The 278,705-nt window shown below is 40.5% G+C and overlaps 2 protein-coding genes and 1 pseudogene across 7 annotated transcripts; 2 read left to right on the top strand and 1 right to left on the bottom strand.

Moving 5' to 3' along the window:
* The first annotated feature begins 85,687 nt into the window (after positions 1 to 85,687).
* LOC128059213 (malate dehydrogenase, cytoplasmic-like) lies at positions 85,688 to 88,257 on the top strand (annotated as a pseudogene).
* A 13,841-nt stretch (positions 88,258 to 102,098) lies between these two features.
* On the top strand, positions 102,099 to 241,566 carry WWP1 (WW domain containing E3 ubiquitin protein ligase 1). Of its 6 annotated transcripts, none has more exons than XM_052652074.1 (26): positions 102,099 to 102,222; positions 127,431 to 127,525; positions 143,830 to 143,920; positions 152,890 to 153,028; positions 153,666 to 153,790; positions 175,218 to 175,355; positions 175,446 to 175,512; positions 178,911 to 179,092; positions 189,415 to 189,751; positions 196,414 to 196,509; positions 197,903 to 198,077; positions 199,813 to 199,867; positions 199,952 to 200,036; positions 200,166 to 200,294; positions 206,007 to 206,082; positions 206,190 to 206,261; positions 209,277 to 209,365; positions 211,619 to 211,678; positions 213,935 to 214,094; positions 220,012 to 220,145; positions 220,235 to 220,375; positions 221,091 to 221,211; positions 228,570 to 228,674; positions 231,766 to 231,862; positions 232,292 to 232,364; positions 240,615 to 241,566. In XM_052652074.1, exons 3-26 carry the CDS (start codon positions 143,851 to 143,853, stop codon positions 240,712 to 240,714), a joined length of 2,826 nt encoding a protein of 941 aa, XP_052508034.1. In that variant the 5' UTR covers positions 102,099 to 102,222; positions 127,431 to 127,525; positions 143,830 to 143,850; the 3' UTR covers positions 240,715 to 241,566. The 6 variants fall into 6 exon arrangements, 5 of the variants coding, with proteins under 5 accessions (XP_052508034.1, XP_052508035.1, XP_052508033.1 ...); XM_052652075.1 differs by having other exon boundaries at positions 189,388 to 189,751; positions 232,296 to 232,364; XM_052652073.1 differs by having other exon boundaries at positions 189,388 to 189,751.
* A 4,925-nt stretch (positions 241,567 to 246,491) lies between these two features.
* On the bottom strand, positions 246,492 to 277,445 carry RMDN1 (regulator of microtubule dynamics 1). Its single transcript, XM_052651711.1, has 10 exons — positions 277,299 to 277,445; positions 262,337 to 262,454; positions 261,349 to 261,445; positions 258,461 to 258,620; positions 256,384 to 256,473; positions 253,234 to 253,289; positions 251,714 to 251,801; positions 250,495 to 250,525; positions 247,182 to 247,315; positions 246,492 to 246,616 (listed from the first exon to the last, which is right to left on the bottom strand). The coding sequence occupies exons 1-10, from the start codon at positions 277,425 to 277,427 to the stop codon at positions 246,566 to 246,568; spliced, it is 954 nt and encodes a 317-aa protein (XP_052507671.1). The 5' UTR covers positions 277,428 to 277,445; the 3' UTR covers positions 246,492 to 246,565.
* Positions 277,446 to 278,705: the final 1,260 nt, after the last annotated feature.

Genomic DNA, 278,705 nt, shown 5'->3' with positions numbered 1-278,705 from the left:
GTCTTTCCCATTCTGTTCTTTTCCTCTATTTATTTGCATTGATCGCTGAAGAAGGCTTTCTTATCTCTCCTTGCTATTCTTTGGAATTCTGCATTCAGATGCTTATATCTTTCCTTTTCTCCTTTGTTTTTCACTTCTCTTCTTTTCACAGCTATTTGTAAGGCCTCCCCAGACAGCCATTTTGCTTTTTTGCATTTCTTTTCCATGGGGATGGTCTTGATCCCTGTCTCCTATACAATGTCACGAACCTCATTCCATAGTTCATCAGGCACTCTATCTATCAGATCTAGGCCCTTCAATCTATTTCTCACTTCCACTGTATAATCATAAGGGGTTTGATTTAAGTCATACCTGAATGGTCTAGCGGTTTTCCCTACTTTCTTCAATTTGAGTCTGAATTTGGTAATAAGGAGTTCATGATCTGACCACAGTCAGCTCCTGGTCTTGTTTTTGTTGACTGTATAGAGCTTCTCCATCTTTGGCTGCAAAGAATATAATCAATCTTATTTTGGTGTTGACCATCTGGTGATGTCCATGTGTAGAGTCTTCTCTTGTGTTGTTGGAAGAGGGTGTTTGCTATGACCAGTGCATTTTCTTGGCAAACTCTATTAGTCTTTGCCAACTAAGGTCCATCTAGTCAAGGCTATGATTTTTCCAGTAGTCCTGTATGGATGTGAGAGTTGGACTGTGAAGAAGGCTGAGCGCCGAAGAATTGATGCTTTTCAACTGTGGTGTTGGAAAAGACTCTTGAGAGTCCCTTGGACTGCAAGGAGATCCAACCAGTCCATTCTGAAGGAGATCAGCCCTGGGATTTCTTTGGAAGGAACGATGCTAAAGCTGAAACTCCAGTACTTTGGCCACCTCATGTGAAGAGTTGACTCATTGGAAAAGACTTTGATGCTGGGAGGGATTGGGGGCAGGAGGAGAAGGGGACAACAGAGGATGAGATGGCTGGATGGCATCACTGACTCAATGGACGTGAATCTGAGTGAACTCCGGGAGGCCTGGCGTGCTGTGATTCATGGGGTCGCAAAGAGTTGGACACGACTGAGTGACTGAACTGAACTGAGAGCTCACTTCAGAGAAGGCAACAGCAACCCACTCCAGTACTCTTGCCTGGAAAATCTCATGGACAGAGGCGCCTGGTGGGCTGCAGTCCATGGGGTTGCAAAGAGTCAGACATGACTGAGCGACTTCACTTTCACTTTTCACTTTCATGCATTGGAGAAGGAAATGGCAACCCACTCCAGTGTTCTTGCCTGGAGAATCCCAGGGATGGTGGAGCCTGGTGGGCTGCTGTCTATGGGGTCTCACAGAGTTGGACATGACTGAAGTGACTTAGCAGCAGCAGAGCTCTCTTCAAGAAAATTAGAGATACCAAGGGAACATTTCATGCAAAGATGGGCTCAGTAAAGGATAGAAATTGTATGGACCTAACAGAAACAGAAGATATTAAGAAGAGGTGGCAAGAATATACAGAAGAACTGTACAAAAAAGATCTTTATGACCCAGATAATCATGAAGGCGTGATCACTCCCACTCACCTAGAGCCGGACATCTTGGAATGTGAAGTCAGGTGGGCCTTAGGAAGCATCACTACAAACAAAGCTAGTGGAGGTGATGGAATTCCATTTGATTTATTTCAAATTCTCAAAGATGATGCTATGAAAGTGCTGCACTCAATATGTTAGCAAATTTGGAAAACTCAGCAGTGGTCACAGGACTGGAAAAGGTCAGTTTTCTTTCCAATCCCAAAGAAAGGTAATGCCAAAGAATGCTCAAACTACTGCACAATTGCACTCATCTCACAAGTTAGTTAAGTAATGCTCAAAATTCTTCTAGCCAGGCTTCAGCAATATGTGAACCGTGAACTTCCAGATGTTCAAACTGGATTTAGAAAAGGCAGAGGAACCAGAGATCAAATTGCCAACATCTGCTGGATCATGAGAAAAGTAAGAGAGTTCCAGGAAAACATCTATTTCTGCTTTATTGACTGCGCCAAAGCCTTTGACTGTGTGGATCACAATAAACTGTGGAAAATTCTGAAAGAGATGGGAATACCAGACCACCTGACCTGCCTCTTGAGAAACCTGTATGCAGCAACAGTTAAAACAGACTGGTTCCAAATAGGAAAAGGAGTACGTCAAGGCTATATATTGTCACCCTGCTTATTTAACTTATATGCATGAGAAACGCTGGGCTGGAAGAAGCACAAGCTGGAATCAAGATTGCCAGGAGAAATATCAATCACCTCAGATATGCAGACGACACCACCCTTATGGCAGAAAGTGAAGAGGAACTAAAAAGCCTCTTGATGAACATGAAAGAGGAGAGTGAAAAAGTTGGCTTAAAGCTCAACATTCAGAAAACGAAGATCATGGCATCCGGTCCCATCACTTCATGGCAAATAGATGGGGAAACAGTGGAAACGGTGGCTGAATTTATTTTTCTGGGCTCCAAAATCACTGCTGATGGTGACTGCAGCCATGAAATTAAAAGACGCTTACTCCTTGGAAGGAAAGTTATGACCAACCTAGATAGGATATTAAAAAGCAGAGACATAACCTTGCCAACAAAGGTCAATCTAGTCAAGGCTGTGGTTTTTCCAGTAGTCATGTATGGATGTGAGAGTTGGACTGTGAAGAAGGCTGAGTGCCGAAGAATTGATGCTTTTGAACTGCGGTGTTGGAGAAGACTCTTGAGAATCCCTTGGACTGTAAGGAGATCCAACCAGTCCATCCTAGAGGAAATCAGTCCTGGGTGTTCATTGGAAGGACTGATGTTGAAGCTGAAACTCTAGTACTTTGTCCACCTGATCTGGAGAGCTGACTCATTGGAAAAGACCCTGATACTGGGAAAGATTGAGGGCAGGAGGAGAAGGGGAGGACAGCAGATGAGATGGCTCTATGGCATCACTGACACAATGGACATGGGTTTGGGTGAACTCCGGGAGTTGGTGATGGACAGGGAGGCCTGGCGTGCTGTGGTTCAAGGTGTCACAAAGAGTTGGACACAACTGAGCAACTAAACTGAACTGAACTGAAAATAGTCAAATTCATAAACTCAAAGAGTCGGGTGGTGGTTACCAGGGGCTGAGACCAGGTGGAAATGGGTAATTATTAATCAGAAATCATAAAGTTTCAGCTAAATAATATGAATAAGCTCTAGAGATGTACACTGTTATAACTGTAGTCAACAATAATGCACACTGAAAATTTAAGAGGATAAATCCCACATTATGTTCATATCACAAGAAGATATTTTAAATGAGAGTGAAATGCAATTTAACTAATGGGGAGGAAACGGTAGAAAAGAGCAGACACAGGGGGCAGAATGGGCCAGCATCCTGCCACTCAGTCTCCGCCCCACCTGCTTTCCGGAGGGATAGTGAGTGAACCCGTGTCCTGGATTTCACAGCAGGAAAGCAAGACTAGAAAAAGAAGCATGACCCCCCCCCCCCCACACCCCCACAAAGAACAGTGTGGTAGCTTTGCAGTTGTGTTAACTACACATTTGACTATGCTGAACTACATTTCCCAAATTTCTCAGTTAAAATGAACCATAAGGAAGAATTCTTTCTTTTTTTTTTTTTCTTTCTTTCTAATTTTTGCTTGTTTGTTTCGTTGACTGTGCTGGGTCTTAGTTGCGGCATTTGAACTCTTCAGTGGCGACATGTGGGATCTAATTCCCTGACCAGGGATCAAACTCAGGGGCTCCTGCATTGGGAGTGTGAAGTCTTAGCCACTGGACCACCAAGGAAGTCCCCGTAAGGAATATTCTTGAGTAAGATTTAGAAAACAGAAGTGAAGCAGCAAATCATTTTGATGTTTCACACGGACAAGGAAGCCCTCCTTGACCAAACTAAAACAAGACTCCTTTGAGCCCTCATCCTTTGATTTGCTGAGCAGTTTAGCAAGAATACCCACCCTGCTGCTATCTAATCCAGTTCCTCTTAGTTTTTCTCCATTCAGTGACCACCTCAATCTGCGTTGGCTATAAATCCCCACAAATCTTTGCTGTGTTTGGAGTCGAGTTCAGTTCTAGACTGAAGTGTCTTTCCCCTACTGCAGTAGCTTGAATAAAATCTGCCTTGCCCTTTGTAACCAGCATGCTAAGCAATTTTTCTTTTATAATATACATTGCGTTATAGATGATGGCCCACCCCTTTGCTGTAATTGTTGTATATCTGCTGGCTTATCTCATTAGCATGAGGCGGTAAGTAAACCTGTAGCTCTTCCAGCTTCACCAAAGTCCTCCTTCAGCTGTTTCAACTTCTGGGTCTGGTGCCTACTTTGTTCCACCAGGAAAGGCTTCAGCTTCAGTGAGATACTCACGCTGTCAAGGTGAGTGGTAACAAAACTGAGATTTCAGTTTATCCTCATGAGCTCCAGCTTGTTCTTGTTCTCCTTCCCTTTTACATCCACTATCCCTTCTGGATGAACTTCAACTTCCAGCTGCAGACTTGAGGACTAGAGACATCATAATCAGTCTTACTAGAGACAACATAATCAGCTCCCACAACTAAATAAAGTCAAATCGCTTTAACAAGCAAATCCTCTTCATTTTCAAAGCTAGAAATAGAAGAGATTCAGATACGGATGCAAATAAAGAGCTATAGACGGCCCTATACATAGATGCGGATGTAGACACGATTTCCTAGAGGTTCCATGCTCCAACTGATACAAGGAGAAAAAGGATATGCCATTTCATGTATCCCTTGAGTTCAGTAGTATTCAAGTATGTCAGTCACTCGGTGGCAAAGAATCTGCTTGCCAATGCAGGAGACTCGGGTTCAATCCTTGCATCAAGAAGATCCCCTGGAGAAGGAAATGGCAATCTACTCCAGTATTCTTACCTGGGAAATCTCACGGACAGTGGAGCCTGGTGGGCTGTAGTCCATGGGGTCGCAAGAGAGGCAGACATGACGTAGCAACTAAACAGCAACAAATGTCTGTGACGCTGAAAAATAAGAGTGTAAAACAAGAGACTTGGGCTGGGGTATCAACCCCCATTCCTGGCATTTTCAGGACTATCAGAGATTCTCCAAACACAGCAGAAGCTTCCTTTGAAACAGGATCCCTACTCCATGGTGTGTAGTCTTGAAGATTCTGGGTGGGGCTACTCCATTAAAAGGTGAATCTTCCAGTATTAGGCTCACTGGCACAGCTCCTCTGGTGCCTGAGAATTACCTTCCACACAGCATGTAGGTGAGCCCAGCCACTGGACAAAAACTCTGGAAAGCGAAATGAGAAACGTCCGTGGCCATGCCTTTTCAACATGTGACTCAAGAAACAGCAACGGGAGTTGCAAAAACAGAGAATCAGAGAAGAGGGAGGCAAAGAAGAGACATTCTGAAAGACTAAATTGCATAGTGAGATGCCATCCTGAAAGGTTTACAATGTTTTTCCTATTTATTCTTCTTTTTCTTTAATTGCATTCTAAGATAAGATCTGTCATGACAGATCTAATGGTGTCAGTCTTGCTAAACGTGCATCATTAGCTCAATTGTACAGATATGCAAAAAAGAGGCTCATAGATGGGAAGCTACTGCTGCTGCTAAGTCGCTTCAGTCGTGTCCAATTCTGTGTGACCCCACAGACAGCAGCCCACCAGGCTCCCCCGTCCCTGGGATTCTCCAGGCAAGAACACTGGAGTGGGTTGCCATTTCCTTCTCCGATGCCTGAAAGTGAAAAGTGAAAGTGAAAGTGAAGTCACGTCAACTCTTCAAGATCCCATGGACTGCAGCCCATCAGGCTCCTCCATCCATGGGATTTTCCAGGCAAGAGTACTGGAGTGGGGTGCCATTGCCTTCTCCATGGAGAAGGGAAGGGACTTTTGCAATTCATATGCCTCTGTTTTACTCCAAAATTTATGTTCTTAATACCTAAATTTTATTGTTTGTAGAATTATTTGTAGAAAAAATTTTACGGTTTGTAGAATAAATTCCTGATTTATTAATTTTTAATTAATTTTTATTGAAGTGTAATTGCTTTACAGTGCTGTGTTAGTTTCTGACGTACACAAAAGTGAATCAGTTACACATATATATATGCACACTTGTTCAGAGTTCCTTCCCACTTAGGTCACCACAGATCGCTGAGTAGAATCCCCTGTGCTGCACAGCTTGTTCTCATTAGTGAGCTATCGTAGACATAGGAGTGCATACATGTCAATCCCAATCTCCCAATTCACCCCTCCCCTTCCCCCCTTGGTAACCATAAGTTTGTTCTCTACATCTGTGGCCCTATTTCCACTTTGCAAATAAGTTCATTTGAACCATTTTTCTAGATATCACATATAGATGATCTTATATGACATTTATTTTTCTCTTGCTGACTTACCTCACTCTATATGACAATTTCTAGGTCCATCCACATCTCTGCAGATAGCACTAGATTTTTCCTTTTTATGTATTGGTCAGTTCAGTTGCTCAGTCATGTCCACCTCTTTGCGACCCCATGGACTGCAGCATGCCAGGCTTCCCTGTTTTACCCCTGATTTAAATATAAGTATGCTAGTCAAATTATCAGAATGAAGTCCCCACATGTCTATTCTTCCATAAAAGCAACAAGATACTGAAAAATTTGTCAAAATCAACTTTTTATGTTCCTCAGAATCTAAGTCAACAACCGTCATTTATTTAAGAAACATTTCTGAGCTTTAATTAATGCAGTTGAGTTGGTGGGTTTTAAATTTGGCCTATTCCCATCCTCCTTCCCCTAGCTCCAAGCCAGCCTTGAAAACCAACAGCTCTGAAATCTTGCAGCAGTAAAAGTAAGCAGTGTTGCAGCCATTGAAAAGTGGTGAGCTAGGAGCTCCTCAAAGAGCACCATTTCGAGAGCCTTCTCCTCATTGGACCTATCTCTTGGCTCCTTGAAAATACTCCATATGCAGGTCTTGAAAAAATCCCTGTCAGCAGGATATCCAACACAAACAATCAACTGGAATTTTGTTTAACACAGCAATAGCCTAAGGCAGCAATACCAGTTTAGGGGGCAAGGTGGACAGGGGAAATCCAAGCCTAAAATGTAAAAGGAAGATCTGGAGGAAGAGACATCCAGAAGGGCCTCTGAAAAGTGCCGATGTATTTATAAATATCTCGAAGGCCACGTGCACATCCAGGACTCTGCAAATGCCCAGAGAAGGCCTGATGGGGCCCCAAGCTCTCACATTTGTTTGACACTGAGGCCCTGTGAAAACTAGAAACGAAGCCTAAGTTAGATTAATAATTTGCCTGAGCATAGAAGGAATGCCTTAACTTACACAGAGCTCCTTAGCAAAGACTGGAAGACTTACTGGCCCCAAGTACTTATGGGAATCTCTGATCAGTCACTCAGTTCAGTTCAGTAGCTCAGTCGTATCTGACTCTTTGCAACCCCATGGACTGCAGCATGCCAGGCCTCCCTGTCCATCACCAGCTCCCAGAGTTTACCCAAATTCATGTCTATTGAGTCAGTGATGCCATCCAACAATCTCATCCTCTGTCGTCCCCTTCTCCTCCTGCCCTCAATCTTTCCCAGCATCAGGGTCTTTCCCAATGACTCAGTTCTTTGCATCAGATGGCCAAAGTAGTGGGGTTTCAGCTTCAACATCAGTCCTTGCTATGAACATCCAGGACTGATCTCCTTTAGGATGGACTCGTTGGATCTCCTTGCAGTCCAAGGGACTCTCAAGAGTCTTATCCAACACCACAGTTCAAAATCATCAATTCTTTGGCACTCAGCTTTCTTTATAGTCCAACTCTCACATCCATACATGATTACTGGAAAAATCATAGCTTTGACTAGATGGACCTTTACTGGCAAAGTAATGTCTCTGCTTTTTAATATGTTGTCTAGGTTGGTCATAACTTTTCTTCCAAGGGGTAAGCGTCTTTTAATTTCATGGCTGCAGTCACCATCTGCAGTGACTTTGGAGCCCCCCAAAATGAAGTCTCTCACTGTTTCCATTGTTTCCCCATCTCTTTCCTATTAAGTGATGGGACTGGATGCCATGATCTTCATTTTTTGAATGTTGAGTTTTAAGCCAACTTTCTCACTCTCCTCTTTCACTTTCATCAAGAGGCTCTTTAGTTCTTCTTCACTTTCTGCCATAAGGCTGGTGTCATCTGCATATCTGAGGTTATTGATATTTCTCCTGGCAATCTTGATTCCAGCCTGTGGTACTTCCAGCCTGGCATTTCCCATGACGTACTCTGCATGTAAGTTAAATAAGCAGGGTGACAATATATAGCCTTGACATGCTCCTTTTCCTATTTAGAACCAGTCTGTTGTTCCATGTCCAGTTCTAACTGTTGTTTCTTAACCTGCATATAGGTTTCTCAAGAGGCAGGTCAGGTGGTCTGGTATTCACATGTCTTTCAGAATTTTCCACAGTTTATTGTGATCCACACAGTCAAAGGCTTTGGCATAGTCCATAAAGCAGAAGTAGATGTTTCTCTGGAACTCCTCTTGCTTTTTCCATGATCCAGCAGATGTTGGCAATTTGGTCTCTGGTTCCTCTGCCTTTTCTAAAACCAGCTTGAACATCTGGAAGTTCACAGTTCACGTGCTGTTGAAGCCTGGCTAGGAGAATTTTGAGCATCACTTTGCCAGCATGTGAGATGAGTCATTAGCTGACTACTAAGCACAACTAGTGAAGAAGTCAGGGGCTGCACACTGGGGATACAAGTTTTTATTTGTTTCTCAGGGCTGCCACAATAAAGTAACAAAACTGAGACATCTTAAAACAACAGAAATGTATTGTCTCATTGTTCTGGAAGCTAGAAGTTCAAAATCAAGATTTCAGCAGGGCCACATAATCTCTGACTGCTCTAGGTGAGAATCCTTCCTGGTCTCATCCAGTTCAGTTCAGTTCAGTCGCTCAGTCATGTCCGACTCTTTGTGACCCCATGAATCGCAGCACGCCAGGCCACCCTGTCCATCACCAACTCCCGGAGTTCACTCAGACTCGTATCCATCGAGTCCGTGATGCCATCCACCCATCTCATCCTCTGTCGTCCCCTTCTCCTCCTGCCCCCCAATCCCTCCCAGCATCAAAGTCTTTTCCAATGAGTCAACTCTTCGCATGAGGTGGCCAAAGTACTGGAGTTTCAGCTTTAGCATCATTCCTTCCAAAGAACACCCAGGGCTGATCTTCAGAATGGACTGGTTGGATCTCCTTGCAGTCCAGGGGTCTCATCCCAGGGCAAGCGATTTCTGCCCATCCATAGCCCTCCCTGCTTTGTAGATGCAAGACATCGGTTCCATGCTCTTTTCTCCCCGTGTCTTCTTTTCCCTCCTTGTCTTTCTTGTCTCTCTTGTCTCTTCATAAGTAACATACATTTTTGTTGAAATTGGACATTTTAGATAAAATAAATGTCACAACTCTGAAAATCAGATCCCTCCTCCCCAAAGTTTGTTGTTATTGTTATTGTTTCTGGGGTGTGGTGTGTGTGTGTGTGTGTGTGTGTGTGTGTGTGTGTGATTGCTTAATCACTTTCCTAGTCTAATTCTAACAAATTCATATTATGGGTTGAATTATATAACTCCAAAAGACATGTTTAAGTCCCAATACCTGGTACCTTAGAATGTGTCAATATTTGGAAATAGAGTCTTTACAGAAGTAATTAATTTAAAATGAAGTCATTATGGTGGGCCCTAATCCAGTATGACTAATGTACTTTCAAACTGATGAAAAACAAATGAGTCCCAAATAGAATAAACTTAAGTAAGTTTATACCCTAGCACACTGTAGTCAGACTTAGAAAGACATAGACAAAGGATTCCTGAAACCATCAAAAGAAAAATACTCATCATCTATATGAAATTCTCAATAAAGTTAACACTAACTTCTCATTAGAAACTATGGAAGCCAGAGGCAGTGGAACAATACAAAGTGTTGGGAATGGGAGGGGAAGACTGTCAATCAATAATTCTACATTCAGGAAAACTATTCCTCAAAATTGTGAGAGAAATCAAGATACTACAAGGCAAACAAATGCTGAGGGAACTCACAGTTACCAGTTCTATGGGAATCTTTCAGTCTAAAATGAAAAGACACTAGGGAGTAAAGGATAAATATACAGATAAATATAAAACACAATATAATACAAGTTTTGTAATTTTTTTCTTCTCCTATCTGATTTATAAGACAACTATATATTGCAATTAATATAAATGTTGTTGATGGTCTTATAATGTTTAAAGGTATAGTTTGTAAAACAATGATATCACATAGGAAAAAGGAAGGAATGGAGCAAAGTTTCTCCAATAGAGCAAAATTTCTATATACTATTGAAATTAAGTTAATATTAGTCTAACTTAGATTGATTTAAGTTAAGGTGAGAGTTATAATCGTCAAGGCAAACACTAAGAAAACAACTTTTTAAAAAGAATAAGCAAAAAAGAGAAATTAAATGGTACACTAGAAACTATTTCACACAAGAGAGGGAAGTCATGGAGGAAGAGATGGATAAAAAAGACAAATACAAAACAAATAGCAAGGTTTCAAACATAACTCCTACCTTAACAGCATTTACAGTAAATGTGAAATTTAAACGCTGTGATGCAAAATGTGGAGACAGGTAGGATGGAATTTTTTAATGATCCAATTAAATACGGTATATAGAGTGTAGTAAAATTCAAAGATGCAAATAAGTTAAAAGATAGAAAAAGATACATAATATAATAGTATCCAAAAAACAGCTGGAGAGGTTACACTAATAAAAGGCAAACTTTTAAGAAAAAATTGCTACTAGACTGGAGAAACATTTTATAATAATAAGAGAATTGAGTTACAAGAACAAATAATTACAAAACAAATTGCAAACAAATAATTACAAAAACCTAACAACTGAGTCCCAAATATATGAAACTAAAATCGAAAAAATTAGAGGTAGGAACAGAAAATTCAATGATAGTTGTTCTTGAGAATTCCCTGGGGGTCCAGTGGTTAGAAATCCTCGCTGTCACTGCGAAGGGTTGAGATTTGATCACTGCTGAGGGAGCTAAGATCCCACAGACTACATCATGTGGCCAAAAAAAAAAAAAAAGAAAGAATTAAAAAAGTAAATAGCTGCTCTCAAAAAATTGGTAGAAAAACTGGAACAAAAATCCACAAGAATATGTATAACTTAAAAAATATCATCAACCCACTTAATCTAACACCCATCATCAGCAATATTCATAAATATTTTCTACCGCAGATGGAACATTTTATAAGATAGATGATGTGTTAAGTAATGATATAAGCATTAATAAATTTAAATGGACTTAAGTCATACAAACGGAGTTAAGTTAGAAATCAAAAACAGAAGGAAGCTACAGCAATCAAGACTGTGTGGTACTGGCAAAAGAAGAGACCGACAGATCAAAGGAACAGAAGTGAGATCCCAGAAATAGACCCAGGCAAATGTAGCCAACTTATCTCTGACAAAGGAGCACAGGAAGTTCAAGGAGAAAGCAGAGTCTTTTCAACACATGGCACTAAAACACTAAACACCGACTGCAAAAGAAGAGAGATAAATCCAGACACAGAGTAGACATTTTTCATAAAAACTGCCTCAAGACAGTCATAAACCTGGATATGAAACACAAAACTACAAAGCTCTTAAGGACAACACAAGGAAAACTCTAGGGGACCTTGGGCTTAGTGATGGCTTCTTAGGCACAACAACAAAAGCACAATTTGTGGGGGAACAAAATGTGATGAATTGGACGTTTCCTAATTTAAAAACTTCAGCTCTGCAAAGACACTGTTAAGACAAGGAAAAGACCAACTGCAGACTGAAAGAAAATATCTGCAAAATATGTATCTGATAAGGTACATGTATCCAAAATATAGAAAGAACTCTTAAAACTTAGCGATAAGAAAGCAAACAACCCAACCAAAAAGTGATCAAAAGAACGGATAAGCTACCTTATTAAATAAGGTATGGCAAATAAGCATATGAAGAGATGCTCCACACTGTATGTCATGAAAGAAAGAAAGTGAAGTCGCTCAGTCATGTTCAACTCTTTGAGACCCCATGGACTGCAGCCCACCAGGCTCCTCTGTCCATGGGATTCTCCAGGCAAGAATACTGGAGTGGGTTGCCATTTCCTTCTCCAGGGGATCTTCTCGACCCAGGGATCGAACCGAGGTCTCCCACACTGCAGGCAGACGCTTTAACCTCTGAGCCACCAGGGAAGTCCTGTATGTCATGAGGGGATTGCAAATTACGGTGAAACTACACACCTTTTAAAATGGCTGAAATCATTGACTATACCAGCACTGACAATACCAAACGTTAGTAAGGATGTGGACAATAAGAACTCTTATTTATTGCTATTGGGAATGCAAAAGTGTTTACAGCAACACTGTAAACAATTTGGCAGTTTCTTACAGCACTGAACATTGGCTTACCATATGATCCAGCAACTGCACTCCATGGTATTTACCCAAATAAGTTGAAATTAATGACGTGCACACAAAGTTCTATTCACAACTTAACCAAAACTTGGAAGCAGCCATGATGTCTTCAAGGGTGAAAGAATAAACATCTGTGGTAATATTAATAGAGTATTATTATGTTGTACACAATGGAATACTACTCAGCAGTTAAAATAAATGATAAAACATGGAGACATCTTAAAAATGTATATTGCGAAGTGAAAGAAACTGATTCAAAGACACTACAGGCTACTTGATTCCAACTGTTGAACATTTAGCTAAGCTACTTCATGGCAGCATTGCATTGACATCCAGTTTGGGGGGCAAGAAACTTGCAGGGGCCTTAAACTGACATCAGCTCCACATGCAAGAACATTGCCCAGATAACACCCTGCAGAGGCACAAGAAAATCTAAGTTCCCAAAATGACTTCCCCCAAAGCCCTTGTGATAAACTCTCACCCCTCCACCCAGGGCCTTCCCCTTGTGTGCTCCTTAGATAAGACAGCTGCGGAGCTTATCAAAGCCCCGTTCCTCTTGGTTTGAACTGACCAATCTAGCTTAGCTGGAAACCCTGAAGCCCTCCACCCATGGACCTTAAAAAAAGCCCATGCCCCACATCCTGTCCCTCTCTCTGCCTACACCCTGCCTTGACCTCCCCATGTGCTCCCCCAGGGTATGCGGTGTACTTCCTCCATGATCTACGGCCAATAAACTTCTCTATTTCAATTCCCTTGTGGCCTCTTGTTGAACCAGGGCTCACCATCTATCATTGCAAGACTCAACAAAAGCTAGTTTAACAAAGGCACAACAGTTGGCATCTGGAAAAGGCAACATTACTGAGACAGTAAAAAGATAAGTGGCTTCCAAGGATCTGGAAGGAGGGAAGGAGGGATGAACAGGTGTTGCAGAGGTTAACTTGGGGGCAGTGACCAATTTGTATGGCACCAGAATGGTGGGTACATTTGTGAAGACTCATAGGATATACAATACAGAGTGAAGCTTAATGTAATTTTGGCTCATCAAGTGTATCTCTAGCACTAGATCCAGCAATTGCTGGATCACGTGGTAAGCCAATTTTTAGTATTTAACATATTTAACAAGATATTGATAATAGGGTAAACTGTATAGGGGTCGAGGAGAATAATGGGAGGAGGGGTAGGTGGGAAGTTTCTGTACTTTCTGCTAAATTTTTCTGTAAACCTAAAACTGCTCTAAAAAAATTAAGTCCATTAATTTTTTTCAAAAGGTACAGCAAGTTTGCTGGATATAATATCGATCTGCAAAAATCAATTGTATTTTGATATATGAGCAAAATTAAGAATAAAATTTCATTCACAATAGCACCAAAATGAATGAAATACTTAAGAGTATATTTAACAAGAAAAGTGCAAAGCATACACTGAAAATCATAAAACTTTGCTGAGGTAAATTTTAAAAAGTGTTAGTCACTCAGCCATGTCCCACTCTGCGACCCCATGGACTGCAGCTTGCCAGGCTCCTCTATCCAAGAGACAAGAATACTGGGGTGGATAGTCATTCCCTTCCCCAGGGGATCTTCCCAACCCAGGAATGGAATCCAGGTCTCCTGCATTGCAGGCAGATTCTTCATTGTTTGAGTTACCAGGGAAGCCCAAGACCTAAATAAATAGGCATTCTGTGATTATGGATTGGAAAACTCAATATTGTTAAGATGACAATTCTCTCCCAAATAGATTCAACACATTCCTATCAAAAAACTTCAGAAACTGACAAATTCTAAAATTTATATGAAAATGTAAAACACCTAACAGCCAAAATAATTTTGAAAAGAACAAAAAAGTTAAAGAACTCTTATTTTCTAATTTCAAAACTAACTGTAGAAGCTAAAACAATCAGACAGTCTGGTAACGGTATGTGTGTGCGTGTGTCAGTCTCTCAGTCATGTCTGACTCTGTGACTCCATGGACTGTGGCCTGCCCGGCTCCTCTGTCCATGGAAATCTCCAGGCAAGAATACCGGAATGGGTTGCCATTCTCTTCTGCAGGGGATCTTCCCAATCTAGTGCTTGAACCAGAGTCTCCTGTGTTGTGGGCAGATTCTTTACCATCTGAACCAATAGAGAAGCATGGTATTGGCATATAGACATGCAAGTATAATTGACCCTTGAACAACACAGATTTGAACTGTGAGGGTCCACACGTAGGCAGATTGTTTTTTTAAAACAGTAAATACTATAATACAGGACTACATGGTCTGCAGTTGGTTGAATCCACAGATGCAATTATGATGAAACCTCAGCTATGGAAGGCAGACTAAATTTATGTGGATTTTCACATGTGAGGAAAACCAGTGCCCCTGATCTCTGAATTGTGTAAGGTCAACTGTACGGAGAGTAATGAAACAGAATTGAGAGCCCAGAAAGAAAGCCTTATATTTCAGTCAGCTGATTTGTTTTACAAAATGCCAAAGCAATTCATCGGGAGGAAAGGGTAATCTGTTCAACAAACGGAACTGGGACTGGATCCATTAGCAAAAAAGATCGATTTTGACCTTCATCTTAGAACATACACAAAATTAACTCAAAATGGATTATATACTTGAATGTAGGAGTTAAAACAATAAAACTTTTAGAAGAATAGGTAAAAGAAAAGCTCCAAGACCTTATGTTAGGGAAAGACCAAAAGAATAATCTATTTTTAAAAAATTGTTAAATTGGATCTCATCAAAATTTAAAACTTTTGGACTTCAAAAGCCACAATTAAGAAAATGAAATGACAAGCAAAAGACAAGAAGCAAACATTTTCAAAACACATGCCCAATAAAGGACTTATGTGAAGAATGCTGACAACTCAATAATAAGATGATCCATCAAAAATGTTTAAACATGTTAACATACATTTCTGAAAGTAAATGCATGAATGGCTGATGTAAAACGTTACACGGAAAGATGCTCGAAAATACCATCCATTGTTGGTGTCGTCCAGTCACTCAGTCTTTGAGACTCCATGGACTGCAGCACTGGAGGCTTCCCTGTCCTTCACCATCTCCTGGAGTTTATTCAAACTCATATCCATTGAATCAGTGGTGCGATCCAACCATCTCATCCTGTCATCCCCTTCTCCATCCACCTTCAATCTTTCCCATCATCAGGGTGTTTTCCAGTGAGTCAACTCTTCGCATCAGATGGCTAAGTATTGGAGCTTCAGCTTCAGCATAAGTCCTTCCAATGAATATTCAGGACTGATTTCCTTTAGGATGGACTGGTTGGATCTCCTTGCAGTCCAAGGGACTCTCAAGAGTCTTCTCCAACACCACAGTTCAACATCGTCCATTAAGGAAATGCAAATTAAAATCACAATGAAATGTCATTTCACACCCATGGGTATGGCTCTAATAAATCAGACCGATATTAACAAGTGGCGGCAAGATGTGGACAAATAAGAACGCTCTGATGTTGCCAGTGATAGTGTAAGGTAGTTCAGGCATTTCGAAAAAGAGAGCTTTCATGTGGAGAAGCCAGAATGCTTCCACATACCGCTTTGTCTCAAGCTCCGAAAGGACAGAAGTTTCTTTGTCTGGTACCCTATCTATGTACCTCTTCACCAGGTTGCTGACTCATATGTAATAAACTGGTCATCTCATAAGTAAATAGATCTTCCTGAGTTCTGCGAGCTGTCTAGCAAATTAACCGAATCCAAAGAGAGGGCTGTGGACATGAATTGGAGCAAACTGCAGGAGATAGTGAAGGACAGGGAAGCCTGGCGTGCTGCTGTTCATGGGGTCACAAAAATTTGGACACAGCTGAGCAACCGAACAAGAAAGGACAGGGTTGTATAAACCTCTTGTTTGCAGCCAGTTAGTCACAAATACAGGTAAAACCTGGGTTTGCAACTGGCATCTGAAATGGAGAGCAGTCTCCTGGGACTGAATCTTTACCTTGAAATTTGATTCTGTCTCCAAGTATGTAGCGTCAGAATTGAGCTGAATCCACAGACACCAGAACTGCATGTGCCAAGTATGGTTCCTCCCTGATTGAAAACTGAGTGTCTCCACACCAACTCTGTGGGAAAGTAGGGATGGTAGTGTGACATACTAGGGGAGCAAGAGACACACACATCCACCAGAGACACCGGTGGAGTGCAGAAGGGGTCTGCGAGCTCCTTTGGGCCCCATTTGTGGCATGAACAGTAACTGGGAAAAAGTGTGTTTCCCCTTTGCGAATGGTCCTGCAACTGGGACAAAGAGAGACACAACCAACAGGTCCTTTGTGGGCCATCCTCAAAACAGAAGGGCTAAAATGGGGTCAGGGACCACCAGTGCTATGAAGCAGAGTAGATACCCAGATAAGGCCACATTCTGTCCAGGTTGCCATTTGAGGAGGCATCATACTTTGCCGTTGCCAAGAGTCTAATAGTATAAATTACATAGAAGGATCCAGTGCAGGACTTAATAAATCAAGACCTGCATGAGGTCAGGCCCCTCCTGCATTACCCACCCACGGTGGCAGTTGCAAAAGCCCCTAAAAAATTAAAAGGGGCTTAAAACTTAAAATGTCAACCCAGGAGAAAGGAAAAGACCGAACAGGGGGCAACACCATGAATGTAATCAAGCTTCAAAACTAAAGGACCGAAAAAAACAGAATTTATTCTTACTTAGACCTGACTAAGTTTTCTGCCTTGGGCAAAATAAGAACTTTGAGGCAAAAATCAAAGTGAATTATACCGAAGAGAAAGGAAACGGCACCAGAAAAGCTTCTAGAACAAGAATGCTACCCTCCACTGAGCTCCCCAGATTTGAACTTCTACAGCAGGCAGCTAGAAGGGCCAACCTGCGGTTGGCATGAGGATGTGCGTGCAGCCCTGGGACCGGCATGGCCTCTGCACATGCCAAGGGCTGCAGCCGCGGCGGGGGTGAGCTGCCATGGTGAGCGCATCAGTGCCTGCAAGGAGGCCTAACGAGGAGGCCTGGGAACTCATTATTTACTTGTTTTAATAATTTACAGACCAGGAACAAAGGTTTACTTCTACAAACAGTGATTTTTCAACTGAGAGAGCTTTCAGCAGTCTTGCCCCTGAACTTTGGATTCTGGTTAAATTACTGTCTGTTCAGATTCTTTTCAGACTCATATGGACAGACAAATCGTGCTTCAATACATTATTTTACCTTTCTTGAATCTGGTAAAAACTGGAAAAAATGTTCTGTTTTGTTTCTCTCGTTTGTATGCTAAGTTGCCCTTCTTGTCTAAGGAGATGGCTTAAGTTTGCTTTCCGTATGTCTTACTCAACATTAGGCTATTTTTAATTTTTATCCTGTTCAGTTTAAAACACTTCAGTTCAGTTCAGTCGCTCAGTCGTGTCCAACTCTTTGCGACCCCATGAATCCCACCATGCCAGGCCTCCCAGTCCATCACCAACTCCCAATGAAGATCTTTTTTGTACAGTTCTTCTGTGTATTCTTGCCACCTCTTCTTAATATCTTGTTTCTGTTAGGTCCCCATACTATTTCTGTCCTTTATCGAGCCCATCTTTGCATGAAATGTTCCCTTGGTATCTCTGATTTTCTTGAAGAGATCTTTAGTCTTTCTCATTCTGTTGTTTTCCTGTATTTCTTTGCATTGATCGCTGAAGAAGGCTTTCTTATCTCTCCTTGCTATTCTTTGGAACTCTGCATTCAGATACTTATATCTTTCCTTTTCTCCTTTGCTTTTTGCCTCTCTTCTTTTCACAGCTATTTGTAAGGCCTCCCCAGACAGCCATTTTGCTTTTTTGCATTTCTTTTCCATGGGGATGGTCTTGATCCCTGTCTCCTGTACAATGTCACAAACCTCAGTCCATAGTTCATCAGGCACTCTATCTATCAGATCTAGGCCCTTAAATCTATGTCTCACTTCCACTGTATAATCATAAGGGATTTGACTTACAACATACCAAATTATATTGTTTAATCCTATCTTAGACACTGACTGAGCTATATTTTGCAAGTTGGTGTAATATTAAAACACGCAGTGTTTTTATACATGTGAGTAGAAAAATATTGGTAAATAATCAAATATGATTATGGATTTGTGATCTCATATTTCAAAATGATCAAAAATCTCCAACTGTGACAAAATGGCATGTACTTCAAACAAGGATTGTATTTTTATAGAAAAAAAATGAGGGGAAATTATTTGAAACTGAAAATCTCAAAAACTTTTCCATTGTTGATTATGTTGTATAACATGTTAACATGCTGGCAAATTCCCCACAAAATGCATAAGGACAAAATGTCTACCACAAAGGTACACAAATACTTAGGAAAATGTCTCTATATACATTTTTTTAGATTTATGTTTACTTGTTTTTGGCTGTGCTGGGTCTTTGTTGCCACACACAGGCATTCTCTAGTTGTGGTGAGCAGGGGCTTCTCTTCATTGCCCAGCACAGTCTTCTCATTGTAGCGGCTTTTCTAGTGGAGCATGGGCTCCAGGTGCCCGGGCTTCAGTAGTGCAGCACATGGGCTCAGTGATTGCCACTCTCCAGCTCTAGAGCACAGGCTCAGCACTTGTAGCATGGGAACTTAGCTGCTCTGTGGCATGTGGGATTTTCTTGGACTGGGGATGGAACCTGTGTCCCCTGCTTTGGCAGGCAGATTCTCAATGAAGGTGAAAGAAGAGAGTGAAAAGGCTGTCTTAAAACTCAACATTCAAAAAACAAAGATCATGGCATCCGGGCCCATCACTTTATGGCAAATAGATAGAGAAACAATGGAAACAGTGACAGACTTTCTTTTCTTGGGCTCCAAAATCACTGCAGATGGTGACTGTAGCCATGCAATTAAAAGACGCTTGCTCCTTGGAAGAAAAGCTATGACAAACCTAGATAGCATATTAAAAAGCAGAGACTTCACTTTGCTGACAAAGGTCTGTATAGTCAAAGCTATGGTTTTTCAAGTAGTCATCTACGATGTGAGTGTTGGACCAGAAAGAAGACTGAGTGCCAAGGAACGGATGCATTCAAACTGTGGTGCTGGAGAAGACTCTTAAGAGTCCCTTGGACTGCAAGGAGGCCAAACCATTCAATCCAAAAGGAAATCAATCCTGAATATTCATTGGAAGAACTGATGTTGAAGCTGAAACTCCAATACTCTGGCCACCTAATGTGAAGAGCCAACTCATTGGAAAAGACCCTGATGTTGCGAAAGATGGAGGGCAGGAGGAGAAGGGGGTGACAGAGGATGAGATGGTTGGATCGCATCACTGATTCATGAGTTTGAGCAAACTCCAGGAGACAGTGAAGGACAGGGACACCTAGCATGATGCAGTCCATGGGGTCACAAAAGGTTGAACACAATTGACAGGACAACAACAACAACAACAAAGACTACTAGGAAAGTTCTGGAAAATGTTTGTATTCTTTATGAGAAATGTAGGAAAGATTTATTTCTTAAGAAGAGAAGGAAGATTAAATAGAGAAGAAACATTGCGAGAGGAAGGAAATAATTGGAAACAAAGAGAGAAAGAAAGAAAGAGAAAGAAGAGAGATCTAATTTATTCTCTGCTATTAATTACATTGTATATTCAAATCTCAGGAGTTCTTCCAAAGTAAAAATGTTTATATTGATTTATGATAATGCTTTGAGAGGAATGGCCAATATATAAAAACCACTGTTTACAAGACAATATAACTTTCTCAGTTCATGTGAGGTGGTACTTACAATTAGACTTATGAAGAGAAAATGATAAATGTAAAGGAGAAATGCCAAAATAGTAAATGCACTTTTTAATTTTGAAATTGGTCTTGAAATCTTTCATTGTATTGAAAAAAAATAGGACAGTGTTCAGTTTGACTTCAATATCGTCATCAGTCCTCTAAGTTTTGGCATGACCATCTTTGGTGTAACCATATTTTACTGTATCAGTTAGGACTGGATGCAAATAAGTTACAGGAAATTGAAGTAGCTTTTAAAAATATAGTCATCTTTTTTACTTGCCTCAGAGGAAGGCTGAGGTAGAAATTGGTCCAGTGACTTACCCCCTAATAGTTACTAGATAGATGGCTGCTAGAACTCAGGCTTAGCACCAGCAACCAAGGCGAGAGGAAGACAAACTCACAATGCTGCCTCACAAGTTTCTTTTACCAGAAAATCAAGAAAATTCAGGGAAATTCTCCAGTTCAAGGGGCAGGAAGAACCGTTGGATCAGCCAACCAACAGTGTCACCAGTAGTTTGCAAAAGCTGTTTTTATTTCTTTGAACGAAGATCCTGATTATAAAATCAAGGTCAAGTGCTCCATAATAAGTTGCAAGGAATTCATTTCAAAAGAGTGGAATATTCTAGGAACTAGGTTAATCTTTAGTTTCCTACTTTGCATTATACCCAAAAATGCCAGTATTAGCCCCATGTTGCATACCTCTTTCTGTGAGAACTCACTTTGCCCCAGCATCTGTGTCTGCCAGGGAAGGCAGCTGGCCCAAAGGCACGCAGCACACACAAGGTTCAGGGGCTTGTGGTGCTCTCTTAAGACCTGATCAGAAAGATGAGCTAGACCAGTATGAATCCTCAGTTAAGAAATGAAAACTGAAAAACAGAGGCGGAAGCAGTGATGGTTGTGAACGTGCAAGTGTTCCATAAGCTTGAAATGGACCCATGGTAAGCTATATTCTGGTACAGGAAAAGTTTCGGCAGCAGAAGTTTATTAAAGTGTATGATGAGTGCCCTGAAAGTGTAGTTTAAAGTTTTTTCCTGCATGATTCAAGAATCAGTCAGTTAAAAAAATCAGCAAGCCTAATGTATACCTACAACTGACGCTTGTTGATATATTGCAGAAACCAACACAACATTCTAAAGCAATTATCCTCTAATTAAAAATAAACAGATTTAAATAAAAAATAAAAGCACCTGAATGTGAAAAAATACAGCAGGCCTAGTGAGTTGCCCACATTAAAAACAGAGTGCACATTTCAAGAAATATCTATTCATTTTATAAATAAGGAAAATAAAATGTTATTTATTCCATTCTCTGAATAAATGTTGACTTATAACCATGAAGCAGAAAAGTAAACAGTGTTACATCTCAACTAACTCACCCAGAAAATTAAACCCAGTTCCTTTTAAACATTTTTTATTTATTTTATTTGTGGTCTGCGCACAGGCTTTCTCTAGCTGCAGAGAGCCGGGCGCTACTGTCTAGCTGCGACGCGCGAGCTTCTCATTGGGCGGTTTCTTGTGGAGCACAGGCTCAAGGGCAGCGGGGCTCCAGTAGCTGTAGCACACGGGCTCAGCTGCCCCATCACATGTGGAATCTTCCCAGATGAGGCAACTGAACTCATGTCTGCTGGATCGGCAGGCAAATTCTCAACCATGGAACCACCAGCAGAGTCCAGCCCTTAGGTGATTAACAACGGTATCAGACATAGCTTCGCGCTGCTTTGGGGGTGTCTCTGGGAGTCAGCACTATTGCTGAAGACAGCAAGACCGAAACCAAGAACTACCAGACTGACGCTTTGACGGCCCCTCACCCAACAAGAAGCAGGCCTGGAACTGTGAACAGAGCTCCCAGGACCTGCACTGCTGTGAGAAGGCAGTGACAGCCAGCGGGAGTGCGCCCGCCCGGCGGGAAGGGCTCCGTGTGTGCGAGCCCTCCTGCCCCACGGCTTGCCTCTCAGCCTGAGACACTGCGTCCTGGGAAGACCCACAGTGGCTCCACCCCCTCCTCTGCCCCCCATCCTTCTCCCAGGGCTGCAAAGGGGCACCTGGGCACATGGTGATCCCACCCCAGGATCCTGAATCGTGCCTTACCTAACAATAAATACTCACTGGAAAACTGGAAGGAGCGTATTAAAAAGTAACATATACACACAGCTACATGTAATATAAATGACAGCGACTTAGTGTATAACACAAAGAATTATACTCAATATTTTGTACTAACCTGTATGGGAAAAATATCCCAGTCACTTTGCTATACACCTAAAACTAACACAATCTTGTACATCAACTATACTTCAATAAAAATAAATTTTTAAAAAACAATATTAAAAGATTATGACCTAGTATTTCACGTGAATATCAGTTCTACCCGATGGCACTTTAGAAGTCTCTTTACAGAAAAGAACGCTGAAATTTTATCTTTTTCTGGACCAAAGCAGCAGATTTTTTAAAAGTATAGAATAATGCCAAAATTCCACTCACTGAGTACTTTAAATGTTTATCTTCTAGGATTTTTTTTTTTAAATTTTCATGTTTCACAATAGTTCCACATGACTACCATCTAGAAAATATCTCAGCATAGCAATCATTTTTCTTATTCCCTGCTAACTTCACATATAGGTGTTAGAACAGTCCTCAAGTGAAAAGTTCATAAAATGGATTTGGAAATGTTGGATGGAACCTATCTTCCAGGTCTAATGAAGTGAGCAAAGCCACCAGACTGTATTAGACAAGTAAATTTTCGATAAGTCAAGTAAAACAAGTTAATCAACACATCAGAGATTCTCCAGTTGTCTATAGAAGGATCCTTGGGTGTCTGTGGCTGTCTTGCTTCTGGTTGAATATGCTGATGAAGTCAGGACGTGGCCACTGAGGCCCATTCCCTGTCTTGGAGGTATCTGATGGAAAGAGTAGTTCCCCTGAACTCAGGGAAACCCAAAGGCCTCACAGGGCTGTGTGTTAGCACCACATTTGAGATTATTTAGATCTCTGTTATTCATATTTGAAAAAGTCGGCATTTTGCTTTTGCTTCTGGTGACAGGCAAAGGCAAAATAGCCTTGTGGCTCAGTGTCTGCAGCCAGGAAAGGTCACACGCACAAACTAGGAAACTATTTTTGATAACTTGGATTTGGAAAGACCAGCCTAGTGCTCTGTGAGCTATTTAAAACCTGCTCTGGATTCTCAGGCAACACCAGATCCTCTGATTACATGTTTACAAGCCAGTCCTTAAAGATTCATAGAGCTCTCCACCCCATAGCCAGGACACCTAAAGTCATTCGCTTCAGAGTGAAATTCTCCAGATACTAGCAGAATAATCTCCATAAACCCCTGTGTATGCAGATGACTGCAATTAGCCCCATTTTAGAAATCAGCCAATAAACTCTTTTTCGTCAGGAAATTCCACAGTAAATTTGGATCTAAATCATACACTTTCCCAACTTAGTTACAGCTCTTAGGATAAACCTGATGTGTTAGAAATAAGGGCTTCCCAGGTGGCTCAGTGGTAAAGAACTCCCCTACCAATGGAGGAGATGCAGGTTCGATCCCTAGGTCAGGAAGTTCCCCTGGAGAAAGAAATGATAGTCCACTCCAGTTTTCTTGCCTGGGAAATCCCATGGACTGAGGAGGCTGTTGAGCTACAGTCCCTGGGATAGCAAAGAGTTGGACTGAACTTAGTGATAACAACAACAAAACCAAAAATAAAGTATTTGGAGTATAAGATACATTCTGATGAGCATGAGAAGACTGATTAAATTATTCACCCCAGAACCAGACTGGCTATGTATGACATTTGGTTGTTAGCTAAGCTTCCTTACCTTAGTTTCCCCATTTTTCAAATGGGGCTGATACTAATAAGCACCCCATAGATTTTCTGTGAGAACAGAATAAGCTTAATATTTGTAAAATGGTGAGAACAACTCCCTGGAACATTGTGAGTATATCAGGAGTATTAGCCAACAGTAGTGCAAAGCAAGAGAGCTTATTCACCATAAAGACTTATTTCTCATCACCAAGCAAGGAGACCCAACCAGTCCATCCTAAAGGAAATCAGTCCTGAATATTCATCAGAAGGACTGATGCTGAAGCTGAAACTCCAGTACTCCACCTGATGAGAAGAACTGACTCATTGGAAAAGACCCTGATGCTGGGAAAGATTGAAGGCAGGAGGAGAAGGGGAGGACAGAGGATGAGATGGTTGGATGGCATCACTAACTCGATGGGCATGAGTTTGAGCAAACTCTGGGAGTTGATGATGGACAGGGAAGCCTGGCGTGCTGCAGTCCATGGGGTCACAAAGAGTCAGACATGACTGAGCAACTGAACTGAACTCATCACCGAAAGTAATGCAGTTTTATCTCTGAACAAAGGAAATCGGCACTGTCTTTCTGTGACACTACTGATCTATTTCTTCTATCTTGCTCTGGGATCAAGAATCCCTACCATTCATGAAACAGTGGGTGTGGAGATTTGAGCAACAAATATTGATTGTGCAAAAGTCTATAAATAACTTATTTCTCTGTAGTTGAAATTAATTTTATTCTCAAATGCTAATTTGTGGTAGAAAATTCATTCAAGGTAAAACTTAGTGATTTTCAGTTTAAAATTTAGCCTCTCAAGACTGTCCCATCTTTCTCGTCACCTTTATGCCCTTTCCCCAGCAGTAAAGTTCCTGCAATGCTGTAAAATCCTGAGAGAGTCATCTTGGGCTTGTGGGAGTGGAAAGGTGTGCTGACCTGTCTCAGGTAAGACTGCACTGAGTGAAGCTTGAGCTACCTGATCTTGGGTATCAGTCTCTGCCTCCACCACTTCTCACATGTGGCCTCAGAGACGTAATCTGGAGTCTGGTTGCCTTGACGTGGGCGGTCCACTCTGCAGACCCTAGTATAGGGTTCTGTCACCCTAGTCCTGGGCTCCCCTCTCAGACCTTAATTCTTAACCAAAAATATTTGTTGGGGGAAAGATCACCTCATGCTCTCGTTGCACAAACCTGCTATACCACTGTTTCTCTGGAAGCTACTTTTCTTTTGGTGCTAGACTGTATTAGTCATCCTTTGCTTCACAAAATATTATCCCAACACTTAGTGGTTTAAAACAAAAAACATATATTATCTCAGTTTCCGTTGATCAGAAATTCAGGAGCAACCTGTGGGTGGTGGGTGGTTGTTACCTGGGGTCTCTCCCGAAGGTGTAGTCAAGATGTTGAAACCAAGCAGGACCCTGTGGGTCTCCCAGGTACAAATCCCTTCTGTTGCCTTCATTTCTTATTTGTAAGAAACAGACTTCAACCTCCTTGGCCTTCCCTGAGTTCCAAAGAGCAGATTCAGTCTTTAATCAGGGATGGGAGGGAATGAACACAGAAATAAGGCGAAGATACAATAGTCCAACCTTGGACATGGAAGCAACCTAAATGTCCATAGACAGATGAATGGATAAAGAAGATGAGATGCGTATATACAGTGGAATACTACTCGGCCAAAAAAAGAATGAGGTGTTATCATTTGAAGCAACATGAATGAACCTAGAGATTATCATACTAAGTGAAGTCAGTCAGAAAGATAAAGATAAATACCATACGATATCACTCATGTGTGAAATTTAAAATGAACCTATCTATGAAACAGAAACAGAATCATGGATGTAGGGTACAGACTGGTGGTTGCCAAGGGGGATGGGGGCAGGAGATGGGTGGAGTGGGAGGTTGGGGTTAAAAGACGTAAGGTTTTATATATAAACTGGATAAACAAGATCCTATTGTATAGCACAGAAAACTATATTCACTATCCTATGATAAACCATAATGGGAAAGAATATTTTAAAAAAGAATATATATGTGTATATAACTGAATCACTCTGTTCACAGTTGAAATTAACACAGCATTGTAAATCAGCTATACCCCAACTAGCCTTGGGTCAGGATCCTGATTCCTCCTCAATGAATTTACGTAACAGTATCTCCTGCAGAAAGAAGGCCCTTACCCAGACAGAGGATGGCAACTTCAGGCTGAGCCCAAGATGCTGGAGTACAGCCCTATCCATCTACCATCAACCAATCAGAAGAAAGTCACATACCCTGAAACTGTCAGTCCAAATTTTGCCTATAAAACCTTTTCCCCCCAAACCATCAGGGCGTTCAGGGGTTTTGAGCAGAGGCCACCTGTTTTCCTTGCTTGGTGCTGCAATAAGCCTTTCCCTGGTCCAGACTCCAGTGTCTCAGTTTATCTGGCCTCACTGTGCATCGGGCACACAAACCTTTGCGTGGTAACAACGTCAGCAGGGCTGCAGTCATTGGAAGGCTCAGCTGGGGCTGGAGGTCTGCTTCCAAAGTCACTCATGTTGCTGTGGGCAGGAGATCCCAGTTCCTCATCATCTGGGGTCTTGGGAGAGATTCTGAAGACACCCCAGGACATAGCAGCTAGCTTTTCCCAGGGCCAATGATTTTAGAAAGAGAACAAAAAAGAAGCCACATTGTCTTTGGTGATCTAGCCTAGCAAATCGCATACCATTCTACTGGGCGCGGTGACACGGCGGAGCAGTTCTACGCAAGAATGCCAACACCAGGAGGAGGAGGTCATGGTAGGCCATCCTGGAGGCCAACTCTACACGCATATTCTGTCAGGTTCCTCTTCTCCCAGAATTCTGCATGAGGTACAAGGCGCCAGTCATTCTTTCTGAGCCCCAAACTCACCAGAGACGGTGCAGGCTCGGGAGTTTACTGTCTGGCTTCTAATTCTCTTCCAACACTTTTTAAGTGTGTGACCTGGGAAATTTACTTAATATTAATATTTCTGCACCCAAGTCCTCGTGTATAAAACGGAGCTAATAATACCACCTACAGTGAGGTGTAGTGCTGTGCGTAGTCTCTCAGTTGTGTCTGACTCTTTGCAAACCTGTGGACTGTGGCCCGCCAGGCTCCTCTGTCCATGGGGATTCTCCAGGCAAAAGTACTGGAAACCACGTCCTCCTCGAGGGGATCTTCCCAACCCAGGGGTCGAACCCAGGTCTCTTGCATTGCAGGCAGATTCTTTATTCTCTGAGACACTAGGGAAGTGAGGTGTAGGGAGAATTATGAAAGATAATCCAGGTCAAGCACTTAGAACACTCTGGCATATTGTTATTGTTCAATAAATATTAATATCATCACTGACATTCATAAAGATTTCATCCAGGGAAGGGGAGAATGGGCAGGCAGGGAATAAAGCTCCACATTGTATCTGAGCTCTCCAACTCTTCTTTCTAAATCCACCCCGTATATCTTTCTCATATCAAGGGTTTATTTTTGGATTTTGAGCTTCCATTTTGGTTCTTGTTTTCTAATTTCCTTACCCTATAACTTAAAACTGCTCTTTTATCTGTATCCCACAGTCTCAGGTTCCATAATGCTGTGGTATACTCTTCAAGCCTACAGCTTTGGTTCTTGTTACTTATCAAGATTTTGAAATTCATAGAGCATTTTTCTCTCCTAAGCACCTGGTCTTGGAAGCTTTGATGCCCTGTTTTAAAAACTCAAAGCCACTAACAAAAACAATAGCAATTGCTCAGCAAAGGCCAGGCCCTAATGGAGATGCTTCATACATTAACTCATTCAATCACTGCAACAACTGCTGAGTGTAGATATTATTGTTACCCCCATTTTACAGATGAAACAGGCACATAGAGGGTTAGTGGGCAAGTCCACAGAAAAGAAATAGCAGAGCTGATCTTTGTCCTTTGAACCAAGGCAACCCCAACCCTGCACACCCCCACTTCCCACGCACCCCGTTCCCCACACTGCAGTCTATGTTCCTGTCCATTGCCTTGCATAACCTTTCAAGAAAGTGCTCTTGCTATTCACTTGTTCTTTTACATTCTCCTCTTCTCGTAGCACTTTATCTCAGCCTCAAGGACACTTCTTTTAGCTTTTTATTTTATATCATTTCAGACTTACAAAAAAGTTACAAAAATAACACAAAGAATTCCTTATAACCATCATCCAAATTCTGCAAATGTTAATATTTTACCATATTTGCTTTACCATTCTCTCTCTCATCTCTCTGTGTGTGGAGATTATGTGTATATAACCATATAAATTTCCTGAGAGTAAGTTGCAGACATAAAACTTCTTCACCCTTAACTATTTCAGGCTTTGTTTACTAAAAACAAAGATAATCTTTTACATAGTTTAGTACAATTATCAACAGCAGGAAATTAACAATGTTAATAATACTAGCTGTGGAATGCTGGTAAATATTTAACAGCAAGCTATCCAGGTTTTAAAAAAAATGATCCTGGTTTGTCTTATTTGCTGCTGCTGCTGCTGCTAAGTCGCTTCAGTCGTGTCCGACTCTGTGCGACCCCATAGATGGCAGCCCACCAGACTCCCCCATCCCTGGGATTCTCCAGGCAAGAACACTGGAGTGGGTTGCCATTTCCTTCTCCAATGCATGAAACTGAAAAGTGAAGTCACTCAGTCATGTCTGACTCCTAGCGACACCATGGAATGCAGCCTACCAGGCTCCTCTGTCCATGGGATTTGCCAGGCAAGAGTACTGGAGTGGGGTGCCATAGCCTTCTCCAGTCTTATCTGTTACTCCCCACCATATAAATACTCTCTGCTGCTGCTGCTAAACTGCTTCAGTTGTGTCTGACTCTGTGCTACCCGATAGACAACAGCCCACCAGGCTCCCCCATCCCTGGGATTCTCCAGGCAAAAACACTGGAGTGGGTTGCCATTTCCTTCTTCAATGCAAGAAAGTGAAAAGTGAAAGTGAAGTCATTCAGTCGTGTCCGACTCTCAGCGACCCCATGGACTACAGCCCACCAGGCTCCTCCATCCATGGGCTTGTCCAGGCAAGAGTACTGGAGTGGGGTGCCATTGCCTTCTCCATAAATACTCTCACTCTGGCTGATTTCAAGCCAACCACCTGATGTCACTAAATCTGGAGTTGACAAGATGTCCCAGTCAGCTCTTGTGGACCAATACAAGGCAACCTCAGCACATCATTGAAAATGGACATTTAGTTACTGCTGCTAAGTCACTTCAGTCGTGTCCGACTCTGTGCAACCCCATAGACGGCAGTCCTCCAGGCTCCCCCGTCCCTGGGATTCTCCAGGCAAGGACACTGGAGTGAGTTGCCATTTCCTGCTCCAATGCAGGAAAGGGAAAAGTGAAAGTGAAGTCGCTTAGTTGTATCCGACTAGTAGCAACCCCATGGACTGCAGCCTACCAGGCTCCTCCGTCCATGGGATTTTCCAGGCAAGAGTACTGGAGTGGGGTGCCATTGCCTTCTCCAATTTAACTGCTAAATAGGTATAAAATGTACAGAGCATTAAAGAAAAAAAATATATATATATTTACAATAATCAAAATATTTTTCTGCTACTTTATTTACTTATGTTCCATTAGTGTCCTCCCCAGGTTCATCTAAGGATAGGTGTCATTAAGTGCCAGGGAGAGAAAATGAGGCTTAACAACTTTATGTAAAAGACTAACATGTCCTACTTATGAAGGGATGTTTCACATGACTTTATTAGTCCATGTGGCTCCCAAAGCAATTAACAGAAACTTGATATCTAGAATTAAAGAGATGATAATCCTGTGCTATGATTATTCTCATTTGTAATTGAAATAGCTGCTAATAATGTGAATTTGAAGCTGTAAGACTGGACCTGCAAAAATGAAAATATCAGCAGCAAACTTTACGTCACAAGAATCAAATTTTGCCGTATAACTATGGTATTTGAGCAGAAAATTGATGCGAATCTTATTTTGAATTGAATATACACACAATAATATTCTCTAAGGCATTTGAGACTTTTTTTGAATACACACAGGAAAAAAAAAAAAAACATAACGATCCCAGTATATCAGTCTCCTCCATCCCCCCCAGGAATAAAACATTAGGAAAAAACTATTGATTGGGCAAATGGCATTACTCTCAACTTCAAATTATTATCAAAGAAAATATTCAGAGAAAAATGAAAAGAGTCTTTTATTTATTTCAATTATTTGCTTTAATTGAGCATAACTTACAAATTCCATAGAGAAAGTACAGGGAAAAAGAATATGAGCAACTCTTTTATTTAATGAAGTGACCATGCAGATCAATTTTAAAGAGATATACATTATGTATTAATATGGCAATGTGAGCCTACAACAGACTAGGTTTGAATTTAGGCACATTTACCTAGAAGTTCACTTTGGAATTAAATGCGTTATAGCATTTCCACTATTTTTGACTGAGCAGACATTTAATTTTTATTTGGAATTCGAAGCATCCTCGCAAAGCTGTTTCTCATAGCTTCCTGCCCAGGCAGCTCTTCGTCAGCTGCATTAGGTGAAGAAGCCTTTGACAGCAACTACAAATCAGTTATCTTCATCAAAATAAAATGAAATACAAAGAATACTAAAAGTAAATAGAACCTATCCCACAGAGAAAATATTATAGGTAGTAACATGGAGATGCGATCATCGGGATCAAAACCAAAATAGATGAACAGTTTAACATGAAAACCCCATAGAGTGGTATCTGCATATTTCTGTAATGATAAAACAGAATCTAGGCTAAGGACCTATGAAGCAAGTTGAGCTGTCTTGGAAGGTGTAAAACAAAACTGAAAGGAAGGAGATGATTTCGGAGGGTGTCGTTGTCAGGATCTTGCTTCGATGGTAGGAGCACGCCTTAGTGATCATACCCCACGAGTGCGTCAGGTTGCAGTCACTTGCTGCCTGGCCAGCATGGGTTTATGGGGATTTTCTTTAGGGCAACACAAGTAAACAAATGCCAAACTAGAAAAAGTTCATGTTATAAATCCACAAAACATCATCCAGCTGTGTTTTGGCCAGAGGGTAGTAGGTTATTCGGTGTGATTTAAGAAGCAGGAGGGAATGGGGGGAGTGAAGTGAAGCAAAAGTCACTCTGTCGTGTCCAACTCTTTGCGACCCTATGGGCTTTACGGTCCATGGAACTCTCCAGGCCAGAATCCTGGAGTGGGTAGCCTTTCCCTCCTCCAGGGGATCTTCCCAACCCAGGGATCAAACCCAGGTCTCCCACATTGCAGGAAGATTCTTTACCAACTGAGCCACAAGGGAAGCCCACAGTTCCCTCAGCCTTTTCTGAGCTTTATCTCTTCCCCTCACCCCAAATACCTCCACTGCTAGGGCTAACATTTCAGCCACTAATCTCAAACCACATAATGAAGGATGCACCTTTTTGCTATTGAGTCATTGTGCATTCAGGATTTTCTCTTAAAAACTAGTGTGAAGGGTAAGCCATTTGCCCAACACCTTTTAGGATAGTCAAACACAGATTAATGGAGAAATAAGAATGTGCAGAAGGTAAGTAACTAGGACACACAGACAAATGTTAGTCAATTCTCCCGCACACCTGAGGCTAACCCTTTGCCACTTTTAAGATGCACATGTATGTCAGGGTATAATTACAATCATAGAAACTCATCTTAATGAGTGTTTACTATGAGCCAGACACTGTGCTCAGTACTTTGTTGTCATTATTTATTCATTTACTTTTTCAATTATTAAGGGTCAAACACTTTTTGATACATGGGTTTTAGTGATAAAAAATCAGATAATATTCCTGTTTTCACAGTGTGTACATATTAGTGATAAACAAAATGTCAATAGGTCAAATGGCTATGTTGAAAAATAAAGCAGGGAAAGATGGTTAGAACTGATGCTTTTGAACTGTGGTGTTGGAGAAGACTCTTGAGAGTCTCTTGGACTGCAAGGAGATCCAACCAGTCCATTCTAAAGGAGATCAGCCCTGAATATTCATTGGAAGGACGATGCTGAAGCTGAAACTCCCAATACATTGGCCACCTGATGCCAAGAGCTGACTCATTAGAAAAGACCCTGATGCTGGGAAAGATTAAAGGTGGGAGGAGAAGGGGGTGAGAGGATGAGACAGTTGGATGGCATCACCAACTCGATGGACTTGAGTTTGTGTAAGCTCTGAGAGTTGGTAGTGGACAGGAAGGCCTGGTGTGCTGCAGTCCATGGGGTTGCAAAGAGCTGGACACGACTGAGTGACTGAACTGAACTAGAACTTCTAAAGAAGGGTAAATCATTGTGTAGTGTCCACGGCCAGCAATAAAAACTTTCCCAGTGCTAGCTGTGGGGTGCCTTGCTCTCTTTGCTTGTCCCTACCATGCTCTACTTACAGTTCTCTATTTTCTGACTCTTCCATTGGGCTGTGAACTGCTTGAAGACAGGAACAGTCATTCATTTTTATATTCAGCCTATCTAGCACAATCCCAAGACCACAGCTAGTGGCCAATAAATACTTTCTGGATAAATAAATTAGCATCTAAGTTAGAATTTAAGAGAAACCTTTTGAAGAAGGTCACTGAAGCAGTCTTCATTCCAGGTATTCCTTTCTGCCTTCCAACATACTCTCAGTGCATGGTCAAGAGCTCAGACAGCAGAATCAGAAATTCTGAGATTAGACCCTCAGCCTCAAACTCATTGGATGTCTGTCTGTGGCTCTTCACCCCGCTGCTCTAGGTCTCAGTTTCTTTACCTGCAAAACATCGACAATAAAGATTTCTCATTTTTTGCTGATATATTATATATATATATATTCTTGGCAAAAAACCTAATTCTTATCATTGCTTCATACATGTTAGCTGTCATTATTATTATAGATTCTTAACACAAGCCTATAATTATATACAGATTACCTCTCATGAACAGAGGAGCCTGACGGGGCTTTAGTCCATGGGGTTGCAAAGAGATGAACATGACCGAGCACACAGCCAACCTATCTTTTCCAGGTTTAAGTCAAGAACTTTTTGACCACGGTGTGCTCATTCAGTAGTGTCTGAATCCAGTGGACCGTAGCCTGCCAGGCTCCTCTGTCCACGGAATATACTTTTTCATAATAAGAATGTTGCTACCTACTCATTCTTCCTATCAAAATCCTCCTTATCTTTCGAGGCCTTGAAGACCAAATAGTTTTTGAAACTCAAACAAAACCAGAAGGTTCCGATGGAAACCGAAAGGTGCCGGATTGACATGTTGGATGAGGAGTTCTCAAAGCTCCATTAAGAAGCTGTCTCTTCTACTTGTCACATGATTAAGAAGAAATGCAGAGTGCGAATTCATAAATGGCTTCCCTGGTGGCTCAGCTGCAAAAAATCTGCCTGCCAGTGTAGGAGACATGGGATTGATCCCTGGGTTGGGAATATCCTCAGGAGGAGGAAATGGCTATCCACTCCAGTATTCTTGCGTGGAAAATCCCATGGACAGAGGAGCCTGGTAGGCTACAGTCCATGGGGTCACAAAAGAGTTGGACATGACTTAGTGATTAAAAAATAGTTCCTGAATGATCCAGTAACGGTTTGTATGCATGACTAGCTACAGAACTGCTCTTCAGAAGCAGAGTTAGGCCCTGGGATACAGAGTGTCCCTGGGTGTATCCACTCTGTACGGTGTTCTAAGGACTTCAGTAGCTCCAGTTTGTCTTTGATGGCACCAACATATTGTCCACTCATAAAATGATAAGACTGATGAAACTGCAGCATGATGAAATTACAATGACATCACATGGTTCAACAATTTAATAGTTTCACTGAGTTCACTTTTTAAAAGCTTATGAATTATTTTTGTTCTCTTTCTAATGCCAGTATACCAAAAGTCACTTAGATTTTCCTCTTAAGAACAGTTTTATCAGATTTACTGTTCATGTCCAATAATGATAGTAATGATGGCTGCTCCTGGACACCCTTACTTCTATACATTGCCCTTCTATACTTTTCTACAAGACCCTTGCCTATAAAGAACCTGAAGCAAAACAAAGCTGCCCTGAAACTGTCTATTCACATTAAGTAATTGAAACAATGGAAACAAAAATGGAAACAAAAACCAATCAAACCAGTCAAAAAACCACCAAACCAAACAGTGAGATAGCTGTCATCTAATATTGTTTTCTTGAAGAATTGATGCTTTTGAACTGTGGTGTTGGAGAAGACTCTTGAGAGTCCCTTCAAGGAGATCCAACCAGTCCATTCTGAAGGAGATCAGCCCTGGGGTTTCTTTGGAAGGAATGATGCTAAAGCTGAAACTCCAGTACTTCGGCCACCTCATGGGAAGAGTTGACTCATTGGAAAAGACTCTGATGCTGGGAGGGATTGGGGGCAGGAGGAGAAGGGGATGACTGAGGATGAGATGGCTGGATGGCATCACTGACTCGATGGACGTGAGTCTGAGTGAACTCTGGGAGGTGGTGATGGACAGGGAGGCCTGAGGTGCTGCAATTCATGGGGTCGCAAAGAGTCAGACACGACTGAGTGACTGAACTGAATATTGTTTTCTTAACAAAAGGAAAAACAAGAGGGAAAAAATCCACAAGATGCTGAAGCAAAATTGGATGATTCATTGTGATAAGCCTCCAACCCTCACCCTGTTCTGAACCACTTCTAATTCACCTTGTTGTTGAAGGAGGGATTCTTCACCCTAAGTAGTTAGATATCTGAACACATGACCCCCAAAACTGGACAGATGAGCACGACAGCAACTTATCAGTCACAGAACTCACACCTTCGGGTCAGAGGACACTGCCCGCAATGCAGGGCCATGCAAGGATGGCACCCCAGAGCAGAGGGAACCAACAGAGACTGTGGGAGCCAGGCTGTGCAGGAATAAGTGGATCACCCCTGGAGGACGTGGTCACTTGTTTGAATAATTTCCAGGCTAGCACAGAGGTAAAATCCAGTAGGTTAAGGACTAAGTACAGCAGGTCCAGCTGTAAGATGTACTAGGCAGGTGAGGAGCCTCTCCTTTAAGGTCGGAGGCATGCGTGGCAAGAGTGGGAGTGGAATGACATCACGGCAGCGCTAGAAATTGAATGTCCTTACCCCTCTCTGCTGCTGCGGCTGCTAAGTCGCTTCAGTCGTGTCCGACTCTGTGTGACCCCACGGACGGCAGCCCACCAGGCTCCCCCGTCCCTGGGATTCTCCAGGCAAGAACACTGGAGTGGGTTGCCATTTCCTTCTCCCATGCATGAAAGTGAAAAGTGAAAGGGAAGTCGCTCAGTCGTGTCCGACTCTTTGCAACCCCATGGACCGCAGCCTACCAGGCTCCTCCACCCATGGGATTTTCCAGGCAAGAGTACTGGAGTGGGTTGCCCTTACCCCTTGGCTTCCCTGGTGGCTCAGAAGTTAAAGCATCTGCCTGCAATGCGGGAGACCTGGGTTCGATTCCTGGGTTGGGAAGTTCCCCTGGAGAAGGAAATGGCAACCTACTCCAGTATTCTTGCCTGGAGAATCCCAAGGACGGAGGAGCCTGGTTGAGCCCCAGTTCATGGGGTCGCAAAGAGTCGGACACGACTGAGTGACTTCACTTCACTTCACTTCACTGTTGAGTAAACAGATTCCTCGGAATTCTAACACTCCGATACTTAGCCTTTAAAATAAAAACTAAGTGAGTCATTTATTTTTGTCATAGGCATAAGTGATGGGAAAAACTGGTTCCGTGGCAGAAACTAGCCTTGAGTTTGATTCACAGTGAGTCACACTGAATTGGAGAGCTTATCTGAGGCTTGATGGTACTTCACTGTTTACAATTATTTTTTGAGCACCAAAGCACGGTGTGAACCTGCAGCAGAAACATTGTTATGTGTTCATTAAATCCTTCTAATGTTTCTGCTGAGCACACATTTTCTCTGCATCTCCAAACTACTTTTCAATGATGTGTGGCCATGAAACTAAGTTTTGGACAATGGAATGAGGACAAAAGCTAAAAATGATACTGTCAGACCCATGTGAGAGTATTTGTTTTCTCTTTCCTTTCCACTGATGACCCTGAGAGGCACATGTTGAAGATGACAACCTCACAAGATGGAGGCTTTTAGCCCCTGAATGACTAGATGACAGTGGTCTTCCCCCACAATATCTCAACTGAACAAAGACTAAAATAAGTGAACTAAAACAAGATTTTATTGTGCTAAATCTCCAAGGTTTGAGAATCACTTGTTACAACAGATAGTTTAACCCTCATAGAAAACCCCTGTACAGAATGTTAAGAAAGCTTCAGATATGAGCGCAAAGCCTAGGTATTGTTACAAATACTAGATATAATTTATTCTGAGTTATCCCTTTCTCCTATGATGGTTTGTGCTATCGAAAACATCTCTAAGCTGTATCACACAAAAGAAAGTCAACTCCTCCAGGCATGGTGTAAAGAAAACCAACAATTAAATATATTAGAACAGAGATAAATTCTGAACTACACTAACCAAGAGTTGGGCAAAAATAAATGAGTAGACAACCTACTATGTTAATGAAAAAGTTTTAAAAAGTTTAAAAAAAGAGATGATAAGAAAAGAACAGAAGGAGAAGAAATGAGAGATTATAAGAATCCAATTGAGGGGCAAAAGAACATCCTTACAGATAAATGAATTTAAAACATAATGGACAGAGATGAAAGTTGAATTATTAAATAGATGAAAAATTTGAGAAAATCACCAGTAAGATCAATCACCAGATAAGAATATGGCAAAGGTGTGCCTATTGAAATGATCAATTTCAGGCGGGAGCACAGATGGCTACAATTCAATAACAGCATCCTGAGACCAAAGAACTAAACAAATGCAAGTACAAAAGCCTCCAAAGAATTACTGCCAACTAACAAGGAGAAGGCAGTGGCGCCCCACTCCAGTGCTCCTGCCTGGAGAATCCCATGGACGGAGGAGCCTGGAGGGTGCAGTCCACGGGGTCGCTGAGGGTCGGACACGACTGAGCGACTTCACTTTCACTTTTCACTTTCCTGCATTGCAGAAGGAAATGGCACCCCACTCCAGTGTTCTTGCCTGGAGAATCTGAGGGACGATGGGCTGCCGTCTATGGAGTCGCACAGAGTCGGACACGACTGAAGCGACGCAGCAGCAGCAACAACCCTCAAATAATGATTCCAGCAGACTGAAGACACATAATCAACACTCATCCAGCCATAACTTGGTAAAATCATGATACTTTAAAAGTAAAGAAAACAAACAGAAGGAAGAAAAAGAGAGGAGGAAGAGAAGGACAGGAAAGGAAAAGTTAGGAAAAGAAGAAATCTTCAGACATCAGGTAGGAAAAAACTGAAAAGGAGAGAGAATTGAGGCACAGCGTGATGCAAAACAAAACATAGTAGAGAGACACATCCAGAAAACTCTAAAAGAGAAAAAAACCCAAGTCATATGGCCCAAAGAAATTATACTCATCCAAGATGTGAGAAAATCAAGCAGACCTTCCAAACTATTTCAAAGAACCTGCAAGGACATAGGACTCATGGGTTCTTATTAAGAGAAAAAAAAAGCAAAGCAAAGCAAAATAAAAACCCCCAAATCCCAAATTATTGAACTCAGAAATGGAAAATACAAGTAAAAGGACTGGGGATAGAATGAAATTCACGTAAATGTGAAATCAGTGCTAAGCTATGGTGTTCAAGAAACAGTGGTATACAGTCGACCCTTGAACAACACAGGTTTGAACTGTGAAGGTCTCAAACTGTGAAGGTCTGCTTAAGTATGGATGTTTCTATCTATCTGTGGATTTTTCCAGTAAATACATACAGCACTACACGACTCACAGGTGGTTGGATCTGCAGATGGAGTGGAAATAAGTAATTTTTAAGTATGACTCCAACTTCTCAGTGCACTTTATTATCTCTTAAGCTCAGATAAATCTTTTAGAACATAATAGCCTATTGAGAGGAATTTTATTCCTCTTAAACATGAGTAAATTTAAATATAATATTTCTCATTTAGAATATGATCTCATTAAAAAATCACTTTCACCAACTTACATACCTATGCTTCCATTTGTGCATATGTATAGAAAAACATCTGGAGTAAAGTTGTTTCTAAATAGGGGACTGGTAATGACTTTTTAACTTCTTTAAAAAACTTTTTTTAGGACTTCCCTGGTGGTCCAGTGGCTAAGACTCCAGGCTCCCAATTCAGGGGCCCCAAGTTCAATCCCTGGTCAGGGAACTAGATCCCACATGCTGCAACTAAGACCTGGTGCAGTCAAATGAAGAAATAAATAAATATTTTTAAAAAAACCTTTTTTTTAAACATTACTTAACTTCTTTATATAGATCTTTTGCTACTAAAATAAAATTAATATTACAAGGGAAGAAGAAAAATTGTTTCTTGCACTGTGGATTGTGTATCTTTAGATGTTACATACTGACTTATATTTACTCTTGCAGTAGCAAAGGATTTTGTATAAACACCGTGCTCCCGACAAAACTAGCTGGTTATAGTCCGTAGATCTTTTGGTTCAGCTCACTACCTAATAGAGCCTGCAGGAGGTTTTTTTTTTTTTGTTTGTTTGTTTGTTTTTTACTGTATTTATCTTTTAAAAATAATTTTAAACATTCTATACTGTAAAAAGTACTACAAACTCTTGGAACATTTCAAACAAAAAATGTATTGTGGACAGCAAATTCTATCATTGACAATCCCCTCTTCCCATTTCCACTGCAACACCTTTTAAAAAAAATTTAACTAAATAGTTGATTTGCACTATTGTGTTAGTTTCAGGTGTACAGCTTCAGATTTTTTTTCCATGATAGGTTACTGCAAGGTATTGCATAATGCTCCCTGTGCCATACAGCAAATCTTTATTGTTTATCTATGTTATACATAGTGCTGTGTATCTTTTAATTCCATACTCTTAATTTATCCCTGCCCTTCCTCTTTCCCCTTTGGGAACCATAAGTTTATTTCCTTAGTTGGTGAGTCTGTTTCTGTTTTGGAAATAAGCTGATTTCTACTGTTTTTTGGACTGCACAGATAAGTGATATCATATAATATTTGTCTTTTTCTGCCTGACTTACTTCACTTAGTAATGTCTAGGTCCATCCATGTTGTTGCAAATGGCAATATTTCACTGATATTTATGGCTGAGTAATATTCCATTGCATGCAGATGTGTATATATGTGTATATATATATATATATATCCACCATGCCTTCTTTATCCACAACTTATTACATCGTTTCAGACATTTTCTAAGCACCTACAAATGTGCACATATGCATAGAAAACATAGATTTAGTCATTATTTTTCACATACATAAGGTGAAACTACAAATATTGTTCACTGCCTTTAAGTCAGTTTCCTGGGAAATAGACTTGAAATGCAGATTTGCATGCAGAAGGTTAACAGGCGAGTGATCTCAGGAATAATCCCTGTGGCGGACTAAAGGAAGTACTGAACTGCTATGCTGAGAGCGCTGGTACCCTGGTTGCTCTCGGCAACCGCAATGATTCTATACAATTCCATCCTAACTTAACCTATCCTACCCCTGCTACCAGAATTTACTTAGGAATTAGATCAATATTCACTTTCTCCAATGGAGTAATATGGGAACAAACAGGTCAGAGTTCAGAACCTGGGACTGGTATCAAAATCCACAAGAATACTGACTTTCGTTTCAATCTTCTGTTTATTTCACAGCTTTGAGTGAGCTTTTCAGTGCTGACCAAGACAAGCACATCGTCCACATATCAGTTATTGCTGCAGTAATGATGCATGACAAACCAAATCAAATTCAATGACTTGTGAAAACAAGCATTTGTTCTTAGGTTTATTACATTTTATAGCACATATTTTAGTTACCATTAAGTTGTGAGCATTGTATCAAGTCATTAAATTTTCTTTTTAAACATGAACTGTAGTCATGTATGGATGTGAGAGTTGGACTAGAAAGAAAGTTGAGTGCTGAAGAATTGATGCTTTAGAACTGTGGTGTTGGAGAAGTCTCTGGAGAGTCCCTTGGACTGCAAGGAGATCCAACCAGTCCATCCTAAAGGAAATCAGTCCTGAATATTCATTGGAAGGACTGACGCTGAAGCTGAAACTCCAATACTTTGGCCACCTCATGCGAAGAACTGACTCATTTGAAAAGACCCTGATGGCTGGGAAAGATTGAAGGCAGGAGGAAAAGGGACGACAGAGGATGAGATGGTTGGATGGCCTCACCGACTCAATGCACATGAGTTTGAGTAAACTCTGGGAGTTGGTGATGGACAGGGAGGCCTGGTATGCTGCAGTCCATGGGGTCGCAGAGAGACGGACAAGACTGAGCAACTGAGCTGAACTGAATTTATTCGATAGTATACATTGCTAGACATCGATGTGCATAAAATTTGGGGCAACTCTGATTTTTTTTTCTGCTCATTTCCTTCTCACTCTGCTCTTTGTTCCAGTCACACTTGCCTTCCAGTTGCTTATCAATATGTCAGACACATTCCTGCCTTAGGGACTTCGTACTGGCTGTTTCCTCGGTATGGAGGAACGTTCTTTTCCCTTACCTTCTTGGAGCTTTTTTAAAAATCCCAGTAACACCTGCTGTGATCACCCTGTTTGAGATTGCAACCCTTTGTCCTTTTCCTTAGCCTCATCTTTTTTTTCAATAATACTTAACATCTAATACCCTATTAACAATACCTTATAATATTCATCATCTAGTTTTAGAAAAGGCAGAGGAACCAGAGATCAAATTGCCAACATCCACTGGATCATGGAAAAAGCAAGAGAGTTCCAGAAAAACATCTATTTCTGCTTTATTGACTATGCCAAAGCCTTTGACTGTGTGGATCACAATAAACTGTGGAAAATTCTGAAAGAGATGGGAATACCAGACCACCTGACCTGCCTCTTGAGAAATTTGTATGCAGGTCAGGAAGCAACAGTTAGAACTGGACATGGAACAACAGACTGGTTCCATATAGGAAAAGGAGTATGTCAAGGCTGTATATTGTCAGCCTGCTGATTTAACTTCTATGCAGAGTACATCATGAGAAACGCTGGACTGGAAGAAACACAAGCTGAAATCAAGACTGCCAGGAGAAATATCAATAATCTCAGATATGCAGATGACACCACCCTTATGGCAGAAAGTGAAGAGGAACTAAAAGGCCTCTTGATGAAAGTGAAAGAGGAGAGTGAAAAAGTTGGCTTAAAGCTCAACATTCAGAAAACGAAGATCATGGCATCCGGTCCCATCACTTCATGGGAAATAGATGGGGAAACAGTGGAAACAGTTTCAGACTTTATTTCTTGGGGCTCCAAAATCACTGCAGATGGTGACTGCAGCCATGAAATTAAAAGATGCTTACTCCTTGGAAGAAAAGTTATGACCAACCTAGATAGCACATTCAAAAGCAGGGCCCTTACTTTGCCAACTAAGGTCCGTCTAGTCAAGGCTATGGTTTTTCCAGTAGTCATGTATGAATGTGAGAGTTGGACTGTGAAGAAGGCTGAGCACCGAAGAATTGATGCTTTTGAACTGTGGTGTTGGAGAAGACTCTTGAGAGTCCCTTGGACTGCAAGGATATCCAATCAATCCATTCTGAAGGAGATCAGCCCTGGGATTTCTTTGGAAGGAATGATGCTAAAGCTGAAGCTCCAGTACTTTGACCACTTCATGCGAAGAGTTGACTCATTGGAAAAGACTCTGATGCTGGGAGGGATTGGGGGCAGGAGGAGAAGGGGACGACCGAGGATGAGATGGCTGGATGGCATCACGGACTCGATGGACGTGAGTCTGAGTGAACTCCGGGAGTTGGTGATGGACAGGGAGGCCTGGCGTGCTGCGATTCATGGGGTCGCAAAGAGTCGGACACGACTGAGCGACTGAACTGAACTGAACTGAATACCTAAATTATTATTTATTTGCTGTATTTACAATCTATAGTCTCTCTCCTTTGCTAAAATGAAGGTCTATGAAAATAAAGATTTTAGTCTAATTTTTTCACTTATAAATCCCCAGTGCCTAGAAAAGTGTCTAGAACTCACTAGATGCTCAGTAAAGATTATTAATCAATAAACCTCTAGAAGTAGAATTAAACTGTATTTCTGAACTTCTAAAAGTTAAATTACACCCAAATTGGCCTAAGAGTAGGCATTTTTAATCAGGTCACATGTTATTCAGTACACTTTATAGTGTGTCCACATTCAAACAAAAATTTTTTAATTTTATTAAAATTATTACCTATTCATAGTACACTTATACTTCTTGAAAGTTAAAAATTGATCATTAATCATACACAAAGCAAATTCTGTTACTAGAAAAACTGATCCCATTTCTGTTTAGTTAGCTTGTCTCTAGTTCAGCTAGATCATTACAATCCAACTTCTTCTCTTGGAATAATTTAAGAACAGAGATAAAACTGAAAACCATTATTAAAGTCTCACATAAGCTTTCTAAACTTCTTAAGCATTCACTAAAGAAGCAATAACCATGTACTCAAAAGGAATTTGCTTTCATTATTTATAGCAGATAAATGAGGTTTAGCATTTTATTTAGGAAATTACTAATTTCCTACTTCTCTAGTCCTTGCTTTTTTCCACATTTCCACACCTTCCTTAGATACATTACTCCTGTTTAATACACATTCTTCCCTTTGAGATTTTTATGGTGCATGTTCTTATTCTTTTCCCATTTTCTGTACTTAACCAAAACTCTAAAATACTGCTGTTCTAATTTTCATTATCTTAAGGGCATATTTTCAAACTGACTTCACAACAAATATCTGTAAGAGTATTAGATATTGTTGGTTTGTTGGCATTTGTTTCTATTAATCTTCAGTATGTACTCTTTCAAGAGAAAATACCCTTTTACACTCATGACCACAATTTTTATTAAAAAAAAAAAAAGTCACAAGGGTTGTTAAAAATATAAAGAAACTGCAACCCTAGTGCATTACTGGTGGGAATGCAAAATGGTGTAGCTACTGTGGAAAATGGTATGGTGAGTCCTCTAAAAATTAAAACTGGAATTCCCTTGTGATCCAGAAATTCCACTGGTGGTTATTACAGTTAAATTAAAAGGATTAAAAACAGACACCCGAGCTAATATCTGTACACCCATGTCAACAGCAGCATAATTCACAATAGCCAAAAGGTGGAATTAATACAGGAGTCCAAAGTAAATGAATAAACAAAATACAGTATACATAAGCAATGAAATATTGTTCAGTCTTAAAAAGGAAGAAAGTTCTGACACATGCTACTACATGGATGAGCCTGAAGACACCATGCTAAGTGAACTAAATCAGCCACAAGAGGACAAATATCATGATTCTGCTCATGCGAGTTACATAGAGTAGTCAAGTTCACAGAGACACAAAGCAGACAGATGATTGCCAGGGTATGCAGTGAGCGTGGGGTGGGAAGTTAATGCAGATGGTTATGGGGCTTCAGCTGGGAAGATAAAGATGTTCAGGAGATGGGTGAGGTGATGATTGCTCAACAGTGTGAATATACACCATGTCACAGAACTGTCCACTTAGAAATGGTTAAAATTATAAGCCTTACGTTATAAAGCTTTGAACATTTTTTAGTGCCCAAGAACAGATAAATTAAACACTCTTCTCAATTAAGAACTGTGAACCTCAAGTTCTTCCAAAGATGTTATAGACGGTAGCCCTGTTCACGGGGTGCTTCAGTACGTGTGTGCTCAGCTACTCAGGCATGTCCGACTCTTTGGGACCCCATGGACCTGCCAGGCTCCTCTGTCCATGGAATTTTCCAGGCTAGGATACTGAAGAGAATTGCCGTTTCTTCCTCGAGGGGCTCTTCCCGACCCAGGGACTGAGTCTGCACCTCCTACCACAGTCACCTAGGAAGACCCCAGATGGCGTTTAGGAAAAGTCTTATGAAAATGGACTACAACAAAGAAACCAGAGACTTTAGTCACATCTTTACTACAGTTTCAGTCACAGTATTTGAAATGCATTCAGTATCATCAAAGCTCATATTTTATTTAAGGAGAAAAGTTTCCCTACATGAAAAAATAGTTTTTGTTGTTTATGATAGATAATTACATATCTATATGTAGCTATAACTGTACAAATTATATAAATACAACTGTCCGCTACATATAGAACCACAATAATTCAGTAGCACTTAAGCACTTGATGAAGATAAGTTCATTTTTCTCTTAGTTATTTACTATCAAAGATAAATAGAGGACTTCTTAGAGTGTCTGAAAATATAAGCAGAGAAGATACCATAGTCAGGAAAGGAACTGCTGTTAACAACATGCTTTAGAATCATCTGTGTTTATTCTATTTCTCTAAATATCAAAGAAAATAAAATAAATAGTGTTCATTAGTTATGATTTCTGAAAAAGATATGCTCTGCAATTCTAAGGAAATAGACACATATGTTCCAGACACCTATCACAGACTTTTCAAGGTGTTGAAAATTTCATGAAATTGAAACCCAGTTTCAAATATTATTACATCCTGTTCTCTCAGTATGGGCCCCGATTTTTGGTTTAAATTATGGTAAATATAGAAATGAGAACAGGAAACTCTGATCTCTCACTAGAATGTGAGCTAGGGCCATTGAAGCTAACTCTCTAAGCCTCAAGTTCCTTAAAACTAAATACATGTGACTGATAATATCCACCTTGCAGTTATAAGAATTAGATATAATGTCCCTGGAAAACAGTAGGAATTTAGTAAATCATTATTAACATAAGTATATTCAATAATAATAGTACAAGAACTTGGTAGCAAGAGGGGCATCTGTTTGGATTATCTGTATCCTCCTGTTAACTTTGTGTAGTACTCACACACAACTAAACTGGTAAGAAGAAATAACTGATGTTAATAAAGGTTAATGAAACACAGTTATCATCTGTTCTTAGGACTCAAACCCAAGGCACAATAGAATAAGTGCTTTTTATAAATTTTAATCCAAACTGCTTTTAAGTTATTTTTGTACAGGAAACTGTATCTAGGCATCCCAGTTCCAGGACCCCACATAGAGGAGACAAGGCCCCTTGGCTGCTGGGGAGAAAGCTGGGACAGATGGAAGATGAGAAGAAGCCTAGACTCCGCTTGTGACGAGTGCATGGGTGCTCACTTGCCTGCAGGCAGGGCAGAGAGAGCTCGCACTATCAGCTGTCCCCTCGCTTTACTCCCCAAGCCAAGCTGCGCAGACATACCAGCTCCACTCAGTCCATGCCATGGCACAGGATATAGGGCAGCCTGGTCCCAGAAAGGGATGTGATATGGTCATACACGGATGACCAACAGGCCAGGGCAGTGACCCGTGGGAGGCAGCAGTGACCTCGGTCAACATCCACAGAGGCAGCACCACAGATGTAGCCCGAACTCTTGGCAGCAGTGCAAAAAGTTCAAGAAAAAACTCCTTGCAACCAAAACCCTGCAACCCCCAATCCCAGCTGAGACACGCCTTGGCCCTGCCCACTCCACACCACAACTTTGCGCTAGATCTGGAACGCCCACAGTAAGGGAAGGGATGTGATTTTCAGTCTGAAACATCCACATCTTGGACCTCTGTGAGTGCAAGAGCCTCCCTTTCCTGTGTACTTCACTCCTTTGGGGAAAACTCTCTAGGTCAGGAAGAAGAAAGGGCAGACACTTAAAAGTGAGCTCAGCCTGCCTGAGCCAATCTTCAGGGCTTCCACTCCAGCAACTGGGGAGCAGACCCCACCCAGGGCAGGGAGACCACAGTGATGGGGCAGGAAGTCCTGGCTCACGCCCTGCACGGGCTCTAGCTCTCCCAACACAAGCCACATACCCAGCCAAGATGACAGCGGCCAGCACGCCTGCAGGAAAGACGGAGCTGGCATCCACACCGGACCCAGCCCTCCCTCCAAAGGCATGAGGCAAAGCAGTCTACCCAGGGAGCTCCACCAGAATAGATAACAGTTTCATCTAAACTCATAGATACAGAGAAAGTGAAGCAAAATGAAAGGCAGAGGAACTACTTCCAACTGAAAGCAAAAGAAAAACCCTGAAAAAATAAATAATGGAACATAACTAGTCTACCAGACACTCACTTCAAAAAGCTGGTAATAAAAATGCTAACTGAATTAAGAAAGAGTATCTGTGTAAATGCACATCGTTTTAATAAGGAACTAGAAACTATAAAGACCACCCAATCAAAAGAGGATAATTCAATTTCTGAGATTAAAAAAAAGCACTTCAGAAGCAATAAAAAACTGAATAAATGACACAGAGAATGCATGTGTAATCTGGAAGGTAGGATAATGGAAATCATCCAATCAGAACAGATAGAAAAACAAATTTAAAAAGTAACATACGAGAACTACAGGATAGTATATTTGTACCAATATACACATAATAGAGGTTCCAGAAGGCAAAGAGACAAAAGGGAATCAACAATGTTTTTGAAGAAATTATGGCTGAAAACTTCCTAAACCTAAAGAAGGAAATAGATATTCAGGTCCTGGAAACACAGAAGGTCCCCAACAAATTAACTCAAGACATATTATAATTAAAGTTGTAAAAGTTAAAAATAGAGAGAGAATTCTAAAGGCAGCAAGAGAAAAACAACGAGTCATATATAAGGGATCCCCCGTAAGGCTATCAGTTGATTTCTCTGCAGAAATTTTGCAGGCCAGAAGGGAGTAGCATTATATAGCCAAAGTCCTAAAGTGAAAAATGTGCAAACTAGGATACTCTACTCAGCAAGTTACTATTTAGAAACAAAGAAGAGGTAAAGAATTTCTCAGACAGGCAAAACCTAAAAGAATTCAGCAATACCAAACCTACCTTAAATGAAATCCTAAAAGGTTTTCTCTAAGAGCAAAAGAAGCAAGAATCTATGGGAAAGGGACAATCTCAAAAGGAAGGGCACGTATACTGTATGGATTGAAGATAACATATATAAGTCAGTATGTAAATTTTTAAAAAACCCAAAATGAACAAGTAACTATACCTACAAAAAAAGGATAAGCATGAGATGTAAAATATGAGATCAAAAACACAAAACGTAGGGAAGGGTGGTAAAAAATGAGCTTTAAGAATACAAACCTAAATGATTACCAGTTTAAATCAAGTCGATATAATTGGGGATCAACATATATGAGTCCCATGGAAATCACAAATCAAAAATGTATAATAGATATACAAAAACCAAAAAGAAAGGAAGTCAAGCCCACTACAAAAAAATCATCAAATCACAATGGGAGAAAATAAAAAAGAAAAATGAACAAAGAAATTAAAAAAAAAGAAAACTGGAAAACAAGGAATAAAAGGGCAAATAAGGACATTGTTTTTTAGTTGCTAAGTCATATCTGACTCTTTTGGAACCCATGTACTGTAGCCTACCAGACTCCTCTGTCCATGGGACTTGCCAGACAAGAATACCGGAGTGGGTTACCATTTCCTTCTCCAGAGGATCTTCCAGACCCAGGGATCGAATCTGTGCCTCCTGCTTGGCAGACAGCTTCTTCACTACTGTGCCATCAGGGAAGCCCATGAGTACATACCTATCAGTAATTACTTTAACAGTCTAACTGCTCTGATCAAAAGACATAGGGTGGATGATTAGATTTAAAAAAAAAGAAAAACAAGAATCTTCAAAATGCTGCCTACAAGATACTCACTTCAGGGTGAAAGACAGACGCAGATTGAAGGTAAGGTGAGGGGATGGGTATTTCACGCAAATGAAAATGACAAGAATGTAGGAAAGCAATATGCATATCAGGCAAAATGCACTTTCAGGCAAAGATCATTTTTTAAAAAAAGAGGGACATTATACAATGATAAAGAAATCACTACAAGGAGAGAATATTACACTCGTTAACATATATGCACCATTCAATACAGGATCACCTAAATACATAAAGCGAATACTAAAGGAGAGGGAGAAATTACAGGAATACAGCAGCTGGAGAAGGAAATGGCAAGCCACTCTGGTACTCTTACCTGGAGAGTGCCAGGGACAGAGGTTACAGTCCATGGGCTCGCCAAGAGTAGACACAACTGAACAACTAACGAAGACAACAACAACAATAATGGTAGGAGAATTTAACACCCTGCTGCCATCAATGGACAGACCCTTCAGGCTGAAAATCACTATGGCAACAGAGGTCCTAGATGACACAATGGAACAGTTGGACTTAATTGATACCTACAGGGCACTGCATCCAAAAAAGAATATACTTTTTTTCAAACGTGCATGGAACACTCTCCAAGGCAGGCCACACAGCACGTCACAAAATAAGCCTCAACAAATTTAAGAGTATAAAAATGATATCAAGCATTTTTACAACCACAAGAGCAGCTACAAAAAAGAAAAATAGGAAAAGAACAAACATGTGGAGACTAAACAACATGCTAACAAAAAACCTAATAGGTCAGTGATAAAAGCAAAGAGGAAATCAGAAACACCTCACGACAAATGAAAATGAAAATACAACTTTCCAAAATCTGCAGCAAAAGTAGTTCAAAAAGTAAAGTGCATAGTAATGCAGGTCTTCCCCAAGAAAACAAGAAATATCTCAAATAAAACACCTAACCTACCCACTGAAAGAATTAGAGAAAGAGCAGACAAAGTCCAAAGTCAGTAGAAGGAAGGAAATAACAAAGATCAGAGAGGAAATAAATAAAACAGAGATTAAAATAATTGAAAAGATCAATGAAACCAAGAGCTAGTTTTTGAAAAGATAAACAAAACTGATAAAACTTTATCCAGGTTTACTATGAAAAAAAAAAAAAGAAAGAGGACTCAAATAAACACAATAAAAAATAAAAGAGGAGAAATAACAACTAACACAACAGAGATACAAAAAAAAATTGTGATACTGTGAACAGTTATACTGCAACAAATTAAACAACTGAGGAAAAACTTTTAAAAATTCTAGAAATTCTAGAAACATACATCCTGATAAAACTGAGTCAAGAAGAAACAGACAATTTGACCAGTCTGAGCATCAGAAGTGAAGTAGATCTGTAATGAAAATATCCCTGCAAACAGAAGTCCAGGACTGGACAGTTTCACTGGGGAATTCTGTCAAACATATAAAGAAGCAGTTATACTTACCCTTCTCAAATTTATTCCAAAAATTGAAGAAGAGATAACACTTCCACATTCATGCTATGAGGCCACTTTACCTTGATACCAACATGAGACAACAGAACTGCAAAAAATGATAGTTACTGGCCAATATCCTTGATGAATATGGACACAAAAATCCCCAAGAAAATATTGACAAACCAAATCCAACAATATATAAAAAGGATGATACACCATAATCAAGTTGGATTCAATCTAGGGTCATAAGAATGATTCAACATATGCGAATCAATCAATATGATACACCATATTAACAAAAGAAAAGACAATCACATGATCATATCAGTAGACATAGAAAAGGCACCTGACAAAATGCAACATCCATCATGATAAAAACTCTCACCAAGTAGGTATGGAGGAAACATATCTCAACACAATAAAATGATGAAAAACCCATAGTCAACATAGAACTCAATGATGAAAAGCTGAAAAGCTTTTCACTGTTGAAAATGCGGAAACAGACAAGGATGCACACTCTTATCACTTCTATTTATCACAGTATTGAAAGTCTTAACCACAGCAATCAGAGAAGAAAAAAAAAAGATTTAATAAAAATAATAAAAATATCCAAAATAGAAAGGGAAGATGTAAAACCGTTATTATGTGCAGATGCCATGATTCTCTACACCAGCGGTACCTAAACTTTTGGAGCCAGCGACTGGCTTTGTGGAAGACAATTTTTCCACAGACTGGGAGGAAATGGTTTGGGGATGATTCAAGTGCTTGACATTTGTTGTGAACTTTATTTCTCTTATTATTATATCAGCTCCACCCCAGATCATCAGGCATTAGATCCTGGAGGTCGAGGAACCCTGTTCTATATAAAGAGCCCTAAATTCTGTACCCCAAAACTATTAGAACTAATAAGTGAATTCAGTGAGTTTGCAGTATACAAGATTAATGTACAGAAATCTGCTGCACTTCTATACATTAATAATTAAATAACAGAGTTTAAAAATTGCATAAAATTAAAAACCTTAGAAATCAACTTAACCAAGAAAGTGAAAGATCTGCACTCTGAAAAATATAAAACACTGATGACAAAATTGAAGATGATTTCAAACAATGAAAACATATCTCATTCTCTTAGATTGAAAAAATTAGCATTATTAAAATGTCCATACCACCCAATGCAATCTACAGATTTAATGAAATCCCTATCAAAACACCCAGGGCTTTTTTCACAGAACTAGAGTAAATAATCCTAAAATTTATATGAAAGCACATAGGACTCCAGATTGCCAAAGAAATCTTGAGAAAAAGGAACAACCTGCCAGTCTTCAGACTATACTACAAAGTCACAGGAATCAAAACAGAATGGTAATGACATAAAAACAGATACATAAATCAATAGAACAGAATAACAAGCCCAGAAATAAGCCCATACACGTACATTCAGTTAATCTACAACACAGGAGGCAAAAATATACCATGAGTAAGGATAGTTTCTTCAATAAGTGGTACTGGGGAAATGTACAGTCACATGCAAAAAGTGAAAATAGGACATTCTCTCAACCATATACCACACACACACACACACACACACAACTCACACACAACTCAGAATGAATTAAAAACTCTCAACCATATACCACACACACACACACACACACACCTCAAAATGAATTAAAAACCTTAATATAAGACATCATAAAGTCATGAAGTTGCTCAGTCGTGTCTGACTCTTTGTGACCCCATGGACTGTATGTAGCCCACCAGGTTCCTCCATCCACGGAATTTTCTAGGCAAGAGTACTGGAGTGGGTTGCCATTTCCTTCTCCAGGGGATCTTCCCAACCCAGGGATTGAACCCAGGTCTCCCGCATTGCAGGCAGAGACTTTACTGTCTGAGCCACCAGGGAATTGCTACAATATAAGACATACTACCACAAAATTCCTAAAAGAGAACATAAGCTAAACATTTCGACATAAATCATAGCATTATTTATGCTATGGATCAGTCCTCTAAGGCAAAAGGAATAAAAGCAAAAATAAATGAATGAGACATAATTAAACATAAGAGCTTTTGCATAGCAAAGAAAATCATCAACAAAATTAAAAGCCAACCTATAGAATAGGAAAAAAATTGCAAATGATGTGTTCGATTCCTGGGTCAGAAGGGATAGGATCCCCACTCCAGTAATTCTTGGGCTTCCCTAGTGGCTCAGCTGGTAAAGAATCTGCCTGCAGTGTGGGAGACCTGGATTTGATCCCTGGGTTGGGAAGATCCCCTGGAGAAGGGAAAGGCTACTCACTCCAATATTCTGGCTTGGAGAATTCCATGGACTGTAGAGTTCATGGGGTCACAAAGAGTTGACATGACTGAGCGACTTTCACTCACAAGAGGCTAATATCTAAAATATACAAACAGCTGATATAACTCAGTATTTTAAAAATCCAATGAGAGTGGGGCAGGGGCCACCACAGTGTTGTGAAGTGATTGTCCTCCACGTAAAATAAATAAATAAACAATTTAAAAATCCAGTGAAAAACTGGGCATAAGATCTAAATAGACATTTTTCCAAAGAAGGCATACGGATAGATAATAGGCACATGAAAAGATGCTCAGCCTCACTAAGCATTAAAGAAATGCAGATCAAAGTCTCAACCAGGTACCACCTCACATCAGACGTCAGAAAGTCTATAAATAACAAATATGAAGTGAATTTGGAGGAAAGGAAACCCCTGAATACTATTGGTGGGAATATAAATTGGTGCAACCATAGAGAAAACAGTACGGAGGTTCAGGAAAAAAAAAATTAGAACTACCGAATTATCCAGCAATTCCATTTCCGGTACATATCTGAAAAAAATGAAAATGCTAATTTGAAAAGACACAAATCCCAATATTCAAACTATTATTTACAATAGTTAAGACACAAGCAAAAGCAGCTCAAGTGCTCAGAAATGGATGACTGGCTTGAGAACATGTAGCGTGTGCAGATAGATAATGGAATATGCGTCATAAAAAAGAATGAAATGCTGTCATTTGCAGCAATATCAGTGGACCTAGAAATCTTATGCTTAGTGAACTAAGTCAGAATATCAAACACTATACAACAGCACTTATATGTGGAATCTAAAATGTAATACAAATGGATGTTTATTCAAGACAAAAACAGACTCACAGAGAAAGCAAACTTGTGGTTACCAGAGGGGAGAGGAGAGTGGGGAGGGACAGATTAGAGGTATGCAAGGTTCATGGACACAAACTACTATAGAGTGGTAGTAGTGTTCAAACAACTACTGTATATAAAGAGGATAAGCAACAAATACTCACTGTAGAGCACACGGAACTATACCCACTATCTTGTAATAAGCTATAATGGAATGCAAGAATCTGCTAAAATACTGAATCACTATGCCGTACACCTGAAACTAACACAATATTTTAAGACAACTCTACTTCCATTATGGAGAAGCAAATGGCAACCCACTCCAACTAATCTTGCCTGGAGAATTCCATGGACAGAGGAGCCTGGCAGGCTACAGTCCATGGGGTCACAAAGAGTCAGGCATGACTGAGTGACTGTCACTCTCTCATACTTCCATTAAAATAATAAGTAAATAAAGTACTTATAGTCTTCCAAAAACATAATGATTTTATTTCCTTTGGATATAAACCCAGAAATGGAACTGCCATGTTACATGGCAGCAATGTTTAAGTTTCTGAGGAACCTCCATAGTGGCTTCACCAAATTACGTTCCCACCACCGAAGTACTAGCTAGGGCTTCCAACACTATGTTAAATAAAAAAGAGAAGAACACGTATCCTTGTCTTGTTCCTGATCTTAGCAGAAAAGTTTTGAGCTCTTCGATGTTTAGCATGAGGTTAGCTGTGAGCTTGTCACACATGGCCTTTAATATGTTTATGTATGTTCTCCTTATGCCCAGTTTTCAAGAGTTTTTATCATGAAAGAATAATAAATCTTGTTAAAAGTTTCTTCTGCCTCTACACCCAGTGTGTTGAAAGTTTTTTATACCTCCATTTCATTCCCTGGGTCTAGAGGTCCCTAGCCAGTCTACCTTTTTCTTTCCACTGTCCAGAGTTTCTTTTTTGCTTTATATATGATGTCCAGGAGTTTTCACTGTATTTACTGGGAAGAATAGGGAGATACACGTCAACTTAACCTTCTCTGGAGCAAAGTCCTCCTGTGCGATAGACTAAATATTAGTTTCTCCCCAAATTCATTAGTTGAGACCTAATCCCCAAAGTGATGGTGTTTGGAAGTAGGGTCTTCAGGAGGTGGTCAGGCCTGGAGGGTGGAGCCCTCGTGAGTGGGACTGGAACCTCTGTGAAAGAGGACCCACAGCAATGTCTCTACCTTCCACCACGTGAGGTCACAGAACAGCAAAAAAATACAGCCATCTGTGAACCAGGAAGTGGGCTCTCACCGGACACAGAAATTACAGGCACCTTGATCTTGAACTTCTCAGCCTCTGGAACTGTGGAAAATAAATTTCTGTTGTTCACAAACCACCTAGTTTGCAATATTTTACTATGGCCAACCCAGACAGAAGAGGCCAAGACTCCTGCTCAGCAGTTTTGTAAATACCGTAACATAGCAAATGGCGACATGCAGATGTTCTCATTCATCAGAGTCTGAAGACTTCTCATACAGTTGATATTGTTGTGAACTGTTATGTTATGAGCTGAATGTGTCCCTCTAAACATTTTTATATTGGAGTCCTAATCCCCAGTACCTTGGTTGGTGGCTCAAAAGGTAAAGAGTCTGCCTGCAATGAAGGAGATCTGGGTTTAATCTTTGAGTTGGGAAGATCCCCTGGAGAAGGGAATGGCAACCCACTCCAGTACTCTTGCCTGGAAAATCCCATGGACGGAGGAGCCTGGTGGGTTACAGTCCATGGGGTTGCAAAGAGTCAGATCCAGCTGAGCTACTAACACTAACCCCCAGCGCCTCAGAATGTGACTCGGAGATAGTGCCTTTAAAGAGGAAACTAAATTGAGGTCTTTGGGGTGGCCCTAACCCAGTACAACTGCAGTCTTTCTAACAACAGGAAATTTGGACACACCACAGGCACAGAAGGAGGATCATGTGAAGACACAGGAGAAGACAGCTGTCTACAAGTCATGGGGAGAGCCTTCAGCGTAAAACAACCGTGCCAACACCTTCAGACTTCTAGCCTCCAGAGTACTGCAAAAATAAACTTCTGCTGTTTAAGCCACCCAGTCTGTGGTACTTTCTTATTGCATCCTTGCCAATTGATTCAGTATCAGAGTATTGAAATTATTTAATTACAGAAAATGTTGTCTACATGATAGAAGTTAGTTATCTTTTCTTTTCTCTTCCTTTTGATTTAGACTAAAAAATCACAATTGTAATAGCCAGCATATGCTCAAAAAAAGAATTTTTTTTCCTCAAGAGAGATATCTGGAGTAAATAGTTAAAAGTTGAAAATCTGGAAAGTCTTCTGCTATTGACTGTTTCATAGCTTCCTGATCAAAGACTCCTAAAATCATGAGAGATATACCTGTCTGGAGCAAAGGCAGATGGTGCCAGAAAAGAAAACAGTCTTGAAACTTGAAGCCACGTATATGTGGAAAATAGCCACATGGAATCATATGATGAATCAAGGAAAAGAGAGACTGAAAGTTAGATGTACGTTCAGAAGAATAAATGAAAGGAAGAAAGACGAGAAGGAAAAAGAGAGACAGGAAAGCCAAAAAGAAAAGGCGCTCGAGAAGGAAGAAAACAGAGGAAAGGAACAGGCTGGAGAGACTGAGAGAGGAAAAGATTGTGAAATCATTTTTTTTTCTTTAGTTAATGTTGCTAATACATGCTGATGGAGCTCTTCCAGAGTGGAAGTGTTCATTTGGCTTGATAACAGTTGTTTTGGAGAAAATGGCTAACGTGCAAAAAAATAATATCACGAGTGTTTATGAAACAACTCCTTTGGTGTGTTCAGTTTTTGCAGTGGTCAGGCAAAGTGATTGGAGAGGCAAGGGAAGTTCTCTAACATGATGACTTTCCCAAAAATGGCAAGGCATAGAAAGCAGAGAGAGGCTTTTCCTCTCAGTAATTGGTTTCAGCAGTATTACACCTTCCAAGCACTTGTCAATACTGTTACCAATGACTGTTTTAATTCTTGTTACCAGCTAGTAATAATTCATGCCCCCATTCTCCAGAGTATTGCCCTCACCCAAGTGATAGCCCCCGTGCCTGGACAGAAACTAATAAAGGAAACCTTAACTATGATACAATGTCTGCTCTAGAGCTCCCCTCAGTTCAGTTCAGTCCAGTCACTCAGTCGTGTCCGACTCTTTGCGACCCCATGAATCACAGCATGCCAGGCCTCCCTGTCCATCACCAACTTCTGGAGTTCACTCAGACTCACGTCCATCGAGTCAGTGTTGCCATCCAGCCATCTCATCCTCGGTCGTCCCCCTTTCCTCCTGCCCTCAATCCCTCCCAGCATCAGAGTCTTTTCCAATAAGCCAACTCTTCGCATGAGGTGGCCAAAGTACTGGAGTTTCAGCTTTAGCATCATTCCTTCCAAAGAAATCCCAGGGCTGATCTCCTTTAGAATGGACTGGTTGGATCTCCTTGCAGTCCAAGGGACTCTCCAGAGTCTTCTCCAACACCACAGTTCAAAAGCATCAATTCTTCAGTGTTCAGCCTTCTTCACAGTCCAACTCTCACATCCATACATGACCACTGGGAAAACCATAGCCTTGACTAGACGGACCTTAGTTGGCAAAGTAATGTCTCTGCTTTTGAATATGCTAGGGGAGAATAAAGCCTGCCTCTAGTTGAGATCACAATTTTGCTTAGCTTTTAATTCCCTGCTGGCTTCCCTGGTGGCTCAGAGGTTAAAGCGTCTGCCTGGGTTTGATCCCTGGGTCGGGAAGATCCCCTGGAGAAGGAAATGGCAACCCACTCCAGTATTCTTGCCTGGAGAATCCCATGGACGGAGGAGCCTGGTGGGTTACAGTCCATGGGGTTGCAAAGAATCGGACACGGACACGACTGAGCGACTTCACTTCACTTCACTTCACTTTAATTACCTGCTGTACCCTGCTTCCTTCCTTCCCCTTTATCTTTAGCTGCTGCTAAGTCGCTTCAATCGTGTCCGACTCTGTGCGACCCCATAGACGGCAGCCCACGAGGCTCCACTGTCCCTCGGATTCTCCAGGCAAGAACACTGGAGTGGGTTGCCATTTCCTTCTCCAGTGCATGAAAGTGAAAAGTGAAAGTGAAGTCACTCAGTCGTTTCCGACTCTTAGCGACCCCATGGACTGCAGCCCACCAGGCTCCTCTGTCCATGGGATTTTCCAGGCAAGAGTACTGGAGTGGGGTGCCATTGCCTTCTCCGTATCTTTAGCATGTTCCTGCAATAAATCCCTTACAATTAAGATCCCCAGTCTCAGGCTCTGTTTATGTTCTAGAATGTGATGTTACAAAGCAGTCTCTAAGGATGAGATTCTTGAGTTGCAACACTTGCCTGGTGAATGGCGATGAGGACCCATCACAGGTAATACGTGCAGCAGTCCCTCTCACTGAATTGCTATAGTTGTGTGATTGTGAAGACTTTCATTTCTGGCAAACTGTAAATATGTGTAAGGGCTTACAAAAGCTGGTGCTAAGGTTGGGGCATGTGAGAAGTATTCGAGAAAGCAGACATAAAGATTGGAATGAAATGCTAAATGTTACTGATTCATGGAAGAGAAAAAAATAAGTCTCAGATTTGTTAACTAACAACTTACAGGAAAATATGATACTCAGAAGGCTTTCTTGACTGCCTTTAAATAGAACCTCATGGTCTTATAGTTGAAACACTGAAGATCAGGTACAGGATTTGATTGTGAAGTGGCAGAACCACAGAGGAAGCTGGATTCTTCTTCTGGCAAATCTCAGATGGCAAAGTCAGTGTTCTGATAGGGAAAGGGGAGAACTGAGATGTGGGATCAGAACTGAGAGAGAGCCTCTGGGGCCCTTCCTGGGACAGCCCCCGCCCTCAAATCCTCTGCTTAAGTCCTCTGTGAAGTCCCTAGATAACAACATCTGATGCATATTTCCTGAGCTGTTTTTATAGATGCTAAAGTCCCCTCTCCCCTCACCAAATGGATGATGTTAACTACATAGTCCCCAGCCTGCTGGAGCCTGATAATGTGAACCCCTGTCACACTGCCCTGTTATATCCCCATCAACCAATCAGATGATCATAGGCCCTGGGACTTCGCCCCCTCCTCACCTGGCCTTTAAAAATGCTTTCCCGAGACCCGGCGAGGAGCTTGGGCTTTTTGAGCACTAGCTGTCCTGGACTCCTTGCTTGCTTCCCTGTAATAATGCTGCACTTTCCCCCACCACGACCAGTGTCAACAGATTGGCTTTACGGCACATGGAGGCGTGTATCCCAGTTTGGTTCAGTAACAGCCTGAGGATCACCAAGTAGAGGAACTTCAGAAGCCCGAATGTCTGCATTCCTCTGAGCCCTCTGGGCTTGCAGAATTGATCAACTTTCTCTTACTGACAGACAGATCCAACCTTCACTTCCCTGCTTGAAGGGTCTGTGGAGACTTCATATGAGGCCAAAGCCTGGCAAGATCACATTGCCTTCCTCAGCATCTGCTTCCATCTGCCTGGCTGTGGACACATGATCAGGGTCAGATCTCTGCACAAGACTGGAGAAGTGCTTGGGCTGCTAAGGGAGGAGAGAGAGTATATGCTAAAGTTGCTATAAGACCTTGCTGATGCATCCCGGCAAGAACCAAGAAAATGAGTGTTGGATCAAGCCAGATGGAATATGAAATTCTAGATGGGTGTTTTTCGTTACAGGAATATCCCTCCATAAGATGTAACATCTTGGTCAAGGCTGTGGGTGAGGGTTCCAATATGTTACTGGGATAGTCCTGGAACTTCAGAAAAAAGAATGGCCCTCATTAAGCAAAGATGTCAGATCCATCATATCAAGTTAGTGTAAGAAGGAGTCAAAGGCTTGGAGAACTGGGTACACAGGAATGGATTCACAGTGTGAGACTGGAAGACCCTCCATGTGACCATGTGCAGAAACTTCTGATCTTAAATTCAGAATTTACCCTCAACTTCCCTTGGATCTACCCGTCCCCCTGCTGGTGGGAGGAAGGTGGCACTGGGAGAAGAGGGATGAGTTACATCCCTTACCTGCGTGAGGAGCAGAGGTCTCATCCCAGCGTCTGCCTCTGGTTCTCAAAGGCCTCCATGGAGGCAGAGCTTCTCTAGCTTAGTCTTTAGGCTTTCAGACTATTGCCTCTACTTTATAGTTAAACACCATTTATCCACAGTTAACTGAAAAAAGCTTTTCAATATTCCTCTGTTTTCTAGCTATCTATGTGAGATCAAATTTTCTTTATGTAATTTAGCTGGACAGTATATTGCATATGACTGCATGCAAAGTAGATAAGAGAATTCATTGATCAAGCCAAACTAAAGGTATTGGCAAAAATATAAATATATATATACAGTTTCTACTATATGTTTAGAAAAACATAACTTCTTTTCATGAGTTTGCTATGTTAACATGTGACAAGTTTATTGTTATTGTTATTTTAAAATAAAGGAATACATGAATGTTTTTAATTGTCTCACTTTTGGCTTATAATACAGTAAACATGTAGCTGCTTTGCAAGTCTGGTATACAAATTAAATGAGATAATGCAAAGACAGTAGAGGCTTCACAGGTGGCGTTAGTGGTAAAGAACCCACCTGCCGATGGAGGAGACACGAGAGACATGGATTTGATCTCTGGGTCTGGACGATCCCCTGGAGGAGGGCATGCCAACCCACTCCAGTATTCTTGCTTGGAGAATCTCATGGACAGAGGAGCCTGGTGAGCTACGGTCCCTAGGGTTGCAAAGAGTTGGACACAACTGAAACAGCATACACATGGACAGTGCATGGTATGTATATATAAGGAAATAATAACAGACTATCTTCATTATTTTGTCCACATAATAAATCCTTTAAGTGCCACTCAAAAATGACAGACAGCATTACTATTTTTACAGAGACTTCCTGGCACATGGTGGGCATTCAAATGGTATCAATGTCTTTTCTCATCCTTTCTAACCTCTCTTTATACAAGGACTATTCATTCATGAACTCCTTATTGCCAAATTCAGACTTAAATTGAAGAAAGTAGGAAAACCACTAGACCATTCAGGTATGACCTAAATCAGATCCCTTATGATTATACAGTTGAAGTGAGAAATAGATTCAAAGGACTAGATCTGATAGACAGAGTGCCTGATGAACTAAGGAATGAGGTTCGTGACATTGTACAGGAGACAGGGATCAAGACCATCCCCATGGAAAAGAAATGCAAAAAAGAAAAATGGCTGTCTGAGGAGGCCTTACAAATAGCTGTGAAAAGAAGAGAAGCAAAAAGCAAAGGAGAAAAGGAAAGACATTCCCATTTGAATGCAGAGTTCCAAAGAATAGCAAGGAGAGATAAGAAAGCCTTCCTCGGTGATCAATGCAAAGAAACAGAGGAAAACAACAGAATGGGAAAGACTAGAGATCTCTTCAAGAAAATTAGAGATATCAAGGGAATATTTCATGCAAAGATAGGCTCAGTAAAGGACAGAAATGGTCTGGACCTAACAGAAGCAGAAGATATTAAGAAGAGGTGGCAAGAATACACAGAAGAACTGTACAAAAAGATCTGTATGACCAAGATAATCACGATGGTGTGATCACTCACATAGAGCCAGACATCCTGGAATGTGGGCCTTAGAAAGCATCACTATGAACAAAGCTAGTGGAGGTGATGGAATTCCAGTTGACCTGTTTCAAATCCTGGAAGATGATGCTGTGAAAGTGTTGCACTCAATACGCCACCAAATTTGGAAAACTCAGCAGTGGCCACAGGACTGGAAAAGGTCAGTTTTCATTCCAATCCCAAAGAAAGGCAATGCCAAAGAATGCTCAAACTTCTGCACAATTGCACTCATCTCTGTTGTTGCTGCTGCTAAGTCACTTCAGTCGTGCCCGACTCTGTGTGACCCCATAGACGGAAGCCCATCAGGCTCTGCCATCCCTTGGATTCTCCACTCATCTCACATGCTAGTAAAGTAATGCTCAAAATTCTCCAAGCCAGGCTTCAAAATACATGAACCATGAACTTCCTGATGTTCAAGCTGGTTTTAGAAAAGGCAGAAGAACCAAAGATCAAATTGCCAACATCTGCTGGATCATGGTAAAAGCAAGAGTGTTCCAGAAAAACATCCATTTCTGCCTATTGACTATGCCAAAGCCTTTGACTGTGTGGATTACAATAAACTGTGGAAAATTCTTCAAGAGATGGGAATACCAGACCACCTGACCTGCCTCTTGAGAAATCTGTATACAGATCAAGAAGCAACTGTTAGAACTGGACATGGAACAACAGACCGGTTTCAAATTGGGAAAGGAGTACATCAAGGCTGTATATTGTCACCCTGCTTATTTAACTTATATGCAGAGTGCATCATGAGAAACGCTGGGCTGGATGAAGCACAAGCTGGAATATCAGGTAGAAATATCAGTACAATCAGATATGCAGATGACACCACCCTTATGGCAGAAAGTGAAGAAGAACTAAAGAGCATCTTGCTGAAAGTGAAAGAGGAGGAGAGTGGAAAAGCTGGCTTAAAACTCAACATTCAAAAAACTAAGATCATGGCATCTGGTCCTATCACTTCATGGCAAATAGATGGGGAAACAATAGAAACAGTGACAGACTTTATTTTCTTGGGCTCCAAAATCACTGCAGATGGTGACTGCAGCCATGAAATTAAAAGACTCCTTGTCTTTTAATTAAAATTAAAAGAAATTTGCTCCTTGTAAGAAAAGCTATGACAAAACCAGACAGCATATGAAAAAGCAGGGACATTACTTTGCTAAGAAAAGCCCACCTCGTCAAGGCTATGGTTTTTCCAGTGGTCATGTATGGATATGAGAGTTGGACTGTGAAGAAAGCTGAGTGCTGAAGAATTGATGCTTCCAAACTGTGGTGTTGGATAAGACTCTTGAGAGTCCCTTGGACTGCAAGGAGAGCCAACAAGTCCATCCTAAAGGAGATCAGTCCTGGGTGTTCATTGGAAGGACTGATGATGAAGCTGAAACTCCAACAGTTTGGCCACCTCATGAGAAGAGCTGACTCATTTGGAAAGATCCTGATGCTGGGAAAGATTGAGGGCAGGAGGAGAAGGGGACAACAGCGGATGAGATGGTTGGATGGCATCACCGACTTGATGGACGTGGGTTTTGGTAAACTCCGGGAGTTGGTGATGGACAGGGAGGCCTGGCATGCTGCAGTCAGTGGGGCTGCCAAGAGTTGGATGTGACTGAGTGACTGAACTGAACTGAGAGTAAGCATGCCAGCTGGCTGCATTGCAGCCTCAACTAAACTGTACATTCTTAAGAAGTAGCCATGTGAATAAAGGCACTTGATTTTCATTTTAACAAAAAAGTTCTTTTTAAGTATAAATTTTGCTCAGTTTTAAAAATATACCTGTTACCATATGCTAGACACTACATATCTAGGAATATGTAGACACATGATCTCATTTCTAAAAAAAGGAAAAGTGCATAGAACTTTCACACTGATGGTTTTACAAGGATGAATCTCTTTTTTTATAAATATAGGAAACATTTATTAAACTCATAGCATGCTAAAACATTACTAAGAAATGATCTACAAATATACAAACGGCTCTCAAGGAAACAGGGAGCCCTGTGTTGTTAATGATTTCTCTTTTTAAAATTTATTTATTTATTTTAATTGGAGGATAATTACAATATTGTGATGGTTTTTGCCATATATCAATATGAATCAGCCATAGGTATATATGTTTCCCCTCCATCATAAGGATGTATCTTTATGTAGAATTTGGAGAATCTGTTTCCAGACACTTCAGAGAAGAAAGTATTCAACAGTAATTTTAAATATTAAATGATTTTTCTTTCAAACTCAATGGAACGAAACTGAAAGCACACTCAAGTTAATTATGATAGAAATTTCTATAGAGAAAGACAGATTTTTAAAACTTATCTGTGAAGGCTTGATCATTGGGATCAAAGCCAAGCAGAATTTAAGGGTTTCTTTGGAATAGAAAAAGAACAGTTGTTTTTTAAAAATTCTTTCTATAAAAATTCAGATTTTTTTTTATGTATCTTCCCATAAAGATATAGGAAACAGTAGATGATTTAATGGGAAAAAATGAGCTAAAATTAAGTTGTTAGCTGAGACTCATTTTCGAAGAGTTGTTTTATTTTTTGAAAGATATTAGTCCAAAAATCAACATTTAAGAAGTAGACTAATAAGCAGCATCCCTCTTTTGGAACAGTGGCTGTAAGGCTAAGCATTCTGCAAAACAGAGTGGAATAAATTGTTTATGAGGGTCCCCGTGGAGCCAGTATAAGTATCAATAGGTTTCATCGGACAGATCTCAAGGCAGAAAAATGTCAATGATAAAAATCACTAGTAATATTTTCAAATCTATTGCCATTCATTGTTGGAAAAGACTGACATCAAAAGATATAATTTCAGGCCTGTGAAGTAGTGGGAATGAAGAGAGAATTTGGAAACTTGGCCAAAATAATTCTCCTTAAAAGTCTGCCAGGAGAAACATAAATCTCTGCTCTTACACTCTACTTGAATTTAGCACTCTGAGAATCCTCCTGCGCTAACCTGTGCATTTTGGAAGAAAGCAAGCAGACAGACACTTCTGACATATAATTTGAGAAGAGCAAGTGCTCTGCTCTAAAGTATCTCCACGGCTAGTGTGAGATGCTGCACCGCATAATTAGACGTGCATTCTTTCTGACTCTTGAAGGGCTTTTGTGTTTGGTTATCTTATGCAATTGAAAAATATTCTTGGGAAGAGTAAATCTATCAATTAACACTTATTAACACTCTAGAGAGAATTAGTTACTAAATAAGGGAGTGAGAGATCCGAAGCAACATGAAAGAAGAAAAGCATGAAGCAGGGTACACCTGAAACAGATTCCAGACACTTCTCAGTTATCCCCAAGGCTTTGTAAATGTATGTGCATAATACCGTTAGTAACAATGCTGCTGCTAAGTCGCTTCAGTCGTGTCCGACTCTGTGCGGCCCCATAGACGGCAGCCCACCAGGCTCTCCCGCCCCTGGGATTCTCCAGGCAAGAACACTGGAGTGGGTTGCCATTTCCTTCTCCAATGCATGAAAGTGAAAAGGGAAAGTGAAGTTGCTCAGTCATGTCCGACTTAGCGACCCCATGGACCACAGCCCACCAGGCTCCTCTGTCCATGGGATTTTCCAGGCAAGAGTACTGCAGTGGGGTGCCATTGCCTTCTCCAGTTAGTGACAATAAATAGTGCTAATTGAATACATTCTATGTAGCAGTGTGCCAGACCCCTCCCATGGATAGCAGATTTGAAATGAACAGTCAAAAAACTCTCAGATGCTCAAATATGGCTTCGTTCCCTTCTCTAGAATTGAATACGAATTAGTACGTAAGTACCCATGTCCACTAATCGAGGAAAAGTATAAATTTGCCTATCAAAGTAATTCAAGACACTTTCGATTTGAAAAGAAGTAAACTCGGAACTTAATCTCAGTGCAAAATTTCAGCCTCTTCCTTGATCTCCTCTTCTCCTTGATAAAGATGGGACATAAAGACGGGCCCAAGCCAATGCCTTCCATGATGCTCAGAGGCCTCCACTGTGAGAAGACAGTTTTTCTAGTCTGGTCTTCAGCCTTTCAGGTTATTGTCTCTATTAGAGATGTTAACTTTCCATTTGGAAATTTAAAGATAAGCAGTTTTACTGACTTTTTAATTCTAGGCTGAAAACTCCAACTCATATTGGCTCTAATGATGAAAGCCCAGGACAAGAAAGTAAACCTCAGGAAATACCAAGAATGAAGAAATTCTCTGTTAATGCTGCACAAGGATGCTTTTATTACACATGCATTATTGTCCTGAAGCTTGTTTGAAGGGTGAGTGAGTGAAAAGTTCAGGATTTTTCTCAGATGCAACCAAGTGCAGAGCCTGACCAGCTGCTCACCCCTATTTACACTGTCATTCAGAGGAACAACAAGACCACCATCCACAAAGAACCCCTCAAATTGTTACAGCATTAACGTCAATGATCTCACAAAGGTCTAGGACCAGAAAATCAAAGAAAGAAGTGGGAAAATATGCTATCATGTGTTACTCTACAGAGAGACTCTAGGGAGAAATACCAATAACCTCAGATATGCAGATGACACCACCCTTATGGCAGAAAGTGAAGAGGAACTAAAAAGCCTCTTGATGAAAGTGAAAGAGGAGAGTGAAAAAGCTGGCTTAAAACTCAACATTCAGAATACTGAGATCATGGCATCTGGTCCCATCACTTCATGGCAAATATATGGGGAAAAAAATGGAAACAATGACAGACTATTTTCTTAGGCTCCAAAATCACTGTGGATGATGACTGAAGCCATGAATTAAAAGACATTTACTCCTTGAAAGAAAAGCTATGACCAAACTAGACAGTGTATTAAAAAGCAGAGACATCACTTTGCTGACAAACATCTGTATAATCAAAGATATAGTTTTTCCAGTGGTCATGTACAGATGTGAGAGTTGAACCATAATGAAGGCTGAGAACCGAATAATTTATGCTTTTCAACTGTGATGTTGGAGAAGACCTTTGAGAGTCCCTTAGACAACAAGGAGGTCAAACCAATCAGTCTTAAGAGAAATCAACCCTGAATATCCACTGGAAGGACTGATCCTGAAACTGAAGCTTCAACACTTTGGCCACCTGATGTGAAGAGCTGACTCACTGGAAAAGACCCTGATGCTGAGAAAGACTGAGGGCAAGAGGAGAAGGGGACGACAGAGGATGAGATGGTTGGATGGCATCACCGACTCAATGGATATGAGTTTGAGCAAACTCCAGGAGATAGTGAAGGATAGGGGAGTGTGGCATGCTGCAGTCCATGGGGTCTCAAAGAGTCAGACACAACTTAGCAACTGAGCAACAAGAAAGGGAGATGCTAAAACATACCTTCCTTTGGAGGCGAGGTGCTCTTCAGGGATTGTATCCACTTGGGGAGACAAATCTCTGCCGCTGCTGCTGCTGCTGCTAAGTCGCTTCAGTTGTGTCCAACTCTGTGTGACCGCATAGACAGCAGCCCACTAGGCTCCTCTGTCCCTGGGATTCTCCAGGCAAGAACACTGGAGTGGGTTGCCATTTCCTTCTCCAATGCATGAAATGTGAAAAGTGAAAGGGAAGTTGCTCAGTTGTGCCCAACTCAGTGACCCCATGGACTGCAGTCTACCAAACTCCTCTGTCCATGGGATTTTCCAGGCAAGAGTACTGGAGTGGGGTGCCATTGCCTTCTCTGGACAAATCTCTAGGTGTCTCCTATTTCCCTGCACTTCTGAGTGGAGCCACGGATGGCCTTTGTTCTGGATGGTGTTTTCAAGAATGTGTGTAGAGCAAACAGCCTTGGAGGATAGTGGTGTCTCCCGTTAGAGAATACAGATTTATTTATTGTCAAAATAAAATCGTGCCTTCCTCCAGAGCAAAAACTGGGGAGGTTTGATTGTAGTGCATTAAAAAAAGATTCCGTTTTCTTAAGCTTGTGGTTTTAAACTTGTGGCATGTGCAGTATCTTCCCCAGGCCACTCCACTTCCCCTGTGACTTTGGGAAAAAGAGGAACCTCATGCTGCTTTTGGTGCTGTGATTGATGCAGTCCTTTATGTCTGATCCGGGTATCCTCTGACAGCAGCCATGAAACTAGGAGACTAACTTGTGGGCTTGCAAGTAGGATAACACCTCAGGCGCTTGACAGCTTCTGAAACCCATAAAATCCTGTTCGTGCCTTAATGTAGCACTTTCGACAGTTGACCCCTGAACAACTTGGGGGATTAATCTGTGCATAACTTGTAGTCAGCCCTGTGTGTCAGCAATTCCCCTGCATCTGTAGATGCAACCAGACATGGCCCTTGCAGTACTGAGATTTACTATCGAAAAGTATCCACACGAGAGTGTGTCTGCACAGTTCAAACCCATGCAGTTCAACTGTATAATGCTGTCCTGTTTTATCCTATTAATGTCTACCATAGGTTATGAACTGTTGGAGAACAGTGAATCAGACAGCTTAGGCTAAGTTGTGCTGTGGTAATGAGCAATCTCAACTATCAGTTTCTTTAAACACTGCTGCTGCTGCTGCTGCTGCTAAGTCACTTCAGTCGTGTCTGACTCTGTGCAACCCCATAGACGGCAGCCCACCAGGCTCCCCCGTCCCTGGGATTCTCCAGGCAAGAACACTGGAGTGGGTTGCCATGTCCTTCTCCAACGCATGAAAGTGAAAGCGAAAGTGAAGTTGTGTCCGGCTCTTAGCAACCCCATGGACCGCAGCCCACCAGGCTCCTCCGTCCATGGGATTCTCCAGGCAAGAGTACTGGAGTGGGGTGCCACTGCCTTCTCCTTTTAAACACTGGAGTACTGATAAACATATAGCAAGTTCTTCAGGAATAAAAGTCTTGATGTGTAGTATTTGCTAATTTTCAGAAAGCAAATTGTCCCACCTTCACCAGTGTTAGGCTACTAATGTGGCATCACCTGATGCGGGTTTGAGAGGAGATGAGCACAGTCATTTCCTACAAGCCAGCTCCAGCACACCACTGCTTTACAACAGCAACAGCTTAATTCTTGCTCATGGTACAAACTCTTTGCAGTTCAGCTTCAACTCTGCCTAAGGCCATCTTTGTTTCAGGATACAGGCTGAAGGACTGCTCTTATCTGGGACAGACCAATTTGTAGCAGGGGAAAAGAGCAACAGTGGAGCCATAGGATGACTCTTGGTGGTTCTGTTCTGAATTGCTGCAAGTCGCTGCTACTCACATTTTCTTAGCTAACGCAGATCACCTGTCAAGGCAGACCTAGTAAAGAGGGGCAGGAAGCATTTTGACATTAATACAGTCTACAGTAAAGTGAATCATGTCTTATTGCTCCTTGAATCCACACCACTCAAGACAATACTTTGCACAAAGTGCTAGGTTACACAAAATTTAGCTAAAGTCTTAATGGTAACCTTAGGACAGGCTAAAATATTTGTCATAAGACCAGCTAATATTGTGATTTGCACTTTGCTTTCTATTTCCCCTGTTGTCTCCCAGAGGTTTATACAGACATCTCTGTGGAATCCCATGTGTTGCTTAGTTAAGACTATTAATGTCTTAGAATTCCAAGCTCAGAAAAATTTATTGAACCCATACTTTGGGTCAGGCATTGTTTTAGAATTTGAATAGATGGCAATATGAAGAAAATAAAGTTCTTGTTCTTATCGAGCTAAAAATCTATCAGAAGACTTTTCATAAACAAACATGCCATTTTGTAACAAGTTCTATGAAGAAAAATAACAACTAATATTTATGAACCCGTTTTTATGAACACTTATGAACCCACAGCAAGAGTACAAAGGGAGGTTTACCTATATGGCCTTTGTCTAAATTAGTAGTTAAATCTTTATTTAGCAAAGAATATGAAGTTGCACAGATTTCATGACTTATGTATACGTTGTGAATTAGATGAAAATAATCTTCCTGCTTGCTTTTATCATTTTAATCACTAAATCTTCATTAAATAAAGAATATGCAATGTGTTTTCATGAATTTTACGTGGGTTGTTCTCGACTCTCATTGTTTCTGGTTTTTAAAAATTTAAGCAGTCTGTTTTTTTAGGAGATTTTTTGCTTCATTTTTATTTTCAGATTTTTTTATTTGGGGGGGATCTTTGTCTTATAATTTCAATCTGCTGTCCTACTTTCAACTTGTCCTCATTCTCAACAATCTAAAGAATAATGTATGTGTATATGTAATGAAATTGTATTCAATGAGCTCATAATTTGAACATGTATTTATCCAAAAATATAATAAAATAAATATAAAGATTAAAATTTTGATTCATGTTTTCAGAAGTGTTCTACTGTTTCTAAAATGCTTAGAGTTATCTATTAAAATTAAGCAGGAAAATTCAATTTGTGACTAAAGAACATAAAAAATTTTAATTATGTAAATAAATCAAACATTTGAATTTCATTTTCAAAATTTTAATTAAATCTTTTTACATTTTTGTCAAAGAAGGAAAGCTATTTTTAATTTTATATTTTGGGCCTGATTGCCTATTAGGCATAAAATGTAAAATGTAAAGAATTGATATTGTTTCATATGTTGTGTTGAGATCTACTTACATACAAATTTAGAAGTAAATATAAATTGTTTAAAAATGTTCCTCAGGGCACACCTGCAATTATTGTTCCTCAGGTCCCAAACAATTTTTCTGAATCAAAACAGAAAAAATACGCAGGGCATACTGGGAAACATTACTTCACTACACAAGAATTTTTGGTATTCATGCTTTCTGAAAGAGTTTGGAAAGTTAATTAGCAGCTGTGGTTGTTTTTTTTTTTTCAAATTTTACTGTAATCATGTACTTTAATATCTACATATCTGCTTAAATTTCTAAAATTTATTTATTTTTTAATTGAAGGATAATTGCTGTACAGAATGTTATTGTTTTCTGTCTTTTTCCCTTAAGTTCTTCCACTCCTTTCTGAAGTGCTCTCATTCCCAGCTGTTGGCAATAGCACCGTCCGCAAATATTCACAGCATTTTGAAGACCAAGGAAAAAGATGTAGAAAGACATTTCCCTGGGGCCTAAACAGTGTTAGTCACAAACGTGTAAGTGTAGAATGGGGCTGTGCCACGCCAGTGCTGCGAAATGTCTCCTGAGTGATGAAGGTTACCTGCATGTCATCTAATACATCTGCTTTGGTGTGTTTTTCTAATATGTGGGCACCTCTAACGCATGTAACCATGTAGTGCCTTGGAGGCAGTCGTAAAGGGTTTAGGTTTTATTTTGGCTATAAAATCTTTGGGGAGTTTTGAGCAAAGAAGTGGCCTGATTTTACATTAATTTAAAAATTATTTTTCTGAATGCAATGTGAAGAATAAATTGTAGGAGATTAAAAATAGAAACAGGGAGACTAGTTTGAAGACTGTTGCAATGGCCAAGTGGAAAATGAGGGTTCAGACAACAGGGATGAATGTAGTCAAGCTGGTCTAATTCTGGCAATATTTTGCAGGCGAAGCCCAAAAGATTTGTTGACTCATACCTCCACACTTCTAAGATTAATTTTCTTCACTTTGAAATGGAGTCTTATTAAAATTGGACTTATATGAAGATTAAATATTATAACCTTATGAAAGTATTCTCATGATGCTTGGTATATAATGAGCATATAATAAATATCAGCCATTAAATTAATTTTAAGGCATTTACCTGATAAACTCACTTTCCCCAAATATCCTCTTCCACACCTCTAAATTTTGCACATTCATATTTCTATAATTGGAAACACATTTGATCCTATTCTGTTCCTGTCCAAATAAAACCTTTTCAGACTCAAAGGAATGAAAATAAAGTACTGAAAACAGCAGAGAATGGAGTTGTGTTGAGGGGACAAGTGAGCTTCTGCTTCACAAGTCAGTGGCACACACTGACCACCTGCTAAATCTGAAACAGACTAGTGAGGACCAGAGTCTAGTTCCCTGGCACTTCATTAATTCTTTTTTTTTTTTAATTTCACCTGTGTGCATGAATAGATCCCTAAAAATAAAAACTAATCTTCTTCTCAAGAAAATAGTAATAATCTTTGCCTAACTTCTCCAGGAACCATTTTACCTCCCTAATGAAAAAATATTTCACACTGAACTGCAGAGACCTTGGGGTCTTTGCAGGGGTTATATGAACAGGGGTTATATATGATATACAACAATACACTGAAAATTAGACCTAGATGGCATTATCATTATATGTTTTACAGTTAGTAAATTAGCTGAGCTGTAAATAATTGTCCACATTGAAATTCTGAATATAGACTTCCAGTATCATAGAGCTAAAGTTGTCTTTTCAAATAGAGGAAGAATTACAAAGCCCATTGAATTTTAAAACTGGTTTCTCAGTTTTAACAGTCCTATCCCCCTCCTCTGTCCATGGAATTCTCCAGGCAAGAATACTGGAGTGAGTTGTCATTCCCTTCTCCAGGGGATCTTCCCAGCCCAGGGATAGAACCCGGGTCTCCTCCATTGCAGGTAGATTCTTTACCATCTGAGCCACCAGGGAAGCCCCCCAAAGTTATCTTTTCAAATAGAGGACAAATTATAAAGCCCATTGAATCCTGAAGTTGGTTTCTCAGTTTTAACAGTGCCATCTTAATTACGCAGCGCAAAGTGGATTGGCAAAGTGAAGACAGTTTCTCAAAGCAGTTAAACCGATGCGATATTCAAAATGGCTGCCGCGATATTCAAAATGGCTGCCGCGATAGTCAGGACTGATTCAGCCAGGGCTGAAGAAGAGGGAACATTAAACTCTGTGAATAACGAAAGCAGCGGGCCCTTTTGGCTAGCAGTTCAATTCAGTTTTGTAAGGAAAAGACAGGAATCAGAAAGGCACTACATTCTCAGGCAGAAACACCAAAAAGAATGACCCATGTTATTGAAGGAATGACTCTATCAGCCCATAAGAGAGACACAACGTTTGCAGAGAAGGGAAAAAAAATACATTTGAAAACAATTACCCAGTGATGTATGCTTTAAACTACTCTTGAATGATAGCAGGAAATTCTCCTCTGATAACAAAAGAATACTGTGCTCCACGTTCCATTGCACTTAGCTGCATTCACTGCCCCTCCCTAAACATATATATTATCTTGGGTCTGACTACATGAAGGCACTATTACAGTTTCATAAATGTTGTTTATTTTTATCTATTTCTTCCATTAAATTGTAAAGCACTTTTTAAAATAAGGATCACTAAGAAAGGTCCTGATAGGGAGGGAGTGGTTCCATTCTGAACAGGCTAAGTTTGGGATGCCCATGAGGGGCAGCCTGTTTTACCAAAGGAATACATATCTGTCAATTAACCCCTAATGAAAATTTTATTACTGGATTTTAAAGCTAATTATGTCATTCTGCAACAGTAAATTTCACTCTAACTTGCTGCTTTCAAAGAAAGAGATCCTGTGTCAAGTCATTGTACAGAGTAGACCTTCGCTTAATGACTCCAAAATTGACTTCTGTGAACAGAATGCTATTTTTACTTGATTATACCCTCTAAAAGAAATATGTATTTCCAGCGGGGCAGTGTTCATGCTGATAAGTGGAGCCCCACCACTTGTCAAGAAATGCTGGGCCAAGTTTGGATTCATTCAAACAGGTTTCTGAGAATGGAAAAGGAAATTGGGAGGCAGGGAAGGCTGACTCAGCGGGAGACTCTTTGTTAAAGCAAACACGTGCTGCACACATACTGAGCCACGTGGCTGCTTTTCAAAAAGCAAAGTACAGGGAGAAATTTCAGCTGTTTCCTGAAAACATGCTCACTTACACTTCCCTGAAAGAGAGATTTTTATTACCTGCGAGAACTGAGGAGCTTGTTTATTGGGAAGAAAGGGACAAAACGGGGAGCTGGGTCGGGGAGCCCTGAAGAGTCATCTCAGAAGCAGGCTGGGCAGGAGAAAACACCCGCGGCTGAGGGCTCCTTCCATGGGAACAAGTGGCTACACAGTCTTCCCACCAGAAGTGCACAGTCACATTTCCTCCTCTTACAAAATCTGCTGCATCAGTTGACAGCAGAATTTGGGTGTGGTTGGGCTGGCATGTCAGTGTCCATGGCTCACACCCACTCAAGTTCTCCAAGTATATTTAAAATGCAGACAGCTTAATCCAGGGCCCTTAGGATCACCAAGACTCAGACTGTTGTCCAGGCCCTTGGCTGTTGACCACATCACCGAGTTCATGGACTTCTGTTTATTTATTCAATAGATATTTACGTAAAACCTACTAACCACTGAGCAGTGTTCAAGGCGCTAAAAAGACAGCAATAGAGGAAAATACAGATTAATATTTCTATTCTAAAGGAATTTACCTTTTACTGGGGGGGGGGGGGGGGGGGGGCGGGAGATAAAAGGTAAGCAAATAAGATTTCCAGATGGTAATAAAGACTACTGCTACTGCTGCTACTGCTAAGTCACTTCAGTCGTGTCCAAGCCTGTGTGATCCCATAGACGGCAGCCCACCTGGCTCCACCGTCCCTGGGATTCTCCAGGCAAGAACACTGGAGTGGGTTGCCATTTCCTTCTCCAATGCATGAAAGTGAAAGTCAAGTCGCTCAGTTGTGTCTGACTCTTAGCGACCCCATGGACTGCAGCCTACCAGGCTCTTCCGTCCATGGGATTTTCCTGACAAGAGTACTGGAGTGGGGTGCCATTGCCTTCTCCGGATAAAGACTAAGAAGAAACTAAACTAGAGAAAGAGTGTGACCTTGACATTCAGTAGAAGGAAATCCTCTCCAAGGTGCTGGGTTGGCACCATTGGGGCATGACCCATCAGAGCCCCTGTGAGGATCACGGACTGTTCAAAATCCACGACTATGCAGAAGACAGCACAGCCATCCTCTTGGACAACGGCTCTGAAGGCTCCTGCCTGGTCCTTACTTTGGCTACAAAAGGCTCTTTATGATCTAGAAGCAGGAATGTTGTCAATACTCTGATATGCTCTGAAATTACGGGCCTCTTTCAGCAACTGCTCTTGACTGAAATACCTGCTCCCTCCAAGCATGCTCTGATTTATGACCTCTTTGATTATTTTTCTTGACTGCCTTAATATCAGTGGTATCAGTTTTCATTTAACTTTGAGCCTTGCCTGTTTTTTCTACCACCTTACCTACACTCTCCTGCTTGCTTTCTGCAAGAAGCAAGCTTGCCAATCCTCTCTAGGGCTTAACTCCAGTTGTGACTTGGATGAAACATGCTTCTGACCTGCCTCGCAATGATGACATCCTGGCAGGAGCTGGTCTTTGCTTTCCCTGGGCCAATGTCAGGACTTCTGCCAACTGGCTTATACTTACAAATGTTCCAGCGATGCCTTTTAAATCTATACTATCTAGAACATTTTTGCCAACTGAGATCAAGATGTTACAATCTGAACACTTGGTACTAAAGGGTCCTGAATGAGGTATCAAATGTCTAAGATTGCTAGTTGGCAGAGGATAACTCTACCCATCAGTACCGAAAATGTCAACTGCTTGTGTATCCCTGGGCACAAGAATTCAAAGTAAGTAACAGGAGAGTTTGACTTTGTAAGCAGTAGCATTTACTGGAACTGTAATATCAAATCTGTGCCAAAATGGCTCCAGAGCAGGACAAAAGGCTCACGTTAAACTGAAGATCCTTAGGAACAGGAACTAAGAGCCGCATGAGAAAGCCCGACTGCCTTAAGGAGAATGAAATGGAGGTAAAGATGGAGAGATGCAGAGAACAGACATGGTGCTGACTGGGAAAAGAAAAGAAGAGAAAGGAGCTTGTCTGAAATTTTTCAGCGTGTATGAGGCATAGTGGTACTACCTGCAGTTGGATTATGGGGACTCTGACATAGTCTTCAGATAAACACCCTACTCAGCTGGCCCATCGGAAAATCTTTCTTAGCTCTTTAGGTGAATGACTTTGCAAGCAGAATCTACAGAGCTATTTTAAGGCACCTCAAACTCTTTAATATAGCAACCTGATCCCCTGTCTAATAAGTCTTATTGCTACCTTCCTTCCTCTACCTGAGGTATACTTCTCAGATTGTTCACATTTTTGGTCCTGATGGGGAGAGTTTTTCTCTGCCAACCAGCAGGCCTAGAGTTTAGATATCTTATTCAGGACCCTTTACCACCAAGTGGTCAAAGTATAGCATCTTAACATCAGACTCTCAGAAAGAGACTCTTATTGGCCCTACTGACCTTTAGGTTGCTTTAATCTGAGCTATCTGTCTAGTCAGCTATGCTAAGCCTTTGGGGTTGAGGACCTGAAGATTCTGTGCTTTAAACATGGGTGTGACCAGGGGGAAGATTTCCTTAGATGGAGGGCTGGGTGAGGGAGGCAATGGTTAGTAGACAGGACCAGCAAAGCTATAAACCCAGTCACCACCCATAACTACCAATGAGGCCACACTTTTTTGGCCAACGCCCATGAAGAATCTGGTGCTTCCAACTTGTATGAATGCTTGAATTTTCCAGTGTTGGTGTAGAATGTAGTACTAAATTTATGCCCTTTCCAAAAGCAAACCAGATTGTAGACATGCTAAAGATAGAGATCTTGTAAATTGTAATCTAATAGAATTTCTCTAGCTAAACAAAAACGTGTGAGGTAATGGTGAATAAGACTGTGAATAAAATATAGTTTAGAAGGAGCTAGAAAATGGAGGCAGGCTTCCTCGCACTTCCATACGCTGTTCGTCTCCCTAGAACACCTTTCCTTCCACCATCTTCTTGGAAAAGTCTTATTCATTCTTCGAGACCTAGACTAACCGTCCCTGCTGGTCATCTTTTTCCTATGTGGTCCACTTTTCTCTTTCAGATCAAAGACAGTCTCTTCTTTGATCAACGCTGCAACATGAACCTGGCTTCATCCTTCATTGCAGCAGTTCTCACACTAACTTCCATGTGCTGCTTTACGACACCGTGTCTGAAATGAGACTTTCAAGTCCCTCCAGGGCTGAAATAGTGTCTTATCTGACTATATTCCTGGCATCTACCTCAGTGTCTGATACAGAGCTGGTGTTCAAGAAACATGACTGAATGAAAGAGAGCAAAAAAAGTATGTTATTCATTTGGCACAAGCGTAGTCTAAGGAACTTCTAGATAACTGAAGTTTATACCTTCAGTAATCAAAACTTTTAAAATGTTGTATGAAGGCAGAAATCTTTAGCAATTGTCTTACCAATTTTTCTGCCTCATTAAAGAGATGAAATTATCATGAATACCCTGTAAGCTATTCAAATTCCTTTTTTTTGAATCTATCATATTTTTCTCTAACATGGTCTCAAGAAAGCTTAGCTCAGGTTCCACATCCTCCAGGAACCCTATCCCATTAGACATCACTAGATCTTATATTCACAGCACCCCATCTGTATACTGCTTACACTCTGTTATAGAAATTGTCTATTCACGTGATTCCACTACATCATATGGTCACTCATGTCCTATGGCTCTGTTAGATAGTGGGCAGCTCTGGACAGGAGACCATATCATTCATCTTTTCATTGCCAGGGCCAACCAGAGCATAATAGGCATAAACAAATGCTGAACTTAAGTGAATAGATGTTATTATTATAAAGATATTATTATGCCCAATTTTTTTCTATTTTAATAATGTTAAATTTTTTATATTGTTTCTTTTTTCTTTCCCAATTATATCATGTGACTTGATCAGATTAACTGTCTCAAGAAAGCTGCCTCTGTCCCTTTTACCAATTCAATGACTTACAAACTTTTTTGATCACATATCTTGATTAGTAGAAAATATTTGAACCCACATCTCTATCAAACAAGGGAGAAAAAATTTGCATATAAATTTATGCAAATTTTAAAATAAATTGCATACATGTATTATAGTACTGAAATGGCAACCCACTCCAGTACTCTTGCCTGGAAAATCCCACGGACTGAGAAGCCTAGTAGGCTACAGTCCATGGGGTCACAAAGAATCGGACACAACTGAGTGACTTCACTTATTATTGTACTGATATTTTATGCATGTACACTCATAACCAGAAGCAGAAAAAAAATAATTGAAAGGAAAGGTTAGATGGCAATGAAACCAATATTTTAAAACCAATGTGGTATTTTATTGTGTTTATTAACAATATAGAGAATTTTGCTGTTAGTGAAATCATCTTTTTCTCAATCTTGGTATAATATTTAGTGATATAATATTTTGATGGTTTGGGTTCTAAGTTCAGTTGAATCAATGCTTAATATTAACAGCTATCACAGACTAAAAAGATACTTCAAAAACATGTTGACACAAATGGATTAAGTATATATCATTATCTTTAGTTTTAAAATATGAAATTCATGTTCATGCCCAGACACCAATTACGCCAAAGTTTTGAAATTCAGATAGGCAATTCAGTTCATTTTGATGTCACCTTGATGTAGGTGGTAATGGTTTAGTTGTTAAGTCACGTCCGACTCTTGCGACCCCATGGACTGTAGCCTGCCAGCCTCCTCTGTTCATGGGGATTCTCTAGGCAAGAATACTGGAGTGGGTTGCCTGTTCCTTCTCCAGGGGATCTTCCCAACCTAGGAATCGAACCCAGGTCTCCTGAATTGCAGGCAGATTCTTTACCAACTGAGCTATGAGGGAAGCCCATAGGTATTAGGTTTTGCTTTTTTTTTTAAAAAGGCTAACCAAAAGGATTCAAATTTTTCATTTAGAAGATGATTCTGTGGGAGAGTCTATTTGTAAAGTTGTAAGTAAGCAATTTTACAGATGGCACGCCTGTATCACTTTCAGGTATAATACAATATATCAATATAAATATTTCCAAACATCTGTTTTCAAATAGTTTCCACAATACAAAGTTTCCCCCAAACTGTTTACTTTCTCATTCACTGTAAAAATGTGCCCTTTATTTTGATGGTATGTAAAGGATAAGTGCACTCTGCAGACAGCCTTTTGTCATCAGTGAAAAGGTCAACACATTTTCAGCACTTATCTTTTTGTAAATGAAACACTTAATTTGTTTTTAAATTCAGCAACTCCTTAAGCACTTTTCAGTGGAATAATCAGTGAACTTCTCTGGCAGCAAATATTAACATTGTTATTCCCTATCTTATTACAAAGTCATATAAATATTTGATGTCATTTTGGAGTTGTGTTCTTGTGAAATTAGAAACATCATTGTTGATGCACTCTTGACTTCAGAGTCACTGATGAAAAACCTAGCTAATCAATGATGCAGTTAAGATCTCATGTATGAAAACGTTCACAATTTTTTAATTCCATCAAAGCAGTATACTTCCCATAAAACAATTTAAAAAAAATCAACAAGGATTCTCTTACTGCTGAGAGTTTATCTTCAATATACTCTTCCTTTAGAGGCACAAAATTATGATCAATCATGAGCTTTCTTTTTGAAATGCAATCTAGCAAGTATATTTTGAGACATGGTAGAAATGCTGATAGACTCACTCAGTTCTAACATTGCCTAAATTCTAATGTTTGTTCTATTATCTGTTTCTCAAAGTCTTTAGAAAACTTTCTGTGTATCTTCTAACACTGCTGACAAAGGACTACATATTAGTTTGTCTTATGTGGAAGGAAAACAGTTTTCCAAGGGGTCTTTTATTAGCAAGGGAACTTTTGAACATTTGTCATTAAGGTCAGTGAAATTTCGTTAAATGCCAAATTGAGTAACTCTTGACTTAGAAAATTTCTGAAAAACTTGTAAAAGATTGTCCTTATTTTTTTAATGCCTTGTTAATCACAAACACATTTCAAGGCACAATACATGCAGATAACGATCTTCATTAACAAGAATACCAAAAAACCACATTTCAAATGGTTTCATCGTAACTTTGACTCCAGGGGGAGGTGGCTTTTTGTTAGATCTGATTAGATCTTGTTTAACAATTTCCAGAAAAATCTTATTGACAAAGAGCAGTGTCACGGCTAAAATTTTCTTTTGTGTCCAATTGTGCTTACATTTTAAATTTTATTTGCTCTCACTCTGTGGACTTTTTTAAGAGACTTGTCCATTTCATGAAAATTTTAGTGAAAACTTAAGGCATCTCCCGTAACTTGCAATGCCTCACAGTGAAGGACTGGAAGGAGCTTCCCTTTGTTCTGGGGGATGTAATTGCCACTTTCATTTCCATGTGATGCCGTGTCAAATACTAATACTATACATCCATGGGCTACCCACTGATAGTCAGTCCATTGTCAATCCTTTTTATTAAATCTTAGTAAGGACTTGTTTCCTTTTTAAAACTATTTCTAAATAAGTAGAAGTTTTAATATTTTCTTCCCAATCTACTGCTATTACTACTGCTGGATCGTCTTGTCGTACTTTGGAGAAACTGTTCTAATGTTTGGTCGAAAGAGGAAATGTGTCAATCCTTTAAGAGATTTCTATCCACTGAAGTCTTGAGACTTGCTTGATCTTCAGCACCAGAACATATCACTTATTGTTTGGTGTTATTTTCACGTTAAGTATATTTGTCTTACTGCCTCAGTTAAATTACAAGCAAATTGAAGGCATGGCGTACTTCTTACTCATCTCTTTTTTTCCCTCACATTACCTAGGACAAAACTTTGTCCAAAAACTATAAAAGGCATATCTTTTCTCATGCTGAATTGTTTGTAATTTCTCATATACTATTGTGTTTTTGTCCTGGATTGCAGTTTCTATAAGAGAACATATTCTGTGGATTCCTCGCATCTGCCACATAACTTACAAGAACTTCTAATAAATATTTGTTGATATAAAACCAGATGACCAAACAGATTTGGGCAGTAACCTCATTTTACACAGAAACAAAGTCAATAGACTATTGAGCAGGGCTCTAACGGAATGCTGAAGAGTACAAACCAACTTTAGATAGTACAAATTACCTGTACCATTTCCATGAAGAGTTCATTCAATTAACAGATGTATTATAACAGAAAAAATATGTACATTTTCCCTCAAAGAGTACATATGCTTTCAAGCAATAGTATTAAAGTAATAATTTAATGATAAAAGACCAATTCTATGAGAAAATATTCCTTTATTCTTTCATTCAGTCAAGTAAGGTTTGCAGTGTGTTTTCCATGTGCTAAATATTAATTATAAATGTAGCATAATAAAACAGAAAGCAGAGGACACAAAGTAAAAACCTGATAAAGTAAATATGTTGTATAATCATCATGCAATAATCCATATTGAATAGAGACTTAAGGAAGCTGTTACACACTCACAGGAAGCTATTCACTTCTGTTTGTAAACTCATTGTGCTTGCAAATTCTCTGTTCAGTGTTGGCCTGTTTACCTCTCTGGACTATATGCTCCACTGGGGCCCAGAGCAGGTCTGAACTAATACTACTCTGCTCCTAGTGTGTATCACAATGCTGGCATAGAATGAAGTATTCAATACGAATATGTTGACTAATAAGGTAAATGGATGTATGGGGTGAAAACAACAGCAAGAGTTGCGTATATTTAAAAATCCAAAAATAGGGATTAGGTTATACACCTTAATACTATACAGTGCTCTATGTATGTAAGTTGCATCTCACAAACTGAAAGGATAAATGTAGAGGGAATGATAAAACTGAAGATTAAGCTGTCTTTATTGAAGATAACTTGAGAAAAATAAATTATTCAAGCAAATAAGTCTTTATGAATAAGTAATTTTAAATTATTTTAAATTTTAAAGATAACTTTCTGTTGTATTTTGGTAGGGGCTGATGCATTTGAGAATTCAGTGATTTGCTCAATATGGAGTTCCATACCAAGGTCACAGGTGCGAAGCCTTGTAACAAGGCCACAGATTCAGGGCCTGCACCAAGGTCGTCTTCAGAACTGAGCCCCATAACAACCATCACCATGAGTCTCCCTGATCTAAACTTGCCAGCTCGCTCACCCCATATGAGGGTGGGTAAAAATACCCACCCTAACTAATCTCCTAATGCTACCCTTCCAGCAGGAATTTTCTTTGTCTTGAGGCTATAAAAGTTGGCTTCTGACCCATGACAAGCATCGCCTCTCCCTGATCTGTCAGGAGGTGTCAGTCCGCTGTGCTCTCCGTGTCCACATTATCTCTGTTCTTTGTTCTTAGCAAATTTACTCCTTCCTGCAATACTCTGTGTCTAGAAGTTCTTTAGCAACCCACGCTCAGTAAAACACTCAACATCTATTGCTGAGTTCATACAAAGAGCCGGACCCTGTGCTGGGTGCTGAGATGCAGGAGAGAATAAGATAAACGTAATCTCTGTCCACATGGCATTTAAAGAAAACCTGAAGGTACTGAAAGGCTCAAAGATAATTTTCCTAACATGTAATAGAAAACAAAAGTCTTATAACTAAGAATAACTGCACAACTGACAACATAAGCAAATAGCTAACAGGTCTTTAATTATACTTTGGCAAGTGTAACTCCTGGTCCCACAAGACGTTCTGTGGCCTCCAGCATAATCCATGCTGTGGCACACTCCAGGTCATACCCTTGTGTGTGCATTTGCGTGCTCAGTCACTTCAGTCGTGGCCGACTCTTTGAGACCCTATGGACCATAGCCCGCCAGGCTCCTGTCCATGGGATTCTCCAGGCAAGAATACTGGAGTGGGTTGCCAGGCCCTCCTCCAGGGGATCTCCTCGACCAAAGGATCTAACCTGCATCTCTTGAGTCTCCTGCACTGGGAGGTGGGTTCTTTACCTCCAGCACTCCCTGGGAAGCCCTCATATGCTTGTATCTTGCTGGAACTCATTTCCACTAAGGCTCATCTTTTACTTGTCTAAATCTACTCACCCTTTATGTTTCTCAACACAGCTCCCCATCCAACATCTGACACCACTTAGATGATCACATGCTGTGTGTGAACGCCCCGTCACTGTGCTGGCCACACTGAAATGGTGATTTACTTCTCTGTGTCTTTTCCAAACTCTGAAGTTCCTCTAGGACAGAGGCTAATTTTCACTAATCCTGCATTCTTTTTTTAAAACAATTTATTTCTACTTTGGGCTGCACTGGGTCTTCATTGCTGCAGAGGCTTTTCTCTAGTTGCAGCGCGTGTGCTTCTCATTGCAGTGGCTCCTCTTATTGCAGAGCAGGGCTCTAGGCTTCAGTAGTTGCAGCCCATGGGCTCAGTAGTTGCGACTCCCGGCACCTAGAGCGCAGGCTCAATAGTTGTGGTGCATGGGCTTAGCGGCTCTGCAGCATGTGGGAGCGCCCTGGACCAGGTATTGAACCCATATCTGCTGCATTGGCAGGCAGATTCCTCACCACTGAGCCACTGAGGAAGCCTTGATTTCGTATCCTACAACAGGCGATCAATAAATGTTTGTTAACTTGGACCGAAACCTCTGCGTTTTCTATTTAGAAACCTACATCTGCCTAATGTAAGAGTGAAGACTTCATGCGACAGCCTGTATTTCCAAATATCTCTAAAGAGCATCTATCAATACAGTCTATGAGATGTCAGGAAAGGTCATAACTAAAGTATTCACAAACTTGGTTACACTCTCTTTTTTCTCATCCGCACCTTAGGTCCATACGAGAATCTGAGCCAGAGAAGGCCATTATGTCCACCATCCTGATCACATAAAGCCCACACCTTCTTAACACTGCAGATACCAAAAGACAGCCTAAGTCAGACAAGCCTAGGGTCTAAAACGCTACTCAAGTGCTAGAGGGAAACACTCTCTGGTACCAGAACTCTTCCTGGGGTAGTAAATGAGCTTTCTCAGAGACAGAAGGGAACAAAGAGAGATATCAACATATGAAAGTATCTACCATCTGTGAATATGATCTCTGATTTGGCACCTCAAATACACAGGAAGTTCCCCTCATTGATTAATTGCTATTCGGGTATCTCTGTGTTATCCATTGCCACGATTGTGCTTCATAATAAACCACCCCAAATTCAGGGCCTTCAAGTAACAAGCATTTATTTTGTTCACTACAAGTTGACGGTTTTGAATGAGTTTAGCTGGGCGGTTCTTCTGATCTCAGGTGGATTTCCCCACAGATAGGGGGCCTGGCTGGTAGCTGGCTGGTCTAGGATGGCCCGAGCTGGGAGGTCTGGACTACCTGGCTCTCTTCCACACGTCGCTCATGTCCTTCCTGCAGACTAGCCTAGGCATGTTTGCAAAGCACAGCCAAGGGGAATGGGGAGCAGGCCCGATCATGCAAGAGGGAAATAAAAGAGCATTTGTGCTTTCCAAGTCTCTGCTTGTATCAGGGAGGCTAACATCCTATTGCCCAAAGCAAGTCACATGCCCAAGTCTAGAGTCAAAGTGGGAGGAAACGTTCAAGTTATAGGACAGACACAATGGACTTATGGAGGCCGTTAGGTGGGGTCATTAACACAACTAATTGATGGACACCTGGATTCCTGAAGCTACTACGTCGCTAAACTTCAAAAACCCATTCAAGAGAAACGGTTGAACATTTCCACATAATGAATTCTGGATACTTCAGAAAGTAGAGTTCTCTAAGAAATATACTGTAGTGTCTAAAAGTTTTGAAGTTTTGTTTGGAATTTGGCACAGTTTCCCAAATCTGCAGATTTTTAAAAAGATATATGTATTCTCTGTCTGAGGTACACTCCTCACATATAAGGGTAAAGAAAGCTATGCAAAAACAGCAATGGTAAACTGAAAGTAATTTTGTCAAATCCAGCAAAGTAAAACTGATAAGTCAGGTAATACAGAGCATCCAACAGAGAAAGAATGTAATAAGAGAAAAAATTTAACTTACAAACTATGCATGTACAAGTATATACATGCATACCCACAAATACATGAAAAGTATAGGCAAATATTTGGGATGCATACTAAAACGAACCACCCAAGAGCAAAACAAACATACAAATCTGGAAAATTGAATCTTGCCATATTTGAAGAAAGTAATTGCATTGGCTGCGTTTTTTTCAGATAGCAAAAAGCCACATGTTGGTAACATCTGTTGATACAAGGGGACATATGCAAAAACAGTCTGTCAATAGTTCCACGGTCAGGTTTTCTGAGAAACTGGAATGGCACTTGGGATACACAGGTGCTCAATGTCTCTGCAACTGCAGTAATGCAACGGGGGTCCTGTTCATCTACGACTGCTCGGGCCCAAGTACCTGTGGCTCTTCACTCCAGCTGTCTTCCACACTCATGGCTAAGCTTATCTTTGCTCCTACAGTGACTGTTTCATTCCTTCTGGAAGCTAGAAACTTTTATTTCACAGCCACTTTCATCTGTTTTTACTGCTACTTCAAGGGCTCTGATTACTGCTTCTTTCTGTGAAGTTTCTTTGTTTCCATGCCATTCTATCATTCACCTCTCTCTCTGTGTGTCTGGTACAATCATCTTCCAGGAGACTGTGGCAAAGCCTTAATCCAGACCATGTCTTAAACTACAGTCTAATTTAAATGTGAATGTCTTTGGGTTAAGAACCTGTTACTGCTCTGCTCAGTTGTTGTCAAGTCTTTGTATTATTGGGCAAAAAAAGAAAAAAAAAGAATCCCCCGGTTGGGGGTAAAAGTATTACAAGCACACTGAGGCATCTCAGAGGGGGGTAGCCTGGTTGTCAAGCTGCTCTTAATTGACAGTTTAATATAAAAGCCACTACAAACAAGAAAAGGCTGATACAAGAATGCAAGGACAATTCACTATGAGAAAACCTATTTATACAATCCCAGTGTGTGTTTTCTCAACTCAGGAGACACTGACAGGCATCTTGCAGTGCATCTCAGTTCTGACATTATCTACCTGGAGATAGATTATCAGATCCCATAGGTTAAGGGCTTGGTCCTTCCAAACTGTCTCACTGACCACTTCAGATGCCAGTCCCAAGTTTAGTTTGTAACCAGCGCTATGGGCTATAGATAGGAAGTTCCCATGACCTCCTTCGTGAGTTTAAGGAATTTGCTAGAGTGGCTCACAGAATTCAGAGGAATGCTTTCTTATTAGATTGCTGGATTGCTATAAAAGGATGTAACTCAGGAACAGTAAGAAAGGATGTGTAGGGCAAGAGTTGGGGCAAAGTGCAGTTTCCATGCTCTCTCCAAGCACGCCACTCTCCCCTCAAGTCATATCATTAACATAACTCAGGAGTAGTAGAAGGGGAGTTCTTATGAATACCAAGGAACTTTTCTTGTCTTGTTACATAGGAAATTCCAAGGGTATTAGGAGCCGTGTGCCAGAAACAACTGAAGACCAAATACATATTTCTTACTACAAATCACAATAAGATAATAATACATCCTATCCATGGGCAAAGGGGAAAAATTGAAAGATATATTGAAAAAAGAGCTGATTCATTTGAAAAGACCCTGATGCTGGGAAGGATTGAAGGCGGGAGGAGAAGGGGACGACAGAGGATGAGATATGGTTGGATGGCATCACTGACTCAATGGACTTGAGTTTGCATAAACTCCAGGAGTTGGTGATGGACAGGGAGGCCTGCCATGCTGCAGTCCATGGAGTTGCAAAGAGTTGGACACGACTGAGCGACTGAACTGAACTGATATTGAAGAAAGCAACTGATATACTCGTATAGAGTTGACATTATTTCACATAGCTTTCTAGTAAGGTTCTTAATCTGATGGGTCTAAATAAAGAAAACTGTAACATTTTGCTGGGGAAACACAGATGTAAACATTCTTTAATGAAAACACAGAAGTGATAGTGAGATTAAAGTGGAGTTACAGGTACCCAGGAAGACCTGAGTGGAGCCGTGGTCCCTGAGTACTGTATATACAGTGGGGCTTAGGATGGAGGAGGAAATGGCAACCCACTCCAGTATCCTTGCCTGGGAAATCCCATAGACAGAGGAGCCTGGTGGGCTACAGTCCACAGGGTCGCAAGAGTTGGGACATGACTGAGCTACTAAACAGTAACAAGGATGGAAGAAGATAATGTAATGAATAGACACATCACTGTGCCCCCTTAAAAAAAAAAAAACTTGTATGAAGAGAGAGTAAAGAGAGAAGGAATCACTGTGCTGGTGGAGAGAGGTGAGACATTCTTGGCTGCATGTTGACCAAAGGTGTTTTGAAAGCAAGGAGTTTCTAAAGACTTTAAGCTGTTGGCACTGCTGCATGCAAATCCCCTCTGTCTCCCTCTAACTGTAAATGAAAAATGTTACACACGAAGAACCACTTTTGTGGGTGAGATTTTTTTTCAAGGGTTGGGATGTTGAGAAGGAATCTGAGAAAAAGAGTCTTGAGATTCATGCCTAGCGTGGGGCAGAGAGGACACCAGCCGTGTGGGATGAGAGATGTGTGAAAGTAAAAGTTAATTTGAAGCTGACTGACACAGCCTGAAGACACCATTGGACACTGTCTCTGGAGAATTCAGAGACGCTGTAGGAGGGAGGGAAGGAAATTGGACTTCTCACAGGATGCTGTCTGAGTCGTTAGAGTTGGTTTTCTCTAAATATCCAAAGGTGAACCAGCCTCAACTGATAACTGAGTTAACTAGCACATGTAGTAATTCAGTTCATGATTTTACAAAAAGAAAAAGTGGCATTATGAATGCATGGGGAAGGATACATATATAAGAGAGAGAAAAAAAGAAGAAGCCACCGATCCACACTGATTCAGCTAGGGAAGGATGGAGTCTTATCTGTGTGCTAAGTCACTTTGGTCGTGTCTGACTCTTTGTGACCCCATAGACTGTAGCCTGCCAGGCCCCTCATCCATGAACTTCTCCAGGCCAGAATGCTGGAGTGGGTTGCCATGCCCTCCTCCAGGGGATCTTCCCAACCCAGGGATCAAACCTGTGGTTCTCAGGTCTTGTGCACTGGCAGGTGGGTTCTTTACCACTGGCACCACCTGGGAAGCCCATCTGAGTTTAACCAGGTATTTGGTCAAGGGCTCATCCATTAAGAATTATACACCTACTCCATGGCGGCTCTGTCTTAGGCATTGGGAATACGGCCATGAACAAAGTGGGCAAAACACCTGCTCTCAAAACTTTCCATCCTGGAGGGTAGAAAGAGACATTTTGAAAGTGAGTGGTAAAGCTCTTGGTGGTTTCGTCGCTAAGTTGTGTCCAACTCTTTGTGACCTCGTGGACTGTAGCCCACCAGGCCCCTCTGTCCATGGGATTCTCCCGGCAAAAATACTGGGGTGGGTTGCCGTTTCCTTCTCCAGTAAAGCTGTTAACAATAGACTATTTTTGGTATACTGAAAACTATACTTTGAAAGTAGGGGGTATGAATGAAGAGAATTTACATGGTGAGCAAAATGACATGGAAAAACTACCTCAAGGTAACAATGGAGATGGGCCTTGAAAATTATAGAGTAATTAATTCACAATTTAAAGCAAGGGTCAGCAAACTCATTCTGTAAAGGGACAGATAATAAATATTTTAAGCTGTCATGCAGGCTATACTGCAACTACTCAGTTCTGCTACTATAGTTCAAAAGAACCCACAGACACTACAAAAATGAGTGTCCTTGGCTCTCCTGGGAATAAAACTTTATTTATAAAACAAATGGCAGACTGCAAGCCATCGTTTACCTTATTCCTCCTCTACAGTCAGGTTGGTTGTACTCAAACTTGGCTTCATCTGTTCCTTCATACATGACCTTGTATAAATTACCCCAATCCTCTAACCTTCATATTTCAAAAGAGGAAAAGAAAATAATGCACCTAAATTGTCATAGTTTCTGGTTTATAATAAACTCTCAAAAGATCTTAGCTGTTATTACTATGTGGCTATTTTTATTGTGATAATAAAATAGCTACTGATAATAAACTCTGTCTTTGATGAGTATGTGTGTGTGCATATGCGTATCTGCATGCTTGTATGTGTGTACATGTATACATGGAAATGTATGCCTGTGTGAGACTGATCTAACATCCACTTTCTAGATTATGAAAAGATTAAAGAGTGTGCAAATGATATTTCACCAAAAGTGAATATATTGGAGTTTTCATGGCAGAGGGGCTTTGAGTACCAAAATCACTTCACCTTTTGAGATCTGGAGGACCAAAAACCACCATAGATAGAGCTTCTGGGGCCCCAGAGCATTATTTCAGACAGAGTAACTCAGGCTTTGGAATCAAGTTGCTGCAAGAGCTGCAGTAGAGGAAAACTCAATGGATACTAAGGTAGCATTAATCCCCAGTTGACACGACAACTTTGTAGAGCAAAGAACTTTGCGAGAAGGAAGCAGCATGAAGGAGGAGACTCAGAACCCAGCACAGGGTCACCATGAGACTGCTGTTGAATACTCAGTGACACATGTATGTGGTGAAACGTTTAAAAACTAGACAAAAATGGATCAGGAGGCTGTAACGTGGATGCTTCTCAAAGCTCACACAGAACTTGGAGATGTTTGAGTTCTGGCCAGCCAGATTCCAGGAGTCATTTGAATATGCAGAGTATAGTCTATTCTAAATCAGTCCACCAAAAAAAAGCTTAAAAGCAAGGCTTAACCCAGAATCTAGTCAAGGCAGGTGTTGCAACTGTCCAGAGAACCCCCAATCCTACCAACAGTGTTTCTAAGGGTTTCTGTCACAAAACTCTTGAAAGCAGAAGGCCCTTGACTACAAATTTTGAAACAAATCTGAGTGCTTATAACTGGAGCAGCTGGTCAAATTGCATAGTCACTTAGAAATGGATTATTGTTAGAAACGGATCTGCCTTTGGTAAAGACCAGCCTATGATTTTTCTGCTGTTGGATATTACTCTCACGATGGGTGTCTTGGATGGTGTCCTAATGGAACTGCAAGACTGTGCCCAACCCTCCTGAAAGAGGTCACTACTACAGATAAAAAAAAAAGAGAGATTGCCTCAAAGACCTGGTCATGGCCATGCTTGTGGGCTCCACATCAGAAAAGGGTGGCATGGGGAGGAAAGATGCGTTCAAAGCAAATAGGAAAACCTTCAAATGCCCGGGTGCAGCCTTGAGAAACATGCCAAGAAGTCAGTTATGGTTCTTGTGGTAGGAAGCCCAGCCAATACCAATGGCCTGATTGCTCCAAGCCCATCCCCAGGGAGAACTTGGATTGCTTGACTCTTTTGGATCTTAACTGAGCTGAAATACTCTGTTAAACTCGGTGTAAAACTTGGTGTGACTTCTTTATTTTTGTGGCTGTGCCATAGGGCATTCGGGATCTTAGTCCTCTAACCAGGGAGCAAACGCATGCCCCCAGCAGTGGAAGTGCCAGGTCCTAACCTCAGACCACCAGGGAAGTCTCCAGTGTGACTAGCAATGGTGTGAAGAACACCATCATCTGGGGAAACCATTCCTCACCTCAGTATCCAGATGTCAATCATGGCAAAGTGAAAGCATACAGAAAGGAAGATGATATTTACGAAGCTCTGAAAGATGACAGCCAGCTCAAGGGAGGATTCCTCAAGGCCGTGCAGCAGCATGGCACTGGGGTTATCAAGGCCTGAAACCTATCCAGTGCAGTGTTGTCTGCAAAACCCATCTGTGACCACTTCAGACACCACTTCAGACACATCCGGTTTGGAACCCCGAAGGAGAATTTGTGTCCTTTACGTGTTATCTCTTAAGGCAACTTTTACAGTATTTTGGGTGATCTGCTCTACTCATTACCTGTTATAATCAAGAACAAGCCCTGCAAGGTGGTTGAAAGTCTCCCTATTAATGATTCCCCAGATGAGAGAAGATGGATCTTACTGCAAGGGAACGGGCAGAAAGAAAAGGAACTGCATTTGCATCGCTTTCCTCTGCACGACTAGATAATGATTTTGATGTCACTAAGTGCCCCAAAGCGGAAGACTCTAAAGGTTGTCTTCGACTCTAGTATCAAATAATGATAAGGCTACCTTAAATTGGGAAAACAAGACATTTTAAAGATAGTGTGTTTCTTGGTATAAATTGGTGACAATTCATCACCATGTTGTTAGTGCTGTATCCTAAATAAAATACGTATTCAAAAAAAGGGAATCTAGTCAATTATTAAGTAACTTAGCTAACAGAGCAAACTTTCACAGTTTAGTGCTCTTTTAAAGAAAAATACAAAAGGAAACAAAACCTAGAACTCAGCAGGCTCACACTTAAAATGCCGAGCATGCAACTAACATTTGCTAGACATGCAGAGAAGTATGAACTTGTTTCTCATACCAGATTTATAATCTGACAATAGAAACAAACTGGGCAGTGATATAAATGATGGCATTAGCAAATAAGAATGATAAAAGAGCTATTTAAACATATTCAAGTATTTACAGGAAAATATGAATATAAAGAAGAGGAAAGAGAAGATTTTTTAAAAAACGCCAAATATAATTTTCTAGGATTGAAAGCTACAGCAACTGAAATAGGAATTTTACTAAATGCTCTTAAAAATATATCAGATACTCTAAATGAAGAAAAAATCAGTGAAATTTGAGCTATATTAAAAAACAATTGAACTATCCAAACTGAAGTGCAGTCAGGGAAAAGAAAAACAAACCTCTAGAAACAAACTGAAACATTAACAATGAAAACAGAGTCTCAGTAGCCTATGGGGGGGAAATTAAGTAGTAATTATTTAAAATAGGTTATTCCCAGGTGGCACTAGTGGTAAAGAACCCACCTACCAATGCAGGAGGCCTAAGAGATGTGGGTTCAGTCCCTGGGTCAGGAAGATCCCCTGGAGAAGGGCATGGCAACCCACTCCAATAGGAGCCTGGTTCCTCCAATTCTGTTTCTCTTTCTCAAGAATGTTTTTGCTATTCAGGGTCTTTTGTGTTTCCATAACGAATTTAAGATTTTTCGCTCTAGTTCTGCAAAAAAATGCCACTGGTAATTTGATAGGGATTGCACTGAATCTGTAGACTGCCTTAGGTAGTAAAGTCACATTGACAATATAGATTCTTCCAATACACAAGCATGGTATATCTATCTTTCCATCTGTTTGTGTCTTCTTCAGTTTATTTCATCAGCATCTTAAGTTTTTGGAGTACAGGTGTTTTGTCTCCTTAGGTAGGTTTATTCCTAAATATTTTATGCTTTTTGATGTGATGGTAAATTGAATTGTTTCTTGAATTTCTCTGTCTGATCTTTTGTTGTTAGTGTATAGAAATGCAACACATTTCTATGCATTAATTTTGTAACTTGCAAATTCATTGATGAGTGTTACCAGATTGACCGATGAGCTCTGGCAGTTTTCTGATAGCATCTTCCAGGTTTTCTATGCATAGTATCATGTCATCCACAAACAGTGACAGTTTAACTTCTTTTCCATATTTGATCCCCTTTACTACTTTTTCTTCTCTATTGCCATAGCTAGGACTTCCAAAACTATGCTGAATAACAGTGGTGAGAGTGGACATCCTTGAAATGAAACTAGATTATTCTTTAACAAAATACATAAAAATAAGCTCGAAATGGATTAAAGGTCTAACTGTGAGACGGAAAACTATAAAACTCCTAAAGGAAAACATGCACAGAACTCTCTGACATAAGTCACAGCAGTACCTTTTTCAGTTCGTCTCCCCAAACAATGGAAATAAAAACAAAAATAAACTAATGGGACCTACTTAAACTCATGCACAGCAAAGGAAACAATAAACAAAATGAAAAGACAACACACAGGCTGGGAGAAAATATTTGCAAATGATGTGACCGACAAGGGATTAGGCGCCAAAATTTACAAATAGCTCATGATGCTTAAAATGGGCAGAAGACCTAAACAGAGATTTCTCCAAAGCAGCTAATAAACACATGAAAAGATGCACAACATCACTCATGATTAAAGAAATGCAAATCAGAACTACAAGGAGGTTATCACCTCACATCAGTCAGAACGGCCATCATCAAAAAATCGACGAACAATAAAGGCTGGAGAGGACATGGAGAAAAGGGAATCCTCTTACACTGTCAGTGGGAATGCAACCTGATACAACCATTATGGAGAACAGTATGGAGATTAAAAATCTAGTAATAAAACTACCATATGACCCAGCAATCCCACTAGTGGGTATGCAGCCCGAGGAAACCAGAGTTGAAACAGACACATGTACCCCAAGGTTCGCTGCAGCACTATTTACAACAGCTAGGACAGGGAAGAAACCCAGATGTCCACTGACAGATGAATGGACAAGGAAGTTGTGGTACATATACACAATGGAATATTGCTCAGCTATAAAAAGCAATGTATTAGAGTCAGTTCTAATGAGGTAGATGAACCTAAAGCCTATTATACAGAGTGAAGTGAGTCAGAAAGAGAAAGACAAATATCATATACGGCTATGTTTTTAAATGGATAACCAACAAGGCCCTACTGTACAGCACATGGAACTCTGCTCAACGCTAAGGGCAAGATTGGAGGGGAGTTTGAAGGAGAATGGATATATGCATACACAAGGCTGAGTCCCCTCATTGTTCACCTGAAACCATCCCAACACTGTTAACGGGCTACACTCCAGCACGAAATAAAAGGTTTAAAAAATATATCAGGAAAAGTAAATTTCAGAACAAATAACACTAACAGATTAAGAGAGAAATGATAATGGTAAAGTATACATAACTATCCTAATATGTAAACACCTAATAAAAGACCCATACAGTACATGAATCCAGAACTCACCGAATGAAAAGGGCATCCATTGAATAGATTTATAGTGATTTCTTTATTCATCTCAATAACTGATAGAACAAAGTAGACAAAACTCAGAAAAACTACAGAAAGTCTGAACAATACTATCATCCACTTGAGTGAGCCATTTATAGAATTATCTTCACTCTCCCCAACAAGAGAACATGCACTCTTCAGGTGCACATGAAATTTTCACCAAGAATGCTGGAAAAGATATATAACAAAAGATATATGGGGAATTCCCAAATATTTGGAAAATGTACAACCTATTGGAGATCCAATCAGTCCATCCTAAAGGAGACCAGTCCTGGGTGGTCACTGGAAGGAGTGATGCTGAGGCTGAAACTCCAATACTTTGGCCATCTCATGCGAAGACTTGACTCATTGGAAAAGACCCTGATGCTGGGAGGGATTGGGGGCAGGAGGAGAAGGGGACGACCGAGGATGAGATGGCTGGATGGCATCACTGACTTGATGGACGTGAGTCTGAGTGAACTCCAGGAGCTGGTGATGGACAGGGAGGCCTGGCGTGCTGCGATTCATGTGGTCACCGAGAGTCGGACACAACTGATCAACTGAATTGAAGTGAACTGAACTGATTTTCTAATAACTGATGGGTCAAAGAAGAGATCACAGGAATATCAGAAAATATTTATAATTAAATGAAAATTAGGATAAAATATATTTAAATTTGGGGGGTATATTGAAATGAGGGCTCAGAAGAAACCTGTGTTCTAAACATTTATTGTAGAAAATAAAAAAGTTCTCAAGTGAATGATGTAAACTTTCACCTTAATGAGCAAGGAAAAGAAGAGAAAATAAGCCCTAAATAATGGAAATATGGCAATGATAAAGGTAAAAGAAATAAAACAAAACAGAAACAAATAAAACAGAAGATGAACAAACAAAATTAATGAAACCAAAGCTGCTTTTTTTGAAGAGCTCAATCAAATGAAATACTTTTAACTAAGCTTACTGAGTGAAAAAACGAGAAAACATAAAATACTAATATTAGGAATAAATGAGACATCAAATACTGAACACATGTTAAAGAATAATAGGGGAATATAATAAATAACTTTAGGCCAATAAATATGACAAGTGAAATGGAAAAAAAATCTTGATGGACACAAATTTCCAAAACTGGCAAAAAAAAAAAGACATAGAAAATTAAATTTTTTATCTACAAACAAACTTAAATTCACAATTTACATTTTCTCCAAAAGGAGACTCTTGTCCTAGACAGCTTCACTGATGTCCTAGATAGGTTAACAGATATCATGTAAATCAATTATACTTCAATAAAAAAAAATAAACTACAGTTTTTTGGAAAACCTTTCAAACATTTAAGAAATAAATAATAAAAATATCACACAACTTCTTCAGAAAATAGATAAGAAGCTACCATGCTCATTTTATTGGGCCAAGCTTACCCTGAAAATAAACAGAAAAAAAGACATTACAGGAAAATTACAGACCAATATTCCCAATGAACTTGGATTCTTCAATATTTTTAAAATTTAGCTAGTAGAATCCAGCAATATATAAAAAGTATAATACACCAAGAACAAGTTTGGTTTACCTCAGGAATGTAAGTTGGTTTAACATTAATCAATTTAATCCATCATCTCAACAATCTAAAAAGAAAAAAGAAAAAGATAAGATCATCTCAATAGAAGCCCCTTGAAAGCAACTGATAAAAGTCAACAATCATTCATGATAAAAACTCTCAGCAAACTAGGAAAGGAAAGAAACTTCCTCAACCTGGCAAAGGACATACACAAAAAATCTAAAGACAATATCATATTTAATAGTAAAACACTGAGTGATTTCCCTAAAATTAGGAACAAAACAAGGATGCTCTTTCTTATTACTTCTGTTTAGCATTGTACTTGGAGAAGGGGATGGCACCCCACTCCAGTACTCTTGCCTGGAAAATCCCATGGACGGAGGAGCCTGGTGGGCTGCAGTCCATGAAGTGGCGAAGAGTAGGACACGACTGAGCAACTTCACTTTCACTTTTCAGTTTCATGCATTGGAGAAGGAAATGGCAGCCCACTCCAGTGTTCTTGCCTGGAGAATCCCAGGGATGGGGGAGCCTGATGGGCTGCCGTCTATGGGGTTGCACAGAGTCGGACACGACTGAAGCGACTTAGCAGCAGCAGCATTGCACTGTGTGTTCTAGCCAGTACAATAAAATGAGAAAAGTAAATAAAAGCATGCAGAATGGAAAGAAAAAAGTAAAACTCTCTTTATTTGCAGATATATGATAGTATACACAAAAACTCCCAAGAAATCCAAAAAACACTACTAGAACTAATAAACTTATTAGCAAGGGTTCAGCATACCAGGCCAATATTAAAACATCAAATTATTTAAATAGACTATCAATGAACCATTAGAAAAGGAAATTAAGAATCCATTTATAATATCATTAAAAGTATAAAATACTTAAGGATCAGAATCTGCTATACCAGTATTATCAAAAATATAAAATATTGCTAAGAGAAATTAGAGAAGATCTAAATAACCTGAGATCTATACTGTATTGATGGATTAAAAGACTAAATACCTTTCTTAAAAGACATTTTTCTTGATTGATTTACATCCAATTTATTTACTGGATGCGCGAATCTTCCTTGCTGCTCGTAGGCTTTCTCCAGTTGCAGCAAGGTGGCCTACTCTTCGGTTCTGGACTGAGGACTTCCCCTTGCGGTAGCTTCTCTTGCTGGCAAGCACAGGCCCCAGAGCACGTGGGCTTTGGGAACTGCTGTGTCGGTAGTTACGACTCGGGGGCTCAAGATCACAGGCTCACTAGTTGTGATATGTGGACTTCGTTGCTCCACAGCATGTGGGACCCTCCCAGACAAGTGATCAAACCCATGTCCCCTGCACTTGCAGGCAGATTCCCATCCACTCAACGACCAGGGATGTCCCCTTGATACTTTTAAGTCTATTCTTAAATTGTCTATTCTTCCTAAATTGATCTATATATTAATGATCCCAAACTCCTAGAGATATTTTTTAAATAAAAATTAAATAGCTAATTTTAAAATTTACATAGAAATGCAAAGAACCTGAGAGAGTCAAAACCATTTTGAAAAGAGTAACAAATTTGGAAAATTTACACTTCCTGGTATTCATACTTTCCAAAATTATTATAGTCAACACAGTGTGATAAAGATAGGCTTACAGTTAAATGGAACGGATTAAAGAGTCTAAAATGATGCTGAGTTTTCCCAAAGTTAAAGGACTGTCTTTTCAGCCAATGGGGTTGAAATAATAGCATATCCATTCAGAAAAAAAATAATATTGATCCTTTCCTTGAGAATACCTTATGCAAAAATTGATTTGAAATATATTACAGTTCCAAATGAAAAGTTAAAACTATAAATTTCAAGAAGAAAACATATAAAAAAATCTTTTCTCTATTGCAGTAGGTAAACTTTATTTTCTCTATAGAAATAGGTAAACTTTTTTAAACATGTCATTCAAAAAGCATGAGTCACAAAACAAAGAGTTAATAAACTGAACTTTAGCAAAATAAAAACTCTGTTCTTCGAAAGACATTATTAAGAAAATGAGGAGCCAGTTTCACTGCTTCTGTGTAAAAAATTTCTCCAAAGATTAGTGACTGAAAACAACAATAAACAATTATCATCTCTTACAGTTTTTGTGCATTAGGAATACGTGAATTTCTTGGCTGTCCAGTTGTGGCTTGGAGTGTCACATGCAGTCATCTGAAGGCAGGACAGAGGCTGGAGCATTTGTTTCTAACGTGCCACATCTGACTGGCAAGTTGCTGCTGGCTGTTTATCAACAGGTCTTAGTTCCTCTCTTCCCAAAGACATTCTTTAGAACAAGCAATCCAAGAAGAAAGGGTAAAAGCGGCAAGTGACTTTCACGACCTGGTACCAGGAGTCATGTACCATTGCTTTCGCAATTCCTCTTGGAAAATCTGACATGGGTCTGCTCTAAAGATGAGGAGACTGTCCAGGAGCATGGGTACCAGGCAGCCAAGATCACCAGGGTCCATCTTGGAGGCCTGCCTACCACAGCAAGCCACAGTCTCACAACACAGGGATCTGACAAAGGACTGGTGTATGGAACATACAGAGAATGGACAAAAACAATTTGAAAAGGACGAAAGACTGTAACATACACTTAACAAAAGGAAATAAACAAATGGGCCATAATCACATGAGAATATACTCAACATCATTGGTTATCAAGTCAAGAAAATCAAAATTAAAACACAGTGGCTTGCTCTTACACATCGTTACAATGGCTAAAATCAGAGAGGAATGGTATTACCAGGTATTGGAAAGGAAACAGAACAGCTGGAGCTGTTTCCATACATTGCTGGTGGGAATGAAAAATGGTACAACCACTTTGGAGAAGAGTTTGGCAATTTCTTATAATTAAATATATACTTACCATGTGACCTAGCAATTCCACTCTTAGGCATTATTTAGCCAGGGAAAATAAAAACCAATGTCATCACAAACACCTTTAACCCAATGTTCATAGAATCTTTAGTCATTATAGCCAAAAATAAAAAGTCAAGAAGCAACAGTTAGAACCAGACATGAAACAACAGATGGGTTCAAAATTGGGAAAGGAGTACAACAAGGCTGTATATTGTCATCCTGCTTATTTAACTTATATGCAGAGTACATCATGTGCAATGCGAGGCTGGATGAACCACAAGCAGGAATCAAGACTGCAGGGAGAAATATCAACAACCTCAGATATGCTGATGATACTATTCTAATGGCAGAAAGTGAAGAGGAACTAAAGAGCCTCTTTGATGAGGGTGAAAGAGGAGAGTGAAAAAGCTGGCTTAAAAAAACTTTGAAAGTTTGAAAAACTTTGAAAAAACTAAGATCATGTCATCTGGTCCCATCACGTTAAGGGGAAAAAGTGGAAGCAGTGACAGATTTTATTTTCTTGGGCTCCAAAATCACTGCAGACAGTGACTGCAGCCATGAAATTAAAAGACGGTTGCTTCTTGGGAGGAAAGCTATGACAAACCTAGACAGCGTATTAAAAAGCAGAGCTATCACTTTGCCAACCAAGGTGCATATATTCAAAGCTAAGGTTTCTTTCAGTAGTCATGTACACGCGTGAGAGTTGGACCATAAAGAATGCTGAGCGCCGAAGAAGTGATGCTTTTGAACTGTGGTGCTGGAGAATACTTCTGAGATTTCCTTGGACTGCAAGGAGATCCAACCAGTCAATCCCAAAAGAAATCAACCCGGAATATTCCTTGGATGAACTGATGCTGAGGCTGAAGCTTCAGTACTTTGGCCACCTGATGTGAAAAGTCGATCTATTGGGAAAGACTCTGATGCTGGGAAAGATCAAAGGCAAAAGGAGAAGGGGGCAGCAGAAGATAACATGGTTGGATGGCATCGCCGACTCAATGGACATGAATTGGAGCAAACAGCGGGAGATAGTAAAGGACAGGGAAGCCTGGTGGACTGCAGTCCATGGGGTCGCAGAGTTGGACACGACTTAGTGACTCAACAACAAAGCCAGAAACTGGAAAAAAATTAAATGTTTACCAATAAGACAAACATAGCGAGGCACTAGGGCCAGTTTCTAAAAGTTTGGCAAATCAAGACAATAGAATAATAGTCAGCAACGAGGAAAGAAGTGACTACTGTTGCACAAAACAGGAACGAACCTTTAAAATATGCTGACCTGAAGAAGTCAGACACAAAAATACACACTGCATGATTCCATTTACACCAAATCCTTGCAAAAGAAAAAAATATTCTCTAGTGACAGAAAGCAGATTGGTGGTTGCCTAGGACCAGGGGTAAAGCAAGGTAAAGCAGTGCTTAGATGAGCAAAGGATGTGAAACAAGTCCATGTAAAAGAGAAAGAATAAGTGAGGGGAAAACGAACAGGCTAGTGGAGGTTTTCTCATCTTAGCATACCGCCATTTGGGATCTGCTCATTTTTTGCTTCTGTGGGGCGTGTGTGTGTGTGTGTGTGTGTGTGTGTGTGTGTGTGTGTTGGCCCACGCACTGAAGGATGTTTAGCATTCTGTGGCCTCTGCCTACAAGATGCCAATGGAAACTGCCCCCAGCTCCCTAGCTGTTATTAATACAGTTAAAAATGGCTCACAACATTTACAAATGTCCCCTGAGATACAAGATGGTCCCCAATTGAGAACCACCAGGTTAGTCGGTTTGTCATATTGCTGTGCAAAAAATTATCCCCCCTAGTTAGTGGCTTAAAACAGTGAACAATTTATTACTTCACAGTGACTGTATGGGTCAGATATTTGAGTTGAGGGTTTCTGGTTAAAGTCTCTAATTTGCATTCAAGATGTCTACACCATCTGATGCCTGACTGGGGCTGGTGGACCCACTTCCATATACAAGAGGGTTCCATATACATGGACACTGGCAGGAGGTCTCACATCCTTGCTGGTTGCTGGCCAGATATTCATTTCCTTGCCACGTGTGCATCTGATAAAGCTATTGATATGTCTTCACAACATGTAAACTGCCTTCCTCAGAGCAAGTGATCTTAGAGAGAGTAGCGAGGAGCCACGACACCTTTTTAAGACCTGCTCTTGGAAAGTACATACTGTCACTTTTATCGTATTGTATCCATTAGAAATGTCACTAAATACAACCCACATTCATTTGAAAGGGACTTAGTCTCTACTTTTTGAAGGCAGGAGTCCTGGATAAATTCATGGGCGTATTTTGAAATCTTCAGAGATGGAGAGAGATTCTTTACCAAAAGAGCTGAGGGAAACTATGAGCTGTTTAGAAAAAGAAAAGGTAGATGACAGTAAATTAAATCTGAAAGGATTGAATTATTTAATGGATAAAACAAAATGATCACGTAGAAAAACTCAAAGGCAGATAAATGACATGATCCTAGGGTGGTAATGGAGTTGTGAAGCAAAAAATAATAGAAGAAAACAAAAATGAGAAAGTAATGATTTTATCTCACATCAATATCTCAGTTCAGTTCAGTTCAAATGCTCAGTCATGTTGGACTTTTTGAGACCCCATTGACTATAGCACATCAGGCCTCCCTATCCATCACCAACTTCAAGAGCTTTCTCAAACTCATGTCTGAGTCGGTGATGCCATCCAACCATCTTATCCTCTGTCATCCCCTTCTCCTCCCACCTTCAATCTTTCCCAGCATCAGGGTCTTTTCAAATAAGTCAGCTCTTTGCATCAGGTGTCCAAAGTATTGGAGTTTCAGTTTCAACATCAGTCCTTCCAATGAACACTCAGGACTGATCTCCTTTAGGATGGACCGGTTGGATCTCCTTGCAGTCCAAAGGACTCTCGAGAATCTTCTCCAACACAACAGCTCAAAAGCATCAATTTTTCAGCTCTCAGCTTTTTTATGGTCCAAATCTCACATCCATACATGACTACTGGGAAAATCAGCTTTGACTAGATGGACCTTTGTCGGCAAAGTAATATCTCTGCTTTTTAATATGCTGTCTAGGTTGGTCATATCTTTTCTTCTAAGGAGCAAACGTCTTTTAATTTCATGGCTGCAGTCACCATCTTCAGTGATATTGGAGAGGGGGCTCCACTGTTTCCATTGTTTCCCCACCTGTTTACCATGAAATTATGGGACCAGATGCCATGATCTTAGTTTTTTGAATGTTGAGTTTTAAGCCAGTATCCACACTATATAAATGTATCTACATTTACATTATCAATATCTACATTATATAAATTGTACATCACATCTACATTATATATTGTAATTGTACATTACAATATCTACATTATATGTACATCAATATCTACATTATATAAATTGATTTTTGTGAATACTCTAGCAAGAAAATGGACAATGGACCAACAGTAAGATCCCATTTTTGCCCTGTGATGAGAACATACCCAAGCCAAGACTTATACCAAGATGACTTTGGCGCAGTGAAGAAGGATAATCACATACTCTCATATGGTGCTGTGGGAAAACTGAGAATGAAAATTAGAATATCAGTAACTTATGACACATAGTTCTAGTTATTTTATTTGTAGCAACTCATTTTCTTTTTACTACAACATCATGTGGTGGTATTAAACCAACTTTCTGGTTGAGGCACAGACTAAAGATTTTGGCCAAACCTCATAGCTCATAGGAGGCAGGAGTGTTGACTTATTCAATTGACAAGATAGGTACAGTGCCTCAGGCTAACCATACTTTCAGAGGGCCATAGGGCTTCCCTCATAGCTCAGGTGGTAAGGAATCTGCCTGCAGTGCAGGAAAATCCCGTTGGATTCCTGGGTGGGGAAAATCCGCTGGAAAAGGGATAGGCTACCCACTCCAGTAATCTTGGGCTTCCCTGGTGGCTCACCTGGTAAAGAATTTGCCTGCAATGTGGGAGACCTGGGTTATCCTTGGGTTGGGAAGATTCCCTGGAGAAGGGAAAGGCCATCCACACTAGTATTTTGGCCTAGGGAACTCCATGGATTTTATAGCTCATGGGGTTGCAAAGAGTCAGACACGACTAAGCAACTTTCACTATAATGTTTTACTGTCTTTTAAAATCAGAAAGAAAAAATGAATGCTTAGGCCGAAGAAATGTTTTAATGTATATTACCAGTATGCTATCTTTGTTTCAATTCAGTTATAAATATAATTTAAAATATTACTTTATGGAGGAAGAGGCCCAAGTAAAAGCACCTAGAATCCATGAAAATTGGAATGAGATGCTGGGTGGCAGAGGTGCGTTTTTGATTCCAGGCAATGTGACACCTACGCTGACATCCTTCCTGAAAGGTAACTTGCCAATATGTTTCAAGAGGGCTAAAATTGTTCACACCTTCAATTATTTTTAAGCATATAAATTATGACAGTAAGTTAGGACATGGGCAGTGATTCGTGAAAAGGTACTTGTAATAGTGTTCATTTGAACACCAAAGAAACATTTAATAACGAAAGGCTGGTCCAATGTCGGCTATCAACTTAGGGGCCTTGGTGAGTACTAGGAACTTCTGAATGGAGCTCAACAGAGGTGAAAACTGAGGACTCTGGAGAGCCCTAAGGAGAGCAAGAAGTGGGAGGAGGCCTCTGTGTTCGGCAGATGGAGCACAGACCTTGGCCAGCAACGTGTGGGTTTATGTCTCAGAGTGCACTTGCCAGCATGTTCCTGAGTTTATTTTTAAAGGAGCTGGACAAGCAAAAAGGTGAGGGAAAGGTCAGAGGAAACAGTACTCTTCAAAGTAGAGATGAGTACAGTCAGAAACTTTGAAGACTTTGTCCTAACAGGAGGGAAAAGCCCATCAGCATGAAAGAAGCCTTGAAGAACCGTGTTAATTTTTGTCTCAAAAGCGCTGATGAGCCAATGAAAGATTTTAAGCGGCGGAGTCATGTGCTCCAAAGTATGTGTTAGAATAATTGTGGATACAGCTTGCATGAGATCCAAGTAGGAAGTCAGAGGGTAGGAACTGATGGAGTGGAGATGAAGACAATGTGCATTTATTTAAAAGATTTTTTGCTGAATCCTACAAATATTCATGAAATGCAATGTTCTTGATACACAATTCTTTCAAAGGCTCAGTTACGATGGAAGAAAACAGAGAACCAGAAAGAAGTTTTAAAGTCAAGGGAAGCTTTCAGACACAAAAGTCTTACCTAATTATCCTGGAGAGTAGTACCAAAAGGGATCATGTTAAAGATATGCGGAGGAGGGCTTCACAGGCGGGAGCATACAGTGGAGAGGTTCACGTGGACGGGAGCAGAGACACCCGGCCTGAGACAGAGGGAAAAGAGTAAGCTTGGGTGTGGAAGTAGGTAATTTATGGAGCTTGGGTGAGGCAACTGGCACAAGTTGTAGAAATCCATGCTGGATGACCTTTATTATCTCTCTGACGTAGAGGATCAGTTCATCTGGGGAGTAACGTGGTCATTACTTTTTTATCTGCAGGGGAGCCTGGGTTCTAAAAGCAAGGCACAGAGCCAAGAGCTCTTCTCCAGACTAGTTGACTCATTAACGAGGACAACAGACCCTTCTTATGGAACTGCTGTTTGGATTAATTGCACATACACAAGCTCTTGTTTAGTATTTATCACTGTACTGTTGTGGGGTTCATTTCAGTTCAGTCGCTCAGTCCTGTCCGAGTCTTTGCGACTCCATGGACTACAGGACGCCAGCCCTCCCTGTCCATCACCAATTTCCAGAGCTTGCTCAAACTCATGTGCATCCAGTGGGTGATGCCATCCAACCATCTCATCCTCTGTTGTCCCCTTCTCCTCCCGGCTTCAATCTTTCCCAACATCAGGGCTTCTTCCAATGAGTCGGTTCTTCTCATCAGGTGGCCAAAGCGTTGGAGCTTGTGGGGTTAGGGGAGCGAATGTTTAGGTTCGTAGCAAAAGTGGACTAGAAGTCTTCTGGTATGACCATGTGCTAAAGGCAATTATTTACTCTTGCAATGGTTCTGGGCCAAACACTCAGCGAGGTCACGGAGTATTAACAGCCTCCTTTTGCGTAAAGCGATCATGGGAAAAACTCCATTGCCGCGTGAGCCTTGCTGGAAGCCCGGCACCCGTTCGGCCGCGAACCACAAAGTCCAGCCCGCAACACCCAGCTCCGGCTTCCAGAAGCCTCTTCTCAAATCTCGGCGGCGGCCCCGCCCCTTGCACAGGCTCAGGCCCCGCCCCCTGCACAGGCTCAGGCCCCGCCCCCTACCTCCCATTGGGTGGCCTTCCCCCTTCCTCGCCCGCCGCGAAGACCCGGAGGGGCGGAGTTCTCTACAGGCGGGCGAGGTGGGGGTGGGGGGGGCGCTCCCTCGCTGCGCATGCTCGCGGGGAGCCGGATTCCGGGTCCGGACTTGAAGCGCGCGGGGCCCGGGCCGGCGCGGGGCGTAGGTGGGCGGGCGCGCGCGCTCGGGGAGCGGCGCCGGCTGCGGGGGCACGCGGCGCGCTCCCGGGCGGGGAGGCGTGGGGCCGGTTGGGGGCGGTGCGAGGCCGGGGCGGGCTGGGGGGAGGGGCGGGTGTCGGCGAGCGCGGCGAGCGGGTTCCTAGTGGCTGCGGGCGGCCTGGGCTGCCGGGGCCGCCGCCTGGGTCGCTGCCGCCGCCGCCGCGCCTGCTGAGAGATGGCGGTCTTGGGCGCCGAAGGCTGAGGGCGCCCGCCTGTGGAGGAGGCGCCGCCGCCGGGGCCGCCGGGAGCCGACGGCTTCGCGCCGGGTGAGGACGCCGCGGCGCGCGGGGGCGCGGGGGCGCGGGCCGGGACCCCCTCAGGCGGCGCCCGGGGCCAGCGCGGCCCGCCCCGGGGCGGGAACCCCCCGAGGGCCGTCGGGGCCCGGCCGCAGCGCGCGGCCGGCTGTGCTCTGAGGTGGGGTCGCGGGTCCGGGCCCGAGCTGACGAGACGGGCGCCCGAGCTTCCGTGACTCGGCAGCCGCGGTCCTCGGGCTTCCTCCGCCCGCTCCCTGCCTTCTCGCCTCCCCTCAGAGCCCTCGTCCGGGGGGCTCGCTGCCCCGGCTTCCACCTCAGTTCCGCCGTCCCGAGACGAGGGTCCCCGCCTCACAACGCCTTTTTTTTTTTCCTGACATGTTATCGCCACCGGTTCTTCCCCGACTCTGCGGCTCCCCCCCGCCCCCGCCTCCCCCGCCAACACAACCCCCACCTCCACCTTTGTGACCTGCTGGGTCCCAGTGACCTTGCAGTTTTTACTCGTCCTTATCTTATTGTGACTCGGACCATTCTCCTTTTCGTCTCTTTAGACATTTAAAAATTTTTTGTCATCTGCCCATTGCTTTTTGCAGCCCTTACACCATCCGTCTTGTGCACAACCAGCCTTTTCTTTGCTCCATAGGTTTCGGAGTTGAGCTTCCTTTCCTTCACCGTGATTCTATGAAACCTTCATCACCAAAGAAGAAAAGTATATGTTACGTTTGCATTTTTGCTCTTCCAGGATAAAAATTTTTTCCAGGGGCTTTCATGTGGCTTTCTTTTCCAGTTTGATTAGTTTTTATCTCTGTGTGTAGCTAGTGTGCAAAAGATGTGAGTTTCTGCATTAAAATGTTACTGGTAATAGTAGTGTAAAGGATACATACAGTCCAAAGTTATCTTCCTTCTCTTTGGATTTTTGTTTTTTGCCTGAAATACCTGGTGTACAGTTGTATGTACATTTCTGCAAGGGTTCATGCTTATGTATAAATCCACTCTACCTGTCTCATTAAGTCTGTATGTATTATGCAAGCAAAATGGACCTTTTAAAGAAGAAGGGCATTCTTTTATTTATGTGACTTGTTTTTAGTCATAAAGTAGATAATTATCTGTGGCTGAATTTATCACTTTTCATAAATAATATTTTTTAAATTGAAAATTTAGAGTTGGGAGCTCTTCAAATTGAGAAGTGTAAAGTATGTGGGAAAACCATTCTTTCTCAGGTAGCTTATTAACATTTTCAAATGGGTCTTCCCTTATAATGCAAAACTATTTATATGACCTACAACATAGGGGCTTTGAAAGGCAGTAGCAAAAGGTTATGTTTTTGGAAGCTAAAATGTTGCCTGTACCGTCTCTGCCTTCAAGAGATAATAATCTGCTTATCCTGTGAAGGCTGAAGTTTCTTCTACTTCCTTACACGATTATTAAGCATCTACAGCATGACTGCAATGTATTTGGGGGAATATAAAGATGAGGGTGTTAACAGTTTCTGCCTTCAAGGACTAGTTAGGCAGGTAGGAAGTTCTGTACACAAATGCCTAATTTGTTTTTTAATACATAGTATTAGAAGAGTCTGAATCATATTGAATTCAGATTCAGAGGGGTTAGAGCTCACATCTTATTTGGCAAGGTAGAGTTAGAGGGGTTATTTCATAGAGCTTCGGGTTTTTTAAATCTTCAGTTTAAAGAATGACTATAGACTTTTGATAGGCTGGGAAAGGTAATCCAGGCAGAGAGAAGGGATTAAGAGAGCTCAGAGTTCATACATTTGGGGAAGAGGCAAGTATGTTTGGATGAAATAAAACTTACCAGTACCAATATAAGGGACCTCCCAAGTGGCACTAGTGGTAAAGAACCCACCTGTCAGTGCAGGAAATAAAAGAGATGTGGGTTCAATCCCTGGGTCAGGAGGATCTCCTGGAGGAGGGCATGGCAACCCACTCCAGTATTCTAGTCTGGAGAATCCCATGGACGCAGGAGCCTTGCGGGCTATAATCCGTAGGGTTGCAGAAAGTCAGACACGACTGAAGCAACTTTAATACACATAGATGGCATAATGGATAGTAAAGCTTCAAGTAAAAAATTTAACCAGCTTATGGGCTGCTTTTAAAGCTGGGCATGTAACCTTGGATTTAGTAGGCAACGGGGTTTTACAGATGATTTTTGAGTTGGGAAGGAAATGATTAAAGCTTTGTTTTCAGAGGATTAATCTGGCAACAGGTTGTGTGAATTGAAGTAGAACTTGGAGGTACAACAGACGTCATTGCTGTGGTCAAAGGTGTCAGGGTCTCAACTCTACTGGCAGTAATAGGGATGGAGGAAGGAAGTAGAATAGACAGAATTTGATAATGAGAGAGAAAAAGAAGAAAATAAAGTAACAGGTTCTGATCCAGGCTGGTTGAGAGAGCAGTGGTACCTTTTGAGCAACATCCACAGAAGCTTTATCTTCAGCCTACTTTACAGTGGTAGTTCTCAGGTAGTTCTCAACCTTTCAGGGATTAGTAACCCTTGCTGAAACTAAAGAAATCTGCTGGCCTGGAAAATTTTCATATGTACCTGTGCTTTGTGGATAATTTTCGAGGAGTCTGGACCACCTAAATCTCTTTCATGGAACCTGTGGGCCCGTGGGCTGGGAGCAGTGCTTAGAGTTACTGGGGACCTTTTAAAGCAATAGACCTTCAGATGTTTCCTATTACCAGTAAGAACCTCTGCTGTGGAGACATAGGCACATCTAGTGACAGTATCTCCTTAGACTTGTGGTTTTTCGCTTACCGAGAATTTTGACTAACTTATTTACTATTCGATTACAGAACCAAGTAATCCAAGAAGTTAAGTGATTTGTCCCAAGTGTTTCAGTTAGCAAATGGGTAAAGTAGAATCAGGAGTTGATGGACTGTGATGGTTTTCTTGTCTGGAAATGTGTACAACCGATTTATTATCAATTGAATGCAATCACTATCTTTAAGTGACCTCACCAATAGGGATCCTGGGAGGTTCCTTCCAGTTCTTAACATTTTGTGATTCTTGGGTTTTAGATTTTTACTGTCTGTACCTTTCCTATTTTCTATGTACAGGGGAGCTAGTGAGACTGATAGGTGAGTTGGGTATATGGAGATCAGATAGGAATACCAAAACAGTCATGCTCTCGTTTATTTCCTTTGTATCTCAGTTTGGGTTGGAGAGGTGGGGCTGGAGGGGAAGTAAGTGGAATAGAAAACTTTTAAGAACTTTTATCTTCTGTATTCAGGTATTCCTACTTGAGAATAGTTTTTCATTCAGGAACATTTTATTAAGTAAAAATTAAAACTTCACAGAATACTGAAGTGCGGAGACCTAGTCAGTGTTTTTTTTTCTTTGGATTAAGTAGCTAACGCTGCCTGTTATGGTTAAAGCGTAATTTGATTAGTAAACGGTTGACTTTTCTGCCTCTATAGGATTGTCTTCCTGGTAGGGAACCAGAGTAAGTTATTACACAGTATAGCTCTGGAAACTGATTCCATAATTGTTAGAAAGGCTGGGATCTTTTTTATTCTTTCTATAAAAATATGATGTAATAATAACAAGCACTATAAACCAATAATTTAGCCTTAGTGGTGGTTATTGAAATAACTAGCTAGTAATCCATGGAGAAGGGCGTGGCAACCCACTCCAGTATTCTTGCCTGGGGAACCCCATGGACAGAGAAGTCTGGCGGGCTACAGTCTGTGGGGTTGCAAGGAGTCGGACACGACTGCGGCGACTTAGCATGCATGCACACACGCAGCTAGTAATACACAGTGGAGGAAGAATGTCTGATAAAAAGCACATACAGAGGTGGTTTTTTTACCCCTTGCTGGTGCTAAGAAGAATACCATATTTTATATATTACAGTCTTTTACACTTTTTCATCATGGGTTATATGTCATCATTTGATTCTCATGACAACTGAGCAGTAGGTGTGTCAGGAATAATTGCCTTTTAGATGAAGACAGTGAAGCTCAAAGAAGTAAAAAAACGTGAAGTTTCCAGGGTATATGGCTAGCAAGCTTGCAAGTGGCTAAAATTAGGACTAGAGCTAAAACCCATCTTTTTGTTCCTGAGTCAGTATTCTTTTCCCGTCAACTATTCATCTGAAATGGAAATTTAACTGAAGATTTTATGTGAGGAGTTTGAATTTACCTGTTTGGAACCTGTGGTAAACTTTTTTACTAAGAAACAACTTTTTTTACTGTGTAGATCTGAGCTTGTCTGTTTCTTCCTTTGTGTTAAAATGGTGCCTTCATTGTAGTTGCTATTGGTACGTAAATTTGAAAATTTTAAGTATTTATCACAAGTAGTTACCCTTCTATCAAGGAAAAAGCAAAAGGTGATTTCTTGTCTGAAAAAGTACATTGGTGAAATGTAGATATTAATTTCCTTTTGAAAATCTGTTGGTTTTAATTCACCTGTTTTTATAAAACTTTTTATAAAAGAAGTTTGTTCTTTTATAAACTTTTTTTAATGAAGCTTTGTCTATGAAGATTTGTATTTTGGGAGCATATAAATCAGGATCTAATTTTCAAAAGTGTGTCATGATACTTCACAGTTTTTGCCAGTATGTAAGAAGTTTTATCATTTAAAAAGTTTACCTTAAAAGCTCTTAGGATACATTTCAAATTCATACGTTTAAATGACTTTTGGGGCGTATATTTTGTAAAGCCATTTGTCAGGTAATTCCTAAGATTTGTTAGGAATTTACTGTCTAGGTCTGACGAACGTAGACAGCATATTAAAAATGAGAGACGTTACAAAGGTCTGTCTAGTCAAGGCTTTGGTTTTTGCAGTAGTTGTGTGGATGTGAGAGTTGAACTATTAAAAAAGCTGAGCACCGAAGAATTGATGGTTTTGAACTGTGGTGTGGGAGAAGACTCTTGAGAGTCCCTTGGACTGCAAGGAGATCCAACCAGTCCATTCTAAAGGAGATCAGTCCTGGGTGTTCATTGGAAGGACTGATGTTGAAGCTGAAACTCCAGTACTTTGGCCACCTGATGCGAAGAGCGGACTCATTTGAAAAGACCCTGATGCTGGGAAAGATTGAGGGCGGGAGGAGAAGGGGACAACAGAGGATGAGATGGTTGGATGGCATCGCTGACTCGATGGACATGGGTTTGGGTAAGCTCTAGGAGTTGGTGATGGACAGGGAGGCCTGACGTGCTGCGGTTCATGGGGTCGCAAAGAGTCGGACACAACCGAGCGACTGAACTGAACTAAGAAAGACCTGCGTCTGCCTTAACTCTCCTAGAGCCTGTCGTTTGCTCACAGCACTCTGCGGTGTCCCCACTGCCTGGCTGGCCGGGGGCTCAGGGCTGGGCGGGCAGGACCGCGAGGATGGCCCTGGAGCCTGCGCTCTGGGTTCAGGGGAGCTGAGGGGAGATCCTGACCGCAGGAAGGGCATGGACTTCGTCTTCTGGGATCGTGTGAATAGTTTGGATTGTGATAATTTACCTGTGTCGTTTTTTCTGGGTTTTAAACAAAAGAGGCAGAGGTTACTTCTTCCTGTGTAACAAACGTGAAACTAAGTGACTAAACAACCAGGTTTTTGGGGGGAGGTTTTTGGGGGTTTTCTTTTTTGTTCTTTGTTTTTGGTTCGCAGGCTCACTCTCCCGGGCTGGACCACTTGAGCAGTTGCACTGGTTTTGCTGGTAGTGGCTTTAATGGCTAGCATTCAATTAGGTGCTGGTCTTCTCTCTCTCTCTCTTCCTCTGTCTCATTTACCACACAGTCTTGTCTCAGGGCTGATTTTCTCCATGTAGCCTTTCCAGGATTGCTGGCCTCACATAGTGGCTAAGGGCTTCCAGGAGTGCAAAAGCAGAAGCCACCAGACCTTCTTAAGGCATAGGCTTGGAACCAGCCTAGTCTTATTTCTGCCACATTATGTTGGTTGAAGCAGGTCACAGGTCCAGCCCAGATTCAAGGGAAAGGGACTAGACAAGTATGTGAATCCCGGGAATCGGGCTTCTGGAAAACTGTTCTGGAGGCTGAGACTTGAGCTGCCTGGTACTTTTAGTTCTTGGAGTCTGGGCCACTCAGATGGAAAGCTGAGTCTCAAGTGCAAATGATAGTGTGTTTGGCTTGTTACACAGATGGGAATAGCCAGTCGTCCTGGGGTAGGAAAGAAGAGAAAGTTTGGGATCTCTGGGGTTTGACCCAGTGTGCCACCATAATGGGCAGGATCGACTGGCTGTACTTCAGGGTAAGAAAGTTCTAGATCCAGAGCTCAGGCCCCTCTGAAGCAGTGATTTACCCAGGTTAACCGTGTACATCAGACAAATCCCAGTCAGCATCCTGTGCATTAAATAGGCAGAGGTCCGTTAGCCCTTGTGATTCGATGCCAGACCAGGGGTAGCAGAGCTCTTGTCCTTGACTAGCCTTGAGCAAACTGGTGCCTCACAAATAGTATTCTGTTTGCAGTGTTGGGGAAAGTTTAGGATAAGCCACCCTTTCTTGGAGAGAGTGTTATAATGGAGAGAATATTCTTTCCTTATAAAGACTGGAATGGAAGTCCTGTCTCCTTAGCAGTATATAAAGAATAGTAAGGCAGTGCTTATCCTTCCCGGGAACAGGTAGATTCATTGATTGCTACCTAGAGTGTTCTCATCTTATCTGTATCTCACTGTCACTGTCTCAGTAGTATCTTTTTTTTTTTTAAAATTCGAGTTATATGCTAAGTAATATTATGGCTAACTATGGAATGAAGAAAATAAATGTATGTATGTTGTTATTATAGCTTCTGCATAGAATAATGAATCAGTATATTTCATTTGAAGAATTTAGGTGTAGATTTAAAGCATTTTTTAATTTTGAGTAGATTTCTGCCTCCTGGTACAAATCTCTCTGCAAATTTCTGAGTATAGTAGGATGTTGGCTCTTGTGGGCACAACTTGGTAATTGAGTGTACGTACTGAGAAACATTATTTATATAAATAGGAGCAGCTAGGGCACAGAGAAAGGTGTAGATCGAATTACCTTAAGGTGTTTCTTTATGGCCCTCCTCCCTGTCCTAAATTACATGAGTGGTTTAAAAATGTGCTAGCATTAACAGAATTGCTGGTGTGATAGCTTTTTATTTAAGGAAAACAAGTTCTTTGATAGCTGTTTAGTATACCTGTAATTAGGACCACACGGGACGGGTAGAAGCAAACTGACTTGCGTCCTGACTTGAAGTCCGATACTCCTGTCGTACCTTAGCTCCAGCTTGCCACGGTGAACCACGCTTTGTGTTTAGTTAGTATGGGGAGGAGAATTAGTCAAATGAGCTTGCTCTGTATAAATTAGGGCATACTTACTTTACCTTAGAAGTAAATAAATTAGATCTTTCTGCTCTTAAAGTCAGTTTAAGAATTAAAGGCATGCATTCTTGCACGTGGTCAGGAGCTGTAGCTTTAGATTCAGGCATACCTGAGCTCTGTCAGTGATGGTTAATAGGAGTGTTACCTCAGTTTCTTCTTCTGTAAAAGGAAAAAAAAATATCTTCTGAGTTTTTGTAAGGATTCATTGAAATGCTATTTATAAAGCAGAAAGAAAATGTGGTCCATTGGACATTAGCAGCCCTTGAACCATTTTTACTGCCCTCAATTCATTATTATTAACAAGTTGAAAACTTTCTGTGAGCCACTCATTTCTCAAGGACAGATGTAGTTTTGTTTGAAATAGGCAGAGCTGCATGTCAAATCTCACCTCTTAGCTTAAAAAATAAGTTGCAGAAAGGTTAAGAGTAAATCTGAGAAAGATACTGACTCAGCATGGCTGCAGTATATCAGCTGGTGATGGTTTGGCTGTACACTCTGGGAACAAGAAACTTCACACCGTCATTGGACGAAATACAGGGTGGGTCATAAGTTGTTGAGGTGCAGTCCCTGTATCATGGTTGTCTGGTATACCAACATATTGGTTAAATGTAGGTTCTGTACTCTTCAACATCTTGTGGTATGGTGCTAGTGGAGCTCAGGAATCTTCATTTTTAGTAAATACCTCAGATAATTTTGTACAAGTTAGTCTGAGAGCTGTTGGTATAAACTGAATGGATAATTTGGGGTTCTGATTTTCTTTGAGACCATTTTTTAACCTATAGGGTTCAATAAATTGTTGTTCAGTTGCTCAGTCATGTCCGACTCTTCACAGCCCCATGGACTGCAGCACACCAGGCTTCCCTGTCCTTCACCATCTCCTGGAGTCTGCCCAAACTCATGTCCACCGAGTCAGTGATGCCTTCCAACCATCTCATCCTCTGTCGTCCCCTTCTCCTCCCGCCTTCAGTCTTTGCCAGCAAATATCGGTCTTTTCCACTGAGTCAGCTCTTTGCATCAGGTGGTCATGGTATTGGAGCTTCATCTTCAGCGTCAGCCCTTCCAGTGAATATTCAGGGTTGATTTCCTTTAGGATTGACTGGTTTGATTTCCTTGCAGTCCAAGGGACCTTCAAGAGTGTTCTCCAGCACCACAGTTTGAAAGCATCAGTTCTTAGGTGCTCAGCCTTTTTTATTGTCCAGCTCTCAGATCTGTACATGACTACTGGAAAAACCATAGCTTTGACTGTACGGACCTTTGTTAGCAAAGTAATGTCTCTGTTTTTTAATATGCTGTTTAGGTTTGTCATAGCTTTTCTTCCAAGGGGCAAACATCTTTTAATCTCATGGTTGCAGTCACTGTCCACGGTGATTTTGGAGCCCAAAAAATACATATGTATAATGTAAATTCAAGGAGAACTTAGCATCTGAACCTTTCAGATAGTTGTCCGGCTTCCCAAGTAGCTCAGTGGGTGAAGAATCCGCCTGCAATGCAGGAGGTGAGGGTTTAATCCCTGGTCTGGAAAGATCCCCTGGAGGAGGAAATGGAAACCCTTGCCAGTATTTTTGCCTGGAAAATCCCATGGAGAGAGGAGCCTGGTGGCTACAGTCTGTAGGGTTGCAGAGAGTCGGACACAACTGAAAGACTGAGAATGAGCAAGAAAATTGTCAAGGACTTGGTCCAAGCAACCTGTAGAAACCTAATAATAATAATTACAGTGAGAAGCAGGCTAAGCCTAATACATAGTAAGTACAGTGAGAAGCAGGCAAAGCCTAATACATAGTAAGTACAGTGAGAAGCAGGCAAGACCTAATACATAGTAAGTACAGTGAGAAGAAGGCAAGACCTAATACCTAGTAAGTACAGTGAGAAGCAGGCAAGAGAAGTAACCCTGAAAAGAGGCACCCATCACAATTCCTTGTTTAAAAAAATTCCCTATATTTCTACAAAATAAGTTTTTATGAATGAAAGTATTTCCTTTTTAAAAAATGCCTTAGCTGAAACAGTTAAGTTAGATACTATGATTATTTGTCCAGTAATCTTAACTGCTTTTCACTTAGTTAAGATAAACTAAGTTACTCAGAAATGGAGATTTTGAATGAAGTGTGTTTAATTTGCAATTTGGTCTTTTGGGTAGAAGGTAGTTTGAAAGGGGGCCGTGATGTGTCTTTTGTAGAGAAAAGCCATTGCCTTGAATAAAGATATTGATTTGAGAAGAAAGTCATGAGAGAAAGTTTAAATTTTAAATTTATCAATCCAAAAGAAAAAAAACAAAGCCTTGAAGCTTCTTTTGTCTGACTTGTGCTTAGAGCAGTGGTCCTGACGACTTGCGTCTGTGTGACTGACCCTCCTCAGTCCTGTGATCCTCTCCCTCCTTGGAACAGCAGGTCTTTACACTGGGGCTGTTCCCGGAAAAACTTAAGCTACGTATCAACCTTATTTTTATCGTCTTAGTACATTTTGTGGTTAAAAAACACGCTAAACCCATGATTCTTTCTAAATTTGAGTGGAAAGGATCAGTTGGCATTTGTTTAAGGAGCCTGTTGTTTTTGTCTGTTTCCACTGACTGACCAGTTCTCTGGGAAGCAAAACGACAATAAACTCATCTCTTTTTGTCCTTTGAGCTGTGAAATGTGTTGATGTTTAGATGTGACTACCCAGAAAGGAAAGTGTACATCATACTCAGGAATTTCAATGTGCTACATTAGAAATTTTTGGTAATTATAATTTGTTTAAAAAACTTTCATTGTGACTTAATTTTCCTGTGAAGTATTAGCTAAACTGTTTAAGAGCTTAGGCCTTCAAGTTAAACACACCTAGACTTGAGTTCTGGCATTTATTTATTGGTTTGGCTTCCCAGATAGCTCAGCTGGTAAAGAGTTGGCCTGCAATGCAGGAGATCCAGATTCAGTACCTGGGTTGGGAGTATCTCCTGGAGAAGGGATAGGCTACCCACTCCAGTATTCTTGCCTGGAAAATCCCCATGGACAGAGGAGCCTGGCGAGCTACATAGTCCGTGGTTGCAGAGAGTCAGTCACGACTGAGACTAAGCACACGGCACAGTGACCTTGGTGAAGATGGCCTTAGATTAAGCCCTGGTTTCAGTGTGTGTGAACTGGGTATTCACATGTAGAATGGTAATAGTAATAATACCTATTCGTAGACTTATTGCATGACTTAAACCTGACACTTAGTACTGAGTAAATATTCACTAGGATGGGTTTATACCTTGTTTTTGGTGTCAAATGTGTTATAGAAATAATTTTCTTTTAAATTTTAGAAATGTGTAATTACTCCATATTCTCTGTTATATAAAACCCCAATAAAGTCTTACGGCAGCACTGTATACTTTCCTTGGCAAATGTTTAGTTATGGATAAATGAGGAGAGTAGATAGTCACATATCTGATCAAATTTTGCTGCCAGATGAGTTCAGGTCAGTTTGGTTTTTGTCACCAAATGAGTTACAAAGTTAAGTTTGTAAGAATGGGGATATCTGCAAGTTCATACTTAGCAGCCTGGTTTAAAATTCCTTGTAAAAAGTAAACTAGCACTGTGTTCTGTTACTGGAGTAGCCGTAAAGCATCTTGAAATCATGTAATCGTAGAGAGTTTAGCGGTACTGTGTACCTCGCAAGTGATTCAGTGTGGTTTTGATCTGATTCTTACTACAGATGTGGGCAGTTTGCTTTGTATCACTTTGCAGCATGGTCATGTGATGGACGTGCTCCTCAGCCTGCTCTCCTCTGTACTGTTGTGGAAGATTGGATATGGCAGAAAAATAATGGAGTTTCTCAGAGTAATTGAGAGTATTACTGGAGTGGTGGTGGTGATGGGAAGATGTTTAGGAAGTTACCAGTTATTAGGCATCTTCTCTATTTCATTTTGGAAACAATTCCAGTTTCTTATAGTTAATGTTAACACTTTTCCCCTTCACAAAAAGCCATCTTCATTTTACAGGTAAGAAAACCAAGCCTCAGAGAGGGTGGTGAATACAACCGAGTAGGAGAATTCAAGTCTGGACTCTGCTGACATTACCCAGCATGCTCTTCTCCCACTAGGAACTGGCTGTTTGGAACTGGAGAGTTAGCAGACCTCCACGGCTGCTTATCTGCTGGGAACTCGGGAGCCTTCATGTATTTAGAGACAGGCAGGCCGTGTTGTGGGGTGAATGTCACTTTGGGTTGTGCTGTCTAGTGACCAGTGCACGGCAGAGGAGTGCTGGCCTCAGCAGCCGGCCTGGGTGTGGCCTTGACATTAGGAACCTTTCTGTATGTCCCTCGGCAGGTCTCTGAATCACCTTTCAGCCTCAGCTTTGGCCCTGATTGGTGCCTCGGTGCTTTTTGCTGCTTCAGAGCAAATACTGTGTATTTGAAAAATACCAAGCCTTTAACATTTTTGAATTTGGAGGAAAGTTTTATAGGCACATATTATTAAAATGCTGCACTTTGAAAGAAATGACAGATTATTGATGGAAATGTTTGTCATTTTGAAATCTGAGATGTTACATGATGTAATTACATGAAATTTGATCTTTGAAGAGTGAGAATGTCATGTTGCCCTGGATGTTTTTTCCTGGAATACATGGAAATAATTTATTAAACACAGTCCCAGCAATCTACCTTCTTCATTGTTAATGTGTTTATGCTTTTTACACATTCCTTGTTTTAAAATACTTTTTGAGCTTTCAGGGAAAGCATTTTTAGTGACCTAGCTTAAAAGCCCCACAAAACCACCCTATTATAAAGTTGCTTAAGTGATAAAATAGTAAAAGAACAGAACATCAGGTTGATATAGCAGACTGTTCATGTTGAGTCTGGGGTTTAGCTCAGCATTTCTTTTTTTACTATCCGTTTTGTAACACAGATGTAGTGAAAGAGCATTGGCTTTGACCCCAGGAGATCTGGGTTCAAAATTCTGACTTTCACCAGTTTTGTAACCCTGTACAATTTACTTAAATTCCTAAAACCTCATTTTCTTTACCTGCTAGAAGAAATAGTAAAGACTGTGAAGGACATTAGAGATAATTTTGGGGTTTTTTTTTTTTTTTTTGGCAACATAACAGATAAATAATAGGAACCTAATAAATGGTCATTGTGTTTCTTACTATTTTTGGAGTCAGAGACCCGACGATTCAGATTGCAGGTTTAAGATCGGCCATGTTTCTGTGTCGTTTCGGTGCCCCGCTCACGTGCTGCCCAGCTGCCAGTCTCGTAGCTAGGCTCTGTCATCTTATTCTTCTGCCTAGGGGGGTATATTTATGAAGCTTTTTTTTTAAAGTATTATCTTAAATTGATTCTATAGGTTTAGAACCCAAGTTTTAAGATGCTGTTATTTGATTTTTCTTTTAATTGACTTTATGCACCACAGGAATGGGAAACCAGCCTTCTACTGATACTCACTAAGGTGTAGGGAAAATGACCAACTGCAAACATTTTTCTGCTTGAAAAGCTTTGGTTAAAAAAAAAAAAAAGCTTTGGTAATTTGCCATTACAAGCATAATATTGTGTAAGAAATTGTGCAAATTAGAAACTATGTCATTTGCATTTTGGTGTTGTTTACCTTTGTTGATGGAAATACATTTTAGTATCAATTCTTTTAAAATGGTAGTAGGAATTATCTCTCTAAATTAAGAATAATTATGAAAAATAATGTTAGTCAATAAGTAAAAATGTTTTCTTTTTTCATTTTTTGTTTTTAGTGTCCTGAAGGAGGGAATGGAGCAGCGAGCTAAGGAAAGATTCTTGTGATAGAAGGAAGACACAATAATAGTGCTGGAGTCCTGTGTTTTTGTTTTTAAGGACTGTAACTGTTGCCTTGAAAATCAAAATAGTTGCTGCTAAATTTGATGAGTATATTTTCTTCCTCATTAATGTTTTCTAGTGGGTAGAGTACAGACATTTTAATATTCTTTCCTTGAAGTGAAGGAAAATTATTAATGTAGTATTTTGGAAAGTTGGTATAAGATACTCGATTATATTTTTAAAAGGTGCGCTTCCCTGGTGGCTCAGAATGTGTAGTATCTACCTGCAATATAGGAGACCCTGGTTCGAACCCTGGTTTGGGAAGATCCCTTGGAGAAAGGAATGGCTACCTACTCCAGTATTCCTGCCTGGAGAATTCCCATGAACATAGGAACCTGGCGGGCTTCAGTCCATGGGGTCACAAAGAGTTGGATGGGACTGAGTGACTGACACTTTCTTTTAGACAGCAACATCACCATCTTGTGGCCTTCTAGAGAATTGTTGCCAAAGGTATACTGTGAAAACTACAAGCATCAATTAAGTCGTTCTCTGATGTTGGCCAAGGACTCAGTCAAATTTGTGTTCAGTACCTCTTACTATATGTAAGTGGGAGATGGGAGTTAGAAAATAAAATGATTTGTACCGCTTTGAAAAAATAATTGATATTGGAGGAAAACAACAGTATAAAAATGGAAACAGTTGCGAGTTGAGTTAATGTAAAGATTGTGGATGATTGCTACTCTGTTTTCATGAAATAGGCAGTGTTTATAGTCAAGCAGTTCTGAGCTAGAGAAATCTCAATGTGTTCTGTCCTCCATTGCTGAATTAATAAGATTACAAGGCCAGAGAAGTTTTGATGCCCTGTCTCATTCAGTCATTTAGTGAGACTTTATCTCGAGCAGTGTTGGCTAAGCTGGTGACTCTTAGGAGTATTTTCTACATGAATTTTTATATGTAAAAAATGAGTGTTTTCTACATGAATTTTTATCCTTTTTTCCTTCATTTTGGAAGTAGTTTTAAAAGGGAAAAAAAAATCAATTTGAGAAGTACTGTACTTCACTTAAGAGAGCACTGAAAAACTAAATAAAGCTATTTGATTTTATGCCTGTAGTTTCCTTAGTTGTTTTTTAAGATTCATTTTGTTGACAGTAAGTATCCAAATATAATTATCTAAATAATATTAAGCACTCCTGTGTGCCAAGCTTTGAGGGAGGCATGGTGAATAGGCCAGGAGTTCTCTGCACTCTTGGAATTTACAGTCTAGAATGAAGTGAGAAAAATAAAGCTATTTTGATTAACACAAAAGTTTGAAATCAAAGATCCTGGGGGAAAATAGCTATAACTTAGGGTAAAGACTAATATTTACCATGTGTCAGGCACTGCAAAGTGCTTTTGGTATTTTTTTCTCAGTGTCACCTGTTTATTTTGGAATTTTGCTTTCGTTTTTGCATATGTATACAAATAAGTTTTTGTGGAAGCTCTGAAATATCTCTGTGGACAGTAGTAGATTGGTACAAAAGTAATTGTGGTTTCAGACCATAAATTTTAAATTGTTTTACTAGGCTTAGACACATCTTTATGAATCAAAATAGGAACCGTTACAATCAACACATTTTTGCCTTTGAGAAGTAAGTTTGTTTATTGCTGTAGCATAAAAATTCATGCTTCAGGATTTAAGAAACTCTTGGAAAGCATTTTCTGCTTCCTGCTGGTTGTGGAAGCGTTTTACCTGCCAAAAGTTGTTGAGATGCTTGAAGAAGTGGTAGGTTGGTTGGTGAGAGGTCAGGTGAATATGACAGATGAGTCAAAACGTCATAGCCCAGTCGTTCAACTTTTGAAGTGTTGGTTGTGCAACCTTCAGTCAGACGTCCTTGTGGAGAGGAATTGGGCCCTTTCTGTTGACCAACGCCGGCTGCAGGCGTTGGAGTTTACAGAGCATCTCATTGATTTGCTGAGCATACTTTTCAGAAGGAATGGTTTCGCCAGAATTCAGAAAGCTGTAGTGGATCAGACCGGCAGCAGACCAGTGACCACTGACCTTTTCTTGGTGCAAGTTTTGCTTTAAGGAGTGCTTTGGAGCTGCTTCTTGGTTTAACTACTGAGCTGGTCATTGCCTGTTGTATAAAATCACTTTTCATTGCATGTCACAATCTGATGGAGAAATGGTTTGTTGTTGTGTAGAATAAGAGATGACACTTCAAAAATGATGATTTCTTTGATTTTCAGTCAGCTCATGAGGCACCCACTTACTGAGCTTTTCACCTTTCCAGTTTGCTTCAAATGTGGAATGACCATAGAATGGTCATTGTTGAGTTCTTTGGCAACTTCTCAGGTAGTTGTAAGAGGATCAACTTTCTTCGATGACTGCTCTCATTTGGTTATTGTCCACTTCCGATGACCAGCCACTATGATCTTCATCTTCAAGGTTCTCATGTCCTTTGGAAGACTTCTTGAACCACCACTGCACTGTGTGTTTGTTAGCAGTTCCTGGGCCAAATGCATTCATGGTGCAAGTTGTCTCTGCTGTTTTCTGACCCATTTTGAACTTGAATAAAAAAAAAATCACTTGAATTTGCTTTTGGTCTAATATCATTTCTGTAGTCTAGATATCAATTAAATGACAGGTAATAGTTATTAGCAAAAAAATCATAAAGTGAGAAATGAGCATTAAAATGATGTATAACATAACCACATTTACTGAAGAATGTAATCCATTATCAAATGACAAAGTTCAACAATGCAAAACCACAATTACTTTTGCACAAACGTAATACGAGTGGTCTGGCTCGTACGGGTTTGCTAGGCTCTTGTAACTTGGTCTTGGCACCTCACCAGCACTTACAGCATTTCATTGGGAAAATCTGTACTGTGTTCTAAGTAGCTGTCTTTTCCCCAGACTTTTAGAGTCTGCTTTATGTATAATTTGGGGATTAGCTTATGACTTCTGAATTCTGAATAGTTAGGGACAGAAAATATTGAGTTTCATGAGCTCTTCTCTTGTTAATATATTTTTGGATATTTGAGTATTTAATAAGTCAAATGAACATTTTGGGTAACAATTATCCTCTACTTTTGTATTGAACATTTTTTTATTGCGACTTTATTGTAGGCTGTGGAGATGCCGTCATGTTGGTAAGGTTGTGCATGGACTTGGTGCTCAGAATTATCCGAGCCAAGATGCGAGGGGCCACAGGTGGTTTATGGTCCCGCCTGTATAGGATTTTAACATTTTAATATAAAAGTGTCAGTTCTATGCTATATAAGTATACTGTTTAACATAGCCACTCTTACCATTTCTACAGGCTAAAGATTTTATTCATTGTGAATCTTCATTTAGCACACGTGTTTTGAGTGTGTAGTAAGGGCTGAACAGTGGGCCAGGGGCTGGAATTATAAAGATGAGAATTAATAAATAAATTTCCAGTGTAGTGGGGGCAGATAAAGAAAAACATGGTTACAGTGCTATGTTTGCTTGAGCTGAATCTTGTGGGATGATTAGAAATTACGTAGATGAGCAGTAGGAATAACGTGTAGGAAGTCACTGGTGCCCAGATGTGTCTGTGAGAAGCACTTAGGGCCTGCTGGCGGAGTCCCCTGGCAATTCTGATGTGCAGCTCAGTTGAGGAAAGCTGGTAGTGGATTAGAAATGTGTCATTAGTGAGCTTTGGATAAAGAGCTTTTCTTTTCTTTTCTTTTTTTTTTTTTTTGGAGAAAACCAGTTATTCTCTAGCTGAATTTTAATGAACAGAGGTGGCAGAGACTGTGTGTATACTTAATGCAGCTGAATAACCACAAATATTATAGTTTGTTAGTAGCTAGAATAGACTTGTTTCTCGTCTAGACCTAAGCTCCAAGCAGTTCTGTCATGGCTTTACTTGTAAGCGTGAACTGTGAAGGTGGATTGGAAGGAAAGGAAATCACCCGGGGATGGGCGCTGCTGCCTGCCTTGAGTCCTTATCTACCACGTCCCTCGTAAAACAGGGATTGTTGTCTGCGTTTGTTGACCGTTGTATTCCCCAGTGCCTGAGTGCCTCCTTCACCGAGGGACTTGGCAGTTAATCCCCTCCTTAACTTTCCAGTTTCGGAGATACCTGCATTTTCACCCATTCTTTTCTCTCTCTAGTTTCAGTTGTAAGGACTGTGTTTCTGTCTCTGTGTTAAATCTCAGCCAGTGCTTCTCAGAGATCTTGCCTTAGCAATCATTGTCTTCTCCGTGACGTCAGCATCTTCCTGCCTGAAAGCACATTCAGGTCTCTTCTGTCTGAATGTACAAAGCTGTGCACCCCTCCCTTTAAGACTGCATCTCTTTTCCTTTATTATCAGGCATCTGAAGAGGTTTCTGGATGTTGATTTGCTTCTGAAGCTTGGCCTCTGGGCCTCCCACTCCATTAAAATTGCCCTTGCTGAGGGCCTGGTGGCATCCCTGTAGTCTAGTAAACTGTTTTCTCTTTTACGGATCTTACTGGAGTACTTGCTGGGCTGAGCCACTCTTTTTCTCCTTCAAATTCTTAAACTTTTGTTTTTTCTCGATTCTGTGCACAGTCCACATCTACTGTTCCGCCTTTCAATATTGCTGTTCCCTAGGTGCTATCTGTACTGCTGATTGTATGCCAGTGGCCTTTCCTGGGTGAAAGACCACCTGTCGCAGCAGGTGGCTTCAGTTGGTTCCTGAGCTCCTGCTTATGGGATGTCATGCAAACATTTACCTCCAGCATCTATTTTCTGAGCTCTGTCTTAATTGGTCAGTAATAATTTTGGGGGGCTTTCGCTCAGTCAGGCTTTAGCCTGGGTTCTGGGAATGAATAAGAGAATTTCTGCCCTTGGAGGTAGATACAAGGTTGGAGATAGAAGTAAGAGGGTAAAATAACTGAACATAAATGAGGATTACTAGGAAAGATAAAATAGGGTGAGGTGGTAGAGTTGAAGGAGTGGGGCTCTTTCTGTGCCTGGGCTAACGAGATTCTTTTTGGATGGGTTATATTTGAGTGGAGACCTGAGGCTGAGAAGGTAGCCGAGGGACTGTCAGATGGAGCAGGGAAAACAAAAGTGCAAAGAGCAGTAGAGAGGTGCGAGTTGCAGGGGCAGCAGGCCACATGGAGCCAGGTTTGAGTTTGGGTTTTTTGGAGTTAGAATGAGAGACCTTTGGAGAGTGAAAGAGCTTTTGCGATGATCCTGCTTTGGAAAGCTCGCTCTGACCCTGGATCGGGGATGGATGTGAGGGCACGCAGGCATATGACGTGAGAGGAGGAGTCGAGAGGCGGGCCGGGAGACCACGTGCTGCAGTCTAGGTGAGAAATCATGAAGCTTGGAGAAGAAGGTGATATTGGAGATGGTGAGAAGTAATCTCTTTTATCCCTGCATCTGATTAGTCCACCAGTTATTACAGATTCTGGACTTACTGTCTCTGCTGCTTCCTCTGTTTTTAGTTCCTTTCCAGCCTAGCCCACTGTCAGGCTCCCCTCGCAACACTGTTAGAGCAGTTCTTCCAGAGTGGGAGACCTTCCCTGATGAAAATGCACTGGTGCTCAGTGGCTTTCTCAGTACTCTTTAGGGGCAGCTGCTTTCTCGCTCCCTTAAGGGCTCATCTCTTGAGACTCACTCTCCACAAACTTTCCTGAGCGGAATCAGTGATGTTTTCACTGTCCATATTGGTGGTCTTCTCTGAGTGTGGAAGGGCTTGAGAGCACTCTTTCCTCTTGTATGGACAGCCTGACGAAGGAGTCCCGCACCGCTCATCTCCGCTGTTGACCATCTCTCAAGCCTTTCCAGGCGCCTCGTCACTGTCGCACAGAATCTGACTTAGATGCCCCCTGCTGCTGCTGATCAGTCATCAAGGCATGTCTGACTCTTTGTGACTGCGTGGACTGTAGCCCACCACGCTCCTCTGTCCGTGGGATTTCCCAGGTGAACATACTGGAGTGGGTTGCCGTTACCTTCTCCAGAGGATCTCCCCAACCCAGGGACGGAACCCACGTCTCCTACGTGGGCAGGCGGATTCTTAACCACTGAGTTGCTGCTCCTGGGGAAGCCTGCCCTTCCTCTGTATTTCTGCTATATTCTCTGCACCGCCCTGTCAGCTTGACGCTGCTCATTGCCTTGTCTGTTTTTACGGCTAAGTTATAAACTCACGGAGGGCAAAGAGCATATCAGAGATGAGTTTTGTATTCCTAGTGTCTAACATACTACCTGAAAACATGCATTAGTAGATTTATGTGCTGAATGACTTAATTCAGAAGTGTTAAAAGTTGCCTACTTTGATTATTGATTTGATTATTGATACCTACTTTGATTATCGGATACCTGCTACCTGCGTTGTTTACTGATCAGCTCTGTTTCGTCCCATGGCAAATTGATTGACTTTTACTGGAAAAGTTAGAGGCCTGAGTCAGGATTTCATTAGGGAGTGCGTGGAGGCCTGGTCCGTGTTTATTGAGTGGATCTCTGTCTGACGGTGCAGAGAGCTGCAGGAGAGAGTGGGTGTGAGGTGGCCGTTTGGTCACGGAAGGAGAGGGAGATGTTTCAGCAGAGGGTGAGGCGGCAGCCAAACTGCACGGGTGCAGAAGTGGGCAGAAGGTGAGAAAGAATGTTGGCTGTTCCTTTAAGAGGTTATTTGATCAAAGCATTTGGTTTTTCTTCTTCTTGTCTTCTTGTTTTTTTAAATAACATAAGCCTCAGGTCAATTTGAGGGCCGAAAAGAAGAGGGTATAAATGGGAGGAGAGAGTATATTTAGGAGGTGAAAGACGTGTAGGTACTCAGTCACTTTGGAAAGGAGGGTAGTCTTCATTTTCAGAGACTCAATACTAGGACAGGGTATTGCATAATATATTCTTATAAGAATCTCCCTCAGAAATTAGTTAAAATATGGTAGATGGAGTGATTGTCTCAGAATGCCAAAGAGTTGAGTTTAAAAGCAACCTCACTCACTGTTCAGAAAAATTTATTGATAGAATTGCAATAAGCAAGATTATATTTTTCTATAAATGCTTTTTCATTGTCTTATATTTAGTGTTTTCCTGTGTTATGTGCTTAATAATTTAGTATTTATATATCACTTTATAATTCACAAAGTGCTGGTATAATAATAGTAATTTCTCCTAAGACATCTGCTGCTGAGAGAGGTTAAGTTACTTGTTGAAGGTTATGTCAGTTTATATATATATTAAGCCTTTGTAAGCCAGACACTTTTCTTAGCCATTTGTCAATATTAACTCAATTAATTCTCTTAATAAATCTATGAGGTAGGTACCATTATTTTATAGATATAAAAACTGAGGCAGTGTAGGGTAAGGGAGCTTGCCAGTAGTGGAACCAGGATTTGAACCTAGACAGTCTGGCTGCAGAATTTACTCGAGATCTCAACTATTGTTATGCTGTTTCTTAGTAAATGTGGGTGCAGAAGTTCAGATTCAGACTTGCCTCTGGTAAGTGATAGTTTCTTATTTTCAATAGTTGTTACTCTCTTCCCCCTACTCCCACCCGCATCAGCCAGACTAAAGGACTTCTATCAGTGAAAGTTTACTTGTTGACAGGATCTGAGTTGGGTTTCTTCTAACTTCTAACGTTACTAGATGTTGAGAGTTTTATATTAAGTTTGCTATAAAATGTAGTTTTGTTTTGTTTTTTACTAACCTCTGACTTGGCATCTGGTCCCATCACTTCATGGGAAATAGATGGGGAAACAGTGGAAACAGTGTCAGACTTTATTTTTGGGGGCTCCAAAATCACTGCAGATGGTGATTGCAGCCATGAAATTAAAAGACGCTTACTCCTTGGAAGGAAAGTTATGGCCAACCTAGATATTAAAAAAGCAGAGATATTACCTTGCCAACAAAGGTCTGTCTAGTCATGGCTATGGTTTTTCCATTGGTCATGTATGGATGTGAGAGTTGGACTGTGAAGAAAGCTGAGTGCCGAAGAATTGATGCTTTTGAACTGTGGTGCTGGAGAAGACTCTTGAGAGTCCCTTGGACTGCAAGGAGATCCAACCAGTCCATTCTAAAGGAGATCAGCCGTGGGTGTTCACTGGAAGGACTGAGGCTGAGGCTGAAACTCCGGTACTTTGGCTACCTCACCAAAGAGCTGACTCATTGGAAAAGACCCTGATGCTGGCAGGGATTGGGGGCAGGAGGAGAAGGGGACAACAGAGGATGAGATGGCTGGATGGCATCACCGACTCGATGCACATAAGTTTGGGTGAACTCCGAGAGTTGATGATGGACACAGGGAGGCCTGGCGTGCTGCGATTCATGGGGTTGCAGAGTCGGACACAACTGAGCAACTGAACTGAACAGAACTGACTCGGGAAAGGGCAGAACTCAGTATTTCTGTCAGCTCCAAATGGAAATATCTTTGATATTTGATCTCTCAACTGGCCTTTACTTTTTGTGTGTTATAGTTACTGCTAGCTTAGCCTCTAGCGTAAAGTAAAAGCATTAGTCGCTCAGTCATGTCTGACTCTTTGCAACCCGGTGGATTGTAGCCCTCCATGGCTCCTCCGTCCATGGGATTCTCCAGGCAAGAATCCTGGAGTGCGTTGCCTTTCTCTTCTCCAGGGCATCTTCCCCACCCCGGGATCAAACCTAAGTCTCCTGCATTGCAGGCACATTCTTTACTTCCTGGTCTGAGCCACCAGGAAGTACAAAGTCTGTTGTTGATTATTAATTGCTTTTTTGGGGAAGGAATTTGCATTCTGTACCGACAGGAAGATCTTGTAAATTTTGCTGACTTGAAGTTTAGTGAGTAAAGTTGTAGGAAATAAAGTAGGAAATAAATTGCAGGGAATTAATGGGCAGTAGGTATAAGGGTGTGTGTCGTGATAATTTGAGGAGGCATAAGGTTAAATTCAGCGAGGCTTTTGACTGTTACAGCAAGGGAAATGCAGTAACAATACAAGTATTTGAAGATTTGAGAAAGAAAAGACATTTTTATTAATTAGGTAACTGGTTGAGTAGGTTGATTACACAGAGTGAATTGAGAGCATGGTGGTCACATAGTGTGAAAATCTGAAACTGGGTGGAGATAAATAATAAGAGTTGGATATTAGTACAGACTTAAGAAATTTGACATTTTGAAGATAAATACATTTTCATCTTTAAAAAAAAAAACACCTCCTGTGTTCTTCCCATAAACTGGCATGTATTGGGCACTAAAATAAACTTTGACGTTTACTGCAAGTACAGAAGGGTGGAAGGCAGATGCGGAAAGGTGGAAGAGAGGAAGTTGTGATTATTAGACCCTATGATGAAATAGGCACTTGCAGATTAAAGACAAAGCACCCAGACTACAGTCGGAGGATAAAAAGTTCTGTGGATGCCGGTCTTCGTTAGTCCACTGTCTGGCAGATACTGCAAGTGCTCTTCCAGGCACCGTAGTTGCACGGGTCAAAAGCGTTACTCCTTCTCACTCAGTGGCACTTGCAGATGATCAGGAGGGTGAAATTCCTGTGCTTTGCTTTTAAAGGATTAATCAGTGAAGTTTATACAGAGAGGTTAGTGTGGACAAGTAAAGTTTTAAGAAATCATCTAGGTTCTATCCCAAATAATTAAAAGTACACATTGAGACCTCAGCACCAAGTTTATTTGAAGGTAGAGGAAAAGGCACAGTGGTTGAGGGCTCCTGGGAAGAAAGCCCTGTAGGAAATAGAGAAAAAATGCGGACACAGACATAGAGAACAGACTTACGACACGGAGGGTGACGGAGGAAGGGGGCGGGGGGATGTATAGAGAGAGTAACAGGGACACACACATTGCCACGTGTAAAATAGATAGCCAGTGGGAATTTGCTCTATGACTCCGGCAGCATGGGGCTCGGTCACATGAGAGCGGTGGGATGGCGAGGGAGGTTCCGCAGGGAGGGGACACACGTGTACGATGTTGATATTTGGCAGAAACCAAGGCTGTAAAGCAATTATCCTTCAATTAAAAATAAGTAAATTTTTAACAATTAAAATTCAACTCAATGAAAAGAGAATAATGTTAATGTTGCAGTGTTAACATTTGAAATGGTTGTACTTAGCCTGTTTCCTTGAGATGGGAATGTGAATGTGTAACTGGTAAGTGCTGTGCAGATGTAGGTAGGGGTGCTCTCGGCCGGCGGGGAGCTGGGGGTCCGGGGGTCCGAGGGGCTCGAGTTCCGTGGACAGGCGCTGAAGAGGCAGTGCAGTGCTGGACGCAGCTCCCGGAGCCCGGCACGGGGTCGCCCCTGCCGTCGGTGAGATGGAAGGGGGCCAGACCCGGGGTTGGCGCAGATGCCGAGGCTGGAGCGAGGGTGGCGACCTCAAGTGCGGAGGAGCCATAGGACTGTGTTCAGGGGCCGCCCGGGAAGGCAGAAGTAGTCTCGGAATCGTAGGAGACCTAGTGGTGACCATTCGGAGAGTGCGATGAAAGGGAACGACTCTGAAGTTGAAAGGCACTGGGTACTGAGAAGGGTTTTCCTCCTTCCTCTCCCTTTCTGCCCACGTGCATTCACCTGGGCTTTGAAACCAAGGCCTGGTGATACGTAGTCCAGATAAAATGGATCTTTCCTTTCTGAATATTTCGGTCCTACAGAAACTGTAAAACCTAACAGAAGTGTGCTTTATTATATCAGGATTCTGCTAGTGAAATATTCTTGAGATACATCTAAAAGCTATCTCTGCAGTTAGAGCATTGCATTGTTTTTTAAGGTTACCCTTTAGGGTCCCCATGTACCCAGGACTGAGACGTGCCCGAGAAGCAGGACTCAGCCTGGATGGTCTGTCTTATCTTTGCCACATTCATGGAGTTTCAAATTGTGTGTTTTAAATTTTAATTCATTGTTAAAATTCATTGAGTTTTAAATTTTAAATTTTATTGCCTAAATGATTTTTTAACCTTTCAAGTTCCACGCCCATTGGACTAACTTTCTTTATCAACTGGTATATACCATCCTGTCTTGTTGCTGGGATGTTACCTGTGTATTATCGTCCTCAAACTAGAGTACCAGTGTGGAAACAGGGACCACTTTTGTGTCTTTGCCATACCCACTTTAATAGACTAGGCAGTCACTAAGTGTATTTATTAATTGATCCAGGCAGATGGATACATGATATTTCTCTGGCTTTTCTAATCCGTAATGCTGTGCATAGTATGCAAAGTGAATCAGATATGTTGGATTTTTTTTTTTTTAATTTTGCTTCTGACTCAAGAATGACGTCTTAAAGTAAGCAGGCAATTAAGATATATTTTCTGAGTGAGGTGTTGATAGGTCTGTAACCTTGGAGGACTGGAAATGTCGTTTATTATCTACATTCAGGACTCTCGCTGTTCTTTGCAGTTGAATAGTAATGAGCTCTTATACAACTCTGATATTTTTAAAGGATTGAACTGCACATAATCAGCTTACATATAATTGGCCATATATGTTATGACCTAAATTAATTTGGACGAGTAACCAGTTCACTCAAAAGTTTGTTAAAACTCAGACTTTGTTTTTTTCTTTTGCCACGACTGGTCACACAGCTGTTTCAGTGGCAGAATTGGAAATGAAATTCAAATAGTCTGACTGCAGAATTGGCCCTTGAAAACTCTACAGCATGTTGTCTTCCACAATTTGTTTCTCTTCTGTTCTCTATCCTGGTTATGGCTCCATTGTCCACCCAGATAGCGAAGTGGGACATTTTAGTTGTGTGAAATCCTCCTTCCTTCTAAGACTCAGCTATCCGTAATCATCTGTCAGAGATCTTACATGTATGCTGAGCTTTCTCCTTCTCATAGCCAGTGCTCTGGTTCAGATAAACTTGTTACTTTAAATCTGGACCCATTTCTACTGAAGTATTCTTCTAAAATGCAGTTCTTGTTATGGAAACCTATCAGTCTTACCTTCAGGATAAGCTTTAAACTTTAAACTACTGTGCTTTGTTTATTTTGGATACCATATGAACTATCCTATAGGGTTCTTTATAGTTTAGATTACTGTTTGCCTGTGGGCCTCCTCCCTTTGCATCAGTCTTATCAACAGTTCTCTGAATGCTCCGTGTTTTCTGTGATTCATTATTGAAGAATTGCGCTCTAACACACGGTTTATTCGAAGGTTTCTTTCTCTATGAACCTCTTCCTGACTGAGTCACCCACTTTCTCTCATGTGCCCCAGATGTAGTGGTTGCTGTTTAGCATCTGTTTTAGTAATTGTCACGCTGAAAGCTGTTTTTCTGTTTATAGGTTGTCTCCTCACTAGACTATGAGCTCCGTGGAAGAAGGAATCGTGTCTTACTCATCTTTATATCTCCATTATCTAGAACAGTTCCTGGTACAAAGTAAGTGATTAACTAAGACTATATTTAGCAGTTAAACTCCAGACCTGTTGAGAGTTAAGTATACCTATGTAGACTGAGAATGCATTGTCATAAAAACTATGGTTGTGGGCTTTTAACACTTCTGAGCCACAGTACCTCCCTACTCACATAATGTCACTGTAATGCTCATATTAAAGAATGTAACTGAAACCATACTCACAGAAAACTAGTTAATCTAATCACACTAGGACCACAGCCTTGCCTAACTTAATGAAACCAAGCCAAGCCCGCAGGGCAACCCAGGATGAGCAGGTCATGGTGGAGAGGTCTGATAGAATGTGGTCCACTGGAGAAGGGAATGGCAAGCCACTTCAGTATTCTTGCCTTGAGAACCCCATGAATAGTATGAAAAGGCAAAATGATAGGATACCAAAAGAGGAACTCCTCAGGTCATTCAGTTCAGTTCAGTTCAGTCACTCAGTCGTGTCTGACTCTTTGCGACCCCATGAATCGCAGCGTGCCAGGCCTCCCTGTCCATCACCATCTCCTGGAGTTCACCCAGACTCATGTCCATCGAGTCTGTGATGTCATCCAGCCATCCCATCCTCGGTCATCCCCTTCGCCTCCTGCCCCCAATCCCTCCCAGGATCAGAGTCTTTTCCAGTGAGTCAACTCTTCGCATGAGGTGGCCAAAGTACTGGAGCTTCGCTTTAGCATCATTCCTTCCAAAGAAATCCCAGGGTTGATCTCCTTCAGAATGGACTGGTTGGATCTCCTTGCAGTCCAAGGGACTCTCAAGAGTCTTCTCCAACACCACAGTTCAAAAGCATCAATTCTTCGGCGCTCAATATGCCACCAAATTTGGAAAACTCAGCAGTGGCCACAGGACTGGAAAAGGTCAGTTTTCATTCCAATTCCAAAGAAAGGCAATGCAAAAGAATGCTCAAACTACCGCACAGTTGCACTCATCTCACATGCTAGTAAAGTAATGCTCAAAATTCTCCAAGCCAGGCTTCAGCAGTACGTGAACCGTGAACTCCCTGATATTCAAGCTGGTTTTAGAAAAGGCAGAGGAACCAGAGATCAAATTGCCAACATCTGCTGGATCATGGAAAAAGCAAGAGAGTTCCAGAAAAACATCTATTTCTGCTTTATTGACTATGCCAAAGCCTTTGACTGTGTGGATCACAATAAACTGTGGAAAATTCTGAAAGAGATGGGAATACCACATCACCTAACCTGCCTCTTAAGAAGTCTGTATGCAGGTCAGGAAGCAACAGTTAGAACTGGACATGGAACAACAGACTGGTTCCAAATAGGAAAAGGAGTACGTCAAGGCTATATATTGTCACCCTGCTTATTTAACTTCTGTGCAGAGTACATCATGAGAAACGCTGGGCTGGAAGAAACACAAGCTGGAATCAAGATTGCCAGGAGAAATATTAATAACCTCAGATATGCAGATGACACCACCCTTATGGCAGAAAGTGAAGAGGAGCTAAAAAGCCTCTTGATGAAAGTGAAAGAGGAGAGCGAAAAAGTTGGCTTAAAGCTCAACATTCAGAAAACGAAGATCATGGCATCCGATCCCATCACTTCATGGCAAATAGATGGGGAAACAGTAGAAACAGTGTCAGACTTTATTTTGGGGGGCTCCAAAATCACTGCAGATTGTGACTGCAGCCATGAAATTCAAAGACGCTTACTCCTTGGAAGAAAAGTGATGACCAACCTAGATAGTATATTCAAAAGCAGAGACGTTACTTTGCCGACTAAGGTCCGTCTAGTCAAGGCTATGGTTTTCCCAGTGGTCATGTATGAATGTGAGAGTTGGACTGTGAAGAAGGCTGAGCGCCGAAGAATTGATGCTTTTGAACTGTGGTGTTGGAGAAGACTTTTGAGAGTCCCTTGGACTGCAAGGAGATCCAACCAGTCCATTCTGAAGGAGATCAGCCCTGGGATTTCTTTGGAAGGAATGATGCTAAAGCTGAAGCTCCAGTATTTGGCCACCTCACAGAAAGAGTTGACTCACTGAAAAAGACTCTGATGCTCGGAGGGATTGAGGGCAGGAGGAGAAGGGGACGACTGAGGATGAGATGGCTGGATGGCATCACTGACTTGATGGACGTGAGTCTGAGTGAACTCCGGGAGCTGGTGATAGACAGGGAGGCCTGGCGTGCTGGTATTCATGGGGCCGCAGAGTTGGACACGACTGAGCAACTGAACTGAAAGAATGTATATAGATACAGAAGCAACCTAAGTGTCCATCAGCAGCTAAGTGGATTAAGACGATATGATGGGTGTGTGTGCGTGTATGTGTACAATGGGGTATACATTTTAAGCGGCCATAAAAAGGAATGAAATTTTGCCATTTGTATCAGCAGATGAACTTGGAGGGTATTATGCTCAGTGAAATAAGTCAGACAAAGACATACTGTATGATATCACTTATATGTGGAATCTAAAAAAACAACCAACTAGTGAATGTAACAGAAAAGAAAGACTCAGAGATACAGAGAATGAATTAGTGGTTACTGGTGTTCAGGGAAGGAGGAGGGGCAATATAAAGATAGGAGATTTAGAGGTATCAACTATTAAGTATAAAATAAGCTACACGGATATATCTGTACACATGGGAATACAGCCACTATTTTAAAATGATTATAAATGGAGCATAATCTTTAAAAATTATGAAACTATACTGTACATCTGTAACTTACATAATATTGCACATCAGCTATACTTCAGTAAAAAATTCATTATCACATTAAAAAATTAGGTATGTAGCAGTACTTTACGTGTATTTTAAGTACGTGCCTGCTAAGTCACTTCAGTCGTGTTTGACGCTTTGCGACCTTATGGACTGTAGCCCGCCAGGCTCCTCTGTCCATGGGCTTCCCCAGCAAGGATACTGGAGGGTTGCCATTCCCTCTTCCAGGGGATCTTCCCGACCCAGGGATCAAAACTTTGTGTCTTAGGTCTCCTGCATTGCCAGGCATTTACCACTAGCACCCCCTGGGAAGCCCTTAAGTGCCATGCAACTTTGTTATTAAATGAAATATGAAAGCTAACTGTTGAAGTAGATGATTTTGTTTGCTGTGTATCTTGCTTGTTAAGGCAAAGTAGTACTATTTTTGAACCATTTTTATCACTTGCAGTTTAAATTTTCAGTTACTGGTGACTAGAGGCATGACTCTAGAGTCCGAGGACTGGTCTGTACAGAACAAAGGGAGGAATAGCTTGGGGGTGGAAATCTGGGTACAGAAAAAGTTTTAAGCAGTTAGCGCGAACAGTCTTTTGCCTAGTTGGCAGTTTCATAGTCTGCACAGCGTTTTAAACTTTACAGTTCTTTTTAAATAACTCTTTCTCAGTCTTTATCCTCAGCAGTGACTTTTTGGTCCAATTCACTAATAAAGTCTCTCAATTTGCTTTTAATCTACCTCCAGATTAATTCATATCTTCACTTATCCTTCGATCCCTCATTTACTGTTCAGGGGAAGAAGTACCTCCTTTTTCTTGGAAGACTAATTACACACCATCTGTGGGAATGCTGTGGCTTTTCCTGGTTTGCCTTATTAGGCTGCAGGCGTACTCCCTACCTCATCTGATGAATTAATGATCGACACTTTTCTATGTCTACTTCCTTCTCATCATGTATTTTTTACACTTTTTATAATTCTATAATTTGAACATGCCAGTTCTGGATTGTGTTAACATATGGAAGTTAATAATAAAAGCAAACCTTTGGGAACCACAGTTAACTCTGCTCAGAACTGGGTCAGTACCAACACAGTTAAAGAGCTGCCTGTGAGTAACTCTGTTACCTACATTCCTGCCCTTCCCCAACCCCTGAAGTAACTGCCATTTTCAATTTTTTTTAAATTATCTTTTTAAAAAAATAGAATTACCACAGATATGTTTATTTTGAATTTAATATTATGTTTAGAGTCTTTTTAAAGCTTGCACAAATGATGTTTTAAGAAAAGTCTAGTTTATAAACAGATCTTTATATTTCAATGAAGATAACCAAGCATCATAAAAGAATGATAGAAAAGGCTCAGTGCACATTCAAATTTAAAACAAGAAAATAGCCATGGAGACTTATTTTTGTATGATGTGGATATTGCTGTACCATATATAAAAGAAAGCTCCTTACTCAGAGTGCAGAAGTGTAGCCAGATGTATCTCCACACAGTGGTTTCTTGAATTTGTGAAGAATGTTTCAGTTAGATTCATAGCGTCCTCCTTGAAGAGTGGTGGCTGTCGTTTGCTTGCCCTTTGCACCTCAGCAGTTCTTCAGTGGGCCTCAGTCAGTTGTTCATACTGATCACATAAGCTTTTGAGACACAGGATCCACAGTGTTCCCATGTTTCTGGATTTTTTTCCGTTGTGTAATTGTAGCATTTTCAGAAGAAATACATAGCAAAAGATGAGGCTGTGGTAACTGCGAAAAGAATTCATTGCTTCTTTGTCATTAAGAATTGGAAGTCTTCCTTGATGCTCAGTGTAGAACATTAAGTCTTGGAGGTGGGACTCAGTGAAATAAAGATGTTACTGCTTTGAACTCCTGTTTGTCTATTTTCATTTACTATTGGGTTTTCTAAGATCCATTCATGTTGTTGCCTACAGCTATAGTTCATTCATTCTCACTACTGTATAACGTTCCATTGTGTATTAGCCTAATTCTTTTAACCATTTTTCTGCCAGTGAACATTTGAGCATATTGGTGATGGCTTTTATTATGAAGAATGCTTAAATTTGGAACAAGTATCAGTGCAAAATTTTTGTAGTGTGTACCTAGAATTGTTCATTCAGTTCAGTTCAGTCACTCAGTCGTATCCAACTCTTTGCGACCCCATGAATCACAGCACGCCAGGCCTCCCTGTCTATCACCATCTCCCGGAGTTCATTCAAACTCAGGTCCATCAAGTCGGTGATGCCATCCAGCCATCTCATCCTCAGTCGTCCCCTCTTCCTCCTGCCCCCAATCCCTCCCAGCATCAGAATCTTTTCCAATGAGTCAACTCTTTCTGTGAGGTGGCCAAAGTACTGGAGTTTCAGCTTTAGCATCATTCCTTCCAAAGAACACCCAGGGCTGATCTCCTTCAGAATGGACTGGTTGGATCTCCTTGCAGTCCAAGGGACTCACAAGAGTCTTCTCCAACACCACAGGTCAAAAGCAAGAATTCTTCTGTGCTCAGCTTTCTTCACAGTCCAACTCTCACATCCATACATGACCACTGGGAAAACCATAGCCTTGACTAGACGGACCTTTGTTGGCAAAGTAATGTCTCGGCTTTTGAATATGCTGTCTAGGTTGGTCATCACTTTTCTTCCAAGGAGTAAGCGTCTTTGAATTTCATGGCTGCAGTCACCATCTGCAGTGATTTTAGAGCCCCCCAAAATAAAGTCTGACACTGTTTCCACTGTTTCCCATCTATTTCCCATGAAGTGATGGGACCAGATGCCATGATCTTCGTTTTCTGAATGTTGAACTTTAAGCCAACTTTCTCGCTCTCCTCTTTGACTTTCATCAAGAGGCTTTTTAGCTCCTCTTCACTTTCTGCCATAAGGGTGGTGTCATCTGCATATCTGAGGTTATTGATATTTCTCCTGGCAATCTTGATTCCAGCTTGTGTTTCTTCCAGCCCAGCGTTTCTCATGATGTACTCTGCACAGAAGTTAAATAAGCAGGGTGACAATATATAGCCTTGACGTACTCCTTTTCCTATTTGGAACCAGTCTGTTGTTCCATGTCTAGTTCTAGTCTTCCTGACCTGCATACAGATTTCTCAAGAGGCAGGTCAGGTGGCCTGGTATTCCCATCTCTCTCAGAATTTTCCACAGTTTATTGTGATCCACACAGTCAAAGGCTTTGGCATAGTCAATAAAGCAGAAATAGATGTTTTTCTGGAACACTCTTGCTTTTTCCATGATCCAGCAGATGTTGGCAATTTGATTTCTCGTTCCTCTGCCTTTTCTAAAACCAGCTTGAACCTCAGGGAGTTCACGGTTCACGTATTGCTGAAGCCTGGCTTGGAGAATTTTGAGCATTACTTTACTAGCATGTGAGATGAGTGCAACTGTGCGGTAGTTTGAGCATTCTTTGGCATTGCCTTTCTTTGGGATTGGAATGAAAACTGACCTTTTCCAGTCCTATGGCCACTGCTGAGTTTTCCACATTTGCTGGCATATTGAGTGCAGCAGTTTCACAGCATCATCTTTCAGGATTTGAAGTAGCTCAACTGGAATTCCATCACCTCCACTAGCTTTGTTTGTAGTGATGCTTTCTAAGGCCCACTTGACTTCACATTCCTGGATGTCTGGCTCTAGATGAGTGATCACACCATCGTGATTATCTTTAAGGACATGCAAATGATCGGCTTTATAAAATAATGCCAAGTTGTTTCCCAACAAGTTTACCAAATTTAATACCTACCAGCAGTTTAAGGTTTGCCAGTTTAAACAACTAGTACCAGTGTGTAAAGAGTCACCACTGCCCCACCTTTTTTTCTTTCCATTATTTAGGTCAAAATTCCTAGTCTTTACCATTCTTGTGAGTTTGAAAATAGCATCTCTTGTGGTCTTAACTAGTATTTCTCTGATGAATAATTGAGATTCTGTATTTCTTAAAAATACATCTTGGCCAGACAAGTTTCCATGTCTATAAAATTTCTATTCAGTTTGTTTTCTTTTCCCCACATTTGCTTACTGGTTTTTTTTTTTTTTTACTTTTTTGTCAAGGTTCTTACATAGTTTAATTACTAACGTTTATTCAGTTTTACATTTTGTAAATATCTCCAAGTTTTTGGCTTGTCTTTTAGCTGTTTGTTTTTAATGATGTTTTATGCTAAATAGAAGTTCTCAGTTTCTACACAGTGAAAATATTCATTCTTTTCTTCTTTGGTTAGTATGCTTTAGAAATCTTTCTTTTTGGGAGGACTCAAAACAATAGTGTAATTTCTTTTGAAACTTTGTCTTTCATATTAATATCACTAGTTTGTCTTCAGTTGCTTTTGTATACAATGTGAGGTAGAAATCCAGTCTAATTCTTCCAATATAGATAATATCTGGACCATTTAATTGTCCCTCCTTTCTCACAGTTCTGCATTGCTACATCTGTTGTATTAGTATGTCCTTAGATATGTAGGTCTTTTGGGAAACTTTATTTTTTACTTTTTATTTTGTGTTGAAGGATACCAAATTAACAATGTTGGGATAGTTTCAGGTGGAGGCAGTGGGACTCAGCCACACATATACATGTATCCATTCTCTTGAGGGCCTCTTTATGTTGTTTCACTTTATTTGTTGTTGTTTTTATTCAGTCGCTAAGTTGTGTCCGACTCTTTGCAACCCCATGGACTGCAGCACACCAAGCTTCCCTGTCTTGCACTAACTCCCGGGGTTTGCTCAAACTCATGTCCGTTGAATTAGTGGTGCTGTCCAACTGTTTTATGCTGTGACACGCACTTCTCCTCTTGCCCTCAATCTTCCTCAGCATCAGAGTCTTTTCCAGTGAGTCAGTTCTTCCTATCAGGTGGGCAAAGTATTGGAGCTTCAGCTTGCATTAGTCCTTCCAGTGAATATACAGGACTGATTTCCTTTAGGATGGACTGGCTTGATCTCCTCACAGTCCAAGGGACTCTCAAGAGCCTTTCCAGCACTAGAGTTCAAAAGCATCAATTCTTTAGCATTCAGCCTTCTTTATGGTCCTACTGTCACATCTGTACATGGTTACTGGAAAAATGATAGCTTTGACCCTGTGGACCTTTGTCAGCAAAGTGATGTCTTTGCTTTTAATATGCTATCTAGGTTTGTCATAGCTTTCCTTTTCTCTAGACAAGAATCTCAGAGTGGGTAGTCATTCCCTTCTCCAGGGGATCTTCTCAACCCAGGGATCCAACCCAGGTCTCCTTCATTGCAAGCGGATTCTTTACTTCCTGAGCCACGAGGGAAGACCCTCCAAGGAGCAAACGTCCTTTAATTTCAAGGCTGCGGTCACCATCAGCAATGATCTGGGAATCCAAGAAAATGAAATTCGTCACTGCTTCCACCTTTTCCCTCTTCTATTTGCCGTGAAGTGATGGGACAGGATGCTATGATCTTAGTTTTTTGAATGTTCAGTTTTAAGTCAGCGTTTTCACTCTCCTCTTTCACTTTCATCAAGGGGCCTTTAGTTCCTCTTCACTTTCTGCTGTTAGAGTGGTATCATCTTCGTATCTGAGGTTGTTGATATTTCTGTCAGCAATCCTGATTCCAGTTTGCGCTTCATCCAGCCCAGCATTTCACATGATGTCCTCTGCATAGAAGTTAAATAAGCAGAGTGACAGTATATAGCCTTGACGTACCCCTTTCCCAATTTTGAACCAATCAGTTGTTCCATGTAAGGTTCTAAATGTTGCTTCCTGACCTGCATACAGGTTTCTCAGGAGACAGGTAGGATGGTCTAGTATTCCCATCTCTTGAAGAACTTTTCACAGTTTGTTGTGATTCATATAGTCAGTGAAACAGAAATAATATTTTTTGGAATTCCCTTGCTTTCTCTATTATCCTACAAATTTTGTTTATTTGATCTCTGGTTCCTCTGCCCTTTCTAAACCCAACTTGTACTTCTGGAGTTCTCAGTTCACATATTACTGAAGCCTAGTTTGAAGGATTTTGAGCGTAACCTTACTAGCATGTGGAAAGAGTGCAGTTGTATAGTTTGAACATTCTTTAGCATTGCCCCTCTTTGCAATTGGAATGAAACTGACCTTTTCCAGTCCTGTGGCTACTGCTGAGTTTTCCAAATTTGCTGGCATATTGAGTGCAGCAGTTTCACAGTATATTTTTTCAGGATTTGAAATAGCTCAGCTGGAATTCCATCACCTCCACTAGCTTTGTTCATAGTGATGCTCCCTAAGGCCCACTTGACTTCGCACTTCAGGATGCTGGCTCTCGGTGAGTGACAACACCATCATGGCTATTCAGGACATTATGATCTTTTTTGTATAATTTTTGTGTGTGCTCTTGCTGCCTCTTCTTAATCTCTTGGTTTTATTAGGTCCTTACCGTGTCTTTTATTGAACCCATCTTTGCATGAAATGTTCCCTTGATATCGCCAATTTTCTTGAAGAGATGTCTAGACTTTCCCATTCTATTGTTTTCCTCTACTTCTTTGCATTGTTCATTGAAGAAGGTCTTATCTTCCCTTGTTATTCTCTGAAACTTTGCATTCAGTTGGGTATATCTTTGCGTTTCTCCTTTGCTTTTCACTTTTCTTTTCTCAGCTATTTGTAAAGCCTCTTCAGACAACCCCTTTCCTTCTTGGATTTCTTTTTCTTTGGGATGGTTGTGGTCACTGCCTCCTGTGCAGTGTCACAAACCTCCATCCATAGTTCTTCAGGCACTCTGGCTACCTGATCTAATCCCTTGAATCTAGTCATCACCTCTACTGTATACTCATAAAGGATTTTATTTAGGGCATACCTGAATGGCCCTAGTGGCTTTCCCTACTTTCTTCAATTTAAGTCTGAATTTTGTAATAAGGAATTCATGATCTGAGCCACTGTTAGCCCAGGTTTTGTTTTTGCTGACTGTATAAAATTTTTCCATCTTCAGCTGCAAAGTAGAAGATCAGGCTGATTTCAGTGTTGACCATTTGGTGGTGTCCATGTGTAGAGTTGTCTTTTGTGTTGTTGAAAGAGGGTGTTGGCTACGACCAGTGTGTTCTGTTGGCAAAACTCTAAACTTGCCCATTACTCGAGTTATCTCTTGACATCCCACTTTTGCATTCCAATCCCCTATGGTGAAAAGGACATCTTTTTTGGTGTTAGTTCTAGAAGGTCTTGTAGGTCTTCATAGAGCCGGTCAACTTCAGCTTCTTGGGCATTAGAGGTTGGGGCAGAGACTTGGATGGCTGTGATGGTGAATGGTTTGCCCCCTGCTCTTCCCCTGTAGCACATTGGACACCTTCCACCGTGTTGGGCTCATCTTCCACTTGTCACATCTTTATGCCTTTTCATAGTGTTCATGCGTTCCCGTGGCAGGAATGCTGGAGTGGGTTGCCGTTCCCTCCTCCGGTGGCCCTCGTTTTGTCAGAAATCTCCATTATGACCCGTCCGTCTCGAGTGGCCCCGCACTGTGTGGTTCATAGCTTCATTGAATCACACAAGCTCTTTTACCACAGCCAGGCTGCGATCCATGAGGGCGCCACTGTATTCACCCTTCACCAAGTCTTGCCAGACATTTATTTGTTTTAGTATTTTCTAAGAACTGTGACTTTGTTGATATTCTCTGTTACTTTTTTTTTACTTCATTAGTTTCTGCTTTTTTATTACCTTTTGCTTTCTTAGGGTTTACTGATTACTGTCTTTCTAATTTAACAGATTGTCCTGTTAACTCATTTACTTTCAGCCTTTCTTCTTTTCCTAGGACAAGTCATTAAGGCTATAGATTTGCCTCAAACTGTAACATTTACTGTATTCCAAAAATGTTTGTAGCTCAGTTACATTCATTTTTAAGTGTTTTTTTGGAAGCCTGATATGCTGCAGTCCATGGGGTCATAAAGAGTCAGACACTACTTTGCAGCTAAACAACAAACATTGTTATTTTTTGAAATTGTATTTAGTTATTTATGTTTGGTTGAGCTGGGTCTTCATTGCTACTCGAGAGCTTTGTCTAGTTGCAGTGAGCAGAGGTTTTGCTCTTGTTGAGATGTGGGTGCTTCTCACTGCGCTGGCTTCACTTGTTACAGAGCATGTGCCCTGAGGCAGGAGGCTTCAGTACTTCTGGCTCCAGGTTTCTACAGCGCAGGCTCAGAACTTGTGCCCTGTGGGCTCAGTTGCTCCTGGCGTGTGGAGTCTTTCCAGACTGGGGACCTCACCTGTGTCCTCTGCATTGGCAGGTGGACTCACAACCATTCTTCCCGGGGAGTCCAGTTTTTAGTATTTTTCGAAAAATTTCCATTACCGTTTCTGACGACTCATGCAATATTTAGAAGTGTTATTATTTTATATTTGTATTTTAAAAATTAATCTTTCATTATTGATTTTTAACTTAACTGCATTTTTATCAGCACCCAGGAAGAAAATCATACGTATTCTTTGAAATTTAATGACAGTTACCTCCCAACGTACGTATTGTTTTTCTATATGTTCCATGTATCCTTGAGAAGAATGTTTGTTTTCTAACACTTAGGTTCTGTTCATTAAATTCTTATTCATCGTTTTGTTTTTAGGTGTTTTTTGATTCACTTGGTCTATAGAAAATCAGTGTGTGTTGGAATCACCCAAATCAGTGGTCAGTTTCTTCCTGTAGTTCTACAGTCTTTAAAGGCTTTTCTCCTGGGAGATTGTGAATTTTTTTTTTTTTTTTTTGCCTGGTCTGGATGGAGATTTGATTTGCTTAGAAATGTTTCAGGCTAGAGAGAAGCTAGGAGAAAGCACAGGGTGTAGAATTCTCTTTTTAATTTTCACTGTCAACTGGGAGAGCAGTGTACTCACGGTACTGAACTTAGAAGCTGCGTTCTTCAGGTTCCTTTGGGTTCTCAGATGCAGGTTAGCGCTCTTGATCCTTTTTGTTCTGTCTCCTCTCGGACTTCTTCCATTCGTCCTTATTACTTCATCTCTTGGTTCATGCTGGTGCTCCCACTTTCGACCTTTTGGGGTGCTCACCACATCTGCCCTATTTTCATCTTTCCACGTTGATCCTTGCTGAGATGGTTGAACTGGAGTGGCATCTCCCCATCACTTGTAGGGGACTGCTGCTCTGTGTTTGAACTGAGATCAACAGAGGATTAGCACTTCACTTCACCTAAGCATTCTCTCGATGGAGGGGCCAGCATTTCCTCTGGTAGCTCATCAGGTCTGAGAGGCTTAGAAGTCGGAGAGTGACAGTCTTTTGCTTTTACTGAGTATTTCATCTTTTTTCCAGAGAGGTCTCACTCTCTCCTTCACACACCCTGATCTGACTTCTGGTGGATGCAGCAAGGTCCCAGTCCAAGGTGACTTACTTCCTGTTCGCAACCATCACTGTTCTTGAAATTATTTACTTTGCCAGTTTTGGTGTCCCTTCGAGGCTGTCACTCTAGTTGGAGATCAAACCAGTCCATCCTAAAGAAAATCAGTCCTGAGTGTTCACTGGAAGGACTGATGCTGAAGCTAAAGCTCCAGTACGTTAGCCACCTGATGCCAAGAGCTGACTCATTGGAAAAGACCCTGATGCTGGGAAAGATCGAGGGCAGGAGGAGAAGGGGACGACAGAGAATGAGATGGTTGGATGGCATCACCGACTTGATGGACATGAGTTTGTGTAAGCTCCGGGAGAGGGTGAAGGACAGAGAAGCCTGGCGTGCTGCAGTCCATGGGGTCACAGAGAGTTGAACACGACTGAGCGACTGGACAGCAAGCTGATGCTGCCCTTTCTCCCATTCCTTCTGTAGCTGTTCTTCTCCTCGTTCTCTCACAGCTGGGGCATCAGGCTGAGCTTTGCTGCCTCAGAGATAGAAGCTGCCTGAAGGCTAGATAAGGAGGTACCAGCAGAGGAGACATCTTCGTTAGGAGTACCCTGAGGCTTTAAATGCAGTTTGGGTCTCTGGAAGGGTCCTCTGTCGTCATACCTATAATATCTTGAGAGCAGTTGTCTTTGGTGCTCTGCGACTGAACATCCTATCTATAGAGCTTCACAGTCATTGTCCCTCTAGTACCCGCTGCAGCTTGCCTTTTTCCACTGTTTATCCTGAAGTCGTGGCCTCTGTTACAGCCTCTACTGCCTTAGTCATGACGGCAGTCGTGGCCTCCATAGCAATCATGATGTTTCCCTTCAAATCTCTCTTCACCTCTTCTAGGTGAATAGGCGAATTCAGGCGGTCTGTGCAGGACAGCTTCTCTGGTCCGTATCTGTTTTGTGAAAATTGTGATTTCTTTTCAGTGAAAAGAACCACCATCCTTGTCCCTGTCCTGTCCTTGATTAGCAGGGCTCCCTGGAATTCTGCTGTCTAGAGATTCTTTACTGAGGCTCTAGGCTGAACAGCAACTCCAGGTTCTCAAACTGAGCATAATGAAAACCTTTCCACCTCCCTGCATTACTGGGTTCTCACGGTAAATGCTCGGTGCTGATAACTCTCTAAAGAACTCCTGAATGGAGACTTCTGCTTCTTACAAGTTGGGCTCCCTAGAAAGACAGTGTAGGGTGGCAGATGGGGAAGTGGCCCTGTTCCCAGCAGCCTGTGGAGCAGTGGGCAGGATGGAAGTCAGTCTCAGGTGCTGTGACGTGCTATCATCGTAACTATGTCAAATGGTTGAAACAGCCTCAGTCGTCTGTTTCGGGGTCATAGATGGTGCTTCTACCATGCTATACCATTCCTCAACCCAGAAGTCTGTCAGGGACTTGCCATTCTTTTTGGCTGAGATCACTTTGTTGGGCTGGGAGAAGGAACCAAAGCTAGGCTTTTTTTTTTTTTTAAAGCATGCAAATTTGGAGTTCTCTGTCTGCTTGCTTAGATTGACTCTTGTATCATTTTCTTTGTTTTCCCTGATAACGCTCTTTTTCTGCTATTATGACTAAGCCCAGCTTTCCTTTTGTTCGTATTTACGTCCTTTTCCATAGTTTTGCTTCCATGCTTGTCAGCATCTTTATTTTGTAGGCGTCTCTCATCTTACTCTTGTATTTGCTGTTACTGTGATTATTTCTATATTTGCACTGTCTTACTTTATGCTTTCTGATAATGCTGGTTGTTTATGCTTTTTTTTTTTTCCTTTCCTTTTCTAGCCGTTTTTTTGGGAATTGAATTTTTTTTTAAATTGTATTCTCTTCTACTCTACTGGTTTGGAAATTACACTCCTTATTTCTGTTCTTCTTTGGTTACCCTTGAAATCCTGCTGGGAATGCTATGTAGTCCAAAGTTAAGCCAGAGCACAGGCCCTCTGCCGGACAATGCAGAGAGTTGACCTCGTCAGCCCCTGTCTTCTTGCTCCCTGCCCAGCCGCTCCACTTGGTGTCTCTGTCCTTGGTTCTGTATTTTAATGGTTTATTCTGGTTTTATTTACATACCATAATAAGATGTCACTGTTGTTATTTTATTGGCAGTGTTTATCTAGATTTACTTGTATGCTGACCAGTTTCTTTACTCATCTTTCCCTTCCTGCATCTCAGAGCATCCTCCTGTGTAATTTTATTCTGTTTTGGAAACGAGTCTTTCAGATTTTGTCGAAGTAAAGGCCTGCTGTTGGTAAACTCTGGCACAGACTTGATACCTTCTGTGTTCCAAAGAGAGTTTTGGTGCTTGAATCCATTTTCTCAGTTTCCGCAGATAGACGCTTGCTCCGCCTTCTGTGTTTCTGTCGCTGCTTGCTGAGAATCCTGCTGTCACCTGACTCTGTTCTGAGTGTCGTCACTCTTCTCTCTGGCTGCTTTTAGCTTGCCCTGTGTTTTGGTGCTGTGCAGCATGACTGCTGTGTGTCCCTGGGTGTCCAAACGTGAATGTCTTCATGCCCTGTGTTTCGGTGCTATGCAGCGCGACTGCTGTGTGTCCCTGTGTGTTCAAATGTGAGTGTCTTCATGTTTACCCCAACTATTTCATGCAGTGTTTCTTAGAATTGTGAACAAGTGTATTTCACGGTTCTAGAAAACTAAGTCATTTTCTCTGCTAGTACGATCTCCTCTTTCTTCACTTTCTGAGATTATGAGTAGAAATGTATGTCAGGTCACATTTTATCTTTTCATGTCTTTTAGTTTCTATTTGATTTTTCAAGCTATTTATCTCAGCATTACTTCTAAATGAATTTTTAAAGTTTATATTCAAGTTTGGTGATTTTCTCAAGTGCTATCTAATCTGAATAAACTATAGGCTCTAATTAATAATAATATATTGATATGGGACAAATATAGCATCCTAATATAAGAAATCAATAGTAGATGACACTGGGTATAGGATATATGAGAATGCTATTTTCTTTACGACTTTTCTGTAAATCTGAAACTATTCTAAAATGAAGAGTTTAAGCAAATTCGAAATGGTTCTTTTTCAGATATGCAGTGCCATTTTCATGGTCTCTTTGCTTGACCAACATGCCTTTTAGTGCTAAAACTAACTTTTAAAAATTTATGTTTAATAATTTTTATTATTTTTTATGTTTGGTCAGTTCAGTTCAGTCACTCAGTCATGTCCAACTCTTTGTGACCCCATGAATTGCAGCACGCCAGGCCTCCCTGTCCATCACCAACTCCCAGAGTTCACTCAGATTCATGCCCATAGAGTCTGTGATGCCATCCAGCCATCTCATCCTCGGTCATCCCCTTCTCCTCCTGCCCCCAATCTCTCCCAGCATCAGAGTCTTTTCCAATGAGTCAACTCTTGGCATGAAGTGGCCAAAGTACTGGAGTTTCAGCTTTAGCATCATTCCTTCCAAAGAAATCCCAGGGCTGATCTCCTTCAGAATGGACTGATTGGATCTCGTTGCAGTCCAAGGGACTCTCAAGAGTCTTCTCCAACACCACACTTGAAAAGCATCAATTCTTCGGCGCTCAGCCTTCTTCACAGTCCAACTCTCACATCCATACATGACCACAGGAAAAACCATAGCCTTGACTAGATGGACCTTAGTCAGCAAAGTAATGTCTCTGCTTTTGAATATACTATCTAGGTTGGTCATCACTTTTCTTCCAAGGAGTAAGCGTCTTTGAATTTCATGGCTGCAGTCACCATCTGCAGTGATTTTAGAGCCCCCCAAAATAAAGTCTGACACTGTTTCCACTGTTTCCCCATCTATTTCCCATGAAGTGATGGGACTGGATGCCATGATCTTCGTTTTCTGAATGTTGAGCTTTAAGCCAACTTTTTCACTCTCCTCTTTCACTTTCATCAAGAGGCTTTTTAGTTCCTCTTCACTTTCTGCCATAAGGGTGGTGTCATCTGCATATCTGAGGTTATTGATATTTCTCCCAGCAATCTTGATTCCAGCTTGTGTTTCTTCCAGTCCAGTGTTTCTCATGATGTACTTTGCATATAAGTTAAATTATGCTTAATAATCATAATAATAAAGTCCATGAGGGTAGGAAACATATTTATATTACTTTTTCAATCTTGCCCTTAATGTTCATCTTTATCTTAGTAGGTTAAAGGTGACTAGAAGTTTAGCCTTAAAATAGTTGCCATTCAGGTTAAAGCTGAAGTAGCTCAGCTTTGTGTTTTATTTAAAAAGTAAAAATAGGGTGGGGCAGTGAAATAGAACTTGAAAAAATTATCTATAAAAAGAAACATGCAAGATTTACTGGGGACAAGGTGTTAATTGTATTGAAAATTATAATCTCTAGTCTAATATATGAATAAATTAACTTTTTTGTAGATTTAAGCTGAATTTTGGGACATGGCCACTGCTTCGCCAAGGTCTGATACTAGTAATAACCACAGTGGAAGGTTGCAGTTACAGGTAACTGGTAAGTTGTTTTCACAGTAATTTAAACTAATAGTTCTCTGATGAAACTTTCTTTTTAATACCTAATATAGCAGACTTATTTCATAAGTATCTTTTCTTTTAGATTTATGCCATGGTGTATTTGTTGCAATAGGCCTCAAAGATAGAAACTGTAAAAATATTTATTCCGTGAGTATTTACTGAACCTGTACTGGATGCAGAGGAGCTCTATTCTTTTTGGTGGTGGAAGAATTTGGGTATTAGAATAAGCCCCATTGAAATGAACTGGTGTTTAAAAGATTATTAGAATGGAGAAAGATGCTAAAAGCCCTTTTCCATGCGTTTAAGCCATTCATTCAATCATGGGCAAATAGTTGTTAAGTGGAATTCCATATATGAAAACACAAGACCCTAGTACTCCAGGGACTTACTGTAAAATGTCAAGCAGGTTTGTTTTGCATGGACAGTTACCATGCAAAGTGACTGTTAACTGGATGCAGTGAGAACTTAAAGGAAAGTGTCACAGTTCTGCTTGGAACTGGAGATGGCCTGTAGGTCTGTGAAAGCAGGGTAAGAGAAGGATTCACAGAGGGTAACACTTCAACTCTTGTAGGAAGGATTAGAGTTCACTGGAGATTGGCAGCCAAAAGTATGGGAGAGAGAAGGAACAGCATATTTAAAAGCATGGAAGAGCCTTGGTTCAGATCATTTATTCTAGCTAACTGGAGTAATGATTCAAAGAATAGTCCTTAAGCCAGAAATTTTACTTGTATAAATTTATCTTTCAGGTATTTATATTATTCATATATGCATATAAATAATGTCCACATATGATGTATGTAGATAGTTTATATATAAATATCTGCAAGATAAATTAGTAGGAGTAACAGAAAAATAATCTTTAATACCAAAAGATTGGCAGAATTCTAGATAAACAATGAATTACATGTTTCATTGAATGAATGAGATGAATATGTGTACCAGTAAGAGCCAAGTTCTAAGATAATATTTTTAAGTGAAAGAGCAAAGTGTGAAATAGTGCATATAGCCATACGGATATGAAAAAGGAGGGATGTTTGTATGTGGCTCTGTGCTTAGGACATTAGAAATAATATTTGCCTTAGGAGGGGCAGGTTGAGTTTCAGATAAGAAGGAGATACACTGTAATTCCCATGGTACTCATAACTATCAGGTCAACTGTTAATAGGAGTTTTCAGTGAACAGAGCTAGAAGATGTTTATTGTCTTAGAAAGCAAAAAGCAGATCCCGAGTTCATGCTGATAAGGCCAATTCTAAAGAATAGCTGTAGTCTGTAAATAACTATTTTCCACTAAAAGAAGAAAAAAGTTATTTTTACTTCTTTTTACTATATATTTCTGTTTTCTCTTAACTTCAGAATTTTAATTCTAAATAATATCAGCACAGGTATTTCTGTTTTATCCTAACACACACACGCAGAAGTCTTAGCAGTGTTAAAGTTACTGAAAATAACAGGCCCTCTCATTGCAGTTTTAAGATTTCTCTGTGAGCGTCCCTCCTTCGTATGTATAGTCAGAATTTTTTTTACATTTGGTTATGCCACCAACTGGGTTAGTCAGATTCATTGCTTTCAGTTATTTATTTTTTATTTAATTTTATTTTATCACCATATAAGGCATTTATACAGTTCTAGAGTCAAAATTGGAGAAGGCAGTGGCACCCCACTCCAGTACTCTTTCCTGGAAAACCCCATGGACAGAGGAGCCTGGTACGTTGCAGTCCATGGGGTCATTAAGAGTCTGACACGACTGAGCGACTTCACTTTCACTTTTCACTTTCATGCATTGGAGAAGGAAATGGCAACCCACTCCAGTGTTTTTGCCTGAAGAATCCCAGGAACAAGGTAGCCTGGTGGGCTGCCATCTATGGGGTCGCACAGAGTTGGACACGGCTGAAGTGACTTAGCAGTAGCAGAGTCAAAACTGTTAATTCAGAATGATATTTGGAGAAGTTTGGGTACTGTGTCCATTCCTTCCCCTTCTTTCCCTTCCACCTTTGGAAACATTTTTATTAGTGTTGTTTTATCCATCTATTGCTTCTTTTTGAAAATATAAGCAGGTATACACATTATATGCATGCATATCTCTCCTCTCAATCTTCCTACTTCTTAGCATCTAGCTCCTGCACCTTGCTTTTCTTCATTTAACAGTTATATCCTAGGGTATTGTCCATAGCAGAGTATTCCATACACCTTTTTATCGCTGCCCAGTACTCTGTTGACTGGATGTACCAAAGTTAATTCAGCTAGTGCCCTATTGATGGACACTGAGTTCCATTTTTTGCTATTGCAAATAGTGCTACAATAAAGGGCTTCATGTGTCATTAGGATAGAATTCTAGAATGAGATTGCTTGATCAAATAGTAAGCATGTGTGATATTATCAATCACAGTTGACCCCTGAACCACAGAGATTATGGAATAATCTATGCATAACTTTACAATCAGCCCTCAATATCCATGGTTCCATATCCATGGATACAGCCAACTCCTGATGGTATAGTACTGTAGTATGTCCTTATCTTAAAAAAATTTGTGTAGAAGTGTATCCACACGATTCAAACCACTGTTGTTCAGAGGTCAACTGTTGTGAAGTTCCTTTCCATAGGATCTGTACTATTTCTGTGTTCCCACCAGGTGTCTATGAGAGTGCCTGTTTTCCTCTAGCCTCATCAAGATACACTATCAGGCATGATGACACTTAGGTAAGAAGTAATATCTGAAGTGTCATTTTATATATCATTTCTTTCATGAGTGAGGTTGAGGCATATTTCAGGGATATTTGTATTTAGTTTTCTGTGAACTGTGAACTTACATATTTTCAAGCACTTCCCTGATGATTCTGATGTGTATTCCATCTAAGTGTAATTCCTCATACTTATGCTTCTGCTCTGCTAAGCTTAGAGCTGTATCCTTGGTTTTCACTGTTAACTCGTGCAGCACCTGTGGCCACCATATCTGAGATGTAACTTTCTTCCTGGTCTTTATCTACTGTATGAGTACTTAACTGAAGTAACAAAGACCTGGTCTAGCTGATTTGGGCCAAAAGGGACCTTAGAGAAAAGCTATCAGGTAGCTAATAAATAGAATCACTCGAAAGCCTAGAGAACCAGTTGGAAAATAGATATGGACCAAAGGAGTGTAAGTAGCCAAGATAGTGCCTCCACAGTATTTATCATTTTGAGTATCAGTTAATACAGCTAAAGCTTTTGACCTTGTGGATCACAACAAACTGTGGAAAATTCTGAAAGAGTTGGAAATACCAGACTGCCTTGTCTACCTTCTGAGAAATCTGTATGCTGGTCAAGAAGCAACAGTTAGAACCAGACATGGAACAACAGACTGTTTGCAAATCGGGAAAGGAGTACGTCAAGGCTGTATATTGTCCCATGCTTATTTAACTTATTTGCAGAGTACATCATGTGAAATGCTGGGCTGGATGAAGCACAAGCTGGAATCAAGATTGCCAGGAGAAATATCAGTAACCTCAGATGTGCAGATGACACCATCCTTATGGCAGAAAGCAAAGAAGAACTAAAGAGCCTCTTGATGAAAGTGGAAGAGGAGAGTGAAAAAACTGCCTTAAAGCTCAGGATTCAAAAAACTAAAATCATGGCATCTGGTTTCATCGCTTCATCTCAAATAGGCAGGGAGACCATAGAAACAGTGAGAGACTTTATTTTCTTGGGCTCCAAAATCACTGGAGATGGTGACTGCAGCCATGAAATTAAAAGACACTTGCTCCTTGGAAGAGAAACTATGACAAACCTAGACAGCGTATTAAAAAGCAGAGACATAACTTTGCTGACAAAAGTCCATTTAGTCAAAGCTGTGGTTTTTCCAGTAGTCATGTATGGATGTGAGAGTTGGACCATAAAGAGAGCTGAGCACCGAAGAATTGATGCTTTTGAACTGTGGTGTTGGAGAAGACTCTTGAGAGTCCCTTGGACTACAAGATGAAACCAGTCAATCCTAAAGGAAATCTGTCCTGAATATTCTTTGGAAGGACTAATGCTGAAGCTCCAATCCTTTGACCACCTGATGTGAAGAACTGACTCATTAGAAAAGACCATAATGTTGGGAGAGATTGAAGGTGGGAGAGAAGGGGATGACAGAGGAGAGATGGTTGGATGACATCACCAACTCAGTGGACATGAGTTTGAGTAAGCTCTGGGAGTTGGTGATGGACAGGGAAGCCTGGCATGCTGCAGTCCCTGGGGTTGCAAAGAGTTGGACAAGGCTGAGCTGCTGAACTGAACTGAACTAAGCAACTGAACACACACACACAAGTTGTTTATCCATGCATCTACTACATCTTGGTTACTTAGACATTTTGACAGTTGTATAAATAAAGCTGTGATAAATATCCACTTGAAGGCTTTGTGTGGACATAAGTTTTCAGCTCTTTTCAGTAAATACCAAAGAGTGCAATTATTGGATCACATGGTAAGCCTATGTTTAGATTGTAAGAAACCGTAAAACTGTCTTCCACAGTGGTTGAACCATTTTGCATCTCCACCAGCCATGAATGAGAGTTTCTGTTGGTCCATATTCCCCCAGCATTTGTTGTGGTTAGTGTCCCGAATTTTGGCCAGTCTATTAGGTGTGTGAGCTTCACTGGTGGCTCAGTGGTAAAGAACCCACCTGTCAACGCAGGAGACGTGGGTTCGATCCCTGGGTTGGGAAGATCCCCTGGAACAGGAAATGGCAACCTGCTCCAATGTATCTTGCCTAAGAAATCCTGTGGACAGGAGGAGCCTGATGGGCTGCAGTTAGTGGGGTGGCAAAAGAGTGGGACACGACTTAGCAATTGAACAACAGTAGGTGTGTAGTGATATCTCACTGTTCTTTTAATTTATGCTTCCCTGATGACATGTGTTGTTGAGCTTTTCATATGCTTACTTGCTATCCATGTATCTTTGGTGAGGTGTCTGTTAAGGTCCTTGGTCCATTGGGTTGTTTGTTTTCTTATTGTTGACTCTGAAGAGTTCATTGTGTATTTTAGACAATAGTTCTTCATCAGATATGTCTTTTGCAGGTATTTTCTCCCTGTCTGTGGCTTGCTGTGGAAAACTCAGCAGTGGCCACAGGACTGGAAAAGGTCAGTTTTCATTCCAATCCCAAAGAAAGGCAATGCCAAAGAATGCTCAAACTACCACACAATTGCACTCATCTCACATGCTAGTAAAGTAATGCTCAAGATTCTCCAAGCCAGGCTTCAGCAATACGTGAACCGTGAACTTCCTGATGTTCAAGCTGGTTTTAGAAAGGGCAGAAGAACCAGAGATCAAATTGCCAACATCTGCTGGATCATGGAAAAAGTAAGAGAGTTCCAGAAAAACATCTATTTCTGCTTTATTTACTATGCCAAAGCCTTTGACTGTGTGGATCACAAGAAACTGTGGAAAATTCTGAAAGAGATGGGAATACCAGACCACCTGACCTGCCTCTTGATAAATCTGTATGCAGGTCAGGAAGCAACAGTTAGAACTGGACATGGAACAACAGACTGGTTCCAAATCGGAAAAGGAGTACATCAAGGCTATATATTGTCACCCAGCTTATTTAACTTCTATGCAGAGTTAATGAGAAACGCTGGACTGGAAGAAGCACAAGCTGGAATCAAGACCGCCAGGAGAAATAGCAATAACCTCAGATATGCAGATGACACCACCCTTATGGCAGAAAGTGAAGAGGAACTAAAAAGCCTCTTGATGAAAGTGAAAGAGGAGAGTGAAAAAGTTGGCTTAAAGCTCAACATTCAGAAAACGAAGATCATGGCATCCAGTCCCATCACTTCATGGGAAATAGATGGGGAAACAGTGGAAACAGTGTCAGACTTTATTTTGGGCGGTTCCAAAATCACTGCAGATGGTGACTGCAGCCATGAAATTCAAAGACGCTTACTCCTTGGAAGCAAAGTGATGACCAACCTAGATAGTATATTCAAAAGCAGAGACATTACTTTGCTGACTAAGGTCCGTCTAGTCAAGGCTATGGTTTTTCCTGTGGTCATGTATGGATGTGAGAGTTGGACTGTGAAGAAGGCTGAGTGCCGAAGAATTGATGCTTTTGAAGTGTGGTGTTGGAGAAGACTCTTGAGAGTCCCTTGGACTGCAACGAGATCCAATCAGTCCATTCTGAAGGAGATCAGCCCTGGGATTTCTTTGGAAGGAATGATGCTAAAGCTGAAACTCCAGTACTTTGGCCACCTCATGCGAAGAGTTGACTCATTGGAAAAGACTCTGATGCCGGGAGGGATTGGGGGCAGGAGGAGAAGGGGACGACAGAGGATGAGATGGCTGGATGGCATCACGTGAGTCTGAGTGAACTCCAGGAGTTGGTGATGGACAGGGAGGCCTGGCGTGCTGCGATTCATGGGGTCGCAAAGAGTTGGACACGACTGAGCGACTGAACTGAACTATGACTTGCCTTTTCATTCTCTTGACTTTGTCATTCACAGTGCAGTTTTGAATTTTAATTAAGTGCTAGTTGTACGTTATATCTTTCAAGGACCATGCCTTTGGTGTCATAACTAAAAAGACATCTACTACCATACCTAAAGTCACCTAAAGTTTTTCCTGTGTTATCTTCTATGAGTTTTATAGTTTTATGTTTTGCCTTTAAGTCTGTGATACATTTTGAGTTAATTTCTATAAAGGATATAAGATCTCTGTTTACATTTATTTATTTGCATGTGGATGTCCAGTTGTTTGTGCACCATTTGTTGAAAAGATGTCTTACGCTGTTAACACCATCCAATACTGCCTTTCCCTTCTTCCAGTACACAGATAAGTCCAGCGTATACTGAGGATTCATTTGGAGTGAATAACTTTGGTTGGGGGATGTTTAGGGGGAGATCTATTCCTTCTGTATCACGTTAGTGATACAGAGTTTAGAGCAGTTTGGAACAGAGAAGGATGAAAATGAGTTTTGCCATCACCCTAATAATAACACTTCAGACGTAACATTAAACACTCTTCCGTTGTTTTATGGTCCTGGTATATAAGTATAGTATTGCCTTTGAATCTCTTTCTGTTCTTCAGTTGTGAACTGAGGGCTGCTGTATTTCAGATAGTCTACTTCTGCTACTGCTTTTTTCACGTCTTGTTTCTGTGACTGCTTGTTTACACTACTGTTCCCTCACCGTAGAGTGTAAGCTTGCATCAGCATGTTTATTTCACAGTTTAACATGTGATACACATATGATATGCAGATGGCTTTCCCTTCTTATCTCAGACTCACAGTGTTCATAGGTGATTGACTGCAGAAATGATCTTGATAAGTTCTTATTACTACTTGGTAGTCAGTACTTTGCTCTGAAATTATGTATTCCCCATTTGAATTAGTAGTTTTAAAAGTTATTTAAAACTCAGATGTTTAGCCTAAATTAAACAAGTCTTCCTCCAAGTCAGATAAATTCACTTTCAAATTCACTTTCTGTAAAGAGGTATGATTAACTTCTGTAGTGACATTTTGAGTTCAGAATTTTTCTTTGAAAAGGCAGATAACCTCCTTTTTTTGAAACCAACTTCCTAGGAAAAGCATTGTTTAAAAAATTGGCAGTGTTTGTGTAATTTCAGATGGGTAAGTTATGAATACTACCTCACAGAGAGGTTAATAGATACATTGAATCTGAAGACACTTACCTTTCTCTTAATGCTGGAGGCAGCTTAGAATTAGCAAAGACGAGGAGAAATGAGAACTCTTATACACTGCAGCTGGGTATGTAAAATGGTACAGCCACTGTGGAAAATAGTCTAGCCGTCACTCAACAGAATTACCGTGTGTGTGTGCATGCTAAGTCGCTTCAGTCATGTCTGACTCTGTGCAGGCCTGTGGACTGTAGCCAGCCAGGCTCCTCTGTCCGTGGGGTTCTCCAGCAGGAACACTGGAGTGGCTTGCCCTTCTCCAGGGGATCTTCGCCCCTCAGGGGTCAAACGTGTGCCTTTCAGTCCGCTGCATTGCCAGGCGGGTTCTTCACCACTAAAGCCACCTGAGAAGCCCCAGCCACTCCGCTGCTAGGCGGGGGAGATGAAACCAGACGTCTGCACAGAGCCTTCTAAGTGAGTGCTATAGCCAAAAAGTGAAGACAACCCAAACGTCTATCAGCTGCTGAATGGATAAATAAAAAGTGGTATGCCTATACAGTGAGACATTATGTGTGAATAAAACCAATGAAAATACTCGTGTATGCTACAACCTGGATGAAGTTAGAAAGAATGCTAAGTGAAAGAAGCCAGTCACAAAAGACCATGTTATGTTAATCTAAATCCACTGTTTGAAATGTTTAGAACAGGCAAATCTATAGAGACAGAGAGTAGATGAGTCGTTGCCTAGGGCTGGTGGGGAGGAGGAGGTGGGATGGAATAGAAGGGTGACTGCTTAATGGTATGAGGTTTCTTTTTGGGTTAATAAATATATTTTAAATGGCTTGTGATGATGGTTGCACAACTCCTGTGACTATGATGAAAACTATTATGCAGTTTAAGTGGATGAATTATATGCTATGTGAATATATTTCAGTAAAACTACTTAAAGCCAAGTGTTCTCGGGCGTTGACAGTAGCCCGTTTGTATTGTTTCTTCATCTTGCCAGCAAAGAGAGTCTGAGTTGCTCAAGAAGCACGATTCCATTCCTATGGATTTATACTATTTTGTGTGCTAAGTCGCTTCAATCCTGTCTGACTCCTTGTGACCCCATGGGCTGTAGCCCGCCAGGCTGCTCTGTCCGTGGAATTCTCCAGGCAGGAATACTGAAGTGGGTTGCCATGCCCTTCTCCAGGGCATCTTCCCAACCCAGGGATCGAACTCAAGTCTCCTGCATTGGCAGGCAGATTCTTTACCACTAGCGCCACTTTGGAAGTCCCTAGAGTCGGACACAACTGAAGCGACTTAGCACACCCACACTTTGTGGCTAAATATATTCACTAGTGGTTATCGTGTTTCTTGTTAGTTTCTAGTGCCAAATTAAAAAGAAAAAAGAACTGGTTTGGAACAGCAATATATACAGAAGTAGCTGCAGATGGAGAAAGTAAGAAAACAGCAAAATCCAGTAGTTCTTCTAATCCGAAATGGGACGAACAGCTAACTGTGTAAGTATCTGGTGTAAAGAATGCAAAATTTTCAAAAGAGTGTCGTTTGGGGAATGTTTTTCTGGTGGTGGGAATGTTTTTTTGGTGATTTGCTATGGTAAGATAACTTCAGAGCAAGGAATTCTATATTTTAGTGTGACTAGACAATTTTAAATGAGAAAAAAGTTTTGGTTAATTTTATTTTCTTCTGAAATGAAATATAATAATCCTTGCTTGTGCTTTACAGACTTTTTCCATATAATCATATTTTCTCTTATTGTCTTGTAAAAATAAATAGAGCAGAAAACCACTTGGCATTTCTAAAATACAGTGTTACAAATTTGTGTGTAGTAAAAGTATTATAACTAATGCATTTAGCTATCTTAAATCTTTAGATATTTGTTCAAGTAGAAGTAATGTTATTGTGAAGTCTTAATAAGACTTTTGATGTATTGTTGGTGTTTTGGTTTGTCAATTACAGAAATTGTTTAGTTATTGAATTCCTAATGTACTTGAAAATAAATGTTTTTATTTATGATTCAGCTAGTTTACTGTTTCATGTAGTATTTTTCCTTAAATAAGCTGAATTCGTGACTTTTTCAAAGTTATTGAAGTAAATGTATTCTCCTGTATTTTTGTTACAATTTTACCCTTACAGAAATGTGACCCCACAGACTACATTGGAATTTCGAGTTTGGAGTCATCATACTATAAAAGCAGATGCTTTATTAGGAAGAGCAACAGTAGATTTGAAACAAGCTCTGTTAATACACAATAGAAAATGTAAGTTTTTTGTTCTAATCTTTGTATTTTTTTAACTTTATTTTAGACATTCTTAAAATATCCTGAAATCTAAAAGCCAAAAAAAAGTTTTATATTTATAAAAGGAGAGATTCATTTATTGCCTGTGACTTTTTAAAAATATATAACATTATATGAAATATGAAATATGTATACTGGCATTTCTCTATCCAAGAAATTTATACAAAATAACCCCAGTCATCTGTGAATATACCCTTTTATCAGTGATCATCAGTGATTTATTTTATATTCAAAGACTTGAAAACAATGATCATTATCTGAGCCTACTCTTTGTTTCTTAGCTAATAACAATTTTGTTTGTACAAAATAGATTCTGAGTCTTTAATTTTCTTTTTTCATTATCTAGTTCATGTTTTGAAAATATGGAGTCTATAGAAAATCACAGAGGAATTAAAATTACCTGTAATTTTTACTATCCAGAGATAACTATAGACACATTTTGTTTCTTCTTTGTATCTATTGGTTTATCCTCTTCTTTTTTCACTTAAGAATATAATATGAACATTATGTTTCCATTACATAAAATTTTTCTAGCATAAGAATTCTTAAAAGTAGTTTAAGTATTGTAAATTTCTATCATGGTATACAAAAATTTGGGTGTATATACTTGTTACTTCTAATTCTGAGAAATTGCTTTTATGAAATTCTCAAAATATTGTGTGATCCAAAGAGTATTAAAAACTGGATGATTTAACTGATTTCTTATTATTTGATGTTTAGGCAGTTTCTGATAGTTCACTCAAATACAACTGTAAATCTTTATGTTCGTCATCTTATTTCCTTAGAAATTTTCTTATTCCTAACAAATGTGCTAAAATGCTTATTTTTAAAATGTCAATTTTTTTTAAAAAAAATCTGTTTTTAACAAAAAATTCATATTAACTGAAAAATCTGTTTTTTATATAGTTTTTGGACATAAGGAGTTATGAGTCAAGAAAATGTAAAAGCCACACTAGTTTTTATGTATGAGTGCCTGCTAAGTCACTTCAGTCATATCTGACTCTTTGTGACCCCCATGGACTGTAGCCCACCGGGCTCCTCTGTCCATGGGATTCTCCAGGCAAGAATACTAGAGTGGGTTGCCATGCCTTCCTCCAAGGGATCTTCCTGACCCAGGGATTGAACCCCCATCTCCTGCATTGGCAGGTGGATTCTTTACCACCAGCACCACCTGGGAAGTCCCAGTATTTATGTATAGTAATTAAAAAAAAAGCATTGAAAGTTTAATTCTCTGTTATGTTATGGCTTTTGGTCATTCACTTGATCTTTACGACAGAAATAAGTAGTAGGTCTTGTATGCAAACGTACGTTGCTTGGTCTGATGGTGGCTGGATTTGTACTTTTCCCCCAGCTCTGTGGCATTATTGGTATAAATATGTAACGCCTCTCAGTTTAACTATGTTATTTCAGAATTGACTATTTGTTTTCACTTATTTATATGCTGTTTCTACTCTGCTTTAAGCTTTTACATGGGACCTCTTTTCTAGTACAGTGATTTTTTTCTCATAATCTCATAGCCTAGAGATAATGAGGGCTAATATTTTGGTGAATTTTGTCTATATGTGTACATGTATAATAATTGGGATGATATTCAGCTTCATATTCTGCATAACTCTCAATGTTATATCATGTGCATTTCTCTGTGTAATTCAGTGGTATTCTTTGAAAGCTAATTTTAGTAGTTTCATAATATTTTACCACAAACCATGATTTTTAAACCATGTTCCTACTGTTGCCATTTAGATTGTTTCCAAATCTGTTACATTAGGCCGTACTGAACCTTCCTATAAAGATTATAATTATGCTCTGTACAAAGATTACAGTGTTTATCTGCCAAAGTGATTTTGTGGGAAGGTTGTAATGTCTGTATACTTGGAAATGAAACTCTTATAAACTGTAAATACTTAAAATTATCTCTTATGACTTAATTAGGCAGAATGTTCTCAGAGGAAAATCAAAATTTTCTAAACATTCTTATATGTCTTGAAGTCAGAGGTCTAAGAAATTATAGTAGGAACATCCTGTATATCCTAGGCAGTCAGTGGTTTTTTTGTTTTTTTTTTTAATTTATTTTGAAAATTGAAAGGTACATTAGTTTTCCAGGACTGCCATACCAAAACACCACAGACTGGGTAGCCTAAACAAAAGAAATGTACTCTCTCACAGTTCTGGAGGATAGAAGCCTGAGATCACGAGGTTGACAGGGTCAGTTATTTCAGAAGACTCTTTTCTTGGCTTGTGCCTAGCCATCTTTACCTTACATCTTTACGTGATTTTCCTTATGTATGTGCATCAGTTCGGTTCAGTTCAGTTGCTCAGTTGTGTCCAACTCTTTGTGACCCCATGGACTGCAGCACGCTAGGTATATCTGTGTCCAGTTTCCTTTTCTTGAAAGGACAGCAGTCGCATTGTATTAGGACTACCTAGATGATCTCATTTTAACTTAGTTACCTTTTTAGAGATCTGCCATTTAAAAAAGTCACCTTCCAAGGTACCAGAGGTTACGGCTTAAACATATGAATGGGTGGGGGTTGGAGGAGGGGGACACAACTTAGTTTATAACAAAAAGGGAAGTAAACTAGTAAATTAACTTCAAAAATTAAAAATGTTATCGAATCATAGTGCCTTAAATGCAAGAGAAACCTGTGACCATTAATCCCAGTCAATCATTTTGTTGATTAAATAAATTAACCTAAGTTAATTGCTTGGGGCTTCCATGGTGGCTCAGACAGTAAAGAATCTGCCTGCAGTGTGAGAGACATGGGTTCACTTCCTGGGTTGGGAAGATCCCCTGGAGAAGGGAAAGGCTACCCACTTCAGCTTTCCTGCCTGGAGAATTCCATGGACAGACGAACCTCACTGGCTATGTCTATGGGGTCACAAAGAGTCAGACATGACTGAGCAACTAAGCACAAGTGAATTGGTCAAGAACAGAAATAATCGCAGATTATCTTATTCTTAGCTGCTTAACTTTAAATAGAAGTAATAGAAATACTCATAGTTGATAAAATCCTTGGTTGCCTTTGATTCAGCCTCTTGGTTTAGCACTTGAACATTGTCCCTCTTCAGATTTATGAGGCTAATTTCTTCCTATACTCAGGGCCTTGACATTTTCTTCTCATAAGTTCATGTTTTTATTTATCTGCTCTCCTGATATATTTGGGATAGAGCCAAGGATTAATTCATTTGAATAGTTTTTTTTTTTTAATCTGTTTTTGAAGATATTTACTTCTTCAGCCTTCATGGTGTAATATGAACTGATAGTCAGCCATGCTGCTGTTTAGTTGCCAAGTCGTGTCCAGCCCTTTGTGACCCCGTGGACTGTAGCCCCCCCAGGCTCCTCTGTGCATGGGATTTCCTTGGCAGGAATCCTGGAGTGGGTTGCCATTTCCTTTTGCAGGGGATCCTCCCGACCAAGGGATCAAACCCACATCTCCTATGTTGGCAGGTAGATTCTCCAGGCCAGAATATTGGAGTGGGTAGCTGTTCTCTTCGCCAGTGGATCTTTCCAACCCAGGGGTTGAACCCAGGTCTCCCGCATTACAGGTGGAAGCCCAAGAACACTGAAGTGGGTAGCCTATCCCTTTTCCAGTGGATCTTCCTGACCCAGGAATCGAACCAGGATCCCCTGCTTTGCAGGCAGATTCTTTACCAACTGAGCTATCAGGGAAGCCCCTGATATAAATCTTCAATTTATATAGAGGTAATTGGGCATTTCAAAGGGAGACTAGGGGAGTAGAAAGAGGGGTGAGTGGAAACTAAATGGAATCAGGGAAGTGAAAAATTACAAAGAATTGATCAGTGTAAATGTAATTAGGCCAGCTTTCTCAACTGCATAGAATTTTATTCTCCCACAAAGCCTGAGACCCCATCCTTCCTGATGATTACATTTTGGAGGAATAGCTTTCTGACCCTTGAGAAAGACACTTCTGAATAGTGGACACACACACATCTTACAGGGACAAAGGAAGGCTCCACCATTGTAAGCCCTTTCTAGTCAAACCTCTTGAAAAGGGTGTCCTGTCACAGGTGTTGCCTGAAACAGACAGTAGATTCTTTCAAGGCAGGCTAGAATCTAGAGTCTCCTTGAATTGTTAAAACTGTGTTTCTGTTGAAGTGTTTTCATTTGGGGAAGAGTGGGGTGGATAAAATCTTTTGTGCTTGTATTTTTATAGCCAAGGTCGAGGCTTAGTCGAGAAGACAGCTCAGAGGAGCCTTACTTGAATTTGGGCAAGGAGAAAATCCTTGTCATTATATTCATGGGTGAACAGTGTAACAGTAGTGTAGCTAATTCCAAGGTTGGACTGAATACAGAATTTCATTTTATATTTCAGTTTTGAAACTGTCAGAGCCACTTGAAACACTCCAGAGAGGAGTCAGATAGCTGCCTTTTAAACACTGGAATTACACTGTTTTTTGTTTTTCATTGTGTTATTAGCTTTTATCAATAAAAGTATTTTGAAATCCATTAAGATCACTTCAAATTGAATATGTCCAAAATGATTTACAGTGAACATTATCTCTTTACATTGAATGACAGAGAAACAAAGCAGAAGAATGTGTCATTTATTATAGAAGACAGAGCATAGTCAAATTTATTAAAATACTTTGTTTTTAGCCTAATTTACTTGGTTAATGCTAGTTATTTTAACTAGCATTTAGTTAACTAAATCTTAAGTTCTCCTTTTAAAATTCACTTAATATCAGAACAACCTAAGATATTTTAAGCCAGGATTTGAACAAACAATATTTTTATTGCTGGTGATGCATGTGTTTCTAGTCTTAAGAAAGATTTTTAGGATTGAAATTACTTGGTGGAAGGGAAAATAGTATTAAGCCTCTTAGCTATGCATGGCTGTCTAGTTGCTTTCCTTAAAACTTAAAAGAATTTGTACATAAAATGTAGCATATGAGAGTGCCCATTTGGAAATATTTGCTATACTAATAGATAAAAAAGATGATATCTTTCTTACCAGAACATTTCTTTAACTTTTAATTAAGTCAGATGTTTATTGATCAATCATATTTCATAATTTGTGATTGTCATTTTGTTACTTTTTTTTTTTTGCTGGTTTGTTCCTTTTATTCCTCACCAATTTGTGAAAGCTCTTTTTTTCTTCCAGCTAATCATTTACCTCCTTATTTTTGTTCCCAGTTTTTATTTATAGATGTTTAATATTATTTCAGTCATTAAAGTTATTCATTTTCTATTATTACTAAGCTCAAGAAATCCCTTCCAGTACTTACATTTAATAATTATCCGTTTTCTTCCACATTGTAGCTTTATTTTTACTCTAATTTTTTTTCATAAATTCTGAAATTTATTTTGTTACATAATAGGAGATAGGAACCTAGCACACTAGCTCATAGTATGATGTGATGGTTATTCTTGAGAGTGTTCCTTACAAGCTTTTGTAACCTAATGTACTCATTCTTTGCTAAAATCCTGTTATCCTGTTTATGTATATCCTGTTATCCTATTTATCCACCTCCCAGAGTGGCCCTTATATATCCCTGTCTTCTATTTCACGCATTTCTGTAGTCCCCTCCCACGTAGATGGTCTGTGTGAAAAATAGAATATGCAGAAGTAATGGTCTGTGACCTCCAAGACTTGATCAGTGAAGAGATTTCAGCTCTTGCCCTGGTTTCTTAGATGACTCACTCCAGGAAACAAGTCACCATTGTGAAGGCTGTCGACAAGTCCGTGGAGGGGGCCAGGTGGAGAGGAAACAGGTGGCTTCATCAATGCCAGCTTGTCAGCTCTGTACATGAGTCACCTTTTAGGCAGAGTTTCCCACCCCTCCCAAACTCCTGGCCCACAGAAACTATGAACAAGATTAAGTGGCTGTTGTTATTTTAAGTGACTGAATTTTACGATAATTTGTTCCTTTGCAATAGATAGTACTATATGCAAGCACTGTTAAAAAACAGCTTTAGAATGTAACTGTGAGCTCCTGTCTAATTCTATAAAATGCCGTGAAGACCGGGATTTTTGAAGATCTCTTGTTTTCTGTGGTAGAGAAAGAGTATATGTTTTTGACAAGCCCATGGTGAAAGATTGTTCTTTTGCCCAATCAAAACTAAGGAAGAGGACCTCCTGGCGCTTCAGCGTATGGGAATCCACCTGCCATCGCAGGAGACACGGGTTCCATCCATGGTCTGGGAAGATCCCACGTGCTGTGGAGCAGCTGAGCCCCTGCACCAGCCCTCGTGCCACAGCTCCTGAAGCCTGTGCACCCTGGAGTCCACATGCCTCAACCACTGAGCCTGCGTGCTGCAGCTGCTAAAGCCTGAGGGCCTGGAGCCGGTGCTCCGTTAAAGGGGAAGTCCACGCACCGCAAGGAAGGGTGGTCCCTGCTCGCCATGACCAGAAAGCCCAAGCGCAGCAGTGAGGACCAGCGCAGCCAGTCGATGAATGAGACTAAGAGTGTCCAGGAGGCAGGAGGAAAACCAGCTACTGCCTTGCAGGTTTCCTGAGGACAGCCCTATCTCAGTAGCTGATTTTACCCGTTACGAAGCACCTGCCTTTTGTCAAATATTGAGGACACACCACTCAGTTAGATCTCTGCTCTCTTGGAGACTTCACTTCAGCTGGGGAGGTGGACTCCCACTCCCAATTCAGGTGGTAAATCTATTGAAGGAAATAAGTGAAGTAATGGTAGGAAAGAGGCCTGCGTTAGGCTAATCCAGGTTTATCCTGCTTTCCCAGAGTGCAGTATCTGACACACACCATGCATTCACATACTGAATGAACAAATATGTCAGAGTTGGTTTGTTTATACAATAATGGAATAATATCCTCATATTCCACCCCCCACACACACACATAAAATTATTTATGTGATAGTTCTCAACTTAATGACTCGTAAATGTTATATCCCAGTCTTTCATGTTTAGAATTGTGAAAGGCTCGATGTTATAAAGAACCTCCCACTGCAGGACAGTTAGGTCCTGAATAGGGCAGCTTTCTATGGCCTTGAGTTTTGCAAAGAGGCAAGGGTGGTCTGCAAGGCCCTTCTTTGAAAAAAAAAAGGCAAAGAAAACTTATGAGCTAGAGTTATATTAGTGTATGATGCTGAGCAGTTTTGACTCACAGCCTAATGGGGAGCTGAGCTTAGACTCCTGTAGTGGAGTATCTTCACACCACTGACACAGTAAGAAACAGACTCTGCCTGTACTAAAGCCCACAGGTTACCCTTACATTAAGATCAGAAAATGAACTCACCATCAAAGATTACAAATTACAAAAAGTCACCCATAAGCAGAGGTTGGCAAACATCTTCTCTAAAGGACCAGATGGTAAATATTTAGTCTTTGCATCTCTGTTGCACCTATTTAGCTCTTCCGTTGTAGTCAGAAAGCAGCCATCGAAAATATGTATATGAATGAACATGGCTCTGTTAAGATAAAACCTCATTTACAAAAGCAGGTAATGGGCCAGATTTGGCCTGTGGTGTATAGTTTCCTGAGCCCTGGATTCAGTTCAGTTCAGTCCAGTCGCTCAGTCATGTCTGACTCTTTGCGACCCCATGAATTGCAGCATGCCAGGCCTCCCTGTCCATCACCATCTCCCGGAGTTCACTCAGACTCACGTCCATCGAGTCCATGATGCCATCCAACCATCTCATCCTCTGTCGTCCCCTTCTCCTCCTGCCCCCAATCCCTCCCAGCATCAGAGTCTTTTCCAGTGAGTCAACTCTTCGCATGAGGTGGCCAAAGTACTGGAGCTTCAGCTTTAGCATCATTCCTTCCAAAGAAATCCCAGGGCTGATCTCCTTTAGGATGGACTGGTTGAATCTCCTTGCAGTCCAAGGGACCCTCAAGAGACTTTTCCAACACCACAGTTCAAAAGCATCAATTCTTCGGCACTCAGCCTTCTTCACAGTCCAACTCTTACATCCATACATGACCACTGGAGAAACCATAGCCTTGACTAGACGGACCTTAGTTGGCAAAGTAATGTCTCTGCTTTTGAATATACTATCTAGGTTGGTCATCACTTTTCTTCCAAGGAGTAAGCTTCTTTGAATTTCATGGCTGCAGTCACCATCTGCAGTGATTTTGGAGCCCAAAAAAATAAAGTCTGACACTGTTTCCACTGTTTGCCCATCTATTTCCCATGAAGTGATGGGACCGGATGCCATGATCTTCGTTTTCTGAATGTTGAGCTTTAAGCCAACTTTTTCACTCTCCTCTTTCACTTTCATCAAGAGGCCTTTTAGTTCCTCTTCACTTTCTGCCCAAAGGGTGGTGTCATCTGCATATCTGAGGTTATTGCTATTTCTCCTGGCAGTCTTGATTCCAGCTTGTGTTTCTTCCAGCCCAGCGTTTCTCATGATGTACTCTGCATAGAAGTTAAATAAGCAGGGTGACAATATACAGCCTTGACGTACTCCTTTTCCGATTTGGAACCAGTCTGTTGTTCCATGTCCAGTTCTAACTGTTGCTTCCTGACCTGCATACAGATTTATCAAGAGGCAGGTCAGGTGGTCTGGTATTCCCATCTCTTTCGGAATTTTCCACAGTTTCTTGTGATCCACACAGTCAAAGGCTTTGGCATAGTCGATAAAGCAGAAATAGATGTTTTTCTGGAACTCTCTTGCTTTTTGCATGATCCAGCAGATGTTGGCAATTTGATCTCTGGTTCCTCTGCCTTTTCTAAAACCAGCTTGAATATCAGGGAGTTCACGGTTCACGTATTGCTGAAGCCTGGCTTGGAGAATTTTGAGCATTACTTTGCTAGCATGTGAGATGAGTGCAACTGTGTGGTAGTTTGAGCATTCTTTTGCATTGCCTTTCTTTGGAGCCCTGGATTAGAGGGTGGAGTAGAGGAGATATTTTAAGAGATAATGGCTGTAGGGTTTTTGAACACTGATGAAAAATAAATCCATGATTCATGATATTAAGAGCAAGATGATAAAGAGGAAGTCATGCTTTCATCAAAGTGGAATACCTGACACCAATGGACAGGGAGGCCTGGCGTGCTGCAATTCATGGGGGTCGCAAAGTTGGACACGACTGAGCAACCGAACTGAACTGAAAGACCAAACCCATCTGTGGAGCAAAATAGGTCATTTGTGAAGATTTATAAATCAGACTTAACATAATTAAGAGTAGTAGGATAAGACAGTAGAAAAATATCTTCAAAGAGTTGAGAGATATTATCGATACTAAGTGGGCATACCTAGGAAATCTTTCAAGGATGAGAACCCAAACATTAACATTAAAAAAAAAAAAAGATAAGAGAAGGAGAACAAGATAATGGAGGACCAGGTGGACGTGGAGCACATCTGTCTCCACGGATACATCAGGAATACACCTTCCAACGCAAGTGCATGCAGAACACCGGCTGAGAGCCGACAGGAGGACCTGAGCAGTGGAAAAGGATATATAGACCCATGCAAAACTCGTTAGGATGAAGGAACTAGGGGGAAAAAACAGGAGTGTTAGTAGGACTGGACCTGCCCTCAGTGGGTTGGGGAACTGAAGCAGGGGTCCGATCCCCACATGGGGGCAATTGTCTGAGTCAGAGGAGAAACATTTAAGGCTGAGAGTGACACAGCTGATCTGTGGCAGCCTAAATGGAATGAGAATCAGACAGTCCTTGCCACAGCCATACATACCCTGGACAGGGATGAGGGTCCCCTAAATGGCACAGTGGCTGGGAGCTGGAGTTTAGGGATTGTGGAGCAATCCCAGAGTGAGGGCAGCTGTTGACTGTGGAGAGACAGATGGAGGGGATGTGAGGAAGGAGATCGTGGTGGGAAATGCCTGTGGAGGAAAGCTGGGCAGCCACGGAAGCAAGGCGATACTGCTGAGTCACGCATAGTGGGTGGAGCCATCACCATAGCCTCTCTCTCCCCACAGCCAGCATCAGCAGCTGAACAATAGAGAGGCTGGCCCATCTAACGCCTGAGGCGCTGAACTACAGAGTAGGACCCCACCCAGAGTGCCCCTTTAGTGCCTGACTTACTGAACAGAGAAGGACCCCAGGCGAGGGACCCTCTAAGTGCCTGAAGGGGCAGAGCTATGGAGAAAGACGACCCAGAAAGGCCTGATCGCCAGCTACAAGAGGTTCGGAAAAAGGCTCTGATAGGGCCATAACTCGGAGAAGGCAATGGCACCGCGCTCCAGTATTCTTGCCTGGAAAATCCCATGGACGGGGGAGCCTGGTGGGCTGCAGCCCATGGGGTCACGAGGAGTCGGACATGACTGAGCGACTTCAGTTTCACTTTTCAGTTTCATGTATTAGAGAAGGAACTGGCAACCCATTCCAGTGTTCTTGCCTGGAGAATCCCAGGGATGGGGGAGCCTGGTGGGCTGCCGTCTATGGGGTTGCACAGAGTCGGACACGACTGAAGGGACTTAGCAGCAGCATGGCCATAACTCCTGCGATGGAGACAGTCCGAGTCCCTGTACACTTGGCACCACCAGGGTCCCCGCAACCGCAGCAGCTGCGCCACCTTCCCGCTCAGCCCTCACTGGGGCAGAGCTACCACAGGCAAAAAAGTCTTGGATCTGTGCACGCGGAGTTGCTTCGGTTGTTTTCAACTCTTTGTGATCCTGTGGACTGTAGCCTGCCAGGCTTCTCTGTCAGAGGGGGTTCTCCAGGCAAGAACACTGGAGTGTATTGGCCAATACTGGTTGCCGTATCTTTCTAGAACGCTGTATTTCCTGCTGCCCTAACCGCCAACTCCCCCGAGTACCTGATGCTGCGAGAACCCCTGTGACCCAAGCAGCTGCACCACCTCCACACCTGGCCCTCACTGGGGCAGACCCAAGTCCTCCAGGGCAGCCTCAGGAGCAAACCCCAGTGGACGACCCACGTAAAAAAATAAAAGGTGGAAATAAAACTACAGTTGAAACCCAGGGGTAGTGTAGGTAAGGAAGATGGCCCCAAACCTTCCCACGAACTGTACAAGCTGCAGATTAAATCCGCATGATCAACTAGGCACACTCTGTGTCTATGGAATATATAAAAGGAAATTGAGAGCCCCTATGAAAGAAAACGCACTAGTTCTGATAGCTGTGGACATTGGAGGCAAGAACACACGGGAGTAGGACCAGATTAGAATCTGGGCTGCCCCCACAGCAGGTCCAGAGACCAGCACAGTGTTGGAGGGCATCCCAGGCAGGTGAGGTGGACTGTGACTCCCAGCGAGAGAAAGGGGTGACAGCAGTGACTCAAGAAAAACATTGATTATTCTTATGTTTTGACTTGTTCTGTACATTTTTTTTTTTTTTTTTTCTTTTCTTTTCCTTTTATCCCCCCTCGACTTTACTGGCAATATGAAATCCAGTTAAGCTTTTGAACTTTTTTTTTTCCCTCAGTCACATTTTTTATTGGTGTTACAAACCTCTGTTTCTATGTTGGGCTTTTGCAGCTCTGTGGAGTTTTCCTTTTTTGAAAAAAATCTTCTTTCTCTTTTATAATTTTAATTTTTTAAACCTGTTATAATTTTTTCTACATTTATTCCTTTGTTTGCTTTCCCTACTGTTCTTTTCCACTTGCAGTTAATCTTTAACATATGTATATCTTTATCTACCTGTATCTAACTTTGCATTTCTATTCTTTCTTTTCTTTCTCCCCTTTCCTTTCAACATGTTTGTTTTGTTTTCATTGCTTTATTCCCCAACAGGCACCTTGCTTTAGTTTTGTTTTCCAGCTTGTGCTTTAGTTAATTTTGTTCTGGTAGATATAATTTTTGGTTTCCTTTGTTCGCTGGGTCAATCTATTGTACTTTAATTTTGTTGGACTGTTTTTTGCTTATGGGAGTATATATATATGTGTATATTCAGCCACATTTTTTATTGCTATAAACCTCTGGCTTTATGTTGGGCTTTCTTGAAGTTCTGTGGAGTTTTCCTTTTTTCTTCCATTTTTTTTATAATGTTAATTAAAAAAAATTTGAAATCTGTTATATTTTTTCTACACTTATTCCTTTGTGTGCCTTTCCTATTGTTCTTTTCCCCTTGCAGTTAATCTTTCATATATATAAATCTTTATCTAGCTCTTCAAATTTGCATACCTATTCTTTCTTTCTTTTCTTTCCTCTCAACATATTTGTTTTGTTTTCATTGCTTTATTCCCCACTTGACACCTTACGTTAGTTTTGTTTTCCAGTTTGTGCTTGAGTTAGTTTTGTTCTTACCTGATAAATATATTTTTGATTTCCTTTGTTTGCTAGGTCAGTCTGCTGTACTTTATTTTTGCTGGACTGTTTTGACTTTGCTCATGGGTGTATATGTATATTCCATTATTTTAATTATTATTTGCCTGATTTTGTAACGGCTGTTTGTCTGGTGTTCACTTTTGGTTTCTCATTTTTTGATGTTTGTTTGAATCTCATTTAATGTCATAACAGACCACTTGTGGAATCTTCATTCCTGACCAGAGATCAGGCCTGAGCCTTTGGAGTAGGAGCACTGACTCCAAGACCCTAGACTACCAGAGAACTAACCCTCAGTTCAGTTCAGTTCAGTTCAGTTCAGTTGCTCAGTCGTGTCCGACTCTTTGCGACACCATGAATCGTAGCACGTCAGGTCTCCGTGTCCATCACCAACTCCCGGAGTTCACGAAAACTCATGTCCATCAAGTCGGTGATGCCATCCAACCGTCTCATCCTCTGTTGTCCCCTTCTCTTCTTGCCCCCAATCCCTCCCGGCATCAGAGTCTTTTCCAGTGAGTTGCGCTTCGCATCAGGTGGCCAAAGTATTGGAGTTTCAGCTTTAGCATCAGTCCTTCCAGTGAACACCCAGGACTGATCACCTTTAGGATGGACTGGTTGGATCTCCTTGCAGTCCTAGGGACTCTCCAGAATCTTCTCCAGCACCACAGTTCAAAAGAATCAATTCTTCGGTGCTCAGCTTTCTTCACAGTCCAACTCTCACATTCATACATGACCACTGGAAAAATCATAGCCTTGACTAGATGGACCTTTGTTGGCAAAGTAATGTCTCTGCTATTGAATATGCTATCTAGGTTGGTCATAACTTTTCTTCCAAGGTGTAAGCATCTTTTAATTTCATGGCTGCAATCACCATCTGCAGTGATTTTGGAGCCCCCCAAAATAAAGTCTGACAGTTTCCACTGTTTCCCCATCTATTTCCCATGAAGTGATGGGTCCAGATGCCGTGATCTTCGTTTTCTGAATGTTGAGCTTTAAGCCAACTTTTTCGCTCTCCTCTTTCACTTTCATCAAGAGGCTTTTTAGTTCTTCTTCGCTTTCTGCCGTAAGGATGGTGTCATCTGCATATCTGAGGTTATTGATATTTCTCCTGGCAATCTTGATTTCAGCTTGTGCTGCTTCCAGCCCAGCGTGTCTCATGATGTACTCTGCATAGAAGTCAAATAAGCAGGCTGACAATATATAGCCTTGAGGTACTCCTTTTCCTATTTGGAACCAGTCTGTTGTTCCATGTCCAGTTCTAACTGTTGCTTCCTGATCTGCATATAGGTTTCTCAAGAGGCAGGTCAGGTGGTCTGGTATTCCCATCTCTTTCAGAATTTTCCACAGTTTATTGTGATCCACATAGTCAAAGGCTTTGGCATAGTCAATAAAGCAGAAATAGATGTTTTTCTGGAACTCTCTTGCTTTTTTCCATGATCCAGCGGATGTTGGCAATTTGATCTCTGGTTCCTCTGCCTTCCTGGTTCCTCTGCCTTTTCTAAAACCAGCTTGAACATCTGGAAGTTCATGGTTCACGTATTGCTTAAGCCTGGCTTGGAGAATCTTGAGCATTACTTTACTAGTGTGTGAGATGAGTGCAATTGTGTGGTAGTTTGAGCATTCTTTGGTGTTGCCTTTCTTTGGGACTGGAATGAAAACTGACCTTTTCCAGTCCTGTGGTCACTGCTGAGTTTTCCACATTTGCTGGCATATTGAGTGCCGCATTTTCACAACATCATCTTCCAGGATTTGAAATAGCTCAACTGGAATTCCATCACTTCCACTAGCTTTGTTCGTAGTGATGCTTTCTAAGCCCCACTTGACTTCACATTCCTGGATGTCTGGCTCTAGGTGAGTGATCACCATCGTGATTATCTTGATTATGAAGATCTGTTTTGTACAGTTCTTCTGTGTATTCTTGCCACCTCTTCTTAATATCCTCTGCTTCTGTTAGGTCCATACCTTTTCTGCCCTTTATCGAGCCCATCTTTGCATGAAATGTTCCCTTGGTATCTCTAATTTTCTTGAAGAGATTTCTATAGTCTTTCCTATTCTGTTGTTTTCCTCTATATCTACTACTGTCGGCAGGAATCCCTTAGAAGAAATGGAGTAGCCATCACGGTCAACAGAAGAGTCCGAAATATAGTACTTGGATGCAGTCTCAAAAACGACAGAATGATCTCTGTTCGTTTCCAAGGCATACCATTCAATATCACAGTTATCCACGCCTATGCACCAACCAGTAATGCTGAAGAAGCTGAAGTTGAACGATTCTATGAAGACCTCCAAGACCGTTTAGAACACCAAAAAAGGTGTCCTTTTAATTATAGGGGACTGGAATGCAAAAGGAGGAAGCCAAGAACTAACCCTCAGTTCAGTTCAGTTCAGTTCAGTCCCTCAGTTGTGTCCGACTCTTTGTGAGCCCATGAATCGTAGCACGTCAGGCCTCCCTGTCCATCACCAACTCCCGGAGTTCACTCAGACTGACGTCCATCGAGTCAGTGATGCCATCCAGCCATCTCATCCTCTGTCGTCCCTTTCTCCTCCTACCCCAATCCCTCCCAGCATCAGAGTCTTTTCCAGTGAGTCAAATCTTCACATGAAGTGGCCAAAGTACTGGAGCTTCAGCTTTAGCATCATTCCTTCCAAAGTAATCCCTAGGGAGCATCAAATAAGGGAGTATCAAATAGAACTCACACAAACAGAACCACTTGAATACAAAACCGAGTGTCTCCCAAGCCCCAGTAGCACCCTGTGCAGGACGCCTCATTGAGACAACAAACAAAACTAAAATTCAAACCCAATCATCAGCAGACAGGATTACCACCTCACCCAGCCTTGCCCATCAGAGGGAAAACAAACAAAAACTCAGCACAAATCTCACCCTATAGGAAGCTTAGGCAAATCACTGGACTAAACTTAGGAGGGCGGAAACCAAAAGGAAGAAAGAATTCAACCTTCTTCAAGAAAAGAATTCAGCTTTCCTTGAAGCCTGGGAAAAAGAACCCTCAAACACAGTAAGTTAAAAAACAAAAAAAAAGAAAAGGCAGAGAAATACTATGCAAATAAAGGAACAAACTAGAAACACAGAAGTCCAAATAAATGAAGAGGAAATAGACAAACTCCCTGAAAAAGAATTCAGAATAACAATAATAAAGATCATCAAAAACCTTGAAAACAAAATGGAGAAAATGCAAGAATCAATTAACAAAGACCTAGAAGAATTAAAGAATAAACATACAGAGAGGAACAGCACAATTACTGAAATTAAAAATACTCTGAGTGAGTAAAGTAGCTCAGTTGTGTCTGACTCTTTGTGACCCCGTGGACTGTAGCCCACCAGGCTCCTCTGTCCATGGAATTCTCCAGGCAAGAATACTGGAGCAGGTTGCCATTTCCTTCTCCAGGGGATCTTCCCAACCCAGGGATCAAACCCGGGTCTCCTGCGTTGCAGGCAGACGCTTCATCCTCTGAGCCACCAGGAATCAATAGCAGAACATCTGAAGCAGAAGAATGAATCAGTCAGCTGGAAGATAAAATGGTGGAAATAACTTTTGAAGAGCAGAATAAAGTGAAAAGAATGAAAAGAACTGAGGATAGTCTGGGACAGAGACCTCTGGGACAGTATGAAACACACCAATATTCGAATAATAGGGGTCCCAGAAGAAGAAGAGAAAAAAAGGGTAAGAGAAAATTTTTGAAGAGATTACAGTTGAAAAGTTTCCCAGCATGGAAAAGGAAATATAGTCAATCAAGTTCAAGAGGTGCAGAGTGCCATACAGGATAAACCCAAGGGGAAACATGCCAAGACACATACTAATCAAACTGACAAAGACTGAACACAAAGAATATTAAAAGCAGCAAGGGAGAAGCAACAAGTAACATACAAGGGAAAACACATACACTTAACAGCTGATCTTTCAGCAGAAACTTTGCAGGCCAGAAGGGAATGTCAGGATATATTTAAAGTACTGAAAGGGAAAAATCTACAACCAAGATTACTGTAGCCGGCAAGGATCTCATTCAAAATTCATGGAGAAATAAAAACAAAACAGAAACTTTTCAGACAAGCAAAAGTTAAGAGAATTCAGTACCACCAACCGAGCTTTACAACAAATGTTAAGGGGCTTATATAGTCAAGAAATACAAGAGAAGAAAAAAGAGCTACAAAATCAACCCCAAACAATTAAGAAAATGGCAATAGGAACATATATATCAATAATTACTTTAAATGTAAATGGATTAAATGCTCCAACCAAAAGACTGGCCGAATGGATACAAAAACAAGACCTGTATATATGCTGTCTACAATAAACCCTCGTCAGACCTAAAGACATATATAGACTGAAAGTGAGAGGATGGAAAAATATATTCCATGCAAATGGGAAGCAAAAGAAAGGTGGAGTAGCAATCCTCATATCAGACAATATAGACCTTGAAATGAAGATTATAAGAGATAAGGAAGGACACTGCATAATGATCAAAGGATCAATCCAAGAGGAAGACGTAACAGTTGTAAACATCTATGCACCCAACATGGGAGCACCTCAATACATAAGAAAAACACTAACAGACATAAAAGGAGAAATTGACACTAACACAATAATAGTAGGAGATTTTAACACCCCACTCACACCAATGGACAGATCATCAAAACAAAAAATTAATAAGGAAACACTGGTCTTAAGTGATACATTAGATGAGATGGATCTCATTGATATCTTCAGGACATTCCATCCAAATGCAGAAGAATACACCTTATTCTCAAGTGCACATCAAACATTCTCCCAGATGGACCACATCTTGGGTCACAAATCAGACCTCAGTAAGTTTAAGAAATTTGAAATTGTTTCAAGCATCTTCTCCAACAACAGTGCTATGAGACTGCTGCTGCTGCTGAGTCGCTTCAGTCGTGTCCGACTCTGTGCGACCCCATAGACGGCAGCCCACCAGGCTCCCCCGTCCCTGGGATTCTCCAGGCAAGAATACTGGAGTGGGTTGCCATTTCCTTCTCCAATGCAGGAAAGTGAAAAGTGAAAGGGAAGTCACTCAGTAGTGTCTGACTCTTTGCAACCCCATGGACCGCAGCCTACCAGGCTCCTCTGTCCATGGGATTTTCCAAGCAAGAGTATTGGAGTGGGGTGCCATCGCCTTCTCCGTTGAGACTAGATATCAGTTACAAGAAAAAACTGTAAGAAACACAAACACATGGAGATTAAACAACACGTTTCTAAATAACCAACAGATTACTGAAGAAATCAAAAGGGAAATCAATAAATTTCCAGAAACAAAACAATGAGAACATGACAACTCAAAACCTATGGGATGCAGCAAAAGCAGTTCTAAGAGGGAAGCTTATAGCAGTGCAGTCCTACCTCAAGAACCAAGGAAAACACCGCATAGACAGCCTAACTTAGCACCTAGAATAACTGGGAAAAGAAGAACAAAAAAACCCAGAATTAGTAGGTGGAAATAAATCAGAAAGATCCAAGCAGAAATAAATGGAAAAGTAATGAAAGAAGCAGTAGTAAAGATTAATGAAACTTAAAGCTGTTTCTTTGAGAAGATAAACAAAAGTCACAAACCTTTAGCCAGACTCATCAAGAAAAAAAGAGAAAAGAATCAAATCAACAAAATTAGAAATGAAAAAGGAGAGGTTACACTAGACAATGCAGAAATAAAAAGGATTTTAAGAGACTATTATGAACAGCTCTATGGCAATAAAAGAGATAACCTGGAAGAAATGGATAGATTCTTAGGAAAGTTCAGTCTTCCAGGAAGAAATAGAAATGATCAACAACCCAATTGCAAGCACTGAAATTGAAGCTGTGATCAAAAATATCCCCAGAAAGCAAAAGCCCAGGACCAGATGGCTTCATAGGAGAATTCTATCAAAGATTTAAAGAAGAGCTAATTCCTGTCCTTCTAAAACTCTTTCAGAAAATTGCAGAGGAAGGAACACTTCCAAACTTATTTTATGAGGTCACCATCACCCTGATACCAAAACCAGACAAAGACAACACAAAAAAGGAAACTGTAGGCAGTATTACTGATGAACATAGATGCAAAAATCGTCAACAAAATTTTAGCAAACAGAATTCAGCAACACATCAAATAGCTCATTACACAATAATCAAGTTGGATTTATTCCAGGGATGCAAGGATTCTTCAATATACACAAATCAATCAGTGTGATACACCATATTAGCAAATTGAAAGATAAAAACCATATGATAATCTCAATAGATGCAGAAAAAGCCTGTGACAAAATTCAGCATCCATTTATGATTAAAACTTTTTTGAAAAATGGGCATAGAAGGAATCTACCTCAACACAGTAAAGGTCATATATGATAAGCCTATAGCAAGCATTATTCTTAGTGGTGAAAAACTGAAAGCATTTCCCCCCTAAGATCAGGAACAAGACAAGGGTGTCCACTTTTGTCATTATTATTCAACATAGTTCTGGAAGTCCTACCTACAGCTGTCCGAGAAGAAACAGAAACAGGAATCCAGATCAGAAAAGAAGAAATAAATGTAAGACCAGAAACTATAAAATTCTTGGAGGAAAACATAGGCAGAATTCTGAATGATGTAAATCAAAGCAAGATCCTTTATGATCCACTTCCTAGAGTAACGGAAATAAAAACAAAAGTAAACAAGTGGGACCTGATTAAACGTAAAAGCTTTTGCCCAGCAAAGGAAACTATAAGCAAGGTGAAAAGACAACCCTCAGAATGGGAGAAAATAATGGCCAATGAAACAACTGACAGGATTAATTTCCAAAATATACAAGCAGCTCATACAACTCAATACCAGAAAAACAATCAACCCAAACAAAAAGTGCGAAAAAGACCTAAACAGACATTTCTCCAAAGAAGACATGTAGATGGCTAACAAACACATGAAAAGATGCTCAGCATCGCTCATTACTAGAGAAATGCAAATCAAAACTACAGTGAGTTATCACCTCACACCGGTCAGAATGACCATCATCAAAAAGTCTACAAACAATAAATTCTGGAGAGGGTGTGGAGAAAAAGGAACACTCTTGCACTGTTGGTGGGAATGTAAATTGATACAGCCACTATGAAGAACAGCATGGAGCTTTCTTGAAAACTAGGAATAAAATCACCAAATGACCCAGTGATCCCACTCCTAGGCATATACCCTGAGGAAACCAAAATTGAAAGAGACACATGTATCCCATTGTTCATTGCAGCACAATTTACACTAGCTAAAACATGGAAGCAATCTAGATGTCCATTGACAGATGAATGAATAAAGAAGTTGTGGTACATATACACAATGACATATTACTCAGCCATAAAAAGGAATGCATTTGAATCAGTTCTAATGAGGTGGATGAACCTAGAATCTATTATACAGAGTGAAGTAAGTCAGAAAAAGAAAGATAAATATCGTATTCTAATGCCTATATACAGAATCTAGAAAAATGGTACTGAAGAATTTATTTACAGGGCAACAGTGGAGAAACAGACATAGAGAATAGATTTATGGACATGGAAGAGGGGAGGAGAGGGTGAGATGTATGGAAAGAGTAACATGGAAACTTACATTACCATATGTAAAATAGATAGCCAATGGGAATTTGCTGTATGACTCAGGGAACTCAGGGGCTTTGGATCAACCAAGAGGGTGGGATGGGGAGGGACATGGGAGGGAGGTTCAAAAGGGAGGGGATATATGTATACCTATGGCTGATTGATGTTGAGGTTTGACAGAAAGCAAAATTCTATAAAGCAATTATCCTTCAGTAAAAAATAAAATTTAAAAAAAAAAGTATTTTCCATCAAGAGACTCACTTTAAAGGGATTTCAAAAGGCTTTTTAGAAAAAATGTTACTGAAGTATAGTTGATTTATAGTGCTGTGTTAGTTTTAGGTGTACAGCAAAGTGAATACATATACACATATCCACTCTTTTCTAGATTCTTTTCACACGTAGGCCATTATGGAGTGAAAGGCCATTAAGAATCTCCTTAGCTAAATATTTTAGGAATGAGAGCTAAGCCCCCAAATTGCAGATGAATGAAATAGGATGGTGGTCAATAACTTTCTTCAGATATAGTTTGCTAGAATCTAGATACAACTAAAATTCATGCTTTTGCAGGCTTGGGTTTTTTCTTTGGTACTTTAAAATTTCCTCTAGTTTTTCTGTTTTATTAATATTGATTTTGTGATTTGAAATGGAATTGTGGTTTATGGGGGTAAAAATGGTTGGGGTAGGTCTTCTACAAGGCTTTGTTTATTACATGGTCCTTAACTTTTTTGCAAAGAATTCCTGCGTAATGATTAGAGGTTCCAGATTTTTGTTTGTCTTATCTTGGGTAATTAAAGTATTTGTGCTAGATATTTGGTAAATGGGAAAAAAATCTTAAATATAGGAGGAACCAAAGTCAAGGATATAGTCTAGTAAAAAATATGTTTGGATTTTAAAAATGAAGGTCAGATTGAAGTAACTGGACTTGTTTTGCATAATAAAGGACTCACTAATACTTTTGATATATATTCTGTGAGATAGAAGTTAAAGCAAAATAACTTTGCATTTAGTAAGAATTAGATATCCCGATAATAAAGAATCAATATTTAGCCTTATATGAAAAAGAAATAGTAAACTATTGCCATTTATTAAGCATGTACTGTGTGTCAGATGTGGAATTTTCTCTGTGACTTTGCATTTGAACCATATGACAGTTCCTAGTTTGATCATCACAAAATGATCTCCATTTTGTGATGAGGAAACTGAGGCTTTAAGTAATTTGACTACTTAAAGTACAGCCAGAAGTCCCTGAACTGAATTAAGGAATCCTCTTGAGTCTCCTGCAGAAATTTTGCCTTAACCACAAGTCTTACCTTGTACTGTGGGCCATAGAGCAAGTTTGGGACATTATTTTGCTTGTTGTCTAGATTGTATTGTTTGTATTTTCTCTGAACGTTATACTGTGTAAAGGGACAATTAGAGATGATTCCAAAAGTATGTGGTGAAAGGAAAGGAGTTACTCATCTAGGTGAGAAAGGAAGTGATCTTGGTGTGGTATAGAAGGGCCTACAGATAAAAACACAAATAATTCCTTTCACACGTAGCCATCAAGCACTAAATAAGAGTCATTTTTTATATATAGTTTTGATTTCTGAAACATGTTTTTGTACATAACAGAAGCTTTTAAATTAGTTTTTCTTCTCCGCTCTCCCTTAGTGGAAAAAGTGAAAGAACAGTTAAAACTTTCCTTGGAAACCAAGAATGGTGTCGTGCAAACTGGTGAATTAACAGTTGTGCTTGATGGACTGGTGATTGAGCAAGAAAATATAACAAACGGCAGCTCATCTCCAGCCAGTAAGCTAAGTTTGGGTTTTTAAAATTTGAAGGGAAAAAAAAATCAAGAAGTATGTAAAAAACCTAGTGTCTTTCTCTTTTGTCATTCAGTAGAAGTACAGCAAAATGGTGATGCCTTACATGAAGACAGAGAGCCTTCAGCAAGGACAACCACCAGGTAGCATGTTTTATTTTGGTGTTTGTGGCAAAGTAACACCACATTTCCCATATATGAAGTTTCTAACCTTCATTTAGAGTTTGCCATAGACTTTAAAAGCTTATATCTAAATGTATTATTTGGTTGAATTCTTATCAAAGTGATTAAAAAAAAACAGCTGTAATGAGATATATTATTGGAATAAAGTGTATATCTCAGTAGTTTTTTTAGGTTAGCAGATTTGGGTAACCGTCACCAGTGTCTCATTTCAGAACATTCTCTTCAGCCTCAAAAAAACACTGTACCCTGGGGCATTCTCTCTCCACGCCTCTTTTTTCCCAGCTCCTGCCAGCCACTCACCTTCTGTCTCAGTGGATTTGCCTCTTGTGGCCATTTCTGTAAACAGTGTCCTACAACATATGACCTTCTGTCACTGACTTTTACTTAGCATATTATTCATCCATGCTGTAGGAAGTGTCAGAACTTCATTCTTTTTTTTTAAATTGGAAATGGCTCTTAAAAATCTGTATTTAGGCATATTTTATCAGTAAATAGAGTCAAGTGATGTGGAAAAGTGGTTATCTCACTGCTGTCTGAGTTGGCAGCTTCCTGTAACTGCTAGAAGATAGATATTGCACCGATTGTGGTCTCTCCTTAGAGGTCATCCTGCCATCTCAGCAACTCCCATAGATTCACATTCGATGATAATTAATAGAGACTTTCTGTTTGAAATAATTTGAATTAGAATAAAAGCATGTAATAGATCAATTATAATGGAATGAACATGTGAAAGTACATTGCTGTGAAATACATTTGAAAAATCATGCTGTTATATGACAAAGTGTGACTTTCATTAATCTACAGTTGCTAATATTGATACTAAATTGCTATTAAATGATCTTCACAGAGCCCTTGATCAGCTCAGTATGTCTTCTGAATATATATTTGGCTTAAATAAATGTATTTATTTAGATCCACATGATTATTCACATTGAGAAAATTCAAAACTGAAAGTCATTCAGTCATGTGCAACTCTTTGTGGCCCCATGGAATTCTCTAGGCCACAATACTGGAGTGGGTAGCCTTTTCCTTGCTCCAGGGGATCTTCCCAACCCAAGGATGGAACTCAGGTCTCCCACATTGCAGGTGGATTCTTTACCAGCTGAGCCACAAGGGAAGCCCAAGAATACTGGAGTGGGTAGCCTATGCCTTCTCAAGCGGGCCTTCCCGACCCAGGAATCAAACTTTCAGGATACAGCAATTAGGTAGATTAAAATGCTCTAGTGCATATGTGTGTGTGCATATATATACATATATATATATGTATCAAAAATTATAACTTTTGCAATGAAATTTTAGATGGTTAAAGGAGCCTGAATCACTACCAACCTAAAGACTAATGTTATTTATTATGTAACAATACATTTTGAATCAAAGATTAGTTCTACAGCACCAGGAAAACTTGAGTTGCATTCTTTTACTCTGTCTCCCAGGTCACTGATCCTTGCTGAGTGGCTTAGGGAAGGGTGTACAAATCAGATTAACTTGAGAGAAATTTCAAAGCTTTGTGTGCCTGCTAAGTTGGTTGAGTCGTGTCTGACTCTGTGTGACCCTATGGACTGTAGCCTGCCAGCCTCCTCTGTCCATGGGGATTCTCTAGGCAAGAATACTGGAGTGGGTCGCCATGCCCTCTTTCCAGGAGATCTTCCCGACCCAGGGGTCGAACCCATGTCTCTTAGGTCTCTTGCATGGGCAGGCGGGTTCTTTACCATCTGTGCCACCTGGGCAGCCCTTCCAAAGCTTTACCTGCCCAAAATTCCTGAACACATCTCATTCTAAATATGTAGGTGACAAGGGAAAGTATTGTTAGTTCGTCCAGGCACTTGCTGAGCGCGTGTTAGTCCAAGCACTAAGAATACTAGTCCTGTTCCTGTGGAATCTTCATTCTGGCAGGATAGAGGTAGATAGTAGACAAGTGAGGAAAGAAATTAGCTAATTGGACATAGTGATAAGAACTATGAAGTCATCGAAACACAGGACAGGGTGACAGGAATGTAAAGGAACCCTTCATAAAGAGAAATGTCGCGGAATCATCTCTGTGGAAGTGCCATTCAAACTACAATTAAAAGGCCAGAAATGCGCCATCCATGCAGAGATTTGAGGGAAGAGCATTCCAGGCAGAGGAAGTAGCAAGTAAAACAAGGACACTGATTCTTTCTAGTTGATTTTTGTTCCGCGTGCGTGCTTGTGTGTGCTCAGTCCTGTCTGACTCTTTGCCACCCTGCGAACTGTAGCCCACCAGACTCCCCTGCCCCTGGGATTTTTCAGACACGGGTACTGGAGTGGGTTGCCGTTTCTTCCTCCAGGGAATCTTGCCAACCCAGGGATCAAAACCATGTCTGTTACATCTCCTGCACTGCAGGCAGATTCTTTACCACTGATCCATTGGAGAAGCCCTTTTGCTCTGTAGATTCTTCTAGCTCTAGAATATGTTTGACCTTTCTTTGATAATCTTGTAAGTCATTATAATTTTACTCCCTTTATCTAAAGTTTGTAATAAACATTTGAAGACTCTTCAGCATGATTTTCATACAAAATTGATATACTAATATATCTATTGCAAGGTAGGCAAGGAGTAGCTTGGAGAGAAATAGATCAGAGAGATAGATGAGGTGGGGCAGGACTGAGATGTGCTCTGATTTACTTATTTTTTTAAACTAAGAAAAAAAATTAAGGCTGCTCTGTGGAGAAGACGTATAGGTTTACCAGTGTATTTGGGAAAGTTCTCCTGATTACTTACATGATACTGCCTAACTCCCTGCCTGTAAGATTTAAAATGCTTGATTTTGTAATTGTAGACATATTTATTTATTTGCAGTAACGAATACACTGTAAATTCTTCTAACTCTGGAATATAATATTTAGTTTTCTGTGATCATCATGTACTCATTATTTTAGTGCTGGCAATAGCTTGTGATCAATATCGTAAGACGTTTTTGGTCTTTTCAGTACTCAGCAGTTTGGAATTGATTTTTATGTTTCATGACCTTTTTGAAAATATTTCCAGACATTTAAAAAATAAATCTAATATTCTTAGACTTAAATATTTAAAATACACAATTTGATCATTGCTTTGAGGTACTTTTGACAGTATGATTATATATCTCAGTATACATTTACTGTGTGGTTACACTTAGAACTGAAAGTAATTTGAACTTTAAGTATGTAATAAAATGTAAAATGTAAAAAAAGTTTTAAAAAAGTAATCAAGATATCTCTTGTTCATTACTCTTTATACCTATCATTTTGCTTCAGTGTTAAGAGCTTCATAAATGTTCTTACAAAATTTCTGATGAAAAGTTATGTGATTGTTTTTAATTCATTGAAGTAAGATATCTTTTTTGTTTGTTTTTTTGAAGGTTGGCTGCTGAAGATACTAACGGGATAGATAATCATGTACCTACAAACACTGTAGTACAAAACTCATGCTGTTCATCTGTAATTAACGGGGACAGCACACCATCTCCATCTCAGGTTGCTGCCAGACCCAAAAACACACCAGCTCCAAAATCACTCACATCTGAGCCTGCCAATGACACTGGTAAGCATGGGTACTTATGACATATTATTCAAATGAAAACTAAATTTTACCTATCTGTACATACACTTTTCTTATTGTACAATCTTTCTTAATCTTCAGTTTTATAAAAGGAATTTGAAGATTATACCACCTGAATTTTTTTTTCATAATTTGAATTTTCCTAGATTATTTAGGAAGATATTCCAAAAATACATTATAATAGCACATTTCAGTAAACAAGGACAAGTACTTGTGTGATAGTCAATCTTAGGGTTTATGCTACAAAAAAAATACTATTTATAATGTAGAATGTATTTCTAAAAGCACTTTAGGGAATTCATTGATTTGTTAGTGATGAATGAGTCCTTTAACCATTTTGGTTAAATGGGTCTCTTTTGCCAGACAGATATTTACTGCTTGGCATGTAACTTAGTAAAAAAATTTATTGTGAGGTGATACCGCGCTCTGAAAGTTTTATATTTTCTAAGGGGAAGTGTTCTACTATTATAGAAGGACTGTCTATGGAAGAATTTTTTCTGTAATCCTGTTTTTCAGTGGATTCAGCTGTAATATTCATACATCATTTTTTGTTTGATCTTTATAAATTAACTCTTTCAGATGAATTCCTTGAAACGCAAACATCTTAAGACTTCTTAAGGTTACTAGTGTATGTCCTGAGGCTAGAGCTGGCATCCTGTCTTTTGATCCCAGAGCCTGTATTCTTTCCCTCATCTATTTATGGGATTGTTCAAAAGTATAAACATGTAAAGAAGTAATTATATGAAAATAGATGGGGATGGGTTTATAGAGAAGACTGTTGGTGTATTTATACTGAAGGTTGGGGAAATATTACTGTGCATGTTGTGAGTTTTTGTAAATGTGGGAACTGACATGATGGTTTTCTGAAAATGTAATTTATTAATGCTCCTCTTTTTTTTTATAAAAATGGTAGGCTTAAACATCCTAAGTCCTCATAATAAGTTGACACTTTCATTGTTAATTTAAGGTGTCTGGAAAATGAGAGAAAATAAACACAGATGACCAGGCTGAAATGAGTGAACAGGATTATTTATTTGTTTTCTGATTCTGGTATGCTTTCTAGTAAGAACGTTTGTCTCAGATTTATTAGCAAAGGGATAAAGGAACAAATTAAGAACAGACCAGTTAAAACGATTCCCATTGAGAATTCCCTTGTGGTCCAGTGGTTAGGATTTGGCACGTTCACTCCTGGGGCCAGGCTGAGGTTTAATTGTTTGGGGGACTAAGATCCTACAAGCCTCAAGGTGCAGCCAAAAAGCCCGTCCCAAAACAAAAAATAAGAACACCAGCTTTTATGCCTGATGTTCCATCTTTTATGGATCTGCATGAAAAAGCATCATAATATCAGCATCCTTGCTAATTCCAAGAGAGTAAATACAGTAGTGAGTTTCGTAGAACTCTGCTTATATTATGGATCCTCAGTTAAATTTATAGTTTTAAAAAATAGTCTGGGAAAAAAGTGTGGGAAGGACCACCCATGTATATGGTTTACCACCAAATAATCACCCATAGAAAAATGGTTTATATTAGTACTAGAGTTCTTAATAATAAAACATAAATCCAGTGCATTTGACTTATAGATTTGTAGATTATCAGATGTAGCTATATTTACCCATACCAAAAATGACACACAAACTGGGTATCCACCCATAAAGAAATTTAGATTGTAAACATTGTAACTTCCTTGAGAATGCACTGAAGAGGTTGTAAAAATAAAAATACCCTTATGTGACCAGACTTGATTTGTTATATGGGATTATCATTAGATTCATTAGAGCAGTAGATCCAATTCCGTTATTTCTGTAAGTAATTAGACATCAGGACCAATTACTGAGTGTATTCCTTTTTCATGAGAAGTATAAGAATTTTGAATGCTCATTTTAGAAAGGCTTTTACAGTCATTCTATTTCATTCTTGTTATCACCTTCCAGTTAAAAGTGTATGGAATTTGGGAGATTTAGCTCTTCTTCCTAAAATATTTAGCTGTTAGAATAGATTGGCCAAAGTATCTGTTGACCACTAGATAGCTGCATGTTTGGGCTTGTGGGCTTATTCAGATGTTGTTGCAAAAGAGAGAACTTGCTGAGTTCCCCCTCATTGTAGAATCTCCAGTTTATATTCTGCTTCTAATTTTGTACTTTATAGACTGCTTCTGTTGGGAACAGATTTGCCTTCACATTCTTCTCTTATCCTTGCCTGAAATTTCAAGACGAAAGTAAAACACACGCGAGGGACTAGAATTGAAGGTGCCATTGTAAATAATTCCCATGACATTCTCCGTAATTGCAAGGAAGCCTAAGACGATCAGAATAATAGCTAATATCTGTTCTACACATGTTCCGAACACCATATACCCACTGATCAATACAGCTCTCAGGATAACTCTCTGAAAACAGGCACTGGTGTTTTTCTCCTGAAGGAACTGAGGCCCAGAGATCCCAGCTGGTAGAGGAGCTGTCCCTGACACCCACCTCTGTGGTCCTCTCCTCCCTGCTCTCCTGTTCATTCAGATGTGTGTGATATCTGTAGTGTCTTAATGTTGGGTTGTTCATCTTTGGTTATACCTTTGATAAACTTCAAATAATATCCCCCCAGTCAACTTAGTGATTGTGTTTGCATGTTCTTTGACACATGACAAAACAATCCAACTGCCCTCATTCCATTGGCTGGTTTAGAAAGGCTTCTGGAACCTACTGTGTTGGTAGAAACCACTTTAGCAGTGTCTTCTGTATAATCTGGCATCCCTCAGTAGGAAGATGAATTCAGGTATATTTTTCAAGGGGTAGTCTTCTTTAAGGTGTTGGTGTAAAAATAGGATTCTTTTTTCTGTAATCAAGAACTTTAAAAGTCCGTTTTCATTGTCAGAGTGGTGATGGAGTGGAGTGTGCATATTTTGTGTGCAACATATTACATGTTTTTAATCCATTACCTGTGATTCCAAAATCCTAAAATCCTTAAAACCAAAAGTTTTTTGGTAAACTCACTTGATGGCAGAATGACTAGGACTAACTTGAAGGTATTTATAATTTTTTCTGCTTAGTATGAATATCCTCCTGTTTCACTCCAGAAAGGATACTGTGTTTAACTACAGTGTCTAGCCCCCAGTCTGACTTGATATTAGTGTAATAGATAATATATGTGACATACTACCTTTTTACATTCCAAAGTTACGAATTCTGAAACACACTTGGCCCTAAGAGTTTCAGATGAGGGGTTATGGGCCTGGAACTGCAGATAAATGATTTCTTTTCACCAAAGACAGTATTGTACATGAGGGCTTTGGAGGGGAGGGCATTTTCCCTCACCCCTACCTGTTCTTTTGAGTCTTAAGAAGATCCATTTGCTAAGTTTAGTTGGTAAATACTGATACTTATTTTAAGCTAAAGTGGGAGGCAGTCATGATTGAAAAGATTAGATTTGGTTTCTAACAGGACTGCGTTCCAATCCTAGCTCTGTCGTTGAACACTTTAACCATGGGTTTTCATTCAGTTGTTCAGTCATGTCGGACTCTTTGCAACCCCATGGACTGCAGCATGCCAGGCTTCCCTGTCCTTCACTATCTCCTGAAGCTTGCTCAAAATCACGTCCATTGAATCAGTGATGCCATCCAACTGTCTCATCCTCTGTCGTCCCCTTCTCCTCCTGCCTTCAGTCGTTCCTAGCATCAGGTCTTTTCCGAGTTGGCTCTTTACATCAGGTGGCCAGAGTATTGGAGCTTCAGGATCATCATCAGTCCTTCCAGTGAATATTCAGGACTGATTTCCTTTAAGATTGACTGGTTTGATCTCCTTGCTGTCTAAGAGATTCTCAGTTGGAAGCATCAAATTCTTTGGCACTCAGCCATCTTTATGGTCCAACTCTCACATCCATACATAACTACTAGAAAAACCATAGCTTTGGTTTTTCTAAATTGACCTTTGTCGGCAAAGTAATGTCTTTGCTTTTTAATACACTGTCTAGGGTTGTCATAGGTTTTTTTCCAAGGATTAAGTATCTTTTAATTTCATGGCTGTAGTCCTTGTCTTCAGTGTTTTTGGAGCCCAAGAAGAGAAAGTCCATCACTGTTTTCATTTTTTTCCCCACCTATTTGCCATAAAGTGGTGGGACCCAATGCCACAATCATAGTTTTTTGAATATTGAGTTTTAAGCCAGCTTTTCCACTCTCCTCTTTCACCTTCTTGAAGAGTCTCTTTAGTTCCTCTTCTCTTTCCGCCATGAGGGTGGTATCATCTGCATGTCTGAAGTTGTTGATACTTCTTCCAACAATCTTGATTCCAGCCTGTGACTCATCCAACCAGGCATTTCACATGATGTACTCAGTGTATAAGCATGTGACCTTGGACAAATTTAGCATTCTAAAAATTAAGGTTCTCTACTTATAAAATGAAACAAATACTTAGTAATACCTTACAGGATTGTTTCAAAGGTTAAATGAGATAAATTTAAAACATCTACCATGTTTCTAGGACAGTGGTATTTAAGAAAAATAGGATTTTCTTCTCTACTTTCCCCCCTTGCCCTTAGCTTCTAGAAGAAATGACTTTTTCTAATGGATAATTATTGCTTTACTAATAAAATAGAGCTCAGTATGGTAAGGCAGAACTAACCTATTTCACAAATTTATTAGACTTTTGCTTTTAGTTGTTTATTTTGAAATACAGATTCACAAAAAGTTACCAGGAAATGTACAGGGAGGTCCCGTGTTCCCTTCATTGGCCTCCCTGAATGTTAATGTCTTGTATAACTATAGTAGTGTATGAAAATGAGGGAATTGACATTGACACAGTCCCCATTTCACTGGTTATACCTGCAGAGAGAGAGAGAGAGAAAGTGTGTGTGTGTGTGTGTGTGCGCGCGCGTGCGCGTGCAGTTTTGTCATGTGGCTTCATGTAACTAGCACTGCAATCAAGACACGAAACTGCATCATCACCAAAGGCTCCCTAGTGCTCCCCCTCCTTTAAAGCCATAGCCACTTTCAGGTGTGAATTGTAAAGAAATTTAGTGTATATATAGTGTGTGTGTGTGTGTGTATATATATATAAAATCAGTTTTTCATGTCATACTTTTTAAAAGGGGCAGAAATGATATGGGTACTTCAATATTTCCTCCTTTTCCTGCTTTAATTAGAGGACAAATGCACGGTGCTATGAGATGTACATACCATAAAGTCCATGGGAAATTAATTTTCAGAAATAAAACCTGAAGTGAGGGAGATCTGTCTCCTAAATCAAAAGTCATAATTGCGTGGAGTCAGGCTTGTGATACACTCATTGAGAAGCCAAGTCAGAGGCTGTGATCTTACACCTGTAGAGAAGGAAATGCTTTGCATAAGCTTCTGCTGTCATTGCTGTCACATGGGATTTTAATTATTTGCCTCCATACAATTTTCTGTTCTCTCCTGAGGAAGGAACCTATGATCCCTGCCTGCCTGCCTGCCTCCTTGTTTCTTATCGTCTTTATTGTTAAGTTTATCCGTTCAGTCATCCTTGTGTCATTAGTTAAGAGGTATTTATTTTGCAACTACAACAGACTGAACACCACCTGGTTGCTGGTTACATATGCATTAATCAGAGTTTCTCAGCTTTGGCACTCTTGACATTTTGGGCTAGATAATTCTCAGTTGTGGGTGGCTATCCCTGTGCATTTTAGGATCATAGCAGCCTTCCTGGCCTGAACCCACTAGACGCCAGTAACACCCACCCATTCCCCTAGTTGTAACAACCAGACATGTCTTCAGACATTGCTAAGTGTCTTCAGTGGATGTCCTGTTGAGAACCATTGATATATATGAATAGTCATCCCTCTAATCAAATGCATGCTCCCAGTACCCCCACTGAGAACTTGCCCTGCTATTAACATCTTGCATTACTGTGGCATATTTGTTATTAATATAATTAATGAAGCAGTATAAGTGCACTATGATTAATGAAAGCCCACAGTTTATGTTAAGGTTCACTCTTGGTATTGCCTGGGTTCAGTGAGATTTGAGAAATGCATATTGCCATGTGCTGACCATCACAGTATCATTCAGATACTGTGCTCCACTCGTTCATCTCCTTTTCCACACTCCTAGCAGCCACGGATCCTTTACTGTCTCTCTAGTTTGGCTGCATGGCATCACTGACTCAATGGACATGAGTTTGAGTAAACTCCAGGAGTTGGTGATGGACAGGGAAGCCTGGCGTGCTGTGGTCCATGGGATTGCAAAGAGTCGGACATGACTGAGCAACTGAACTGACCTGATGAATTTAAGGCTTTTCTATGTATTTTCGTGGCACGATATCTCATTTATGTTTGTTGCTGAATAATATTCCATTGTATGGATGTACCATAGTTTGTCTATCTGTTCACCTATGCTTTGTCCACAACCAAGCATTGTGGTGGCTATAGTTTTTCACAATTATGAATACAGTGGATGTAAATATTCACATGCAGGTTTTGATGTGGACCTAAGTTTTCAACTGAGCTTAGTTGAAGACTGTGACTTCGGGATCTTAACGATGAGTATTATTACTTTTGTAAGAAACTGCCAGTGGCAAACTGACACCCAAAATGGTTGTGTCTTTTGCGTTTCCACTACCAGTGAATGAGAATTTTTGCATTTTGAGGATAGTTTACTTTTTAAATTTTGAAGCAACACTGAATCTTCTCATTTAGAGAGAATTCTGTCTCCAGTCTATGCTTTAAAATACCTTTAAGAAACGTTTCTTCTTTTTCTTCAGATAGGTCTTGAGTGTAATCTTGATGTTGAACTTGAATCTGTCTGATCATGGTGCTGAAATGTTTTGGTCAAATTAATAATTGGTTCTAATTTTATTTTCAATTTATTCTCTTGTGATATAAATAAATACTCTTATCTCTCTCAATGAGTTTTACCATTTTATATTTGGTATTTTTCACTTCTCTCTTGTCTTAATGCATTTTCATACATAACCCATGGTATTGAAATGGAGTGGTAATTGTGGTCTTCCTTGTTTTGTTCTGATTTTAAAATTTGTTCCTGATCTTGATAGGAAGTTCTTCTAATGTTTTACCATTAATATATCATGCTTACTGTTGGTTTCTGGAAGATAATTAGATTATTTTTGAGTTTTCCTAGATTCCTCTTATCAACAGTTTTATCAATATTTTTTGAATCTTTTTTGATTTGTATTGAAAATAAACATGTAGCTTTTAACTCTTAACCTGTTAAATATGGTTTCCTAACAATTTCCTAATATTGACCCATTGTTTAATTTATTCAGTTTCAGTTTTAGGGTTATATTACTTTTGGAGAATAAATTAAGAAACTCCTTTTTCTTTTTTGCCACCAATGTACTGTAACATATCAGAGAACACGGGGGTAATCTGTTCCTTGAAGGCTCAAAAACTGAGTGTGTTGACTTTTGGAGGGACACTGTTCGATCTTTTATCCCCTTTTACATTTCTACTCTGATTGATCAATTTTTCTTTCTCTTGAGTTAGTTTAGTTAATATATTTTAGACTTACTGATATAAAGGTGTACATGGTATTCCAAATGCTACTCAAACTATATTTTTCTTTATAAAATTTGCTAAGGCATTATTTCATGGTTTTTCCAACCTTACTTCTAAGAATTCATCTGAAGCATTTGCTAAAAATACAGATCCCAGAGATTCCCTAAAAGTTTCAGTTATTCTAGAATGGAAAGTGAGAGCTATACTTTCTACAATATCCAGCAGATTCTAATCAGGTTAGGAAATTCTGATCTATTATATTTTTCTTATGATTTGTTTCCTTCTCCCATTTTCCCCTGGGTCTGGAATTGAAAGCTAAGCTCACTTATTGCTATTCTTTCTTATACCCTTGGATACCTCTTTGCCATGTCAAATATTTCATACAAGTATTTCCATGCCATTAATTTCCTTAAAGTTTGTGATTTCATAACTATTATTTTTCTTTAACTTAATAATTATTTAAGGTTTTATAAAAAAAATCTTCTAAGCTAAACTGATTGCAGGTGGGGGAGAACTATCATTTTTATGGACATGTAAGCATCAATTTTCTTACTAGTAAAATGGGTAGTATCTTCCTCATAGCATTGTTCTGTGGGAATTAAATAAGATACTCCTTAACAAATGTTTTACAGAATCTGCCAGACTTTCAGTAAACATTTCAGTAAGTTATATATTTTTTTTGTTTCTAGTTTTCTTGAATTATAATCAGAGTTTCACCTCCTGATTGTAAAATTGGAATTTTTCTTTGGCCCTTTACGCGTCATTTTTTTTCCTTAAAATTCCTAGATTGTTTGGATGGAATATGTATGTAATGAAAACTCAGAACTACTTCTCTAGTGCTATAATTTAGAACAGGTATATTGACTGTGTCATTCAGTCCTTCATGTACTTAATTAATGTTTCTACTAATGTTCTTTTTTTCTGCCTAGTTTTGAGAGAGAGATGTTTACTGCTTCTTCTGTGATTTGTCCTTGAACTGAACATTTATTGTTTTCATATGCCAGGTGCATTGTAACTGTTGAGAATACAAAAGTGGAACAAGTCTGACAAAGTGTTGCATTTTGAACTAATGGAAAAAGAAATAAAAACAAACTATTTCAGAACATGAGAAGCAAAACAGCCTAGTAGGCAGCGTGGGCTGAGGGTGGGGCAGGTGCAGAATTAAATAAGGTGCCTGAGCGCTGCCTTTCTGAAGGAGTGGTTGAGCCTGCACGCTGCGTGATAAGAAGCAGGAGATATTCTGAGGCCAGCGCAGCGGCCAGTGCATGTCCTTGAGGGGAGGGAGTTCGCTCTGCTCACGGGGCAGAAGGGAGACCACCGTGAGAAGTCAGGTGGAGCTGTGGGGCCGACTATGTGGAGTGTTTCTCATGAGCCATGGTAAAGAACTTGGAATTTACTCTGGGTGCAATAGGTGTGTTTAATTAGGGAGTGAAATGATCTTTTGTATGCTTCTAAGAGATTACTTTGGCTGCTGTTTGGAGAATGGGTTGGAGTTGGACCAGAGAGGAAGTGGGCAGACCAGTTAGGATGCTGTTGCAGCGAGCGAGGAACAGTGAGGGGGCCAGTGGTGCAGATGGAGAGAAGAGCTCAGAGCACTTGGAGGAGCTGAATTGTTGTCAGAGAGAAGGGTTTGCCTTGAACAGCTAAGAGCTGCTGTTTAATAATTAATTTTCCTCTTCTGTTTTTAACACTTTGTTAGCATGTGTTTTAGTATGATAAGGGTTTATGATTCTTTCTTATTGGGCCGGATTATCTTGTCTGAAATATTCCGCTTTTTCCATTTAGCGTTATTTTGCTTTCCAAAGACTGTTGCTAATCTTTTCTTTTTTTGGAAATCAGTTTCTACATTGGTCAAGATTGAAAGTTAAATGAAAAAGTTCACTTTTGGACATCATATATTCCATGAATTCTGAATATCATATAAGAGACCAGAATTTACTCTCTCTGTGCACATCCTCTTTTCTTCAGGTTTTCTAAGTGTTGAGTACAGGTAGCACTGTACATTTTTATTTCTTATATTTTGTTACTGATATTTTTCTTCCAAAGTTGCTCCCCCCTGTAGTTGGTACAGAACTTGATTGGTACTGTTTTGCTCCTACAGTTTGATTCCTTTTAATAGTACTCATTTCTCTTCTTCCCACTGTTTACATCTCTTTCTTTAAAAATCTGCCTGACCATTTCATCACTCTTAATTATGTCTCCTTCCTCTGTTTCAATTAGAACTTTGCTGTGCAATTTTCTAGTAGGTTTTCTTCAATAATCTATTCCCTTCCCAGTTTTAATTTGACTTTCTCTTACAGTGACATGTAGTTGAAATGGATTGATTACATTTAAAATGAAAATTTTTAAAATTATGTCAATGGATCTCAATGCTGGGTTATTTCTCCAGCAAGTATAAAATGAGTTCCTGGATCTTTTTGCAGTCCCCTGCAATACTGTCTTAAGAGTTAATGCCACTTTATATTTGACAAGAATTCTTTTGATATTAGCTGTATTTGCATAGGAAAAGGGAGATTGAATGGGGTCATTTTGAAGTTTTTATTTAACCCATGTAGATATTCAGAATTTATTGTTTGGAGGAAAAACGTTTGTTCATGTTGATTTCTCTTTCCTTAAGTTTGGGTTATTGTTACATATATATTCTTAAGTTTTTATTATTTAACATTCATCTCAAAAATATGAGCCACCAAAAGTATTATCTGTCTTATTTCCATCAGTACCTAATACACTGCTTGGTGTGAATTAGGCTCTGAATAAATACAGTTGATGAGTTAATTGGGCGCTTGGTCGTTTCTTGACAGATCATCTTACTGATTTTCCCTTCTCAGTTAATGGAGACTCACCCTCATCTGCACCGACTGAAAACGCTTCCAGCACGGGTACTGCAATAGGATCTGGAGAACCCGCCTTGTCTTCAAATTGCACTAGTACTCCTGTTGAAGACCCTCCAGTTCAAGAAACACTGACCTCCTCGGAAAACAATGAATGTATTGTCTCTAACAGTGCAGCCTTTGGATCTGAAGCTCGAAGTACATTAGATCCTTCCACCTCCAATTCTGCAGGTAGCTCTGCTTTTGAAGCAGCCAAATTAAGACAGCCTGACGGATGTATGGAGCCTGTCCGGCAGCAGTCTGGAGGTGCCAACACAGAAACGCTGCCATCAGGGTATGTTATTTATTTTTTTAAAAGATGTGTGACTTAGATAGCAACTTTTTAATAATAACCTGAGTGTTGAATATGTATATGAAATTTTTCCTTTCAGTTATTTGAAATCTAAGTTAGAATCTAATTCATACAGTGTATTTGCTACAAACCAAGTATTTTTTTAAAACTAAGAACAATTGCTAGTTATAGTTAAAGCATGTGCTACATGACAGAAAGAGGAAAAAACCTTATATTAATTTGCATGACTGTCGATTTGATTCTTGGCTTACTTTTAGAAAAGAGTGACCCTGACACACTCTGTAATAGTCTCAGTTCTCTAGCTTTTTTTACTGTTGCCTCCCTAGGCTAAGCTTGAAGCAAGTAGCCATCTTTCTTTTCTCAGTTTATACTCAGTACTGTGAGGGATCCAGTAAGCCTGCTGAGAAGCACTGTTACAAACTCAGGTTTTCATTGAAAGTGAAAGTCACTCAGTTGTGTCTGATTCTCTGCCACCTCATGGACTATACAGTCCATGAAATTCTTCAGGCCAGAATACTGGAGAGGGTAGCCTTTCCCTTTTCCAGGGGATCTTCCCAACCCAGGGATCGAACCCAGGTCTCCGACATTGCAGGCAGATTCTTTACCAGCTGAGCCACCAGGGAAGCCCAAGAATACTGGAGTGGGTAGCCTATCCCTTCTCCAGCAGATTTTCCCGACCCAGGAATTGAACCGGGGTCTCCTGCATTGCAGTTAGACTCTTTACCAGCTGAGCTACCAGGGAATAATTCTTCATCTTTTAATTTTCCATGGTAATCATTCAGCTTCCTATGATTTTCTTTAAAGAATATTCTGTGTATTCCATTTGGTCATCTCTCCCATATTCACTTAATATGTTTCGAGCTCCTCCTTGAGTGCTGCTGCTGATCTGACAGGAGGCAGATTGCAGGGGGTAACGTGAGCTGTGGGGAGCAGCCGTGAATACAGATGAAGATCCGTCCTCTCCACCGCCACTCGCTGCCACCCCCGTCCGCTGCACGCCCCAGTTCCTGACAGGCCAGGGACTGAGACCAGTCCATGGCCCTAGAGTTGGGGACCCCTGGTGGATGCAGTGTCCTGTATCCAGGACAGTGTATGCAGTCCTACCTCCTACAGAGGTTAGAACTGTCTCCTCTCGCAGCTGTGAAAACGGCGCCTCTCGCGGTCTCTGCCTCGGTGCCCTCATTCTCCCGCCACAGCTGCTGTGTTGGTACCCTGTCTGACTTTCTGAGCTGTGTTTTTCTTAGTGCCCTTTACTGGATTATAGGACTTTGCCTGTTGCCTCCTTGTGGTTTCAGGCTTTAGTCAGCTCCTGAATGGGTGTTTCTCTTGAGTCTTACACTCTCCCATCGTTTTAACTGTTAAATTTACAGGTCCAAGCCAGACCTTTCTCTGAGCTTATTTTTATCCACTTACTGGAAATCTCCACTGTTTCCTGCAAGGATTTTTGGCCATGAAGTATCTTTCCTTCCTCTCAAAAATCTCTCATTGTTCCTTTGTCTTCTCTTTGACTACTTATCATTAGTCATTTATCAAAGTCTCACGTGTCTGCCCTTATGACACTGATATGTAAGAAGCTTTCCATACTGTCAGGAACCTCTGATCTGATGGGAGATAAAGATAAGTAAATAGTCATTGACTGTACAATTTAATTAAAGCTAAGCTAGAGGTCCAAGTTTAGGGTGCTGTGGAGGGGAACATGTGTAGAGGGGGGTTAATAGGATACCCTGTGATACTGAGATCAAAGAATACTTTCTGGAAGAGATGACCCTTCAGCGGTTTCTGAAAGAGGAGTAGGTGTTAGCAAAGCAGCAAAGAAGGCACGTGTGGTGAAAGGTTTCATTTTCAGGGCAGCTAACTGCACGTTCAGATCTCTGACACCCGCAAATTAAGAAGCTGACCTCAGGAAGTGGTATTTTGTTACAGCTTGAGTTGAGCATTCGAGGAAGCAAGCTGTGTAATACAGAAGAATAAACAGCCCTCCGAAGAGTTTTGTGTACCTGCTGAAGCTTTGGAGTCCCGCCCCTCCCCCACCCCAGCCCCCGGAAACCATGGATAAACATACAGGAATTTTAAGCAGGGGAGTGGCACAGTCATATTTGCGTTTTAAGATTATTCTAGAAGTGGTATAGACAGATGAGGAGTTAAGGAGACAAAGCAGAACAAAACAGGCCAGGCTTTTATAAATGAGAAAAGTGGGCACATTCCTGTTTAAAATGATAAGTACATAAAACTTAATTCTGTGGGGCCAGGTAAATGCTTCCGTGTGCTTGTAGCCACTGTATGTGAACTTTGCGTGAAGAGAATTTTGTAGGAATCTACATGAGTGAGGAATCTAGATGAGTGATTTTCAAATCAGAAGTTGCAGCCTGTTAATAGATTGTGACCAGCACTTGAAGGCAGAATAAAGTAAATCAGTATTGACCAGATTGGAAACCTGGAGTGTGTTAAGTAAGCATTGTTTCCTGACAGTTTGTTTTTCCGGTGTGTTTTTGTGTGTATAAAATCTGTAGGTGAATAGCAGCCTAGGACAAACAGATACATTTATGTAAGATGTATTCTTATTCTCTGAGCTGTTGCCTAAAAGGTTAGAAGCAACGAACCCGAGTGAGAAATTAAAATAGACTGCCCCAAGGTGGATGCTAGTCTTCTGGGCTGATGTTACAGTGGGTTGTGGGAATTAGCTGTGGGAGGTGGAATGCAAGAGTGGGGTCAGGGTTGGTTCTTCTTGCTTCAGCAGTCTGTAACCATCTTAGCAATTTTCAAATCTACATCATCTCCCCTCTTTCCTCAGAAATATTTCTTAGTTCCTGTATTTTATCTCTTTGGTGACTTATTTCATTGGTGCCCAGAATTACGAGTGTTCTCAGTGTGGCCTGTTCTAGCCTGGAGGGTTATGCCAAGTGTGGTCGGACATAAAGCCCTTTGCATTTGCTCTCACTTCTGAGTGGAATGTTATTCCTCAGATATGTGCATGTCTCTGCCCAAATGTTACCTTATTCCAGAGGCCTTTCCTGATTCCCTCTGGCTAAATCAGGCCCCCCTGTCCCTATCCCCAACCCTTGCCTTATTTTTTTCCAACCTTCTGTTAAGAAAATTTAGAAACATGCAGGAAAATATAAAGAATTTTACAGTGAACACGTGTGTATCTGTCTATCACCAAGTTCTGTAGCTGACATTTTACTCTCTTTGCTTTATCGCATTTCTCTGCACCTCTCCATTTGTCTAATGTTTAAGTCTAATTCAGTAAGTTGTAGTTGTACATTTTGCCCCTCAAAACTTCAGCTTGCATGTCATTCACTAGAGCTCAGTATTTGTTTACAGATTTTTAGGTAAAGTTTACATAGAAATGTGTAAGTCTTAAGTATGTCATTGATGAGTTTTGACAGGTGGAAATAACCCAAACCTTTATCAAGATTAGAGTGTTATCATCACTTTAGAAAGTTCTGTCAAGCCCCTTTCAGTCAACCCCTGCTCCTGCTTTTAGGGAGGCAGCACTGAACCTCCCTGCAAGTGTTTTTCGACAATAGATGATAGATTAATTATGTTAAGTTGGTGGAACTTAACATAAATGGAATCAGTATAAACTCTTTTGAGTAGGGTCCTTATCAGCATGATGTTATTTGTATTATTTTTCAACACTTAAATCACTATGTGACATATATTTATGTTGTTTATCAGTTTTCTCTCCACTACACCGAAAAGGGAGCTTTATGTGGTCCATTTCTGTATCCCTTGTGCCTAAGACGACACCTGCCGTATAGCAGGTACCAGTAAACGTATGTGAACTAGTGCTTGATGCAGTGATTTTGAGTGAGTGAGCAATTGGGCGAAGGCCCTGGCTTGCAAATGCTTAGGAGGAAGTTGTTAACAAGGTCAAAACCTACTGAAAATTCAAGTAAGATAAGAACTGAAAGGCACCTTTGAATTTAGCAACAAAGAGATTATTTATTGTTGGCCTTGGACAGAGTGATTTCTGGGAAGGAGAGCTGTACTCCGACTGCTGTGTGATGGCGTGAGTGGAAGGGTGGAAATGTGATAGAAAACGCTTCAGAAGAGTGAGAACTAGTGGAAGCAGGTTTTTCCCTGTGAACACACAGGGAAAGAGGAATGTTTGGTAGAAGCAAGCAAGAAAAGACCCAATATTGAGGAGGAGTTTTTTGGTTTAAAAAATGAGAGTGACCTGAAGGGTGGGCAGGAGAGAGGTTAGCAGGCCGAGCAGCAGCGGAGAGGGGCAGCTGTTAACCGTGGTTTGTGAGAGCCCAGTCGTCATCCAGTCAGTAACTACATTCTGTCATTTTTACTGTAATACATTTAACAAAATTCTCCCACATTTATTATTTCTTTCTTTTTTAAAAATAAGGTCTTTTTCAGCAGTAAGTTTTAGAAATGTGTGTATATGAAATAGGGAAGCCATATCTGAATGCTAGGGACAGGAGAGTGTTATGGTTGAAGGTGACATGTACCAGTTATACATTAGCACTTATCCCTTTGAAATTGAAGAATTCTGTTGGGAAGTCCCATCACTCAGCCTGGTAACTTGGACCTGTTTGAAAGGTTCTCAGGAATTTCCACTGCAGGGATGCTCTAGTTTCTGACCAGTTCCGGCCCATCACTGCTGTAGGACATACGGGCTCAGCTCTAGCTGGCTGTCACTGAGTCCCCGGCCAGGCCTGAGGCAAGCCCCTTACCCTTGTACCGCCGTTCTCTCCTCCCTGCTGCCCGACATGAGCTCTGGTCACCCCACACGCATGGGGGCTTGTTCTTGGCAATGGTCCTGCCCCAGAAGGTGAACTCTCACTCTGGGAGTGACATTGTAGCAAGTTACCTCCCCATGGATCAGCTGCTGGGGGAGAAGGAGAAGCACCCTGAGACACTGGTCACTGTGGCGGGTGGTGGAATTGACCAGGCTCCTCCCCTGCAGGCCAGGAGCTCTTTGTTGCAAGAATGTTGTCAGCAGAGCGCAGCTGGGAACATGGCACATCCACAGCCGGGGTGACCTACCTCAGGAAGACATGGTGGGGCATGACAGGAGTTTTTGCTCTTACTGTGTTAGTACCTACATAATAGTCCTGACTTTGCCTTTTGGCCCACAAAGTCTAAAATATTTATATCGAGTACTTCACAGAAAAAGGCTACCTTCACTTGATCTAATGAATGGAATGTAGAAAATTACAAAGATGATATCCAAAAGGGGGTCTTCATATGATGTGTGTAGCAAGCAATTTAGTTTGAGTAAGATAAATTCTCTTTGGAGGAAAACCCTGAAATCTGGAAGCGATATGGAAAAATTAAGAACTAGTGGCTAGAATTAGAGTTGGAACCTAAGTGCTTACTGAATGTTGAATATTAAATTAGAATATTTCCAGCTAACTTAGGATCACATTAGAAATGGCTTCATAGCCCATTTTTTGGATGGTGCGCTTGATTATGTACATTACACTCCTCTTACATTACAGTCCTTGCAGTACAGGAGACCAGGGTTTGACCCTTGCGTCGGGAAGATCCCCTGGAGAAGGAAATGGCAACCAGTCCAGTGCACTTTCCCCGGGATGGAGAAGCCTGGCAGGCAATGGTCCCTGGGGTCGGAAAGATTTGGCCATGACTGAGCAACTTTCAGTTTCACTTTTCTCTAATTAAAAAGAAGTCAGATTAAGTTGAATCCTCGTGTTTGAGAAAGGAAAATATTTCCCATTTGTTCTACTTTCAGCTGAGAACAAGAATGTTAAACTCAGAAATAGGAAGTTTCTGTTTTTAACGTTCGAAGGTGCTCTTCTGTGCCATTCCAAGGAGAGGGTGGAGGGGAGAGACTGAGGGTGGGGAGAGGAAGAGGAGGAGCGTGTCTGAGACGGAGCAGACGGAGACAAGCGGCGATGCCCTTGAACTCAGAGGCGCACCGAAGACAGAAGAGGGGTGGCTGTACACAGAAGGAAGACCTGTATGCAGATGGAAGGAGCACCCATGGAACTGTCTCACTACACACTTTAGTGCAGTTGCTGCTGAACTCTTTTAGATGTGTGTTTTCTTCAGTTGCCAAAAACGGATATTACTTCATTGGCATTTTGTCCTTTGGGCATGGTATTAGGGTGACAGTTCCTCAGCTCTTGATTAAATTTCTGTTTTGTGATGATTTGGAATTCCGTGAATTAGTCACTTTAAAAAAACTTCGGGTGTTATTCTGTCTTCCTCTGCTAAATGTACTTACTGAGTTTCCAGTGCGTGCTGTGTGGTAAGTCGCTTCCGTCATGTCCAATTCTGTGCGGCCTAATGGACTGTAAGCCGCCAGGCTCCCCTATCCATGGGATTCTCCAGGCAAGGATACTGGAGTGGGTTGCCGTGCCCTTCTCCAGGGGATCTTCCCCACCCAGGGATTAAACCCACATCTCTTATGTCTCCTGCATTGGCAGGTGGGTTCCTTAGCACTAGCGCCCGCTGGGAAGCTGGGAAGTTTCCAGCACTGCTAATGAAAAGGGAATAATTAAGCATTTACAAAGCCCAAAAGAAACAACTTCATTTTGTGTGTATACATGACTCTTTAAAACATACCTGTAATTTTTTGGCTTATAAAAAGGAATCATAAAAAAAAAAAGGAACCGTTCTTCAGATAGTCTTTAGCTTGTTCTTTTATTTCTGTATTTTTATTAAAGGTGGGAACAGAGAAGAGATCCTCACGGTAGAACCTACTATGTGGATCATAACACACGGACGACCACGTGGGAGAGGCCGCAGCCTCTGCCTCCAGGGTAAGGTAGCGTCTTCTCCGGCTTCAGCTGTGTTTCATACATGGAATTTTAAAAGCTCAGTTAATGCAATATAAAATGGTTCTTTGCTACTGCATGTTACTTTTCCTTGATTTGCTTTTGTGAATAGTGAACATTCAGTAGATGAGATTTGTTACCCTGTGTCTCATTTACAGTTAGTCTGAAGGGCTTCCTCAAAAGATTAAGAGATGTCGAACGCTGGCATGAGTTTACTGAGAGGAGTTGCAGACTTCTGATCCAATGTCAGTTCTTGCTATTTTTTGAGAAATGAGAGTCATATTTAGGGCAGTTTGTGTGTATGTTTCTTCATAGACAGGGATCTAAACTATGCTGTTGCGTGATATTTACGTAAGAGATCCTAGTGTTGTTCAAAATTATTATCTGAAAGATCATTACAAGTAAAATTATATTAATTATGGCTGAAGTTAATAGAGCATTTTAAATGAAGAGGCATTCCTATTACGTATTAAATGAAGCTTGTGCTGTTAGGCTGTTATTTACTAACAGTCCTTCCAGATGCAACTCAGAGCTCGCCAATATAAACATATTCAAAGTCCAGAAAATTAAAGGCAACAAGTGTGTTATCTTGTGAAACTGGTTGCTGAAAGTATATTGAAAGCCTGTGAATTAATAATACAGATTGACTGGAGGTGAATGGAACTCTGGAGGGTCTGGGTTCAGGAGAACAGGGCATCTTCTGGCTGGTGGAGAAGGGTATTCCGTTCTGAGAGAGGACTGAAACAAAGGCATGACTGGATGAGACGTCTGACACATTTGGGGCCCACCAGGAGTTGATTTGGGCCCTCGGATGGGTCCCTTGAAAGAAGGGGAAGTGAGGGTGAGGGTGGGGAAGGGCGGTGAGGCTGAGATGGTGACTGGGCTCATCATTTAGCCATGCCAGCAAACGGTGATAGGTGGAATGGCGTGGCCACATCTGCACTTTAGTTCAGCAGCAGTGTAGCTGCAAAAGGTGGATTAAAAAGCTGTAAAAGTGGAGTTAAAACCCTTTACATGGGCAAGGGTGATAGAGGCAGATTGCTTGGTATACAGTTAGCACTCAGTAAATGTTTATCAAAGAAAGAGGGAGAGTAGTCACATTGATACTGTTCAATCTATGACCTCTTTTTTAGACAGTCCTTCCTTAGAAATCATGTATGGGAAGAATGGGAAGGTAATTGAGATAAATAGATAGCAAGTTACATGTCTGTAAGTTTTCTGAAGAATATCAATATTTACTTTCTTTTAAACTCATCATCTCTTGGACTTGATTTTTAAATTATTTAGGTAACGTATTACTTAACTACTTTCCAGTTTCTTATCTAAAGAGATGATTGTTTATTTTCATTTTCACTGCTGCTCCGTTTATCTTTGGTAGTTGGGAAAGAAGAGTTGATGATCGAGGCAGAGTGTATTACGTGGACCATAACACCAGGACAACCACCTGGCAGCGGCCCACCATGGAGTCGGTCCGGAACTTTGAGCAGTGGCAGTCCCAGCGGAGCCAGCTGCAGGGAGCTATGCAGCAGTTCAACCAGCGATACCTCTACTCGGTAATTAGGAAGTTATAGGCCTTAATGCATCTTTTTCTTCCAGATGTCTTGCCTTTTCTCCCTTGGTGACTTTTCTTAAATGCTATAGATTGTAAGATCTTTTTCAGTTGATCTTTAATAAATAATTCACATTTCTGATATGCATGAGCACTTTAAGTTTTTTTTTTAATCCTAGTTTATATAGCTATACACTCATACTTTTGTCCTTATTAAGAGGTAGTCTCATAAATGCAATTTCTTAATAATATAATTTGTCTTGGCCAGTTCCCAGTCTTCTACTTTTGGTTATAATCATTTTGTTTGCTTTAAACAAAGCTGATTGCCTCCTGACTTTACTTAAGGCCAGTCTTGCCATATCCCAGCTATCCTGGTTCCATCCCAGCTTTGTAGAGATGCTTTCATCTGTTTTAGCCCACTAAATATGTATTCCTGGGATTAGAGATAGTTTTGTCCAAAAAAATTTAATGCGGTCTGAAAATTTGATCAATTGGTGATTTACTGCCATAAGCAAGCATCCATGGGAGTGTGGGGGATGGGAGGACTTCTGTTTAAATAGATTTGATCTCAAGAAGTAGAACGTATAAATCTCAAGTACTGGGCATCTCTAGGTAGTGTTTTGCGGCAGCTTGAAACCCCAAAATGTGGAAAGAAATTAGGAAAGATACACAAAGAAAACAGCTGTTCAGAATCCTGCCTTGGGCAGGCTCATTCAGCTCTGCGTTTTTGGGAGGTTAAGTAGCAAGGTTTGGTTGCTCTCATTTGCAGGTTGGTCCACTCTCCTGGTTGTCTGACCATCAGAGAGTGGGCCGGCCAACCTGCTCAGCATCTCATGCGGTCAGTTCTTGGTTCCTGAGTAGCGTGTGCAGAAGTCTGTGGGGATGTCCCACTGTTTAGCTGTATGTACTAAACAAATTACATGTGTGCGTTTGTTTTGGCTGGACTTTGCTGTATCTATGGAAAACTTTGGGGAAACAGGGCAGAATTAGGGAATGGTGTGCATCAGAAGTGTGCTCTTCTGCACAAACAGAACATCCTGAGGTTGAGATTTAGTTGTCTAAATGATACTGAGTTCAATTCATAGTATCTGTTATGAAGTTATAAAATATTTATCAAGATGTATATATTGTGTCATTAAGAAATGATTTTTCAGGTAACAAGTTTTTATTTGTCTTTCTTTAAAAACTGATGGTAAAATTGTTTATTGTCTTTTGAATATATTTCTGAGTTGTCATAATATGTGAGCATTAATATGTTTTTATGTATGTTTGAATATATAAAATATATTAATACAAAGGTAAAAGTTTATTTTTACAAAGATAATACTGGAGTTTAATATTATGTTAGTAGACATTTGTTTTAAAGAGAACTGTGGTAATTATTCTGTTTTTCAGCAAATAATGTTACCTCATTTAAACACTACAATTTTCTATATGGTATTCTCTCATGTCATTTCATTCTTATGGACTGTCACAGAAAGGCTAAGAGATTAAAGTGCTAATGTTGATACATTATTTCTAAATCATTGTAGAAAAACTAATAATTTATCACTTATTTAACTCCTCTTAACTCAAGACATGTTTAGAATTCTGTGCCTTGAAATTACTATATTCACATTTCTTTATCATATTTTTTAGAAAATGACTCTTAAATGTGATTCAGCCAAGTGCTTAGTTAATGCTTTTATATTAAAAACCTGTTCTTTTAACTTCTCCTCCTAATCCTTTTCTCCAATCAGGCTTCAATGTTAGCAGCAGAAAATGACCCATACGGGCCTTTGCCACCAGGCTGGGGTAAGCTAATGTGTTGTTGATAAAAATATTGAAATGTATATATAGCAAATAGTTATTAAACACCATGCTCACTCTATTTTTTAGAAAAAAGAGTGGATTCAACAGATAGAGTTTACTTCGTGAATCATAACACAAAAACAACCCAGTGGGAGGACCCCAGAACTCAAGGGTATGTGTATCCTGCAGCCTTACTTAAGTGAGCTTACGTGTCGGGAGATGGAATCAAGTGAACCTCAGCTCGGACGTTTTTAGCACCTCGAAAATGTTCCCCTTGTGTGACTGTGACTTTATCTTTTAGTTTGCAGAATGAAGAACCCCTGCCAGAAGGTTGGGAAATTAGGTATACCCGGGAAGGTGTGAGGTACTTTGTTGATCATAATACAAGAACGACAACATTCAAAGATCCTCGCAATGGAAAGTCATCTGTGTAAGTGAAGTTCTGAGATGCTGTTTAATGAGGACATAAAGTTTGACTTCTAATTTAGCCTCAAGCAGATTTTACGTTACGTATCAAGAAAATCTACACAAGTAATAATCTAATTTACTTGTTTTGCTCTACTGTATATATTTTAGAGTGGATTTGTGGCATATAATTCCTTAAGAAGAACAATAGTAAATATTTATCTAGTGATGACTGTGTGCCAGGGATTCTTCTAAGCACTTTATATAAATTAGCATTTATCTTCCAACAGCTCCTTGAGGTTGATACCCTTACTTTCCAAGTGTGGAAACTGAGGCCTAGGGAGCAAAACTGACTTATGCAGAGTCACGCAGCAAGTGATGAAAGTGGTTTCAGACCAAGGCAGTCTGTCCACGGAGTGTGTGCTCTTAACAGGCACATCCTGCCTCTGCAGCATCAGGGACTGAGACGGTCAACACGGTTTTCCTGGTAAAAATAGCTTAATTAAGTATTTGAAAGGTCTCTCCTTCATCCATTTTCTTAGATGTGATGTCTTTACATTACTAAGAAAACAGAAGCAGCCATAAAAGTCTTTCATGAATTCCTACCGTTACATCTCTCTACCAGTCAGCATCTGTCTCCCCCTTCATCCTGAAGTTAAATTGCCATTGTTCCTGTCAAAGGCCAATCCCTCTGCTGGTGCTCCACATCTTCCCCCTCTCTTCCGATTAGCTACTCCAGCAGTGATGCTCATACCGTCCATCTTCCTGTGCTGTATCATTCCCATCAGGTGTTACTTCTCTGAAGTTAGAAATGGGCAAGTGGAAAGCCATGACTCATCACCTTATAAGTCCATCTAATGGAGAAGTCATTTGTATTGCTTCCCTCTACAAGAAAACTACCTGAACGACTTGCCTGTGTAATTGCTGTTTCTAGTTCCTCTCTCAAACCCACAACAAGAAAGTTTCACTGACCCTAACTGACCTTACTAAGGGGACCAGTGTCCTCTAACTGGTTAGTCCCTGTTCACAGCTCTGTCTAATTTGACACAGTCAGGAGTATTTGAAGGAAGTGTCCCTCTCCTGAGAAGTAGTACAGGGACTCTGCTTCCTGACTTCCTTCTGCCTGTCTGGTCTTCTTCCTCTTCCTCTCTTTGGGTGGCGGGGGACCCTCCTTTCCTGCCAGCCTGTTAACATTGGCGTACCCAAAGTGCCTCCTCAGACCTCTTTTCTCTGCTGTCCATACTCATTCTCTTGGTGAATCTTACCCAGCTCACAAATGTTTTCTCTAGTGTTTCACTGGTAATTTTGCTGCTACTTACTTGATAGCTGTTCTTAACTTCTTCCGGATAACTACCATCAGTCAGAGTTACTCTACCTGGGATATTTCCCATCTCAATTGAAGGGACCTCCACTCTTAGGTGTGTCTGAGCCAGAAATCTTGGAATTGTCCTTGACTACTCTCTCACGTCACATACAGTCCATCAAGAGTTCCAGTTACCTCAGCTCCAGAATGTATTCAGGACCAGCTGTGTCTCACCATATCTGCTGCCGTCTCTTTGGTCCAAGCTACCGCGGTCTCTCACCCGGAATGCTTCTCTGAGTATCACTCTGCTCTCTACCTACGCTTCATGTAACACGGTCCTCCATACAAGTCTTTTTACTTTTTTATTTTTTCTTTTAAGTAAGAAGTTACTCCACAAAACCCTTCCGTGGTTTCCATCTTAATCTGAATTAAAAAGCAGAGCACTTGACTGTGGCCTCTGAGCCCTTGGAGCATCTGACCCCGTTACCTTGTCAGCCTCACATCTGACATTTCTCCTCATTCGCTCTGCCTCAGCTTCCCTAGCGACTTAGCTGTTATCTCAGACATTTGAGGCTTCCTCATCTGGGTTCTGATTTCCTCTGGTTGGCATGCGCCTTCCCCCAACAGTACCTGTATGACTTATGCCCTCCATGTTTTCTGCTCAGACACTATTCTGTTTATGAATCCTACTCTGTTTATTCTGTTCACAGTTGAAAAATTCTTCTCCCCACTTCACTCCTTGTCCTTTTTCATCTTTTTTCCCTTTTGTAGGAGCGGGAATGGTGAAACACTTATGCTCTTCTAACACTAAATGTATGGTTTACTTATTCATGGTTTCTCGTCTGTTCTCTTCACTAGTACATAGACTACACATAAAGAGGTATTGTTTTTTCAGTTTGTTTTATTAGCCAGTAATACTCTCACTATCTAGAATAGTGCCAGGGTACATACTGTGCATTTTGTAAGTATTTGTTGAATGAATTCAGTTGAACCTGACAACAGAAGAGAACATTTTCCATCCATTCCAAAATGTTCCCTAGGAATGTAAAAATTCTTTATGCCCGTCTCATAGGCTGTCACTCAGTGGGCAGAAGACCCAGGTGCTCTCAGTGTGAATAGAACTTCCCCTAAATGCTGCCCACCTTGCTTTTTCCCTCACTGACCTGCTGGGCTGGGTGACCTGGACATCGCTTTCTAGGAGCTCAGTTTTGCTTTGCTTACTCTCTCCAGCAGTATTTGTTTTGATTTCAGATTAACTTTAACATGTGATAGAATATCCTTTCCTGTCTCTTCTACCTAGAGCCTCTTGTCCTCCCCTCCTTGGATTTAAGGGTTAGCAAGAAGTTTTTTTTTTTAATAGTCATAGAGTTTCATATTTAACTAACTTTTCAATATAACATACCATTTAATATTTGCACTCTAATACATGGTTAAAATCTAAAATGGGATAGAAAGTATAACCCTGGAAAAAGTGTAGAAAAAGCAATATATACCATCCACAACAAGGCCTGGTGCCAATCCTGGTGTTATGACACAATTCAGCTTTATATTTTTTTTATATTATAGGTATGATGCCTATTGCCCCCTTCCCCGTCTACATTCCTAGAAATTCTAGTGTCAGTTTATATTTTCTAATAAAAATGTAAATCTCATTATGTTAGTGATAAGTAAGCCTTTGAAACATATATTTTTTTCACCTGCAACACTCTATTAGAAGTGCTGGGTTATTTGAAAATCTGTCCGTTTTTTAAAATTTATTATTATTATTTTTATTTCTTTTTTATTTATTTTTTAAAATATCTTTTAAATTTTTAACAAATTTCCTTTTATATTGGAGTATATTTAATTTACAATATTGTGTTAGTTTCAGCTATACAGCAAGGTGATTTAGTTATACATACCCACTCCAGCATTCTTGCCTGGGAAATACCGTGGACAGAGAAGCCTGGCGGGCTACAGTCCATGGGGTTGCAGAGTCGGACACGACCGAGCACACGTGATGCACCAGGTCAGCTCAGTTGCTCAGTCGTGTCTGACTCCCTGCAACCCCATGAATCGCAGCACGCCAGGCCTCCCTGTCCATCACCAACTCCCGGAGTTCACTCAAACTCAAGTCCATCGAGTCGGTGATGCCATCCAGCCATCTCATCTTCTGTTGACCTCTTCTCCTCTTCAGTCTTTCCCAGCTTCAGGGTCTTTTCCAGTGAGTCAGTTCTTCACATCAGGTGGCCAAAGGATTGGAGTTTCAGTTTCAATATCAGTCCTTCCAATGAATATTCAGGACTGATCTCCTTCAATATGGACTGGTTGGATCTCCTTGTAGTCCAAGGAACTCTCAAGAGTCTTCTCCAACACCGCAGTTCAAAAGCATCAATTCTTTGGTGCTCAGCTTTCTTTACAGTCCAACTCTAACATCCATACATGACTACTAGAAAAACCATAGCCTTGACTAGACGGACCTTTATTGGCAAAGTGATTGTCTCTGCTTTTCAATATGCTATCTAGGTTGGTCATAACTTTTCTTCCAAGGAGTAAGCATCATTTAATTTCATGGCTGTAATCATCATCTGCAGTTATTTTCGAGCCCCCCCAAAAAAAGTCTGCCACTGTTTCCCCATCTATTTGCCATGAAGTGATGGGACCAGATGCCATGATCTTAGTTTTCTGAATGTTGAGCTTCAAGCCAACTTTTTCACTCTCCTCTTTCACTTTCATCAAGAGTCTCTTTAGTTCTTCTTCGCTTTCTGCCATAAGGGTGGTGTCGTCTGCATATCTGAAGTTATTGGCATTTCTCCTGCCAGTCTTGATTCCAGCTTCTGCTTTGTCCAGCCCAGTGTTTCTCATGATATACTCTGCATATAAGTTAAATAAGCAGGGTGACAATAAACAGCCTTGATGTACCCCTTTCCCTATTTGGAACGTCTGTTGTTCGATGTCGAGTTCTAACTGTTGCTTCCTCACATGCATGCATACACATATCCTTTTTCCGATTCCTTTCCCATATGGGCTATTACAGAGTATTGAGTAGAGTTCCCTGTGCTATATATATAGTAGGTCTTTGTTGGCTATTTTAGTTTATTATTTTTTAATTTTAATTTAAAATTTTTCTTTCATTTTTTGCCAGGCAAAAGTATCTTTGTGTGGATTTATATTCCACACCCCTCCCCCACAAAGAAAGATAGCTTTAATGTGCTAAAGGGATTCTTTTAATCTCTAGCTAAATTTTAGATGCTTACATAAGTTCTCTAAAACTTTTCAAAGAGAGGTTAAACTATTGATAATTAGGCTTATTTGGTATGTTGAATTACATGGGAAGCACTGTCAAATGTAATGATAAAACTTCTTAGATTCTATAGCTAAATGTTAATTAATGGAAGTGTTCTAGAAATTATATGACATTCCTCATATTGGGTATATCCTGAAATAGTGTTGCATCATAATTTTGGTTATTATCTGAAGATGTTATGTGTTGCATAAATAGCCAGATTTCTTTGTCAGTTGCATTGCAGTTGGTTCTTTAATCATGCTGTTTCAATTCTTTGACACGTCTATTACTCTGATGCTTTTACAAATATGAAGATCTTCCAGGAGATTCATAGAGAGGACTTTTTTTACAAATTTAGGTTTCTGATAACTTTTAGATCATACCAGTTAACTGAGTAAGAAATTACAGAATTCTAATGGAAAACCTGATGGCTTCATAAACTGCTAACAAGTGATCAAGACCAACAAGAATAATTACATGGGACTGAAAGAACAATACAATTTATGTTTTATGTTTTTTTTTGTCTGAAATACCACTGGCTTTTAATATTTGTTTTCCAGATATGAGGAAATTTTCCCCATTATGCTAATTATAACTATGTATAATATATGTATATATTTAAATTCTATCACATATTTTCACTGTTTTGTACATTTTTTATTTATTTGGAAAGTTACTCACATATTGAATATTGTTCCTGCTTCACTCTGTTTTGTGGGAATTTCCTCCTCTTAAAAATACTTTTTACTATTACCTTTTAGTTTGTTATGCTAATGACAAAATCTGTTTTTTGTTTTTCTATAAATGCTTTCATTTTTTTCCCAAAGATGTTTTTGCTTATATACAGTTTTTTGTTTGTTATTATATGTTTCTAGCACATTAACTAGCTTCTTTGTTTGTGCGTTGTATCCTTTAAGTACATTAACTAACTGCTTTACAAAAGACCCACCCATGCACATCATCCCCGTCTTTGTGTGTGTATATTGTGTGTCCTCCTTGCTCAAGTCTCTGTTGGCCCCTAAATATTACCTTCACTTCTCTCCCAGCAGGTGTTACAGAGTAACTTTTCTGTCATTTGTAGGACATTGGTACACTCCAGTTTCATACTGAATACTGAACATCCAGCTTTATTATTTATTAATATATGGTTTGTTTTTGTTTTTCTTTAGAACTAAAGGTGGTCCACAGATTGCCTATGAACGCAGCTTCAGGTGGAAACTCGCTCACTTCCGTTATTTGTGCCAGGTACTGCGGTGGTAAATAAACCTTCTGTTCATAATCATTTAGTTTTCTTGTTTCAGGGCACATGTACTGTAACTTACATGACATTACAATATTATTTTTGTTTTCAGTCTAATGCTCTACCCAGTCACGTAAAGATCAATGTGTCCCGGCAGACGTTGTTTGAAGATTCCTTCCAACAGGTAAGAAAGATGTACCAGAGTAAAATTGTACAGTCAGCCCTCTGTATCCACAGATATAATACCATCCATGGATCCAACCAACTGTGGATAGAAAATACTCTGCAGTGGGGTGGAGGGAGATTTCCAGAAAGTTTCAAAAGGTGAAATTTGAATTTGTTGCCACTAGCAGATTGTTTTATTGTGCCTTGCTTTATTTCTGCTTTGCAGATACTGTGGTTTTTACAGATTAAAGGTTTATGACAGTCTTGTGTTGAGCGAGTCTCACAGCACCATTTTTCCAACAGCATGTGCTCACTTGGTAGTGTCTCTGTCACATTTTCATAATTCTTGAAATACTGCAAACTTTTCATTATTATTAACTTGTTAAGGCAGTCTGTGAACAGTTACGTTTTATTTACTGTTCCAAAAAGATTCAACTTGCTCAGATCACGGTTAGCATTTTTTTTTAACAATAGAGTATTTTTTAAATTAAGGTCTGTACATTGTCTTTTTAGACATAATGCTATTGCCCCCTTAATAGACTATAGTACAATGTAAACATGACTTTTATATGTACTGGGAAACCAGAAAATTACTGTAACTTGATTTATTGTGATATTCTCTTTATTGTGGTTCTCTAGAACCATACCTGTAATATCTCCGAGGTATGCTTGTGTGTATGTGGTATTTATATTGTATTAAATATTATAAGTAATTTAGAGATGATTTGAAATTATATGGGGTGATGCACATAAGTTGAGCACCCCCATATTTTGGTATCTGTGGAGGTGTCCTTAGAACCAACACACCTTGGATACTGAGGGAAATCGTACAACTTGAGTCATTATATTGGTTATATCTAAAGGGAATTAAGGTTTAGAAATTTTCAGCCATTTAGAACACAACTGTGACAATGACTACCACTTACTGAGTGTCCCTTATAATAATAAAATCCATCATGTATTGAGTGATTGTCATATGCTTAGCACTTCCATTTATCATTTCATTTAATTCATCACAAAATCCCTTTGAGGTAGCTCCTGTCATTATCTCCCATTTTGCAGGCATAGGTACCCAGGCTGAGAAACAAAACCATTCTACCATGAATTAGATTACTAAAATAAAGCATAAAGAGCTCTGGAACAAGTTGACATATTTTGACACCTATTTACTTTTTTACTAAAGTGAAATCGCTCAGTCGTGCCCAACTCTTTGCAACCCCATGGATAGTAGCCTGCACCAAGCTCCTCCGTCCATGGAATTTTCAAGGGCAAGAGTACTAGAGTGGATTGCCATTTCCTTCTCCAGGGAATCTTCCCAACCCAGGGGTTGAACCCAGGTCTCTCACATTGTAGACAGACCCTTTACCATCTGAGCCACCAGGGAAGTCCTTTTTTACTAAGACTTTACTTTTTTACTACGACTTTATTAACTCAAAACAAAAAAGTCGTGATATGAGACTAAATTAAGATTAGATTGGTATAGGCACTGTATTCCATTTAAATATTTCTTTCATACCGTAGTGTTAATTCTTACGTCCTCCTGGTTTCTGTTAAACGTCATGAACTCGGACCTTGTCCAAGCACTCATTTAAGTGGCAGTTCTCTGCTCACCTCCCTCACAGTCCCATTGTAGCCAGTCAAGGTACTTCATTCCTGTTTGTAACACTTCTCACCACCTGCGGAGAAGGAACTGGCAGCCCACTACAGTAGTCTTGCCTGGAGAACCCCATGGAGCCTGGCGTACTGCAGTCCACGGAGTCACAGAGTTGGACACAACTGAGCAACTACATCACCACCACCTAACACAGTTACCTCCCTTACCAGAACGAAACTCCAAGAGAGCCCAGCTATTTGTTTACTGCTGCTTTGCACAGTACCTAGAAACAGTGCTTTGCACATAGCAGGTATTAATAAACATTTGGTGGCATGAACAAATGCATGTAATACCTTTGCTGAATTGTCTGTAGAATAAAGATTTAAAACCAAAATATTGTCAGTTCTTTTTTTCTGACGAGGTTGAGAATTTTTCTTCTCAGTCCTTTCCTGAAGTATGACAGTGATGAATTAAAATTCTCTGTGTGTTCAGGTACACAGGGACTTTTATGTATAGAAGCCAAAATGGAATAACAATTCTTAAGTCAGTGATGTTCAAATCCTAGCTTCAGTTTAGTCACTTGTTGCAGTTTGGACAAGTTACTTAATATAGCTGTTATCAGCAAAACTTTTTCTGTTTGATTTAATAAATTATCTTGTTCCAAGCTCTGTGTAAACCTTGTTTTAAGACATACACATCTGAATTCATGGTAGATTTTACTTGGCTTTGCCCTCTGGCTTGGGGAGAATCGTGCTCTGTGAGCCCATGACTGGCTGTAAAGTAGAGGCCAGCTAGTGAGCTGTCGCCTCACCCAGGCCAGTCTTGGCTTTCGGATATAATTCCCTTTTATCTGGAAGTAAAGCTTACTTACTAGTAACCTTAGTGTGAGCCTTTAAGGCTTATAAAATATCTAGTATAGATATAGTTTTAAAATAAACCTTTTTATGCTAAAATTCATCATCTTATAAATAATTCTTCACAATAGCTGAGTTCCTTTCCTACTGAGAAATGGAATGTGTGGTGTAAGCAATAAATTCTACTTCTCATTAAGTGTTGCTCATCAAAAAAATTTGCAAGTCACCTTTTATAAGATTTCGGTAAAATTTGGAGAGTGACAGAGAAGGGAATATTTTCTAACTTGAAAAACATTCTGTTTTAAGCTGTTCCTCTCTTGCTACTAACCCAAAGTAGAACTACCGTTTAATACCAGAAGAAGAGAAAGAGATTTATGAAAGTTAATCAGAGAAAGCTTAGTAGAGTAAGATGCATCTTTTCTAGTTTGTGGAATAAACCAGTTGATCTCTTTGAATTAAAAGCATTGTTGTATAAGATAACAAAATGTGTAACTTTGAAAACAGATGAAATTTAATCAAAACTGTTTTGGAGGAAACTTGTATTACATATGAATGTTTAAGCATCCATGTTTTTGTTTTTAATTAGATTATGGCATTAAAACCCTATGACTTGAGGAGGCGATTATATGTAATATTTAGAGGAGAAGAAGGACTTGATTATGGTGGCCTAGCAAGGTAAAATAAAAGACATATCTGCTTTGAAATAAGTGTATCTCCACTGTAGATATATTCTTGAAAAGATAACATTTTTTTCGATAGCAATCTAGAATTATTTTTAAAAACAAAAGTTGAAATATTCACATAAATCTAGGAATAACCATTATTATTATGTTGCTTATCCTGTATATTTTCTCTGCATGTTCAGTTGACCCTTAAAAACATGGGGGTTAGGGGTGCTGAATCCTGTGTTGTCAAAAATCTGTGTACTGCTACTTCTGTTTCAAAAACAAAAGAGTATGGGATTAATCAATACAAGCTACTATACATAAAATAGATAAGCTACAAAGATTTACTGTATAGCATGGAATTATATTCAATATGATTTACAAACCTATAATGGAATATAATCTGAAAATTTTAACTGAAACACTTTACTGCTAAGTCAGTTCAGTCGTGTCCGACTCTGTGTAACCCCAGAGATGGCAGCCCACCAGGCTCCCCCGTCCCTGGGATTCTCCAGGCAAGAACACTGGAGTGGGTCGCCATTTCCTTCTCCAATGCATGAAAGTGAAAAGTGAAAGTGAAGTCGCTCAGTCGTGTCCGACTGTTCGCGACTCCATGGACTGCAGCCTACCAGGCTCCCCCGTCCATGGGGTTTTCCAGGCAAGAGTACTGGAGTGGGGTGCCATTGCCTTCTCCAGAAACTCTTTACTATATGCCTTAAAACTAACACAATATTGTAAACCAACTTTATTTCCATTAAAAACAACACAAAACAAAGGAACTGATGATTGACTTACCAAAGAACAGGAAGCTAAAGCAGTTTGGATAAAATCTGGATTCAAATCCCTAGTTCTTTCAGTTCCACACATTGTGATCTCTAATTGACTTTTGCTGCACTTAATTGATTTTAAGATATTTGTAAAATGAAAATACAGGTACTATATTTATTGAAAAAAATCCACGTATAAGGGGACTTGCAGAGTTCAAAAGCATGTTGTTCAAGGGTCAGTTGTATATAAATTTGAATATGCATATTTGCTGATTTTTTTAAAACAGAATTGATCATACAATTTGCAAAATATAGCAGCTTGATTTTGTTATTTTGTATATCATGGATATCTTTCCATATCAGATATAGACCTTATACTCATGGTTGCATAATCTTCCCTTGTTTGGACATAGTATAGTTGATGAATCAGCATGAATAAGGTTGTTTCTTGTTTTTTGCTATTATAACAATTTATGTTGGTTTGATGTTTGTGTTTTTAATCCGGTCTGAGTCCTTTTGACTAAATAGTTTTCCACATTTACTAAATATTTCTTTAACAGAAACTTATGAAGCAGTAAGAACAGGAGATCCTTTTTATTTAATTTTTTTTCCTTAATTGCTTTGCCCAGAGCTAATTTGACTGCAGTTTATTTTTTAGTGAAAGCATTTTCATTAAATATTTACAAAGAATTAAATTTGCTCTTCTTAGAAACAACTCTCTTTTTGAACTGGTACTTCATGGGTGTTCAGAGTTACATAATCACAGTTTTAGTACAGCTGACTTAAGCAGGTAGGAAACTAGAGCTGCTGGACTAACAGAGCTGGTTGTGTGAGTGTGTTTTCTCATCTGAAGCAGCAAGTTTTTTTGGAAGAGAAAACTGCCTTTCACCATGGATATTCATATCACATCTACTGTGATTGTCTCAATTTCAAAAATGTTCAGACATTAAAAAGGCACATCTTAGAAATGAAATATGGTATTATTTTTACAGTGTCTGACTTTATAATATTCATATTCTTAACCATTTTGTACCTCAACTGTTTGGGTTTTGTTTTATATTTTTATGGTTTTAATGCATATAACGTACATAATTAGTTACTGCACACTATGTTTTTCTTATTCCCAAATTATTTATTTTAATTCATGTATTGGTTTTGGTTTAATCAGTTCACAAGGGTGATATATCCCTCTAGTTTTACATGTTTGAGAATATGTTTTCTGCTGCTTTTGTTTTTAAACAAGAACTTTATTAGATATAAATTTCTCACACAACACTTGTTTCTCCAGTACTCGGTAGACATTGCTTCACTGTCTTCTAATTGAATGTAAACACTATCAAATAGGAGGCCAGCCCCTTGTAGGAAGCTTTTTTCCTCTGGGTACCCACACAGGTCTTTTCTTTGAAGTTCATTAATTTCATTGTTGATTGTTTTATATATTTTTGGGGACGCTTATTAAGATCTTCCTTAATTTAAGGGAAATTTTCTTCTATTAGGTCTTTGAATATTTTTTCTGTTCCATTTGTTCCGTTTTTCTTGAGGAACCTCAGTCATGGGTATGTGGACTCCCCTCTCAGCCTTACTGTCTGTCATCTCTCCTCAGGGCACTTCCATCTGTGCTTTTCCATTGTTCTGATTCTTCTCACGCCTGTGCTCGCGTCTCTGTTGGCAGTACTGCCCCGTGTGTTGCTGCTTCTAATGTGACTTTTCATCGTTGGTGGTTTTACTGTTTTCCTCTCTAGACTCTGCTAACTCATTCGTTGTCTATTAATTTTTTCAGCCTCTTGTAACTCTTTAATTTATTTGAGAGATATGGAAGAATATGTTAACAGGAGCTCTTCTACCTCTTGTCACTTAGAGTTTTCCTTCTTTTCTCTTACTATTAGAGCATAGGTTAGATGCCATGCTGTAGTCATCCTTACTTTCAGTGTACCCAGTTTTCTCCGGGCTGATTGCTGAAAGTCATCTGCAACATCTGGGAGTTTTATTTCTAGTTTTTGTGTCTAAACACATTCTCACTGCTGCTGCTGCTGCTAAGTCACTTCAGTCGTGTCCAACTCTGTGTGACCCCATAGACGGCAGCCCACTAGATCTGTTCAGTTTCTCTTCCTGGAGACATGTGTTACTTCAGCCTCACCACAGTGGGAAGTTAACTTGGTTCAGCTACTATTTTGGGACTGAATTTCCTTTTATAAATCGATTTTAACATTTCTCAGTTGATTTAGACTCCCTTCTCTACCCTTCATTAAGTTTCCAAGATTATATTTTCAAGTTTCAGAAAAGCATTTCTGAACGGGCTGCCAGGCCAGACCTAGCTTGTATAGTGATGGCCCCCATTGTGATTTTAAATTTTTTTATATTATTTGACAACATTAAAGAAATCACTAGATTACTCCTATGAATCAAGATTTCTGGCCTCTCTTTAAAAACAATTGCCACATCTTCTCACATGGCATCAATTGCTGAATCAGAGTAGCTGCTTTCCCTGTTGGGTATCATACATTCTTTTTCACTTCCTGCCCACCATAGCCAAGTTGTCTAAGGACTATGATTATGTGCCTAGAAGTAATTCTTCCTAGACCAGTGGTAACTTTTATCCGGGATACAATGAGGAATGGGGGTTTGTGACTGAGTAGAAGACTGTGAGCCCAGGCAGAGAAGGAAGCCCCTTGTACTCACTCACTAACATCTGTCGGTATTTGAGTTTGGAGCCCTGTATTAGAAGAAATTGCTGTGGAAGACAGGCTTTGCATATTGTTTATTTTATAATATAGATTATTAATCTTTTACCTAGTCAGGTTTTCTGTATTGGACTTTTTAAAATGAGACAAATTACATGGTAATAAGTTAAATAATGCCTACCCCATTTAAAGATTTCACCTTTTAAAATTTTAGTTCCATTTTTAATCCATTGCCTGAAAAAAACAGTTAAAACTGTTCATAGCGGCCATGCTGTGTTACCTCAGTATCACCAGCAAATACTCACTGAAGCCTATTCAGGGCTTCCCTGGTGGCTCAGTGCTAGAGAATCCACCTGCCAGTGCAGGGGACATGGCTTTGATCCCTGGTCTGGGAAGATCCCGCGTGCTGCAAGACAGCTAGCCTGTGTGCCACAGCTGCTGAGCCTGTGTTCTAGAGCCCAGGGCACAGCTCCTGATGCCCGCCTGCCCTAGAACCCTGCTCTGTGATGAGAGAAGCTCCTCCAGTGAGAAACCTGAGCACCACAACCAAGAGTAGCCCAGTCACCACAGCTGGAGAAGGCCTGCACGTAGCAACGAAGACCTAGCGCAGCCATAAATAAATAAAATAAGTCTTCCTTATAAATCTAGTGTGTATAGGTTGTCAGGTGCCTATAAGAGTTAAAGGTACAAAGATAGAGACAATGGCTTTTGTTTTTGAGTTCCTTACAGTCTGGTGGATATAGTGGTCTTGTGGGCCAGTCAAATGCAGAAAAATGAATAATATTGTGGGATTGTTCAGTGACTGAGACACTGAAATACACTGAAAAATGCCTCCAAAAATTGCTGAAGTAGATGTCAGCTGAACTTGAAAGTGGGATCCCCATAGGCTGAGTTGAAGTTCAGGATTCATACATAAAAACATGGCATAGGAAGAAGCACACAATATGTGAGAAATACCTAGTTTATAGTTTGGCAGTGCAGGAACTGGCAGGTAATTTAGAATGGGCGGCTTTCAGTAGAGTTGTTAAAGACTGTTGAGTAGAGATGGGATGTTATGTATGAATTTATTTAAGGTCTGTTTTTAAATTTATATATGGTTGCTAAAAATAATATTGGCTTATCTTCTTTTAGAGAATGGTTTTTCTTGCTTTCACATGAAGTTTTGAACCCCATGTATTGCTTATTTGAGTATGCTGGCAAGAACAACTACTGTCTACAGATAAATCCAGCATCAACTATTAATCCAGACCATCTTTCATACTTTTGTTTCATTGGTCGCTTTATTGCTATGGTGAGTCTTGGCTTTCCATTACCTACTTATTTATTTATTTGAATTTTGCTTATTCCAGAAGTATTTTAGAGAAGATTTTTTTTTGTAACTGATACATAGCATCCTTGGTTATATGTATTCACAAATTTGGTTACCAAGGAAGTTTGCCTGGAGAGTATCAAAATAAGTTCCTGTGTGAAGATTGTGAATATAGGATTATTGATACAGCCAGTTGGTCTTTAGAAGTCCTTTCATTTAATCCTAATTGTAGTATGACCACTTTTCAATAAGAGGAAAATCTGAGTTGTATATATAATCATTGAACTTGATTGATATTTTTGGAATTTTCGTAGCTTTGCAGAAGGTCTTGTAGGACCATAAACTTCTTGAGAAGTGTTTGTGTTTATATATTTATTTGCACTTTATTATCTATCCATTTATTCAGCAAATACTCATTGCCTGCTATGGCATCATAGTATGAACGGGATGAAACCATGATACCACAGTCCTTGTTCTTAGGGATATAAATATTGTTAGAGGGAGACAAATAATGAATATATACTGAGGGAAAGGAACTGTTGCTCTGTTATTTAATATGAGTAAAGGAGGCCTGTCTGATGGGTAACACTTGAACAGAAATAAGAAAGCAAGGGATTGAATCATGCAGATATTTTGGAGAACAACATTCAAGGCACAGGGAACAACCCGAAAAAAACGATCTTGGGTGGAAGTACGTTTTTGAATGAAAATGTCATAGCTGGCCCATAGAGGGAACGTGGTAGGAGATGAGACATAGGCAGTTTGTGGGATCATTCAGAAATTCAGCTAAGGGTTTTGAGCAGGGAGTAGTATGATCTAAGGAACGTAATATGACCATGGATTTGATTAAGCTCAGTTTGCTGCCTTGTAGAAGAGACTGTAATTGAGGGCAAAGGAAAGCAAGAGGAGAAGCAGGAAGACCACTCACAACAGCTCAGCTGAGAGATGGTACTTGAGTCCTCAGGCTCGGACTCAAGAGCTATAGCTGTGGAGGCGGTGAGGCGTGCTGTGGGTTCTGGATGTATCGTACTTAGAGGCAATCAGGTCTTCTGCCCGTTCAGGTGCAAGGTGTGCGAGTCAGGTGTTGCACCAGACTGTAAGATCTGTGTATCTGGTTGCAGCTGCCATTTCCCAGGATGACAGGGTTGTGACATAGAGGAAATTTGGGGGGGGAGGGACTCCAGAATTGGGATTTGGTTTAAGATTCTTGCCAACTTTCAAGTGGGGACGTAGAACAGATAGTTGGATACACAAGTCTGGCAATGAGAGGATATCTCAGTAAGACGATGTAATCATTTAAAGAAGCAGTGTGGACAGAGAAGTTGTTTAAGGATGCTTATAAGTTGGGGAGATAAGAAGGAACCGGCAAAAGAGCCTAGGCTGAGGAGGAGATAGGAGAATAAATACAAATGGTTTCCAGAAGACTAAGGAGGAAGGAAGTGTGTGTCAAGAAATAAGTGATCAGCTGTGTCAAATGCTGCTGGCTGATCAAGATGAGGTTCAATAAGTAACTGTTTGATTTGGCCAGGTGAATGATATTCATGTGCAGTGGAGAGGAAAGGTGGATGGGAGGAGCCTCAAGGGAGACTGGAAGGAGAAATAAATACAACTAATCTCTTAAATAGGAAAAGGAGCACGTCAAGGCTGTATACTGTCACCCTGCTTATTTAACTTATATGCAGAGTACATCATGAGAAACGCTGGGCTGGAGGAAGCACAAGCTGGAATCAAGATTTCCAGGAGAAATATCAATAACCTCAGATATCCAGATGACACTACCCTCAGGGCAGAAAGTGAAGAACTAAAGACCCTCTTGATGAAAGTGAAAGAGAAGAGTGAAAAAGTTGGCTTAAAGCTCAACATACAGAAAACCACGATCATGGCATCTGGTCCCATCACTTCATGGGAAATAGATGGGGAAACAGTGGCTGACTATTTTTCTGGGCTCCAGAATCACAGCAGATGGTGATTGCAGCCATGAAATTAAAAGACGCTTACTCCTTGGAAGGAAAGTTATGACCAACCTAGACAGCATATTCAAAAGCAGAGACATTACTTTGCCAACAAAGGTCCGTCTAGTCAAGGCTATGGTTTTTCCAGTGGTCATGTATGGAAGTGAGAGTTGGACTATAAAGAAAGCTGAGTGCCAAAGAATTGATGCTTTTAAACTGTGGTGTTGGAGAAGACTCTTGAGAGTCTCTTGGACTGCAAGATCCAACCAGTCCATCCTAAAGGAGATCAGTCCTGAGTGTTTCACTGGAAGAACTGATGTTGAAGCTGAAACTCCAATACTTTGGCCACCTGATGTAAAGAGCTGACTCATTTGAAAAGACCCTGATGCTGGGAAAGATTGAGGGAAGGAGGAGAAGGAGATGACAGAGGATGAGATGGTTGGATGGCATCACCGACTCGATGGACGTGAGTTTGGGTAAACTCCGAGAGTTGGTGACGGACAGGGAGGCCTGGTGTGCTGTGGTTCATGGGGTTGCAAAGAGTCAGATACGACTGAGCAACTGAACTGATGAATCTCTTAAAGGAGCCTCCCTGGTGGCTCAACTGGTAAAGAAGCCACCTTCAGGGTGGGAGCCCTGGGTTGGGAAGATCGCCTGGAGGAGGGCATGGCAACCTACTCCAGTATTCTTGCCTGGAGAATCCTATGGACATAGGAGCCTGGAGGGCCACAGTCCTTGAGGTTGCAAAGAGTCGTACACTACTGAGCAACTAAGCACACACACACAAAATCTCTTAAAGAAACTTTCAATAAAGGATTAAAAAGATACTGGGCAGTACCATGAAGTATATATGGAACCAAGAATGGGAGGAGAATAAAACATTTATACACTGCCGATGATCAGTAGGAGAAGAAGGAATTTGATGAGGTCAGAGAGATGGGGATTTGGGAGCAGTGACCTTGAATAGGAGAGCAAGGGGGAGATGTGTCCAGTGCACAGAGAAGTCATAGTTTCTCCACAGTAGGAGTACGTAGATTCAGATGCTGTTAGGTTTGTGCAAATGTAATTACGGTTTCAGACAGTAAATTTTAATTCATTATAACTAGACTTAAACACATCTTTATTAATCAGAATAGAAACCATTACAATCAACACATTTTTGCCAATGAGAAATAAGTTTGTTTATTCCTGTAGCATAAAAATCCATGCTTCAGAATTCCACGAACTCTTGGAAAGCATCTTCTGCCTCCTGCTGGTTGTGGAAGCGTTCTCCCTGCAAAAAGCTGTCAAGATGCTTAAAGAAGTGGTGGTCGGTTGGTGAGAGGTCAGGTGAATATAGTGGATGAGGCAAAACTCTGCAGCCCAATTCATTCAACTTTTGAAGCATTGGTTGTGCAATTTGCAGTCAGATGTCATCAGACTTTGTCATGAAGAATTGGGCCCTTTTCTGTTGACTAGTGTTGGCTGCAGGCATTGCAGTTTTCAGCGCATCTCATCGATTTGTTCAGCAAACGTCTCAGCTGTAGTGGTTTTGCAGGGATTCAGAAAGCTGTAGTACATCTGACTGGCAGCAGACCACCAAACAGTGACCAGTACCTCTTTTTGATGCAAGTTTGGCTGTAGGAAGTGCTTTGGAGCTTCTTCTCGGTGCATCCACTGAGCTGGTCATCACCAGTTGTCATAAAATCCACTTTTCTTCACACATCACCATCTGGTTGAGAAATGGTTCACTGTTGTTGCACAGAATAAGAGACGACGACACTTCAAACTGAAGATTTTTTAAATTTTCGGCCAGCTTATGAGACACCCACTTATCGAGCTTCTTCACCTTTCTCATTTGCTTCAAATGCCCAACGACTATAGAATGATGAGCTTTGAGTTCTTCGGCAGCTTCTTGTGTAGTAAGAGGATTGTCTTTGATGATCTTCTCAGCTGGTCATTGTCAACTTCTGATGGCCAGCCACTACATTTCTCAACTTTGAGGCTGTCGTCTCCGTTTTAAAACTTTTTGAACAACCACTGCGCTGTGCGTTTGTTAGCAGTTCCAGGCCAAAGTGCATTGTTGTTGTGAGGTGTCTGTGCTGCTTTACGACCCATTTTGAACTTGAATTAAAAAAAAAAAAATCACTCAATTTGCTTTTTGTCTAGCATCATTTCTATAGTCTAAAATAAGTATACAATAAACAGCAAGTAATAGTCATTAGCAAAAAAGAAAACTATAAAGCGAGAAATGTGCATTAAAAGGATGTTTAATACAACTACATTTATTTAGAATGTATTCCAACATCAAGTGGCAAATTTCAACATTGCAAAAACTGCAGTTCGTTTTGCACCAGCCTAATACTAGTGAGCAGGTGTTGGGGAAGCAAAGAAGTTCTCTCGTGGTGGCTGTTTCCTCGGCGAGATGGAGACCACGTTCATTAGTGTAGAGCGAGGAGACGAGGTTTGAAGGTACATGGGAGAGTTGGCCAAGTGGTTAAGGTGATTGTGCTCTGAAAGCCCAAGGGAGTAACTTTAGTGACAGACGATGGAATCTAAACCGAATAAGGGGAGGACTTCCCTGGTGGCCGAGGAACTAAGACTCCTGAGCTTTCCACTGCAGAGGGTGTGGGCGCCATCCCTGGTTGGGGGAACTAAGATACCACATACCGCGTGGTGTGGCCAAAATTTTCAAGAAAAACTGAGTAAGGGGAGAAATAACTTCATAAGCGGGCTGAGTGACAGTAACAAGCTAACAAGTTCCCTGGATTTTTTTAGATCCCAGTGGGGTCAAAACTTGCTGGTGTTTACTGCTGAGGGTGGTGAGCTGGAATGTCAGGAGCTCTTTGGAATTCAGTTTATGAAGGAATTGCAGTCAGTGCTAATAACAGTGTCAAGGGTATGGTGTTGAGAACATTCAACTAAGTTAAAGACTAAGATCACAGAAAGGATTAAAACGTGCGAGGGTGGTAAAAGAACCATCAGTGCAGATCATGAAATCTTAAAAATGATGACGGTCTTTTTGAAAAAGCGTGGGACTGAATGAGTAAAGGGGGGAAACTGGAAGATCTAAGGATGACTGCAGTGAGGAAGTAGTGGGTGGTGAGCCATGAACGTAGAGGGCTGGCATGGTCTTGCACGCTGGGGCAAGTAAGGGAGGTGAAATTAGTGATGAGAAGCAACATACACCCACTCCCAGACTTGGTGACACGGGGGTAGGAGAGAGACAGCCAGCTCCCTGAGAGGATTTGAAAGGAAACAGGATCCTCAGAAAAATGCCAGATTTTTGTTAGAAAAAGATACGAAAGGATCTTCAAAGGATGAATTGAGAATGTGGGGGATTTTGCTAATGATGGACCATGAGCTTGAAGAGGACGAAACATAGTAGGATGGTTTTGAAAGTTAGGTGAGATGTGAGACACGGAATCAGGTTTCACAGTAGACAGGCGGATGGTGGTGAGAGTGAGAGAGCTGCAGGTCTCGGGCTCTCTGCATTGGCCATTGTGGAGGCGAGACAGGGCCAGTCCTGAAGCTCTCTCAGCAACTGGGATGAGAATGGAGTTGGGGAGGGGTCTTCCCAGGTGCACAGGGACCCCCAAAACGCCTTCTTTTCTGTGTCTAGTGGGGTTAATGTAATTCATGAAACATATTTAAAAGTAGGAGTTTGATAAGGCTCCATTATCACCCTCTTTAAAGTTATTGACAGGGCATCATATAGCTAAGTGTTTGACCTCAGTTAAAGAGATACTGTTTTCACTCTAAATTTGTTTTTCATACTTAGCATCTTATAGAATATTTTATTTTTTATTTTTCATGACTCCAATCTTTTAGTTTTCATGATTTATACTGATTAATTATTAAGTACTTTTTTGCCTGCGAAGCCTTATGATACCTCTGTTATCATTGTGCCCTGAATAGGAAAATTGCTACTTTGTAAATTTTTTAAATTTTTTGTTTTTTCTTGGCAGGCACTCTTTCATGGGAAGTTTATTGACACTGGTTTCTCGTTACCCTTCTACAAGCGTATGCTAAGTAAAAAACTGACTATTAAGGATTTGGAATCGATTGATACTGAATTTTATAATTCCCTTATCTGGATAAGGTTTGAAGATTTATCTTTCAATACGGTATTTTCTTGAAACCAGTTTTACATATTTTGTTAATTAGTGGTTGTATCTCTCTATCACCCAGAGACAACAACATTGAAGAATGTGGCTTAGAAATGTACTTTTCTGTTGACATGGAGATTTTGGGAAAGGTTACGTCACATGACCTGAAGTTGGGAGGTTCCAATATCCTGGTGACAGAGGAGAACAAAGATGAATATATTGGGTAAGGTGATGGTCCCTACTTTCTACAGCTGCCAGAGCGTCTTAGAGCTGTCTCTCCATACCCTTGTCTTTACGCCTTGTTTGCTCCTCAGGGAATGTTCCACCTTCATTCCCTCTTTCAGTGATCCTTTTCAATTATTTTTTCTCTACTCAATATTCCTCTTAATTTATAAACATGTTGCAAAAGCACTCAAAAATTCAAATACAATTTTTTAAAAAACCCACTTCCCTTGCCTCTGACATACATTTATTTAAGTTCTTCCCAACAGTACTAACATTCATGAAAAAAAGTGTATATGATGACCTCCACGTTCCCGCTGCCGCTTGCTGTATTGCATGGTACCTTGTCTGGATCAAAAATCAGAGAACATTGGTGCCAAAGAAGGGCTTTCCAAAGCCCATGCACTTCTTCATTTCTAGATGAGGAGATGGAGGCCCTCTGTAGATAGTAGCAAAACCAAGTCTGGAGCCGCACCTGACTAGCACTGTAATACTCATTCTCATTCCATTTCACTTTCCCTTTTTAACTTATTCTTTTAATAGTGCTCACCGCAACTTCCAGTTTGAAACTGTGCTCACTTGAATTCTACACTCCATACAGCTTCCTGATTTTCTTCACTTTCTCTCTTAATGATGGTTAAGAAGTACTCTGTGTTTTAAACCCTTTTACCTTACATAGAAAGTACCATCTTTTTAAATACCATCTTTATTTTCAGTTTAATGACTGAGTGGCGTTTTTCTCGAGGAGTACAAGAACAGACCAAAGCTTTCCTTGATGGCTTTAATGAGGTTGTTCCCCTTCAGTGGCTGCAGTACTTTGATGAAAAAGAATTGGAGGTTAGGATCTTTTATTATGCTATTATAGGGAAAGTTAATGGGAGGAGGGTCTGTTGTTATGCTTCTATAATAGAATGTCCGCAAGCTTTAAAAACATATGGCACCATCTTCAATCTGCTCTGATTCATTGAAATGTTTAGGGGGTATAAAACTCCAGCACTGAGTAAGGGTCTTAAGTTCTCCCAAATATGATGCTGTCATAGCGCAAAATCATCAATCGTGCGAACTCTAAGGGCTCCTGAAAAGTACAAACTTATTAATAATTGGGGGAACTCAAGAAGGGGAAATCATACAATATTTGTCGTATTGTGACTGCCTTATTTCAGTTACCATAATGTATTCATGGTTCATCCATATTGTAGCATGTGTAAAAATTTTTTGCTTTTTAATACTGAATATATATAATATACAGGTTATACATATATAACATATATGTATATATTTTCAGTATTTACTCTATGTATGTAAGTAACATATATATCCTGGAGGAGGAAATGGCAGCCCACTCCAGTATACTCGCCTGGAGAATCCCATGGACAGAGGAGCCTGGTAGGCTGCGGACCATGGGATGGCAGAGTCAGACACGACTGAACAGCAGCAACAGACATATGGTGAACAGCGAGAAAAGGCAAAAACACGCGACACTGGAAAGTGAGCCCCCCAGGTCGGGAGGTGCCCAGTGTACTAGTGGAGAAATAGCTCCAGAAGGAAAAAAGAGGCTGAGCCACAGCAGAAGCAACGTCCAGCTCTGGATGTGTCTGGTGGTGAAAGTAAAGTCTGATGCTATAAAGAACAGCAGTGCATAGGAACCTGGAATGTTAGGTCCATGAATCAAGGTAAATTGGAAGTGGTCAAACAGGAGATGGCAAGAGTGAACATCGACATTTTAGGAATCAGTGAACTAAAATGGACCATATTGGGCAAATTTAATTCAGATGACCATTATATCTACTACTGTGGGCAAGAATCCCTTAGAAGAAATGGAGTAGCCATCATAGTCAACAAAGGAGTCCAAAATGTAGTACCTGGGTGCAATCTCAAAAACGACACACTGGATCTCAAAAACGACAGACTGGTCTCTGTTCATTTCCAAGGCAAACGATTCAGTATCACAGTAATTCAAGTCTATGCTCCAACCACTAATGCCAAAGAAAAGCTGAAGTTGACAGGTTCTGTGAAGACCTACAATACCTTCTAGGACTGACACCGAAAAAAGATGTCCTTTCCATCACAAGGGACTGGAATGCAAAAGTAGGAAGTCAAGATACACCTGAAATAACAGATAAGTTTGACTTTGGAGTACAAAATGAAGCAGGGCAAAACCTAAGAGAGTTCTGCGAAGAGAACACACTGGTCATAGCAAATACCCTCTTTCCAACAACACAAGAGATGACTCTACACATGGACATCACCAGATGGTCAATACCAAAATCTGATTGATTATATTCTTTACAGCTGAAGATGGAGAAGCTCTATACAGTCAGCAAAAACAAGACTGGGAGCTGACTGTGGCTCAGTTCATGAACTCCTTATTGCCAAATTCAGACTTAAATTGAAGAAAGTAGGGAAAACCACTAGACCATTCAGGTATGACCTAAATCAGATCTCTTACGATTATACAGTGGAAGTGACAAATAGATTCAAGGGATTAGATCTAATAGGCAGAGTGCCTGAAGAACTAGGGGCAGAAGTTCATAACACTGTACAGGAGGCAGTGATCAAAACCATCCCCAAGAAAAAGAAATGCAAAAAGGCAAAATGGTTGTCTCAGGAGGCCTTACAAATAGCTGAGAAAAAAAGAGAAGTGAAAAGCGAAGGAGAAAATGAAAGATATACCCATCTGAATGCAGACTTCCAAAGAATAGCAAGGAGAGATAAGAAAGCCTTCCAAAGTGAACAATGCAAAGAAACAGAGAAAAACATTAGAATGGGAAAGATGAGAGATCTCTTCAAAAAAATTAGAGATACCAAGAGAACATTTCATGCAAGGTTGGGCACGATATAGGACAGAAACAGTATGGACCTAACAGAAGCAGAGATTATTAAGAAGAGGTGACAAGAATACACAGAAGAACTATACAAAAAAGATTTTAATGACCCAAATAAGCACAATGGTGTGATCACTCATCTAGAGCAAGACATCAGGAAGTGCGAAGTCAAGTGGGCCTTAGGAAGCATCACCACCAACAAAACTAGTGGAGGTGATGGGATTCCAGCCGAGCTGTTTCAAATCTTAGAAGATGATGCTGTGAAAGTGCTACACTCAGTATGCCAACAAATTTGGAAAACTCAGCTGTGGCCACAGGACTGGAAAATGGATTGAGTTTTCATTCCAATCTCAAAGCAGGTCATTGCCAAAGAACGTTCAAACTACTGCATACTCATTTCACATGCTAGCAAAGTAATGCTCAAAATTCTCCAAGCTAGGCTTCAAAAGTACATGAACCATAAACTTCCAGATGTTCAGGCTGGATTTAGAAAAGGCAGAGGAACCAGAGATCAAATTGCCAACACCCAGTTTGATCATCGGAAAATCAAGAGAGTTCCAGAAAAACATCTGCTTCACTGACTAGGGTAAAGACTTGAACTGTGTAGACCACAACTGTGGAAAATTCTTAAAGAGATGGGAATACTAGACCTCCTTACTTGCCTCCTGAGAAACCTGTTGCTTCTATGCAGATCAAGAAGCAACAGTTAGAACCGGACATGAAACAATGGATTGGTTCCAGATTGGGAAAGGAGTATATCAAGGCTGTATATTGTCACTGTGTTTATTTAACTTTTATGCAGAGTACATTATTGAAGTGCCAGACTGGATGAAGTGCAAGCTGGGATCAACATTGCCAGGAGAAATATCAATAACCTCAGATATGCAGATGAAAACACCCTTAGGGTAGAAAACAGAAAGGAACTAAAGATCCTCTTGATGAAGCTGAAAGAGGAGAGTGAAAAAGGTGGCTTAAAACTCAGCGTTCAAAAAACTTAAGATCATGGCATCCAGTCCCATCACTTCATGGCAAATAGATTGGGAAACAATGAAAACAGTAACAGACTTTATTTTCTTGGGCTCCAAAATCACTGCAGATGGTGACTGCAGCCATGAAATTAAAAGACGCTTACTCCTTAGAAGAAAAGTTATGACAACTTAGACAACGTTTTAAAAAGCAGAGTCATTACTTTGCCAACAAAGGTCCGTCTAGTCAAGGCTTATCGTTTCTCCAGTAGTCATGTATGGATGTGAGAGTTGGACTGTAAAGAAAGCTGAGCACCGAAGAATTGATGCTTTTGAACTGTGGTTTTGGAGAAGACTCTTGAAAGTCCCTTGGACTGCAAGGAGATCCAGCCAGTCCATCCTAAAGGAGATCAGTCCTGGGTGTTCATTGGAAGGACTGATGCTGAGGCTGAAACTGCAGTACTTTGGCCACCTGATTCGAAGAGCTGACTCATTGGAAAGATCCTGATGCTGGGAAAGATTGAAGACAGGAGAAGAAGGGGACAACAGAGGATGAGATGGTTGGATGGCATCACCAACTCAATGGACATGAGTTTGAGCAAGTTCCGGGAGATGGTGGAGGACAGGGAAGCCTGGCGTGCTGCAGTCCAGTGGGTCACAAAGAGTTGACTGATATATCAAGAAGGTCCCAACTAATATACATAATACATATATGTGTGTATTTTCTTTACCCATTCATCAGTCACTGAATCTGTGTCTTCATTCCACCTTTTGGTGATTGTGAATAATGCTGCTATATACGTGAGTGTACAGAATACTCTTTGAGACCCTGCTTTCAGTTCTTTTGAGTAAGTACTCAGGAGTGGTATTGCTCTATCAGATAGTAATTCTCTATTTAACTTCTTGAAGAACCACTACCGTTTTCCATAGCAGCTGTACCATTTTCCATTCCCACCAAATGTATATAAGCCTTCCAGCTTCTCCACATCTTTGCCTATACTTGTAATTTTCTGTTTTTGTTTTTAATAGTAACAATTCCAGTAATAATAGTATGAGGTGGTAGCTCGCTGTGGTTTTGATTTATGTTTCCCTGATGATTAGTTATTGTGAATTCTCCAAGTCTCCCCCATGCAGATTAGAAGGTAGGGAGGGCCATTTAGGAAAATGGTTGCATTTCCTCTCTGCCAACTTTTGGGGGCAGTATGTTAACTTCAGCCATCTTGCGTCCTCTGTTAAGAAACTTGGTTTGTCCACGTAATCAAAATGTGCATATGAAAAAATTAGCATTTTAAGTTTTATACAGTAATAGTCCTATGTGGGACTTAGCCTTCTAGAAACTCTGACACGGGAAATACATGAAAATCAGGACTCAGAGCCTGAATTACAGGCAGACTGTGTAAACCTTAGTTAATGGCTCTTTCCTAACAGCTTGCTTACACAAATTAGCAGAAATGCAGTAGAAGAATGGAAGATACTTTTTAGAGTAGTATTAATCATTTTTTAAATCACCAACTCTATTAAGAATCTGAAGAAAATGAAATAATTTTGCACCCTCAAAATGCATACATCTAAAATACTTGGTACCCTTGGTTAAGAACTGCTGTCTTAGGGGCCTCTCCAGTGAGAGAGGGGTGTTATGACAAGAGCCTGACATCAGAACCTAGAGGAAACTAAGACAGCAGATAAAGAAAGATGTTAACAGGTGCACACTTTTATATCACCCTTGGCAGCGCTTGCGGCCTTCTCACAGCACACCTTGTGAAATAGTCTGGCTGCATGATAACTGTCTAACACAGATAAGGAAACTAAAGGCCTAACTGCCTGCTGATTTGCTTTTAGCTCACAGTACAGAGCTATGAGGAAATAGAAATTTGTGTTGTTTTGTCTTGTCTTTCTCTTGTTTCTTCTTCTACTCCCATTCATTGTCTCTTTTAACCATGAATAATACCACAATAAAGAATACTTACACCATTATCCAAAAGAATGGTTATCCATAATCATGCCCCTTTTTTACAGGTTAAAATCTGTTTGTAAGAAGATAAAACAGTCATTCTGTATAAAAACTCTTCATCACACTAGGAATAGAAGGCAGCCTTCTCAGTTTGATAAAGGGCATCAACAAAAAAATAAATCCTAACCCCATTCTAATAGTGATACCTCGCATATTTCTCACTGAGATTGGGAACTCAGTGATGTCCGCTCTCACCACTCGTGTTCTACATTGTGCCAGATTCCAAAGCCAGTGCAATAAGGCAGGAGTAGAAGCAAAAAGCATAAAGTTTGGAAAGAAGTAAAACTGCCTTTATTCACAGATGATAACATGATTGTCAACTTAGAAAATCCTAAGGGACCTACCAAAAAACAACTAGAAATGATAATGAATTTTAATAATTCATTGTAGGATGCAAACTCAGCTATTTAAAAAATCAATTGTGTATCTTCTGCATGCTAGCAGCAAACATTTAGAAATTGAAACTTCAAAGTTTCATTTACTGAAGCATTCAAAAAAATGAACAAATTTAGCCAAAGGCATGTAAGAACTCTATCCTAAAAACTGGAAACATTGCTGAGAAAAATTAAAATTTTAATAAGTGGAGACATATTTCATTCATCATATGTATTGGAAGATTCAGTGTTGTAAATATCAGTTTTCTCCAAACAACACAATCCAATCAACATCCTGGTAGAATTTTCTGTAGAAATTGATGGGCTAGTTCTAAAATTACAAGGAAATGCACAGGTTCTAGATTAGCCAAAACAGGTTTGAAAAAGAACAAATCTTACACAGTGTCTACTACCTGATGTCAAGGATTTTTATAAGCCATAGTAATTAAGATAGTGTGATATTTGTGTGAGGATAAACAGGTCAGCGGGCACTTTAATTAGAGTCCAGAATAGATCCACACATATATATCGATTATTCTCATCAGAAGTGCTAATATATTTTGATGAGGAAAGGGGAAAAGTCTTAAGCAAATGATTCTGGATTAACTTGATATTCATATAGAGGAAAATTAATTTTGACCCCAAGTCAGCTCATAAAGATTAATTTGAAATAAATTATGAACATAAATATAAAAACTAAAAATAGAACATAGTAGAAAAATATGAGTCTAGACGGAAGTGTCTTAGGAAGAACATAAAAGGATGTTAGACTTCATCAAAATTAAAAACGTCTCTTCAAAAGATGCTGTCAAGTAAATGAAAAGGCAACCTACCTGCTGAAAGAAACTCTTGAGACAAAGGTGTTATATCCAGACTATATTAAAAACCTGTCACTTCAATAAAAATAAAATTTTTAAGTGGACAAAGACTCACTTCATTAAAGAAGCTCTATTGATGGCATATAAACACGGGGAGATGCTCACTAATCATTGGGGAAATACAGATTCAAACTAAATAAATTATCACTGTTAAACATGCCTCAGCCTTATGCCCTAGTGGTTCCAACACTAGTCGGTGTTTACTCATGTGGAAATGAAATATATATGTTAACTGAAGAACTTTTCCATAAATGTTCATCACAGTTTTATTCATCAAAATAAAAAATTTGAAGTAACCTAAATGTCTATCAACAAGAGTATGGGTAAATAAATTGTTGTATATTTACATAATGAAATACCACTCAGCAATGTGAAAGAACCACTGGTAGCCATCAGCCATCACAGTGTGGATGAATCTCATAAACATTCTACTGGCGAGAAAAGAAAACAGAAAAGAGCGGATGAGTGTAGTCTGTCTGCTGTGTTGAGAAATCTAACCTGTGGTGAGGTCACTGAAGTGGTTAACAGGTATATACTGCTGTCAAAATGCATGTAACTCTGTACTTAAAATATGCACGCTTTATTGTGTGTAAATTATGGGTCATAGTTGATACGAGAAACAAAGTACAGGTTATTATGCCCAAAATAGTTTTCATCCCATGTATAATAAACTAGAGTTATTTGAAAATTTTACATATCTAGAAGATATTATTCTCAGAGCCCGGATAGATGAATAACAGGAGGTTAGTATACTTTTAATTTTAAATAGGTAAGGTGGCATAGATTAAAAAAAAGAAGAACCAGAAATGTATGTTTAAAACTTATTTGTAATATATGTGGTTTGGGATATATATGTAGTAAAAGTGATTGTTTTTGTATAGCTGATGTTTTTCTTGAAGAATAGTTACTTTTGAATGTTTTTAAGTTCAGTAAACATGAATAAGATAAGAACCAAAGGATTCTGCATGTTAAATTGCCACACAGTTTAGTTAGACTTGCTTTACTGTGGTCGTTATTTGATGTACACATAGCCATTTGATAGAATGATGCATGTGCATAGCTGGGCATTAGCAGATTTCAGTCCTGTAGTTACTCTCTTCACTGAATCTTTGCTCTGACCTGATACCGTGCTCGTTCCCCAGGTTATGTTGTGTGGCATGCAGGAGGTCGACCTGGCAGATTGGCAGAGAAACACTGTGTATCGCCATTATACCAGAAACAGCAAGCAAATCATTTGGTTTTGGCAGGTATTTGCTTTTATCTTCTTGACGCTAAATACTGAAAGAAAATGTTTTCTGATGAAGTGGTAATTTGCAAACAGTTAATTTTTAAGGTTGAGACTGCTTTTGGACATGGTATTTAGTCTTTGAATTTTAAATTAGAAGTAGATAGTGTAATACTTGTTAAAGGATTTTCCATTTCTTATTTCATAAATGAAAGAACAAATGACCATCTTTAAATAATAGTTTAATGGTAATGGTTTTAGGTATAACATTTTTTTTTCTAGTAGTATGAAAGTATTCTATAAATTCCACTTAATTTTGGAAGTAAAAGAGGAATATGTTTTTAATGAGAAAGTCAATGAAAATACTTAATTCCTCTAAAGGTGATAATATACCAGCAAATTAGAACAATCTAGAGGATAATGTTCAAGAATGACTTTTCTTCCCTTCCCTTTCTCTCTCCCCCTCTCCCTCCTTCCCTCTTTGTCCATCAGGGGAACTGAGTAAATAAATTGTAATATATCCGTTCTGTAATTCCACACCTTTTTGTCATTCTTTTTCTTAATGGAAGTTAACAAAAATATTGGAGAATAATGGTTTTCAATACAGTATTAAGGTTAAAAGGAAGTTGTATCTATTACTTGGCTTAAAGGAAAATATCTATTCTATCTAGACGAAGTGTCTGCTAGTGTATGAACACAGCCTCTGAGAAGGTGGCGGGCGGCTGGGCAGAGAGCCGCCCTGAGGCAGAGGTGTGCGCGTGGGCTCCCCGCTGCGCCCTCCTGCTGCCTGAGGTCCACGCCACCTGCACACGTTATCTATTGCAAAAAGTAAAGGAAAAGTAGGAGTAACTCTGTTTTCAAACCTAAGACATCAAAATTGCATCCATATAGAGTATGTGCAGACTTCCCTGGTGGCTCAGGCGGTAAAGCATCTGTCTACAATGCAGGAGACCTGGGTTCGATCCCTGGATTGGGAAGATTCCCTGGAGAAGGAAATGGCAATCCACTCCAGTACTGTTGCCTGGAAAATCCCATGGACAGAGGAGCCTGGTGGGCTACAGTCCATGGGGTCACAGAGTGGGACCCAACTGAGGGCACGTCCACAAGAGTATGTGCAGGTGTCTCTAATCTTCCCTTTTGGCTCTTTACCAGCTTCCTTGTTCCTTTTGTTCCCTGACACTCCCTTTGGGCATTTCTTTCAGTATACCTGAGGAGCTTAAGTGCTGGGTTATGTAAATCCAAATGAATAGTTGTGTTTTCTAAATGGGATTTCCCTGGAGAAGTAAATGGCAGTCCACTCCAGTATTCTTGCCTGGAAAATCCCGTGGACAGAGGAGCTTGGCGGGCTATGGCCCATGGGTTGCAAATGTTATGCCCAAGTCGCAAAATCTCCCAGTGACCACCAGGGAGCCGATATCCGATGCAAAAGCAAGAGAGTTTTTATTACCAAGCTCGAGCTGGGGCTCCCACCGATACCGACGCAGCAGCTATAGGGAGGAGCCCTGAGCTCTGGGTTACATTGCTTATATAGGGTATTATCGCGCGAAAAATTCAAAAAACGGGAGTCTCTGGGTCTGATTGGTCACCTTCTGGTGAAGGGTTAGGTGTTGAGTTCTGATTGGTTCTCCTCTCCCGGGCTTGACTCGAATTTCCCGGGCTGGCCAAGGGTTCTGACTGGTTCGCAGGTGGTGGGGTGAGGTCAGGGGATTTCCAAAGGCTCTTTTCCCGGAACCTTACAAAATGGAGTAGCTTTGATTCTTCAGCAAAGACTGAGACAAGACTAAGCAACTTCACTCACTCATATGGGGTTTGTTTTGGGGAAGGTGGTGAGATTTATGCCAGCCCTGTTCACCTCCATTTCTGTCTTGATGAAACATGTTGCCTCAGCGCAATTCTGTGCAGAAACATTATTTTTCGTATTTAGCACAACATTTTGTCTTACTAGCTAAAGTTTAGTCTCTTGTTTTTAAGATACATTTCTACTGTCACACTGTCCCCTAAGTTCCTTGCCTTCTGTTGTAAGACACTCAGAGCAATTCAGATCAGGATTTCACATTACCTGTCTGTGTCTACTTTGAAAAGAAATAGTCCATGAAGAGATATATGTTTAGAAGAATGCATACTTTGGGTTCAGGTATGAAGAACACAGTTGGGAAAGTGGTGTTCAGTGAAAGAAAATATCAGAAACTGCTGAGAGTGGCAGCTGAGAAGGATTTGTTCACCGTCAGTAGCTTGCAGGGTAGTCAGCTCAGGTCAGGATAACAGAGCTTTAGAGCTCAGTCAGACCTCAGTTCAAATGTTAGTTCCGCCACTTAGTAGCAGGTTGAGAAGGACAAATTCTTTCACCTCTCCAGGCCTCCGTTTTCTTTTTTTCTGATTCCTTGTTTATTTTTGACTGTGCTGGGTCTCTGTGGCTGCACACGGGCTGTTCTCGAGTTGCGGCGAGCAGGGGCTCCTCTTTGGCTGTGGTGCACAGGCTTCCAGTCGAGATGTCCTCTCTGTCGCGGAGCACAGGCTCCCAGTCGCGATGTCCTCTCTGTCGCGGAGCACAGGCTCCCAGTCGCGATGCCCTCTCTGTCGCGGAGCACAGGCTCCCAGTCGCGCTGCCCTCTGTGTCGCGGAGCACAGGCTCCCCAGTCGCGATGCCCTCTCTGTCGCGGAGCACAGGCTCTGGTGCGCAGGGGCTTCTGCAGTCGTGGCCTGTGGGCCCAGAGGTGTGGCTCCTGGTCTCTAGAGCACAGGCTCAACAGCTGTGGCCCCCGGGCTTAGCTGCTCCGTGGTGTGTGGGATCTTCCGGATCAGGGATAGAACCCGTGTCTCCTGCGTCAGTAGTCGGGCTCTTTGCCACTGAGCCACCAGGGAAGCCCGGCCACTGTCTTCTTACATGTATCATGGGGATGCTAATGATAGTGCCTGTCTCACAATAATGTCGTTAGGGCCAAATACACAAAAAAAACATATGGTGCATCCTCTGTTTTCATTTTCCTCCTAAAAATAGGAAATTGGGCTTTGAAATCAGTACAAGAGTTATAAGTTAATTTGAAATTAGAAATAGAATTTTAGTACAAATAATTTTCACCAGGTCATAAAGTAAACTTGATTTTGTTACACAGTTTGTGAAGGAGACAGACAATGAAGTGAGAATGCGACTACTGCAGTTTGTCACTGGAACCTGCCGTTTACCTCTAGGAGGATTCGCTGAACTCATGGGTAAATGCAGTTTTCTCTGTAAATAATTTTGTGATAATGCGTTTAGACACACAGCAGACTTAAGCCTAAGGATTGTTCTTCTGTGCTTTATGTAGGGCATCTACTGAAAGAAAGACAAATTAATGCTTAATATCAAGTACATTTGTAAGATAGGTATGAAAGTCTGCTCTCAGAGGCTTTGTGAAGGGAGTACAATTCTGTAGACACTGATCTTTCCACTTTGTGATCCCTGTTGCTGGATCTCTGCAGCATTAAGAAGCTTCTCTGGGCAGAAGCCACTTACATTGTAGTTAATTCTGTATCATTCATGTTGATTCTGTGACGTGTTCCTGTTTGACTAGTTGTCAGAACTAGTTTTGACTAGTTTTTAAGTCAAAACTTAAAAAGTTTAAAGGACCAAATGAATTTTGTCATATTTTCCTGATTTAGGAAGTAATGGGCCTCAAAAATTTTGCATTGAAAAAGTTGGCAAAGACACCTGGTTACCAAGAAGCCACACATGGTAAGTTCAAAAATCTGAAATAGTACAGTGACTGAGTATAATTGTTGATTCATTAAAGTAGTCAGAATTTCAGTTTTTACTGATTAATATAGCAGTCTATAACTAAACACTTTAGAGTGACTGGTTAATATAAATACTCGAGAAATGTATCAATTGATTCAAAAAATATTTAAAGTACCACTAGGTGTAAAATAAGATTGACGTGCTCCCTGCCTTTTATGAAGTTTGTGCTCCATTGGGGATGGGCACAAAAGACAAACAGGTCATCACCTCTTTACAAATGCTAGGAGTCCTTTAAACCAGGAGACCAGCTGGAGAGGAATCCCCACCAGATTGGGTGGTCAGGGAAGTTTCTTGAAAACAGTGATGTTTAAGTTGAGCTTGATGGACAGCACGCTGTGGGGAGAAATGGGGAGGGTGTACTTTGTATAGTCATTTTTTACGGAAATAAAAAATGACTTGGTATGAATGGAACTTAATGATTCTGAGGAGGAAGATAAAAGAATTTGGAAATGTGGGCAGGGGCTACATTATGTAGAGGTTAATAGACTATGCTGAGCAATTAGATTCTAAATACAATTAGAAGCCATTGAGGAGTCTTACATAGGAAGAGGTCTCAGAAAAAGGACTCTGGCAGCGCGGGGAGGGCGGGAACTGGGTGAGTGAGAGCAGGGAGGTCAGAGCTGTTAGTCATCCAGCCAGAAGATGGAGATGGCCCGAAGGTATGTGTGGCTTTCAGGAGGTCAAAGCCAGTTTTCACACTGTCCCTTTTTGCCTTTTTATTGTTCTGACATTTGCACTGTGGTACCAAAGTAATGGTGGGTCAACAGCTGTTGCCTTAGCACAAGTCAAGGCAGTGACACCAAACTGCTGTCTCTGCATTTTTCAACACCACACATTTGAAGTTTAAAAAAAAAAAAAGAAAAGGCCAGGCTTATTGAAAGTTGTTGATTATGAAGTAGTAAAAACTATTAACTTTATTAAATCTTGACACTTGAACTATGTGTGTAGTTTTTTTTTAATATTCTGTATGACAAAATAAATGGCAAGTCTGCATAAAACACTGGGTTTTGTCTTGCGAAGAAGCTCTTAGACAGTTGTCGAGTTGAAAGCTGAAGAGCTTGCTTTTTTTGTGAAATGCTCTGTTTACTTGAAAACAAAACAGACTGTTTCATTCAGACTTTTTTCTTGAAAATTAAGTAAAAGCTCATCTTTTTAAGGAAAACAACTAACAGCATTTGTTGGTGATGATAACATTGAGGTTTCGTACAAAAATCAGAATTTTGGAAAACTTGTATATTCAGCTTCGCAGCTTCCCAAGACTAATATTTGAAAATTCGTTATAACTGGATGAACCTATATTTCCAAATAACTGATACATGATGTTATAAACTCATGCATGAGAAAAACATCCAAAGTGCAAAATAAACCAATAGATTTCATATAACAGAATACAAAGGGTTCTGTGATATGATTTCAAAACCCATATTATGCATAACCTTGTCAAACTTAGTATATTATCAAAGAATAATATCCACAATTATCTGGGAAAAAATTACCTCGAGTACATCTCTGTTTTCTAATTGCATATCTGTATGGGAACAGTTTTCATAGAATCTAAACCAATGCAGTTTCATAGTGTAAACACATAGGTATTAGAATCCAGGTGTCTTCTATTAAACCAGACATTAAAATGATTTGCAGAAATATGAAACGGGGTCACTTTTTTCACTACTTTTTTGAAAACAGTCACTTTTTTCATAAAAATAACTTGCTTTCATTCTCACAGTAAATTATTTGTAAAATTTATGGTAAATATCAATAGCTATAATTCACATAAACAAAAAGCTCTTTGGATTTCTCAATATTTTTAGATGTGAAAAAGGATCCTGTTCACCAAAAACTGTAAGGAACACCAGGTTAGATTAAATTGGTGAGTCCAATGCAGGAGAGATTGTTGAGGCAGGGGACAGAGAGTTCATAACGAAAGGAGATGGAAAGAATTGGGATTCTGAGTGTGAGTTAAGGAATTCACTTTTGATGAAAACAAGAACATTTCCTTTGTTGTAACAGAAGAGGAAAAAAAGTTGAGTTAGATTACAGACAGATTTTAGATTTTGTGAAGGAAAAAAGAGTTGATCACCTGTTGATTTTTTTTTCCTCCAAGTATTTATGAGGTGAAGCCACTGGCTAACAGTGAAGAAGGGAAAGACTTGGAAGGAGAAAGAAAGGGAGAGTTGTCAGGGGCAAGACAAGTGTTTCTAGAGAAACATAGCTGAGAATGCTGGGCAGTGTTGGATTGCCCACTCGGATCTAGTAGTTCACGTGAAGTCATCAGATATCCCCTGCAGTAATTGTCAACTGATAAGGTACAAGGAATGAAAAAGTAGAAGGCTGAATTCATTCAGAGTTTGAGTAAATTCAAAAAGGAGAGATAAGATTTTAAAGTATTTGCATGGTAGTGATTATAAGGATGGACCATGACCTCTATAAATTATTAGGTTGGTGCAAAAGTAATTGCAGTTTTAGACCATGAATTTTAAATCATTGTAACTAGGCTCAAACACATCTTTATTAATCAAAATAGGGACCATTACAGTCAATACACTTTTGCCAGTGAGAAACAAGTGTGTTTGTTCCTATAATGTAAAAATCCATACTTCGGGATTAGACGAACTCTTGAGGAAAGAGTTTCTGCCTCCTGCTGGTTGTGGAAGCATTTTCCCTGCAGAATGTTTTCGAGATGCTTGAAGAAGTGGCAGTCAGTTGGCGAGAGGTTAGGTGAATATGGTAGATGAGGCAAAACTTGGTAGCCCAATTCGTTCAACTTTTGAAGTGCTGGTTGTGCAGCGTGTGGTCGGGTGTCATGGAGAATTGGGCTCTTCCAGTTGACCAATGCTCCGTGCAGATGTTGCGGTTTTCAGTGCTTCTCATCAGTTTGCTGAACATACCTCTCAGATGTAATGGTTTCACCGCGATTCAGAAAGTTGTAATGGATCAGACCGGCAGCAGACCACCAAACAGTGACCATGACCTTTTTTTTTTTTTTTTTTTTTTTTGTATTTGACCATGACTCTAAGTTTGGCTCTGAGAAGTGCTTTGGAGCTTCTTCTCAGTCCAGCCACTGAGCTGGTCGTTGCTGGTTGTCATATAAATCCACCTTTCATCACATGTTACAATCCAGTCGAGAAATGGTGTGTTGCCTAGAATAAGAGAAGATGGCATTTCAGAACAACAGTTTTTTTTCATTTTCAGTCAGCTCATAAGGCACCCACTTACAGAGCCTTTTCACCTTTCCACTTCGCTTCAAATGCGGAATGACCGTGGAATGGTCAACGCTGAGTTCTTCAGTCACATCTGCAGTGGTAAGAGGATCAGCTTCGATGATCTTCTCAGTTGGTCATCGTAACTTCCGATGGCCAGCCACTGTGGCCCTCATCTTCACGGCGCTCATCTCCTTTGCAGAGCTTCTTGAAACACCACTGCACTGGACGTGCATTAGCAGTTCCTGGGCCAGATCGGCTGTTGATGTAGCGAGTTGTCTCTGCTGCTTTACGCCTCATTTTGAAATCAAATAAGACAATCACACAAATTTGCTTCTCATCTAACATCCTTTCCATAGTCTAAAGTAAGTATAAAATAAACAGCGTGGCCACAGGACTGGAAACGGTCAGCTTTCATTCCAATCCCAAAGAAAGGCAATGCCAAAGAATGCTCAGACTACTGCACAATTGCACTCATCTCACATGCTAGTAAAGTAATGCTTAAAATTCTCCAAGCCAGTCTTCAACAATACGTGAACTGTGAACTTCCAGATGTTCAAGCTGGTTTTAGAAAAGGCAGAAGAACCAGAGATCAAATTGCCGACATGCGCTGGATCATTGAAAAAGCAAGAGAGTTCCAGAAAAACATTTATTTCTGCTTTATTGACTATGCCAAAGCCTTTGACTGTGTGGATCACAGTAAACTGTGGAAACTTCTGAAAGAGATGGGCATACCAGACCACCTGACCTGTCTCTTGAGAAGCCTGTATGCAGGTCAGGAAGCAACAGTTAGAACTGGACATGGAACAACAGACTGGTTCCAAATAGAAAAAGGAGTACGTCAAGGCTGTATATTGTTACCCTGCTTATTTAACTTCTATGCAGAGTACATCATGAGAAACGCTGGGCTGGAGGAAGCACAAGCTGGAATCAAGATTGCTGGGAGAAATATCAACAACCTCAGATATGCAGATGACACCACGCTTATGGCAGAAAGTGAAGAACTGAAGAGCCTCTTGATGAAAGTGCAAGAGGAGAGTGAAAAAGCTGGCTTAAAGCTCAACATTCAGAAAACTAAGATCATGGCATCTTATCCCATCACTTCATGGGAAATAGATGGGGAAACAGTGGAAACAGTGTCAGACTTTATTTTTTGGGGCTCCAGAATCACTGTAGATGGTGACTGCAGCCATGAAATTCAAAGACGCTTACTCCTTGGAAGGAAAGTTATGAACAACCTAGATAGCGTATTCAAAAGCAGAGACATTACTTTGCCAACAAAGGTCTATCTAGTCAAGGCTATGGTTTTCCCAGTGGTCATGTATGGATGTGAGTTGGACCATAAAGAAAGCTGAGCACCAAAGAATTGATGCTTTTGAACTGTGGTATTGGAGAAGATTCTTTAGAGTCCCATGGACTGCAAAGAGGTCCAACCAGTCCATCCTAAAGGAAATCAGTCCTGGGTGTTCATTGGAAGGACTGATGTTGAAGCTGAAACTCCAATACTTTGGCCACCTGACACGAAGAGCTGACTCATTGGAAAAGACCTGATGCTGAGAAAGATTGAGGGCAGGAGAGGGGGACAATAGAGGATGAGATGGCTGGATGGCATCACTGACTCAATGGACATGGGTTTGGGTTGACTCAGGGAGTTGGTGACGGACAGGGAGGCCTGGCATGCTGCAGTTCATGGAGTCACAAGGGGTCGGACACGACTGATCAACTGAACTGAACTGAATCATTAGCAAACGAACATAAAGTGAGAAATGTGCGTTAAAGTGGTGTATAACATAACCACATTTATTGAGAATATATTCCGGTATCAAATGGCAATTTCAACAGTGCCGAAACTGCAATTACCTTTGCACCAACCTAATACTTATAATGACGGGCTGTTGCTTAAGAAGTGAAGATTGGAAGAGTCTGTGAACAAGGTAGGATGGTGAGAAAGTATTGGGTTAATAGGTTGGCATTTTGATTGAAGTAAGTTGGGGAAAACAGATAATCAGTGTTTTAGTGAATAATTCACTTTGCTGCTGGTGACCAAGTTCAAGGTATGATACTAAAGTAGGGGAACAGATCCCTGAAGAACGGCCAAGACCTGGGAGGCTGTAGTGTTGCCTGTCACCTGAGTGAACGAGAGGACTGTGAAGCAGGGGCCAGAGGTATCAGTGAGCAAAGGAACGTGGTCAGGAAGGAGGTGATAGCAAGAGTGTGAAAGCAAGGCTTCATAGCCAGGTCATTTGCCTCAGACGACGAAAGTGTGTTGGCTGGCTGCAAAGGAAATGGACTGTTTTCAGGCTAGCTGAGTTTCAGTTAAGGCAAGAGAGGAGCTGTTTAGACTGTCTCCAGGGGATCTTCCCGACTCTTTGTCTCAGGGATCAAACCCAGCTCTCCCGCATTTGCAGGCAGATTCTTTACCATCTGAGCCACCAGGAAAGCCCGTTAAGACTATAGAAGCCTGCAAGTCATGTAATAGAAGTTCAGAAGAATGGACCGGCACGCTGTGAGATGGAGGGCACAGGTGGAGATACTGCTCCGATCAGGAGAAATAGAGTAGATCAGGACTGGGGTGAGGATTTAGGTGAAAAGATGATGCAGAGAGACTTGCGTGTCCGGCAGTGACTGAGGGGCGTGCTGCTGTGCCTGCCGTCTGTGGGGAGGCGGTCCTGATGGCCCTCAGGCGGGGTCCCTCTGCTGTGGTCCCCAGGGCTTTGCTTAGAGAGGTGGCTGCTCTCTGGATGCGGGGACAGCAGGCGACGTACGTGTGAAGCGAGCTAATGGGGTACTTCTCTCCCCTCCCCTTTTTACATATAAGAAAATAGAAGTAGCGAACATTACCTATTCCACATTTAGTTTAGTTTAAAAAGCTAAACTAAAACAGTATTCTGATATTCACATAGTAGGTACTCAGCAAAAGATGAGTATTTTTAGTGTTTTTGTCTTTTTGTAAAGCAGCACAGAACAGAATAGCTCATGTCTTAGAGCCGTGTATTTGAATGCTTTAAAGATACCCATTTTCTTACATGGCTCAACTCAACATGTACTAAATGTCTCCTGTACGCAAAATGGATCTGTGTCAGGAGAATAAAGGGGACTCTGCCCTTGTGAACTTTAGAATCTAATGGAAGAAACCAGTCAGTGATAATACAGAGAAAATCCTATATAGAAATAAAAAGACCTTATGGAGAGGGAAATTATGAAGTCTGTATAACATGTTCAAGGAGAATTCTTGGAGGAAGTTTTGTAGCTTTTGGACTGATTCTTAATAATAATTTCATAGGCAGAAAGGGTATTCCGGAACATCGGAGAGCCGTAAATAAGAGCACGGCTGTGGAACAGACAAGCGTGTGGTCTGCCTGGAGAACACAGAATAAGCGGTGGGGCCGCTCCAAGCGGCCCAGGCCTCCCCTCCCACTCCCCCTCTACAGGAGTTAGCAGCAGCAAAGGGGCTTTACAGACTTGCCTGTCTTTTTAATAAAGGACCCCTGAAAGTGATGGAAGGCTAGATAGGTTGTGAAAAAGTGAAAAAAAAAAACAAACCTGTACACAGATCAGTAGGCAGGAAGTTCTGATGGTGCAGATGAGGAGGAAGCAGATGCGGGTGGATATGGCAGCAACAGAGATGATCGGGGGAAATGGTGGGGCGACCTGGTGAACAGGACGGTTGACACAGGCAGGGGTTCGGTTGTCTTAGTGTGGACTCCTGTTGGGAAGTCTCCCCTGGCCTCAGTCCTCTGTCAGACTGCACCTCAGGCATAGGCAGAGGCGGCGGGAGGGGCCGGCGGGAAGAGAACGGTTCCCTTGCTTGGTACTGTGAACAGCTTTTCAGAGAGAGACATGGTCTCAGAAGAGCAGTTTTAATTGGCTGCCTTGTTTCAAAAGGCTCTCTCCTGCTGTAGTTTCCTGACGAGGGCAGATGACTGGTAGGAGTAGGAGAAGGGAACTGGACCATCTCTAGAAGCCTTCCACATGAGACGATTACAGAGCGGCTGACTGCTCAGAGCTATCTCACTAGACCCTAATAGAGTGGGGACTGAAATCTGAAACTCCTGAATCCTGACCCAGATACTCAGTGATGTATCTGAAAAAAATGAAATGTTAGTCTACAGCTTTGTAAATTGTAAAACAATACACTGATGATTTAAGCATTGTCCATGTTTTTTGTATTTCATCAGTTAATCCCAGCAGGGAATTCTCTTTGAGTCTGGCAAGACTGCAAGCATATTATTTTAGAAAAAGTTCTACATATGACAAGTGAAAGTGAAAGTCACTCACTTGTGTCTGACTCTTTGTGGCCCCATGGATACAGTCCTTGGAATTCTCCAGGCCAGAATACTGGAGTGGGTGGCCTTTCCCTTCTCCAGGGGACCTTCCCGACCCAGGAATAGGACTGGGGTCTCCTGCATTACAGGCGGATTCTTTACCAACTGAGCTACCAGGGAAGACATTTGAAAAGACAAAAGTATATATTTGGTGATAGACAGTCTCCACCCTAGAATGTAAGTTCAGTGAGAACATGGACCTTAGTTTTTCATCTCTGTATCACTAGCTCCTGGGAGAAATACCTGATACAGAAAAGATTCTCAGTAAGTAAGTGATGAGTGAGTGAATTCACAGGTGAATCAGTGAAAGAAATGGACTCTCTTAACCCAGGAGAAGTTAGGGGGACTCTGGAAACAATGTAACATGATACTATAGAGAAGAGGAAGAATATTCCAGCGGTTACTTTCTCTGGGAAACATTAAAATATTTTTATGAATAGGTCTTAAAATTGAGTCAATTGCTATAAGAAAATTTGTATATTTAATATTATGTTCAGTAAGTATTAATATAGTAAGCAGTAAATTGTCTGTTAAATGCTTCCAACAAAATTTCTACATTCTTCCTGTTCAGTTTTTCAAATGTATTTTTAAAATATATTGTATTAGAAATATTTTCAGAGTTTATTTTATTGAAAACACATTTTGTTTTTGTTTTTGTTCAGTTTTAATCGCTTGGATCTACCACCATATAAGAGTTACGAACAACTAAAGGAAAAACTTCTTTTTGCAATAGAAGAAACAGAGGGATTTGGACAAGAATGAATGTGGCTTCTTGTCTTGGAGGAGCTCTTGCATTTAAATACCCCAGCCAAGAAAAGTTGCGCAGATAGTGTATATAAGCTGTTCATTCTGTACAGTGAATTTTCTGAATCTCTCAAAGGTATAAATGTTTTCCGTTCTTCCACAGAAATATGCAAAACAGCTCATCCTTTTCTACTTTATTTATTGTTCCCTTGAAATGACTGACCAGGAAAAAAAAATCATCCTTAAATTTTGAAGCAAGCGAGAGACTTTATTAAAAATAAGTATATATCTATATAAGCATATATGATCATGGCTCTAGTTTTATAGAGCTCAGGGTGTATTAAACGTGACAGCCACTCATCTGAAAATAGTCTGGATTTGCTTTACCTTGTTTCTGTTATCCAGGGGAAGAAGTTCAAATTGCTCCGTGGTTTTTTCCCTGATGTAACATCTCTTGAGGGTGTTTAGCTGCATGGCTGTTCAGGAAGGTATTAAGGGCTTAGGCCAAAATCTTACTTTGAATATGTTAAAAAAAAGTGCTGCTGGCTTTTTTTAAGATGGGTGCTTGAACCTGTCAGTTTATTTTAAATAAATATAGTAGTTGAAAATTTTCCCTCTTTGCTACATCCCTAATGCAGCCAGTCAAGGCCATTAATGAAACCGTAACTTATGAGTAACATACACTAGATCTGCTACTATTTCGTTTATTCTGGAAATTGGGGAGAATTCACTCAGCAGCATCGAGGTTTGTTTACATGTTACTTTGGGATGCTAGGTATTTGTGGAATTAAAAAGAATCAGGCACTAATGTACTTTAGTTTTAATATCTATGATGTTCTTTAAATACAGAATAAATTGATATAATTTGATACTTAGGAACATATAAACAGGTAATGTGAACTTTTCTGCTTTTGTGTTTGAAATTTTGGTTTTATAAAATCAGATGGATTGAAGACTTACATAAGCATCTAAATATTCAAGTAAGTCTAATGATTTCCTATTACAGTTTGAATATCTTCATTCATTCATATCTTAAATTCATGAACATTCTATGTATCTGAATAAGCATATAAAAAATATTTTGGTCTTCCCCCCTTTTTATATAAATTATTATTTTTGTCCTAGGTAAATACTTTGTTTTTCATTATCAAAGACATTTACTGATCTACAAAAATGTGTAACAATCTGATACGAATGATATTAATGCTGCTTTAGCAAGTGGGGCTTCCTTATTAATATAAAAATTTAAATTTCCACTTGTATCATTATTTCAGTATACACTATAAATTTCATTAACTTAAAATTTTTTTAACCATGGGAACTGACATCTTAGAATGTTACCAGTAACATTTCACTAAGTACATACAGATAATACTAGTATACAATTTAACTTCTCTAGACAATACTTTCTGCTTTGCCAAAACTTTTCCTACATATTTAGATTGTTTTACATTTTTATTCAGAATTCATAGTAAAGATGAAATGTCAGTGATCCACTTGGTTGAATACTTTTCCCAAATCCTCATTCCTGACTTTCTAGTTATTCTTATGCCTAAAGAATGAAAAACAAGAGAACGAGTGTATGGGACGGCTTATGTATGAGAGGGTGCCCAGTCTTCGAAAGGGCCACTTGACTTAGACGAGGGCAGTGCCGCTGAGGAGCTTTGCTGAGACAGCAGTTGCTGTCGCCCAGCGTGCGGAAATGGCCGTGGCAGGTCTCACGAAGCTCTCAGGGTGCCCGTGCCTGCCTCCTCACTCCAGGTCCACAGGGGGCTTCAGAGAGGAAACCAGCATCCTGGAGAGCTCGTCAGGCTCTTCTGTCTGTCGTGTTATTCCTAGAAATCCAGGCCTGTAGGCAGGATATCCCGGCTTGTCTTGGTACGTGCACTCTGGCCGTGAGAGGAACCGGAGACCTGTGTCCTCCCCTCCCTTGGCAGTGCCCGTCCTGGGCTGGGCCGAGCAGAGAGAAGTCGAGTGCAAGGCCCCCAGTGCCCAACCACAACCCCGCAGTGAGTGCAGAGGCGGTCCCAGCGCCCTTCACCCCCAGCACCGCGCGTCAGTGCATGAGTCCACCCATCAGAGCAGCTGCCTGCCTGCCAGGGAGAGAGGGCACCAGTGCGGTTTGTGTGTTCAGTGCTTGCAGGGCAAAAGGGCTAACCAGCACTTCCGCCCTTGGGCCTCAGGTCAGACGCCTAGCTTTTCCCGTTTTCAAAACTAGGTAGGTTGGTGCGCCAGCAGTGCTGTCAGGCAATACCTTTTCTGTTCATAAAAAGGACCCCTGACTGTTACGTTATGTCCGGACTGGGAAGACTCCAGATACTTGACAGGAAACCACAGCTGCAGACTTCCCGGGATGGGAAAACTCCTAAGGGCCTGTCCTTTCGGGATTCCCGAGCTGTGACCCGGGGCGATGGTCGTTGCGGAGCTGCATGGATGCGCTGCTCCGGACGCTGCTGGAAAGTCATCCGAATGTCGGGAAGCCTGACACCGACCACCTGGGCCAGCTTGTTTTTTGTCCATCTGAGTGAACTGGTGCCAGATGAAGCCAGTCACCACAGGCTTTTCGAGTCTGAATATTTGGTTGAACCTCCAATGGGCATTACAGAATCAACCAGAAATATTATCTGGTTGAAGTAGGTAACAAAAAAATTTAAAAAGACAGGGGGAACCCAAACCAATAACAAAGAGTAATAGTCCAAAAGTGGCACCTCCTGTGCTCACTTCCGCAGCACATACACTACAGTTGGAACAGCGGTGGCATCTCCTAAATTCCAAATTTTCTCTCCCCAGTCTTTGACCAAGGACAATCAGATGTTAACAGCATTTTTAAATATTTACTGATACTCCTGTAAATACATGTTGTTTAATCCTCAAAATTCCAATAAGTTCTCAGGGTATTTTGTTTTTTCCTTGATGTAATTATGTTTATTTTAAAAAGTGAGTCTGAGAAAAATCATTTTTACAAAATCTGTAACTAGTCCACTCAGGAGAATTTCTGGCAGCAAGAGTAGGATGACAGCCACCTTCCAAGTCAGATGTCTGCTGTCATCCTTAAAGTAACAGGTGCACAAGAAGGGGCAGTTGTGATCCCCCATAGCCCATGTCTGTGGTATGCTTAGAAGACAGAATACAGCAGACTTCTGCTGACATGTACATGGGGAAATAGGCATCTCAAACTAGCAGTCCGCTCTGGAACACAGGAGCCGAGTCAAGTGGGCACTGCCCAGGAAGGGGAATAATGGGGCCCCAGGGCTCATTCCCGAAAGCAGCAGTTCTCATCCAGAGTGGAGAAATGCCAGGAAGCAGTGTGAGACCTAGGAGGTCAGACTCCTGGGAAGTCAAAAGAGGCTGAAAACGCACACAATCAGAATCTCGGGAAGGTACCACTTCTTGGAGACGGGGGAGCTATTCCTTTGTAAAGGGGGGGAAAGAAACATAGCAGCTCTATAGAAGACCCGGCAACCACACTCCTGGACGTTAATCCCACAGAGATGAAAGGTATGCTGATAAAAGTCATACCTTATGTTCATAGCAGCCAAAGTTGGGAAACCACCCAAATGCCCCAAGGTGGCTAGTTGAAATAAACTGGTACACCCATACAATGAAATATAGTCAGCAGTAAAAAGGAACTGTTGACTAAATTTAGATGGATCTCAAATGAATTATGCCGAATGAAGAAAGCCAATCTCAGAGGATCACATTCTGTATGATTCATTTATATAATGGTTTTGAAATGACAAGATTATGGAGAACTACAGAGAGTTATTAGCAGTTGTCAGGATCAGGGATGGTGGCAGGGGGATGTGTGTGACTGTGAGGGGCGGCACTAAGGTTCTGTGATGGAGCAGTTCTGTCTTCTCTGTGGCAGCTACAGAAATTTACGCGGGACACAACTGCACGGATGACACACGCGAGGTGACTTAAAAGTGGTAACACCTGAACACAGTCTGTGGACTGTGCAGTCACCTGGCTTGGATACTGAACTGCAGTGACCTGTCACCATCGAGGCACGCTGAGGGGAGGGGCCGCAGGACCTCTCTGCGTAGTACTTTTTGGAAACTTTTGAATCTATTGCAAAGGAAAAAAATTTTAAATAGCTCTACATAATATCAAAGACAGATCCTCCCCTCCATAAAAGGCTTTATGACTAAAAGAAATCTTATTTTACAAAACTATTTCATTTTGTAAATTACTGAGGGTGTTATTGAACTAATCCAAACTCCTTACCTCCCATTTGATAAAGTGGCATTGCTGGTCATTAAATACATACAAAAAATGTCATACCTCCAAAAAATGACATCCAAAGTCACTCTAAAGAGAAAACTGAAAACGAGGGCTAAACAGGGAAAAAAAAAAAAGTAAAATCCTTAAACACAATATACTAGTCTGAATTATATCTAAATAATAATTGCAGACATGAAAAAAATCCAAATTAGAAATTCAGAACTGGACCAAAAAACATGAAGGTGTGAAATGCCTACTAACAGGGGAAAACAAAAAAAAAAACTGAAAAAGAAACATCTCAAAAATGAAGACAAGCAGTAGCTATCAGAGAACGGGATAAATACAAATGTCAAAGAAGATCTAGTATACATGTAAGACGGGACGGTGCGTCTCTAAAGGTGGTCAGTAAGGCCATTCTGGAAGGAGGGACAGTTTGAAAGACAATTGGACTGGCCTTTTTAAAAAGTCAATGCTGTGAGAGAAACAGATGGGTTACTGTTCTAGATTTTAAAAAACTTAAGGTGGAAAACTAAATGCAATGTATGATCTTTGGATCTTGGTTTCTAGAAGTATAAGACATTTTGGGACATTTAAGGATATTTGAGTACGGCTGGATATTAAAGAATTGTTATTAACTTTCCAGTTGTAATATGAATTTGTGTTTGTTTAGAAGGATGTCTTTATTCTGAGACAATACTGAAATATTTAGGGATGAAATATGCTGTCTTATTATTTCAAAAGTTTACAGATACTTATAAATATATGAATACACATAGGTAAAATACAGCAAAAGATTAGCAACTGTTGAATCAGAGATGGGTATACATAGTCCAGTACTTTGAGTGTTTGCTTCTGTTTGAAAATATACATGATAACCACAAAGAGTACATACCCACACTGTATGTTTTCCCTTTGAGAAAACTACCTACACATACACTCGGATGTCTCTAAGTGACATTCAAGACACCACTTCTCACAGAATTTAGCGTCTGCACTGGTGGCACCCCAGGGATCACTGTCCTATTTAACACCCTCGTTTCCATTTCTCCTTGAGTTCCATGTTCCTTTCACCCATTAGGGAATAAGACTTTGGGCTCGCCTAGTGACAAAATCAATCCACTTTTAAGACTACCTCACGTTTTAAAAAAGAAACCACTCTGTTTTCAGCCCTCTCCTGACAGCTCTTTCCTTAGGCAGGCTGGCTCCAAGACACATCAGTTAACTGCTTTATGCCAAGAAGCCCCATCACGCTGAGCTCCTGTCACTGTTGCTTCTCTGCAAGGGCTCAGCTTTTCAGTCCAACTTGAAACTGCACCCCTCCTAAGCCAGCGCTTCCACACCGCAGCGTTCCTTTCTTGATCCCCATCCTGATGTGCTGCAGTCCCCCTTAGCAATCTCACGCCCTGCTGTATCGCTGGGAGCTCGGTGCAGTCATCTCTGCCTCTAAGCCATGGAGACGCCTCTACCACTCTTGTGGGAATCATTTCTTTTGCCTTGTTATTTGTGAAGAAATCTAGAATTTTGTATTTATCTGTTAAATGGTCACAACGTTAAAAGAACAGCCACAGAACTATAGTTAATGTATTTATTATCTTTAAAATCTGATGAAAAGGCAATGCTCCTTAGATACTTCATTGAAAAATTCTCAGTTCTTGTCACTGAAACCTGTGAGTAACTGGGCAGCTTCTGTCTGTATCTAAAATGGAAGAATGCATATGATAAATAAACAATACAGCACAGAGATCAACTCCTGAAACAAGTTTATAAAGTAGTTTCTAAGAGTTTCAAAAAAACCAGGCGAGTACACAAAGGATAAAATTTCTTAGAGAACTCCGAGATGAGACTCTTGGAGAACTCTCACATTAGCACACATTCCTTGCCTTTTGTTTTAGAAATCTTATCTGATCTGTTATATATAGACCTGTCAAACAGGAACCATTCTATATTGTAGTGAGTAATTCATACCTGTTTGTTGATAGTAACTGAATATTTGCTATGCGTGTGTTCAGTCGTGTCCAGCTCTTTGCAACCCCATGGACTATAGCCCGCCCGGCTCCTCTGTCTGTGGGATTTTCCAGGCAAGAATACTGGAGTGGGTTGCCATTTCCTTCTCCAAAAACATTTGCTATATACATTTGAAATAAGCACTATTGTTTAATAATATGCGTTTAGACTGACATTTTCAAAGCAGTTCTTGATTCGCCTTTCCTTCACGTGCCTCAGTAGAAACCTGTCTGCCTTGTTCACCGGAGATGCTTTACCTGTTTATCCTCCTCTGTGTGCGCTGGGTAGTCCTTGGCCTTTGTTAGCCAGAAAGCAGCGAGCTTTTTGTTGTGCAGCTTCAAATATGTCTTTCCTAGAAGGAGCAAGTTTTTGCTGTAGAAGTTTGGATCCACTGTATGTAAGAAAGAAAAAGAATTTACATTTTATCTCCGATGAAACAGTATTGCTCTTATTTTGAAAGGCTTAAAATTTCTGGTCTAAACGCCAATACAGTAGGTCCCCTCCATTTGAACAAGACCCATTCTGAAAGCGCACACATTCGTACATCTGGTTGGTTCCTAAGTCCAACAAAGTTAGCCTAGGTAGCCAACTAACACAATGGGCCATGTAGTATTGTATTGGAATACTTCTCACCCAAATAATACACTAAAGAACTTTACAGTGCAGTACACCAGCTGGCATCCAGGGGCTGGCACTGAGCAGGCAGACAGGAAGAGTTACTTTGTGGAAGAGGAGGGGAGACGGCAGAGCTGAAGGGTCGTCAGCGCAGGATACCAGCTACAGCCCTGCTGCGCTCACACCTGCTTCTGGACCTTCTGGGCTTGAGTGAAGACCCTGCACCTACACAGCACTGCCCAGCACACGGAAGCACACACGCTTGTAGGGGACACGCACACTGACAGTGTGCACCAGACACGTGAACTAACAACTATCTCTTCAGGTTCCCAACTTAAGGGACTTACTGTAATATACCAGGCTAATGAGGATTCTCTTTTGCTCAACTACTCCTATCAAATTTTGAGATAATTGCTATTTTTTGAGTGTCTACTTTGTGCTAGCCATTTATATTACACATATTTCTTATCTTCACAGCAATTTTATAAAATCGGTACTCCATTTAATAGATGAAACCCTGAGGGGGTCCTGATAGACAGTAAGCCCCCCTCTTTTGCTCCCTGGATCCTAAGTGCCTAGAGCAGCGCCTCGAACTATACTCAGTATGCACTTGCTGCCTGAGTAAATGAAGTCATGATGATTATCTGTGTGTGTGTGTACACACATCTGATCAGCCTTTATTGCATGTGGGCTATGTTTGGTGGTGGTGCAGTTGCCAAGCCGCATCTGACTCTGTGACCCCAAGGACTGCAGCCCACCAGGCTTCTCTGTCCACGGATTCTCCAGGCAAGAATACTACAGTGGGCTGCCATTTTCTTCTCCAGGGCATCCTCCTGACCCAGGGATCAAATACCCCTGTCTCCTGCATTCCAGGCAGATTCTTTACTGCTGAGCCACCAGGGAAGCCCGTGGGCTATGTCTAAGGACAGATGAAGTCTCTGCTCTTTTGGAATTTATAATGAAAAGCAGTGACAAGCAGGAGCACATCTGAATGTAAGAGAATAAAGGGACGGCTCTGACCAGAGTACAAATTTTAAAGTTCTACGGGAACCAAAAAAAGCAGCCAAGAGGTTATACCTGGGCTGACTTGGGGGCCGAACAGAATTTTAACATCAAAGTGGAGAATACGTTTGGCTGAAGCAAAAATGTGAACAAAAAGCCTATGAAGGAAAGCACGGAACCGTCTTACTGCATTAATTCTATAGTTTCCTCCTAACAACCTGGGACCCTTCTATATTTAAAGCATAATTTTTCCTGGATGTGATTTATGATTAACTACATTTGTTTCTTAACCCAAACTTGTTTTACTTCTTTAATCCGAAGATGTTTGTAAGCTGCCATGCTGATGTGCCTAAGGCTCCCTCGGAGTTACGCACTCCGTCCCTCCGCCCCCGCTTAGGCCGCCCTTCGGCAAGTCTGCCCAGCGTTCTGTGCTGAGCAAGGAGGGCACCGCATGCGCAGAAGACAGTCCCGTCCTCCCTGAATTTCGCTTCAGACAGGGAAACAGTCATACTGTGCACTGACAGGGCCATGAAGGGGAAAATAAAGGGCACTAAAAGCATGGGAGGAGCTTCTAAACCAAACATCAGCCGTAAGCAAAGGCCCCTGAGAGGAGGCGACCGTACAGTGAAGCCTGGAGGATGATGGAACTGCCAAGGGTCATTTGGCTCCACAAAAGTATGACCGTGTTCTTCTCAGCAACCCAAATGTTTAAGTCTCTTAAGGTGCTTTTTTAACTTTGTAATTATAAGTTTCTTTGAGAAAAATGCATTCCCACATCATACCCGTGGTATGTAAAACTACCATCATGAGAGGATATCAATGGAAGGTCATTAACAGTAAATCAGAATTAACACATAACAGAGTTAACATTCAGACAAAATTCTTTAGAAGAAATGTGGTTCAAAAATGCTTTGCTATTACGAAAACATTTGAACAAGTCCATATGAGTAGGCTCTCAAATTTAGTAAACTGTTTTAACCTTCTTCTCATTAGGTTTTATAGACATATATTGGCGATGTTTTTTTCAGGGGGGGTGGGAGTATCTGGACATTAGGCTTCTGTCTCTGACATCTCTAGTTTCTGCCATTAGAAAGGATAAACATAGGCTGATGTTTTCTAGGCTGGCTGTTTCTTCAAAGTAAGAGTAACAGAAAACTCTTCACCACAAAAGGCTATCTGCAACAGAACAAAGGCTGAGCTGGTTTAGAGCAGAGAGTCCTCATTTAAATGCCATCTGAAATTTGCTAAGACAGTTGATCTTTAAAAAGTGTTTTTTTGTAACTCTGTAAGGTGACAGGTGTTGACTAGACTTGGTTTTGTGATCGTTTCATGATGTCTGAATATCAAGTCATGCTGTACACATGAAGCTAATACAGTGTTACCTGTCAATTCTACTTCGGTGTTAAAAAATAAAAATTCTAAATGAAGATAAATACATGCTTCTGATTAGCTGTGCGATCTTAAATAAAGAGTTAATCTGTCAAAGCCTCCTCCCAAAAAGGAAGGCTGAATTACATCAAATGAAGGACCATTAGAACTGCAGCTCTGAATTCACTAACAGTCTATTTCTCAGGTGCTCGTTACTAAATAAGGACTTTTAAAAATTATTTGAGGACTTCCCTCATGGTACAGTGGATGGGAATACAGGGGACACGCGTTCTACCCCTAGTCCGGGAAGACCCCACAAGCCATGAGACCACTCAGCCCGTGCGCCACACGAGACGCCACCACAGCGAAAGACCCAGGCCCACGGCAGAGCAGCCCCCACGTGCTGTAACCAGAGAGAAGCAATGAAGACCCCGCACCCATCAACAAATAAATAATTGAAAAATTATCTGGCAGTGTCTAGCTCAAAAAGAAGTTTATGAAGTATAGCAGAACAAATAATTTTGTTTAAAAAATTACTATTACATGTCTGACACTCATACAGTCATATGAAATATAAAAGGTTACCTTGCTCTGCCCTGTGAAAGTAGCCCAGGGCCTGTCAAAAACACAAAAGCCCAGATACATTAAAGGATTAAAACAGTAATGAAAAAGCATTGTTCAAAAGATCTATTCCTACATTAAATATAGGAAGTAAATCAAACCATCCTAAAATAATGATCCCCTTAAGTAACAGCCAATTCACCAACAGTAAGAGTTAACACAGCAAAACTGAACACAACACTATTAACTCATCAGAATACAGATTACAGCATGTGGACGATTTCTAGTAATAACTTGATTGTTACTCAGAAAGGACTGGAATCAGCATCACATGAAGAGAGGAAAGATCATTATCATGTGCAACTCAGATTATTCTGACATTTTCCTTCTTCAATCAGAACAGTGGCTTTATGAATAAAAACTAGATAAAATCAAAAGCTGTACAGTGATACACAGGTTAGGCCAATACATCTGTAAGAGTCCTTTGTAATGGCCATCCCTACATAAGAGGTTCATGTCCACCTGAAAGTCGCTGCTAATTTCTTTTTGTCCCACTTAAAACTTTTCATAGCACGTTAACTGACACTTGATCTCTTAGATACATAACTAATTTGTTAGAGTAGAGATGATTCTGTCTTTTTTGTGAGAATGCATTCTTTTCAATAAAAATAAATATTTCACAACTCTATGTCAAATTCTACACTACAGCTTCACAGAAAACACTGTGATACAAGCTCATGGGAAAACGTTTCTTAACCGTCTCCTTCCTTACCCTGAAAATTTTGTGATCAGTAAACCCAAAATACGTGCCCTGAAATGGCCTCGTATCAATCAATACGAACATGCTCTAATTCCCAGACAGACGCCTGTTGTCTTACAGAATGTCTGCCGTCGGGGCCTCCAGGGAAGCCTAGAATGTGGCCCTAAAATATACTGAGAAGCAACTGCGTGTTTCCTGCTCTATTTTATAATTTTCATGTTACAGATTTCAAACAGAAAATGAAGGTAGCTTTTAGCCATGGGGTTCTTTAGCTGCAATATACCAGAATGATCAGCCATTCACCTGACGGGGAAACAAACACTCACCATCACGGATCCTAAGCATTAGGCCTCTGTGATAAGAGCCGCACGGGGCCGTCAGAACGTGCCGGCGGCCCTCACTGCTCAGGGCTCCGGATGAGCGGACACCGCAGCGGCCCAGCGGTTAAGAAACCAGACTAACCAACAAAGGACCTCACACTACCTCCTCATAGGTGGAGCTAGGCGGGGTTGCAAACAGCACTTTAGCAATCCTTCTTTGATACCAAGGCATTTCAGCAAATGTGTAACACCTATAGGGAAAGAAAATGACACATAGATTCAAATTGCACCTTCTTTTTTCTCTTAAAGAGAACTAAGCATCGTAACATATCTAAAAGGAATCTTCTACTGTATATTTTAACAGCTTATACTTCTTGCAATATCCAGTAGGTTAATATTTATACTGAGTTATTTACAGACTGACTGATATTGCTCCATCGATCATGGTGTATTTTGTGACTAGGTGTAAACAGAAAGCAATATTTATAATAGTAATGATACTACAGTGTATCGTTCACCACTGAGTACTCACTTTGTACAAAGTGCTGAGCTGAGTGATTCTCTCATCTACTCCTTACAATAATAAAATAAGATAGAATCATTACCCCTAATTTTTTACATAAAACTAACTCAGAGGAGTTTTTAAAACATCAAGAAAAATAACAAAACATGGTATATTAAAAGGTTAATTTAAAAAAGTAACATCAAAACTCTCGACAACTTTCTGAAATAAGGAGGGAAAAAGTGTTCAACCTTTGATTAGGGTCTGAAATCCTTGAGAAAGAAACTGTAGTTCATTCATATTTGGTCACCAGCATCTGAATTATTGTCCCTCAATTACCATTAATTCTCACTCAGTCAGTGTTTTGTTAAACATGTCCTTTATCCAGTACTTACTTCTCTTCTAAAGGGTATTTACTTCTCTTTAAAGAGAGTTTGATACGGGACTTTGCACCGCTCACGCTGCTGCTGCTGCTAAGTCGCTTCAGTCGTGTCCAACTCTGTGCAACCCCGTAGACGGCAGCCCACCAGGCTCCCCCGTCCCTGGGATTCTCCAGGCAAGAACACTGGAGTGGGTTGCCATTTCCTTCTCCGACTGCACCCCTCATAGAAGACAATAAATACTCAGCTCTGTAGATCACACGTAAAGAAAATGGTGGTAAACCTAAGACTCTCAAACCAGTAAGCATTTAACACACTGGTGTATGCTCATACCAGCAAAATAAGGCTGCACTTTGAACAGAGATTACATAAAAATGGAAAGATACTAAAAGTCCTCAGATGAATCACACTGTATTTGACATACTTTGAAGATACAAAGACCCTCTGAGGCCATCCTATTCTTACTATATAGTTAGCTTAATCCAATTCCATTTAGTCTGGTAAATGAGAAGAATCTTTCCCAAAAAAGGGAATGTAAGGTTTAATGAAAAGTTTCAATGCCTTTTTAGTCTTAGTACCTGTTTCTAAATAGTCTGAATCAGTGTTTAACAAAATCACAATCAAATTTAGTATTTTCTAAATTTTTCTAAATACTAAACACTAAATAACCAGTATAACTGTAAGTTAATCTTAATGGATTAAACACTCTTGACCCCCAAATATTTTAAACATTTTACTTTTTTATATACTACAAAATAAGATCATAGTAAGTACCACTGAAATATTAAGAAATTTTCTTACCAAATACCCATAAGGTGAATTGAAGTAGCGTCTTTAGGGTTCAGTTCAATTGCTTTCTAACGAGAAATGAGAAAATGAATCATACTTGTTTTCTAAACACCAATAAGTACTTTACCATATTTGCTGACAAAACCTATGATTTTTTTTTTTAAAAATTGCAACCCAGAATTTCAATTTTTCTATGATAACACCAATTTTCTTCCTTTTGACTCTTTAAATTTATTTCAGCACACTATTAATTACTTAGGTTACTATTTTGTAAGATTCAGAAACTGATGGCAGGATGTAGCAAGAGGAAAGAAAACAAAATCTGTAAATGAATCAAATTTGAAAACTAACAATATATCGCTCTCAGTTACATCTTCAAGATTAAAGGAAAACGAAATAATAGTTCTTTGTGGCAAGTCCTATATGCCTGTTAAGTAAAATTATTCTTTATTAGAACAAAATACATAATTTTAGAAAGTCTCTTCCTATGTGCCAATTTGGTTTAACTTCCCCATCTATATTTAACAAAAGAATAAATACTGCTTATTCACAGAATTCATTAATAGAATAATTATGTACAATATAAAATATACTGATAGTCTCCCTAATTTCTATTTACTATGTGGAAGTCCTATATGAATTAATGTAAAGCATAAACTACAGAAACAACTTTAAAAAAATTATTCCTCTATTTTTCATTATTTTGTTGAAAACCACTAAGGAAATCTCACAGATTAATGTTAATCCTATTAAATATATTTTTTTTTTAAAGCCCTTTTTAAGACTTCCTAGCTTACACTTTTCTATAAAAACACATTTCATTTCCAGTTGACAATGTGTGAAATACACATTTTTAAGTACCTGTACTGGTTATCAGAGTAACTCTGAAGTCAGACCAAATAGGGTAATCACAGCTCAGTGACCTCTAACTTTTTGACCCCAGCAAGTTCTATATTCTTTCCAAGCCTGAGTTTGCTCTTGTACAGAATCAGGAAAGCAGTACACTTAACTTATAAAGTGAAATCGCTCAGTAGTGTCCGACTCTTTGCAACCCCATGGACTGTAGCCTACCAGGCTCCTCAGTCCATGGAATTCTCCCAGCAAGAGAACTGGAGTGGTTGCCATTTCCTTCTCCAGGGGATCCTCCCAACCCAGGGATCGAACCCTGGTCTGCCGCACTGCAGGCAGACGTTTTACCATCTGAGCCACCAGGGAAGCCTTATAAGGTTGTGGTAAAAATTAAATGAGAAAGTTAACAGGAGGTGCTTAACACTAATATTTTCCATCATCAGAGTCATCATTATTTTTACTTTTTTGTAAGTCTCATAATGTTAGTAATGAGAGAAAGAATAGCTAAATAAGGCTAATCACGTATGACTTGGCGGAATTTTGTTACCAGTAATATGGGTAGGAATCAGCATTGACCTAATTTTGACTTTTCTATAAATAAAGTGATGTACTTTACACAGCAGAATATATTTTAAAGTATATACAGCTCATATTCTAAGCAGCATTTCCAAATCAGAGTTCCACCAGAAAATTAAGCCCTACAAAATATTATACAAGTTAATACATTTTCCATTCTGCCAAGAATGGTACAGAGCTAGTCCATTTTGATGCAAAGGAAAGAAGTTAATTCATCATATACAACTGATGCCTTGGAGTAGTACAGTTTAATTTACTTTGGGGATGTATTCAGAGGGGCTATACTTAAGCAAACCTTTTCTTTTATAATGCTTTCTGTCGTAAGTTTAAGTTTCTTCAAAAACAATACAAAGATAGTAATTCCTTATGGCTTTAGATATAATAATGGAATGTGAAATAGAATTAGTTTAAATGATCTTTATGTAAATACTAAGCACTGTCATTTAAAAAATATAGTTAATATACACACTTAAAACTTAAAAACATTGCTTATTTTTAAATAATCTATAGTCTTCACAGTTTCTTTGAAGTATATGCTAATTTATTGTATGCAGTATTTCATTATTCACTTGGAAGTTATTTGTCAGGTATTTCTACATCCCAAGGCACAAAATAATTTAAGTGATTTATCTAATGCAACTGAGATTCTATTTCACTGAATCTCTAAGATAACATAAAAGATATGACATCATTATTTTATATACCACTAAGAAAAAAGCACTGCTGATTATATATAATGCAATCTGATTTCAAAGGTCTTAAAATGTGAAAAATCTATATTACTAAATTAAAATATATACATATCAATGTATATGTGTACGTGTGTGTGTGTATATATACATGTATATATATATACTATCGATGCCCAAATAAGAAGCTAGGTCTCCTGACTCCTAGTCCAATGCTCTTTTCTGCTCTTATCACTACGATAACTAGGAACTGAATCAGTAACGATAAATATGTTTGGTTTCATCACTTTCTCTTAATTTGTATTTTTGAGATGGTCTATAATATCAAAAGATAAATACACTGGGTTTTTAGCTGCAGTTTTTTTTGTTGATTGTTTTTGGACAATAGAATAATCTGTAAGCACAACATGAAATATACAAATTCCTGCAGAATTTCTGGCACCTAAGGAAGAGCTTACCATAATAAGTAAATGAACTTTGGGGGAAATATTAAAACACAGAGATCATACTCATATATAGTACTATTACCTTTGCAAGTGGTATGTCCCTTGTATTAGACTGCTGGATGAGACCACACCTCCTGGCGCTCAGGACTTTGTTTAACCCCCTCTCACGTTCTCTGGTCTTGGCCAAATGACTTGTTTAGGTCGACAGGTTATTACTAAGTGTGATGCAAACATGCTTGATAAAAGTCTGCACAGTGGAACTTTTCCCCTGGCACGCTCGCTCTTGGAAGCAGTGACTATGCAACACAGAAGTGTGCAACACTGAACGATGAGGAGAAAAGTAGAGAGAAACGCCACCCCTGAGAGGGCATCTCGTCCATTCCCGTCCGAGCTGAGGGTCCAGGCGAAGGGAGCCCTTTAAATGACCTCAGCCACAATGAGCAGAATGGAGGCACCACTGTGCACGGTTAATCCACAGAATTTTGAGAAATAAACTGTACTTGTTTTAGGCCACTAAGCTTTAGGTAGTTTGCTATACAGCAAGAAATAGGTGAAACAGAAGTCTATTCTGAAAACTAATGACTTTTCAAGTCCATCAGTACCTCAAAATGCTCCTTGATAATGTAGGCATTTGCAATTTTAGCCTTGATTCCTTCATAATCTCCAACATCACTAATACAGATTGCGTACCACTAAAAACAGAAGAAACAAAGGTGTAAGAATACTAATATTCAATAATATCCCATTCAATACCAGGTTGCAATTCCTCACAAGTTATTCTCATTTAACAAAAAGATGAGCACAAAACCTGTAGTAAATATACTAGAATATACAAAGAAGAAGCAGACACAGCCCTTAAGGAACTTAAGTTAGGACATGTTTATAGAGAACTATAATGTAAGACAGAGGTTAGTGGATCTCTGAGAAAGTTAGCAACACGATGGGGATATAATGATTTATACTTAATTATGAATATAAATTTAGAAAAATGTGCAATTCAATAATTATCATTTCATTTTATCAACCTATTTTCTGGGAACTGTTTATTTCACAGCCACATTGCTATAGTAATAACGGCCATATTTGTCAATCGTGACTTTGTCCTCATGCCCACAGCTGGACAACAAACCCAAACTGAGACAATCTGAGTTTCTTCTCTAAGAACTGAAACCAAATATCCAAGCTTCATAAACCTAGGTGCTGGGGAAAGTCAGATTCAGGACGAGAAGTGCAAATCAAAACTACAGTGAGGTGTATCACCTCACACCAGTCAGAATGGCCATCGTCAAAAAGTCTACAAACAATAAATGCTGGAGAGGGTGTGGGGAAAGGGGAACCCTCTTGCACTGTTGGTGGAAATGTAAATTGGTAACAGCCACTATGGAGAACAGTATGGCGCTTTCTTGAAAACTAGGAATAAAATGACTGTATGACCCAGCAATCCCACTACTGGGCATATACCCTGAGGAAACCATAACTGAAAAGGACACATGTATCCCAATGTTCACAGTAGCACTATTTACAACAGCTAGCACATGGAAGCAACCCAGATGTCCATCGACAGATGAATGGATAAACATATGGTACAGATATACAATGGAATATTACTCAACCATAAAAAAGAACAAATCTGAGTCAGTTCTAGTGAGGTGGATGAACCTGAAACCTGTTATACAGAGTGCAATAAGTCCAAAAGAGAAAAGCAAACACAGTATATTAACCCATATATACAGAATCTAGAAAACTGGTATTGATGAACCTATTTGCAGGGAAGGAATGGAGATGCGGATGTAGAGATTGGACTTATGGACACAGAGTAGGAAGGAGAGAGTGGGATGAACAGAGAAAGCAGCATCAACACATACCCACTACCATGTGTGAAACAACTTGACCAGAATGACATGTATGACATACGCTCAACAGCAGCTGAATAAATACACCTTCATGTGCAAAAAGAACATTTACAAATATGGACCATATCCTGGGCCGTAAAACAAGTCTCAACAAATTTAAAGGGTCTGTATGTTTTATTCTTAATATAAACAAGAAACGGTGGTGGTGGGAATCAGGGCAGATGGAACCATCCCCTAAAGGGAGCATTTGCAAATGCGTGAAGACAGAATTCAGCTGTCACAATGACTTGGGGGCTCCCCTGGGGACAGTCTAACACGGTAAAGTAAGGTCCTGATCCAAAATATCAATAATGTCCCTTGACCTCCCCACTGTGTCCACTGAAAAGATTATTCTAAACCAGTCAGGAAATCCAGAAGCTCGTGGAGTCACATGTAAAAAGTTACACTAGGTCTCTGCTGTCCAGCTGCTATACTCCTATCCCCACATGAGACAGAAATAAAATGTGAGGAAAATGAACATTGTCCCACGTTTTTACAACTAGAACTAGAGACAGAGGTAACTGATGGAACTACTAACGCTTCAGTTTAAAAATAAGCCTTCACATAAGTAATTTATCAAGCACACTAATGAAGCTAGAGTAGATGTTCAAGAACACAACAAAAAATACTACTTGTTTTTGAAAAAAAAGTTTATAAAAATAAATTTCTTCCCTACTTCTTTAAAAGCGAGCTATTTCTTTCCTATGTAAGTTACATATAACAGATAAGTATAGACCAATGTCCATTTCAATACATGCTAACGGTCTCATTACTGTAAGCACCTCACCTTATGGGCCGCAAAACTGGATTCATTTTTCTCTAGTGCCCTTTTCGCATACTCTAGGGCTTCATATACCAAGAACTTTTTCTCCTCTTCCGAGGTTCCACGAAGCTGAGCTACATCACGTGATGCCCGTGCCAAACGCCACAGTAACTCTGCATCTTCACTGATGTGAAATGAATATAAAACAACAACCATTTTAGCTCACATTTTCATGGTTAAAGGTCATATCACTAACGAATACACATGGTCTTTCAGGTCAGTGAGGATATAGCAAGCAACATAATATCGAAATCCATGATTCATGATGTTAAATTTATTATTTTCTGTCACACAAATCTATATGTGCTAAAATTTCCTCCAAAATATCCAATATTATATACAAACATTAAGTTACCTGTAATATCTAAAATACTAATTTCCTTAGAAAATATCTTTATATTTGAATTCTCTAAACAATTTCCCTACAAAATTCAATACATAACTTGACATTTGAGTTCAGTGGCACTGTGCTTCAGACAACTCACTAACTGGTTCAGACAGTACTATAAAATATATTAATTTATAGACAGGGTTATGTAGTATAAAACAAAATGCTGTATCCATAGCTCTAAATATAGTACCTGGCATACAAAAATATATATGATAAATACTTATTAATGAATGATGATTAAATATAATGTAATCTCAAAATAAATCCTATCTTTGAATATGTCACCCATACCATGATGCATGGAATATTTAAAGCAAGGGCTCTGGACTCCTTGAAGAACTGCCGTTTAAATAAAATTATATAAGACTGAAATGTCTAATAAATAGAACAAATCGTGTGTGCATGCTCAGTTGCTCAGTCATGTCCAACTCTTTGCACTCCCATGAACTATAGTCTGCCAGGGTCCTCTCCATGGAATTTTCCAGGCGAGAACACTGGAGTGGGTTGCCATTTCCTCCTCCAGGGGATCTTCCTGCCCAGGGATCGAACCCGTGTCTCTTGTGTCTCCTGTATCAGCAGATGGATATTTTACCACTGTGCCACCTGGGAAGCCATTTTAATAAAAATTCCTTTTATTAAATGCTTCTCTTTCAACCTACTAAGTTATATTTTAAAACAAAAATAGTATTCACATAAAATTGAGTGAAACTAAAGGTAGGGACTGCCCAGGTGGTCCAGGGGCTAAGAATCCACCTGCCGATGCAGGCCACATGGATTTGATCAGTGGTTCAGGAAGATCCCACACGCCGTGGAGCAGTGAGTGCACACACCTGGGGGCCATAGCGACGTGCACACACCCGGAGGCCATGCTCCTCAGCAGGAGGAGGCACCACAGAGAGCAGCCTGTGCACAGCGACCAGAGAGCAGCCCACGGGCAGGGATGAAGGCCCGGAGCCAGCCCACGGGCAGGGATGAAGGCCCGGAGCCAGCCCACGGGCAGGGATGAAGGCCCGGAGCCAGCCCACATACAGGAATGAAGGCCTGGAGCCAGCCCACATGCAGGGATGAAGGCCCGGAGCCAGCCCACGGGCAGGGATGAAGGCCCGGAGGCAGCCCACATGCAGGGATGAAGGCCCGGAGCCAGCCCACGGGCAGGGATGAAGGCCCGGAGCCAGCCCACGGGCAGGGATGAAGGCCCGGAGCCAGCCCACGGGCAGGGATGAAGGCCCGGAGCCAGCCCTTGGGCAGCGATGAAGGCCCGGAGCCAGCCCGCATGCAGGGATGAAGGCCCAGAGACAGCCCATAGGCAGCGATGAAGGCCCGGCTCAGCCAGAGACAGTTAAATACGTAAATCAAAGTAAAATCTAAAGAGAGAATCATTAAAAAGAGAAACGGAGGGTAAGTAGCAATAGCGTATCTATAATCCAGTGAATACAGAATACCCTCCTGACAGCCTCCCTGGCGGCCCAGTGGTAAAGAACTGCCTGCAGTGCAGCAGACCTGGGTTCCACCTCTGGGTCAGGAAGACCCCCTGGAGGAGGGAATGGCAACCCCCTCCAGTGTTCCTGTCTGGAGAATCCCATGGACAGAAGAGCCCGGCGGGCCACGGTCCATGGGGTCAGCAATAGTCGGACACAAGTGAGCCACAGAACCACCACCACCTTTAGCTTACGTTGCGATCACTGAAGTGACCATAAAATGCCAAGCCAACCACCTCAAGTTACTGAGGGGACGAAGGAAAAGAAAAGTTGGATCCTACAGATATTTAGGAAGTGAAATTGATGGGTCTTCTGGGGAAAACTGGTTTGGGGAAACCTAAGAAAGTTGGTTGAAAATGGCTCAATATTTTTAGTTCAGTAGATGAGGTGGATCAATGATCTGGAAATGCCCTTTAGCCTGATTTGACTTATTTTATTGGGCTGAATCTCCTCATTCCATCTCCATTCTCCCCCACAAAATGAGTACACATTAAGGTGCTGGACTAAGCATGCATGCTAATATTAAAAATGGGAACAGGAGGTATTTTTAGTTTCTGAGACTGTGCTTTACAAGGATACATAGGTATTATTCAAAGGTGACAAAAAAATCCTAGTTCATTCAAATCTTATAGCAATAAGAAATTAACTCAGAAGAAATGACAAATATACAACATAGATAAAGACAATAAATGTCTATTCAATGACTACTTTGTATTCAAAGCAAAGTAACAAAAAGAAAAAAATGTCAACATTACCTAGAATGAGTAAGTAGAACCACCTTTTCTAAATCAATGAAATATATGTAGCACTTTTGAGTCACTTAACATAAAAAAAAAATACTATTAATTAAACTCTAAGAAATATTACTTTGAAGTAAAATCTTTTAAAAACTATAAAAATTCCAAGCACCAAGAATATTTTAATTATTAAATAACAGAAAAGTTCAGTCAACAGCAAACCTTGGCCTATGATACGTAACCCACCTTTCCTTGTACTGGGTTAGCAACTGGTAAAGTTTTTCTGTTTCTCCACTTTCATATAAGTAGTCTGCTTGTTCAAGGACTTCTTCAATTTTGAAGACTATAAAGAAAAAAGACAAAATAAAGTAAGTCTTCTCAAGCCAGTTGGCAATAATTCTAAGACACAAGAACACTTTTACACAGAAGCAAAAGAAATCAGATATAGAAATCACCTATAAAGATCAGAAATTCTGAACCATCAAAATGTGAAGTATAGTAGAAATAAGTATGAAGCTATTACACATAATACTTAGTATTCATTTACTTAATGAATATTAATATTCATATTACTTAATATTCATTTATTAAAACCTTCAAAAATAAAAAATTAGAAAACTTACTCTAGTACTAACTAAATATGACACAGTTCAAAAAACGAAAAAAGTAACTCCCTGTGAGGAATTCATGACACCCTTGCCTTCCACACAGAGCCTTTGTTATTGCTGCTGCTGTGCTGCGCTCAGTCATGTCCGACTCTGAGACCCCAGGGACTGCAGCCCGCCAGGCTCCGCTGTCCATGGGATTCTCCAGGCAAGAGTACTGGAGTGGGTTGCCATTTCCTACTCCAGGCTCTACTGTGTACATAGATACACCCCCCCACACACACACACACACACGAAACACACACACACACATGTGAAAGTGAAAAGTGAAACTGTTGCTAAGTTGTGTCCAACTCTGCGACGCCATGGACTGTAGCCCGCCAGCTCCTGTATCCATGGAATTCTCCAGGCAAGAATACTGGAGTGGGTTCCCATTCTCTTCTCCAGGGGATCTTCCCAACTCAGGGATAGAACCTGGGTCTCCTGCATTGCAGGATTCTTCATCTGAGCCACCAGGGAATATATATATATATATATATCAGACTGACATTCAAACATAGTAAGTTATTAACAAAATATAACAAATACAAATAACTCTTAAGTGTTCCCGATGTTTAGCTTAGGCTTACCTTTGGCTGCGGCATGAACCAAAACAGCCTGGGAAATGACTTGATAAGTTTCAAAACCCAAATAAGACAGGGCAGAAAATAATAGACTTCTTTTGAAAGTTCCTGAGTTTCCCATCACCTATGGAAAGAATTATGATCAGGGTTGTGAAAAAGAAAATTTGAAGAAACTGCTACCACAAGCAAAGATTACATCAATTTTTTTCCCACCCTCAAAGCAATCAATCCTAAGAGTATTAGAAGTGCAAAATTTACTTTGACAAAAATAATTTCACTTTGACAAAATTTTTACTTTGTCAAATTCTTCTGTAAAACTATTTTACATAGCTACTTTATAGAGAGAGCATATCATGTTAAGGAAAGATTCTTAGCAGCTAATGATGGTAGCTTGATGTAATAATCTCGGTTATCCAGGTAAATGCTAGATTGGAAGATCTACATTCTATTTGAAGAAGCATGGATATTATAATTTCATGAAACAAAATAAGAGACACCAGTATATAATCAGTATCAACCTTAAGAATAGACAAGATGAAGAATATTAAACATGGCAATTATATATAAATAACATACATGGCTTTAAATAAAGCTACCTTCAAAAGTGACCCATAAACTTTTAAAATAAACAATGAATAAAATAAAAAGCATATCCAAACAGATTTAGAAATTCACTGTCATAATTATGGGCAGAATTCTCAAGACCAATGGCTAAGGAATATATGGATATCACTACAGAAATTCTTCTCTTTTCCCATGACACTTTTCCTTTCACATAGCATCTATTTTGTCCTTTTTGTCAATTTATTACCATTTATATAAAAACAAGCTATCCTAGCTTTGTAAGCTGTAACTGTTCCCTTCTTAAAAACAAAACAAAAAGCTTCCTTTTGACTTCACATCTCCCTGCAATCTCATTTTTCAAATTCTCTTTTCAGCAAAACTCTCTTAAAAAGTTGTCTGGAGCTCTGTCTCTATTTCCTCTCTTCCCATTCTCTCTTGAACTCACACAAATCACACTTCTATGCCCACAACTCCACTGACTAGTATTCTAGTTAAGGCAAGCAAGGATGCTATTTCCTAGAAAATTCTCATCTTACTTGATCTATCAAAAGCATTTGACAGCTGTTCACTCCTTCCTTTTAAAATGTTGCTTTATTGAGAAATTGGACTTCCCTGGTGGCTCAGACAGTAAAGCATTGTAGTGGGAGACCTGGGTTCAGTCCCTGAGTCGGGAAGATCTCCTGGAGAAGGAAACGACAACCGACTCCAGTATGCTTGCCCAGAAAATCCCATGGACAGTCCATGGGGTCGCAAAGAGTCAGACATGACTGAGTGACTTCACTTATTGAGAAATAAGTGATATAAAAACTGTGTATGTGTAACAGGCATCATATGTGAAGGATACATGTAACCCTGTAAGACCACCCCACAATCAAGATAACGAGCACATCTATCAACCCCAAGTTTCCTCACGTGTGTTTCTTTCCTAAACTCTCCTTGGCTGTGCTGGGTCTGAGCTGCAGCACGTGGCACCTTCTGCTGCGGTGCCAGTCTCCTCTCGAGTTGTGGCTCACAGGCTCAGCTGCCCTTCAGTATGTGGGATCTCAGTCCCCAACCAGGGATCGAGCCCATGTCCTCGGCACCGGAAGGCGGATCCCTAACCCCTGGACCCCCAGGGTTGGCCCCCTCATGTCTGATTCGTCCAGCCCCCTTTTCTTCAGTACTTGCTGTGTTCTCTCACCCTTGAGACACTCTCCGCTTGGCTCTAAGAACACTACTCTCCTGAATTCACTCCTCTTCAACAGGTGCCCCTTCTCTTTTGCTGGTTCCTCATCTCCAAAACCTCACTGCCCAGGTGTGTCCTGCGCTAAATCCCGGAGCTTCGCTCCTCTATTCACATCATTTTGGTTTATGGCTTTAAATGCCATCAACATGCCAAAAATATGCAAATTTAATAAAGCCGAGAGGTCTCCTCCTAACTTCAGAATCATACATGCACCTGGCCAAACGTTTACAGCCGCATACAGCCTAGCAGGCGCCTCGAGCACCAGCCTCGCTTTCCCCTTCTTGGGAAATGGCAACTCCATGCTTACAGTTTCTCAAGTTGAAAAAACAAACAAAACTTCCTCACAGCCCAAATCTGAACCATATTTTAGCTTCTCACAAGTATCTAGGGTAAGAATGAGGAATTCAACATACTACAGTTTGCTGAGTGCTTTATTTACTTTCTTAAGCTTGAATATTCAAGATACCAAATACAACTGGATTCCAAACAAACCAACAGCAAAGCAGTAAAACCGAATTTGACACAGTCACATTCTTTCATTGAATGTTCCGAGTTTACTCACAGTTACCAAAGAGAAGCAAGAGGCGCCGGGACCACAGCAGATGGGGTGGGCGTGTGCCTGCTGATGGTGGTACAGGGAGGAGAGGAGAAATACTAAGATTTCCAGTAAGCCCCCAGGTTCACCTACTGTTCTGGCAGGTGTATCACGCAGAAGAAAAGATTGCACCGATTAGTACAGCTTGAGGAAACCATATATGTAGGGTGTCTGGCGCCCCTGCTGATACGATGCTCAGTAAACAATATCCTGGCTTTCTTAGAGGGGAGAAAAAACACTGTTGGGCAGCTGGCATTTCTATTCCTTATTCTACCTTAATGACATGACAGCTGACCAGTGGAACTTTGACATCAGTTTGGTTAAGGTGAAAGAGCTCTCTGCTCACTTCCGGGAAAGTAAACAAAAATCATGTTTCTAGAACTCAAATAGTCAACTGAAAGAATCAGAACTTTGTGACACCTCTGAGATGCTAACAACTTGTGAGACTGTCTGAGCTAGAATTTGCCATTTCACCTCGAACATTAGGCATTACTCAACACAATGTCTTTCATACAATGAATTCTGAAAAATATGTTGAAAAAAACCATTGAACAAAAGAAGCCAGCTATCTCTTAGACATGTCTTTTCTTCTTTGTTGCTTATACTGTTTTCAAGCCAGAAGGAATTAAAAACTCCAGACTCATCACTAGATGGAAACAATGTTTCACGTTCATCTCCTGCTTTTTTCAAACTTGTGGTCAGCTCCTCCTCCTCCTCTTAAACGCTGGACTTAAATTGTTCCTTCGGTCCTGTCCCAGGAAACAGCACCACCATCCACACTACTGGAGGAGACACAACACGGAGAATCATCCTTGACCTCTTCCTTTGAACTCCCTCATCAAAGCTCTCTTTCAGGTACACAAAGTTCACATCACTGACATCCTTTTATGGCATCCACTTATTTCCAATTCCAAGGCTACCACTAAAGTTCAAACCACCACAGCATACTCATCCTCTAGAGGGGATCTTTTATTTAGTTTCCAGCATCCATGCTGGCCTACCTACTCTTGACACTGGACAGTTATTTTTTAATTCAAATCTAGCTTATGAATTCTGTTTAAACGTCTTTCATAGTTCCCTATAACCTTTAGAATAAAATAAATACTTAACATGTCTACAAGGTTTTCAGAATTTAGTTGTGGTAAGCAGCCTTGAAAATGGTCCCCACTGGGTCCTAGTTCAAGATGGCAACCTAGGAGGATGCTGAACACACCTCCCACACAGACACACTAGACCTATCGCTACAGTTAGTAAAGAAAGGAAAGATTTCTTCCTCTGAAAGAAATGCCCAAACTAGCTGAGTGACTCCTTCCTATCAGGCAAAGGAAGAAAAACCCACTTCAAAACAGGTAGGAAAGACTGAGACAAAATTTTCTCACAAACCACAGTTTTGGTGAGGAAGGAGGCAACTCACAACCCTGAGCTTCTCTCTGAGGAATGAAGGGTTTGAACCCCACAATGGGCACCCCAACTTAAAAGACCTATACCTGAGAAGTGAGCACTCAAAGTACCTGGCTTAGAAAGGCAATGGAGCGCGGGTCTAGGACACGCAGAAGACTCAGCGCACTGAGAAGCGGCTCCTAAGGGCTCACTCAAGCTCACCTACCCCCGAGTCCAGCACAGAGGCAGGCAGCCTTTCCATGGAAGTCGTATTGGCTTACGTTAAAACTTCAGCCTGAGGAGCAGGCATCTAATTTAACACGTGTCTAGGGGCCTAGAGTAACCACTTCAGAGAACTCAGGGGCCGGGCATGTCACCGCACTCTCCCTTGGCCACACTGCAGGTAACCAGTATCTCCCCCAAGACCCTATGCATACTGAAAGGGCCTCCCTGGAGGCTCAGACGGAAAGCCTCTGCCTGCAACACGGGAGACCAAGGTTCAATCCCTGGGTCAGAAAGATCCCTGGAGAAGGCAATGGCCACCCACTCCAGTACTCTTGCCTGGAAAATCCCATGGACAGAGGAGCCTGGTAGGCTACAATGTATGGGTTCGCAAAGAGCTGGACACGACTAAGCGACTTCACTTTCACTGGTGGCTCAGACAGTAAAGGATCTGCCTGCAGTGCAGGGGACCCAAATTCGATCCCTAGGTCAGGACGATCCCCTGGAGAAGGCAATGACAACCCACTTCAGTGTTCCTGCCTGGAGAATCCCCATGCACAGATGAGTCTGGCGGGCTGCAGTCCCTGGGGTCACAGAGAGTCGGGCCGACTGAGTGACTGACACTTTCACTTGGTGCTCCAGTCTGCGCAGCTCCCACCAGGGGACGCTCCTGGCTCTCTTGACTCTGATGGCCAGTGAGGCTTACGTTCGTGAGTTTCACAGACCTGTAACAAACAGAAAAACAGTTCTACAGTGGCTAGCCTCCCTAACCCCAGGGCACAGCACAGTTAAGTCCTCTATATGTGAACCTTCAAGGAGCAAACTTTCAAAGACGTGAACGTGCACTCTCCTCCTAATCACCTAGGTTAGTTCACGTGTCTAGTGCACACTGTCAGCTGCATGCATCCTCTGTAAGTGGCTGTGCTTTTGTGCACTTTACTGTGGAGTACTATATAGAGCACAGTAGTACGGTATCTTTATTTCAGGCCCAGGATGCTGGGAAGCAAGTGTAAAAGTGGCAGTCAAGTAGCTGGTACTGCTAAGAAACAGTAACGATAGAAACAAAAGTGAAAATAATTGAGAGAGGAGCAAGCCAAAAAGATAGGAGACATTGCTTGTTCTTAAAACATGAATCATTCCACACGATTTTAAAGCAGCAGCAGGATTCTAAAGAACAAGAACAAGATCACAGAACACACGAGGTCTGCTGTCGATGATGTCAACAGTAACACCAAAGAAGCGCAGAAGAGTGCTGGGGAAGATGGAGAAACTGCTTGGTTTGTGGATGCAGGATCAGCAACAGCCTTGAGTCCCACTAAGCTTAACACTGATGCAAGAGAAAGCTAAAACCCTTTATGAAGACTTGAAGCAGAAACACAGCGAAGAATCAGAGGACGCATCTCTTAATGCCAGCCATGGCTGGTTTCATCAGTTCAAGGCTAGAGCCAAATTTCACAACGTAAAATTAAGTGGTGAGGCAGTGAGTGCAGATAGAGTAGCTGCCCAGGAATTTCCTGAAATGCTCTGAGAAATTATTGATGAAGGTACGTATTTACTCAAGCAGGTTTTTAACGAGGATGAGACAAGCCTGTACTTGAGAGGATACTAGACTGAAGTTATATCAGTATGGAGAAAAAATGATGTCAGGCTATACAGCATCAAAGGTAAGGTGAAGTCGCTCAGTCGTGTCTGACTCTTTGGGACTCCACGGACTGTAGCCTACCAGGCTCTTCCATCTGTGGGACTTTCCAGGCAAGAGTACTGGAGTGGGTTGCCATTTCCTTCTCCAGAGGATCTTCCCGACCCAGGGATTGAACCCAGGTCTTGCGCATTGTAGGTGGACGCTTTACCATCTGAGCCACCAGGGAAGTCTATATATAGCAACAAAGGACAGGCTAACTCTGTTGTGCAGTGGCAATGTTTAGGCAACATGAAGCTGAAGCCTTCCTTAGTTTATCATTCAGAGAGCCCAAGAGCCACTGAAAACATAGCCAAGGGCTCTCTTCCTGTTGCGTGGAAGAGTAACCCCAAAACTTGGGTTACACAGGCCATGTTCCAGGACTTGTTTTTCCACCACTCTATCCTGGAGGTAGAGAAATACTGCTTGGAGAAGGATGCCCCATTCCACAAGGTTTTGCCGCTCAACAATGCTCGATGTCACACCCTATTCATGGACGACTTTCATTCCATGTACTGCATCTGCCACAAAATACTTCATTGCTCATCAAACTCATGTTAAGAGTGACTTTCAAGAAATATTATTCATGTCACACTTTATCGAATCAGGAACAACCTTGTAACAATTTTGGAAGGACTGTAACACTTACAAGGCATTAAAAAACATTGACTCTGCGTGGTGTGAGGTTATGGCCATCACCGTGAATGAGGCTTGAAACAAGCACACAGTCTGTTCACAATTTTCCCAGTTTGTTCACAATTTTCTTGGATTTGAGAAAGTGGATGAGGAGTCCAAAGAGGTCTTCAGCAACTTAGTGACCCTCAGCAAGAAGCTGGAACTAGATCTGCAAAAAGGACTTCTTAACTGAACTCATGGCTGTGCAACGTGAGGAGCTTACTAATGATGATCTGATGGAACTGGAGGCCCAAAGAAAGGATGAAGAGAGACAAATGAAAGAAGTAACTAAAGAACCAAAGAGATTCATGGTGCAGGAAACGGCAAGGGCATTTTCTTTATTTGAGGAGGCACTGTTAGTTTCTGAGGCACCGGACCTGAGTGCAGAATGGTACACAAAGGTTGCAAGAGCCATCAGAATGCAGTCCAGTGCTATCGTGTCATCTATGATAAGAAGAAAAAGACCTACTATTCAGACAGCACTGGATCGTTTTATCAAGAGGGTGGGTAGAATAGAATCCAGCAAGGAATCAGAACAGCAACATCAACATCAAGTGTGAGTCATATTGCAACTTGCCCTCCGTCCCCTTTGCTGATGACCCTTCAGCTCTACTTGGGCTGTTCAGTCACTCAGTCGCAAACCCAAGGACCGCAGTACACCAGGCTTTCCTGTCCTCCACCATCTCCCAGAGCATGCTCAAGTTCATGTCCAGAGTCAGTGATGGCATCCAAACATCTCGTCCTCTGTCATCCCCTTCTCCTGCCTTCAATCTTTCCTGCATCAGGGTCTTTTCTAATGAGTCAGCTCTTTGCATAGGCGGTCAAAGTATTGGAGCTTCAGCAGCACTCCTTCCAATGAATATTCAGAATTAATTTCCTTTACGATTGACTGGTTTGAACTCCTTGCAGTCCAAGGGACTTTCAAAGTCTTCTCCAACACCACAGTTCAAAAACATTAATTCTTTGGCGCTCAGCCTTCTTTATGGTCCAACTCTCATATCCATGCATGACTACTGGAAAAACCATAGCTTTGATTTTACGGACCTCTGTCGGCAAAGTAACGTCTCTGCTCTTTCATACGCTGTCTGGGTTTGTCACATCTTTTCTTGCGAGGAGCAAGTGTCTTTTAATTTCATGGTTACAGTCACCATCTGCAGGGATTTTGCAGCCCTGGGAAACAAAGTCTGTCACTGTTTCCATTGTTTTCCCATCTATTTGCCATGAAGTGATCAGACGAGATGCTGTGATCTTCATTTTATTAATGTTGAGTCTTAAGCCAGCTTTTTCACTCTCCTCTTTCACCTCCATCAAGAGGCTCTTTAGTTCCTTTGCTTTGCCATAAGGGTGGTATCCTCTGCATAGCTGAGGTTATTGATATTTTCTCCCGGCAATCTTGATCCCAGCTTGTGCTTCATCCAGCACAGCATTTCCCATGTTGTACTCTGAATGTGAGTTAATTAAGCAGGGTGACAATATACAGCCTTGATGTACCTCCTTTCCCAATTTGGAACCATTCTGTTGTTCCATGTCAGGTTCTAACTGTTGCTTCTTGACCTGCACACAAGTTTCTTAGGAGGCAGATAAGGTGGTCTGTTATTTCCATCTCTCTAAGAATTTTCCACAGTTTGATGTGATCCACACAGTCAAAGGCTTTAGTGTAGTCAACGAAGCAGAAGTAGATGTCTTTCTGCAACTCTCTTGCTTTTTCTATGATCCAACGAATGTTGGCCATTCAATCTCTCATTCCTCTGCCTTTTCTAAATCTAGCCTGCACATTTGGAAGTTCTTGGTTCACATACTGTTGAAGCCTGGCTTGACGGATTTGAGCATGACCTTGCTAGCATGTGAAATGAGTGCATTTATGCAGTAGTTTGAACATTTTTTGGCATTGCCCTTCTTTAGGACTGGAATGAAAACTGACCTTTTCCAGTCCCGTGGCCACTGCTGATTTTTCCAAATTTGCTGGCATATTGAGTGAAGCACTCTAAAAGCATCATCTTTTAGGATTTGAAATACCTCAGCTGGAAATCCACCACCTTCACTAGCTTTGTTCACAGCGATGCTTCTTAAGGCCCACTTGACTTCAGACTCCACGATGCTTGGCTCTAGGAGAGTGATCGCACCACTGTGGCTGTCTGTGTAATTAAGAGCTTTTTTGTACAGTTCTTCTGTGTGTTCTTGCCACCTCTTCTTAATATCTTCTGCTCCTATTAGCTCTACTAGCGTCTACCTTTTCTCCTTCCTCCAGTCGGGAACTCCTCTTGCCTGTTCACTCAGTGCCAGCCCCCATATGTCAGCTTCGGTACTGTGCTACTGTACTTCTCAAAGTAACATACTATAAGATTACAGATGTTTTATTTTTAACGACTTTTTAAATGTATTATTTGTGTTAAAAGTATTATAAACCTATTACAGGATAATACTATACAGCCAACACAGTACAAGACTGTGCTAGTTAGAGACCTAGGCCAACTTTGTTGGACTTAGGAACAAACTGGACTTATGAATGTTCTCTCAGAATGGAGTTCGCTCATATGTAGAGGATTTACTGTACAGGGAAAACAGACCACACTTCCAGCCTTTCTGTGACAGAGGCCTATTAGTTTATCCTCAAAGCTAGGCCTAAGGGGAAGGTTGCTAATTAAACACACATATAAGGACCAGCTGTAATCCTCTCCAATCATAAGGCCTCAGAAAAAGACCTTAATGAAATGGAAAACAGGGATTTATCTGACAGTGTACAAAATAAGCCACAAAGATGCTCACTGAGCTCAGGGGAAAAACAGATGAACAACTTCAGAATTTCAACAAAGGGAAAGAAAATGTAAGAAAGCAGCAAACAGAATCAGAGATCTGAAGAATATAATAACTAAACTGAAAAATACAACAGAGGGTTTCAACAGTAGACTGGAAGAATGGAAGAAGGTATTAGCGAACTCAAAGGCAGGGCAATGGAACTCATCTAATCAGAGAAGCACAAAGGGGAAAACAAGAATACAGAAGAGTGAAGATAACTTAATGGACTTAAGGGACAACATCAAGCACACCAATCTTTGTATTATAGGTATCCCAGAAGGAGAAGAAGGACATAAAACTTATCTGAATAAATAGTGGCTGAAAACTTCCTTTACCTAGAGAAAAAAACAAGTATCCAGATCCAGGAAACCCAGGCAATTAAAAAAAAAAAAAAGATGAATCCAAAGAGACCCACACCAAGACACATGAAAATGGAAGTGACGCACCAAGCAGGAGACCTTAAAAGCAGCAAGAGAAAAGCAACCTTTTACACACGAGGGAGTCCCTCACCCTGCCCCGCAAGAGTTACCAGCAGGTACTTCAGCAGAAACTCTACAGGCCAAAGGGAGACAGGCAGACAGAATATATTCAAAATGCTGAAGGGAAAAACTGCCAAATAAGAACACTCTACCTAGAAAGTTGCCCTTTAGAATTGAGGCAGAGATTCAGTTTTCCAGACAAGTAAAACTTAAAGAAGTTTATCATCACTAGAATGGTCTTACAAGAAACCTTAAAGGGACTTAATTTGAAATGAAAAAGTGCTGACGAATAACAAGAAAACACATGAAAGTATAAATCTCACCTATATGAAAATTCGGAAACTCTAATGTCATAAAGATGGGGAGTTAATCGCTTATAAAGCTAGTATGAAATTTAAAAGACAAAAGTAGTAACAGTAAGTACAATAATTTGTTAACAAACACTAAAGATAAAAAGAAATATATTGTGATACCAAAAACATAAAACGTGGGAGCAGGGAGCACCAAAACTTACAGCTTTAGAAACCATTCAAACCTAAGTTACTATCAACTTAAAAGAGGCTGTTAAAGCTCTAAAATGTTTTACATAAGCTTTATGGTAACCACAAAGCAAAAACCTATAGGAGATACACCAAAGAGAAAGATAAAGGAATATAAGCCTTCTATTTCAAAAAATAAATCACAAAGGAAGACAACAAAAGAAGAAGAAACAAAGGAATTAGAAACAACTAAAAAAAGTTTAAGAAAATGGCAATAACTAAGAGTTAGTTACTGAGTCACATCTGATTCTTTACAATCCCATAGACTGTAGCAAGCCATGTTATTGGAGTTCGGCCCATAGGACTCTCCAGGCAAGCATTCTGGAGTGGGTTACCATTTCCTTCTCCAGGGGATCCTCCCAAAACACGGATCAAACCCAGGTCTCCTGCATTCCAGGCAGATTCTTTACTGTCTGAACCATGCACGTGTGCATGCTAAGTCACTTCAGTCATGCCCGACTCTGTGTGACCCTATGGACTGCAGCCTGCCAGACTCCTTGGTCAATGAGGATTCTGCAAGCAGGAATACTGGAGTGGGTTGCCATGCCCTCCTCCAGAGGATCTTCCTGACCCAGGGATCGAACCCATATCTCTAACATCTCCTGCATTGGCAGGCAGGTTCTTTACCACTAGAGCCACGTGGGAAGCCCGTATGAGCCATAGTTATCAATAATTAGTTTAAAATTAAATAGACCAAATTCCCCAATCAAAAGACAGACAGTGGATGAATAGATTGTTGGGAATTTTTTTTAAAAAAACCTTGTGAATTTTTTATTTTTGGCTTCAGAAGCAGCAGAGCAGACCTCTGACCTGCTTCTGACCTGCCTGGACACTGCTCCGATTCCATCCTTGCCTGCAAGCGCAGTAAGTTAGGCAGCACTTTAGATAAGAAAGGGAGTGGGTCTTGGAATTCTTGAATTCAAGGAGGCCTGGCCAACCCTCTGGGCTCTAACAAAATCCTATGACTCACAAAGTGAAACAAACAGCATTGTAAAAGTTTAAAAAAAAAAAAAGTTGCATTATTCCATGCAAACTGATGATGATCACCAATACAACAGAAGTACAAAGTGCCATAAGAGATTACTATGAAAAATTACACACCAACAATTTGAATCTAGAAAAAATAAATCAATTCCTACTAGCAAACAACTTGTCAAGACTGTATCATAAAAAAATTTTTTTTGAACAGACTATTTAAGACAATTGAGTCAGTAATCAAAAGCCTCTCAACAAAAAACAGCCTAGGGCTAGATGGATTCACTGGTGAATTCTATCATTTAAGGAATGAATACCAATCCTTCTCAAATGTTTTCAAAAGTTGAAAAGGAAAAACTGCCAAACTCTTTTTATGAGGCTAGCATTACCATAATACCAAAGACAGACAAGAACATTAAAAAACAAAAAAAGTACAAGCCAATATTCCTGATGAACATAGATGCAAGAATCTTCAACAAAATTAGGAAATGAAATTCAACAATACCTTAAAAGAATCATAAGCCAAGATCAAGTTGGATCTATTTTAAGGATACAAGAAAGGTAACATCTGCAAATCAGTCTGATATACCACATTAACAAAATGAATGCCAAAAACCGTATGATCATCAATAGATGCAGAAAAAGCATTTGACAAAATACAATGTCTACTTAAGATAAAATTCTGAATAAAGTGGGCACAGAGGGAATGTACTTCAACATAATAAAAGCCATAAATGACAAGCTCATACTCAACATTACAGTGTATCGTTAAGTCAGAAGTTTTTCCTCTAACATGAGAACCAAGACAAGGATACCCTCTCTTGCCACTTTTATTCAGTATAGTATTGAAAATTTCAGCCAGAACAATTAGGCAAGAAAGAAAAAAAAAAAGAAATAAAACTATCAGTATCTGCAGATGACATAATAGTACACACAGAAAACCCTAAAGACTCCATCAAAAAACCATTAGAAATAACATATACATTCAGTAAAGTTGTAGCATACAAAATCAATATACAAGAATATACTGTTTTTATATACTAATAACAAACTACCAAAAAGAGAAATTAAGAAAACAATCCCATTTATGATTACAGCAAAGAGAATAATACCTAGGAATAATAAATTTAACCAAGCGGGTGAAAGACCTGTACACTGAAAACTATAAGACTGATGAAAGAAACTTGAGAGAGTGTAATGGAAAGACATTCCACGTTCATGGTTTAGAGGAATTAATATCGTTAAAAGGCCCATACCACCCAAAGCAATCTGCAGGTTTAATAAAATCCCTATCAAAATTCCATGGTGTTTTTCACAGAAATAGAGCAAACAATCCTAAAATTCGTATGAATTACAAAAAATCCCAAATAGCCAAAACAATCTAGAGAAAAAAAAAAAAGAGCAAATCGAAGGCATCACGCTCCCTGATTTCAAACTAAATTAGTGATCAAACTAGTATGGTATTCACATAAAAAATAGACACATAGACCAATGAAACAGAATTGAGAGCCTGGAAATAACCCCATGCCTACGTTGCCAGTTAATTACTGTCAAGGATATATAATGGGGAAAGGACAGTCTCCATGGTGTTGGGAAAACTGGACAACCACATGCAAAAGAATGAAACTGGACCACTTCCTTACTCTATACACAGAAATGAGCTCAAAATGAATTAAAGACTTCATGTTAAGACCTGAAACCATGAAGCTCCTAGAAAGAAACATAAAGATAAGCTCCATGACACTGATTTTGGCTATGACTGAATGTGACACCAAAAACAAAGACAACAAAAGCAAAAAAAAGTAAGTGGGATTTCATCAAACTAAAAAAATTTCTGCACAGCAAAGGAAGCAATGAACAAAATGAAATGGCAACCTAGTGAAAGTGAAAAAAATATGTGCAAATCATATATCTGATGGGGGGTTAGTAACTAAAATATATTAAGAACTGATAAAATGCAACAGCAAAACAAAATAAAAAATCATCCATTTTAAAAAAAATGAGCAGAGGATCTGAAGAGACATTTTTCCAAAGATTTACAGACAGCCAACAGGTACATGAAAAGGTATTCAACATCACTAATCACCGGGCGGAAGCAGATTAAGACCATAACGAAATCTCACCTCACACCTGTTAGAATGGCCATTATCAAAAAGACATGATATAGCCGTTCTTAATTCATAAAGTGCATGGAAACATTTCAGTAAACAAATCAGGTAATGTTTAACACATAGTGCCTGGCTACAGTAATGGTTCAACGAATGTTAGCTGTTATTATCTAAACTATGATCATTTCACTAAAATGGAATCTTTAACTCACCAAAGCTCTAATTTGGAAACTTGAGGCTAATCTCATACTTAATACTCCTCCTGATGAAAGTGAAAGAGGAGAGTGAGGAGAGTGAAAAGTTGGCTTAAAGCTCAACATTCAGAAAACTAAGATCATGGCATCTGGTCCCATCACTTCATGGCAAACAGATGGGGAAACCATGGAAACAGTGGCTGAGTTAATTTTTCTGGGCTCCAAAATCACTGCAGATGGTGATTGCAGCCATGAAATTAAAAGACACTTACTCCTTGGAAGGAAAGTTATGACCAACCTAGACAGCATAGTAAAAAGCAGAGACATTACTTTGTCAACAAAGGTCTGTCTAGTCAAGGCTATGGTTTTTCCAGTGGTCATGTATGGATGTGAGAGTTGGACTATAAAGAAAGCTGAGCGCGGAAGAATTGCTGCTTTTGAACTGTGGTGTTGGAGAAGACACTTGGACTGCAAGGAGATCCAATCAATCCATGCTAAAGGAGATCGGTCCTGGGTGTTCATTGGAAGGACTGATGCTGAAGCTGAAGCTCCAATACTTCAGCCACCTGATGCGAAGAGCTGACTCACTGGAAAAGACCCTGATGCTGGGAAAGATTGAGGGCAGGAGAAGGGGACAGTGGAGGATGGGATGGTTGGATGGCATCATCAACTCAATAGATATGGATTTGGGTGGACTCTGGGAGTTGGTGATGGACAGGGAGGCCTCGCATGCTGTGGTTCATTGGGTCGCAAAGAGGAGATGACAGAGCGACTGAACTGAATACTCCTCCCATTCCTCTGTTCACATCATGAAACATCAACCCATGTGGCTATATCTATCCTTACGGTCATTCATCCCTCCCTCACCCCAGAACTCTGAACATACCAGGCAATCAAAAATGTGTATTTAAAATAATGAAGCCTCTAGTTCCAAACGATACATACCCAAAGCGCAACCTCACCCTTCCACCCTGTTTCAGAGATTACACAAACCAAGACCAGTCTAACAGAAATGCCAAAACTGGGATGACAATCCATCCCAACATCCTTCCTTAACATTATGCAGATGAAGCGAGAAACTCGAAAATACTTTTTTAAACCTACATAGCAAAAAAGTCTGAGTCGCAGGAATTTTCAGAATCACACCGCAAGCTTTCCCAGGTCCGACAGACTGACAGCCTCAGGAGCCGTCACCGTATCGGGCCATCACTGAAAGGGAAAAGCATCTCACGGCGGTCAAGGTCTTTCTCCCCACTGTCCCCCAGGTATTCACACAGGAGACAGGCAGGAGCAGGTTCTCCCGGGCCCTCGCTCCTCCTCCGACCCCGGTTTTCAGCGAGGAAAGCACGCTTGCCCAAAAGGGAGGATCTACATCCCTTGCGGCCACGGGAGTGCTCCAGGCGCACGGCCCCGAGATCCATCCTCAGCTCCCCACACACCCTAAGGCGACGCGGGGCCCCCGGGCCTCAAGAAGGAAGGCGCCGCCGGAGAACGGTCGCTGGGGGAGGAAAGCGGGAGAGCTGGGGCGGCGAAGGTACCTCAGAGGCGCCGAGTCGCCAAGGAACGCGCTGCCCCAGGCTGCCGGCAGCACCTGCCGGAAGTCGAAGTCCCCGGGCCGCGCTACATCCCACAGGGAGAAGGCGCCAAGGGCGCGCGGCTAGCGCCATGTTGTATAACTCGCAGGGCTGACCTTTAACCTCTTCCGCCGCAAGCAGCAGGGCGGCGCTAAAGGCGTTTCGCCTCTCCAGAGGGAGTCGCGCCTGCCCACTTCCGGTTTCACGCCTGCTTCCGGTTTCACGCCTGCTTCCGGGTCCGCGCGGCATCTTCCGGCGCACTGCGTCCGCGGGCGGGAAAAGCCCAATTGGGTGGGACGTAGTAGTTTCTCGCCCGTGCGCGCGCTGGGGTGCGGCCCGGAAGATAGTGCCTTTCTGGCTGCAGACTTCTACCCATCCTAGAAATCTGTCTTGGCTTTGGCACAAGGGCAGATCAGCATTCCATAGTTTATGTATGCAAATAAAAAACGATTTTTAAAAAAGCATCTCTGCTGCCTCCAGAGGTGGGGAGAATGCTGGTATTGGAGGGTCGGTTAAGGAAATAAATGCTTAGGAGGATTAAACTGTTCTATGTAAAGGAAAGAATGAAGGAGGAGGAGGATGTCAGAGAGAAGCCAGAGACAAAGAATGACCAGCCTAGGGACTTCCCTGGTGGTCCAGTGGCTAAGACGCCATACTTCCAACTTAGGGGGCCTGGGTTCCATCCCTTGTCAGGGAACTGATCCCACATGTTGCAACTAAGAGTCCACAATCTGCACCTAACAAGGGGCTTAGCCGAATAAACAATGTCCAGCCCACACTGATCCAGTAAGAAGGACTAGAGAGAGGAAGCCTTCGGGCAGAAGGTTAATGGCTGTTGTATGCTTTGGATTGTATGGTATGAAACCCCTGGCTTCCCTCAAAATATTCAGTACTGTGGGCCTTGCTTCTCACTGGACCACAATTCTTTTGGAGGGAAAGAAGAGGTTTTGAACCTACCTCAGAGTTGATGTGAGAGAAAATACAGGCTGAAAACCTAGTATATGGATCATATATATAGCAACTGAACTGAACTGAACTGATGAAAAAATTTTATGGGCAATAAGGGAAGATAGTTACAGGTTTTTGTTTGTTTGTTTGTTTTTTAAATAAGGTTACACTTATATAGTACTCTTAATACTACGTAGTGAATTAACACACACTTTCATTTCATTAGTCTTCCCTGGTGGCTCAGGTGGTAAAGCGTCTGCCTGCAATGTGGGAGACCTGGGTTCGATCCCTGGGTTGGGAAGATCTCCTGGAGAAGGAAATGGCAACCCACTCCAGTACTCTTGCCTGGAGAATCCCATGGACGGAGGAGCCTGGTAGTCTACAGTCCATGGCGTCGCAAAGAGTCGGACACTACTGAGCAAC

The sequence above is a fragment of the Budorcas taxicolor genome, chromosome 14 (genome assembly GCF_023091745.1).
Source record: "Budorcas taxicolor isolate Tak-1 chromosome 14, Takin1.1, whole genome shotgun sequence".
NCBI classification, from domain to species: Eukaryota; Metazoa; Chordata; class Mammalia; order Artiodactyla; family Bovidae; genus Budorcas; species Budorcas taxicolor.
Note: the sequence above shows the minus strand (reverse complement) of the source record. Positions and strands in the feature narration are given on the sequence as shown.

Coding starts and splice junctions, on each gene's coding strand:
- WWP1 (XM_052652073.1), top strand. CDS start 143,851: ATGGCCACTGCTTCGCCAAGGTCTGATACTAGTAATAACCACAGTGGA. Junction 206,262..209,276: donor TTGAAGATTCCTTCCAACAG/GTAAGAAAGATG, acceptor GTTTTTAATTAG/ATTATGGCATTAAAACCCTA. Junction 220,146..220,234: donor AATTCCCTTATCTGGATAAG/GTTTGAAGATTT, acceptor TCTATCACCCAG/AGACAACAACATTGAAGAAT.
- RMDN1 (XM_052651711.1), bottom strand. CDS start 277,427: ATGGCGCTAGCCGCGCGCCCTTGGCGCCTTCTCCCTGTGGGATGTAGC. Junction 261,446..262,336: donor GGTTCATGCCGCAGCCAAAG/GTAAGCCTAAGC, acceptor TTTTCTTTATAG/TCTTCAAAATTGAAGAAGTC. Junction 247,316..250,494: donor CTTTCACAGGGCAGAGCAAG/GTAACCTTTTAT, acceptor TCTTACATACAG/TGGATCCAAACTTCTACAGC.